Source organism: Nyctereutes procyonoides, unplaced genomic scaffold, assembly GCF_905146905.1.
Source record: "Nyctereutes procyonoides isolate TBG_1078 unplaced genomic scaffold, NYPRO_anot_genome, whole genome shotgun sequence".
Taxonomy (NCBI): Eukaryota; Metazoa; Chordata; class Mammalia; order Carnivora; family Canidae; genus Nyctereutes; species Nyctereutes procyonoides.
This window is the reverse complement of record NW_026575131.1, coordinates 1,215,588-1,503,945: the sequence shown is the minus strand read 5'-3', so window position 1 is coordinate 1,503,945 and position 288,358 is coordinate 1,215,588. Positions and strand designations below refer to the sequence as shown.

Below are 288,358 nucleotides of genomic sequence, written 5' to 3'. Positions count from 1 at the left end.
ACGGTCTAGTTTCGCTTTTTACTCTGGCCGCTAGGAGGCAACTCTGTAACCTTCAGGATTGAAATATCTGCCCCTCTTCCTTTTGTCAGTCCTGATTTTCTCTTTCTATTTTAATCTTATTCTATACATATCCTTTATTATCCGCTGTTATAACGTATTTTTAATAGGGGGATAAAAGAGGAAAAGCTACAGATGGCAGATTAAAAACACACTCCCCTCTTCTCTTCCAGCTTCAAATCCCTGAAAATGACAGAAGATATCTTTCTCTTTGTGTCTCTCATTGTCTCTCTTTCTCTTTCTCTCTCTCTCTCTCATGAATCTAGAACAACTCTAGAAAACAATGGCAGGACTGGGACATAATTGGAGCAGAGATTTTGGGGAATTCCTAGAAATGCAGAGAGGATTGGATTGGTGAAGGACCCCTAAGGTGGGCTACCTGAGGTGTAAGGGTCCTGGGGTTTCTTAACCCCAAGGGTTGATGGACATAGGAATTGGGGGGGGGGCCTGATGACATTCTTGAGGTGCCTGGTTGCAGAACCAGCTTGTGAGCAATTGGCAGGAGTTCCTCCTTTTCCTAACACAGGTCAAGAAGGGGGCCCCTGGAAGTTAACCTCAGGCTAGAGCAGCAGAATGGCCATTTGTGAACCTCAGATGATAGGTATGTGCAAGAGAAATGAGGCACAAGCCCTTGGGAAACCCAGCAGGTCACCCAGGCCTGCACCCCAGATGCCACAGTAAACAGAAACAACATCTACTGGTGGGGCAAATCAGGTATCTTATGTTTAAATATAAGCATCCATCCAAGAATCACCAAGGCCATGAGGGAAGCTTTAACCATAACAGAGAGGAAGGCATTTCAACAACCAGAAAAAAACCCCTCAAGGGAATGCAGTTAGCAGGGCAAAGAGAAGAGCTTTGAAAAATGCAATTACTATCTTCTGAAGGATAAGGATGGAATCATAGTGGTCTGAAAGGGAGCCAATTACAGATCTTGGAAATATAATCATTGGAATTATCAGTAGATAGGCTGAAAGGTGAATGGACACCTCTGAAGGTAACTTCATGAACAGGAAGATACAACTGGCAACACTGAAAAGATAGCGAGAAGGAAAGAAAAGCTACTGGATATTTTGGTTTTCGGCATGTATTAGTAAGTCTACTAGATAGGATGTGTTGGGAGGGCTCAATTCATGGTGAAGGTCAGATGATGAGTCCTATCTAAAACATGAGATCTGGGGATCCCTGGGTGGCGCAGCAGTTTAGCGCCTGCCTTTGGCCCAGGGCGTGATCCTGGAGACCCAGGATCGAATCCCACGTCGGGCTCCCGGTGCATGGAGCCTGCTTCTCCCTCTGCCTGTGTCTCTGCCTCTCTCTCTCATTCTGTGTGACTATCATAAATAAGTAAAAATTAAAAAAATATTAAAACATGAGATCTGGGATTTGGAGCAGCAGGCAATACCTGGATGTCACTTTGGGTTGTCTCCTGCTAGGGAGAGGAGCGTGCTCTGGAATGAGGTAGGAGGAAAACATAATTTAAACAAGGGACAGTTTAAGATTTTATGCATGATGAGAAGCATTTGTTTCTCTTCTGAGCAGCCAAGGGATGGATTGTAGTGGGCTACTGCAGCTCTGTTTCCTGTCCTTTCCAGAATGCTTATTGCCTCTCTTTCCTTGGTGGTAATGGCACCTCTTGCCTTGGGAGTTCTTCCTCCATTCCATATGGTTCTCAGACACCTGCCAGTTAAGGCCGGCTTCCTCCCCCTAATGCCATACACACAGATTCACTGGGATAGTCACATGACCTCAGCTGTATTGCAAATGGCAAACTGCGACTCATCCAGCATTGGGAATGCAACCCAATGTGGACTGCCAACAATTCTCTCTAGAAGTGATATGTGAACATGGTGAAAGAGAAGCTCTTTTTCTCCCAGGATTGTATATCTGGTGCTGCCAGTGGCCATTTGCCCTGATACTTGTAAAACTCCTATCTGGAGAATGGAGCCAGATAGAGACAGACAGATGGACAGAATAATGAGAAGATGTTTTGGTATCATTGGAGGCCCTGAAGGTAGCTGTACCAAAGGTAAGACCATACACAGGCTGTCTAGTTAATGAGAAAAAACCATTCTGAGTTGGGTGACCCTTGCGACCAGTATCATCCTGACTTATACAGGATCTTAGAAAAGTCATGTTGTAATTTGTTTTTTAATCCTGAAGATTCAGAAATATCTGAAAAATTTATCTTTGTTATTTGTAAAGGAAAAAAAATCATGTTTACGTTAATAGACTCAGAATATGCATTTCATAACGATCAACACCTCTCAATGATAAAGGAAAATGATAAAGGTTAAATACCCTTAATCTATAGTAGCAGTTCTCAAAGTGTATTCCAGGGAACTCTAAAGATCTCTCTCTCTCTCAGACACACACACACACTCTCTCTCTCTCTCTCTTTTATTGAGGAAAAATTGGTATGCAACATTTTATTAGTCTCAGGTGCACAACACAATAATTTGATATTTGTATATGTTACAAAGTGATAACCACAGTCAGTCTAGTTACTATCCATCACCATATAACTGACCCACTTTACTCTTTTTGCCTCCTCTCCACTCTCTTCCTCTCTGATAACCACCAATCTGTTCTCTTTATTTATGAGTTTTGTTTGTTCATTTTTTTTTAGATTCCACATATAAAAGAAATCATATAGTTTTTGCCTTTCTCTATTATAAGTAATGCTTCAAGGAATATAGGGGTGTGTATATATTTTTGGATTAGTGTTTTTCTCTAGAGATAAATGCCCAGAAGTGGAATAGCTGGATTATTTAGTAGACCTATTTTTAACTTTGAGCAACCTCCATACTGTTTGCCACAGTGGCTGCACCAACTTGCTATCCCACCAACAGTGCGTGAGGGTTCCCTTTTCTTAACTCTCTCCAACACTTGTTATTTATTGTCTTTTTGATGATAGCCATTCTAACAGGTGTGAGGTGGTATTTCACTGTGGTTTTGATTTGCATTTCTCTGAAAATTAGTCATGGTGAATATCTTTTCATGTGCCATCTATATGTCTTCTTTGGGAAAATATCTGTCTAGATCCTCTGCCCATTTAAAAATCAGATTGTTCTTTTGCTCTTGACTTCCTTACATATTTTGGTTATTAACCACTCACCAGATATATGATTTGCAAATATTTCTCCCACTTGTCTTTTCATTTTGTTGATGGTTTCAACAAATGTTGTACAGAATTTTTAGTTTGATGTAGTTCCATTTGTTTATTTTTGCTTTTATTGTCTTTAGTTTTGGAGTTAGATCCAAAAATTCAATGTCAAGACCAATGTCAAGGAGTTTACCACCTGTGCTTTCTTCTAGGAGTCTTATGGTTTCAGGTCTTATATTCAAGTCTTGAATCCATTTTGAGGTAGTTTTTGTGTATGGTATAAAACAGTGGTCTAGTTCTATTCTTTTCCCTGTGGCTGTCCAGTTTTCTCAACACCATTTATTGAAAGATACTGTCTTGTTCCACTGTCTGTTCCTGGCTCTTTAGTCATAATTAATTGACCATGTATGAGTGGGTTTATTTCTGGGCTCTCTATTTTGTTCCATTGATCTATGTGTCTGCTTTTATGCCAATACCATACTCTTTTGATTAGCATAGCTTTGTAGTATAGGTTGAAGTTAAGGAGTGTGATACCTTCAGCTTTGTGCTTTGGCTATTTGGTGTCTTTTGTAGGTCCATATACAATTTAGAATTATTTGTTCTAGTCCTGTGAAAAAAAGCATTGGAATTTTGATAGAGATTTAATTGAATCTGTAAATCTATAACTTTGGGTAGTACAGACATTTTAACAATATTAATTCTTTTAATCCTTGAGCATGAAATATCTTCCAAATTGTTTGTGTCTTCTTCAAATCATTTCATCACTGTCATAGTTTTCAGCGTACAGGACTTCTACCCCTTCCCTTTGGTAAATGTATTCTGAAGTATTTTCTTCTTTTTGATGCAACTGTAAGAGGGATTTTTAAAATTTATCTTTTTTGATATTTCATTATTAGTACATAGAATCATAACAGCTTTCTGTATATTGATTTTGCATTCTGCAAGTCTCTTGAATTCATTTATTAGTTTTAACAGGGTTTTGTTTTTTGGTGGACTCTAGGGCTTTCTCTATCTAGTATCATGTCAGCTGAAAATAGTGACAATTTTACTTCGTCCATTCCAATTTAGATGCCTTTTATTTCTTTTTTTCCCTCTAATTCCTGTGGGTAGGACTTCCAGTACTAGTTTGAATAATAGTAGTGAAAGTGGGCATCCTTGTCTTATTCTTGATCTCAGAGGAAAAGCTTTTCCTCTTCTCACAGTTGAGTATGATGTTATCTGTGGGTTTGTCATATTGGCCTTTATCATATTGAGGTACATTCCCACTATACCCTCTTTGTTGGGATTTTTTTTAAATCGTAAAATGATGTTGAATTTTGCCAAATACTTTTTCTGCATTGATTGAGATGATCATATGATTTTTGCTTTTCATTTTGTTAATGTGGTGTATCATATTGTTAGATTTGTGGATGTTGAACCATCCTTGCTTCCCTGGAATAAATCCATTTGATCATGGTGTATGATCCTTTCAATGTTTTTGTTAAATTGGTTTGCTAATACTTTGTCGAGGACTTTGCATCTATGTTCATCAGGGATATTGGTCTGTAATTTTCTTTCTTGTGGTATTTTTTTTGTCTGGTTTGGGTATCAGGGTAATGCTAGCCCAGTAAAATGAGTTTGGAAATGTTCCATCCTCTTCAACTCTTTGGGAGAGTTTGAGGAAGACATATGTTAAATCTTCTTGAATGTTTGGTAGAATTCACCAGTGAAACATCTCGTCTTGGACTTTTTGTTTGTTGCCAGGTTTTTCATTACTAATTTGATCTTCTGACTACTAAATTGTCTACTCAGATTTTATTTTTCCATGATTCAGTCTTCAGGAATTTATTCATTTCTTCTAGGTTTTCCAGTTTATTGGTATATAATTGTTCATAGTTGTTTCTTATGGTCCTTTGTATTTCTGTGTAACAGTTGTAGCTTCTCTTTCATTTCTGATTTTATTTGAGCCTTCTCTCTTTTTTTCTTTGTGAGTCTAACCAAAGGTCTGTGAACTTGGTTATCCATTCAAAGAATGAATTCTTAGTTTCATTGATCTGTTCTATTGTTTTTTAGTTTTTCTTTCATTCATTTCCACTATGATGATTATTTCCTTCCTTCTACTAACTTTGGGGTTTGTTTGTTCTTTTTCTAGTTTCTTCAGGTGTAAAGTTAGGTTGTTTATTTGAGATTTCTCTTGTTCTTCTATTTATTTATTTATTTATTTATTTATTTATTTATTTATTTATTTATTTATTTATGAGAGAGAGGCAGAGATATAGGCAGAGGGAGAAGCAGGCTCCACGCAGGGAGCCCAACATGGGACCCGACCCCGGGTCTCCAGGATCATGCCCTGGGCTGAAGGCGCTGAGCCACCCAGGCTGCCCTCTCTTGTTCTTGATAAGTAGGTTTGTATCATTATGAACTTTCCTCTTAGAACTGCTTTTGCTGCATCCAATAGATTTTGGGCTTTTATATTTGCATTTGCATTTGTCTCCAGGAACTTTTTAAATTTTCCCTTTGATTTCTTTGTTGACCTATTGTTTGTTTAGTAGCATATTGTTTAGTCTCCACATATTTTTGCTTTCTCCAGTTTTCTTATTGTAATTGATTTCTAGTTTCTTACTGATATGGTCAGAAAAGGTGCTTAATATGATTTTCAAACTTCTTTTAATTTATTGAGATTTGTTTTGTTAGCCGCATGTATGATCTGTCCTGGAGAATGTTGCATGTGCACTTGAGAAGAATGTGTATTCTGCTTTTTCTGGATGGAATGTTCTGTACATATCTATTAAGTTCATCTGGTCTAATGTGTCATTTAAAGCAACGTTTATTGATTTTCTGTCTATGTGATCTGTTTATTGATTTAAGTGGGGCGTTAAAGTCCCCAACGTTATTGTATTGCTGTCAGCTTCTTCCTTTAGATCTGTTCATATTTGCTTTATGTATTTAGGTGCTCCTATGGGTGTGCAAATATTTACGAATGTTATATCTTCTTGCTGGAATTGACCCCTTTTACATTATGTTGTGCCTTCCTTTTCTTTCATTATCATCTTTGTTTTAAAGTATATTTTGTCTAATGTAAGTATTGCTACCCTGGCTTTCTTTCCACTTCCATTTGCATGGGTTATCTCTTTCCATACCTTCATTTTCAGTCTCTGAGTGTTCTTAGATCTGAAGTGAATCTCTTGCAGGCAATATATAAGTGAATCTTGTTTCTTAATCCATTCAGCCATTCTATACTTTTAACTGGAAAATTTAGTTCATTTGCAATTAGACTAATTGTTGATAGGTATGTACTTCATGCCATTTTGTTAATTGTTTTCTGACTGTTATTATAGTTTCTCTCTGTTGTTTCTTCTTCTCTTGCTTTCTTCCTTTGTGGTTTGATGATTTTCTTTAGTGTTTTGTCTAGATTCTATTCTTGTTATCCTTTGTGTATCTGCTACAGGGTTTTGCTTTGGAGTTACTATGAAGTTCACATATATATAATGGTTTATTTTAGGTTGATAACAACTTAACTTTGAATGCATTCTAAAACTTGTACATTTTACATTTTTGATGTCATTTATTACATCTTTTTATCTTGTGTATCACTTAACTAGTTGTTGTAATTATAGTTAATTTTACTGCTTTTGTCTTTTAACTGTCATATTAGCTTTATAAATGGTTAATCCACTACTTTTAGTGGCACATACATTTGCCTTTGCCAGCGAGATTTTTACTTTCATATGTTTTCATGTTATTAGTGCCTTTTTTTTTTTTCAGTTTAAACAAGTCCCTTTAACATGTCTTGTAAGGCAATGAATTCCTTTAGCTTTTGCCTCCCAGGGAAAGCAGACAATCTCTCCTTCAATTCTGAATGACAGCCTTGTTGGATAGGGTATTTTGGGTCAGAAGGTTTTCCCTTTCAGGACTTTAAGTATATCATGCCAATGCCTTCTGGTCTGCAAAGTTTCTGCTGAAAAATCATTCCATAGCCTTATGGGGTTTCCTTTGTACACAAGTTGCTTTCCTCCTGCTGTTTTTAAGATTATCTCTTTATCTTTAACTTTTGACATTTGATTTATAATCTTGATGTGAGTCTTTCTGAGGTTCATCTTATTTGGAGCTTTCTGTTTTCTGGTCTTGGATGTCTGTTTCCTTCTCCAGGTTTGGGAAGTTTTCTGACCCCTTTTCTCTATCTTCTCCTTCTGGGAGCTCTATAATGTGAGTGTTAGTATGCTTAATGTCCAATAGGTCTCTTAAGCTATTTTCATTTTTAATTTTTTTTCTTTTTGTTGTTTTGTTTGGGTGAGTTCCACTGCCCTGTAGCCCAGGTTACTGATTCATTCTATTTCATCTATCTACTATTGAGCCCCTTTATTGTATTCTTAAATTCAGTTATTGTATTCTTCAGCTCTGTGACTTTTGTTTGATACTTGCTTATATCTTTTTAATCTCTATTGGAATTCTATTGTGTTGATCCATTCTTCTCCAGAGTTTGGTGAGCATCTTTATGACCGTTACTTTCAACTTTTTATCAAGTACACTAGTTATCACTTACATTCTGATTCATTAAGGTTTTTTCTGAGGTTTTATTTTGTTCTTTCATTTGTAACATATTGCTCTGTTTCCTTATTATGCCTGATACTCTGTGTTTTTTCCATGTATTATGTGATAGAGCTATTTTTCCCAATCTTGAAGAAATGGCCTTATTGTTCAATCTTGCCTCAGCTCTTAGTTGTCTCTTGAACCTTTGTGATTATCTAAGTAGCCTGATTTATTCTTGTTGAGGGTATGCCAAGAGACATGTCTGTTCCCAAAGGAATGATCTCATTCAACCCCTGGTTTCAGGCTGACTGCAAGCCAGGTTCTCCAACAGCATATATATATATATATATATATATATTTTTTTTTTTTCTTCAAACTGTACAATCTACAATTGTAGGAATATATATATATTCCTGTGAGGCCACAACTGTAGATCCTGCCAACCTCCAGATCAGGAGATCTGGACATTTCCCCTAGGGGACAGTTGCAAGAATTAAGGATTCAGGCAAGTGTATAAACCCCTTTATGGGACACAGCAATGAGTTTTGATGAGGCGAAGAGAGGGAACAAAGATGGTGTCTCTCTGCATGCATCCCCGAGAGAGCCTCTGTAGTCTCTAGACATTTGGCAAAGCTGAAGCCTGTCTTTCATGTTGAAACTCCAGGACCAGGAAAAGGCCTTTATCACAGGCAGAATGAGGTGTGTTTCAGTCTTCTATTTATGTAGTGCCTATGGTGTGGTAGTCTGCCCATGACTGTCTGACTATTACAGCCCTATGGGGCCCAGAAATGTAAGCCCCCTTGGACACCAGAGCCAAGTGATCAAAAGACATTCCCTGTGTAGACTACTCTCACCCACTGGTTTTAGCCAATATGCAAAACAGTGTTGAGGGTAGGGCATGTCCACAGCTTCAGGACATCCATGCCCATGGCTTAGTGAGGCTGTGTCCATATGTACCCACCTGTGTTAGCAAGGTAGATGGAAAGTGCAAAAACGGAGCTCACCAGTGCCTCCATCCCTGAAGAAAGTCCCTACTGGCTCCTGCCCCTCTAGCAGACACTTTAATATTAACATATGAATCCCTCTCACATATAATCCAGTAACCTCTCAAATTGATACTTTTATACTGGGTTCTGGGACAAGAGAGTTCATATACAAACCCCTTGAAAAGAGTATCTCAGCCCCCCGTTGCTCCCCACAGCCCTTGGATACATGCCCTATTGTCTTTCAAAGCCAGACATTTTTGGAGTTTCATTTCTGTGGTGAAGTCCCAAGGGTTGGTATACTCCATGTGGGGTTCAAACCCCTCACTCCTTAGGGAGAAGCTCTAGATCTATGGGATTCCTTCTTATCTGTGGTTGCTGTACCAAGGTGGGGTTTTTGGTAAGACTGTGTCTCTATGTCTCCTACCCATCTCAATGTAGTCCTTTTATTTCCTGTTGTGGAGGGAGCTGTTCAGTTAGTTTTTAGTTATCTTTTCAGGTGCAATTATGTTATATGTGGCTGCTGATTTGGTGTGTCCATTGAAAGAGGTGAGTTGAGGGTCTTCTTACTCCACTATCATGGACCATTTCTCATCATATAGTAGTTTTACATCACATCCTCTGAATATCTTTCTGAGTTTTTTTCTTAGCATTTTTTGAGAAAATTTTTTATATCAGATGCAAAGACTTGTAGCTTTATCTTTTTCTTTCCAATATTTATACCTCATGTCTTTTTTCTATTTTATTGCCATGTCTCATAATCCCCAGGATAATGTTGAATAATACTATTAATAGTGGGCATCTTTGATTTCTGTTTTTCATTCGCTCATTATTTTTTTCAACATTTCCTGTGTGTCAGAAATTGCTCTGGGCTCTGGAAATGCAGATGTGACCAAGTGCATCAGAAAGTTTTGAAGAGAAATAAGGAAGGAGTGAAAGTGTATACCAAAGAAACTGAATGTGGCTGTGCCCTGAAGAGCAAGATAAGTCTTCCCTGAAGAACTTCCCCAATACAACACTCTTTGTCTTTCATCATGAAATCTGATATTTGCTATTTGGTTTCTGATAAACACACTATTAAAGAAAATAAAATTCCCTTTTATACTTTGTTTATTGAAAGCTTTTTTTTAAAAAATCAAGAATAGATATTGAACATTATTAAATTCCTTGTTAGTATCCAGAACCCAAACTTCTCTCTTTCAGCCTATTAATGTAGTAAATAATGCCATTAGATCTACTAATATTGAACCAGCCTTGCATTCCTGTATTCTTGCATTGTTTTGGTGTATAATTCTCTTCCTAGCCTACTAGATTCATTCTGCTAAGAGGTTATTCAGGATTTTTGTATTTTTAAAAATAAGTAAACATGAGTTGCAGGTGTGTGTTTTGTCAAGTGTTACAGAATGAGGTTGGGCAAATTCCCTTGACTCCTGTTTCCTGAAATAGTTTAGGTAGCATGGTTCCCTCCCAGACTCTCTGAGTGTTCTGGAGGAGGTGGTGTATACTTTCCCACTTCACTCTTAACTCTGACTTCTGTTGCAGCCAAAATGGTTCCATTTTTGGATTGTCTCTCTCCCCCATATGGGCTGTCTCTGTTCTGCTTTCTATTGCTTCTGATGTATGACACATTCTCTTTTCTGTACACCAGGCAGATGGATGTGTTACAGAATTGGCTGAAGATTTAAGAAGATTGAAAGGAGAGATGTCACAGCATCTCCCAGCAAATAATGCAAAAGTAAACAGGAGACATCCTCTGTCCTCAAAACGCTTTTGGCCTCCTCTTGGAGGGCACCCACAATGTTGCCTACACTCTCTCGTCCTCATAAAGATGACCACATCTTTCTTTTCTGGGACCTTTTCCCTCAGCCTCCCCCAACTTCATTTCCCTAAATTAGGTAGGTGAATTTGGTTTCCCTCTCTTCTCAGTACAGACCTACATTTGCATATTCAGAGACCCATTATGTGCTATGCTAAACAGGGGCCACCTATTTCAGACCCTCATTCTTTAATAAATTTTTCAGGGCACAGAAGAAAAGATGTACTTCCTCACCATTTTGGATTGTGTCACATAGCTTGAAAAGCAGAAGTTGCTATAGTCACTCTTGATTTTAATAACTCTTGCCCCTCTCCATTAGCTAGTATATCAGTCAAGTTTATCAGCTACTCCAACTCTTTGGCTAGCCTACCCCATCAATAAATTTGGATGCTGGGAGGTAGTGGGAGATGAATGCAGGATGCAGTCTTCCTGTGGTTTACTGCTTGTCTTAATCTTTCCTATTTCACATCCACCTATTCTAACATTACTAAATATTTAGTAGTCTCTTTTTGGTGCTTATGAATAATTCTGCTGTGGACATTCTTGTATACTTCCTTTGGTCAGCATGTGGATTGTCTTTTAATCAGGAATAGACCTAGGGATGGAATTGCTTGGTCATAGGGTGGCCATGTGTTTAACCCTATTAAAGCTGCGAATCTACATTCCAAAGTGGTTGTGCCAATCTACACCCCTCAAGAGTATAAGCATGTGTCAGAATTTTTAATGCATGGTGTATTTCTGTCATTTTCATTATAATCATTAGGAAAAGTGTGTGGTAGCAACTCATTAAGGTTTTAACTTGTATTTCTCTGATAATTAATGAAGTCAAGCACCTTTTCATGTGTTTACTGGTCATTGAGCTATCCTGCATTTGAATTTCTGTCCAAGTCTTGCCTATTTTTGCATTGAGTGGTGTGTCTGTTATTGCTTTATAGGAACTTTTTCTATTTTGAATGTGGGTCATTTGACAGATGTGCATATTATGGATATCCTCTCTCACTCTGTGGCTTGCATTTTCTGTGTCCTGATGTTGCCTTCTGATGGACAGAAAATCTCTATTTTAATGTAATCCAAGTTGCCAATTATGCTCTTTATGTTGGAAGCTTTCCTGTATAATTGTCCAAGCCACTTTTACCTGCCCCTAGGTAATGTGATTATTCTCTTAGATTCTCCTTTCTCCAGATATTCATACAGCTCAATTTCATTCATGTCTCTGTTCACATATTACCTCCTCAGAGAGGTCTTTCCAGACCACCCTATTTAAAATGATAATCCCCTACCATGCACTGTTCCCTTTCTCCATTTTAATCTTCAGGGGACTGATCAAAATTGACTTTTTAATACATTTTGAGCTATTATTTATTAGTTAGTTTATTGTTGTCCACCATAAATGTCAGGAGAGACTAAATGAAGGCAGGGGCTCTTTTTGTTGTTCACTGCTTTTTCCTCAATGCCTGGAACATTGTCTGGCACACATAAGATGCTCACTACATATTTACAACATTAATGGGTAAATGATTTCATTTAATCCTTATTGCTGCCTTGAAAGGCTTGTCATTGATTCTTTTGACTCATGATGTTGTGTATCTTTTCAGATGCTTATTTGTATGCCTTTCTTTACTTTTTTAAAGATAGATAGATTTATTTATTTATTTATTTATTTATTTATTTATTTATTTATTTAAGGGAGAGAGAGCAAGAGAGTAGAGAGAGTATGCACGTGGGGGAGGAGTAGAGGACAGGGAAAGAGAAACCTAAAGAGACTTAGCACTGAGCAAAGAGCCTGATGTGGGTCTTGATATCATGAGTCTGAGATCACAACCTGAGCTGAAACCAAGAGTCAATTTCTTAACCGACCATGCCACCCATGTATACCCCTTTTTAAAATGCAAAATCTTATCAACCATTTATACTTTAGTATAAATAAATACTTTTTATTGTGCTTTTCCTTGGAAAAAAGCAAATGAGGATACTGAGGCTCAGAAGTTCCAGCTCAAAAATATTTTTGGAGACTGTTTTTTTGGTGCCAAGCTCTGTGCTTTAATCTGGAAGTACAAAGATAAATAAAAGAGTGGCTTTTTGCAGCCATTTTAAGGGGAAATGGCAGAGTCAATCATGGAACTCAAGACCATCTAAAGCCCACATTATGTCTTTCTGGATGTACAGGGACATTGAAAGAGGTGGTGGGACTTTTCTGGGTAGGATAATCTTGAATGTATTTGCCGGTTGTAGGGTAGTGGAGGGGAGAGAGATTAAAGGTAAAGAGAGGACTACTTCACTACTATGCAGCCAACTCCCTCCTCTGGGTGCCTCCTTGGTCTTCCTTTACTCCCAGGCCTTAAGAAGCCAATGGTCTCAGCTGTGTCCAGGCTAACCTCACCTTCTGGAAGTGGAACATCAGCAGATCTGTCCTTCATTCTGTGCTTATTTGTTCTCATCACCTTTTCCCTAATAAACTTCCCTTTCCAACTCAAACCTCCCCTTCAGGGAAAGGATAGGCCAACACTCATTTATACTAAAGTGTAAATGACTAATTAGATAATGTTTTATTGCTCTTAACAGGGATTTGCATTTCCCAAAAGAGATTCAACATGGGCAATACTGTAATTGAAGGGGTGACTTGATAATGAAATGAATTCTGTCATGGATAAGATATTTGTGGGGGGAAGATATTGGGGAGGGACAAAGAAAATTTTCTATATTTAGAACCACCTCTTGCTATACCTAATTATACCCAGTCTCCACATTAGCAGAACATTTTCTAAGTTACAATTTTCTGAATATATATTTTCCATACTGCCAGGAGTGTGGGAAAGGAGGGGTAGCCATGCCGTCCACTTCCTCTCTTAGAGGTTCCTCTTCACAAGTGTTCAGTAAGTAATGCTGATGAGCTCTGCTAGGTGTGCAGTAAAGAGAGAGTGTAGCCCTATTTGTTCTGCCATATGCAATGGCATCTTCTGCAAGTATGAGTTTGGCCCCATGATTCTGGGATGATGAAGGTGATGGGGAGAAGGGACAGTGTACATGAAGGTAAAACCCTGTGGGGTCTATGTAAGGATGATGCTTGTCTGCGGGGAGCCAGGGCCAACTCACTGGGCTTAAATCAGGAGACAGTTTTACAGACCAACTCCCTAGCCCCTGCTGGCTTGTCCTGAGAATCAGCATGACCCGCCCCCATCCTTGGTCTGCACAGATAGCCTTGGCCAGGGCCTGGCCTCTCCTAGGGCTTCTGTTCCCCCAGTCAGTACAGTGTGTGCTTGGGATCAGTGATCTCTGTGCTTGGACAGGTGGCCTGTCCTTCTCCTGGGGGATCCAGCTGTCCCACCAGAAACCTGGCCACCTGGGAGGTAAGGGTCTGGGCCTGGAGTGGTTACAACCATAACAGGGGGAAGCCCAGGGGCTAGGAGGCAGGTGGATTGGGACTCGAATCCCTGCCATGACTCATGTGAGCTGCACTGCCCTGTCACTTCACCTCCCCAATTCCTCCTCTGTTACAGTCGACCACAGGTGCTCATTGATATATTGAGCAGAGCTGGGCAGAGGATGGGGGATGTGGTCTTGGGTGGTCCCAGTTTGAGGGGAAGAAGATGTTTGCAACTGGAAACCTGTCTTCATTGTTCCTCCGCCTGAAAACCCTTCCCAGTGCCCCTAGACCAGACCCCTTACTTGGACCACAGGCCCCATGTAGCCTGCCCCTGCTAACCCCTTCTCCTTTCTTTCCCTGCCAGCCTCTGTGGCCTCCATTGGGTTCCTGAATAGCTATCCTTCTCCCCACTTGAGAGCTTCTCCCCTTCCCCTCTCCTCAGCCAACTCCTATCATCTTTTGGGTCAAAGGGATTTCCTCAAAAAGATCTTTCCCCTTGTAAACAAGTCCCCTTGTTATAATGATTTCTCAGAGCACCATTGTATTGGGACTGCTGCAAGAGTTGCACAAGAGAAAGGTTTCATTTCTCTCTCTAGAAATGAGGTCTAGAGGTGAGCAGCTCTGGACTTCTATGGTGGTTCCACAGGTCCCAGGAACTTGTGCTTCTCTTATCTTGCTCCATGGTTCTTGACATGTAGGTTACCCCTCACAAACCAAAAAGGATGCTCCAGCTCTGGCCATCACAATCCCCTTCCCAATGAGAACGAGGGAGAAAGAGCAAGGGAGAAAGGCTCACCTCTCCCACCACAAGACACTCCTGAGGAAGTCACACACTTCTTTCTGTCCACACCCCTACTGGTAAGACCCCTGTCATGTGGCCACACATAGTTGCAGAGGAGGCTGGGGAATGTATCAAGATGGCCATGTACCTAGTGGAGGAAGAAGAAGAGACCATGTATTGGGGCTCAGAAACCATGTGTACCAAGACCCTGTTCTTTTCCTGCACAGTCTGCATCATTTGCTCATTTGGTGATGACCTGATGAAAGCATAACTTCTTCCCTAAGTGGAAGCTTTCTGGAGAATAGGCACCCCTGCCTTGCTCACCTTCGAACCCCAAGCCTTGCAGTATCTGGCAGACAGTAGGTAGCACACTGGAAAGATTTGTTGAACAGGTGAATAAAACTTGTCATGGACTCCCTCCCTTTGTTCTCCTCTGTTGGAGCCTGTGTGATAGAAAGCACCTTCCCCCACATTCTGCATCTTTTATGATCTCCAGAGGAGGCCTCTGGGGGCCTTCCCTCCAGGGGCTTCACGTGCTCCAGGCTGCTCGGTGATTGGGCGCCGAGGCCCAGACCTCCCCCCTCCCCATGGCTGCGCAGGATTATATAACAGGAGTTTGATGTGCAGATGCTGGCATAGGGGAGGGCAGGTCTGAATTGGAACTGACAGATTCCAGCGTGGAGGCGCGGACCGAGTCCCCGGAACACCGGCAGCCTAATTGGCAGTGCTGTACATCAGTGGTTCTCGAGTGTGGCTCGGCCCGTGAATCACCTGGGAACTTGTTAAAAATACAAAAGTTCTGAGTCAGTAGGTTTGGGGTGATATATTTGGTTGCAAGGGACAGGAAGCCAACTAGCTTAGGCAAAGGGGAATTGATGGTGAGGGCACAGGGGGTGGGGGCAGCTCTCACACCTGCCCACGGCTTCCCCGTCTGCAGGGAGTGGCTGGCTCTCCCTGGGGATCCAGTATGGCTCTCCCGGCCTGGATGCCCGTCTGTGGCTGCCTGGGTGGGGGTTGGGAGACATGGGGTGTAACCCCAGCCCCATCCCCCTGTCCTCGGAGGACTGGATGGCTCCAGAGAGGGCGCTGTTGGAGTCCCCTGGTATCTACCATGCGGAAGCAAGAGATGGATACTTCCCAACTGGCCTCAAGTGCAGCCCCTGGATGCTTTCCTAGGAGCAGCCCCCCTGCTTGTTGGGGGTCCTGCAGAGGGAGGAGATCTCTGGGAAACTTAGTGAGGCCGGGTGCAAGCATAGGCCTCCCTGTGAATCACCAAGCACCAGGGGTCAATCTGTCTCCCTCAGACGCAGCAGCACAGAGGCCTTAGGGTGTCCAGCTTCTTGCTGGCCAGCAGTGTGGGGAGCCAGGTCTCTGGTGGGGGAGCACGGCAGGACAGTGGCATCCCCCCAGCCCAGTGCTTCCTAGGGAGCTCTCCAGTGCATCCACTGGAATCACCTGCGATGCTTCTTAAAATGCCCATTCCAGGCCCACCTAGACCCACCAAATCGTACTCTCCAGAGCCAGAACCCTGGAGACTGAAACACAGGGTGATATCCTCCCGCCAGTGGGAGAACCGTGGTCTTTGACCCGCCCTTCACAGAACCCACATCCTCAGCCAGAATCTTTGGAGCCTTCTCTCTGTGGGGAGGGCTTGCCCTTCTCTGTTCCGCAAGCTCCCCAGCGGACCACAGCAGGCCAGGCCATCCTGGGAATGGTAGAGGGTGGGAGCTGCAGCAGAACTGTGACTCTCCGAGCTGGCCCGGGGAGGCCCTGGACCCTGTGTGCCTGTCTGGACCCACAGGACTAGGGGACTGCGGTTTGGTCTGCAGCACTGCCCCCCCCCCCGCCCCCTCCCCACTCCCCACCCCTGAGGCTTGCACTTTTGCAAAGTGAGCCTGCTTCTGTTTTGTTCGGCCTCTGGGAGGAGCTCACAGCAGCCTCAACGAGGACGCCCCCTGCGGGTGGATTGGGCTCCTGTGCCACGCAGTTGGGCAGTTGACGGTGCTGCGTGGTGGGGCAATGGAAGGCTCACAACCAATATAGCACAGGGATGCTTTATTTGGCCCCACAGAATGCTTTACAGATGGAATCGGTGACCAATATGTAACATTCAAAGATTTGGTATTAAAAAAAATTCCCTATTTCTGGGTCCTTTTGAAAACTTGGCAAAGTTTGCTGTGCAAAGGCCACGTGGTGGATGAGTCCCCAAGCTCCACCATCCGGCCTCCCTGAGGTCCCACCTTGCTTCTCATGCCCTCCGCTGCTGGCTCTGGTAGGCATCTGAGTCTGTACAGCCAGCCAGGTTCTAGCTGTGTCTCTGCCAAGAAGCTAGGATTTATGGTTATTGCTGTCACTGCTGTACTAGTTTTCATCGGAGCTCACTGCGTGTATATGTTCTTGATGCCTCACTAGGTGATCACTCTGGGCCATTTACCCATTTGATAGATGGGGAAACTGAGGTCCAGAGTGGCTAGATACCTGGGCCCCAGTGGCCCAGTAGTCAGTGGCAGACCTGTGTTTGATCCAAGCTTGTCTGTAGTGCTTCCTTCGAGGGGGACCCCAGCTTTGCTCTTGTACTCTGTCTTCTGACTTCTGACAGCATCATCCTTATTTCTCTGGTCCCTTTTCCTGGCCTTGTAGCTGACAGCCCTCCTGCATCTGGGCTTGTGCCAGATGTTGAGAGTCATGGCGTCTTGGGCCTGGGTGAAGAAGGGTGCAGGGGCCTGAGTAGAGCTGGGGAGGGGGTCAGGTGTGAGATCAGGGGTGCAATGGCAGACCTGCTGGCTGAGGCATCCTTCCTCCCTCCCTCCCCCTCTAGGTGGCTGCTGAGCGAGCTGATGTGCTTACCCCAATCCTTACCCCTGGGGCCTGCCTCAGAGTCCCCCTGTATGGTCTGCCAGGGCCCCCACCATGTATTTTGAAGGGTGTTTTTGGTACTTTCTTCCCTACAGTCTGTCTGGAATTCCACCATCTTTAGCATCTTTAGCAAAATCATTTGCACTTCTAGGAAGGTGTACTGGAGCCAGGGAGGGGTGGGAAAGCCATGAACAGGGATGTGCCCCTTCTCAGGCCCCCCACTAGGTTGTGGAGAAGCACTGACAAAGGTGAGAGGGGCAGAGGGTGCGTGGCAGCCAGTGGGGCTGCCCGGTGGAGGTGGGGAGGCTGATCAGGAGAAAAGCTGGAACAGAGGCAGGGGAGAAAGGAGGGTGGACGAGGGCGGACATGCTGAGAGGGACCTGGGGCAGAGACAGGCTATTGTGCTTAGGACCCAGCACTCCAGCACCCCCTCAGCCTCCACCACAGTCCTCCTGGCCCCTCCTTCCTTCTGTCCCTAGGCCCCTCTTTTCTCTCTCCTTCTCCCCCTGCCCCCACCAGCCCTGCCTCTGTCTCTTTTCTGCCTCCTTCCCATCTCACAGGGGTCCTCCTATTCTCCCTGTGTTTCTGGATCTGTGTCTCCCCTGGTGTCTGTCTGTCTGTCTGTCTGTCCGACAGTTGGTCTCAGGCAACTGAAAACACCCCCTGTGTCCCATTTGATGTGCGGTTGTGAGATTCCCTTTGAATATTGCAGGAGCGAGTTGATGGTTGCCAAGGGAACAGGTCAGGAGAAATGGGGGGATTGAGGGGGGTACCCGGAGCCAGGCGGGGGATGCGGGCACGCTTTTCTGTTTTCATCTTCTTTGGCGCTTTCCTCTTCCAAAGCATAAAGAAAAGGCGACAATTTAAAATGATTTCTCAAGAATCAACACGACAGAAATAATGGGTCCTAATTGTGTTGGACTAAAAAGGCAGGCGGGGAGGGTGCAGCTCCCCCTCCTGTGCCTGGAGGGAGTTAATGGCCAGATTCAAGGAGTGGGGGATTAGAGGGCCTGGAGCCATTTCCCAGGCTCTGGGGGCTGGTGGCACCTGGTTCCAGCTGCTCAGCCCTCAGGGGGCTTTCAGTACCCCCTCAGTCTACAGCATCACAGCCAGGCACAAGATGCGCCTTTGTGGCCATGCACAGGGGCATCAGGGCTCCTGCCCACCTTTTAGCTGGCACTGGGGCTGGGGGCCCAGGGCAAGAGGTGGGCCAAAGAGGGCAGGCTCTGGCCTTCATGACCCGGCACACGGCCCAGCTCTCTCCAGGCAGCTTCGCCAAAGCATCCCTCCGCTCCCCTCTGCCCAGGCCCATTTGGTTGTCATGGGGATCAACAGGATGATGCCTGCACAGCGCTCAGCATACAGCCCCTGTTGTCCGGTAGCCAGGCCAGGAATCCTGCGAGTTTGGACTAGACTTGACCATCTGCTTCTGGGGTCATCGTTATCATGGGGCGAATATTTACTGACTCGTACACTGTAAGCAAGACTCGGATTCCTGCAGGGACGTGGATGAGTGGTTAGCAATAAAAGCCATTACTTAGTAGTGATCATAATAAGGAGGCGTTACTAACTAGAGTATTCTTCTAAACTCTTTATATCCCTTTTATCCATTTAGTCTGCACAGCAAACCTTTGAGGTAGGTATTGTTATTAATCCCATTTTACAGATGAAGACATTGAGAAATTCAGCAACTCCAATACAGAAATAAAAGTGCAGTGATGGGGGAAACACAGGAGGTCAGTGATAGACACGGAGCCCCTTCCTATGATGGCAGGGAGAGCAGGGAAGTTTCCTCAATGGGCCTCTGAGCTGAGCAGGCATTACGAGCTGAGCTGGACAGTGGGTGAGTGGGCTCCGATGGGAGGTGCCCCAGGCTGCAGACTGGTGGGAGGGCGGAGGGGAGGCGGGCCCCAGGCAGAGGAGCACTCACTCACCTTTCCCCACCCACAGTGGGAGAGCTCAGTGGGTTAGATCCTGGCCCAGCCATCTGCTTCCATAAAGGCTGCAGGGAAGCCAGCTCATTGCAGGAGACCAAGTAGGTGTTCACAAATGGCTTCTCCGGGCAACCATCCCATCTTCCCTCCTGCTCCTCTGCACCCTGAGGCTTGTCTTTAGACCCTCTTTCCCCATTTGTTTTGACCCCATATCTCCCCATCGTCCTGTGCAAGCCTGGCTCCTGGTGGTGACAGTGCCGGCCTGAACAGCTCACTGTCAGGGGTGGGAGGGAATCAGGGCCAGAGACAAGAGTGGGAGAAAGGTGCGGGCTGGGGGTTAAGCCATCTGTGAAGGCTGCAGCTGGGTGGAAGGGAGAGGGTGGCACGGGCTGCAGTGTCAGGAGGGCTCCGTCCACTGCAGAGGTATGTGGCCTGTGGGATGGCCTTGGAAGGTGGACAGGAGGGAGTTGACCAATCCCTGAGGATCTTCCGCGATGAGGACCCAGGGACCTAGCTCCTGGAATAATGTAATTAGGCCTGACATCATTAATGGCTTCTTCAGGCATCTGGCATCACCCTACCCTGGGGTACTGGGTGGTAGCCTGTGTTGTAGGGAGATACTTTTGCAGAGATTTATGTATTCTAGAGTGACAGCAACTTTCAAATCTCCATGTACCATGAAGTAATATCCTTGTTATAACCAACTTGTAATAATCATGTATTTAGTTTTTGTGTCTGATGCTCTGACCTCTGGGCCTTGCCTGCCCTGGAAGTACTTGCCTTCCCTGGGGTTAGGCAATTTCTAGAGGGAGCAAATGACTCCTCTGCTGGGTCACCTTTCATCTGCAAACCGACCAATGCAGAGCCTACCCATGGAGCCTCCTGCCCTAATCACCCCAGGGGGTTGCAACAGCCGACCAGAGACAGCCCTTATACCCCTGACCCCACAGAAATTATTCAGACCAGCCAATCCTCAGCTCATTTACCCCTGCCTTGCCTGTTCCTTCCTGAGGAAACAGCAGTAGAGTCTCCTGCCACCTTGCCGCCCCTGATCATGGCTGACTACCATGCTTCTCTACATGGCCTCCTATTTCTGGGGATCTGTGAGTATAACCAGCTCTCTTTCCAACTGTGATTGTCTGATGTGTTGGCCTCATGACACCTGACGGATAATGAGACACACATATTCAAACAGAGGTGGTGTGCACCCCCACCCCCACTGCACTCCTTTGTCACCTGTTGTGCTCCCTGGGAGCCTGTCCCCATGGTTGGGCCGTCCCCCCACAGGCCAGATGCACCAGCACAACACTAAGGGGAGAGTGAATGGGGACATTTCCCTGTCTCCCCCAGTCCCGCCAGGTGGGATTCCCTGAGGTCCTCAGCAGAAGCCACAGCCCTTATTCAGCACCCCTCTCTCCCATTTGGGTCCTTTCTCTGAATTCTAGAGTTTGCTTTTCTCTACTTACCCCTCAGGCCTCTACGTGGCTTCAGTCGCCTCCTCGAGTGCTTTGTCACTGTTCCCTGCTTGACCCTGCCCACACTTCATCGGTGGTCCCTTGTGAGACACTCTTCAACTGCTGCATCAGAGCAGCTCTGGTGGCCAGTGGGCGGGAGTGAATGACGTGGGCAACCAGGACTGGTGAGAAGTGGGCGTCTGCCTTCCTCCCCAGATGGCTGTTCCACTGATGTGTCACCTGAGCTGTCTCAGGGTCAACCACAAAAATGCTAAGTCAGACAGTTTGGATGGGAGAACATAGACACCCCCGTTCACCTTCTTCAGCTAGTTTTTTCTTTGTAGAGTGAGATATAATTGGGACTAAATGTTTCTCAAAATATATTCATTCTTACTCCACCTCCTCAATTTTTTGCCATATCTGCATACCACCTGTATGATTATTTCCCTAATAATTTCCTTGCACTCAGCTTACTTTCTAAAAAAGTCAGGTGTATATAATTTACATAATTGGAGACAGAATTTACATACAGTAAAATTTAGCCATTTTAACAGTGCAGTTCGGTAAGTTTTGACAAATACATCCAGTCATGTAACTACCAACACCATCAAGATACAGAACAGTGTTCTCAGCCCCGAACATCCCCGCATCCCTCTGTCATCCACACTGTCTGCCACCCCCAGCCCTTGGCAGCCACTAATCTGACTCCTGTTCTTGTGATTTTACCTTTTTCAAAATGTCTTATCAATGGAATCATATAGTATTGGGCCTTTTGTGTTTGACTTCTTCCACTTAGCAAAATGTTACATTTTTTTAAAAAAAATTAAGCTTAAACTAAAAACTAAAATTTATTCACTCTACTGTCCAACATCCATGTTTTTACATACTGTGTTTGGGTATAGTAATTGAACAAATCAGTGGCCTTAGTCTTATTTTAGAGTGTCTTTTTTTTTTCCCTCCAAAAGTCAGGTTTATCGAGGTATAATTTCTGTAGAGTAAATTTACCCCTTTGAGTGTGTGGCTGTAAGAGTATTGCTGAGTACATACATTTGTACAACCACGAACACAAGATACAGAACAGTGCCATCACCCCCAAAACTTCCTCTGTTCTCTTTCATCACTTTCCCTGCCCCCAACCCCTGCAGCCACTGACTGATATCCCTGTAGCTTTATCTTTCCCAGAGTTTCATATAAATGGACCCATACAACGTAGACTCTTAGGTCTGGCTTCTTTCACTAGGCACGTTTTTGAGATCCATCCACAGCATCGTGTGTATTAATATTTTATTCCTTTTTATTGCTGAGTAGTATTCTATGGCATGGAGGTGCCACTGTTTCTTGATCCAGCCCCCAGGTGATGGATGTTTGGGTCATTTGCAGTGTGAGCCTGTGATGAGTAAATCTGCTGTGGACTTGTGTGCTCAGGTCTTTGACCATATGTGCTTTTTTCTCTCGCCCAGGAGTGGAATTGCTAGGCAGTGAAGGTAAATGTATCTGTAACCTTATTTATAAGAAGTGGCCAAATTCTTTCCCAAGGGGGCTGTGCCAGTTTGCATCCCCACCAGCACCATTAGAGTCCCAGTTGCTCCGTGCCTGTGTCGGCACTTATTGTTGTGGGCTCTTAAATCTTAGCCAAAATGTAACATACTTTAGATGTGAAGTGATAGCTCACTGTGGTTTTAGTTTGCCTTTCCCTAATGACTAATGATGTTGTGCGTCATTTCAGATGCTTATTTGCCATCTGTACCTTTTTTTGGTGAAGTATCTGTTTAGATCTTTTGCCCACTGGGGGCGTGGGGTGAGGTTTGTTTGTTTTCTTATTATTGAGTTGGAAGACTTGAGTTTCTATTCTAGATTTTAACCTTCTGCCAGATACACGTTCAGCAAATGTATTTTCGCAGTCCTTGGCGGCTTCCTTGTTCCCCCAACAGTGTCTTTCAAAGAGCAAGAATATTCAATTTTGATGAAGTCCTCAACACACTTTTAAAACTTAAAAATGCCTCACAGCTTTAAATGGAAAACCCACATTACTTGCCACAAATCTGTATATTAGAAATGTTTTTGGCAGAAAGTAACAGAAACCTAACTTTCAGGGGTTTCGGGCATTATCTTAACAAATGTGATTATCCTACAGAATAAGAATGCTTGAAAAGGCAGCTGGCCGTCAGGACTCTGCCGGTCTCTGTAACACAGTAACCTTTGCCCTCAGTCTTGCTGCCTTGCATCCCGGATAGCTGCCTGGTTCTGGGGGTAAAGGCTGTTCTGGGGTTCAGAGAAAGAAGAAGAGAGAGCAAGGGACTAACAGAACCGAGCTAGGCCTGGTGTGAGGCAAGAGAGGTGATCACATTTAAGGAGGTGTGTGCTCTCAGTTAATGCAGTGCCCTGTGTGGTCTTGAGAGCTGTGCCTCCTTAAATCTGGCACACGGAGCACCTCCCCGGCTTCATCCAACCCCAGGCCTGCTGCAGAGCTGGAAATTCTCCTGTCCTTCTCTTTACGGTATGACATGATATCCGTCCCAGAAGCTCCCTCAGTGAACACGTCTGTTTATGTCTCATGTTTGGATCTCAGGCCTGTCTCATGGCCATTCCTGATGGCAAAGGAGTCTGGGGCAGGAGTATCCCGCTGTGTTGCAAGGAAAAGTAATGAAAGCACACTTTTATGTTTGTTTAAGATGAAAACAAGTTGTGTGTGTCAAAAGAATACATCTCAAGTGCTGTTTTAAAACAGCTTACTTACCATACCTATTTGGCCCCAGATGCCTAAAGCCAGGAACATTATGGAATTACAAAGGTCACAGAATAGCCAAAAGAATCTTAGAAAAGAATAAAGCTGGAGGAATGCAATGATCAATTTTAAGACTTACTACAAAGCTAGAGCAATGAAAGCTATTTGGTACTGGCATAGGCCAGTGGACTAGAATTAAGAATTCAGAAATAACTTAGGGTCCATTGATTTTTGACAAGAGGGCCAAGAATACTCAATGCAGAAAGAATAGTCTTTTCTTTTTCTTTCTCTCTTTCTTTCGAGAGAGAGCATGCATAAGTGGGGGCGGTGCAGGAGAGGGAGAGAGAGAATCTCAAGCAGGCTCCACACTCAGCATGGAGCTCAACACAGGGCTCAATGTCACGGCCCTGAGATCATGACCTGAGCCAAAATCAAGAGTCAGATGCTTAACTGACTGAGCCACCCAGGTGCTCTAAGCATAGTCTTTTCAAATAATGGTGTTTGGGCCACATACAAAAGAATGAATTTGGACCCTTACCTCATACCATATACAAAACTGAACTCAAAGTGAATCAAAGGTATAAATGCAAGAGATAAAATTGTCAAACTCATAGAAGGAAATATATGAAAAAATCCGCATGACTTTGGGATAGGCAATGGTTTCTTAGATGTGACACCAAAAGTACATGCAACCAGAAAAAAAAAAAAAGATAAATTGGACTTCATCAAAAGTAAAAAGTGTTGTGCATCAAGGGAAACTACCAAGAAAGTCAAAAGACAGCCCACAGAATGGAAAAAATATTTTCAAGTCATGTATCTGATAAGGGTCTATTATCAAGAATATATAAAGAACTCTTACAATTCAATAATAAAAATATGAATAGCTCAATTTAAAAATGGCCAAAATATTCATATAGACATCTCTCCAAAAAAGCTATACAAGTGGCTAATAAGCACGTGAAAAGATGCTCAGTGTCATTAGTGGGTAGGGAAACATAAATCAAGATCACAAGGAGACATGACTTCACACCCACCAGGAGGGCTACGATAAGAAAAGGGGTGAGAGATAACAGATATTGGCAAACATATGGGGACATTAGGACCCTGGTACATTTCTGGTGGGAAAGTAAAATGGTGTGGCCACTATGGAAAACAGCTTGGGGATTGCTCAAAAAAAGAAATTAGGATTGGCATTTGACCCAGCAGATCCATTCCTGGGTATATAGCCAAGAGTATTGAAATTGTATGTTCATAGCAAAGACTTATTCACAGTGGCATTATACTTAATAGCCCCAAGGTGGAAACAGTCCAAGTGTCCATCAGCTGATGAATGAATAAATACAATTGGCATATCCATATAATGGAATATTATTCGACCATAAGAAGGAATGGAACGGACACATGCTACAAGGTGGATGATCCTTGACATTATGCTCAGTGAAAGAAGCCACTCACAAAAGGCCATATATTGTAGTAGTTCCTTTATATGAAGTGTCCGGAATAGGCAAATCCACGGAGACAGAAGTGGAATAAAGGTGACCAAGTTTATGAAGGGAGAGGGGAAATTGGGAATAGGTAGGAGTTTTGCGTGGGGCTGGGGCTGGGGGTGCGGGGTGATGAAATTTAGAATTAGACCATGGTGATGGCTGTACAATGTATTATACAAAGTGATCTATTAAGAACCACTAAAGGGTCCACTTGTAAATGGCAAATTTTATGTTATGTGAATGTATCTTAAAATGATAATAAAAGAGAGAGTCACACAGCTGCAGCGGCTCCAGTTGGAAAGCTAAGAAGTAGCATCTTCTTCCTTGGCAGAGAATGCCCCTGGTGGCGCAGGGTCAGAAGGGAACAGGGACAGCGGTAGCTTGGGGGCCTGGGAAGGTGAGCACCCGCTGCCTTCAGAATACTGCAAGGTCTGCTCTGGCCCTGGAGAGCTACAGAATCGTCAGCTCAGGGCCGGGATTCCCAGCCACCAAGGCAAACATCACCTGGGGATGTTCCAAACCAGCTTGGCGTAGGCTGCTTTCGAAACATGTGCACGGAGCTTCAGAGACACCTGAGGTGCCAACTTCTGGGCCGCCACCCCGAGAGACAGACAACCTGCCGTCTTGCTTCCCTCTGTTTGCACAGCCTGGCTTCATTAGTGGGGAGGTGATGATCTAATTCCCTCCAAACAAATGTTTGGGATGTGGAGTTTTCCTTCAACAATAAGCAGTGGCAGACGGTGAGAAATCTGCTTGCACCTTCTGGGGGTGCAAGGAGCCACCCTGGCATGCTTGCCAGCATGGAGAGCCGTGTGTGCGGCCAAGGGCTTCCTGATGTCCTGGGCTGGGACATGACTGGCTGGAGATGCAGAAAAGAAGATGATGCTGGTTCATCTGCATTGGGGTGAACATGTGATGGTCAGACTGGCAAAGGCTCCTCAAATGGGTCCCCACCAGCTTGGAGGAGAGCTCTGAATTTCTGTACCTTGCACATGACTTGGGCAAGGCACTTAATCCACCCCTGGGAAGGAGAAGTTGAAATCCAGCTGCACGAGCAGATGTCCATTGAGGAGGGTGCCTGGGATCAGTGCAAGGGAGGGAGGAAGTGGGGCAGGCAGAAGGGAACCTGTTCATCCCCTAAGGCTGAGCCCCCAGAGCTGTCGCTGGTTGGGGAGGTGGTCCAAGCCTTGATGCACCTGCCTGGGTGCTCCTCCTGGGGTGGCAGTGTTTGCAGCTAAGGGAGACCCCTGGGGAGGCTGACCACTGAGGTCCTTCCGCTCACTGCAATGTGGGATCTATCTGGGGGAGTCGTCCTTCATTCCCGAAGGGAGTCCTGGGCAGTGAGTCATGGTGCTCACCACACTCATCTCTCCCAAATCAGGTATTGAGCTCGGAAGACCTTAGGGAGGAGCTAAAGAAGGCTGCCATTTCTAATAAACTCCTCTGGGTGTGGTTGGGGAGAGGCAGTGAGGGCGCCTGCTCTGCAGGCTGCTCCATACGGGTCTTCTGCTGAGCCCTTGCCCACCTTCTCAGCTGTCACGGGAGCCTTGTCATCTCAGCTGGCTGCCTCTGAGATATTTTACAAATGGGAATGAGGTCCCTTGGGGTTATCTGTCTCTGTGTCCCTGGTCTGGGGTTTGCATGGCGTGGAGTGAGCATTCGAAATCCATTAGCTGGAAGGAGGAAGGGGCACCGGTCCTTAGAGTGCCTTCACTGTGCAGTTCAGCGGCTGCATCCATCACTGTCATGTTTTCCTTAGCATGAACTTCCTCTTGCCAAATACCCTACAACAGCAGGATGGGCCAGAGCCATACCTAGGTCTACTTGTCTTCTGTTTTTCCAAATCTCATTGTCTTTTCTTAATAAAGTCAATGAATAAAACAATTTTTGTCTTAGTAGAAATTAGGAGTTCAAAAGGTATTCACAGAAACACTATAATGTCCTTTTTTATATGGGTTTTGAGGCCCAACTGAAATGTCACTCATTCTGGGAGGAAGACCCTGAGTGCACCCACAAGCTCCACGCACTCTGCACACCCCCAGGATACCAGGACCCATGCCATACTTGCCACCAGGTTTCTTTGTTACACAGGAAGGAACAGCAAATCCAGCATGAATTGATGTGAATGACAAAGCAAGGGATGGGCGCTCATGAACCAAAATGTCTAGTGGGCTCCTCTGCAGAGATGGGATCCTGAAGCTTGAACGGTAGTTCCGAGGCCTGGGCTGGCAGGCTCCATGGGTAGGAGGGGCTCCCTTCCGCAACAGTTCCCCCACCGCTGCGGTCAGCAGAGAAAGAGAACACCGTATTCCCCCACAAGCTGAATATGGCCTTGGCTCTTACTGAGCATATGGCCTGAGACCACGTGGTTCCCAGAAGAAAATCAGTTTCTTCTTCCTTTTTTTAAAAAAATTTTATTTATTTATTTACTTTGACAGAGAGATGGAGAGCCAGAGAGCACAAACAAGGGGAATGGCAGAGGGAGAAGGAGAAGAGGCTCCCCGCTGAGCAGGGAGTCCAATGTGGATGCAGATCTTGACATGAGCCAAAGGCAGATGCTTAACCCACTGAGCCGCCCAGGCACCCCCATTTTTTTAACCAAAGGAAGGATGAATGGGTGTGTGCAGAAAACACATAGTCCTAAAAATAGATATTCCTGCACCCTCATTTTATGTGGTTGAATTCCTATCGATCTAGAGACAGCTTAAAGGCCACCATCTCCAGCTCTCCCAGGCTCTCTGCATGGTGGTGGACTGGCCTGTCCACTCATGGTGAGATGGTGCTGTTGGGAGGCCCCGAGGGTCGACCCCTCTCCTTATCTCCAGCCTGCGGAACAGCCTGGCACAGATAAAGAGCTGGTGTGTGCCTTCCCGGTGTGTGGACTGGACTGTCAGACCCACTGGGTGGTGATCGTGGGGCAGCTGTGGGGCTTGGGTTGGAGGGGAGAGTCCTGGGCCAGGCTGGACACGGCCTCTGCAGCATCGCTGGGCAGCCACGCTGCTTAAGTCTGCACCCTGAGTGCTACAGAGGGCACGCAGCTGGGGAGCATGCCGGTGGGCATTTGGGGTTCTGGAGCTGAGCTCCCACCTTCCCTGCATGCTCCCCACCTCCCATGGCATCCCATTCCCCACTGCAGCTCTTGTTTGCTCACATTCTATCCTTCTCAGCTAGTGGCTTCTCCGAAATTTCTCTTTGGAGAAGCATAAGGGTGTGGCGACGACGGGTGAGGTGGTGGGGGCTTCCAGGATGTGCCTTTTTTATGCAACTTGGATGTTTACTTGAGAAGGCTGGTGAGGGGATGTTGGAGATTATGGGAGGGCTAAAACATTCACAAGCCTTGGTGCCATCAAGGAAACTTCTAAAAAGAGTCTACTTATCTGCATTCAGTCAAATTTCATTCATCACTCATGTATCACATATTTAACCTTTTTCAGGCCAGATTCTCCTCTCACCTCACCCATAAAAATGCTCCATCTAGGGCCATTTTTATCAGGTACTAAGTACTCTTATATTCATGAGTCTATTTCTGGATCCACTATTCTATCAGTGGAAGACACTGATATATCTGTTCGTATTTTGAATACTTTTGTCAAGTTCAGTTGAGGTTTTTTTTGGTCAAAAAATTCAATTAGAATTTTGATTTAGAAAGGATTGACATCTTTACGACTTCGTCTTCGTATTGAATACAAAGGCGTGACTCTCCAATTATCCTATCTTATTTTATGTCTTTTGGCGGGGCTTTATGGTTTTCTTCACATTAAGTCCTGCACATTTCTTAATTTTGTGAAGCATTTCATATTCAGTTGCTATTGAGAATGAGTTGTTTTCTTTCATTCCATTTTTAGCTGTTTATGTTTTATATAAAGAAGGTATTGATCTTGATAGGATAATTTTATAGCTGACTACCTTAGTGAATTCACTTACCGTTTCTCGTAATTTATACCTTCAATCCATGATGCCACAAATTTTTCTCCTCCTTTCCCATCTGTATACACCTTATTTTGTTGTTCACTTGTTGAATTGCACTAAGTCCTCAGAAGAATGGTAACGAAGTTACTTCTCTCTCTAACAGGCTGTTAACTCAAGCCAGGCCTTAGTATTGAACATCATTGAACATCTCTCCCAAGGAGAAGCGGCGAGACAAGCCGCAGGCCTTCCCAGCCCTGGGGGAGATGGGTTTCGGGCCGGCTCTTCTCTGCACACTTCTCTTCATTCCTTTGAGAGATGGTTTTAGTTTACTGCCTGAGACGGGTAGTTCTAAATCTGCACTGTCCGATGCGGTAGCTATTAGCCACACATGGCCTTCTGTGTTTAAACTGAAGTTAACTTCAGTGAAATAAAAGTCAAAATTCAGTTCCTCATTTGCACCAGTCACATTTCAAGGGCTTGGTGGCCACATGTGCCTTGTGGCTCCTGCCCCGGATAGGATGGACGTGGGGCATTTCTATCACAGCAGGACATGCTCCTGGGAGAGCCATGCTACTCGGCTATCTCCACCCTCCAAATGACACTCTCCTGCCTGGAGGAGTACTCATGATGCCTGTAGCTTTTCCATTTTATTTATCTGGGCTGCAGGGAAGAATGAGTCTGAAAGTTTTTAAGAATACATTTTCATGATGAATAAGTTGTGGGGAGGAAGTTACAGCATAGGGAATATAGTCAGTGGAGTAATAGTGTCATGTGGGGACAGATGGGAGAGACATTTGTGGTGAGCATGGTGTGACGTATAGACTTGTTGAATCACTGTGTTGTACACTTGAAACTAATGGAACATTGTGTGTCAACTGTACTCAAATAAAAAAAGAAAAAGAAATACATTCCATATTTTCCCCCCAGAACTGTCCTCACCCTCATTTATTATACTAGAAAGTGTTAGTGTTTGTTTGCTTGGGATTTTGTTCCCTCACCACCTTCCCTCTCTACTCTTTGGTCCTGGGATGAGGGTAGTGTAGCCACACAGTGTGTCCTGTCCAGGTGCTCGTTTATAATCCCATCCCTGCCCCGGCAAGCGGTGAGGTCTAATCTGCTTCCTCTGGTGACTCACCTGAAGCCAGACAGGCTTGTGACCTGAGGCCAGATCCCAAGAGGCCAGACAGCATCTGCCTCAGGTGGGAACACTTCCCTGGAGCCCTGAAGCACTGGGGCCACAGCTGGGATGCCCAGAGGCAGCCAGGTGGGGAGGAAGCCCTGGCCAGTCCACCTGGCTCCCCGGCCCTGAGGCCCCGTGAACAGAGAAGGAGAAGCCAGCCAGCACCCCGAGGCCTAGCGCCTCCTGCATTCCTGGCCCACAAAAGCGTGAGAGAAGATGCAATGATGGCTGTTGGTTGAAGCCACTGGATCCTGGGACTAGAGCAGAAGGGAGATGGGGTGGGTATGAGCATTGCAGAAAATGGGCATATTCCCCAACATTCCAACCATTCTGCGGAGTCCTTGCTTTATTTTCCCGCTCCTGTTGGCGGCTTTGATCCTGCTCCTGGTGGAACAATGGCAGTGGTGCCACTCCGGGGAGTGACACCCGGCTCTCTCTGTGCCTGGCATTCCCGCACACCTTTCGCATGGCAGCAGTGACTGGCACTGCCTTCACCGTCAGGAACCAAGGCCCACTCCAGGTAGATGCTTCATGATCTCCCAAATCTCTCCCGGCTCACTAATTTGCAGCTGTTAGAATTCACAGGCCTGCCCCACTCCTTTTATGATTTCAAGAAGAAAATCCCTTAGCTCTCCCGACTACTCTATTTGGATTGATATTGAAATCGCACCTGATGTGAATTTAGCTACCAAGGCTCCTAGGTTTGCAGAGGCTAATACCCCCCGCCCACAGCTTCCTTCCGAGGCATGGCACGGTGGGCGTGCTCACCCTCGTCCCGGGGAGGGCGGGAAGGAGGCAGCCTGGCTTTGCTGAGGCCCGCACTGCCTGCCCCGACCCGGCCCCCGGCCGTGCTGGGCAGGAGGCAGAACAGGAAAGCTGGCCTGGGTTCAGAAAAGGTTGGGAAGAGAATAGAGAAACCAGACACGGAGATGCAAATCGGTGTGGCCACTGTGGAAAACAGCATGGACATTTCTCAAAAAATTTAAAATAAAACTACCATACGAGCCAGTGTAGTTCCACTCCTGGGTGTATATCTGAAGGAGAGGGAATCATTATTTTAAAAAGATATCTGCACCCCCCAGTTCACAATAGCATTACTCACAGTGGTCAAGAGATGGAAACAACCTAAGTGTCCATCAGAGGATGTGTGGGTGAGGACAATGTGATACACACACACAATGATGGAATACCAATCAGCCTTAAAAAGGAAGGACATCCTGGGGATACCTGGGTGTCTCGGTAATTGAGCATCTGCCTTTGGCCCAGGGCATAATCCTGAAGTCCCAGGATGGAGTCCCATGTCAGGCTCCCTGCAGGGAGCCTGCTTCTCCCTCTGCCTGTGTCTCTGCCTCTCTCTCTCTCTCTGTGTCTCATGAATAAATGAATAAAATTTTAAAAAAGAAAAAAAAGAAAGACATCCCACCATTTGCAACAACATTGATGGACCTAGAGGGTATTGTGCTAAGTGAGATAAGTGAGACAGAGAAAGACAAATACCATATGATCTCACTTATATGTAGAATCTAAAAACTAAATTAAACAAATGAAAAAGGAGAATCAGAATCATAAATACAGAGAACAAGCTGGTGGTCACTGGAGGGGAGGGTGGGGGGCAGGGAAGAAAGGGTGAAGGGGAGTGGGAGATACAGGCTTCCAGGCGTGGAATGAAGAAGTCATGGCGATGAAAGGCACGGCACAGGGAACACAGTCACTGGTATTGTGACAGCATTGTGTGGGGACAGATGGGCTATGCTGGTGGTGAGCACTATTATAACATTGTGTATCAACTATACTCCATTAAAAGAAAAAAAAAAAGCAAGAAATCTGCCAGACAGAGACCAAGCATGTGCCAAGGAGAGGGTGGGCGAAGGGAGCAAGAAGGCAGGCAGGCAGGCACACAGCCTGGAGCAGGGACAGTTTTGACCGTCCAGGCATCTATTGAGCCGTGTTCACTTATTCATTCAACAAATGTTTACTGAGCACCTGCTGTGTGCAAAGCTCTTTTCTAGGTGCTGGGAGATAGTAGACAAAACCCTTGTTCTCATGGAGCAGGGTCTGGTGAGGCAGTAAGTGAAACTGGCATCTGGAAATGAGAGTGCTGGTGTGTGTGTGTGTTGTAATGTCAAATAACGTGGTCAGGGGACTTCACCATGAGGGTGATGCTTGATGAGGCAGAGGAGGTGGGGGAGCCCTGTGTGTATCCAGATGGGACATCCCTCTGAGGCAGAAGGAACAGCAAGTGCAAAGGTCACAAGGAGGGCACGCCCAGCTTCTTCAAGAAACGACGTGGGGGCATGTGCGATACGGAGAGAAGTAGCAGGCAGCAAGGCCAGAGCAGCTGGGCTTTACCAGAGGGTGAGATGGGGAAGCAGAAGAAATCAGCAAGGGGCAGGGGCTTCCAGTCTGGTGGCCCCTTTGTCCCGTTCCCCCATGTTGATGAGACCCCCCAGTGTTTGCTGGAGAGAGCTGCGTTTGCAGAGTCCACTGAGGTGTACCCCTTGCTGACCACTCGCCTGGCAAATGGGCCAACCGTGGCCAGGGTAACCTGAAGGTCCTGAGGGCGAGCTCTCTTTTATGCCAAAAGTTGGGCAGAGAAAGTTCCTCGCAGGCATGTGGAGGGAATCCCAACAGGAGGCCTTTACAAGAGATGGCTGGGCCACAGGGAGGGGCCTGCAGCCACTAGAGCCCTTCCTGTGCACATCTGGACTGATACTCAGCCAGCTGCGGCCCTTGATGCTTGACAGGCGGCCATGGGGGAAAGAGGTAGAGACAGAGATAAAAGAGGTAGCAAGAGATATTGAGAGAGGGCCCCGTGTTTCCTGCAGGACTGCTGGCTACACTCCTCTCCTTGGAGTTGTCTGCTTTCTCCCATCCAGTGGGCAGCACAAGGGTGGGATGGAATTCTAGGCTTTCTCTGGAAGCTTGTCCTTCCCAAGACCAGGACCGCCCCAGAGTCTTTTCGTCACATGGCTCAGAGGCAGGGAGGCCCCCGCACTGGTCAGCCTGGTAGCCAATAGGCTACATGTAGCAGGTTTGCCTTGGCAGTGATGGTGGTCCAGAGGGCCAGCTCCCGAGGACCTCCTCCAGCCCCCCTTGCAGCGCAGGGCTGCCGTCTGGACCCCTGCTGTGGGTGTGGGGGAGACAGAGGGCGCCCTCCTTTGGGGCAAGGGAGGCCGCTGCCCAAAGACCAGTGTGGGGGGACTTGTACTCCACAGATGCGCTGCTAGGGACCCTGGCTGGCGGACCCCCGACCCGGCCCTGCCCCAGCATCAGGAGCCCTCTGGACTTCACCATGGGAGTCAGGAGCAGGGAGCCGCAGCCCCCTGACAGACGTGGCTGCTTCTGTTGGGAACTTCCAGTACCGAGGGCCACGTGCTGGCGGAGGGAAGGGAGAAGCCAGGCCGAGTTTCCTTTCCCAGTCCTACCACTGACTCATCGTGCCAGCCGCAGCACCTGTGGGCTTTGGCTCCCTCGCGGCTCCCTCCACGATGGGCCGGGGTGACCCATGGTACAGGGGTTTCCTCCCTCACAAGCACCCAGCACCTCTCCTTGGAAGGCAACGCTCCTGCTCTCTGCTCAGAGCACAGCCTGACTCCTGAGTGGGCGCCACCCCTGCGTCTCCCCTTCTCTTCCCTGACTTTTGGTTTTTTATTCCATGTTCTCTTTGGTCTGACCAGACTGCACTAGCATTCCTTTATTTTTAAACTTTCTGTGTAATTTTGTTTTAGATGTTTTTGCTTAAAAATAGCATTATCTTTGGATTTTATTTTAGCATTATCTTTGGGCTTTATTTTAACTCTTATCTTTATATGAGATAATCACTTAACCACTTGGGCTTACTTCTGGTGTGGTTTTCTACTTTCTGGCATTTTGCCATTTTGCCTTCACTTTCTTTGATTTTTTTCCTCTAGTAACTGGGAAGGTATACATCTTGTGTTTAATTTTGCTTGTTTACTTTTATTTTTAAATGGATATATGTTGTAAAAATGGACCTCGAAATTAAATTTATAACTATTGATTCCCCTCTGTGTAGGAAGAAATTAGCCTATTTCGCTAAACATTTCCTACAATGTTTGCAGGTGGGATCTAGAGTTTTAGATCCAATTTTCCTGTTTAATTTGTTCATTTATTTTATCATTATGCATCTTCTTTTTCTTTTTAAGATTTAATTTATTTATTTGAGAGAAAGAGAGGGAGAGAGAGTACAAGAAGGGGAGGAGGAGCAGAGGGAGAGGGAGAAGCAGACTCCTCACTGAGTAGGGAGCCTGATGTAGGACTCGATCCCAGGACCCTGGAATCATGATCTGAGCTGAAGGCAGATGCTTAACCAGCAGAGTCACTCAGGTGCCCCTGCATCTTCTTTTTCAAGAATAACTGTCCATACTTAGAATCCCTTTCTTTTCTACCTTAACTTCCCCATTCCTGAATCCTAAGCCAGTAGAATGTACTTCTCAATTGAATTTTCTGCAAGGTCGTAACTTAGCAACTCATGCAGATCTGGGATTGTCTGTTGCTCCCTATTCCCCAGCATTAGTGATTGTCTTTGCTTGCTTGATTTTCTATAGTCTTTTAGTAATCTATTCACTTTCTATTCCCTTGTCAAGGATTCGTGTCCAAACAGCCTCCAGGTGAGCCAGTCTATCTCCTCTGCGTACCTTCACATTATTGGCTCCTCTGCCCCTGAGTCTCCTCACACGTTTTCCCAGACCGTGTGTCCGCCCTGGCCCCTGCCTTCCATCCTCAAGCTCGGGGCTCCCTTCATCCCATCCTGACCACCCTTCCCTTCTGTCACACTGAAGCCCCTGCTCCTCATTTCCTGGGAATGTTCTAGACGCTGTTCCCCTGGCTTCCGGCTCCTGGGGCTGCTTTGGGAAGTCAGTGCCAACAGGACTCTCTCCCTAGAAGCTTTTGGGGGCTCTCTCTTGGTCTTCAGTGCTGTCAGGATTCCTACGTGTACCTTGAGGAAGGTCCCTATCCTTCCAGTTCCTGGTCCTTTCCACCCTGGAACGCCCAGACCCTCCACTCTGGGGGACTTCGGTGGGTTGTTTTCCCTGTTTTCTCTTCTCTTTTCTGGAACCCCTATTGTTCAGATGTTGGGTTCCCTGATTGGCCCTCTAACTCTCTGGTCGTTTTTCTCTCTTTGTTCTACTTTATGGCTTTCCTCAACTGTATCCTCCAAACCCTTAGATTTTTCACTTCTGCTGGCATAGTTTTGAATTGCCAGGAGCTCTTTCTTCTTTTGTTCCTTTTGTGGACTACTCTGTTCTTGTCTCATGCTCAGAGTACCATCTTGTATGTCTCTGAGTATATTGATGAATGGTCACCATTTTGAAATTTCTTCTCCCTGCATAACTGTTGCTTCCTTTAAGTTGCTTTTGTCATTGATTTGTTTGTTCTGATCTCTGTCTCTCATCTCAAAGGTTTCCTACGATGTCTGATGGTCCTAGGATGTGTGCATGTGCATGTATGCACGTGTATGTCTGTGTGTGCATGCGCATATGTGTGTGTGATGGGGGAGGGATGGCTTCACTGTGGGCTTCACTGTACAATGATCTACCTGGGTGTCTTCAGGGGGAGCCCCCAGGATCTTTCTTCCTGATCTGGTCAGGCTCCCTGCAGTATCTGCCTGGGGAAAGAAGCCAGCTACCAATGTCTGGGACCCTGGGTGGGGAAGAGGGCTGGAAATCTTGGCATTCAATGTGTTGAGTTCATTTACTTCCCTTGTGTCTTCTGACCTAACTGTGCCTGGCATTCCCCAGTTCAGAGCCCCCATTGTGGTTTCTAGAAAATCAGCCTTCAGTCTTGGGCTGGGATGAGGTGATGCCGGCTAGTGGAGGAAATTTGGGGATCTGACTGCTGAGGAAAAAGCTTTCAACCACCCTCTGTTTCTGTTCTCCAGTGCTTTCAATTCCTGAGACTTTCACAGGTTCCGTGTATCAGGCCTAGGGGCTCAGCACTCTTCCACCTGCTGATAGAGTTACTGGTCACCTAGCTCCCTTCCTGAGTCTGACATTTGTGGTTCTCTCCTCTCCTGTTCTCCTTGTCTTTCTGAGCTTTTGACTCCCCTCACTCTAAAATCCTTTTATCGCAATTGTTGTGGGAATTCAGATTGGAGCAGCGGTTCATACCTGTTTTCAATCAGCCGTATTTAAGCAGGAGGTTAACTGCTGAATTCTGAGTCACAAACTTTGAGTCCCCCAACAGGTAAGAGGAGACCAGGCCTTTCCTGGTGACACCCCACACTGGCCCCACCATTGGCAGCCCATTACTCAATGCAGGTCCCAGGAGACGGATTGTGGAACCACCAAAGTTCCCTTTCATATTAGCTGACCCAATATTTGTGGTAGCAACCCCATTATATCTGCGGTTTCAGGTCTTGCCTATGATTCTACATTTTCTACATTCTTATCTGATATTTGATAACACTTTCCAGTATCTGTTACAGAGGTGGTACATAGTTCATTTTGCCACCTCCAACATCATAGCTGATGCAGATGAGGATCACAAAGAATGGGGAAATTGTCAGGTGAAAGTTTGTTGGGGAGCTAGAGAGAGTCACAGAGTATCACCCCACAGAAAACCCAATAAGTTTAAAAAGATTTTATTTATTTGAGAGAGAGATAGAGAAAGAGAGAGCACGAGCAGGGGGAGCAGAGGGAGAGGGAGAAGCAGGCTCCCCACTGAGCAGGGAGCCCAATGTGGGGCTCCATCCCAGGACCATGAGATCAGGACCTGAGCCAAAGGCAAACACTTAAATGGATGAACCATGGAGGGGCCCCAACAACACTCATTAATATAAAAATGGGAAAAACTGCCTTATGCTTGAAGAGGGTCTGGTGGGCACTACCTTAAAGGAGTGAAACACTTAGCATCTTGGTCACGGGACAGACAGATATCAGGTGACCCCTGAGGTGGGAGAGTTGGAAGCTGTCAACTGTCACTTGTGGTGTGTCTCAAAGTCACTCCTTGCATAGGTGCTTTCAAGGCCTGGGAAGGGTCCAAGCAAGGATCTCCTCAAGGGAATCCATAAGGAGGGCCTTGCAAATTGTGCACCATGGAAGCCAGACCACCCTTGTTCTCAGTGTGGGACTTCTTCCCTCTGCCCTGAGGTCTGTAGTCACAGTCACCTGCCTTCATGCTGCTCAGGTATGTATCACAGATCAGTCTCCATGTGCCCTAGACTTGAGACATGCACTGGGCTTTCCTGAAGGTTCTTCCTGAAGCTCCACTCACTAAGAGGTGAAGGGCACACTCACCTCCTGTCACATGAGTCATTCTCTCTCCACATCTCTCTCCAGAAACAGTCTTTCCCCCATCCAAGCTTGGCTTTCACTCCCATTTCTGGTCATCTCCTCTGTGAATTCTTGCCTCTGGCCTTTCATCACCTTAATGGAGCAGCATCTACTGGGCTTGGAGGTTCCACTGAAATACCCAATTTAGCATTCGGTTGCACTTAAATTTATTTCAAATGGAAACATTCCATCGTAGATTTCTTGAGCTAGATATATCTTAGCTGAATATACCTGAATATAAATACACTGGAATATTATAATAGAAGATGTGAAATTCATTGCCGGCATCACCAATGGTGACAGCGCCATCCTTTGGGATCCACTGTGTTAGCAGAACACCACAGAGAGTCTTTGTGTAAAAGTGTACCCCAGGACACGACTTGGCTGGCTAGGACAGAGAGATCTATGTGGCTCAGCACAATTAAGTGAGAAAATTGTTGCACCTTGTCTGGCAGACTAGGAAGGAGTAGGGGTGGGGCCATCTCGAACAGGTGGGAGAGAGGGAGAGCTGAGAAGACAGGACTGTCTAGTGATTAGTGTTAACCTACTTGCCATGTACCCTTTTTCCTTCATGGCTTGGTGTCCAGGCTTCAGGATGAGGGGATAGATTCAAACCTCACCCCAGGGTTCTTAAGCTCCATCCAAACCATCTGGTTGGGGGCGAGGAAGCACATCACTAGAACAACCTAACGGTCTTTACCTTCTCTCCTGGTTCCTCTAAGGGAAGGAAGGCATGCTCTTATATGTCAGTTATTGTTGTGTAACAAATTATAAAGTAATCCAGTGGCTTTAAATAACAAACATTATTTTTCATGAGGCTATGCATTGGTGGGACCATTCTGCTGATCTCAGGTAGTCTAATTAATGCATCCAGGGTCAGTGAGGGTAGAGGGGAGTTCTGCTGGTCTAGGTTGAAGTCTCTTACATGCTGGGGGATTGGTCAGTTATAAGCTAGGATATATAGGACCTCTTTCTGGGTCTTCCAGAAGGTTAATCCAGAGCTTGCTCATGTAGCAGGTGTTAAGGGTTCCAAAGGGTCAAGTGGAAACTGCAAGATTTCTTGAGGTCCAAGCTCAAAACTGGCACAGTGTCTTTTGCACTCTTCTGTTGGGCAAAGTAAGTCATAGGCCAGCCAGCAGAGGTGGGGAAATGGACCCTGCATTGTGATGGAAAGAGCTATAAAGCCATGTTACAAAGGCATGGACATGGGCAGGGATGGAGAATAGGGCTGGGTTTGCATCCATTTATCACCTCTAGCAACCCACAAGCAAAAGTGCCTGTGAAAACCTCCAGTGTCCCTCTAGCAACGTCAAGGCCAGACACCATTCCTTCTCTGCCATTGGTGGGGCCCCCTGTCAATTCAGTCTGCAGGGTAGGAGGCACATTTCACACCATGTAGAGGGCAAGACTGCCATGACCAATGCTGTGAAGGGGCAACAGTGATGCTCCCAACAGGAGAGCAGGGGCAGGGCTCAGGAACCACAAGACCTTCTGAGGGGCAGCAGAGAGCCATGCACAACATGGCTGAGAGCCTGCCCACATACAAGCCCCTGCCAGCACAGTCAGCCAGGGGAAATAAGAGTGCCAGAAGGAATGGAATTCATCTCCTGGCCCCAAGATGTCCTGGGCAGGGAACTGGAGGACTCAGGGCCCAGATGGTGTTTTTTATCTTGTATTCCAATTGGCGGTGAAGGTTTGGAAAAGAAAGGAACATATGGGAATTGAACAGCTGGCTAAGTAGATGCAATCGAAGAACAGGACTTGGTTTTCTGGACCATGGCTTAAGATGGGTTCTTGGCTAGGACCTAATATTAACTGTCTTAATATCATGCATTTGTACGGGGGCTGAGCTGTTCAGAAAGCACTTCTGTCAGTATGGTGATTCATTCTCACTGTGCATTACCTGAGGTTGAGGGAAGTGGATTTTTATCCCATTTTGCAGTTGGAGTCAGAGGAGAGAGGTCCCCTGCCTGGGATCCTATGGCTGATAAGGGTTGAGGCCAGCTCTGGAATCTAAAATCAGTGCTCACTTTACTGCTTCCAGTGAAAATGGTTTGGAGTAATGTTTTTCCTTTCTTTGTGACCCACAGACAAAAATAAAATTTGTATTGTGACTCAGGATATATATGTTTATTTTTTTAAAAAAGACTTTATTTATTCATTCATGAGAGAGAGAGGCAGAGACACAGGCAGAGGGAGAAGCAGGCTCCATGCAGGGAGCCCAAAGCGGGACTCGATCCTAGGCCCCCAAGATCACTCCTGAGCCAAAGGCAGATGCCCAACCGCTGAGCCACCCAGGCGTCCCGGGATATATATGTTTATTAGTGAGTTTGTAATGTAGAATATTTATGAAAGAGACCAGAGGGAGACATGCCCTAATCCCCAGAAGGAAATAACTATAAAGATGGTCAGACTGTGTTCCTGGGACGTCTTTGTATAAAGGATGCAGAATGGGGAGCTGTTCAGTGTTTCCAGACACTCTCATGGGCCTCGCCTGCTGCGCCGCCACCCATATTCCAAGCCATGATGTCACACCGTTTCCTCTCTGCCTGCTTTCCTGCTCTCATCTCTGGTCATGGGGTCTCTAGCCTACCCACTCCTGTTAGGATGGTTGTCCTCTAGACCCTTTTGTAGGGGATGACTGTTGTTGTTGCCCACCCCCCAACCCTGGCCACCCAGTGTCCTTCACTCTTTCCAGCAACTCACTAATTGGTTTCACAACCCATCAATGGGTTGAGATTCACAGGTTGGGCAGTGGGAACTATCCAGTTTCATCTGTTGGGACTACCTTCTTCACAATCCTGTCTTCCTGACCACGGCAGTGGAGGACATGACCCAAGCTAGCCGACCATAGTGTCCAATTCTTCCAGGACAGAGATGGACCCCCCCCAAGCTGGGCCAATCTCCCTGAGATCTAACCTCTGGGTGTATGCTTGTGGTCTGTGCCCCCTAGTGTCTGACAGGAGGGACTCTGATTTATGTGCTGCTGTTCTCACAGACACCCGAGCAGTGCCCTGTCTAGGAGCTCCCGTGAAGTCACTGCCCGTCCCTGCATGAGGGAGTGTAGGATGGTGTTTGGCTGGTGGCTGGTGGTTCCAGCCTCAAGGGCTATCTCTTCCCACCGTTTCACTGGCTGCTGGCTGGTCTCTCCCCTGCCCTGGCTGGGTGAGTGCACCTGGGCCTTCTGCCATGGGGCTGCAGAGCTAGCAATGGGGTGAATGGTGGCAAGGTAGGGGAAGGTTGGGACTCTTTCAGCCACAAGCCCTCACTGAAGGGGCCCTTCCACCCCTTCCCCAGTCATCCCAGGGTGCTTGGGAGAGAGCTGGCAGGTGCCTTCCACACAGAATCTCCCCACACCTTCCGAGCACTCTGATGGAGACCATGGACCTTCTTAGACAGTTAAAGAAACTGAGGCCACAGGACCTGCCTCAGTTTGAGCTCATGGGCTGAGCACAGCTCCTCTGACTCTAAAACAAGGCTCTATACATCTCTGGTGTCCCCTATAGTATGGTGGCACTCAAAAGGTGTGTTGAAGAGAGCCATGAGCCCAGCATCTAATACTCAGATTCTACAGTGAGAAAGTTATTTGTCTGCAAATTATCTTGCAAGCCTTCTAGTGGCTTCAAGGAATGCCTCGATTTGGTGCTAGAGTGTGTTAACACCTTTATAATACTTGCTAATCTCTCTTCTCCTAATGAAGAGGGAGTGGGCCTGGGGCTGAGAGTCTTGCCAGGCAGTGGTATCAAATTAGGGTTTAATAACATTATTTTGACTTCATTGTGTTTTCTTGTACTTATAATATGGAAAATGAGACTCCTTCCCATCTATGATGTGATTTAAAGCTTCCTGTTAGTTATATACTAAATAGAAAGGAAAGAAATGGAAAAATAAAATTTAGGTATAAGTTAAAATTAACTAATATCTGAGGGAGTCCAAAATGGAAGTGAAGGGAATAGCTGAAGGGAGATGTAGCATATGGGCACCCAAATCAGTAGAATATAGGCCAGCACGCTGACCTGGGTGACTACAGGCCAGCACACTGCCTCTCCCGCAGGCAGGAGAGCAGCTGGGCACCCTGGGGCCATGCCCTGGGCGCCAGCCAGCCAACCGAAGCTTGTCCTCATGGCTTCTCGGCCCAACCCTTCCCTGTGTGGGGACACGCCTCAGATGGAGGATCAAGATGTGGGTATTGCTTTCTGGGACCTCTGAGCTGCATGCACCTGCCATGGCCTGGGGATGGGTGGGCCAAAGGCTGCCTCTGGGGAACTGTTATTTTTTCCAAAGCCTAGGATACTTACTGTGGTCCTGGCACAATGCCTACCTCTTGCCCAGCCCACTCCCTCAGTCAGAACCTTGACAATTACGAAGAACGCCTATCACACTCCTAAATGTAGACTTTTTCCAGACTCCCCCTCATATGCCTGCCTTCTCTCATGTCTGGGTTAGTCAGAACTGTTTGGGTGCTTAGACAAAGGCCTAGGAGGCTGATCTAACCAGGGTGGAGTAAACCTGTTGGTTACTCAAAACCGTCCCTTCCGTGTCCCCCTGTTGTTTCTGTGTTGTTAGAGTCCCAGACCTGCCTGAGTGTTCACTCTCCCGCAGAAAGCCCTGGGCAGAGGTGGGTCTTTAATTAGTCTGAGCCAGTCACAGCAGTTCCATTTCCCTAGCTAGTGATTGGCTTAGGAAGAAGCAGGGGGCCCAATTCAGGCCATTGAAAGGTGAGGTTGCCTCTGCGATGCCCAGTGTCTTGGCAGCCATCTTAGGCTCATGAGGAACAGCCTAAGGGAAGTGGGCTGAGAATGACAAAGCAGAAAGATGGAAGGGCCTTAGGGCTTCTATTTGGGTAAGATAATATCTAAACCACTTCTAGTTAGGTTTTCTGTTACTTGCAACCAAAAAAGCAATCCAAGTGATATACATAAGACGGCCAGGGAGCAGCAGCCTTGGGGACCAGGTGTCAATACCCCAGTTCTCTGTCGGCAGCTCTCCTCCTCATTTCTTTGCCCCTGTCACTTTCATCTCCATTCTCCTCGGAAGGGGCTGGGGTTTTCTTTGGTGTGCTTTTCTGTAGCCTGAGGGCATGAAGGTGGGTGGAGGAACCTTATTCGGTCATGGGGAGATCTGGAATCCATTTTCTTAATAGGGATTCCAGTAAATGTGGAGACTGGGGACACTTTGGCCCTGGCTGTGACCCCAGCAATTGGGTCAGTGTTCTCCAGCTGCTTCTTCCCCGACACACAGCACAGCCTGGACACTTCAGCAACCCCCTGCCCCCGTTCCTCGTTCTCCTGGACCATCCTCCTTCCTGGCTACTTCTCGGCACAGGGGCAAGGTCCCAGGACACCCCCTGACCTCAGTGTTTCTTTTTATGGTGATTATTTTTAAAAGTGGTACAAGGTTTTTCTATTTTCTCATCCGTTTTTACTGTGTTTTTAAAAAATACTTTTTCCCACGGGGCACCTGGGTGGCTCAGTTGGGTAAGCGTCTCTGGATATCGGCTCAGGTCATGATATCAGGGTTGTGAGATCGAGCCCTGCATTGGGCTCTGTGCTGGATGTGAAGCGTGATTAAAACTCTCTCGGGGGTGCCTGCGTGGCTCAGCGGTTGAGCGTCTGCCTTTGTCTCAGGTCATGATCCTGGGATCTGGGGATCGAGTCCCGCATCAGGCTCGCTGCATGGAGCCTGCTTCTCCCTCTGCCTCTGTCTCTGCCTCTCTCTGTGTGTCTCTGTGTTTCTCACGAAAAGGAGGATAAAAATCTTAAAAAAAAAAAAAAAAAAGATTCTCTCTCTCTCTCCCTCTGCCCCTACCCCACCTGCCCTAAAAAAAAAAATAGTTTCCCCATTTGTTTTTACTATATTTAATTTGTTTTACTAGGTATTAGGGTAGGAGATTCTGTGATCCTGCTTCATTGTAGCGTCTTTACCCCAGTTCAGCTTGGCTGACCTCTGTGCCCCCCACTGAGCAAGCCACCTGGTGGCCCCAAACCCCTTCCCCACCAGGAACGATGCCGATGCCGGCTCAGGCATCCTAGAGGGTGGGGAGGGTGGAGGGGGTGGGTTATTGCACAATAGACCACCTGCCACCTTCCCTGTGCCCTGGACCTCTGATTCAGTTATGAAACACTTATCTGTGTGTTCTTGCTTATTTTGAAACAAAGTAGGACTTTGTAAGAATAGCTCAGTATAAGATTTTACTGTGTTAAAAAAAAAATGAAGCCTATTTATGGAAAACAGCGAAACACCATAGATCAGATCAGATTAGGGTTCTCAGAGTAAGACAGACCTGGATTTGAATTCTGGTTCTGTGTTTTAGCAGCTCTGTTGCTAAGTCTTAAATAAGAGTAGACTCTTATTTAATTAAGGGACAGACAAAACGTGGGCAAGTTACGTCATCTCTCCTAACCTCAGATTCCTTCCCTGAGAGTGAGGATAATAATACTTCTTGAGCTGTTATGACAAGGATGAAGGGCTCCATGCATGTAAAGTGCCCGGCACAAGGCTTGGCCTGCCGCTGTCAGGAATGGCTGTCACTATTCAGAGCAGGACAGAAAGAAACGCCACCGTCAGGTGTGCTTATGCGCACAACGTGTTCATTTACCCCGCTTGTCAATAACCATTGTTTGGTTCAGCCCTGGTTTTCTTCAGACCTGAGCAAGCCGAACGTCACAAGATGCCTGTGAGCCCCCAGTTCTGGGCGAGAATCGCAGCTGTTCGCCACACTCAGGGCTGTGAGGCTCTACACGTCCCCCCGGAGCTCACCCTGGCCCTCCTCCCCCGGACTCCCTCTCTCCATCTGTCCTGTCTCACCCCGAGTTCCCACGCCAGCAGGTGCACCCTGGACCTTCCTCTCCTGCATCTGCTGTAATGTCTGCACCTGGTCCACGCGGTCCAACCTGGGGTCTCCACTCTCAACTCGTGAGCTTTGTTCTGGCTCAGACGGAGAACGAGGCCCATATTTTTCTTCTACGAGCCAGTGCTGGACACACTGTAGGTGCCGAAGAAAGTCCTATCGGCTGAGTGCTCTGTAGGTTCTGTGACCGCCTCGTCCAATAGCTCCCTCTTCACTGCCCATTCTCTCCCCTGTTTGTTCCGCTGTAGGGCTCATCAATAGTGGACAGGAAATGTTTACCACCTGCTTAGACCCGAAGGAATGTGAGCACCACAAGGGCAACTGCACCATCCGTTTTGTTCTCTGCTCTAGCCCCACCCCCTGCAAGATTCGCCGACACATAGTAGGTCTTCAGCAAATATGTGTTAAGTGAACAAAGACACCAGCCCATCCGCTACGATGAATCTTTGGTTACTCGTCGTAGATTGGATTCTTACAGAGAGTCACAAGGACTCTTGGGTGTGAATGCACACGCTTTATTAAATGGGATAAAGTAGAGGCCAAAGGAGAGAGGGAGAGGGGGATAGAGAAATAGAGATGGAAAGAGACAAAGAACACACACATACACACACACTTGCACCAATTAATTGTATCTAGTGACAAGTCACCAGGAGTTGGCTCAATACCTTTCTACCTGTCTGATGGCCTAATCAAAGTCTGCCTTCCTTAATCCTACTCACCATCCCTCACATTGATCCCGCACCAGAGAAGAGAGAAGAGCATATGCCCGGGGGCAGAGAGAATGCAATTAACAGCCCTGTGGCTTCATTTCAAAGCTGTCACCCCGCAGTTTGCCCTAACTCTGCAGAATTTTTTTTTTTTTTTGTCCTCTGGGCTATTTCTCTTCTCACCTTTCCTTTCTACAATTCATGTTTTGAACAATAAGCAAACCAAGAACTTATAAAAAGAAACTATGGGATTACACCAGGGATTCCCAAACTTTTGGAAGACATAGAAACTTGGTTTTTAAAGAAATTCATGACAAATGGAGACTTAACAGTTACATTCAGAGGTAGGTGGTATTCACAGCAATCCTATCAGGCTCAGAGAGGTAAAGACAGTTGCTAAAGGTCACACAGCTAAACAATAGAGCTGTGCCTAAGCCCCAGCTCTAGGCACAAGGCTCAGGCTTTCCATGCCCAGGACCACTACCTAGGCCAAAGGAAATGTTTGCAAGGCCACTGTGTTCTCATTTGTGAGCATCAAGCCAAGACTCCTGAAGGATGGATGGCAGAGATGGAGCAGGTGGGGCTTCCAGACCTGGGCATCCTTCCTGGCTAGTCCAGAGGGACCCTGGTGGTCCCTTTCATATCTGACTTATGGGGTCAGGAGTGGTTGTCGGAGCTTGTCCCCAGAAAGGCTGAGAGGTAGCACTTGGTGTGTTCTTGCTGGACTGGACTCTCAGACTCCTGTTCAAATTCCACGGCTGATCTGGGTGGGGCAGGGGCTACGGATCTGTCTGTGGATGGTGGGAGATGAAGACCCTTTAGTAAGTAGGACGGAGTTGTGTGGGAGGGAAAAGGAAAAGAAAGGAGGGTTGAACTGGAGCTCGGCTGGCAGTCGGTCCCACTGACTTGCTGACACAGATGGTGGGACGGGGGTAGGGGATGCTGGGAAACCCATGGCATGAGAAATGGAACCTGGTATGGACTCTCTAGAGAAGCCAGGAGTGTGACCACCCTCCCTGGACCTGTAGCTTGGACTCCCCTGGTGGCTGTCCCCAGCAGGCCAGGATGAACTTTAGGGCTGGTTGGGGGTTCCCTCAGCTGCAATTCAGTCTAAGTACTTCTGGAACAACACCTGGCCAAGGTGACACCACAGGCTAGCGCTCCAGTACCACCTCTCCAGTTCCCCCACCCTGGATGGAGGGCTGGGGATCAGCCCGTGCACCAGGCACAGTGGGAGTGGGAGACAAGAAGCAACACACATGGCACAGGGGTGCTGGGGCCACCTGGCATGGCATCAAGACCTTCATCACCAGAAGAGTCCCCCCCCACCGCTCTGGGGAGGCCTCTGACCTTCAGCCTGGGAGGTTGTGGGGCGGTGGAGGAGGCGGCAAGCAAACATCTGCTGGAAGGACCTGGTGTGAGGTCTACAGAGTTCCTTAATTTTCTGCCCTTCCCACTGAGAGCATTCTGCTGTGGCTTCTCAGTGGCCTACAGTCCTTTGGGTCCTGCCAGCCCATAAGGATGTCAGGGTCACTGGGAGCAGGAGAAGCCCAAGGAGATTGCAGATGTGGGAGCCAAAGGGGCCACTAGAGGTATGTTCTGGTCTCAGGGGTGGGCCAAGTGTGTGCTCACTGTGGTGGCCCTGCTATATGGGCAGGGGGGACAGCCCGTTAGACTTTGGCTAAAAGAGACGTCTGCCTTCATCACTCTTGCTGGAAGCCCTACCTCCTGCCTCTGCTTTTGCAAGCTGGTCTGTGGGGGTGGTTGGCAGGGTAGAAAAGGATGTGGACTGAAGGGCCCTGGGGGCACTGTGACAGTGGGGTTCTCTGGGGTCCAGGGGAAGGCTGTCTGTCAGCCAGTGGTAGACTTGGATTAGCTCGCAAGTACAGTGCAGGGATGAGCTTGGGTGAGAAAGAAAGGCCACTCCCCCAGAACAGACTCTTAACATTGTTCTCTAGTGAAACAAGAAATACATCCAGGGGATCCCTGGGTGGCGCAGCGGTTTGGCGCCTGCCTTTGGCCCAGGACATGATCCTGGAGACCCGGGATCGAATCCCACGTCGGGCTCCCGGTGCATGGAGCCTGCTTCTCCCTCTGCCTGTGTCTCTGCCTCTCTCTCTCTCTCTGTGACTATCATAAATAAATAAAAATCAATAAAAAAATTTTTTTAAAAAACCTGCTTTGCTGGAACTTAAAAAAAAGAAATACATCCATATGCTCTTTGAAAAAATAAAATAGAATAAAAATAAAAAGATCGCAGATAAACCCAAAGTCCCCCGTGGCCAACTTTTTACTGCCATGCACTCCCCAAAGTAATTACACCTATGAAGCTGATGGGTTTCCTTCCAGACTGTTAGAGATGCTTTTCTGTGTTGATCCATGTAGATCTGGGTTCCGTGTCTGAATAGTTGAGCAATATTCTATGCATGATTGCACAACATATGAGCCCTTCCCCAGGTGATGGACACATAGTTGTTTCCATTGTCCCCAGGTAGCATCCTGGGACACCCCTCCTATGCATCTGGAGGGGGCTCCGGGGCCCACCGCCCACCACCACCCCAGAAGGGGCACTGCTGCTCCTGAGACACACACATTCTCATGGGGCTTCGGGTAACCCATACCTTCAATTTCAGCGGCACATGATATCATCAAACCAATTTTTGCCAGTTACGGGGGTGAATAAGATGCCATCTCTTGGGTGATTTGATTTGCATTTCCCTGCTTACTGGCAAGGCTGAGCATCTTTTCTTCTGTCAGTTGGCCTATCTATTTTCTCTTCAGTGAATTCATATCCTTTGGCCATTTTCCTATTTGGTTGCTTATCTTTTCTTATTAATGTGATGTGTTGTTTATATATTCTAGACAGTCCAGGATAGATTTCTCTGTGGAGAGCAGCACGTTGGAGGTCTATTAGACCAGCAAACAGGACTGTCTGTGTGGGGCTGCTGCTCGTCACTAACCGGAACCTCTGTGGCCCTTTTCTTTCTTCCAATTTTGAGATGTAATTGACATCGCTGGATGTGAAACTATGTAAGTTTAAGGCACACAGCATCAGTGGCTTGACTTACATATATTATGAAATGACTTCCATAATAAGCTTAGTTAACATCAGCTGCTCCTATAGATACCGAAGGAAAAGAAAAAAATGTGTTTTCCCCCCTTGTGATGAGAACTCTTAAGATCTACTCTCATAACAGCTTTCAAATACATCCTACAGCAGCATTGGCTGCAGCCACCTTGCTGTACTTTACATCCTGGCAGTGTCTGGTCCTTTTGATTGACAGCTGCACCTCCTCCACTGAAAATAGGCGTGCTGTGAGCCATGGTCATGGTGGAGGTGGGCGACGTAGCAGGGCCTCCCTGGAGGAAACAGTTATGTCCTGTTTTGAGTCTCACATGTATATGGATTTCCTGTTGGAGAGGAACATCGCTTCTCAGGCAGTCTCCGCAGGGGACTGGTTCTGTGAGTTGGGAATCCAGCACCAACCAACACTCAGCATCTCTTTTCTGAGAGAAGGGGAATCCAGACCCTCCACCTTGGAAATGGGTGCTAGGTGGAAGGGAGACAGTGCAGAGTGAGAGGACACCAAAGATCCTGTCAGAAAGCTCTCTAAGAGCTCTGGGGTGCTGGCTCTGAGCAGGGAAAGGATTCCAGCTCACCGGGAGGACCCTCCCCGGATCCCACACTGTGCAACCTTTCAAGGGATCGAGGCTCTTCTGCTCACTTCTCTTCCTCTCGAGAACTAGACTCAGGAGGAAATGAGCAGGTTATGTGTGTGTGCGGTGGGGGTGGGAGGCTCCTCTGAGGGCAGCCCCCAGCACCTGTGTAGGGGGAGCGATTGGGCTACAGATGATGCAGCTTTGCTGAACCCCCAGAGCTCTGGGGCTGGAATGGGCTTCAGATTTGTCCCCAGCTGAAGCAGAGGGCTGGGCTGGCTCACCCCTGCATTGCCCCAGGGCAGGTGCAGGCTTGGCAGAGGCAGCTGCTGGAGGCGGCTCAGCAGCCCGTGGTCCTGACAGCTGGGGACTGGGAGCGGCCATCTGATGGGAACACGTTCTAGTGGATCCCATCTCACTCAGAGCAGAGCCTGAGTCTTAGCATTTTTTAAGCCACCAGATCTCGCTGAAGGCTGTATCTCTGGCCTCTGCTCTTCTTCTGGTTCACTCTTTCCCCTCTTTGCTTAATTCAAACTGTCCCCCATTCTTCCTGGAAAGTGTCAAACATTTTCTTGCCTTGAGCTCTGGACGGAATGTTCCATCACCCAGCCCATAAGGGCATGGCTCCATTCCTTGCCTTCTTCCATCCCTTGAGTGCTGGAATATCATCTTCTCAAGGAGACATATCCTGAGCACCCTCCTGAGAATGGAAATTGTGCTCCCAAGTATCTGTGTCCTCCAAGCCCTGCCTGGTGATTGTCTGCAGTGATCACCACCATCAGACATAGCTCATCGTTTTTCAGATCAGACGCTTGATGAGGGTGGGCATTTTTGTCTTCTTTGTTCACCACCAGGTCCCAGGTACCTGGAACTGGCCTGGCTCACCACAAGCTCTCCACAATGCTTCCTGATAAATGAATGAATGAGCAAACAGAGGGCACAGCAGGCAGTGAACAGATTCTTCGCAGCCAAGGAATTTGCTGCATCAAGAGACCCTGTGCCAAGGTAGCCACTCCATGAAGGCAAGCCAGGATCTCTGTGGGGGACCTGTGAAGGATAAAGCCGTGTGATATACCTGGAGTAAAGTTCAGACTAATAGAAAGTCAGACATATAGACCAGGGCACGGGCCAGGCAGCTACACTGAGCGTACATAAGACCATTCACAGATAAAGTTGTTCAGCTGCTGTGTTGAGGCTGGGAGACAGGGCTGACCACCCTCCCAGGCCCTCCTTCGTGCCACAACTTACCAAACCTGAGATGAAGATTCTTACCTCTTCCAGGTGTGCAGCAAGGACACCTCCATGAAACCCACTTTGTTATTTGAAGGGACATGTCCATGGTGTCAGATCCTCTCTTGTTAGTGCCCAGCTGTTCCAACGCTCATCGGGCTGTGCTGAGGAGGTGCTTTGTAGATGTAGGTAACATCTCCAATAGGTTGATCCTATGTAGAGGGGATTATCCTGGGTGACCTGAGTGGGCCTGATCTAATCAATGGAAAGCTCCTACAGCAGAGCTGAGATTTCCCTGAGGAATAAGAGAGTTTCCAGCCTGAGCTTCCTGTTGCTCTGCCCTACAGATCTGGGATTTGCCTGGCCAGCTCCCACTACCACCAAAGTCAATTCCTTGTTGTAAATTTCTCTGTCACTCCTTCACCATAAATGTCACAGTAGTACATAAGGGCTGATGACTCCCATATTCTATAGGGGTTTTTGAGAAGTGAGAGAGCCAGAGGGTCGGACTTGGAAAAGGTACTTCTCAGAAGGCAACAGCTACTGTAAGGGATAAGAGAGGGCATAGCCAAAGATAACAGTGGCTTTGAGGGGGTCAGGGGTTTGGGTTTGATATTCGGGCCAGTGTCATTCCTGATGGAGCAGAGAAGGAAACCCACTTCCCTTTCTTTTACTTGGTGAACCTGTGGGCTTCCAGAATGCTGTCTGTTCCATGTCATAGGGCCTTTATCGGACTGGACTATCATTTGTTTATTTATCTCTATCCATCACATCTGTGTATCTATGTATCTCCACTTACATCTTTCTGCCTTATCACTCCTACTTGTTCTGTTTCTCTGGTAGAACTGTAACTGATGCAGATGAATAGTAAAAAAAAGTAAGGGGTGCCTGAGTAGCTCAGTCTATTGAGCATCTGACTTTGGCTAGGGTCATGATCTCAGGGTTGTGAGGTTGAGCCTTTGTCAAGGCTTTCTGCTCAGCAGGGTGTCTGCTTGTTCCTCTCTCTCTCCCTCTGCCCCTCTGCCTCCTTGTGCATCTCTCTCTCTCTCTCTCTCTCTCTCTCTCTAATAAACAAATAAAATCTTAAAAAATTTTTAACTTGGAGAGGGGGCTGTGAATACATTTTACTCCATTTGGTATAGACAAATTTTCTTTTTTTTTTTTATAATTGAAGTTCAATTTGCCAACATATAGCATAACACCCAGTGCTCATCCCATCAAGTGCCCCCCCTCAGTGCCCATCACACAGTCACCCCCACCCCTCCGCCCACCTCCCTTTCCACCACCCCTTGTTCATTTCCCAGAGTTAGGAGTCTCTCATGTTCTGTCTCCCGCTCTGATATTTCCCACTAATTTTCTCTCCTTTCCCTTTTATTCCCTTTCACTATTTTTTTATATTCCCCAAATGAATGAGACCATATATAATGTTTGTCCTTCTCTGATTGACTTATTTCACTCAGCATAATACCCTCCAGTTCCATCCACATCGAAGCAAATGGTGGGCATTTGGTTATAGACAATTTTCTAAGACATATTTGGTCAGGACACAATCACCAAGTGCCTAATCAGGGTGGAGCTAGATACCCAGATATCCGTGGCTCAAGCAAAGATGGCCAAGGTCATAGACCTAGATGGCAAAATAAGCATAATAATTGTTTAGAACAGTTGACCTGCACATGATCAGCACATGATGAGGAAGGGCACGGTGTAGAAGATGAGATGCAAATGGACAATTGCCTTGGACATTGCTGACCAAGAAAGTATTCACAGAGGAAAAGGTCAGTGTCCATAGGACCTGGGTGGTCAGTCCAGAGTCATGAAGACAGACCTAGAGGAGACTTGCTGTCCAAGGTTTCATGGACAAGAACATAGTCCTTGAGGGCAAAGCTAGTGAAGATAGTGTAGACAGGACATCATTGACCAAGAACACGTCTTGACAATGACAACAGTGTAGACAGCTGGGCAGGATACTCATGGCTATTGTGTGTTTGGGAGATAATTGTCCTTGAGATGGGCTCCATGTGTGCTTGTGCTAGAGGTAGGCTATGGTTTGTTTTTCTTATTTATCCAAGAAGCTATTTTTGTTCATTAAAACCTAGTTACTCGCTGTATCTAGCCAGGATCCTGGAGTGCTCGCTTGGTTAATTTAAGCAAGCGGAGCTTTGACAAAGTAATTTTATTGTCCTCTGGGATTGGCCAGCTTATGCCAAACCTCACTCTTTCCATTGAAATGGAGTTAATTTTCACTGAAATTGCTTCTTAGCAGACAAACACATTCCCCATCATTGAGGGCTTATGCTTCTGCAGATCTATTATTCCTTAACTTACATTCCCAGGCAGCACAGGAGCCATGCCCAAGACAGATAGAGTCTCCCCTGCATGGTGGGGGGAGGCGAGGGTGGGGATAGCAGCACCTGCTCAGGCCCGCATACCTTATTATGCTTAGCCATTAGCTACTAACCTTGGATCAGCCACTAGCCTGCACAACCAGAGCTGTCAATTGCCCAACTCTATGCCCAGCCCAGCAAGAGGATGCAGGAAAGGGGTGCTGTGACCACCCCTTCAAAGAACTCAGTTTATTTGTTGATGTGAGATTTAGACATAAGACCCAGAAATGACAGGGGGCAGCCTAAAGGAGGAACGGAATGGCCCTTGGAGGGTCCTACTATGGGGGAGCCCTGGAGTTTCTGGTGAATTTGGGGGAGGGGCTGCAAGAGTGGGCAGGGATGGGATGGTCTGGGTGATGGGTCCAGTGGGGCACAAAGACACTCAGTGTTCTTCAGAGAGGTGGTCAGACCAGGAGCAAAGGCCAACCTTGGGGTCAAGGTCACAGTGTTTCAGCCAGCATCTAAGTCACCAGCAGTGCTAGCATCTGAGGCATAAAGGGGGTCAAAGGTAAGATCAATGCTATAGGGAGGGTCGGCTGGGGCCCGTAGATTCTGGTACAGGTTGCTCACACGGCCAGTGGGCAAAAATAGTCAGATCCCAGTTGTGCAAGCAGAAATGTGTTAGCTCATATTCTTTAATTCAGCCTTGGCTAGAAAATGTAACTGAAGCAGAAGCTATGGGCTTTGCCTAACAGTTAATGAAGAACCTAGAAAAAAATGGGAATCTGTTGACACAGATGCTCAAAGAAGACAAGCAATAAGCTAGCCATTACGTCTTGTTAGATGGATTAGGACAACGCTGGGGAATATTTGCATACCAATTACCATAAAATTTAAGTTCAATCTATACTTATTTTATGTCTTGTCTTCAGAGTTTCCGTCTACATCTGTTTGCTAAGAAGATCCATTTTCCCATAATATTGAAAATTTGTCATAATAGTTTCAAAAATTGTTGACTTGTAACATTGAGATTAAAAATGTTTATTAGAAAAAAACACACATTTGTTAAAATATTTGTATTCGTGCAGTTATGTATTTACCTTGATAGTAATTAACCCACTATTTCTCTCAGTAATCAGCAAACTGTAGTCAACTCAAGATGTATCAGATAAGGCTGAATTCCTTACTGTTGTGGACACAGGAAGATGCACATTTCCATGTAAAGTGTATCTGCAAATACAACCTGGGTGATGTGATGGGGATGTTTATGCAATTGACCCTGGATGTTTCTATTCATCCTTGAGGGTAAGAGAGGCAGCTCAACCGAGCCTGGATTTTCTCCAGTTTGGGAATCTAAAACAAGACAAATTTGAGTTTGAATCTCAGCATTGCACTTGTGAGCATTGTGGTCTTGGGCAGGTTACTTAACCCTGAGAAGCCTGTTTCCTCAGCCGTGAAATAGGGATAAATGAGCGTGGGCACATCAGGGCACAAAGATGATTAGACATTTCGCACTGCAATTGGCGAGAAGGCACTAACATAGCCATTAAAATTGTTGAGCAGGTGACACTGGCTGCCTCCCCAGGAGCAATAGGCCCAGGCTGTCAACCCACAGCATGGTTTGCAAGTGTCAGGGTCACCAAAAAAGACATGGCTCCCACAGACACTAGATAGAACAACATTTTACACAAGACGAGACAGGGCAAGATCAGCTACGGTGGTGGGCATCAATCCACCATAGCCAACAGGTCTTGCCCTCCAGCTGACACAGGGCCACGGTTTGCATGCACCTGTCTTGTGCTGCAAGCAAAGGACCCTGCTCCCTCCACATTGGGAACAGATAGAGCAGTAGGGTTGGCCAGAGGTCATATGACACACACACTTAAGCAGAACAAAGAAATACATATCAAGCCCAGAACAGAGAAAAACACTTCCACACTAAGAGATGTGCCCTGCTCAGGCTACCAGGGCTCCTTTTCTCCATTGGAAGGCAGCGTCTGAAGCCCAAAACACAACCCAATGCCACTGGTGCAAAGTTCGAGCAACCAGCACACAACTGCCTTTCCCAGCAAGGATCAATATTATTATCAAGGTCATGATGGTCATTTCTCCTTTCCCCTGCCTTCTTTCCACCTGCTTCATCAGGAAAGTCTGTCTTCTGTTTGAGCTGAGTCCCAGGCCTCAGCCACCTGTGTGCTTCCTTCATCTTTTTCGCTTGTTTTGTTTTCCAGTTGATATTATTTTCTGATTAATATATGCTCATGGCAAAGAAAAAAAGAAAAGAATCCCCAAACACACAGAAAAGTGAAAAGAATAAAATTAAAATCATTCATAAGCCCCTACTATTAATAGTGCCATTAATATTTTGGTGTATTTTCTTGCAGCCTTTCTTTCTACAAATACACGCACACGTATCATAAACAAACTTGGAATTATATTACTTACAAAGTTTTTAATATACACAGTTTTACTTAACATTTCCCTGACACATTACCACATATTCTTTGAAAGTGCATTTTTAAAGCCTACCTGATATTTTATATTATGGGTGTGACACGTGTCTATTACTTTAGTGACGTAATTCCAGGAGATGTGATATTTTGAGTATTCCGGTAGACAAGCAGTTGTAGCCTTTTACATTTGTATATGTCTCTACTAAATTCTACCTTGATTTGCTCCTTCTTAGGGTGTCAGTCACTTTGATCTAGTCATTTCCAGGGAAAGTCAGTCACTTGAGATTTAAAATCTTCTTATATTTCTTTCTCTTCTTCTAGAGTAACAACTAAGTTCCTTTTTTTCTTTTTCTCAATAAGCAAAACCCTAAAAGCCTCAGGACAGGAAACCAATGCTGTAAAACCACAGCCGGTTTCCTGGCAGCCTAGGAAGGATGAAGCTCTGTAAAGGCCAGGTCTCTGTAAAGGCTAGGTTGCATTCCCTACTTCGGAGGTGTGTGTGTGTGTGTGTGTGTGTGTGTGTGTGTGTGTTGCACCATGCTCCTGCTCTGGTTGCTGCAACAGAGTCACCTGAGGGCTATCAAAATTCCTGAAGCCTGGCCACACTGAGGCCAATGATGCCCGAGTGCCAGGCTGGCTCTGGGCTCCAGTGCTGGTTAAATCTCCCCAGAGAGCTTGAGAACCAAGACCTGGGGCCCTTTACTGTGCAATGTGGCCCAAAGCAATGAATGTGACCAAGGAACTGCTAAAACACAGAAACTCAGAATCTGGATTCTAACAAGACCCTCAGGTGGTTCAATAACACATTGAAGTATGAGCAGATTGAGGTGGAAGTGTAAAACACATTTATATGGCTCTTAACTCCATCTATACTGGTGTTATAAGAGTGATAATACTTGGCTTTTGAAAAACACACTGAATGGGATTACTTTGGAGAGATCTGTGCTGTGAGCCCCATCACACTCCAGGGTTAATCCAAAAAAGGGATGGATAGTTTGCTGGCCCCACAGTCTGGGTTCTATGGCATATGGGACAACTGAAAAAGGATTTGGGGCTGGCCAAGCTAAGGGGCTCAAATTTGTGAAGTCCTGCCCCTCCCAGAATGGGTAGGGATGAAGGATGGAAATGGGTCACAAAAATGCTTGTAGAGTGACCCTCCTATGCTGTACATGGGCTAATGTAAAAAGGGATATAGCATAGCACTATATAAATAGTCATATATGATATCCAAAAGGATTTACATTAAGAAAACTGTGGGCAATTTTTATTTTAATTATGCATATAATTTTTACATAGAATATGTATTGCTTTGATTAAAACTATAAAATTCCTTTTAGGAGTTCCTTTTCATACTGCTATAAGGTAAATTATAATTATTATTTCTTCTTTCAAAGGTTTGCCTTATTCATTGAAATCTTTAATCCATCTGTAATTTACTTTGTCTGAAGTTTATGTCCCAGTAGCATTTACTGAAAAATCCAGCCTTTTTCTCTGACGTCTTAGCCTTTCTCTGAATTTTCTTTGTTCCTCAATTCCACGTCACCCATATCATCTATAAAATTATTATACCTACAGGGGTCTGTTTCTGGGACAATTGTCCTTTTCTGTTTATCTGCTCAGCTATACTGGTGGTAGTATGGCACCATTTGATTATGCCTTTCAATGCTTTTGCTTTATCTAGGAATGCAAACTTGCCCTTATCATTCCTCTACATGTATTATTTCATATAAGCTTTGGAGCTACTCTGTCAGATTTGAATTAAATATTACAACAACTTAAGAAGAATTAGTATATTTGAACTACTTAGGCTTTGCATTCAGGGAATGTATTTTTCTTCTCATGTTTACTTTTTAAAATGTCTATCATTGCCTTAATTTTTTTTCCTTTGACTAGTATTTGCAGTCTTTTGAAAAAAAAAAGTGTTTTCCCAAAGAAAAGTAAGACTTTAAAATTTGTTTCCAAAATAACAATAATGAAAATACCACATATTTAAACTAATGGAGGCAACTAAAGCTATATTCAGAGGAATATTCAAGGTCTTAAATACTTTCAAGAGTAAGAAAAAAAAAAAAAAACACCCAAGATCAAGACTAAGAATTCAATTTAAAGTCTTAAAAAAAAAAAACAAACAAACCAGCTTTTTAGGATGAAATAATGGCATTAAGAGCAGAATTTTAAAAACAGAAATTTAAGTTTAAATTCTGCCGGGATTTAAAAAACAGAAGAATTGATGAACAAATTCAAGTAATAATAGCAGCTCTGTGTGTTTTAAAGTTCTGTTGTTAGGTGCATATATGTTTAGGGTTGTTAATGTCTTCTTAGAGACATTTGTCTTGCAGAATGTTCCTTTGTCTACTAATAATATTCTTCTTTTGTTTTCTTCAAAGCCTACACATTGTCTTATATTAGTGTAGCCATGCCAGCTTTTTAAAAAAAATTTATTTTATTTTTATTTAAATTCAGTTTGCCAACATAGTATAACACCCAGTGCTCATCCCATCAGGTGCCCTCCTTAGTGCCTGTCACCCAGTTATGCCATCCCCTCATCCACCTCCCCTTCTACAATCCTTTGTTTGTTTCCCAGAGTTAGGAGTCTCTCATAGTTTGTCTCCCTCTGTAATTTTTCCCACTCAGTTCCCCTCCTTTCCCTTATAATTCCTTTCACTATTACTTATATGAAACCATATGATTGTCCTTCTCTGATTGACTTACTTCACTCAGCATATTACCTTCCAGTTCCATCCACATTGAAGCAAATGGTGGGTATTCATCTTTTCTGATGGCTGAGACCACATCTTCTATATCCATTCATCTGTTGAAGGAAATTGTGGCTCCTTCCACAGTTTGGCTATTTTGGACATTGTTGCTGTGAACTTTGGGGTACAGGTGTCCCAGCAGTTCACTGCATCTGTATCTTTGGGGTAAATCCCCAGCAGTGCAATTGCTGGGTCGTAGGGCAGATCTATTTTTAACTTCTTGAGGAACCTCCACAGTGTTTTCCAGAGTGGCTGCACCAGTTCACATTCCCACCAGCAGAGCAAGAGGGCTCCCCTTCCTCCTCATCCTCTCCAACATTTGCTGTTTCCTGCCTTGTTAATTTTCCCCATTCTCACTGGTGTGAGGTGGTATCTCATTGCGGTTTTGACTTGTATTTCCCTGATGGCAAGTGATGTGGAGCATTTTCTCATGTGCTTGTTGGCCATGTGTATGTCTTCCTTGGAGAAATGTCTGTTCCATGTCTTCTGTCCATTTCATGACTGAATTGTTTGCTTCTTGGGTATTGAGTTTAATAAGTTCTTTATAGATCTTGGAGACTAGCCCTTTATCTGATAGGTCATTTGCAAATATCTTCTCCCATTCTGTAAGTTGTTTTTTAGTTTTGTTGACTGTTTCTTTTGCTGTGCAAAAGCTTCTTATCTTGATGAAGTCCCAATAGTTCATTTTTGCTTTTGTTTCCCTTGCCTTCATAGATGTATCTTGCAAGAAGTTGCTATGGTCAAGTTCAAAAAGGATGTTGCCTGTGTTCTCCTCTAGGACTTTGATGGATTCTTGTCTCACATTTAGATATTCCAACCATTTTGAGTTTATCTTTGTGTCTGGTGTAAAAGAATGGTCCTGTTTCATTCTTCTGCATGTGGCTGTCCGATTTTCCCAACACCATTTATTGAAGAGACTGTCCTTTTTCCAGTGGAGAGTCTTTCCTGCTTTGTGGAATATTAGTGGACCACACCAGGTTTTGATTAGTACTTTGCTTTCATGATATACCTTTTCTATCCTTTTGCTTTTATCCTCTCTATGTCTTTATATTTAATGAAGATTTCTCACAGGCAGCATTTAGTTGGGCAAAACCTAGTTATTTAAATATACTAGAAAAATAATTCAAACCTCTGACCACACCAATCAAAGTGAAACAAAACAAAACAAAAAGTTAAAAAGAAATTAACATGAGAATGTCACTATGCAATTTGAGAAAACCTGATTTTAGGAAGAGTTGCTCCTTCCCAGTAGGTGCAAAGGGGATGGAATCTAGAGATTTACAGATTCTCAGTGATAAAATTATTTTTCTGACAAAAATTTTAATAATAAGGGTATTTTAACAGGTATGAGTGGGTAATTAGAAATATCTATGTGTCACTGATAAAGTTATTTTTACAGTGGCTTTTGGTCAAAATTATATCATTCCTTTTGCCCTCACCACTCATAATAGAACATAATCTTTTACATATTGCTGTCCCATTTTATCATTCACCATTATTACTTTAAAAATTGCAAAGGCATTTACACAGAGCAGTCATATTGCCTACCCCCACCCCAAAGTAGCATACCCTTAAGATTTCATGGTCTTCCTAAACCACACTTTCTAAAAGTTCTGTATCTCCCTATGAAGATTTATCAGATTAATTTTCTTTGTAGTACTTAGCATACTCTGTGTTTTTACTTGCATGTCTTATTTGTTCCTTGGCTCTCACATGTTAGAACGTAAACTCCATGAAAGCAAGGCTTCTTGTCGGTTCTGTTCACTGGTGTATTCTCAAGGCCTAGTACAATGTCTGGTATGTTGTAGGTGCTCAATAAATATTTGTTAATACCAAATATATGAGTTGCTTGGATAAGAAAATTAAGTTGTAGGATACTAAATATAGCTAGTCTTTATCCCCAGTTTCTGGCAGAGTCTCAAAATCCCTTCCAGTTGGAGCCTCGGTGCCCATCGAAAGATGAATGGATAAAGAAGATGTGGTTTATGTATACAATGGAATATTACTCAGCCATTAGAAACGACAAATACCCACCATTTGCTTCAACGTGGATGGAACTGGAGGGTATTATGCTGAGTGAAGTAAGTCAATCGGAGAAGGACAAACAGTGTATGTTCTCATTCATTTGGGGAATATGAATAATAATGAAGGGGAATATAAGGGAAGGGAGAAGAAATGTGTGGGAGATATCAGAAAGGGAGACAGAACATAAAGACTCCTAACTCTGGGAAATGAACTAGGGGTGGTAGAAGGGGAGGAGGACGGGGGGTGGGGGTGAATGGGTGACGGGCACGGAGGGGGACACTTGATGGGATGAGCACTGGGTGTTATTCTGTATGTTGGTAAATTGAACACCAATAAAAATTAATTTATTAAAAAAAAATCCCTTCCAGTTTCCTGAGTGATTAGGAGTGTCTTTGTTATGCTAATGTGTGATTCCTAGTGGGCCCTTGATAGCTTCAGGATGTGGGCTGGTCATCAGAAAGGCCAAGCACTCAATTAGAAGATTGGACCTTCCCTGCCCAACCTCTGGGAGGGGAGAGGGGCTGGAGACATAGTTCAATCATGTGGTCAATGATCTAATCACTAGTGCCTACATAATGAGACTCTGATAAAAACCCTGTCCTGTGGCTAGATGGGTCCTCCTGGTTGCTGAACTGATGCAATGTGCTGGGAGAGTTCCAAGAGGAGAGGGCACAGAAGATCTGTGTCCCCCGTTCATCCCTCTGCCTTGAACTATGCATCTCTTCATTTGGCTGCTCCCGGGTCTGTCCCCTTTTATAATGAAGCTGTGGCCCCAAGGATAGCCTTTCCATGAATTACTGAGTGGTTTTTAACAAATTATTGAAACTGAGGGGTTCACGGGAAGCCTTGAATTTTTAGATGATTGACTAGAAGTCCAGGTGGCATGTGAAGTGGGTCAGGCTTGTGGAGGACCTTGCCTTTACCTGTGGGGCCGGCAACTAACTCAGGGTAGTTAGTGCTAGGATCATATTGCAGTACACTCACTTGGGGCTGAAACAGAGCAGAAGTGAAAACTACCAAGTTTGTAAAGTTTTTAAAAAAGTAAGTGGATCTAAAAAAAATATTGAGTAGTAATGGCAGTAGATGTACAGGGTCAAGGAAACACTGCTGTGTAGTCTACACGTAGGTCAGCTCATGGACAAACCCCTGTGAGACCAGTGATCAATACAACAGAAACAGAACCCCCTAAATTATCGACTGTGGCCTGCTAGCAGTATAGATAATTAAGCCATGAGAGAGATAATTTTTACATTGGAATGAGAAAGACATTATTTCAACCAACAGAGGCACTACGTGTGTCATAAATGCACACCACATCAAACTCTAGCCTGATAGATTTGAAACCTTGAAACACTGGAAGATTTCATTAAAAAATTACAAATGATCAAAACTGACCCAAGACAAGGCAGAAAGATGGAATACACCAAGAACCGTGAACAAATATGATAAATTGCAATAAAAGAAAAAAATGACTTTCCGTGACAGCTCTGGTTTGATATGTATGAATTTTTTTTCCAGACTTTGAGAAAATGGGTAAATTCTCATCTGTATAAATGTCCAGTAAAACCTCTCATTGAGGCTGGCTGCAGGAATTATTTCTTTCCTTGTTTGGTCTGGATTTATCATCTTCTGTGGTCCAGACTCTATTGATTCCCCTTCTATCCTGGGCAGGGCTGGTGGGCTGGTGGGGAAGTCTCCCCAGTGGAGCTGTACTGTTGGCTGGAGAGCAGACTGGTGGTGCCCCCACTCTGACTCTGAGTGCAAACTTTTCATAATAGAATCCTTGTAAACCATTTTCTCCTAAAAATGTGTGAATACACAAGGAATACACTGTTATTTATGAGGAGATGAGAGGAGCCATGAAAGCCCCAGTTGCAGAGGTCTGCTGTACAAATGGCACCTACAGTCAGTAATATTGGGTACTTAAAAATTTGTCAAGATGGTAGATCTCATGTTAAGTGTTCTTAACATAGGGGTGGCCCGGGTGACTCAGTGGTTTAGTGCTGCCTTCAGTCCAGGGTGTGATCCTGGAGACCCAGGATTGAGTCCCACGTCGGGCTCCCTGCATGGACCCTGCTTCTCCCTCAGCCTGTGTCTCTGCCTCTCTCTCTGCCTCTCATGAATAAATAAATAAAATCTTCAGAAAAAAGTGTTCTTAACATAATAATAATAATAAAGAATATTAAAGTGCATCAGAGTATTCAAAAAATTTTTAGATGTTTATTGAATTCCTATGCTCAAGGAGATTATTTTGAGAAAACATTTTTACTTTTAGAGGACAAAAGATAAATGCCTAGAAATCAGAATAAATCTTGATTTTTAAAAAAATGGGGGGGGGGAGGTAGGCAAAAGAGAAGTCTTTGGAGACAATCTTCTTTCCAAGGAGTTTTCCTTTCCATGGTAGGCATGTGTACTGATTAGGCAGGGACCACGTTCCGTGGAATAGTGTCAACCCAGCCCAAGTGGCTTTCTGTGGGGAAGAAGGAAAGGTCTGCAGAGACCAAAGGGCTTTTGTGCAAAGAGCGTATTTCTTTGTTTTATTATTTTTTTTCTAGCGAACTAATTTATTAGATTAAATTTGCTCACTTAAAAAATAGCTGGCTTTTTCTGAAAATGCTTATTAAAACATATAGGAAAGGCCTTTATTATAACTAAAAGTGCCCAAGTATAATAGGTAACACGTTATAATAGCAAATATTTCCAACATATTTTAAGAAAAAAATGACAACATTCAGTATAATGCAGAAAAGAAACATCACATTCTTAAAACCTGATATTTCCATTGATTCTTCATGTTCTGTAGTTGTAAGATAATCTCACACGTTTAGTTTTCTATCTCTTCCAGGAGATTTGAGTTGAAATTTTTTTTCGCCATTAGAAACTGTGATTCTATAAGGGAAGGGAGAAGAAATGTGTGGGAGATATCAGAAAGGGACACAGAACATAAAGACTTCTAACTCTGGGAAATGAACTAGGGGTGGTAGAAGGGGAGGAGGACGGGGGGTGGGGGTGAATGGGTGACGGGCACGGAGGGGGACACTTGACGGGATGAGCACTGGGTGTTATTCTGTATGTTGGTAAATTGAACACCAATAAAAATTAATTTATAAAAATAAAAAAAAAAAAAGAAACTGTGATTCTCTATGGGACCTTTTCAGCTTTGCACGCCGATTTTGGAACCAGATCTGGATTGTGTCTTCCTCTAGATTCAATTTCCGAGCTAAGTCTTCTCTGATATCAATGCCGGGATAGCAGTTTACTCTAAAGACATTTTCCAACACTTCAATCTGGTTTTGAGTAAAAGCAGTTCTGGGTCTCCGGCCCCTATATCAGCTCAGTTCTCTTTTCAAAGACAGCCTTTCTGAGGTCGAAAAGTAATTTTCGTATTTCAAAACTTTCTCTTCTGGCATTGGGTGATCCACAGTACAAGGGAATGAGATCCCATTAGGAAGACTTTGGATATGAACGCAGAGGTTAACATCTTTCTCTGAGGAGCTGCAGGTGTCTGCTCAGGGCCTGTGGGGTTTCATCGAAGGAATACAGTCTTTCTTTTGGTCCAATCCTAAAATGCTCTCAATCGAAAAGGAGCAGGATGAGGGTTTGCGTTCCCCAAGCTGAGCACCCTCCTGAGGACTGGGAACCATCCTCGAGTGGGCTGCTCAGAACGACAGCTCTGACCTCTCCCTGCCTCTTGGCTGGCTCTGCCCCATGTGTACAGGGCTGGGATCTTCCTGCAGTTCACGTTCTTTGTTTTGTAATTGTGCAGTATCCCAGAAGCTTTTATCTAATTTTTCTTGGTTTTTCGTTTGGTGTGTTTAAAAGTTAAAGGAAATTTTGGTTACTGGTATCCTGATTAAGGTAACAAAATATACTTTGATTAAATGTTGGCTTGAGTCCTTATTTTATGTCTCAAGAGAAAAGGCCGCTTGCCTTTCTCCATGGCTGTCCACCCTCAACCCCTGGTGGAGCTTATGAAGAAGCCTCAGCCACAAGTCTAGAGAAGACATCGGTTGTCCTCTCCTCATCGAAGTGGGCTGTGTGAGTTGAGGCCTTGGAGGAGTCCTATCTTTCAGAGAGTGGCTGCGGTTAGTGCGGCAAGCATCAGCCTGGGTGTTAAAACAGGTTGTGAAAGGAGGCTTTCCCTGACATAAGGCTGGAGGCCTTAGTGCTCTCTGGTCACCCTCAGGCTAAGTGCTAGATAACTTGTGGCAGAGACACATGGTTCCTTCCGGAAGGCCACTGTCCTTTCTTCCCACTTTACCTAGAGTGCTGAGGGAACGAGCTCTGAAAGCACTTCCCCGCGGTCCTTGCAGTGTAGTGGACAGGCCATATGATCAAAACTAAGGGGAGTATAGGGAGGCTGATTCCTCTAGCCTGTCCCTTTCTTCCATTTCCTGCTTGAAATACAAGTATGAAAACCAGGGGTCTGGCGACTGTCCTGAGGATGTGAGAGTATGGGTCAGATCTTGAGAGAGGCAGAGGGGGATCCTCAAGGAGGCACCAGGCCAGCTCCAAATTCCTATCCTCTGATTTTATTGGGTGAAAGCAAAATAAGTTTGTAATTTATTCAGGCCACTGTTTGGGAAGAAATACAGAAAAGTCATATTTCTTAAAAAAAAACACACACACATCTGTGCTAGACTTGCAAAGGCAGTAGCTGGGCAAGCTGGGAACAGGCTCTGGGATGTGACTCCAGAGAGCAGGGTGGCAGGGTGGTGAGGTGGGGAGGATGTAGGTGGGCACAACGTTGCTTTCTCTCCCCCCACAGGAGAAGCCGTGCCTCACAGGATTAATGAGGTGAAGACTAACAGGAAATTTAAAGCTTGTTTTTCAGAGACCAGTTTCAACTCAATCAGCTCTTGTGTCTTTTCAGAGCCCATCAGCAAACCCACTAGCCACTAGCTGTCTCTGCGGAGACCCAGACTAATGACCACTGATGGGGCTCCAGCCTTCGAACAAGCCAGGCCCTGCACTCCATCCCTGAGATAACCAGCCCAAGACCTCATCCAGTTCAGAACCCTCTCCTTGTCCTGCAGATGACCTCCGGGGGATGGGGGTTGAATTCTACATCGCCTTAATGTTGTCTGCATCCCAAAGTGAACATGGGATGTATGTGACATAGATGTTTGCTCAATGTACATGCTCCATCCTTCCTCGTGGAGAGTCGTGGTTCCCCTCCCTTTACATCAATATGTATGTAATCCCAACCCCTACGATTGTACAAACTTGTTTTGACCTCAGTTGGTGAGACAGCTTTCGCCAGCCTCCCATCTCATTTGTCTGCCTCTCGAATAAACCTTTCCTTGCTGTTGACTCCATGTCCTTGTGATGAGCTTTCCTGTGTGTTCTGCTTATGAACCCCCTTACCCAGTGAGGGACCTCAAGGGAACAATTCGGAGAGATTGGCAAGTCCCCTCCCCAAACTGAGGGACAGGGATTGAGCTGACTCCTACCTGACACCCCCATCTCCAGGGGAAAGGCGGGATGTGCTGGTGGCCCCAGAGGCAGAACCAAGAGACTGGTTCCTTAACCACCTGGGCCTGAGCATTCTCCCACCTTATCTCCCATCATGACCATGTATCCTGAAGGCCAGGAAAGTGCCCATAGGAGGGGATCTCCCGGGTCACCTTGAGAGAGATTCTGTCCAAAGAGATCCCCTGCCGACGTGGGTAGCCTGACAGTTTGAGTGGGCTGGAGGGCCAGGAGAGAGCGGATACAGAGGATGGATGGAAAGATCCCCGCAGATAAACTAGCTCGTTCAGGAAGCTGTGGATGAGGCCTCTAGGGGAGAATGTCTAGGGAAATGGAAGAAGCTCCCTGAAAGAAAGAGCCAACATGAGGCAGGTGATAACAGGGAGCCCTGACACCCTTTATCCCGCTGCCTTCCTCAACCACAGTGACCTCTGGAGACACAGGACCTAGCATGCAGAGAGGAGGAGAAAGGAAGAACAGAGTAACCACCCTTCCTTCCACCTCCAAAGGCCCAACTGAGATTAAAGCTGGAGGAGCACAAGTTTTAAGTAAGATGAGAGCCTGGAGTTCTGGACCAGAGCTTTCCTTCTTTGGGACAAGAAAGACTGTGAAACCTGCCTGTGATTTCATGGAGGAGAGGATAAGGGTGGAGGTGTGAAAGGATGATCTCGCTTTCTGTCTGCCCCTTCCCAAGTCAAGCTTGCTTAGTGATATGATTTGAAATACCAAAGGCAGCAAAGGGGAGTGCATGCCTCTGGCTGGTTTCTGCCTCTTGGTGTCCTGTCATTTCTGTTTCATGGCAAGGGGAAGACTCAGGGCACTTTGCTGTCAGAGAGGGAAGGCATTCCCAATTGTGGCAGACCACAGGTAAGAGAGAGGCATAAGGAATAAAATGAAAGTCGCCTGTATCCTGCTTCTCAGAGGTATTTTTGTGTATGGTCTTTGTGATCTGGTTACAGGATTGTGATGACACTTTCTGTTGTTTCAGAGAAGTGCTTCTTTATTCAAAAGACTGGTGCAAGACCTGTCCACGCAGGATTTAATAAGGGCCAAGCTGGGTCCATCATGGACATCCAGCACCACCACTTGGATGAGGGCTAGCAGTTCAGTAGAATAAAAGGTGATTTGCAGGAAATGCTTCAGTGTAGAGGGCATGGCATCCTTATCTCTCTACTCCCCATAGCCAAGGAGGCAAGTGTGAAGGTACCCCAAGAGAGCCACTATAGAAATTAAGGTGGTGTGCAATAGGGGGAGATGAGGGTCTTCCTCGATGGCTAGATGCTTGCCTGACTATGGAAGCTCGCACAGCTCTTGGATCGAAGCATCAGATGATTCTTGGGCACATGACTCTTACCAGGATGTTGACTGGCTATGGTTCCAAAGGTGGGCAGGGGCACAGAATCATGAAAGCAACCTGCAGGTACAGCTTGTCAAGGCAAGGACATTTGATGTCTTCCATGTCAGTGGTCACTAGGCAGTAGATCTGGTCATGACCCTCCTCAGAGACACCCTACCCAGAAAACTGCCTGCCAGGCAGGAGTGTCCTCTCCACCCCAAGGAACTGTGGATGTGTCCCTGGAAGACAGTTATTGAGAGCACAGGTGAGGCAAGAGGGATGTGCACAGCTCATGTCCAGGAAGCAATGGGAAGGACCCTGTGGGGTGTCTCAGAAGACCCCACAAAGGACTGGCCTATGACAGTCCAGAGAGAATTATAAACAGCACCAGCAAATGACAAGGTCTTTGCCCCCTTTCTTGTCTCTAGAGGACCCATAGAAAAGGAAGAGGTAGTGGGGAGGAGAGTGAAAGCACAGACTATGTCCTCCCTCTGCCTGTCACAAGTCCCGAGCAGAGCACCATGCCTAAGTGGGTGGGTAAGAAAGTAGCTTTAAGTTGTGTATGAGATTAAAGTTTTGATTCAGATTGACTGAGCTTTTCATACTTAAAGATGAGACTCCTCTCATTCCTGAAAGTGACCAGATATGGCCAGGGGGTGGGGAGGGAGACCTGAGGACCACATATTGGGCAGTGATGGGAGAGTAATGGAGCTGTCCCCTACTGTGGCTGGTGGAGCGCAGGCCCACACTATACTGGGCATGCATATCCCTCCCCCTCACACGGTCATATTGTACCCTACCTGTTTTTGGATCTTGCATTTGACCTAACACATTGTGGACATTTTTCCATATAAATATTTCTGCAATTTCGTTGTCAATGCCTGATTGAGTAATTTACTTAATTCCCCAGGAGAAACTGGGTCTTTTGAAGGATCCTTTTTTATCCAGCCTTAGAAACTCAACCTTAAATCAGCAGCCATCACACTAAAGTCTAATAGAAGTTAGGAGTAAAATGTGGATAATAACGTCCATCATTTTTATTTAACATTTATTTAACATTTTTATTTAACATTTAACATAATGGAACATCATTTCTGTTTTTATTTAACATTTAATATTAAAAAACTATTTGCAGTAGTCTCTGGCTACTGCAATTACATATGAACCATAAATAAGAGACATGATTCTCCTATATGGAGAAATCAGTTGGATAGTGCCATCAAAGAGATCACATCACTATAGGGATAGTAAATATTAAAACGTTTGAAAATAACATTTACCAAAAAAAATTTTGAAGAATGTTATAAATAAATTTACTATATTTTGTTGAAAAAAAACAAAGGAGAACTCTATTTCTAGATAAGAACATCTAATATATTTTTTCAACGTTGCAACAAACAAGCATATAAAAAGATGCTAAACATCCTATGTCATTAGAGAAATGCATATTAAAACAAGATACCATTACATACCCATCAGAATGGCTAAAATCTGAAACATGACCTTAGCCAGGTGATCAAGGTCAATATCATCAGTGATATTTCATGTTGATCATGTGCACCCTTGATAAGATATGATAAAAGTGGCACATTACCTCTCATGTCTTCCTGACAAAAACACATAACCCCAGTCTAATAATGAGAAAAACATCAGACTAATCTCAATTGAGGGACATCCTATAAAATCACTGATTGGTGTTCCTCCAAACTGTCAAGGTCTTAAAAACAAGGAAAGTCTGAGAGAAAGCACCAGCCTAGAGGAGACCGAGGAAACATGACAACTAACTGTTAACGTGGCATCCTAGGACAGAAAAACTATTAGGTAAAAACGAAGGAAATTCCAATCAAGTATGGACATTAGTTAATTAATAATGTATCATTATTATTTCACTTATTATAATAAATGTACATTAATTGTAACTAAGGTGAGAAGTTAGTATTGGGGAACTGGGTGTGTGGTATAGGAGATTTCTCTGTACTATGGCAATTTTTCTGTAAATCTAAAACTGCTCTAAAGTAAAAGGTTTATTTAAAAATACATGTCAACTCTTCCTTAGCCAATTTATTAATTTTAACATAATTCAAAATCCCCAATAGGATTTTTTTCCACAATGAAAAACTGATCACAAAGCAATGTGGATGAAAGAGGAGGAATAACTAAGTAACTTTGGAAAATATCATCAAGGGGTGAATTCATAAAACTCCTATTAAAACACACAAAGCCACAACCTTAAAAAGAATGTGGTGGTTCCACTGCAAAAACAAACTGATGAAATGGAATGCTTGACCTAGAAAGAGACTCAGGAGGATATAAATTCTATAAAAGCGGCCATTCTGATAAGCCGAAAAAGAAAAAGATTGCCATACTGACAGATGTACCAGGCACAGGACAAGAATGATCTGTTTTATTTAATTAAAAAAATTTGACCTGAGGAGCAGAGGTCAAGGTAGTCGCCTTCCTCAGGTCATAGCCTGCTCTGGTCATCATTCTCTGCAAGGCTCTGTCTGGCGTGACTTTGCTTTCCCTTCATCCTTGATTACTTCCCCCTTCTTCTCTCCCAGAGGCACCCAATGCCATGTGTCTGGTTTATGTGTTGAGAAATGCAAGTACTTTTGAAAAACAGGCAATATTGCTTTAAGTATGTATTTTTGACTTGCATAAATGGTCATGTTCAACAGGTCTAATTGTGTTTTCCCCTTTTCTAACCCAACAGTATGTGTTTTAAGATCTGTCCATATCGCTCTCCACACTTGTAGTCTAATGTGTTGGATTGTCGCGTTCCATAGTACACAGCGTTATGTTTATTTATCCACTTCCCTAGATATGAACATATGAGTTGCCTCAACTTTCCCAGACCTATAAATAATACCATGGTGGAAGAACCTTCTTCCTGTTTTTCATTCATGCATGATTTTCACCAGGGTTAATACACCGGAGAGTGGGTTGCAGTGTCACAGAACTACTCATACTTAATTTTACTAAATTCTTCCAGCTTGTTCTTCTCTCCAGCATATGTATTATCAAATTTTCTCACTTTTGCAATCTGATGGGTATGGAGTTGCATCTCATTAATGTGATGTTTTAATTTAAGAACTGGAAGCATCGAACACCACTCCCTCTTGTTCTCTGTTCCCCTTCAATGGATAGTTCCTCGTATTTTTGGCTCATTGTTCTCTTGGATTTCCTGCCTTTTTCTCCCTGTTTTGCAAGAGTCTCATGTATATTCCAGATTAGCCCATTTGGCTGAGTGCTATCCTTCTGCCATACTGTAGGGATCAACAGACTATGGTTTATTCAAGACAATGTGGTAGGACTAGAGTTACCTCCCCACGTCTCTCCATGCAAGGAGTGCAGCCCTCTTTCCCTCAGGACTCCCACTGCCCAATCTCCCCCCCATTCACTAGGACAAGTCACAGCCAGTTGCTCTGGGGTGGGGGTCAAGGGTTCTCACAGTTCTAGCATTGGTTTGACAAATCTGTTGACCTCCCATCTGCCGTTCGTGGCATCTCCAAGGCTATTTTTAGGAGAAGAGGGCCCATGCTAATTTGACATCTTTTCTAGAGGCAGAAGACAGTGTGCCACATGCCAATTTTACAGAGAAAAAAAAATGGGAGAAAAACATTTAAGTATTTTTTATATATGTGTATTGAAAGTATATTAAAGTAGTTTTTTAGGGAAAACATATAATTATTGTGTTTGCCACATCTAGCAGCTGAAAGCTGCTCTTCTTGTTTCCTCCAAGTCCTTATCATTTTCTTGGTTGGTGGCAGACCAAATTACTACTCAGCAGCCCTTGCATGATGCCTGTAACATTAAACAGAACCCAGTGTCACAGCAACAACTTCATTGCTTTTGCACCATGGGCTGTGGATTTGAAAGATTTAAATCTGAATGGTTAAGAAGTAATCCAAACTCTATCTGCTATGTCTTGGGTGCTCCCGTGACTCATTATATTTGAGAAAAAAACCCTTCCACTAGGAAGTGGAACTTGTGTTTTCCTTGTGGGGGTTTCCCATGGCCATGTTCCATCCAGATCTTTGGGGGTGGGACTCAGGCATCAGTGGTTTATAAACTCTTCAGGTGATTTCCAGGATAGCTAAGGTTGACAAGCAGATAGCTAAGGTTGGCAAGTTGCATATTGCATAACCCAGGAGATGATAAAAGATTGTATGTCGTGGTTTCCACTTCCAGAAGCTCCAGTTGGTATAGAATGCAGCCTGGGCACCGGGCATTTAAAATACTTCTCGAGTGATAATACAGCAAAATTTTAAAACCCAGCCTCGCAGGGCTTTAGCCCCCTCTACTCCCACCATCGTATCTGCCATGACATTATGCTCATGAGTTTAACTCTGATTTATAAGTGCCCCTCCCCAATATTATTCATTTTTTTTAATGCTGAAGGCTTCTGTGGGTATTTCATTTAGTTATCAATTACTTATTCATCATTGTTTCTTGAATCTCATGCTTTCCTTTGGAGTTCTTTTTTTTTTTTCATGACAGCATCCTTTAGAACTTCTTTTAGCAAGAGTCTGGATGTAGCTATAAATTTTCTGCATATTTTTTTCTTTAAAATTCTTTATTTTAGCTTCTCAACGGATGGTTTGGCTGGGTAGGGGAGTCTGAGTTGACAGTTATCTTCTCTCAGTGCTCTGAAGGTATTATTACATTGCCTTCTTTTCTCCCTGCTGCCAATAAGAAGTCTTTGTCAGTCGATTAGTTGTTTTTAGAGGATATGTTTCCTTTTTCTTGGTCTGGTTACTTTTCTACTTTTTCTCTTTGCCTTTTGTTTTTGGCAGTTTCACTCAAGTTTCTCATTTTGTTTTTTTTATCCTGCTTGCAATTTCTGATTCTTCCCTTTGAGCATCCTAGTCTTACTCCATTTGAGAGATTCTTCAGCTCTGTCCTCTCTCTGAATTTGCCTCTTCTGCCTTCTCTCAGGTGTATGTTGGGTGCTTTCCATCCTCCTTCACATCTCTTAACCTCTTTCATATTTTCCACTTCTCTACTTCTCCATCTGAAGTATGCTTGAATTCTGTACTTTTAAACTCTGCCTTAGTTACCTAATTTTAAGTTTCAATGACTATACTTATTTCTTGAAGTTGCATTTGCTTCATTTTTAAATCTCTATGTTTTTGTTTCATATTTCCCTATTTTTGTTAAAGTGTTCTAATCTTGATTTTATCTCAATAATTTTAAGCATATTACTCTATACTTCTGACCAATTTGTTATTTCAATTTCTTGGTATGCTAATCTTTTTTTTTTCCAGCTGAATCCCCCACTCAGAGACTCACTTCACTATCTTTTAGATAGAGTTCTTATCTTTTATAAATATACATTGGAATATTTATTATTGAGATTGCATGATGTCTACAGTTTGCTTCATGGGAATCGGGTGTTGGGGAGGAGAGCATGGATACAGAAGTAAGTTTGGCCTTATGATTTGTAGTTTTCACTTATGAGCTTACCTTGACCAAGAATTATTATTTTTGTCTTTGGGGAATTCTCATGTTCTATATTGCAGAAGTATTACTATAAAGCAAATGTTTAATTCAGCTAGTTAGCCTCATTAATCTTATGACTACTGGATAAGATTATTTTATTTTATTTATTTATTTATTTATTTTAGATTCTTTTTTTTTTTTTTTTTTTTATAAATTAATTTTTATTGGTGTTCAATTTACCAACATACAGAATAACACCCAGTGCTCATCCCGTCAAGTGTCCCCCTCCGTGCCCGTCACCCATTCACCCCCACCCCCCGCCCTCCTCCCCTTCCACCACCCCTAGTTCGTTTCCCAGAGTTAGGAGTCTTTATGTTCTGTGTCGCTTTCTGATATCTCCCACACATTTCTTCTCCCTTCCCTTATATTCCCCTTCACTATTATTCATATTCCCCAAATGAGTGAGAACATACACTGTTTGTCCTTCTCCGATTGACTTACTTCACTCAGCATAATACCCTCCAGTTCCATCCACGTTGAAGCAAATGGTGGGTATTTGTTGTTTCTAATGGCTGAGTAATATTCCATTGTATACATAAACCACATCTTCTTTATCCATTCATCTTTCGATGGACACTGAGGCTCCTTCCACAGTTTGGCTATTGTGGACATGGCTGCTAGAAACATCGGGGTGCAGGTGCCCCGGCGTTTCATTGCATCTGAATCTTCGGGGTAAATCCCTAACAGTGCAATTGCTGGGTCGTAGGGCAGGTCTATTTTTAATTCTTTGAGGAACCTCCACACAGTTTTCCAGAGTGGCTGCACCAGTTCACATTCCCACCAACAGTGTAAGAGGGTTCCCTTTTCTCCACATCCTCTCCAACATTTGTTGTTTCCTGCCTTATTAATTTTCCCCATTCTCACTGGTGTGAGGTGGTATCTCATTGTGGTTTTGATTTGTATTTCCCTGATGGCAAGTGATGCAGAGCATTTTCTCATGTGCATGTTGGCCATGTCTATGTCTTCCTCTGTGAGATTTCTCTTCATGTCTTTTGCCCATTTCATGATTGGATTGTTTGTTTCTTTGGTGTTGAGTTTAATAAGTTCTTTATAGATTTTGGAAACTAGCCCTTTATCTGATATGTTATTTGCAAATATCTTCTCCCATTCTGTAGGTTGTCTTTGAGTTTTGTTGACTGTATCCTTTGCTGTGCAAAAGCTTCTTATCTTGATGAAGTCCCAATAGTTCATTTTTGCTTTTGTTTCTTTTGTTTTCGTGGATGTATCTTGCAAGAAGTTACTGTGGCCAAGTTCAAAAAGGGTGTTGCCTGTGTTCTCCTCTAGGATTTTGATGGAGTCTTGTCTCACATTTAAATCTTTCATCCATTTTGAGTTTATCTTTGTGTATGGTGCAAGAGAGTGGTCTAGTTTCATTCTTCTGCATGTGGATGTCCAATTTTCCCAGCACCATTTATTGAAGAGACTGTCTTTCTTCCAGTGGATCGTCTTTCCTCCTTTGTCGAATATTAGTTGACCATAAAGTTCAGGGTCCATTTCTGGATTCTCTATTCTGTTCCATTGGTCTATGTGTCTGTTTTTGTGCCAGTACCACACTGTCTTGATGACCACAGCTTTGTAGTACAACCTGAAATCTGGCATTGTGATGCCCCCAGCTATGGTTTTCTTTTTTAAAATTCCCCTGGCTATTCGGGGTCTTTTCTGATTCCACACAAATCTTACAATAATTTGTTCTAAGTCTCTGAAAAAAGTCCATGGTATTTTGATAGGGATTGCATTGAACGTGTAAATTGCCCTGGGTAGCATTGACATTTTCACAATATTAATTCTGCCAATCCATGAGCATGGAATATTTTTCCATCTCTTTGTGTCTTCCTCAATTTCTTTCAGAAGTGTTCTATAGTTTTTAGGGTATAGATCCTTTACCTCTTTGGTTAGGTTTATTCCTAGGTATCTTATGCTTTTGGGTGCAATTGTAAATGGGATTGACTCCTGAATTTCTCTTTCTTCAGTCTCATTGTTAGTGTATAGGAATGTCAGGCAGGATTGTTAATGATTAAGAACAGTTTTCCGGGTTACTCACTTATCCCAAGGCTGTCTCTCCTGTCAACCTCCACCCCTTTCATTCTCCGGTATCCTTAATAAAATTCTATGCATGCAATTTTAATTTTCCTAGTGAACAAGCTAATTAGTGTTCTACAAGAAAAGCGATAACTCTTCGGGGTTGACAAGTTCTATTTATTTTATTTATTTATTTTAGATTCTTTTTTTTTTTTTTTTTTTAAAGAATCTTGTCTTTGGGATTTCCATAACACGTATTTAGTATAAATTGAAACCTCACACCATGATTAGGGCTCTAGAATTTATCTAAAGCCTAGGTAGACCTAGGCTTCTTTGTTGCTTCCCTGGGCTGTGGGAAAGATTTACTTTAGCTCCCCCATCACCAAAGGACAGTTTTTCCAGGATCCTAGGTCTCAACTGAAGCTTTCCCTCTGGGTCTCAAATGTAGAGGAGCAAGGACAAGTCTCCATTCCAGAGAGAGCATTAAAACCCTCTACCTTTGTCCCCTAAGATTTATTTCTGAACCAATATTTATCAGGGTCACCATGACATCAATTATTTTATTCACGACAGACGGGAATTCCCTGTTTTGTCTTTCAATGACAGCTCTGTATTTATACATTTTCTAACATTTGTATTCTGTCTGTATGTGTATGGAGGGCAGTGTCCACATTGGCTTGTTCTCCATGTTGTTGGTTATTAAGGGTATATAGAAAATAATTGAGTTTTTTCCATTTAAATTTGTAACTAAGGACTTTTCTTAATTTTCTTATTGGGTTTCTTAGATAGACAACATCACTTGAATATGCTAATAAAAATAATAATATTTGTTTTCCTACAAACAATATTATCCATTATTGTTCCATTACTTCATCTATTATTTCAAATAATCGTCAGAAAAATCTCTGTAAAGTGGATATCATTACTAATCTCTATTGTGCAAATGGATACATTAAGGCTTAGAGCAGTTAGATGATTCAACCAGTCATCTGTAGTACAGTTGGAACAGGAACATAGGCACAACCACTCCAGTTAACCTCTACCCTATAGCACCTCTCTAAATGACACACTTGTTTGTATTTATTTATTTATTTATTTATTTATTTATTTATTTATTTTTAAAGATGTTATTTATTCATGAGAGACACACACACACACAGAGGCAGAGACAGGCAGAGGGAGAAGCAGGCTCCACACAGGGAGCCCAACGCAGGACTCGATCCTGGGTCTGCATCTGCAGGATCACGCCCTGGGCCGAAGGCAGACACTCAACCGTTGAGCCACCCGGGCGTCCTGACACACTTGTTTTTAAAAGAGTGTGTGTGGGGATGCCCGGGTGGCTCAGCGGTTAAGCGCCTGCCTTCAGCTCAGGGTGTGATCCTGGAATTCCAGGATCAAGTCCCACATTGGGCTCCCGCAGAGAGCCTGCTTCTCCTTCTGCCTGTGTCTCTGCCTCTGTGTGTGTGTGTGTGTGTGTGTGACTCATGAATAACTAAATAAAATCTTTAAAAAAAGTGTGTGTGTGTGTGCATGTGTGTTACTAAAGTGACTAACAATTCCAAGATGATCTTTCAGTACAAACCTCCTATGGGATAGCAAGTTGGTCCACACTCAATCTCCAGGTCCTCCTTGCCACTATAGGCACTTAGTTTGAGCCATGTGACTGATAATGGCCAGTGACATAGGAGTAGAAGTTAAATGGAGACCATGTGTTTTGGGTGGGAAGGCTACCCAACTCACATTGACCTTCACATGAGATAAACCTTGACTGAGTAAAACCACTGGATTTGAGGAGGGGAATTTCTGTTGTGACAGCTCAAGCTAATTACCCTAATCTATTTCTTTCCTAGCATCTCCCTCAGTTTCCGGAATGTTTCTACCTGCACAGAGAAAATAGAAACGAGTAGGTGACAACTCCAGTGACAAACACACTCACTTCAGTCTCAGATTCTGATTATTTCATTTGTCTCTTGTATTTTCAATTCCCTTCTCTTAACTGGATCCTCTTCATTTCTTTTATTTTATTGAAACACCCTTACCATGGCTATGTTTTATGAAAAGAGCTCTTACCTTTTAGAGATACATAATGAAATATTTATGATTTAGATGGCATGGTGCCTGGGATTTGCTTCAAAAAAGCCCAGCATTGATGAGTAGCAGGGTAGAAATGAAGCAGGCTTGGCCATGTGTTGGTAACTATTGATGCTGTGATATGATGGTCACAGAGGGGACTCATCATATCCTCCTATCTATTTTTCTGTAGATATATTTGGATATTTTCATTTTTTCAATTTTCCTTAAAATGTGTATAAAAGAAGAAGCTCATAAAATCAGAAAAACCTTTTATGAAATTATTTTTCAAAAATGGGAGAAGAAAATACATGTTTTTGCAACTGGTGAAAGACACATATCCTCCAGTTCTTATTCATTTCACCCACTCCCCCGTTAATCAGCATGGGGGACTCCTAGAGTATTTTTTGTTACACTGTTAGCTTTGAAGATGGATGGCATGGCCATAAGCCAAAGAATGCAGACAGTTTCTAGAAGCTGGAAAAGGCAGGGAAACAGTTTCTCCCATAGAGCCTCCAGAAGGAATAAAACCCTGTTGACACCTTGGTTTTAATTCAATGAGACCTATTTTGGACTTCTGGCCCTCAGACATTTTTCCCCAGCCTTTAAGGCATCATTTATTGATTTATAGACACCCATCATATGACCTAGGGGCTTCATAATACGGTAAGCATCACAACAGAACTCTATAGTTAAATACAATCAACAAATTAGAGACCTACAACAAAAGCTGGAATGAAGCCACATGATGCTAAGTTCAAAGATGCTCAGAATTAGCAATATACAAAAGGTAATTTCATCAACTGGAGACCAGGCAGGCAGACACACAGGCACCACAATCCAAAGTGGGCAGATTTATAGAGGATGGGTGAGCATATAAAATAAAATAAAATTTCACAGCAGCACAAAGACAATACATTTGTGTTACTTTAAGTCACTAAGTTTGTAGTAATTTGTTATAGCAGCAATTGGAAACTAATACACACATTTTCTAATTGAATCAAAATATGATCTTAGTTTGATATTAATTTCCCTTACAGATGTCAACAATATAACAAAGAGGTGACTTTGGGCCTTGAACAAGAGTCAGGTTCAAATCCTGATCTATCCACACTAGACAAGCTACTTAATTGTCCTGTGCCTCAGTTTCTTCATTGTAAGATAAGAATAACAGTAGCACCTACAGGAGCAGCTGAATGGCTCAGTCAGTTGGGCGTCTAACCCTTGATTTCTGCTCAGTTGTGATCTCAGGGTTGTGAGTTTGAGCTGGCACCAGACTCCATGCTCAGCAGGGAGTCTGTTTGGGATTCTTTCCATTTGCCCCTCCCCCCCCCCCCCGCATGTAATCTCTCAAAATAAATAAATAAATCTTTAAAAAAATAGTAGCACCTACATGCTAATGTGTTTTGGGAGGGCTGAATATATGAATATATGACAAGTGCTGTAATAATGCCTGGCACATAGCAAGCATTCAATAAATGTTGGTTACCATTGTTAGCTGCTAGGTATTTCTGATCTATTCCACCCACTCATTTGATCGTGCCACACTATTTTGATAGTTGGGAAAGGTTCTTTTTCATAAATGTTCATGACTTCTTTTTCCTGAATTTAATCCTTCATACAAAATTTAAAATAATTTCATTCAGTTTCATGAAAGAAAAAGAAAAACAGTATTGATTTCAACAATAGTGTTGGGACAAACTGGATATTCATATGGAATAGTGCAAAACTTGACCTTTACTTCATGTCCTGAACAAAAATGAGCACAAATGGGTCATTGACCTAAAGGCAAAAGCTAATACTCTAAAATTTTTAGAAGAAAATATAGAAAAACTCTTCATGATGTTGGAGTGGGCAAAGATCTCCTAGATGGGACATCAAAAAACTATGAATGATACGAGAAAATATTGATACATTTTATGTGGTGGGCGCTGTGATTTGCTGCCCAGATGCTTCCTCTGAAATAGAGGATTTATGAGCTCAGCTGCTAGAATTGCATCCAGCAACCAGCTTTCAGCCCCCGCAGACAGCTGTGGGTTCCAATGGGTCAGTGGAAGCATAATGTTGAAACTGGCTGGTCCTGCTTCCTTCCCTGCCACACCCCTTAAAAGGCACCCCTCATCAACCTCCTGAGCTCTAATTTCCATTTCAAATTCAGCTCCCTGGAAATCTCAACCTGAGAACATTGGGCTTCATTAAAATTAAAATATTCTGTTCTTTGGTAGACACTGTTAAGACAATGAAAAGGCAAACCACAGACTGGGAGAATATATTCACAATACATATAACCACCAAAGGACTTATATCCATAACACATAGAGAATTCTTACAGCTCAATAACAAAAAGTCAACTCAGAAATAAAATGGTAGAAATCTTAACATTTGCAATGATGTGGTTGAAACTAGAGGGTATTATGCTAAGCAAAATAAGTCAATCAGAGAAAGAACTTATCATATGATTTCACTCATATGTGGAATTTAAGAAACAAAATAGAGGATCACAGGCAAAAGGAGAGAAAAATAAGACAAAATCAGAGAGGGAGACAAACCATAAGAGACTCTTAACTATGGGAATAAACTGAGGATTGCTGGAGGGGAGGTGGGTGAGGGGATGGGGTAACTGGGTGATGGACATTAAGGAGGGCATGTGATAGAATGAGCCAAAAAAATCTTTTTTCAGTTTTGGTCACTCCATGACTTTTTTATAAGTCTAAACTATTCTAAAATAAAAACATTTACTTAAAAAAATAAGCACATCACTGGTCATCAAGGAAATGCAAATCAGAGCTACAATAAGACCCAATTCCACAGACACAAGAATAGCTAAAATTAACAAGATGGACAATACAAAGGGCTGCAAGAACATGGAACAACTAGATCTTTCATACACTGCTGGAGGGAATATAAAATGCTACAGCCACTTTAGAAAAACAGTTTGGTGGTTTTCATAAGGTTTTATAAAGTTAAACAAACTTGATATTTGACCCAGAAATCCCACTTATATTCAACCACGTAGAATGAAAACACATATCCATCTAAAGACTTGCACTTGGATCTTCACAGAGGCTTTATTCATGATATCTCCAAACTGGAAACAACCCAAATATCCATCAACTTGTGAATGGATAGCATACTGTGGTATATTCAGGCAATGGAACGCTATGCAGGGGTTGAGAGGAAAGGATTACGCATACATCCTACAACATAGAGGGAGCTCCACAGCATTATACTGAGCAAAAGAAATCAGACATAAAAATACATAAGTGTGGGGCACCCAGGTGGCTCAGGGGATTGAACGTCCAACTCTTGATTTCAGGTAAGGTTGTGATCTCGGGGTCTTGGGATCTAGCCTTGTGTCTAGCCCATGCTCAGCAGGGAATCTGTTGGAGGTATTCTCTCTCCCTTTCCCTCTACCCCTCCCGCTGCTCTCTTTATTTCTCTGAAATAAACAAAATCTTTTAAAAAATACTTATGTATGATTCCATTTATTATTAATTTTTTAAAAAAGATTTCATTTATTTATTCATGAGGGACACACAGAGAGAGAGAGAGGCAGAGACACAGGCAGAGGGAGAAGCAGGCTCCTTTTGGGGAGTCTGAAGCGGGACTCGATCCCAGAACCCTGGGATCATGACCTGACCTGAAGGCAGACGCTTAACCACTGAGCCACCCAGGTGTCCTGTGTATGATTACATTTATATGAAATTCTAGAATAGACAAAATTAATCTGCAGTGATGGCAGATCAGTGGTTACCTGGGGTGATGCTGGGGGAGGGGGATTGACTGCAAAAAGGCCAAGGGAACTTTCTGAGGCGGTGGTTGCCCAAAATGTGAGCATTTGTCAAAACTCATTGTACTGTGTGCTTAAAAAGGATGCAGTTTATTGTGTATTGATTATACATCAATAAAGTTGATTTTTTAAAGAAGAGAGAAAAAAACAAAAAAAAATAACATTGAGAGTCTTAGCGGAATTACATTATTTATTGACTATTTTTAGAAGAATTTTTAAACCAACACTATGGCTCCTATCTTGTGTCCTGGCATGTCTATTCTCCTAGACCATTGTGTTCATACTCATAGTCTTAAACGCCAATGACATATTTCTCATGCACAGATCTCTAGCCCCCAACTCTTCTCTGAATCTAGACCCCAAAATTGTCACTTGACTTCTCACACTTGGTTGCTCAAAAGCTCCGACAATCCAACATATGCAAACCAAGCTCGAAATCCTCCCAGTAGAGAAGGTTCCTGGCAAATCTTCGATCTTTATAAACAGTGCTATCAATTTTGCAGTCTCCTTCCCCTCCAGGCTTTGTCCAAGACCATCACAACTTTGGTTCTTGCCCTGTAAATTTCTCTCTAACCATGGAAGGTTTCCCTTTTCTACTGCCCACTGCCCTAGTCTAATAAGACACTATCTCATTAGTCTGCAGTGGCTTCCTTGCCTCTCCTGATTTAATCTTGGCACTCTCAGTGGCTCTCCACTTGACGACCAGGGTAATCTCTTATGAAAGGTTAATCTTATTATGGGGATCTCCTCTGCATGAAACTCTCCTGTGGTTTTCTGTTTCCCTTAAAACGAAAGTAACACCTGGATGGTCTCCCTGCCTCATCTCCCACCACCCCCAGTCTGGGCGAGCCTCCTCTCTATTCCTGGAATGGGCTGGGCAACCTTCTACTTCTCAGGGGCTCTTACCCAACTGTCCTCCCCCACTTCCCTACTCAATCTGCTCTAGTTTTACCAGTCCTTCCAATTTCAGCTCAACTATCCTTCTCTTTGACACTCAGCCCCAGACCTAATCAGTGCTATTACTCTCATGGCACTTAACACAACTGTAACTATGCATTCTTTCTGTAATGATTAGATCAACTAATTAGGCGTATACATCTACGAACAATTTAATCATGGCAGGCCTATTTGGCAAATGGAAAACTCTAGTCCAATAAACTCCTCCCAAGTGAAGCCAGACCCACCCACCTTGGCTTTGCCCTCCCACCCGCTTCTATCCAATCACATCCCAGGGTGACATCTACCGTCTTATATAAGGGAACTAGGATGAACAAAAAACAGAGACAAGTAGGAAGGACGGGTGAATGCTGAGGTCTGAGGTACAGTTGTAACCTGTGGACCCCCAAACCCTTGGGCCTCTCTTCTTGGAAGGGCATCCGATTCTCCAGGCTTCCAGAGCCAGCTGCAAAGAATTCAACAGCAAGAGGTCAGGTACGTGTCCGGTGCCCCTGGGGGATGTCTAGATTTTGGATTGTTAAAGTGAGGACAGATTCTCCAGTGTCCTAGAGCAGCCAGGGACAACTTCACTAATTGCCCCTACATTTCCCACTCTGCTCCCGAATTTTTCCCCTCTTCCCCCCAAGGGAGGGATAATTCTTCCACTTGGCTAAAGTTTTTCATTTCCTTGACTTTTGCCTAGAGGATTTGGGATAAATTAGCGAGCATACCTCTAGGCCAGTCCCTACTGGCTCCGCTTTGAAAGCTGTTTGAACATGTTGTCTCCCCAGTCCCACTCCCTAAACTTCCTTCTCCACACTGCATCTTCCTGAGCTGCCAGCCCAGCATACTCCTTGCCTGGGCAGCCAGGCACTTTGGAGGCAGGGTGGGTCCCAGGGCAGCAGTGCCCACCAGTATTGATGCTGGGGAGACTGGGTTGCTGCTTGATGCTTGGGAAATGTGGGTGCGGTTTGAGCCCTGACTCACCTGATTTTACCTTTTGGGCAGATTAATCATGGAGAAGCAAGAACTTCCCAAGAGCCTTCTTCCCTCAATGGCCCCTAATCAAGGTACTGTCAAATGCTAGTCACTTTCTCTTTAACATTTTCCTGGTTTTTATTCTACTTTTGGTATTGTCTTATGTAACCTAGAGATCCCCATGAGGCATACTATGAAAAACGGCAGCCCCTGCTCCTTCTCAACTTCTCACACCTTAGGGACAACCGTTTTCATCTGCTCAGTTTCTTTTAGCATTACTCTCTGTTCTCTAAATACCACGCTTACACTGCCACTAATTTGTTTTTCCATTTTAGACTTTCTTTATGGTCTTCCCTCTATGGGAGAGGAGCTGTAGTTCCTGCATTCCTCACGGTGGTCAGCACTCACTACCATCACTCCTGCCCACCTACTCCCACCCACACACACCTCCAGCACCCCACTTCCCAGCAGGATTCACTGTTCAAAATGTGGCCATCAAGTCACCCAGGATCACTTTCCCTCTTGCATAACTTTCGAATTTTCCAAGACTTAATACTTGGGCTATTGTTTGCTTATTGATCACTAGTCCATTCTCAGACTCTTTCCCAGTTGTTTAAATTCAAACTCAACCAGGTCGCCTGGGTGGCTCAGCTGGTTAAGCATCTGCCTTCTGCTCGGGTCATGATCCCGGAGTTCCGGGATCAAGTCCCACATTGGGCTCCCTGCATGGAGCCTTCTTCTCCCTCTGCCTGTGTCTCTGCCTCTCTCTTTGTGTCTCTCATGAAAAAATAAATAAAATCTATAAAAAAAGTGAAATTCCTTATTAAAAAAATAAATTCAAACTCAACCAAGTATCTATCAATTTCACCTTCTGGTGGAATTACTGCCACCACCTTCTAATCTGCTCTAATTAAACTGGCTGCTCTCAGACAACTCCAAGTCACTACCCTGGGATCTCCCTTCACCATCATCTAGGGAATTCCTTCCCCACTTTGGAATCTTATATCTTATTAGTCTAGTTTATTTTTTCTTTCTTGGTTTAGTAGGATTCCCAGAGAAACATGCTTCCAAAAAATTATTTGAAATCTTGCATATTTAAAAGTGCCTTTATTCTACCCTTCCTTATTTGTGATAGTTTGGTTGGATATTGAATTTTAGGTGAGAAATCCTTTTCCCTCAGAATTTTGAAGGCACTTCTTCCTTCTCTCTCTGTTTCTCTTGGTCTCTGTCTTTCTCTGGAAGTTTTTAGGATCTTTTTGTTTCCAGAGCTCAGAATTTTTTTATTTTTTATTTTAGATTTAGCTTTGGTTATACTATGCCTCTAATTTTCTCATATTTTACATCTCTTATTTTTCACTTCTATCATCTTTTCTGGGAGATTTTCTCAACTTTATCTTTCAAAATATCCATGGAGATTTTAATGTCTGCTCTCATAATTTTGATTTCAAAGGGCTCTTTTATTTTTGTTTTTATGAATGTTCATTTAAAAAGCATCTTGTAATTGATTCATGGGAATCATCCCTTTTCTCTCTAAAGATATTAGTGATGGGGCACTTGCGTGGCTCAGTGGTTGAGCATCTGCCTTTGACTCAGGTCGTGATCTTGGAGTCCTGGGATCGAGTCCCACATCGGGCTCCCCGCAGGAAGCCTGCTTCTCCCTCTGCCTATGTCTCTGTCTCTGTCTCTCTGTGTGTGTCTCCAATGAATAAATAAAATCTTAAAAGAAAATATATTAGTGATATATTTTTGTGAACTTTTCACCTGTGTCATGAGCTATTTCCTACAAGTTGTTTTCTTTCTGTTTATTGGTCTCCTATTTCATGTTAGTCTTTCCTCTGATATTTGATGAGCCTTGGTTGGTTGCCTGTATTGAAAAGGGGACCCTGGGAAACTGAACAGCAGCTCTGAGCTAACAAATGAGGTCTGTTAACTGTGGTTTCCACAGAATTTGTATGGCTAGGCTGCCAAATCGGGGAACCCCAGTGTGTCAGTTTCTTAGGACTTTTCTCTTAGACTACACAGGTTCCCAGGAAAGAATCTTCAGATGATCTTCAATGCCAGTACTGTCTTCAGGCACATTTCCATAGATGTGTATTCAGTCTGGGATGTCTGTTCCATTCTATGGCTCAGTCATTCATCTCTGTTCGAACACCACACTGTCTTCATTCCTTTAGCTGGATGCTACTTCATGATCTATGATAAACCACGTACCTCTATCATGTTCTCTTTCTGGAGGGCATTAAAGTTTTATACCTATTGTGAAATTGTTCACTATAACATTTCCCTCCATACATTAAATGTCCTAAATCTTTTCGTCTTTGCCAGTCTGATAGATGTATAACAATGGCAAATATTTCCTTTAATTTGCATTGTTTCATTGTAAGTGAGATTCAGCATCCTATATATATATATAGGGGCCATTTGCTCTTCCTCTTTTATGGATTGCCTATGATTGCTTTTTGCTATTTCCCTCTATTTGGTTGTTTATCTTAATGATTTTTAAGTGTTCTTGAATTTTGGGGATCTATCAATTCAGACTTTCTTTAGTCAGTTAAGGATCTCTCACCCCAGTCCCCCGCCCCCACTTCTACTGGAGTTAAGTGTAGGTCAACAAAGGGGAACATAGTTTACATACTATCACATGATTGGAAAGAGTGCTCTGGTTCTTGGTCCACACTGCCAAGCTTTGCTTCTGTTTCTACTGGTGTCTGGCCATCAGTCCATGCAGTTCACTCTGAGTCCTCTACGTCTTATCTGCAAGGCCCCTGCCAATCCACCAGCCCTCCTATAGCTTACCCAGGCCATTCTTTGCCTCTGGAGCCACACTGAGCTCTGAGCCTGAGCTTGGGAGAGCAGATGTAAATGGCTTTGCAGGACCCACATAAGTCATTTAAGAATGTTGAATAAAGCAGACTTGATGTGCCTGGATTTCCCAGGACTTTGATTTCTGATGCTCAAAAACCCAAACCTCAAATGTTTTTAACTATTATATCTGCCTTTAGTTCCAAAACTCTCCCATAGTGTCCCTTTCTTTCTGTTTATCGCCAACTCCCAAGTGCAGAGAAGATGTGGTCAAAAGAACCAGCAACAGGGCTGTGGCCATGCCTCAGAGCATGTACCTCCTCTCTCCCAGTGCTGCTCCTCTGACCATTCCGAGATTGATTTAAGGTATTAATATGAGTTTGAGCTTTTCTAGGCAAGCATTGGGAAAAAATTCACCTATAAGATGATCTGATCCTGGCTTTCTTTATTTTTGGATGATGATTGTGGAGAAAGAGGGCATTTATTGAAACACTATCAATTTGTTCCAGTGTAGTGGGTCTGTTGGTGTTGTTTTTTATTCCTGATGCTATTAATTCTTAGGTCTTTGCATCCCAGTACTGCCTCCCAACTGTGATTCAACCACCCTGGGAAAAGCCCCACCCCTGCTGTCTCCTGCTCACTATCATCACTCTCCTGCTATCTTCCCTACCACATTTCCCTGAAAGCTGTCCTCTGCCCCCACCACTGTCCTGAGGTTGTTCTGACCCATTCTAGGTGGCCAACAAGAATGGCCACATCATAGACTTGCTCTGTTCTGCATAGCCAGTATCATGGGCAGTCTACTGCTCCCCGATCTGTTGTCTCCACCTTGGATCTGGGTGCACCCTCCCAATCTCCCTCTGCATCAGTGACCCTGAAAGGTGATTTTGCTCTATCTTTCCCTTAGAAGTTAGTAATGGACTTTAGGGTTCTATCAGAGATATTCTCTGCTCCTCCATTCTCTCATGCTGATCCTGTCGATTCCCATGGTGGTGGTGACCAACTCTGTAGATGACTCAGATCCAGCTCCAGCCAAGCCCTCCACTGAGCCGCACATCTCCACTTGGGTAGCACAAACACCTCATCATCATAGGCCCAATACTAAACACATTTTTGCCATCTTCTCCCTTGAGTTCTACCTGCATCTTCTCCCTTGAGTTCTACCTTGGGGAAACAGCTTCATCTCTCTCTGTTGGGGGAAGGAAAATGGCAGCAGGAGTGTGCTTAACAGATAATCAGGAAAGTGCCCTGCAGACAAAGAGGGAAGTTGGGGCCCCAGATGCTCCCTTTCATCCAGCCTGCCTTCGGGATATCCCTGTGTTCCTGTTGCCTTTGCTTACCTCCCTCTTCACTCTCCCCAGCCTTTCGTGCCTTCTATGTCCACACTTCACTTTCCAAAGTCCAAACATGATGACTTGCTCCCTGCCTTAAAACATTTCAGTAGCTCTCCTTAGATCGTAGGATAAAGTAAAACTTGGCTTAGCTTAAAGGGGTCCTTGTGAGCTTCTCCCTCCTGCTGTGCTATCCTACAGCTGGTCCAGGCTTCTTTCAGTTTTGGAAGCCTGCCCAGTCTCTGCCCCCATGGGAATCCTCTCCCTCCCCACTCTGCCCTGGCCTTGCTAAATATTGCTCATTCCTGGGGTCCTGACCTATAGCTTTTTGTTAACTCCTCCCACCCCCAAGTACATGATAAGATGACACTAATGCAAGTACTTGGTCTTAGTAACCAAGTTTTTGTAACACATATCAATGTATTACATATCAATTTGTATCATATCAATTCATGAAAGCGGAAGTTGAGGCCCATCACAGGTAAGTTAAGATAAATTTCCATGGGGTGAATGGCTGGCTCAATTGGTGGAGCGTGAAACTCCTGATCTCAGTGTTGTGAGTTCTAGTTCCATGTTCAGTGTAGAGATTACTTAAAAATAATAAATACCTTTAAAAAAAAGATAAAATTCCAGGCACTCTGGGTTCAAAACCACCTTGCTTGTTATATCCTGATTATTTTACTTTCCAACCTGTCACCTATTACCGACGTTATATTTTTTTTGTTTTGTTCTGATGGTCTTCTCTATTGAAGTTTAAGCTTGGTGAGGGCAAGGACTGTCACTTTGATCAAAATTGAATCTAGTGAATTCAAATGAATCTAGAGTTAGTTTACCCATCAGTGAAATGGGGAATGGCAATTACCTATCTGGACAGGTGGTGGGGAGGACCAAATGACATGACCAGGGGGAAGTGCTATACATTATAGGTCCTTGGCAGATGGGGATCTCCTGGAGCACCTCATACCCTCCCTCCCATTCTCCTGGCCCCAAAGCTTCCTAGAAAAGCTCTGATTTCTTCTTCCCACTTTCTAATTTTCTGTTTCACCTCAGATGTGCATTCTCAGGAGCCAGGCCACTTTGGTATGGAAAATGAAGGCACCATGAAACTTGGCCCTGCAAAACCCATTGTTTATGTGAAACCCATGAGATGTGAGACCCGAGGGTTCATGGCTCATCTTGGAGAGAGAGGCCAAGGCCACCATGGGGGAAGAAGTCATCAGGCAGGAAGAGGCCACCTCAGGGGGACAGACCTTCGCAGAGACCCTGATCACCAGGTGAGGCCAAGACGCATGCTGCGACCAGGTCTGCATGTGGATCCACATCACCGTGAAGAGCCAAGCCACCATGTGGGACCAGAAGCCAGGCAGACCCCATCCTTCCCTTTTACTGAAGCAGCATCAGTTCATGGAGATGGGCTGCAAGGCCCTGGCTCCCATTCAGTCCAGCCTGGGGCAGGACTGCAGGCATTGCCCGATGCCTCTGGGTATTGGGTTCTCACAAATTCCCCAACTTCATCCGTCTATGCCTGCCTAGGGTTCAGACCCTTGGAGGGCTCAGCCTTGCTCTTCACACAGACTCCCTGTGGTACCTTTGTGTATGGGGTCCCAGAATTTTTCACCCACATCGCATACTGAGCTCTATCACTTGCCACCAGCCCCTGTGTCTGACCTGGATGTTTCTCCCTGCCCAAACCCAAGTCCCTATTTCTGTCCCCACCCACTGTTCCCACTTCTCACCTCCACCTCATGTTATCCAGACCCAGGTCACATGTATGCTGCCCATGCCACTTGTTGTCTCTTCCTTTTGTTTTTTCAAAGATGTGCATGCATTTAGTCCTTCAATACTTACTGAAATAAATCTGTAATCTTCTCTTGTCCTTCTCTGTCTCAGTCTGTTCAGGCTGCTATAATAAATAGCACAGTCTGGGTAGTTATAAACAACAGACATTTGTATCTCACAGTTCTGGAGGCTGGAAGATTCTTTGTGAGAACCCACTTTCTAGTTTATAGATAGCTATCTCATGTCCTCACATGGCTGGAGGGGTGAGGGAGCTCTCCAGCCTCTCCCCTCTAGGGGTGAGGGCACTAATCCCATTCATGAGGGCTCTACCTCCTAATACCATCATACTGGGGGTCGGAATTTCAACATATGAATCTTGGGAAGGCACATTCAGTCTATTGTATGCTCCCACAACTATCATTTCTCCAATCCTGCGATGTATAACCACAGAATGTTTTAGAAAAGAGGACACAGTGAAGGAACAAAAAAAGAGAGAAGTCAGGTCCAAGGAAATAAGAGCCAATAAAACATTCAGAAAAAGAGTATTAAAGAGCATAATTAATATTTGCGGAGAGATATGGGATGATAGGATATCTCTGACACAATAGCATGTACTTCACATAAAAAGCCAATTAGGAAAGCTTGAGATGAAGCATAAGGTTGTTGGAATACAAGATTATGTGATTTGAATCATAGAATGGCCAGGAATGAGGAACACATCAGTAAATTAGATGTTTGGACAGAGAGAGCCTCCAGAATGTGGCAAAAGAAGGCTGAAAGGTTTGAAGGCTACTTCATACCAACAGGAACTCTCGAAGCTGGGATGTCTAACACAGGAGTTCTACCAAGAGGCATAGCACACTTGGACAATGGCCATATATGAAATTTGGCTAATTTCCCCACACTGAAGACATGAATCCTGAGCAGAATGCAACCATCACACACCTGGATGAAGTATGGTGCAGAGAAAGTTCCAAAAACCACCTGTGAGTTGAGACCTACAAGGGGAGCAGAGTCAGTCTGACAGCAGACTTTCCTTAGCAGTTGAGAGAGCTCAGACAGCAATGGGGCAACATCCTCAAAGCATGGCAAGGAAATAGCTGAGTCTCGAGTTCTATAACCAGTCAGAGACGCTCTTGGGCTCAGGACCAGGTGGTGCATAGAGAGGAAGTTTTGGAACTCCTGCAGCCAATTCACCAGCTCTGGAGGTTGAGGGGATGGGAGGAGCGTAGAGCAATGAGAAAACAAGACTGAACACTGATCAAACTGGACCTGAAGCATGAGCTTCTTCTGAACTTTATTATCCACAGGCAAATAAAGCCAGTTTGAGTTGAGTTTTCTATTACCTGCAGTGAAAGCACAGATGTTTCTCAACCAGGATTAAAATGAAACAAAACAAAACAAAACAAAAACAACAACTAAGATGTGGGATGCAAAAAGACCAGTAAGTAACGAAAATAGTAAATCGTATTATTGAGTTTAAATAAGTATGATTCTGGAAGAAAGATGAACAACCTGGAATTAAAATTCTAGAAGACATTCGCATAGAAATTGGGGGTGGGGGAGATAAGGAGGAGCTAAAAAGTACTAAAATTCTTGTCTAGTTTCTGGAGATTTTATAGATGCTGAGTATGAAGAAGCAATGGAACTCAAAACAATTTAAAGTATGTGAACTCCTTGGTAAGAACTAAATGAACTGAACTAGAATGCAACATTTCAAACAGATTGAGGAGAAAGTGGATCAAAGAAAATTTGGTGAATCAAACAAAAGGCTTAGGGGGGTTAATAGAAACAAAGAGAAAGCATGACACATTTGAAATGCTAAGTAAGAAATAAGTAACTTGATGGCAGCCTCCTGTGTGTTCCTGGCTTCAGTGGGAATATTTTAAATGTTTTTCCCATTAAGCAGGGCATTTCCTGTAGGTTTCTCATAGATATGCCTGATCAGGTTGAGATCATTCTCATCCTCTCAGAGTTTGATAAAAGGTTTATTATGAATTGGATTTGGTATTTTATTAAGTAGGCTTTGACTGGTTGATTTTAAGACTCATTTGTAAGAGAAAATGTCCAAGGAAAATGAAGAGAATTTTTCCCATGAGCGATTTTTTCTTGTGTACTCAACCATCCTCTTAAATAAACCTTTCTCTTTGGCTTTTATTGTACTATGATTCTTTTATTAAAATTTCAGTTTTCATTTTCCCATTATAAGAAGAGTTTACCATCACTGGAAAAAGAAACACACAAAAAGACAAAGAAAAAATGTTTTCTCTTCCTTTTCTTTCTTATTGTTCTTTTTCCATAATCATACAAGTCTATACAAACAGTAGTGTATACATTAAAGGCTTCGTTGTGGTTTGACTTTACAAAAATGGGATGTATTATCCACCCAGGGTCTCAACAGAAGTGGCTAAAGGGTCCAGGCAGGTAATACAGGTGTGGCAGGTGTGGTGGGGGCTGCGGGTCAGCACCTTATTGGAGCCCATTCTCCACCTGAAGCAGGCGTTGGTGCCTTGGTGTGGAAGCACTGCACAGACCACTACAAGCATGTCTGTGGTGGGAGCTGCTTCGTGCCTTGCCAGTGGTATGTCTCCTGTGTGCCAGCTTTCGCCCTGGCACAGCTCCTGGTCAACTCATGTGTCACCACCTCCCCAGTAGCTGAGTATCTCTCTGAAAAATGCACAAACTTGAAGTTGCACACTGATCCTCCTCTGATGGATCCCATTCCAGGGTGTTTCTACCACTGAGATGCTTGGCTGAACATTTGCACATGGAGTCTTAAGGATCTATTCTTCTGATTTTATAAAATGAATTCTCAAAGTGAGATTCCTATGTCAAACGGCCATATTTTATTTTAGTCGATATTAAGAAAGTACATTCAAATTTGGTTATATCAGTCGCACTTCCCACCAGCAATATATGAGGGCACCAATTTCCCCACAGTCTTACCAGCAATGAATGTCAGCACTCTATAATTTTTGCCAATCTTTTAAATAAAAATATGCCATTATTGTTCTAATTTGAATTGTCAAGACTACTAATAAGGTTTAGTATCTTTTTATGGATTTATTGGCCATTTTTATTTCTTTCTCTATTAATAACCAATATATGGCCTTTGCATGATTTTCTATTGGGTTTTAAATCTTTTTCTTATCAATTTGTAGGAACTTCCTATATGTTAGAAATAGTGATATTTTTTGTGTGTCCTGGAGATATTTTTCCCATTCCAACATTCCTCTTCTGACTTGCTGAGGCTGTCTTGTGTCTGCCTGTGTCCAGCCTCAGCTCATAGCCCACCTTCCTTGTGTCCCAGCCCCCAGACTGCTCCTTGGTTCCTGCAGTGGGCTCTGCTCATCAACCCCCTAGAGTCACATTGGTCTCAGTAGGTGGCCCCATTGCAGAGTGTGGAAATTGTTTTCCTGATCATTACAAGACCACCCCAATCACTATGCTTCTATCAATGGATGTTTATCCTAAAACTTGAAGGCCACTGGTCTCTCTCTATATTAAATATATATCTAATATATATTAAAATCTACTTGCTGCTATCACCAGGGGATATGCATCTTTGCACCTCCATGTTAAACAAGGAATCAAAAAGCCTGTTCTGCCCCTGAAAGTCATCTGATAACAAGGACATCTTTCAGGACCTGGAAGTGCCCTTGTCCAAATGGTATCAGTGCTGTAAGGAACACTAGGAGACCCTGTCCATCTGGACCCCCACCTCTGGGATCTTTTTCCTGCCTACTCCTGTCACTGAGCCATCTGATCTTCAAGTCTACACAGCAGAAATGTGGATGCCCCTCTGCCCTCAGGCAGGTGAGGAATCCCATTCACACTCAACTTCCGTCCCCTAGACAAGATGTCTCTGAGCCCATTTTCATTCCACTCTCGACTCAGAGATGGCAGGAATGTTAGCTAATGACTCATTTTCCCTGTTTTTCTCTGATATGTCCTTTCCCTTCCACCTCCACCCACCGCTGGCCACGGAGGGTCAAGTCCCACCCAAAGGCAACCCTCCTGCTGCCCTTTCCACCTCTGCCCCTCCTTCTCCTCCAATTCACAGGATCTCACCTGGCCTGGCAGGGTGGGGAAAGTGGTCCAGAATGCTCAAAGATGCTTTGATGCCTCTTCTATGTAGTAAAACTTTCTCCCCAGCATGCTTTGATGTTCTTGACTTTGATAATCAAAAATTAGTATTTTAGGACTCAATATTATTCTCAGCTATGGATCTCAAGGGTGTATTCTGAAAGTTATTAAAAAAAATGTACAACAAGCAACAGAAAATCATTTCCTTTCTTCTTTCTTTCTTCTTCTTCTTCTTCTTCTTCTTCTTCTTCTTCTTCTTCTTTCTTTTCTTCCTTTTCTCCTTCTTCTTCCTTTTTTTTTTTTTTTTGTATTTGGAATCATGTAGCAACCCTGCCCCACCAATTGACTGAGTGTAGCATGCTCTTAGTGGCTCCAGAATGTTGGGAGAACAGCTAGGGTAAACGTTGGGATCAGATACAGAGGCTCATAACACTGGCTAAAACAAAACAGAGGCTTATTTATCTCTCACATGGAAGAAGCTAGGAGCTAAGCCATCTAGATCTTATATGGTGACGTCAGAGTCTTTAATCTTGAATCTCCTCCATTCCAGGGTGTGGCTTCTGGGTACATAATTACCTCCCTACCCAAAATGGCTGCTGGAGGGCCAGACATCATGTCCTAGTTTCAAGAAGTGGGAACTAGTTAGAAACAAAAAAGCAAACCCTGAGTCTGCCCCCTTAAATCAGCCTTCCTGGAAGTCCAGCCCAACCTCTTCCCCTTATATCTCATTAGCCTGAACTTTCTTACATGGTTATACCTAGTTGCAAGGGAAGAGGAGAAATGAAACCTTTTAGCTGAGCTATTTGTTATTCCAAATAAGATCAGGGTCTGTCCTAAGGAAGAAAGGGAGAGCAGATATGAGGTAGCAAATAGCAGTCTCCAACATGACTAAAATAAATTGCAGGGAAAGTAAACATCTGTTAATACTTTGAAAAAAGTATCCCATCACAAACCATTTGTCAGGTAAAAACCACCATTGATATTTTGAGTAGAAGTGGGTTTGTTGATCAACTTATTTAAGAAAAATGCACTTTTGGCACTCCTGGGTGGCTCAGTTGGTTAAGTGTCTGCCTTGGGCTCAGGTCATGGTCCCAGAGTCTTGAGATTGAGTCTGGCATCAGGCTCCCTGCTCAGTGGGGAGCCTGCTCCTCCCTCTCCCTCTGCCCCTCCTCCTGCTCTCTCTCTCAAATAAATACATAAAATCTTTTTTTAAAAAAAACCCCAACCCCCCACACTTTTATAATGTTGAGTCTTTCTATCTATAGTGAGGTATCCAGAAATCTGTATCTGTGGACTGACTCATTTTTCGCTCACCATTATGTCCTTGATATTATAGGCTTCCCCCACTATCTGAAAGTAGGGCATTATGAAAACTTTTGTGAGCCAAAGGGTAAAATGAAGAAGCAATTACCATTAATTTATATGGAAAAGCTTTTGAGCATTCCCATACCCCAAACGTAACCTCTCTTAGGGTTTTCTGATACCTTGGGACAAATCTTACTAACAGATGCATAAAATAAATCAAGGTAAAACATGGATGCTCACAGACAGAGCTCAAAGCGATGGCAGCTTGAGGCTGATATGCTGAGTGTAGTTTTCGGGGAAGGGGCCTGGGAGTGCCACTCTTGTTCATGCTGCCTCTCTAATGACTTGCTGCAAAACAGACACTGAACACTAGTTTTGCTTTTCACTTTTTATGTAAAAGCATAAACCCTCTTCAGATTTCTTTTAGCTAGAGAAAACAGGTCCGAATGTGGGTCTTCTGTAAAAGTGATGCTGTGCAACACAAATGATCTAAAAACAGGGGATACCTGTAATTCATACTGAAAATTACAGTCTATGAATTAACACAGGTGTAAGTGTCCACAGCCTTATTTACTAAAAAGAACAATTTTCCTTTTTTAAAAAAATGGCAGTGTGGTTATACACATACTCTCACATATCTTGATGTGCTTGAAAGAGAATTTCTGTAGTGTGGATGCCCCCAAAGTAAAATTTCTGATAAAAGTGCATCTACAGCTTTTCTGTGTACATCCAGTCAACCCTTCTAGATGGGTGTGCCCATTGACCACCCCACCAGCAGCATATGTCTCAGTCCCCGTGGCCTTCAACAATACTTGGTGTTATCAGCCTGTTGGTATTCCATTAGATTATCATCTTGCATTTGCCTGTTGACTAGTGATGTTGGGCATCTCCTCAAATGATTATTTCCTATCCTGTTTCTTCTTGAATTCTCACTCTCATTCCTTACCCAAAATACCACCATCTGAAAATGACAATTTTACTTCCCTCAGAAGGTACTATTAATTAGATGAAACCATACCTTATATGTGTACATACATTGTATCAAGTTTTTATTTGCATTATTTATATGTTCTATATCTTTATTTTTTTTAATTTTTATTTATTTATGATAGTCACACAGGTAGAGAGAGAGAGAGAGGCAGAGACACAGGCAGAGAGAGAAGCAGGCTCCATGCACCGGGAGCCCGACGTGGGATTCGATCCCGGGTCTCCAGGATCGCGCCCTGGGCCAAAGGCAGGCGCCAAACCGCTGCGCCACCCAGGGATCCCTGTTCTATATCTTTAACTCATTTCTTATTTCTTAATTTATTCTTCTTATCTATCACTTACTGAGAGGTGTATACCACATTTTCCCACTATTATTAGGGATTTGTTCATTTTTCTTTTATACATTTGGTCTATTTTTTCTTTTTAGCAATTTATTTTTTTTAATATTTTTTTTTCTTTATGATAGTCACAGAGAGAGAGAGAGAGAGAGAGGCAGAGACACAGGCAGAGGGAGAAGCAGGCTCCATGCAGGGAGCCCGACGTGGGATTCGATCCCGGGTCTCCAGGATCGCGCCCTGGGCCAAAGGCAGGCGCCAAACCGCTGCGCCACCCAGGGATCCCTCTTTTTAGCAATTTAGAAGCTAGTTACTGAGGCATCAAAGTTTAGATTTCTTATATAATTCTGGCTAATTCCAGGTGATTTTTTTCTTTTACTATGTGCTTGCTACCCTTACCCTTAATAGTATTTTTTTGCTTAGTCTATTTTGACATCTTTTAATACAGCAGCATCCTAAATGTAATAATTGCTTAGTTTATCTCTTTTTCCATCCTTTTGCTTCCAAACTTTAGGTCAAGTTGTTGCTTCCAAACTTTAGGTCAATTTGTTTTTATAATTAGCTTGTTAAAAAAAAAAACAATTTATCTAACCTGAGAATTTGTCTTTTAATTTGATAGTTTAGTCTTACATTGATTTCTGTCATCTTCTTTTGGGGCATTTGCTTAAATGTGATGAATGTCCATGTCTAAATGCTGCAGAAAAGTATAATTTTAATGATTTTAAACAAAAATGTGTTATTTTATAGCTGAGGTCTGATGGTTTTTAAACCGAAACTTGTATATATGGCCAACCACAAAGCTTGGGGATATTTATTACCATGTATACATGCATATACGAACAACCCATACATATATGTGTGTGTGCACAGTAATTTGTGTAAGATTTATAGGATTATATACATACACACACGTGTGTGTCTGTGTGCGTAGGCCTATCCTCACCACTGAGCTCACTTTTCTAACACGTTGCTTTCCCTTGCTTCTGTCCCCACTACCTTTCCTTCCTTCATTGGATGATTGTATTTTCTCCACCCTATCTTTTCTCATTTAGAAGTTACACAATATAATAGGTTGAACCACAGGAAATTGCTATCATGTTGGTCAAACATCAGTAACTTCATATGGTTCAGTGCAATACTATTCATTTAATGGCTACTCAAAATTTTAACACACACTTAAATTAACAAAGTCAAAAGTTAGTCACTTTCTACCCTTCCCTTGAATCCAATAAGGACCTTCAAATACATTTACTCTGATCTTTACTATTTCCGTTTTACCTGGTCTTATTGTCAACTTTCAGTTCCACTGTGCCATCACCAGAATAATCATCATCAACACAATTAATGCCTACTATCAATACTTACTTCACTATATTTCCACATTTCACCAATCTGTCTTTTCATGCCTTCCTCCTTTGCCCAGAGTTCAGTTTCCTTCTTCCTCAAGTACCCTCTCTAGAGATTTTCACCAAAAGGCTGTTCTCTCAACCTGTATGAAATGTATTTTTAAAAATGATTTTATTTATTGATTGATGAGAGACACACATAGAGAGGGAGAGACACAGGGAGGGAGAAGCAGGCTCTCTGCAGGGAGCCCGATGTGGAACTCAATCCCAGGACCCCAGGACCACGATCTTAGCCAAAGGCAGATGCTCAACCACTGAGCTACCCAGGTGCTCCTGAAATGTCTTTATGATCACTCTTGAATAACAGCTTAGCTGGATATAAAACCTTAGTTTGACCCTGATTTTCTCTCAGGACTTTGAAGATATTTTCTTTGTTTTAGGCCATTCTTGCTGTTCAGAAGCTTTCTGTAGTCCAAATGTTGTTCTTTGGAGGTAAACTCCTGTCCTTCTCTGGATTCCTTCACAATTTCCTCTTAGTCTTTAGTTCCTGAAGTTTCCCTTAGAGATGTCCATTACAGACATTTAAAAAATATTTTTCTTCATTCATTAAGAGTCTTCTATTGGAGACTATATTTAATTTAAAAAAAGGGGGAGGGCGGAAATTGCAAGCTCTTATCACTTTTTTTCCTCCTTCTAGAATCCCTTGTGGTGTATAGGGTCATGACATTCTCATTGTTTTTTAATTTCTGATTTTTTTCCAGTTAATTAACAGGAACAAGTCTTCCTGGCTTTTCTGTTTTGTTTTGTTTTGCCAGTGTAATTTCACTTGTAATGGAATCATTTCTTTATGGGTATCCATGTACTTGAATGTGAGTGAACACATTTAGCGGATCCCAAGCAAAATTTATATTTGCTGTAGGAGTCTTATGGTATCTGGATTGTTAAAGTGACATTTTCTGGTATCTTTATTTTAGCTTATGCCAGGTATTGGGGGTGGGATGGGTGTCCCACTCTGGGAACAGATCCTGTGCTAGTTTCTCAGTCTCTGGACACCACACCAAGAGCGAGAGTTAAAGCCCAGATTCCAGGTGTTTAGGAAGGGAAATCCCTGGGCTTTCATTTTTTCATTTAGTATTATGCCCCTCACACAATCATGGTAGAGTCAGGCTTCCATTTTTAGGGCACAGGTATGAGGTTTATTCATTTTTCTCTCCACTGGAGTTGTAGAAGTCCTGGCTTTTTGGAACCTTCTCAGCTTCAATTATTTACCTTCTATGGACCAAGTGCTCCATCTATTTTCTTTGTGTGTGTAGCAATACTCAAGCCTTTAATCTGTGGGGACCCTAACTGGTCAGAGCTGCTGGTGCATGAGCCTACATGCCCTCCACTCTACTTTCACTTCCCTCTTAGCCCTTGCACCTGGCCATCATCTTTTCTTCCTTGCCTTCTATTTCATACATGGGCCTGCCTGGGCAGTACAGAAGAAAAAGTAAAGGCAAGTTTCTGGGGTCAGACTTCTCAGGTTCCAATCCTGGCACCATCACTTACAAGCTGTGCAACTTTAGGCAAGTTCCTTAACCTCTCTGGATCTCAACTTTCCCAGCAATTATATAGACATATAAGAGCACCAGCTTCATGGGACTATCAAATGAATTAACAAATTTTAGGTGCTTGGAATTATGCCTAGGACATGATGAACACTCCAAAAATATTACCTAATATTCCTACCATGATTATTTAAATGGGGCAAGGTGGTTCTATTTTGTCTAGCAAGCCACATGGTTCTTAGTGCTTCCACCATTTAATCTTTATGCTTGTTGTTTATGGCATAAATAATATGCTTTAAGGTTTTCAGGGCTCTGGCCTTATGTTGTGGGGTGCAGCATACTAAATCACTTTATTAGAAGGAACAGCATACAGAAGTATGAAGAAAAAAGTAAGTGGATGTTTTTGTACAGGTGATGGAAAGGATAGAAATAACGCAAGGCTGTTTATCCAGTGCTGTTTAACAAACTGCCCTGAAACTTAGTATCTCAGAACCACCATTTTACTTCACTCACAATGTTGTATATCAAGGATGCAGGAAAGTGTGCTGGACAGTTCATCTGTGACCCACGTGGCATCAGTTGTTTGTTGATGACTCTGATCTACTTCCAACATGATTTCTATACTCACTTATAGGCATAGCTGTAGAACATTAATTTTTATTGCTATGTAATATCCAATATGTGATTATACCTCAGTTTATTTATTCATTGTCCTGGAGGTGGCTTTTTAATTATTTCTATCTTCTTTCTTATTATGAACAGTGTTGTCATGAACTTTTTTGTACATATTTTTTGGTAGATGTGTGCAAGTTCTTGTCTTGGAGGTGCATCAAAGAGTGGAAATTCTGGGTCATGGGGCATGCAAATGCTCCAAAATGTAACATTATGCCAGAGTTATTCCTAAATTCCATTCCCTTTAGCTATGTGTAAGTTAATACATATTAGTTCCAATACTCAGGATTGTCATATTTCTTATTTTTGGCCAATGAAACAATCTTGTAGTTTGTATTGCATGTCCAAATCACTGGTGTTACATAGGACCTCAACAGGTCTTTTCTGTTCTGTAAAGTAGCTGCTTTTTGTTTTATTGTTTTGGTTTTAAATGTCTTGTCCACTGGGTTTTTTTCCATCTTTTTTCTCTGATTTGAGGTGTTCTCTATTTCATCTTGTTACCAATTCTTTGTCAGTAATATGTTTTGCAAATACATCCTCACACTTTAGTTTTAATTCATTTGAATCCTTCTGATTTATAGAAGTTCTTAATCACAGTGTATTCAAATACATCAGTCTTTATCTTTTACATGAGCATTTTTTGTACTTTAAGAAATCCTTTCCTATCTTGAAATGAGAAATTTTCACCTTTATTTTCTTCTAAAACATTAAAATTTTTTCTTTAGACATTTACTTTGACCCAAGTTCTTAATCTGACTGGAATGGATTTTATTATATAATTTAATTTTTTCCATATGGGTACACAATTATCCCAAGTACATTTATTGAAAAGTCATTCCCTTCTTTGCTGGTTTGTGACTTTTGTCACACATAGAAATTCCATATGTGCATGGATTTTTGTATGATTGATTTGATTTGAGGATGCTTTGCTTGTTTCAATGGTCAATGTGCTTACCCTGCACTAATACTACATAGTGTCCCTGCCTAAAGCTCTGTAATAAATCTTGATATCTGGCAGAGCAGCCTACCTTCCTTCTTTAAACTGTCTTAGATGTTTTTGGCCTTTTGTTTCTTCATTTTGATTTTAGGAGCAAATTGTCAAGTTCCACAAGAGATCTTGTTAAGTTTTGATTGGAGTTGTATTAAATTATAAGTTAAATCTGGGGAGATTACATTATAATATCAAATCTTCTAATTCATAAACATAGGAAGTATCTTCATTTATTCAGGCTCTCTTTATTATCTTTCAGGAAATTTTTAACAAGTTTCTGCATACAGATGATTACAACTTTTGTTAGATTTATTTCCAGTCATGTTTGTGGTTTTTTCTGCTACATAAATGGTAGCAACATTTTAAAGTTTCCTGATGGTGTATATAAATGCAATTGATACTTTATGTAGTTTGTACATGGATTTCACATTGGGCTACATGGCTAAAACTCTCTAATTATTGCTAGCAATTTTCCTCTAGACTCATTTTGACTTTCCTGAATAAAAAATCATATCATCTGCTCACTCCCAAAAGATTAATTTCTTTTTTTCCAATCCATATGCTTTGGTTACTTTTTCTTATCTTATTTCATGGTCTAAGATTTTTAATGTTATGGGATCAGAGTGGTGGCTTTGAGTATTCTTGTCTTTTGTCTGATTTTAAGGAGAATGCATAAATAGAATCCTCTTCACCATTTTCTCTGGGTGATCTCTTCAGGGGCATAACTTCAGTGAGGATGACAATTCCTCAACTTACTTTCATTGTAGCCCTCCCCCTGACTCAGAGCCATATATCCCGCGGACTGTGTAAGATTTCTCCAGAACATCACACAGAAACTCCTTCAAAGATGAACACATCATTGTTCCACAAAGCTCCTTTACATGTAGCATTCTCTGTGTCCATCAATGCCTCTCCTGTCCACCCAGGAACCTTGACATAATTCCCCTCTTCCCCTTCTCTAGTTACCAACACCCACTACATTCCACCACCAAAAACTATTATATCTGTCTTCTTTTCTCCTTTCTTACTGCTCATTCACCAAATGCTCCTCCATTCAGTTTACTGTTAGCTGCCTCTCATTTATGACTACTCTCCTCTAACTTCCCTTCCTTCCCATGGCTGTGCCCTCTTCTAATCTTCTCCAGGTTTTGAGTGAATGCACTTTCTAAAACATATAGAATATCAAATTGTTCCCCTTCTTAATAAAAGTATTGGATGGTATCCACTGCTCTTCCTGAAGGGCCTATAAAGGAACCTGCATGAACTGACCTCCACGGGCTTCTCCAGCCCTACCCCCTGCCTCGTCCCCTCTTTAGGGCATCCTGGCTCTAACATACTTTCTAAAACTTTAGAATTCTGGTCTGTTACTCAACTCCTGACTCATGCCTATATAATATCATCTCATGTGCCACAAGTGGTAACTCTACCACCTCTTGGAAAAACCTACAGAAGGTACAAATGAAACAAGAAGATGCATGGGGGAAAAAAAAGGTGCATGTTAAGGGCTCAGCATCTTCCTGGCATCTATAAACACTGGCTACCTCCAGTCCTCCCAGGAACACTGAGTGAGGTTATCTTTTTTTCAGATGCCCAAACTGTGGCCTGTGGGATGCAGGGAGTAATTTGGGGAAGGGGGTGGGGAAGGTCAGGTGGCTCCTGCTGTGTAGGTGAAATCTCAAGTATGGAATAGCAGGAATGACCTCAGCCAACAGAGACTGAGAATCAGCTAAGGACCTCTCACTGACTCCCTACTCAGAGCCAGGCTGCCAGGAAAGAAGAGCTTGTTTCCTGTCCTTCTCCCAACACATGAGGTGCCATTCTTCCCTCCCACCTACTTCCCTAATTGCCAGCATTGTGATGGAGTGAGTGGGCTTGGCATTCAAGGTCCTGCAGACTTGAACACAAACTTGGCTCAGGGCTAGTCATGTAGACATGACCAAATCCAGCATTTCCAGGTGTCTTTATTCCCAAAAAAGGCCACTCTGATGGCTAATTGTAACCAGCCTTGAGGAAGGAGGAGTTTTCACCATCTTCATGCAGGAGGACTTGGGTTTGGCACCCTTTTTTAAATTAATTAATTTATTTATTTTTGGCTTTGGCACTCTTGACATAAGTGTCTGCTCCTCTTCCCTACCCAGGACCCCACACCTGCATGCCCCTGCATGGTCCAGACTCTCAGGCTTGGACACAACATCTTCCCCACGCCACCCTCCTCTCCTGATTCCTCTCATTAAAATGTTCTCTTGCCCCATGGTCAGCACCTTTCTGCACTCTGCAGCTCATCTGATCCTCTGTCCGCTCAGTGAAGAGGGCAGGCGGGGTTTATTAATAGTAACATTAATAACTAGCATTTATTGAATGCTTGTGATGTACTTGGCACTGTGCTGAGCATTTTAAACACATTATCTCAATTGATCCGCACAGTGCAGCTCCCTTAGCACTTGTTTTCTTGTAAGAGTCTTTAGAATTCATGGGACTCTGGTTTTTGCACTTGAACAAATTGAACACCAGAGGTGGAAACACTGCCTGCCCAAGTTCACCTATCAACTCCGTGGTGAGCAAAATTCCATCTCCAACCCAAGGGTCCTTGGCCACCTCTATCTGGAGCCCAAAGCACAGGGAGTAGTGGCCTCAGCCTCCTCTCTTCTGTGGCTATTCCTCTAACAGTGCCCTGCCTGTGAGTAAGAGGTTTGCTGGCTATAGCATGCCCAGTCAGAGTCAGATCAGGCAGGGTGTGGTTTTAGCCTAGGGCCAAGCTTGGCTATCAGGGACTGCCTAACGTCAAGGGTCAGTGTGGTAAGTTAAAGTGTCGATGTGGGCTGGAGTCGAGGGTCAGAGCATGACTGCCAGAGACCAGTGTGTGGCTGGTGTCAGTCACAGTGTAACTAGGGTTAGAAGTCAGAATCTGGGTTCAGGAGTCACTATGTGGCTGAGTCAAGTGTCAGTGTACGGCTTGGGTCAGGAGTCAGTGGGTGGCCAGCTCCCCTTGAGAGGCTGAACCACTTCCAGAAGGGACCAAACCCTCTTCCTGGCCCATCACACCCTCCTTGCCTCCCCAGTGTCCCCAGGTGTGAAGGAAGGTCCTGGAAGGAGCAGGAGGAAGGGAAGAAGAGACCAGTGGCATGGGAGTGTGCCTGCAGGAGGAGCTGGTTTGCAGCAGGGCCAGCCAGGAAGCCCCCAGGGAGGATTTGGAGCTAGACAGGGCAAAGGCTGTCAGCAAAGAGAAAGAAAAGGAGTCCCTAGGGCAGCTCCATCCTGCTTTCCTACCCCATGCCCCTGGACCCTTGTACCCCCATTCACAGCAGCCCATTATGACATCTCCGGGGTATCAACTCCCTCTGCTCAGGCTCCATCAATGGGCCCTTCTGGATGTGGCTGTACTTCCTGGAGGGCCCAGCCTTTCACCTGTACCAAATGCAGCCTCTTCAGGTCCCAAGGCCCCCCACCTAGCTCCAGGGAGACCATCTGCCTCCTCTGCTTTACATCTTCAGTTGTGTTCCTCTCTGGGATGCTTCTCTGGCTCCTAGCTCATAAATCCTCTTCATTCTCTAAAGCCCATCTGTGATACCTTCCAAACCCTGCCAGATTCCCCACCAGAATTATCACATCCTAAGCCCCTCCACAATGCACGTATCCCTGCCTCATCCCTGTAGGGTTCAAACCCCCAGGGAGATACCAAGCAGAGTTAGGGGGATCATAGCTTCTGCACTGAGTGATAGTGACCTTTCCTGTTAGAGAAAGTGGCTTTCCTACTACATCCAGGAGCAGGGCTCAGCGGGCTGCCATCCCATCTGCCTAAAACATGTGAGTCACCCTTTAGGAGCAATGAGAGGAAATCTTAAGCTCAGAGTAAATTGGATAATGGAGCCTCAGGTCTTACCCAGGACTATACCCAAGGCTACATCAGCCACGGTGTAGCCCAGATGCCGGCTTGTCCAGAGCTCAGCTTTGTTGTCATAGCATTCATACTGTTTTTAGGGTTCCTTTTACCTGTAGCAGTTAATAATTTACTTCTATTAATATTAGTCATATAAAGTTTTCTTCCAAAATGCCAGGAGAGGGAGAAGGGGGTGGGGGCCAGTGGGTGCTGGCCCATTCTCAGGAATCCCCGGTGAGCCCCCTTTCCTGTGGCTGCAGGACCCCTGCCCAGGCCTCACAGCCTGTGGGAGGGTTGAACTCATTAAAAAATAATTGCTTGCTCAGAGTCATTAGCTTCCCCTGACAGAGCCCTGTTCCGGGCTTCCTCGGCAGGCCGGGGCCGCTTCTGTGCAGCAGAAACCTGCAGGCCCCGGAGGACCCTTCATCCCGAGGAGAGGTGAAGCCGGAGATGAGAGCCAGCCTGGTTAATAAGGGAAAGAGCCCGTGCTCCAGCCCCGAGCACTCCTCAGGCATAAGCTCAGAACCCTGGGCGTGGCTCTGCAGGGCTGATGCAGTTGCCCCCCATTTTCCTGGTGGAGAGATTGGGGCTCAGAAAGGCAAAGCACCAGGCAGACACATGACTAGCTGGTGGTACAAAAGTGTGTCTGGGAGACTCGCTGTTGGAGCAGGGCTAGGCTGGCATCATCTTGGAGGGGCAGAGGGCTCAGGGCCAGGTGTCCTGGCTGCAAAGGCAGTGCCATCTGGATCCTGACTAGGCCTGAGTGGGTCATTGTACCTGGGTGAGGTGAAGACAGGGTCATGGCCAGAAGCAGGTCACTGCTCACCCAGAGGGCTAGAAAGGACACCTAGGTAGAAGTACAGGTGGGCAGCCAAAGCCCCCAAAGGTCAAATGGGTGTTAGGCTAGGCCAGGCTCAGGCTGAGCAGATGAGCTCACTGCTTGAACACTTTAGCTATACTTGGCGAGTGCCATAGGCCCAGAAACTATTGCTTGTCGCAGGAGCCAAGAACTTTTTCTCAGCATCTGGGAGGGAATGGCCACCTGCCAGGTAGGCCAAACAGGCCTTCTGTCCCGAAATGCATGGGCTTGTGTACACACTGCTATGGCCCAAACGTCTCTGTCCCCTAAATTCACACATGGAAGCCCTAACTCCCTGTGTTTGGAGATGGGACCTCTAAGGAAGTAAGTATGTTAAAAGAGAACATATAGGTAGGTCCCTAAGAAGAGACGCTAGAGAGCTCACTCCCTCCCCACCTGGGCACAAAGAAAGGTCAGGTGAAGGCACAGCAAGAAGGTGACTGGCCATCTGCAACCCAAAGGGAAAGATCTCACCAGAACCCAACCACGTTGACACCATGATCTGGGACTTCCAGCTTCCAGATCCGTGAGAAAACAAATGTCTCTGCTATTTTACTGTGGCTTCCTGAGCAGACTACTTCACACTCACCTGAAGTTCTTTTCTTTCTCCCTGGCCTGGGTCCCTCCTTTAGAAGGTGTCACACTGAATGAGGTGGGGGTGACCACATCAGATGTGGAGGGGCCAGAGCCTGATGGAGAGGCAATGCTCCCTTTACAAGCTGTGGCAGGGTGTGTGTGTGTGTGGGGGGGTGGATTTAAACAACTTGCCTCTGAGGGGAGAAGGTCTCAATTTCCTTACCTGTAAAAGATGGACAGTACTTACTTCTGAGGGTGAGAATCCAGTGAGTGATGTTTGTGAAATGCTCAGCCCAGTGTACATGCCCAGTGAACATTATCATTTGCCAGTAATATGAAGGGCCTAGTTATGATGGGAGAGATAGAAAAGCAAAGCTGGGAAGTGATGTATAGATAGGAGGGAGCTACATGCATGAAGAGGTTCATGTGTGGAAACAGAATTTGTAACAGAGAAGAGGAGGAGGAAGGAAGGATAATATTGTCAGGGTCTGGGAATACTGTGGGGAGAAGGTAGCAGGTGAATGGGGAAGCATCCTTCCAGTGAGTGATTAATGCGCATTCATCAAAAGACTCAGACAATGCGGGGGCTCAGCTGAGTCCGCTGTGCACCTGGGAGCCTTGGGGAAGTCTACCCTGAGAGACCATGTAGGCAGGACACAGAGGTGGCTTCATTAGCAGGAGTGAGAGTGGGGTGGGAGGGACACGGACTCCCCAGCTGCACCCTGAAATCACCTGGGAGCTCTAAGGACAGCAAGGTCTGAGTTCCACATCTAGAACCTGATCCAAAGTATAACTATTTTTACATCAATAAAAATAGACTTTAAGCCAATAGAGCGTTATTAGGGTTAACGAGGATCAGTGCACGTTAAGAAAAGGAACAAATCGGGTAGCCCGGGTGGCTCAGCGGTTTAGCGCTGCCTTCAGCCCAGGGTATGATCCTGGAGACCTGGGATCGAGTCCCACGTCAGGCTCCCAGCATGGAGCCTGCTTCTCCCTCTGCCTGTGTCTCTGCCTCTCTCTCTCTCTCTCTCTCTGTGACTATCATAAATGAATTAAAAAAAAAAAGATATTCTGTTCCATAAGAGGAGCAGGTGCTCCGGGCACCAGTCTAGCAGAGAAGGCCACCTCTAGAGATGGACGGGGAGATGAGTCCTCCGTGCTGGCTCTAGTGATGCTTTCAGGCTGATGAGCTGTGGGCAGGAGAGTAACACTCGAAGTTAAGAAGGTGGTGGAGGCAGATTGATTTTTTGCGAGGAAAGGCACTTAGGTGTGTTTCTCCTGTCAAGAAGAAGCCAACAGGAGTGGGGAAGGGCAGGAGGGAGTGACTCACTCATCCCACATCCTAATGAAGAGAGGAAAGAGTTTAGTCTGGGGGAGGACCGCTTTCCTCTGTGAAAGAGAAAGGGTTAAGGACCCGGCTGGATCTCATGGAGAAGCAGACTCAGGTCTGCCCACTTCCCACGCCTGGCTACCCAGTACTGCAGGAACTTCGCTAAAGTCCCTTTTTGCTTAAGTCTGCTGGACCTGGCTTCTGTTGCACACCAGCCAACTCCCTGGCTGACCCACAGCTCAAGACCAAAGGCAGAAGGTGGATGCCGTTGAAGGGCATGACACTGGGGCCTTTGCCCAAACTTGCGTCCCACCCGCGGCCACACACAGACTTGTTCTCCAGCGCCCTCTGCTTGGCTGTGTGGCCCATGGGTAAGCCCCCACCCTAGTCAGTGATCAGCTATTTTCACTTCTAAAATCCCTAATTAGTTCTTTTTCATTACTGCTAGTTCTTATTTTCACAGTGCTATTCTTATCTCTAAAGATACTAATTTTCCAGCATCATAAAATAATTCCTGTCCTGATTGATCAGTTAACTTGGGCTCTTCAGGAAAAGTTCTCACATTAGTTTCATCTGTTGTTATCTTCCATGGTGACAGCTCTCCTGAGTGAGTGTCTTCACTGTGGAATGTTCTAGGTCATACCTACCTAAGGGGTGGTTCCATCTTCAACCCGATCCAGTTTTTCTCTTGCTTCCCAGGAATCAGCACATTTTCTGGCTCACCGAGAGTTCTTGGTTTGGAGCTTGTATTTGTTAGATGATTTTCATGGCTGTTTAAATCGCTTTGTGGATTTACTGTGAGAAACTGAGTGACAGTGTGCTCTCAGCCCATCGTGAGAACCAGAAGTGGCTCCATGGCCGCTAGCATCACTTATGATCAAATGTCCCGATGGCACATTATATTTTCTATAGCAAATGCGAATGTGGTCGCCGTCAAAGATGACATCTGGGCAGCCCGGATGGCTCAGCGGTTTAGCGCCACCTTCAGCCCAGGGCCTGATCCTAGAGACCCGGGATCGAGTCCCATGTCTGGCTCCCTGCATGGAGCCTGCTTCTCCCTCTGCCTGTGTCTCTGCCTCTCTCTCTCGCTCTCTCTCTCTCTCTCTCTCATTAATAAATAAATAAATAAATAAATAAATAAATAAATAAATAAATAAGTCTTAAAAAAAGATGACATTTAACTGATATCTAGCTTCTATAGGAAGACAATTTTGATGTTTTCTATTATGCTCAGCAACTTACCCAAGGACCCTCGATTAATTATGAGTAGCTTTTCACCTGATTCTCTCTCAGGATCAGATGAGGCAGTGACTGGACAGACACAGAATGAGAACCCCTGAAATAAGAGCCCCAAGGAGCAGACCAGGGCTAGCACGGTGCAGCTCTCCACACCTCACCTCGTCCCTCCCAGCTCCCCTTCACCCTCACCGGGCATGGCCCTTGCGTGCCTCTCCGCGGTGGGCAGCTCCAGCCACCAAGACAGCGCTGGGCTGCGGACTGAGAAGAAGGAAAGGAAGAAGGGCATGTCTGCAAGGAAGGTTCCTGAAAGCTGCCACTGGCCAGGCCCACACAGCCACACCTGTTGCAAGGCAGGAGGGCAGAGCAGTCTTTCCCCAAGGTGGCCACATGCCCAGCTAAAAATGCAAGATTTGATTACTGTGAAAGCAGGAGAGAAGAGATATTGGGGGACAATTAGCTGGTTCTGCTGTGGTATCACCGACAGATAAACATTTTTATCTTCTCCCTGTGGAGATGGGCACCTCTTATGTTGGTTGACAAGAAAAGCTGTGATGAGGCCTACTGTCACCTCCCCCAAGCCCCGCTGGCCAGGCCCTCTGCACTCCCGGCCCCACCCCACCTCCATGTCCGTCATGACATGGGTTTGCTTTCTGCTCCTGCTGGCTGGAGGGAAGTAAGAGACACTTGGCAGATATACTTTCAGAAGAGGTACTAGGAGACTAGTGGTTAGACTGGATGTGGGGGGCATGGGAGCACAAAGGGCAACTCCAGGCTGGGGGAGGCGGCATGCACAACCCAGGGAGGGGCAGATATTGAGGGGATATTCTGAGTTCAGCTTTCACAGGCTGAGTTTGAGAAAAGAGTCTTCACAACAATCACCAGGTAGACCAAGAGATAGAGTAGCTCCCACCTTCCCCGCTCCCCTCCCCCATCCCAGATGCGAACCTGGGCCTCTTGCTCCCTCCCTCCCCCTTACCATCACTAGTGATTCTGATCCCAGAGATCAGTGCTCAATGAGCCCCAGTTGAACGAGGCATGTATGAGCCTCATAGCTTTTTCACCCACACTACCCTGATTATGCCCTCTGAGTTTGAATAGGAAAAACCTATCAGGCCATTTTTGTATAAGGTAATAGACAACCTCATCATGTACACTATAAACTTTCTCTTATTTGGGTCTCTCACTTAATCCTGGGGGTAGTTCCTGAGGTGACTGTCATTATTCAGAACAAAACACTGAGGTTCCAAATGGCCAGCAAGAGATGGCCAGACCAGGAGAGATGAGGGGAGATTTCTTAGGGAGAATTCCTAAGTAGATTCTAGAAGGTTAGACAGGCCAGATGTGTAGAGAGAGGAAAGGCATTCCACGTAGTGGGAACAGCAAGGGGGCAAACTCACCCTTTGAAACCTACATGTCCTTCTTTCCTCTTCCTGGGGACCCATGTCCTCTTCCTCTTTCTGGTCTGAGAAGACTCTCCCCGGGTCTTCACCAGAATTCCCATCCTTGAATATTGGCAGGGGCATGCCTGGAGGCTCCATCAACCTCACAGAGGCCATGGCAAGCCTTCAGGGATGGCAGGAAGAGTGGACCTGGTGTTGGGGTTGTCTAGGGGCTGGGGTACAGGTAAGAGTTCTGGGCTGGAGGGAGTCACCTGATGCCAGATTACCAGGCTCAGGGACTGGGTGGGGAAGTGCTGTGCTGGAATAAATTACCCAGAGTCTGGTTTCCTTGAAGTCCCAGGGCCTGAGCCGGTTGGAGGTTGGATGCCCATCTAGGGAGAAAGGCTGAGATTGTTGCACATGATCTGTCAGGAGGTAGCAGCCTCAGGGCGCAGAAGTTGCACTTGGAAATCAGCCCCAAAGACCAAGGAGCCTGAAGGCTGGTCCACACCTGAGGCCTGCTGCCGAAGTAGACCCCCTGGAAGCCCAAGGATGGGAGCTGGGTGACTGGAGCAAATCAGAGGCCTGTGTCCTCATGGGCCTAGCTCCAAATGGTATTTCAGCTCCAGAGAACACACCCCATCCAGATTCTCATGGGGTGAGCAGGAGGTGAGAAAGTGAAGAGGAATAAGGGCCTGCTCAGGGGCAGGTACTCAGGGGCCAGGAGAACCCTGGGCATCTTCAGGGAGGTTCCAGAACCTTCTACTACACCCTGGAGTCAGCAGGGAGAGGGGGAGGGCAGTGCCCTGGGAGTATCTCAGCTTATGCACGTTGTCTCACTTCTGTAAGTATGCTGGCACTCAGTGAGGAAACTGAGGCTTACAAGGCTTACTAGTCCAATGTGCATCATGTGTCTTCTCTGAGACAGCAAAGGGGCTGGGTGTGAGGGGTCAGGGACGGCTCCCTGTGGCAGGTGGTATCTAATGTGAGGCCTTGATGGCAGAGGGAGGGCAAGGAATGTTCCAGGTAGCAGGAACTTCCTGTGCAAAGTCCCTGGGGCAAGCAGCATACTGTATAAGAACCAGAAGTGGCTCACAGGGGCTGGCAAGGCAGCAATGTTGAGGGACCAGGCTGCAAAGTGGAGCTGGCTGAGGGCAGTGGGGCCACTGGAGGTCTGCAGGTTACAGGAGAGCTTGCAGGGGGCCACCGTGGCTGTGTGATCCATTGCTTAACAAACAACCTGTGGACTGATGCCCCAGCTTGTGTGGCTCACAGTCTCAAGCTTCAGAACGAAGCTTGGACAGAAGAAACAAGCCTCAACCCCCAAGAAATGAACACAGACACTGCACTGAAACAAAAACCAGTGTGGTAGGAGCTCCCGAGTGAGGGTAGGAGTGAGTGTGGTGGGCAGGAGCCAGAGAGCTATTTGGGAGGATTGAGGAGTGCACACGTGCTGAGGGAGGTCTGCAAGGGCTGGAGTCCTGAAGGAAGGTGCTCCAGAGGGACAGAGTAAGGCCAAAGGTCCTGAGCCTGGAAGCATGCCTCACCTGAGGCTAAGAACAGCAGAGAAGGGGGTGGAGAGGAGGGAGAAGAGGTGCGGTGTGTGTAGGAGGGGCAGGAGATGAGCCCCCGGCCCAGAAGATAAGCCAGAGGATTCTGGGGAGAGGAGCTCCCAGGTGACGGTGCAAGCCCTGCCCAGGCAGTGTCAGGAGGTGGAGGCTGCTGGATTGAGGATTATTTCAGAGTTAGAGGTGATAGGACTGGCTGGTGACTTGGGGTGAAGGAACTGGGAAACAGAATAATCCTCAAATCTAAGTGCCTATGAAGAATGGACCCACGACAGGTTCAGAATTCACTGAGATGAAGCTTTCTGCAAAACCGACCCCAAAACAATCTGAAACAGAAATTCCCCGTGCACGATGGGAAGGCTTCCTTGGCAATGTCACCGAAACCACTAATGGTAAATTGACGTGATGACAAAAACAACAACAACAACAACAACAAAAAACCCGAAACAAACAAAAAACAAAAACAAAAAACTTTAAACATCTCTATGCCAAAAAACAAAAAACAAAAACAAAAACAAAACAAAGAAAAAGCCGGAAACAGAAAAGAAAAAGACTGAGTGCAGCCAAGTCACCCAGAAGACTTTCAAGGGCCAGAGGACAAATGGGAATCCTGTTAACTTCGAGAGTAATTGGAGACATTAAAAAAAAAAAAAGTAAAAATGTGATAATTTTCATCTGTCTGATTGCCAGATTAAAGGGTTTGACAGGTGGGATTCCAAGGCTGTGGAGAAAAACGCGTTCACAGGCATGGTTGGGGGCACTAAATGGGTATAACCTTTAGGGAAGTGCAATTTGGAAATTGCTCTCAAATTTAAGATGTCTATTCCTCTGACCCAGCTATTCTGCTTCCATGTTGAAGGTAAATTGTTAACTGAAAAAGGCAATTTGGACTCCAGTGGGAGGTATCTTTGTGATAGAGGTTGGTCCTGGGAGATTTATTAGGGGAGAATAGAGCAGGTGGGTGGGTTGCAAACCCCCGCCCCAGGCCCCCCTGAGCCCCATCCCCCACAGGGAACAGAGATCATCAGGTGCTGTGTGGCTGGGGCTTGGCTGTGAGTGGGAGAGCTTCGAGCCCACATCCAGGGGGACAGGGCAGGGAGGACCTAGGGGTGGCAGATGGGATCCTCAAATACCACCAGAAGAGAGCTAATGTTGGGGAAGGGGTGAGGAGCAGAGTGGATGGAGTGGGCAGAGGAGCTGCTGGCTCATTCTGGATCCAGGGCCAGCAGCTGGGCTGACTTCTCCAGAGGAGGTCCAGACATTTCCCAGGGACCAAGGGAGGCAGGAGGAGGAGGAGCTGGGCTGGAGAAAGCAGAAGCAAGTTGGAGGTGTCATCGGCTAGTGGCCCTGTGGGTGGCTCTGCATCCTAGGCAAAAGAACCATCCCAGCTATAGACCCATTATTTCCTCCACATCTGACCACAGGAGCTCCACCTGCCTGCATCGCATCGTTGTAGCTCTCAGAAGGCAGCCAGCTTCAGTGACAGCAGCAGGATTTCTCCCAGAGGGCTGAGCCTGTGCCGTGGAGGCTGCCATTGACACCCTTGGCAGATCCCAGGGTGGGGGTGGGGGTAAGAGTGAGCCTAGACTCCCTCTTCCAGGTGAGGGCAAGGTGGCTAATTCCTTCTGGGTGGGCCCTGCCTTGACTGTATAGGTGGTGCTTTATGGCTCAAGGGGAAACCGCCTGTTTGGGTCCAGGTGCCCCGGCAGTGGCAACCCTGGTGTCACTGCTTGGACTGGAGACTCTGGTTTCCTTGTATGAGGGTGAAGCAAGCCAGCTCCCACTGGAAAACAGGGCCTGCGATGTTTGCCCAACTCGGAAAACACATGAAGGATGTCGTGAAGGGGGACCTCTGGGGTCCATAAGTCCTACCTCGATTCAGCTATTCAGAGAAGACTGGAAGGACACACATCCAAGTGCTACGTGTGGTCGCTTCTAAAGATAGACAATGAGGGAAGGGAGCAACTCCCCATTCTTTACCTCATATATAACTACCCGTACGGTTTTACAATAAGCCTGTACTACTTTTGTTTTTAAAACCCTGGATGGATTGCATTAAACGTGTAAATTGCCCTGGGTAGCATTGACATTTTCACAATATTAATTCTTCCAATCCATGAGCATGGAATACTTTTCCATCTCTTTGTGTCTTCCTCAATTTCTTTCAGAAGTGTTGTGTAGTGTTTAGGGTATAGATCCTTTACCTCTTTGGTTAGGTTTATTCCTAGGTATCTTATGCTTTTGGGTGCAATTGTAAATGGGATTGACTCCTTAATTTCTCTTTCTTCAGTCTCATTATTAGTGCATAGAAATGCCACTGACTTCTGGGCATTGATTTTGTATCCTGCCACACTGCCGAATTGCTGTATGAGTTCTAGCAATCTTGGGGTGGAGGCTTTTGGGTTTTCTATGTAGAGTATCATGTCATTGACGAAGAGAGAGAGTTTGACTTCTTCTTTGCCAATTTGAATGCCTTTTATGTCTTTTTGTTGCCTGACTGCTGAGGCTAGGACTTCCAGTACTATGTTGAATAGCAGTGGTGAGAGAGGACATCCTTGTCTTGTTCCTGATCTTCGGGGAAAGGCTCCCAGTGTTTCCCCATTGAGAATGATATTTGCTGTGGGCTTTTCATAGATGGCTTTTAAGATGCTGGGGAATGTTCCGTCTATCCCTACACTCTGAAGAGTTTTGATCAGGAATGGATGCTGAATTTTGTCAAATACTTTCTCTGCATCTATTGAGAGGATCATATGGTTCTTGTTTTTTCTCTTGTTGATATGATATCAACGTGATATGAATCATGTTGATTGCTTTATGAGTGTTGAACAAGCCTTGCATCTCAGAGATAAATCCCACTTGGTACAGTGAATAATCTTAATGTACTGTTGGATCCTATTGGATAGCATCTTGTTGAGAATTTTTGCATCTGTATTCATCAGGGATATTAGTCTAGAATTCTCCTTTTTGGTGGAGTCTTTGTCTGGTTTTGGAATTAAGGTGATGCTGGCCTCATAAAATGAGTTTGGAAGTATTCCATTCCTTTCTATCTTTTGGAACAGCTTTAGTAGAATCCCTATCAAAATACCATGGACTTTCTTCAGAGAGTTGGAACAAATCATCTTAAGATTTGTGTGGAATCAGAAAAGACCCCGAATAGCCAGGGGAATATTGAAAAAGAAAACCAGAGCCGGGGGCATCACAATGCCAGAATCCAAGTTGTACTACAAAGCTGTGATCATCAAGATAGTGTACTGGCACAAAAACAGACACATGGATTAATAGAACAGAAGAGAGAACCCAGAAATGGGCGCTCAACTCTATGGTCAACTAATATTCGACAAAGCAGGAAATACTATCCACTGGAAAAAGGACAGTCTCTTCAATAAATGGTGCTGGGAAAATTAGACAGCCACGTGCAGAAGAATGAAACTGGACCATTGTCTTACATCATACACAAAGATAAACTCAAAATGGTTGAAAGATCTAAATGTGAGACAAGAATTCATCAAAATCCTAGAGGAGAACACAGGCAACCACTTTTTGAACTTGGCCACAGCAACGTCTTGCAAGGTACCATCTATAAAGGCAAGGGAAACAAAAGCAAAAATGAACTATCGGGACTTCATCAAGATAAAAAGCTTCTGCACAGCAAAAGAAACAGTCAACAAAGCTAAAAGACAACCTACAGAATGGGAAAAGGTATTCGCAAATGACATATCAGATCTATAAAGAACTTATCAAACTCAACAGCAAAGAAACAAACAATCCAATCATGAAATGGGCATGTTCTCACTCATTTGGGGAATATGAATAATAGTGAAGGGGAATATAAGGGAAGGGAGAAGAAATGTGTGGGAGATATCAGAAAGGGACACAGAACATAAAGACTCCTAACTCTGGGAAATGAACTAGGGGTGGTGGAAAGGGAGGAGGGCGGGGGGTGGGGGTGAATGGGTGACGGGCACGGAGGGGGACACTTGACGGGATGAGCACTGGGTGTTATTCTGTATGTTGGTAAATTGAACACCAATAAAAATTAATTTATTAAAAAAAAAAGACATGAACAGAAATCTCACAGAGGAAGACACAGACAAGCACATGAAAAAATGCTCCACATCACTGGCCATCAGGGAAATACAAATCAAAACCACAATGAGATACCACCTCACACCAGTGAGAATGGGGAAAATTAATAAGGCAGGAAACCACAAATGTTGGAATAATGTGGAGAAAGGGGAACCCGCTTGCACTGTTGGTGGGAATGTGAACTGGTGCAGCCACTCTGGAAAACTGTGTGGAGGTTCCTCAAAGAGTTAAAAATAGACCTGCCCTACGACCCAGCAATTGCACTGCTGGGGATTTACCCCAAAGATTCAGATGCAGTGAAACGCCGGGACACCTGCACCCCAATGTTTCTAGCAGCCATGTCCACAATAGCCGAACTGTGGAAGGAGCCTCGGTGTCCATCGAAAGATGAATGGATAAAGAAGATGTGGTCTATGTATACGATGGAATATTCCTCAGCCATTAGAAACGACAAATACCCACCATTTGCTTTGACATGGAGGGACCTGGAGGGTATTATGCTGAGTGAAGGAAGTCAATCAGAGAAGGACAAACCTTCTATGTTCTCATTCATTTGGGGAATATAAAAAATAGTGAAAGGGAATAAAGGGGAAAGAAGAGAAAATGAGTGGGAAATAGTAGAGACGGTGACAACATGAGACTCCTGACTCTGGGAAACAAACAAGGGGTAGTGGAAGGAAGGTGGGCGGGGGGACAGGGGGACTGGGTGACGGGCACTGAGGGGGCACTTGACGGGATGAGCACTGGGTGTTATGTTATATGTTGGCAAATCGAACTCCAAAAAATTAATATACAATACAATAAATAAAATAAAATAAAATAAAATAAAATAAAATAAAATAAAATAAAATAAAATAAAATAAAATAAAATAATAAAATAAAACCCTGGATGAAGATTTCTTTTTAAAGACAAAAACAAAAACCAGGGCCTGGGCAGTGAGCACACACACAGTGATTGCCAGCACTGCCACTGCCAACACTCAAGTCCCTGTCAGGCTGGCTTTGGTGGATGGGGTAGGGGGCTTCCCCAGGCCCTGGCCTTGCCTTAGGTCTTCAGGGCAAGAAATCTTGGCTGTGTGGGGCCGAAGGGCTGCAGGGAAGGAGCTGGAGAACAGGCCAGAGGGCTCAAAGGGCAGGAGGAGCTGGGGAGGCTGGGGTTCCTTTGACAGCACCGCCACCACAGGGGTCGCTGCTGCCCCAGGAAGCCCTCCTGGAAACCCAGCCCCTAGCCCCTGCTCTCCTGCCAGTGTGTCACATCCTCAGCCACACGCCCTGGCGGGAGCACTCCCCTTTGGAGCTCAGGGGTGGATGACTTTCCCAGCCTCTCTTCTTCCAGTAGGAGAGCAAAGCAGCTTTGCTGGGGGGCTGCAGAGGCCTGCAGGGGACGGGGTGCAGCAGTGGAGGGAGGGTGGATCCCATCAGGCAGGAGCGAGGAAGGGAGTGTGGAGTGCCCAGCAGGGGGGTGTGAGGGGGTGGGGGGTGATAGAGGGGTCCCAGTGGAGGCTGGAGGGGAGTGGATCAGGGAGGGGAGCACTGTGTTGAAGTCAGCCCTGCAGAGGCTTGGAGCTGAGACCTTGATCCTGAGCCAGGGCTGGCCTGGGGGCACCTGCCCCCACAGGAAAAGGCCATGGGGTAGCTCTGAATTGAATCCTGAGAGCAGCAGGAAGCCTTTGAAGGTTTTTCTGCCCAGGGGTGACTGATTTTTCATTTTAAAAACATCTCTTGGGCTAAGGGAGAGGGGGCTGGCAGGAGTAATTAGGGGGTCTGGGGGCTGTCAGAGGGAATGCATCAATAGGAATTGGACAGATCTGGAGCAGATCAGGGCTCCACTCTGATCTGGGAGGGGTGAGGTCTTGGGCAGCCATTAAAGGGCAGAGGTCAAGGGCGCAGTGGTGGGAGTTGGGACAGGATGCCCCCTGCCCAAGGACAGGGAGAGGCTGGGAAGCCGCCTTATCATTAAAGGAGTCCTCCCTAGATTAATAAATGCTCGTAATACCAACCCTCTTGCAAACCTGATGTTGTTTGTTTAGGGGTCTCAACAAAATGGTTTTAAAGTTTACTTAGACTAAAAACACACGTCCCCTCAACAATGAGATGAACACGCAAAGGATATTCTTTAGCCCTTCTGGAAGGATTGCCAGCGGTGCCAGGGAGGGAGAGACAGGGCATCAGTGCGGTGGGAAGTGCCCCATGGGCGCTTTTAGCTGTGTGCCAGAGTCCTAAACATAGGGGCAAGTCACGTGTGGGATTTCTCAAAACTAGGAGTGCGTCCTCTCTCACGCGTGCAAGAGAAGGATGCAACAGAAGGAACCTCAGCCATTTCCCAGCCCCGCTCCCTGCCTCACCTGACAGGCTGACCATATAGGTCCAGGCACAGGGTGCGTCACTGCTTGTTTTCCCAGCATGGGCAGTCCTGCCAACCCTGAGGAGGAGGCTCAAATGTCTGGGGCAAGAAAAGCCACCTTTTAATCCATCCAGCAGTCCTTAGGGTGTGGCAAGAGGCAGGCCTCTAGGCCCGTGTTCTGGATACTTCACCAGTTTCCCAGCATCTTGGAGCAAATACAGGTCCCTTCCATGCCTTGCTTTATTGTCTTTCTGTGTGGGTGCCCCCAGCCCCAGCCCACTCGGGACCTTCCTTCTGAACTGATGCCAGAGAACTCTGGTCCCAGTGGCTTTCTAGTTGAGTGGTGCCATCTGGTCAGATGGGGCCCTCGAGTTTTCACTTAACCCTGGGGGTCTTGTTTGAAGGCAGAGTCTGATCCAGTGGGTCTGGGTGGGGTTTGAGATTCTGCATTTCTAACCAGGCTTCCGGTTCTGGTCTAAGGTCTACACCGAGCAATGAGGTCCCCAGCACATTTGGGTTGATATTTTTTTACTGTGTGCTGTTTTAGGATGCTTCCTGATGCAGCGGTGCCTGGCTCATGAATGATCTATTCCTCGGGGGTGCACCTGCTGGTTTCCTTATCCACTTATTTCCATATGGACTTGTGGTTACTTCCAGCAACTCACACCACATGGTGGTCGAAGTTCCTGTCCAGGACCACTGGGTTTTCAGGGTGGGTGTGCAATTAACTCACCCCTGGTCTTCAACAGCTGCATCATCCCAGCCAAGAGGCACTGCCAACACCTTTTGATTTTGCCAACCCGACGGGCTAAAGTGAGCCCCTGTAGTTTTATTTTTGCATTTTTCAATAAATAAGGCATTCTGCTCACATGTTTGTGAACCTTTGAAGTTTCTTTTCCGTTTTGCCTATTTTAATTCTTTTGCCTGCTTTCTTAATAGAGCTACAGTCTTTTACTTGTTGACTTACAGGGATAGATCTCTATCAGCACATCTTATACTAAATATTAGTCCCTTTTCAATTTTAGACAATCAAATGCCTTGTTCCAGTCTGTCACCTGCCTGTTAACTTAATCCCAAGTGTCCTTTGCTGAGCAGAAATCCTTGATTTCGATGTGCACAAATCCATTCATTCTGCCTTGTGATTGTTACCTTGGGGGTTGTGTTTGGGGAGTCCTGTCTCTCCTCCCCACCCCACCCCTACTCCAACAGCTCTCCCGCATTTATTTCTTTCACTTTCAGGTTCTTAATCCTTCCAGAAGCTACCTCTGTATATAGTGAATACAGAGAAAAATAAGACTAGATACCTGCTGCTACCATCTACAAGAGTTTTATTTGTAGGTTAATTGAGGGATACTTAACATCTTTACAATATCAAGTCACTTCCATTCAGGAACCCTAAATGTCTTTCCTTTTTTTACCATGTCTTTCTAAGACATCTCACTTAAAATTTTCCACATGGAGGTTTTTTCCCCCCATTCAATTTTTTTTATTGTGATAAGATACACATAACATAAAATGATTCCCCACTGTCCTACCCCCTGTCTCTTGTGAATTTGACAACTCTAAGTACCTCATGTATGTGGGATCATATGATGCTTGTCCTTTGGTGACTAGCTTATCTCACTGAGCACCATTCTTCAGGGTTGAAGCCATGTTGTAGCCTGTGACAGAATTTCCTTCCTTTTAAAAGCAGAATAATATTCCATTGTCTGTATAGACCACATTTTGTTTACCCACTCATTTGTCAATGGACACTTGTGCTGCTTCCACCTTCTGGCTCCTGTGAATAATGCCGCTCTGAACACAGTATACAAACAATCTCTTTGAGACTCTGCTTCCAATGTTTTTCCTTATGGATTTTATATATTCCTTACTAAGGCAATTTCTAGATGCTATACATTGTGTTGCTCTCATGAATAATATCTAATCTGTTATATTTTTTCACTGGTGTGGAGAAATGCTGCTGGGTCTTGTATCCACCAACCTGGGTGAATTATTAGATTTCAAGGTTTGTATTTTGATGTTTTTTTTAATGTGACATATGTATAAAATGTCATATATATGAATGACATACAATACATATATGTACTATATGTACATATATGTACTCTATGTCATTAACAGAATGTGTCTGGGGTGCCTAGGTGGCTCAGCCGGTTAACTGCATGACTCTTGATTTCAGGGCAGATTATGATCTCAGGATCACGAGATTGAGCCGCACTCCATGTTCCCTGCTGGGCGTGGAGTCTACTTAAGATTCTCTCCTTCCCCCTCCCTCTGCTCCCCTCCCCTGCATGTGCTCTCTCCTCTCTCTCTCTCTAAAAAAAGGAAGAGGGAGAGAGAGAGAATGTCTAAAAGTTCCTGTGTTAAATGGAGTATTCTGTTGTGTAATGTTTATCAAGGTAAGGAAGTTCTCTTCTAGTTTGTCCAGAAGTCTTATTATTATTGCTGTAATTAGTATTATAAGTGGTGTTAAATGTCATCAATGATTTCTCTGCATCTATTGAGATAATTGAGATAATGATGTGAATTTTCTCCTTTAATAAATCACAAATATCATTAATGTATTTTCTAATGCCTGAACCATCCTTGCATTCCCTACTTGGTTTAATGTATATTTTTTAATACACTTACATTGTATGAGATAATATTCTATTTAGGTATTTGCATTTACATTTGTAAGTAATATGAGCTTCTTTTCTGTTCTTTTTTCAAAATTCAGGTTAGGAATCAAGTTTACCCCAGCCTCCTCAAGTGAGCTGGGCCGGTTTTACTTATTTTCCACATTCTGAAACAACTCAGATAAGATAGGAATTAACCACCCCTTGAGAATTTGGTAGAAATCTTCCATAAAATGGGCTGGATGGGGGCTCACTGGGAAAAAAAAATTGTATTTTAAATTATTTAATAATCATTGGCTAATTCAAAATTTCCATCTCTTTTTATGTCAATCTTTGCATTTTATATTTTCCTAGAAATATTATTCACATCATCCACGCTATACTTTTATATTACTGTAAAAAGTCTGTTGTGCCCAAAGTTACAATTTTATTCTGTAAGTATATATTTTTATACCTCCTCCTCCTCTCTGCCTTTGGTATTATCAGTCTTGTTTTGTACTTCACTGATTTCTGATCTTTATTATTTCCATCCTTGTTGCTTTGGGTTTGTTTTATTACTCTTTTTCTAATATCTTGATTTGAATGTTTAGTGCACTTTTTCTACCTTTTTTGGTTCCTAGTCATTTTATATAAAATCAATAAATTTCCCACTAAATTCTTCACCACAAAATTTTCATATGGTTGATTCATAAAGATTTAATATGAATATTTTTCTGATTTCTTTTTTTAAGCCAAGGGCTATTTAATAATGTATAATTTAGTTTCTGGCCACATGGGTATTTTTGGAGGTATCTTTTCATTATTAAATTGTAATTTTATAATACTACTACTCTTATCAGATACTACTAATTATTATTATCCAACAAAATCTCTATGATGGTGGCTTCAGTAAAACAAGCTGATGCTTCCATTGGCTAGCAAGTGGTCAGTCTTTGTGTTTCTTATGTGTTCAAAAAGAATGTATATATATTTGTTTGTAGTATAGATCTCTATATATTTTAAATTTCTTGATTGAATTATTCAACTGTTTTAGTTTATTATAGTATCATATATATTATATATATCATAATTTGACATCTCTTCTCCACCACTTTCTGTTCTATCATTGTGTGTGGCAGGGTCCGGGCCAAAAACAAGAGTGAAAAGGATAATAAGTAGAATACAGTTTAAAGAAGGTTGAAGTGGATGGTGTCTGTACTAGTTAGGGTTCTCCAGAGAAACAGAAGTAATAGGATACAGATAAACATTTAGTGTAAGGGATTGGCTCATGTGATTATGGAGGCTGGTAAGTCCCAGGATGTGCAGGGTGAGCTGGTGAGCTGGAGATGTAGAGGGCCAAGAGTTTAGTTCCAGTTTGAGTCTGAAAGCCTAAGAGCCAGGAGTACTGATGGGATAGTTTTATCCAATGGCAGGCAGGCTTAAGCCCTAAGAAGAGACAATGTCTTGGTTCAAGTCCAAAGGCAGTAAGAAGTTGATATCCCAGTTCAATGACCAACAGTCAAGATAGATTCCCTCTTTTTTGGGGGGAGAATCAGCTTTTTTGGTCTAGTCAGGCCTACAACTGATTGTACAAGGCCCACCCACATTAGGGAGAACAATCTGCTTTACCTGGTCTACCAATTAAAATGTCAATCTCATCTAAAACCATTCTCACAGGGCAGCCTGGGTGGCTCAGCAGTTTAGCGCCACCTTCAGCCCAGGCTGTGATCCTGGAGACGCAGGATCGAGTCCCATGTTGGGCTCCCTGCATGAAGCCTGCTTCTACCTCTGCCTGTGTCTCTACCTCTTTCTCTGTGTCTCTCATGAATAAATAAATAAAATCTTTAAAATAAATAAATAAATAAATAAATAAATAAATAAATAAATAATAACTAAATAAAATAAAGCCATTCTCACAGAAACATCCAGGATAATGGATGACCAAATATCTGTACATTCCATGGCCTAGTTGCCTGTTGTAATAGGAGGAAAGGGGGACTAAATATGGGACCATGGGAAGTTGAGTATTCTGTCAGTGGGATATTGAAGGACTGTGGTAAAATAACAAATAAACATTTGGTCTTTGTCCCCAAGTCCCAGCATCGAGCTCCTAAGTGCCTTGGGATCTTCTTATCAAAGAATGTCTCTGTGTGTGAATGAGCTGATTCCTGGCAGGGGCTCAGCATGGAGGCTGGTCTCCAGAAAGACCAAGTCATTATGAGAGTTGGAACTCTCAGCCCCAGCCCCTGACTTCTGGAGAGAAGAGGGGGTGAGAGATTGAGCTAATCACCCATGGCCAATGATTTAGTCAGTCATGCCTATGTAGTGGCACGTCCATAAAAAAACTAAGGGAAGGGGTTTGGGGAGCACTGTGCTAGTGAGTTTGTGGAGGTGCTGTGAGGAGGTGTGCCCAGATAGGTCACAGAAGATCTATGCACCTCCCTCCTACCTTCCTCTATGCATCTCTTCCATTTGGCTGCTTTTGTGTCATATTCTTTAGGAAAATGGATAAGCTAGTGAATAAAGCACTTTTGTGAGTCCTGGGGGTCATTCTAGGGAGTTATCAAGCCTCAGGGTGTGGGTCACGGGAACCCCGAAATTTATAGTCAGCCAGGCAAGAGTGCGGGTGGCCTGGGACTCCATTTGCAGCTGGTGTTTGAAGGGATGGCAGTCTAGTGGGATTGGTCTTTCATCCTGTGGAGTCTGGTGCCAACTCCAGGTGGTTGGTGTCAGAATTGAATTGTTGGACACCAGTTGGTGTCAGAGTTGGTGGCAGGAAAAAAAAAAAACCTTTGAGGGCATATAAGAGGGTCTGTTCTCTCTGCAAAATAAGAGATAAAGGGGTTTACTGAGAGAAAACATGGTTCAGTAATATAAGAAAAAAATAGAAATATTAAAAGTAGGAAACAAATCTCTAATTTAGGGGAGACGGTGAGATAGGTGCTTGACTCATAAGCCCAGAGGCTGACTGCCAACATCACCGTTTTACTAACTGTGACCTTGGAAAGTCACTTAGCTGTGTTCTGCCTCCATTTCTTCACCTGTAAAATGGGGACAGTATCAGGACCCGCTTTGGAGTTCTTGTGAGGCCTAAATGAAAGATTCCTGGCATGTCTTTAGCATTCACTAATTATTAGTGCTATTATAATTATTTGCAGTAATATTATCTCATACTCAAACCCCCATGAGAATAGGTTGAAAGATTTGAAAAATACTTTTAATAAATTGGTTAGTTCCAGAGTCAATAAGCAAAAATCCGAAACTTTTCTAAGTTATCAGCAGAGATCAGAAAGGAAATATAATAATAGACAAGTCTCCAATCATAAAAGCAAAAATGCTAGATAGCATATAACAAAAACAAACCTAAAAATCCCTACAGAAGTGTAAAAGTCCATGAAAGTCAGTAAGAGGGGGGCAGACACTCTCTACCAAATATGTAGACTTATTAGAAAGTTAAGGTAAATTAAAGACAGTTTGGTAACAGAGTAGTTTTAAAAAAATCAGTGAAATAGCATAGACAGTGCAAAATAGCCCTGAACTCATACAGGAAAACTGGTATAACACAGGCTCTAACAAATTTTTGATGAAGCAACAGACTGTCACAGAATCAGTGCAGAGAAACTGGTCGTTTACATGGAAGCTTTAAAATTAATCCTCTATATCACAGCATGGACAAGAATAAATTCCAAATGTATTAAATGCCTAAATTTGAAAAGCAACATATTTAACATTAGGGAGAAATGTTGGAAAATATCTTGAATGATGTTGGGCTAGGGAAGAACTTCTTAAACAAAGCATAAAGAATCAGATGAATTTTATTCCATTAAAATTAAAGCTTTAAGATGATAAAAAAGACACCACCAACAAAGCAAACAGACAGAAAAGGAAAGATGTGTGCAATGCGTAGGACTCATGGAGAATTCTTACTTAGTTTATAAAAACTAGTCCTACAAATCAGTAAGACAAGGACAAATATCTGAATGGAAACATGAGCAAAGAATATGAACAGGCGATTCAGAGGAAAATAAATCTAGGTGACAAATACGAAAACAATAAAGCTCATTACAAATCAGGAAATGCATATTAAAGCAACAATGAGATGCTATCTCATACCGATCACCTTAGCGGAAAATATAAAGCATGGCAAAAAAATAACTGTTGGTGGGAATGTGGGGTGATGGGAACTTTTGTACTTTGCTGGCACTGGGGGTGGAGGGCACAAACTGGCATAGCCACCTTAGAAAATAATTTGGCATTATCTAGTACGTGGAAGGTGCACATTGCCCGTGACCCAGAAGTCCCACTTCTAGGGATCAGCCTGGAGAACCTCTCACATATGCAAGGATGTTCACTACTCAGAATGGTAAGAAATTACAGTAAGGAAATGGGAGCAACTTAAATGTCCATCAACAGGAGAGGAATTCCACAAATTACACAAATCACAAATTGTGGCATTTTCATATCGCAGTGAAAATGAAGTATATAACATTGACATATCTCAAAAACCTAATGCTGGTGGAAAACAGCAAGTTACAAAACAAGATTTATGGTGTGATGATATAGCATTTTAATACATGCAGAACAATTCTACATATTGTTTATGGATACAAACATATTTAGTAGAAATATAAAACTGTGTGGCCCACAGAATGAAGAAAATATTTCTGAATCATATATCTGATAATTAGTTAATATCCAGAACATATAGAAAATGCAACCACAAAAACACCAATTCAAAAATACATCAAGGGCTTGAACAGACTTTTCTTCAAAGAAGATAAGTGAATGGTCAATAAGCACATAAAAAGATGCTTAGCTGGGGATCCCTGGGTGGCTCAGGGGTTTGGCGCCTGCCTTCGGCCCAGGGTGTGATCCTGGGGTCCCGGGACCAAGTCCCACATTGGGCTCCCTGCATGGAGCCTGCTTCTCCCTCTGCCTGTGTCTCTGCCTCTCTCTCTCTCTCTCTCTCTCTCTCTCTCTCTCTCTCTCTCTCTCCCCTTCTCATAAATAAATAAAATCTTTTTAAAAAAGATGCTTATTATCACTAATGATGAGGGAAATGCAAATCGAAGCTACAATGAGAGTCCAGCTCACACTTGTTAGGAGGGCTACTTATCAAAAAAGGAAAAACACTAATTGGAACGCTTGTACAGTGCTGGTGGGAATATAAAATGGTACAGCCACTGTGGATAACTGTATGGTTGTTCCTCCAAATACTAAACATAGAATTATCATATGATCCAGTACTTCCACTTCTGGATATATACACAAAAGAACTGAAAGCAGGGTCTTGAAAAGATGTTTGTACAACCCTTGTTCACAGCAGCAATTTTCACAACAGCTAAAACATGGAAGCAATCCATGTGTCTATGTTGGATGAATGGATCAGCAAAATGTGGTCACTCCGGACAATGGAATATTATCCAGCCTTAAAAAGGAAGGAAATTCTGTCACATGCAACAATGTGGATAAACCTTGAGGACATTATACCAAGTGAAATAAGCCAGTCACAAAAAATAAATACTGTTGGATCCCACTTACACGAGGTCCCTAGAATTGTCAAATTCCCAGGGACAGAAAGTGGATGATGGGGGCCTGGGGACTGGGGCAATGGGGAGTTAGTGCTTAATGGGGACAGAGCTTCAGTTTAGGAAGATGAAAAGGTTCTGGAGACAGGTGGTGGGGACAGTTGTACAACAATGCAAATGTCCTTAATGACACTGAGCTTCACTCTTAAATATGGTTAAGATGGTAACTTTATACTATGTGTATTTTACCATAAGAAAAAAAGAAAGAACTTGAATGGCAGAACAGAGGGGGACAGAGAGAAAAGGATTCTAGAGGAGAAAAAAGATCCAAGTGTAATTTATCTCTAAAAAAATATCTCTAACTGTGGTATAATATTAAGTTTGTTAAATTTGTCAAATTATAGTGGTAAGTACATGAATATTCATTATCTTGTTCTCATCACTTTTCAGTGTTTTCAGACATTTCATAATAAAAAAGAAAATAGATGCAAGAAGGCATGAACCCCAAACTCTAGAATAGGAACAACAATAACAAATAGCCAAAAAAGGAAGGAAAAAATTAATAAAAGAGATTACTTTTGTACTTTTTATTGCCTTAGTGTTTTATCTATAAAGCCAAAATTTATTCTTTCAACAAACTCAGAAAACTGGCCATTGCCAATCTTTGTAAGAGGGAGAGCATGCAGAGGGGGATGCAAATTCTCATCAGGAGAAAAATGGAGTTTAACTTCAGGTAAAGAGGAGATTTAAAAAAAAAAAATCATAAGAATGTGTCATGAACAATTACTATCATTACATTTTAAATCCTTCGTGAAATGGACAACTCTCTAGGAAAATCTGTATAATCAAAAATCAGCCCAAGAAAAAGTAGACAATTAGGAGAGCTCAATCAGCTTAAAATAAACCAAAATTGGAGCCAAGATCAATGTGTAAAATATTTGTGCATGAATTCAACCAAGCCATTTCATGCAACTTATTTTGGAATGTGGAACACAGGGCACCATTCACAGTAGGCTGTAAACAATTCTGATGGCATGTGACTAACCAAACACTTGTCCCCAGTCCCTCCACTCTCACCAAACTCTACCAAGAGAGGCCAAAAAAATGAAATACTCACTTTCCCAGTTTTCCTTGCAGTTAGAGGTTCCCATATGACAGTTTTGGCCAATGAAACACAACAGACATTTCCTGGGAGACTTAGGGAAAGTTCTTATTTTCTTGATAGATGGAGAAGGCCATCTGGTACCACCATCCCTGTGCTTCCTGCCATGGACAGGAATCCTGGAGCTGAGATGGCCATCTTGCAGCCGTGGCTGAAAAGCCAAGAGACTGCAGAATGAAGGCTTATATCTAATTGAATAACTGAAGGAAGGTCAACAGTCACCTACTCTCTACGCTTTTTGTCATGGACACTGTTGAAAGCTTTATATTTGTTTATTTGTTACTTACAGCTGAGTCATTACTAAAATAAGCACAAACCTGATTTAAACCCAGTCAAGGACACCATAAGAAAGTTATGTTACAGCCAATCTCATACATAAACAGATGGAAATAATCCCAAATAAAATATTAGCAAGTCAAAGCCAGCAGTGCATTAAAAGAAAATGCCAAGTAGGGTTTAGTCCAGGAATTTAAGGATAATTTAACATTAGAAAAGTCATCAATGTTATTCACTTCATTAGCAGACTAAAGGAGGAAAACCATCTGTTCATCTCAATAGATGCTAAAAAAGCATTTGATGAAATTCAAAACTAATTCATAGTAAACATTCTTAGTGAACCAGGTGTAGATACTATCTTCTTTAATTGAATAGAACTTTTTACAGAAATCTGCAGCAAATATCTTACCAGAGGAGGAGAATTTCCAAGAAAGTGAGAAGGTAGGCAAGGCTGTGTGCTATTCCTGGAAGTACTCGATGCCACCTCTAGCCAATGCAAGTACATAAGAAAAAAGAATAAGCATACATTTTGGAAAGGGAGAGAGGTAGCTGTTGCTGTTTATAGGCAATGGTCATCTATTCGAAAACCTAACAACAGATTCTACAAAGAAACAACCTTTCTCTAGGCTCTTTTTCATAGCTTTAAATGAGAGACACTCTGGACCTCAAAGGGTCATTAAGACTATTAAGTAACTTTGTGTATGTGAGGAACTTAGAATGGTGCCTGCACATGAAAAGCACTAATAAGTCACAAGATCATTGTTCCTAAAGACCAGTCATAACCAAATAGAAATTGAAAAAAATCTTTTCAAAAAAAAATTTCATTTATGATAGCAATCAAACCTATGATATACCCAGAAATAAACCTAACCAAAGATTGGGGCTTAGGCAGCAGATGACAAAATTCCTAGAAGGGACAATACAGAAGCCTGGAACAAGTGGAGAGATGAATCATGCCTTGGGGGGGGGGGCATGAAATGTCATGGCCCTCCAAAGCAAGTCAGGTGTTCAATGCAATTCCAATCCATATCACACAAGGACTTTTCCTAGAACCTTGCCAGTTAGTTCTCAGATGTACATGGGAAGAATGGGAATCCGTGGATACCCTAAAACAGGCTGTAGGCACAGAACAGGGAAGCCCAGAGTCACCTGCCTAAGTACTTTCCTCTTCCTCCTAAAAGTATGTCGTAGTCATAGAAGTAGAATTGTTGGCAGATCCCCAGATCCTGCTCCCAGTGTCCAATGCCCTCCAGACAGATGTACCAATTCATGATGATGCTAACATAGGAGGACCACGTCTGCCCTAAAGTTGATTATCTATACCTTAGTATCTGACAACTCAGATAATTGAAAAATAATATCCCACTGTTTTAAAAATTATGAGTGCAGCTGCCCACTCCCTCCGGGCAACTAACAGGATGAGATCATTTGCTTTCCTATTTGCCACAGTCCCTAGTAGTCCCAGTGGCTTTATGGCATATAACTATAAGGGATGTATGTAGGAGTGGAATAGCTGGATCACTGCATACCATGGCTTCTACTTTGTTGTTCATATCAAACAATCCTCCAAAATGAGTGTCCCGAGACGCCTGGGTGGCTCAGCGGTTGAGTGCTTGCCTTTGCCTCAGGGCGTGATCCCGGGGTCCCCAGGTTTGGGTCCCACATCAGGCTCTTTGCATGGAGCCTGCTTCTCCCTCTGCCTGTATCTCTGCCTCTCTCTCTCATGAATAAATAAAAAATCTAAAAACAAAACAAAATGAGTGTCCCTAGCTGCATTCCTGCCCATGCATGAGCACTCTGATTCCTCAACTTTGACAGTCAGAATATGTGATTTTAGCCACGCTAGTGGGTAGGTAGTGGCATTTCATTGTGATTTTAATTTGCATTTTCACAATTACTAACAAGGCTGAGAACCTTAACATTTTTTATTTTTAGAGTACAGTTGACACACAATGTTATATTAGCTTCAGGTGTACAACTCTACACATTATGCTTTGCTCACCACAAGTGTAGGGCATCTGTCCCCACACAGTGCTGTCACAGTACCAGTGACTATAATCCTTGTGCTGTGCCTTTTATACCTGTGACTTATTCTTTCCATAACTGGAAGCCTGTATCTCCCACTCCCCTTCACCCATTCTGCCCAGCACCCCACCCTCTCCCCTCTGGTGACCACCAGTGGGTTCTCTGTATTTATAGGTCTGATTCTGCTTTTTTGTTTGTTTTGTTTTGTTGATTCCACAAGGCTGAGTACCTCCTCATAGGTTTATTGGCATGTGGCTATCCTCTTCTGTAAAGGGTCTGTTCAAACCTCTTGCCCATTTTTCTCTTAAGTCATCTCTTTTTTAAATTGATATGTAGGGCTCTTACTATACTCTGGATTGCAATCCTTGTCAGTCTGTGCCCTGAAGATGTGTTCTCAAGTCTGCGACTGCCTTTTTCCCTCCTTGATTTGCACCTGCCTGCCTTTACTCACCTGGGCCTTTAGGAACCTGACTTTGTGATGTGTGCATCACATTTGCTCCAATGAGCATCTGAACATCCATGACACCTTCAAGCCACTCACTCCAGATCTCTCTGCTGAGCCTCAGACCCATATGCTCAACACCCTTCTATCGTCTTGCTGTTCAAAGTGCGTCCACAGACTTGCAATACCACAGCCCCAAGGGCTGGTAAAAAATGCAACATCTTGGGTCTCATCCCAGGCAGACCTCCAGAGTCAGACTCTGCACATGAAGCCCCACAGAAGCCTGAGCACCCCCAGTGCTCTGCCAGCCATCTCCTTTCTACCTCCTAAATAGCTCAGAAATACCCCTGCTTCTTTCCATCCTGCTACCTACATCACCTCTCTACTAGATTATGGCCTCTTTTCTCAAGGGCACTGCCTGGGGCCATGCTTGACCTCCTAAAACCTATTATCCACTCGTCAGTCAGAGGCATTCCTTCTAAAACACAAATCTGATTGTGTCACTTCTGGCTTAAACCAATTCAATCCCTCCCTGCTGCTGTCAGGATAAAGTAAAACGCCTGACACCCTGCTAATTCGAGCCCATCCCAGCCCTCCCACCACACCACCAGCAACGGTGAGCTCCCCAAATACTGGCTCTCATGAAGGGCTCCACTGGCCTTCATCTCTCTGTCCAGGAGTTTCCTTCTCAACTACTTACCCCAACTTCCAGGCCCGGATCGGGGGCCTTTCGCCCTCCACTTCCCCATAAGCACACATGCTACCCTCTCCCACCATGGGAGAGGTCTCTCTCCTTGTGTGGAACCCTGAACCCACCGTATCCAGAATCATGCCTGTTTGCTCACCGTCGTGCTGGCACCCAGCACACGGCTGACCCCCAGTCCGCCCTCAGTAGTCAATGCATTTGGGGGTGGTGGTTATGAGCTAAAGAAAGCTGCACACAAGTTAGCACACAAGTCTGTGTTGGCAGGGGCATCTATTTCTCTTGGGCAGATACTGAGGAAAAGAACTGCCTGTCCAGTGCATATTTAACCTTACAGGAACCTGCCCACAGCTCCCTTTCCCATTCTGCTAGGAAGGAGAGGTGTGACAACGGGTCCTTCAGGCACCAAGGGCCTGACTTCTTCCCCCAGGAGTCTGTGTTCTCAGCAATGCAAGCAGGCGCTCTGAGGGAAGAGGAACAAGGTCCTCCCCATAGCATAGGAAAAGCTGGCTTGCTGGCTCCCCCATCTTCTCTCAGCCTCTATTGGGCTGTTTCCTTCAAGCTCTCAGTCCCCACACACTCAGCACCTCTGGTGATCTTCCTTGTGGCCGTGCTGTTCCCAGCTAGGTTCGGAGGGGCTCTTTTTTGGAACCATTCAATAGAGCTGAGTCCTCATATGGACTCTGGCCACTATTAGGACCAGGGTGCACACAACATTATGCTCCACCACGATAGAGGAGGTCCATGTCCAGAGGAATGGGGTCTCCTAATATCCAGGGCCAGAGGAGTCTCTGTGTGCCTCCTGGCTGAGGTAGTATCTTTGAGGGCTGCCTTATGCTTCTCATCCTGCATGGGACTTCTATATCGAGTAATCTTAGCCTTTTGTGCACAGACCAGGGCAATCTCCAGCTTCTGACCTGGATGAGATTCCAACCTCTACCCAAGACAGGCTGGAGGCTCCACTGAGGGACATCTCCAGCTCATTACATTCCCGGACAGAACTCCATTCTGTCCCTTCTAAGTGGACTACTGCATGTTCCATTGTTGGCCTTCAGACCTTTTTCCTCCAGCCTAGAGCTCTGCTTTCTGCTCCATACCCTCAGCCTAAACCCCAGGCCCCAGCCCTGCCTCACAGACAACACTGACCACACCCCACTCTTGCCACATTTCCCTCCTCCTCTCTCCCTCTCTCCTAAGAGGATTGAATCCTGCTGAAGCATTGAAGGAAAATTGGCTGGGGGTTGATGAATGTTAGGGTTTACCTGTGAGATCTGTAGAGACTCCATTTCTGCTATTTTTCTGTTGGGCCCCATTTTATTCATGAACCATAATTTTCCTCCAAATAAGCCAAAGAAGCTATGTTCCCACTCCAAGGGGGGGAAGCAAGAAAGTTAATCATTCTCTGAGTTTTCTCTTAGGCCCCAAGCACCTAAAAACATCTAAGAAGAGCCAGATCACAAACATGTTCCAGCACATTAGTTCGAACAAACCTTGGCTGATGCTGACATCGATACCCCTACATTCAGTAATTTATGAAATAACACCTGTTATTCACCTGACACTTACCTTTGATCAGATCCTACCCTGGATTCCTAGAGGAACATGTACATGGGACTTCTTTCCAATATAAACCCTTAGCCACAAGTGACAATGGAACTCATCCTCCTTTCCTTTCTGAGTCTCCCAGACACCCCATCTGCTATTCTCCACCCATCACACACTCTTCAATAAACTCTGTCTTTACTTGCTGCAGTTCACACTTGATTTCTAGCCTGCTCAAAGCCAAGGACCCTCTGGCTGGGTTGGTCCTATGGAATGCTACTCTGGGTACTTGGGTTATGGCTTACCTGCATCACCTGGGGCTAAGAAGCTCTGCAAGTGTCCCCCACTAAAATGTACAAAGGCAGCTTCTCTGCACTGCCTGACAGCTTGGCATACATGCCATGTGCCCTTAGTCTCCAAACTGTTCATTTGTCTTGTCCTGTTGGTCACTCCTGGGATGTCCTCTCTGGTCCCTTCCAACTGTCTTTCTAAAAAGAAGAATCAACTTTTAGATATAATTTACATACAATAAAATTCATCGACTTTATTTTTTTAAGATTTTATTTAATCACGAGAGACACACAGAGAGAGGCAGAGACGTAGGCCGAGGGAGAAGCAGGCTCCCTGCAGGGAGCCCAATGCAGGACTTGATCCCAGGACCCCGGGATCACAACCTGAGCCAAAGGCAGATGCTCAACCGCTGAGCCACCGAGGTGCCCTAAAATTCATTCACTTTACATGTATTGATAAATACACACAATCACATAATCACCTCCAAATTGTAGTATTGCATATTTCCATCACCTCAAAAAGCCTCCTTGTGCCCCTTTGCAACAGACCCCCATCTCTACCCCACCCCCAGGTGACCACTGATCTGCTTTGTCACTAGAGCCCAATTGGCTTTTATACCTTCCTTGTGTTTTCCATGGTCATAAACTGTAGAATGGGCTAATGGTGTTTATTCCAACAGTTGTAGGAAACTTCAAGCAAGATTTATAGAAATAAAATGAAATTTTGTGTAATTGCATTGTGTGAAAAGAAGTAGAAGATTTTTCTTCAAATTTGAAATATTTTTCATTCTCTGCCTTAAAACAAGGTCCACTTTGTAAAGCCTGAGGGTACCACCTGGGTAAGAAAGGCAGTCTTCCTTTTGGGCAGCTCCAACCATAGCCCTGCCAAGGCTGTGAGGTATCGCAGAGGCAGAGAAGCATATGCTCTTGCAGCAGCAAGGAAAGTGTGGTTTCAGTTGGGAGCCACAAACTACAATGCAGAAGGGCAGTGCTGGGATTGCAGGCCCAGGGAGGGCACTTTGAAATACCTTCCAAAGGATTTTCCTTGCTGAGGGGCCTGGGGTCCCATAGTCCTCCATCCATTGGTGGTGGGAAGAGAAGAACCCAACCAAGAATAAAAAAGGAGTTGTCTGGGTTCACAAAGAATGAGCACAGATGCAGTCCTGAGAAGGGAGGGAAGATCCAGGCATTTTAGAGAAAATGGCTTCCCTAGCTCTTCCAAAGCTGCGTTTTAATAAGTAGGGGTCAAGAAACTGTAGAGATGGAGAACAAGTTAGTGGTTCCTGGGAGTTGGGGCTGATGGAGGGATATGTGGCTGTAAAGGGCAGCATGAAGGAGGGATAGTTCAGTGTCTTGATGACATCTACACACGTGATAAAAGACACAGAACTAGACAGGCACTCTGTATAAATGTCAGTGTCTTGGTTTCCATAGGACACTATAGTTGCATAAGGTGTAACCACGGGGGGGGGGGGGGACAGCAGGAGAAGGCTACAGGGCCTCTCCATACTATCTTTGCACTTCCTGTGAATCTATAATCATTTCAAGATTAAAAAGTTTTTATTTTTTGTTTTTTTTAATTTATTTTTATTGCAGTTCAATTTGCTAACATATAGCATAACACCCAGTGCTCATCCCATCAAGTGCCCCCTCAGTGCCCATCACCAGTCACCCCCATCCCCCCTCCCACCTCCCTTTCCACCACCCCTTGTTCGTTTCCCAGAGTTAGGAGTCTCTCATGTTCTGTCTCCCTTTCTGATATTTCCCACTCATTTTTTCTCCTTTCCCCTTTATTCCCTTTCACTATTTTTTATATTCCCCATATGAATGAGACCATATAATGTTTGTCCTTCTCTGATTGACTTACTTCACTCAGCATAATACCCTCCAGTTCCATCCACGTTGAAGCAAATGGTGGGTATTTGTCATTTCTAATGGCTGAGGAATATTCCATTGTATACATAAACCACATCTTCTTTATCCATTCATCTTTCGATGGACACCGAGGCTCCTTCCACAGTTTGGCTATTGTGGACATTGCTGCTAGAGACATCGGGGTGCAGGTGTCCCGCCGTTTCACTGCATCTGTATCTTTGGGGTAAATCCCCAGCAGTGCAATTGCTCCACACAGTTTTCCAGAGTGGCTGCACCAGTTCACATTCCCACCAACAGTGTAAGAGGGTTCCCTTTTCTCTGCATCCTCTCCAGCATGTGTGGTTTCCTGCCTTGTTAGTGTTCCCCATTCTCACTGGTGTGAGGTGGGATCTCACTGTGGTTTTATTTTGTATTTCCCTGATGGCAAGTGATGCAGAGCATTTTCTCATGTGCGTGTTGGCCATGTCTATGTCTTCCTCTGTGAGATTTCTCTTCATGTCTTCATGTCTTTTGCCCATTTCATGATTGGATTGTTTGTTTCTTTGCTGTTGAGTTTAATAAGTTCTTTATAGATCTTGGAAACTAGCCCTTTATCTGATGTGTCATTTGCAAATATCTTCTCCCATTCTGTAGGTTGTCTTTTAGTTTTGTGGACTTTATCCTTTGCTGTGCAAAAGCTTCTTATCTTGATGAAGTCCCAATAGTTCATTTTTGCTTTTGTTTCCTTTGCCTTCATGGATGTATCTTGCAAGAAGTTACTGTGGCCGAGTTCAAAAAGGGTGTTGCCTGTGTTCTCCTCTAGGATTTTGATGGAATCTTGTCTCACATTTAGATCTTTCATCCATTTTGAGTTTATCTTTGTGTCTGGTGCAAGAGAGTGGTCTAGTTTCATTCCTCTGCATGTGGATGTCCAATTTTCCCAGCACCATCTATTGAAGAGACTGTCTTTTTTCCAGTGGATAGTCTTTCCTCCTTTGTCGAATATTAGTTGACCATAAAGTTGAGGGTCCACTTCTGGATTCTCTAGTCTGTTCCACTGATCTATGTGTCTGGTTTTGTGCCAGTACCACACTGTCTTGATGACCACAGCTTTGTAGTACAACCTGAAATCTGGCATTGTGATGCCCCCAGCTATGGTTTTCTTTTTCAATATTCCCCTGGCTATTCGGGGTCTTTTCTGATTCCACACAAATATTAAGATAATTTGTTCCAACTCTCTGAAGAAAGTCCATGGTATTTTGATAGAGATTGCATTAAATGTGTAAATTGCCCTGGGTAGCATAGAAATTTTCACAAATTAATTCTTCCAATCCATGAGCATGGAATATTTTCCATCTCTTTGTGTCTTGCTCCATTTCTTTCAAAAGTGTTCTATAGTTTTTAGGGTATAGATCCTTTACCTCTTTGGTTAGGTTTATTCCTAGGTATCTTATGCTTTTGGGTGCAATTGTAAATGGGATTGACTCCTTAATTTCTCTTTCTTCAGTCTCATTGTTAGTGTATAGAAATGCCACTGATTTCTGGGCATTGATTTGTATCCTGCCACACTGCCAAATTGCTGTATCAGTTCTAGCAACCTTGGAGTGGAGACTTTTGGGTTTTCTATGTAGAGTATCATGTCATCTGAAGAGAGGGAGAGTTTGACTTCTTCTTTGCCAATTTGAATGCATTTTATGTCTTTTTGTTGCCTGATTGCTGAGGCTAGGACTTCCAGTACTATGTTGAATAGCAGTGGTGAGAGTGGACATCCCTGTCTTGTTCCTGATCTTAGGGGGAAGGCTCCCAGTGCTTCCCCATTGAGAATGATATTTGCTGTGGGCTTTTCGTAGATGGCTTTTAAGATGCTGAGGAAAGTTCCCTCTATCCCTACACTCTGAAGAGTTTTGATCAGGAACGGATGCTGTATTTTGTCAAATGCTTTCTCTGCATCTAATGAGAGGATCATATGGTTCTTGGTTTTTCTCTTGCTGATATGATCAATCACATTGATGGCTTTACGAGTGTTGAATCAGCCTTGTGTCCCGGGGATAAATCTCACTTGGTCATGCTGAATAATCTTCTTAATGTATTGTTGGATCCTATTGGCTAGTATCTTGTTGAGAATTTTTGCATCCATGTTCATCAGGGATATTGATCTATAATTCTCCTTTTTGGTGGGGTCTTTGTCTGGTTTTGGAATTAACGTGATGCTGGCCTCATAGAACCAGTTTGGAAGTTCCATCTCTTTCTATCTTTCCGAATAGCTTTAGTAGAATAGCTATGGTTTCTTCTTTAAACGTTTGAGAGAATTCTCCAGGGAAGCAATCTGGCCCTGAACTTTTGTATATTGGGAGGTTTTTGATGACTGCTTAAATTTCCTTCCTGGTTATTGGCTTGTTCAGGTTTTCTATTTCTTCCTGTTCCAGTTTTGGTAGTTTGTGGTTTTCCAGAAATGCGTCCATTTCTTCTAGGTTGCCTAATTTATTGGTGAAAAGTTAAAAAAAAAAAAACAGTAGTGAGCTATGTTTAGAGCGCTGAACAGAGAGATCTTTATAATAAACCACTGCATTGGGAGGAAGGATGAGATTTATGAGTAATTTTTGCCAAATGCAACCCCAGTGGGTAAAGAAGCTAGAAAAGGTTGGCAAGAAGGGAGGGAGGCTGAGACTGCCTAGGTCCCAGAAAGGGGGTTGGCATCCTCCTCCTTCCAACTTCCTGAGTCTAGAGACTGGGCAAGATGGCTGGAACCTGCATAGGCTGAGAAGGCTGCATGCCTCTCAGAGAGACCCTGTGTTCCACCTGGTTCCAGCACCCTGTGTCCCTTGATCAGTGTGGTATCCGGGTGAAAGGCCTGAGGGAGGCTCACAGAGTCCCACATACCTTTGAGGAAACAGCCACTGTCACCTGAGCTCCAGTGGGAGTATGGAAGGGCTGATGTCCCAATAGGCAGGCAGTGGCTAGACTCAGGTGGAGAAGCCCTCTGGACCACAAGCTACAGAGTGATAAGGACATGAGCAGTGGACACCAGCTCCTCAATGCCAAAACTATGAGGGCCCAACCCCTGATTAGCAGGTGCCAGCCTATACTGCCCAGCACCAGGTAATATAAGCACCCCTCAGAAAAGGCTGCAGGTAAGCCCAAGGCAACCCACACCTCTTTTGATGCAAGAGGAGAAAGAAAAGGGAGAAGGATTTGATAGAACATTCATTCCAAAGAGATGAAGTTTAAAAAGGAACTGTCACATTAAAAATGTTAAGATTGAGTGTGTTCTGCTGAAGACAGAGTTGTCCCGGGATACAGAGGAAGGTAGGACAGGAGGGGATACAGTTGGGGTCTCAGTCACAGGACCAGCCTCCACCCCAGATCTTCTTGTGATTCTGGGGCACAGCCATCTGGCCAGGCCCCTCCTCAGGGCTCCAGGCCCTTCATGCAATGGAGCTTTCTGCAAATTTATGAATTTTCAAGGTACTTCAAACATGTCCAAAGCCTGTGCTAAGATGCTTCCCTCATACCTGGTTCCACTCCAATGTTTCTGACATGAGAGAAGGGTTCCTTTATCCCCAGTGTGTGCAGGGCAGAAGTCAGGGATCACCCCTGACATCTCCACTGCTTACCATTTACCCTCAACCCATCCCCTTCTCTTCAAACACACTGTCCCTATCATCTCCTTGACTGGATTAAAGACTCCTACAGTATACACAAATATTTGAATTTTATGATATACATTTGAGACTAATATAACATTATATTTCAATTATACTTCAAAGAAAGAATCTCTTAATTTGTATCCACATGTTTGTGATGCTGTTTTCCTGCCTGACAAAATTCATAATCATTCCTTGGTAGAGACTAATAGTCTATAATTAAATTCCCCTATGGTCTCAAAACTTTATCACAATTAATTGTTGGAATCTGGATCTGAACAAGGTCAATATATTACATGTAGTTGTTTTGTCTCTTGTCTGGGAAAAGTCCCTACTCATGCGTCTGGTTTGGTTTTGTTTTATGCTAATGATATGTTGCAGAAACTGACCCAGTTGTTCTGTAGATGGTCGCACATCCTGGATATGTCCTTTTGCTTCCTTAAGGTATCTTAAAACAAACAGTGCTGGGAAAACTGGTATCCACATGCAAAAGAACGGAGTGGGACCCTTCCCTTACGCCATATACAAACATGGACTCAAAATGGATCAAAGACCTAAAATTACAAAATTCTTAGAAGAAAGCATAGAGGAAAACTTCATAACATTGGATTTGGCAATGATTTCTTAAAAGGACAACAAAAGTAAAAATAGTTAAAGTGGACTATATCAAAATTCAAAACTTTTGCACATCAAAGGACACAAGCAAAAGAATCAAATGGCAACCTACGGAATAGAAGGGATATTTGCAAACTATATATCTAATAAAGGGTTACTATCCAGAATATATTAAAAATTCTTACAATTCAACAACAAAAATTATTTTTAAGAGGAGCAAAGGACTTGAATAGACATTTCTCCAACAAAGATACACAAATGGCCAAAAGCACATGAAAAGACACTCAACATTGCTGATCATTAGGGAAATGCAAATCAAAACCACAATGAAATACTATCTCACACTCATTAGGATGGCTGCTATAGAACAAAGAAAACAAGACAACAGACCATAACAGGCGTTGACAATGATATGGAGAAATTGGAACCCTTGTACACTGCTGGTGGGGATGTGAAATGGAGCAGCTGCTGTGGATAACAGTATGGAAATGCCTCAAAAAACTAAAGATACAATAATCATACGATCCGGCAATTCCACCTCTGGGTACGTAAAAGCATTGGAAGCAGGATCTCAAATAAATACTTGCATGTCCAGAGCAGCATTATTCACAAGAGGGAACATGTGGAAGCAACTCAAGTGTCCTTTGACAGCTGGATGGATAAGCAAAATGTGATCTACACAAACAATGGGATAGTACTCAGTTTTAAAAAGGAAGACAATTCTGTCATTTGCTACCACTGGATGAACCCCGAGGACACGGTGCTCAGTGAAATAAGTCAGTCACAAAGGGACAAACACTGTAGGATTCCTGTCTGTGAGCTGACATAGTAGGGTGCTGAGTGCCAAGGGCTGAGGGAGGGGAATGGGAGTTAGTGTTTAATGGGGAGAGAATTTCAGTTTGGGGAGATGAAGAAGTTCTAGACTGGACAGTAGTGATGGCTACACAACACTCTGAATACACTGAGTGCCACTGAAGTGCACACATAAAATGATTAAGATGACAGATTTTATGTTATGTTTATTTCACTGTAATAAAACATTTTTTGGAAAATATAAAAAAATAGTATCTTTCCTCAAAACCAATCTGTGATTCTTTGTTCATAACCTGCTCGGTTTATGTTGAGTGCTTTGTACTACACATGTAAACCTAAATACGTGTAAACTTGTTAAATGCTAGCAAATAAAACTTGCAATTAAAAAAAAAATTGTCCAGACCAGTATTTTCCATCCTGAGTCTTCCAGAGAAGGGTATCCTAGGATAAATATCCCTACTGGCCAGAGGCTGGATGTTCCTCTGCATTAAGTCATAGGACATGCAAGCCAGGCTCCTAATACAGTTCACCGAGTATCCTCTGGGTATGGACACTGTCCTCCCAGGTCACTGGCCACGAGGGGCTATTGTTTACAGCTGTCCTGGGGTGGGACAGGCAGCCAGTGCTGAGGTACAGGAGAACTATGACCCAGAGTAATAGGACTTCAAGGCACTTCAAGAGTAAGTGTGTGAGTGTGTTATATACAATACTACGTCAAGAGATTTCCAGACCTCTGACTAATGAAAGACTATAAAGAAAAATGCAGTTAGGCAAAACTGGACTCAAAAACTAAAAGCCTTTGAGTAGACCACAGCATGAGAGAAGTGAAATCAAGTCTAAATAACATCCTCAAAAAGCTCTAAGCCAAAATGGTTTTATGAGCCAGGCTCTTTCCAACTTTCAAATAATAGTTGTATAGTAGCCACACCATGTGAACATATTATTCTATATTAACTTCCAGTGGTGGCTGGGGCTTCCAGAGTGTGGTTGATGCTCAAACAAGCAGATGGGTATTAGTACGGAACTTACTAGAAATACAAACTCTCCACCCCATCCCATACCCACAGAATCAGAAATTCTGGGGCTGAGGCCAAGCCCTCCTGGCTAAATGAAGCCTGAGGACCCCTGGGGCTTTGGGAATATGTCTACTCCAGTGCCCTGCACTTCTCATCAATCCTTACCTGGGTATGATGGATTCTAATTCTTCCTTATATATAGCTGTGCATCCAATTCTTTGTGTCTTTAGATTGAGTACCTCATTCTTTTTTTTTCTTTTAATTTTTATTTATTTATGATAGTCACAGAGGGAGAGAGAGAGAGAGAGGCGCAGAGACACAGGCAGAGGGAGAAGCAGGCTCCATGCACTGGGAGCCCGATGTGGGATTCGATCCTGGGTCTCCAGGATCGTGCCCTGGGCCAAAGGCAGGCGCCAAACCGCTGCGCCACCCAGGGATCCCTGAGTACCTCATTCTTAGAGAAAATTCTCTGTCCACTTATTTGCAATTTCTCAAGTTCATAATTTGAATAGCAGGATCCTCATCAAATGATTTATTTTTTAATTACCAAATGAATAGATCCTTGCTATCAAAAACAGAAGACACATATAAGAAGGAAGAAGAAAATTATGATTGCCTATAATTCTATCTCCCAAATACAATCTATGTCATCATTTGGTATGCACACTTCCAGATCCTTTTCTTATGCATAAATACATTTCTTTCACTCACCCAAAAGGGATCAACTTGTATAAACTGCACCATAACTTGCCTTTTTTATATCATAATATATCATGAACAATTTTCTGTGTTAATCAATAAACTTTTATTAGTTTTCTCAAAGCCCTTACTGTATAATTTTCTGAACCTGTCTCCTATTGTTAGAATTGATTAAACGAGTTCGTATTTGGACAGTGTCTGACACCTGGTAAGTGCATATAAATAATTGGCCTCAAAATGTGTTAATCAAAAACCACAAAAATACAGGAGCAACTGGCAAACTCACAATCATAATGGAAGATTTTTAACACTTCTTGGAAAACGACAAATCAAGTATATACAAAATGGGGGAAGCTATGAGGATTAGCATAAGCTCTGGAGGTCTCAAGTGCCTCTGCAAAGCTGTGTTCTCATTTGGAGCACTCTCATGGTGCATTTTTTCTACATGCCCCTGTTGCACCTTAATCCAAGGGACTCAGCACCACACCCTCCCAGCCATGCCAACATCCATCTGGCCCCCTAGGCCGCAGCCAGGTATGCTGCTCTGAAGCTCAAACCTGCATTCATCTTCGCTTCTAACCCCAGCTCCACCATGACTCCCTTATCCTGGCGCACAGGTCCCTAAAGGGGGGGGGATCACCTGCCTGTCTGGCCACCCCCAGCCTCCTTACCTTGAGCTCCAGCCACACTGGCCCTATGGACTCCTGGGAGGGGTCTGGTCTGCTCCTGCCCTGAGGCCTTGGCAGTTGGGTTTTCCTCTGCCCACAAGGCCACTACTCCTCCGCCCCTCAGTGCTGACTCCCACTCTCCCTGCAGGCTCAGCTCAAAGCCCTCCAGTTGGTCTTCTTTCCCTGACCTCTGATCACGAGGTCAGCTGCACACCCTGGACCTTCTCCTTGCCAGCATGCAACACAATCCTGCCTGTACCTTTCTTTCTGGGATAGAGTTTTCTGGATCAGTCCAATCAGCTTCTTGTCTGCGATTGAGCCACAATGCAGGCACCATATGACAGTGTCTGCTGGTCTTCTCATTTCCTTCAAAGTCAAATCAGGTGGCCTGACACTTCTCTCCTCACGTGACAGACCTTGGCCCACCTGCCTTCTATAAGGGCACCAGGTGTAGAGCCAACTCACAGGCCACTGGAAAACCATGAGCCGCAGGCAGGTGTGGCCCCTTGCTCCTTCCTGGTCTTCATGTTCTGTCTCCCTTTCTGATATATCCCACCCATTTCTTCTCCCTTCCCTTCCCTTTCACTATTATTTATATTCCCCAAATGAATGAGACTATATAATGTTTGTCCTTCTCCGATTGACTTACTTCACTCAGCATAATACCCTCCAGTTCCAGGAAAGCACCGTCTCCCCCTCATTCCTTAAACAAGACTCTTCCTCACCCTTCCCAGCTGCCAGCTCCCTAACCTCCCCCTCCTTGTTTCTTTCTTTCTTTTTTTTTTTTAAAGATTTATTTTTTTTTAATTTATTTATCATAGACAGAGGTGGGGGGGCAGAGACACAGGAGGAGGGAGAAGCAGGCTCCATGCCGGGAGCCCGACGTGGGACTCGATCCCGGGTCTCCAGGATCGCGCCCTGGGCCAAAGGCAGGAGCCAAACCGCTGAGCCACCCAGGGATCCCCCCCTCCTTGTTTCTGAATAACACATCGTGGTTACTCCATCAGGGAGGAGGTCAGCTGGGAGCCCTCGACTCTCCTGTCCTTTCTGCCTGCAGATGCCAACCCCCAAATCTTTGTGCCACCCACACCCAGGAGTACCTTTCAGGGGGTCCCCTTCCACACACAGCTTCCTCTCCCCGATTTATGAGGCACAATTAAGGGAGAGAAGCAAATTGCCTGGGTGGGGGTGGGTCCTTACATGTTAGGTTTTGATCACTTATTGCTAAATTACCCTGTAAAAAGATCGCATCCATTTTGCTCCACCCCCCCACCACCCCAGGAGAGAGTGAGACCAGTTTCCCCATCTCCTCCCCAACACTCAGGACTATCTTTTAAAGAGAGTACTTTCTTTTTTTTTTTTTTTAATTTTTTATTTATTTATGATAGTCACACAGAGAGGGAGAGAGAGGCAAAGACACAGGCAGAGGGAGAAGCAGGCTCCATGCACCGGGAGCCCGACGTGGGATCCGATCCCGGGTCTCCAGGATCGCGCCCTGGGCCAAAGGCAGGCGCCAAACCGCTGCGCCACCCAGGGATCCCAAGAGAGTACTTTCAAATCAGTCTTTTAAACCTTGGCCAGTCTGATGATGAAAAATGAGAGCCGCCTCTTTTGTTTGGCTCTGATACTGATTTCATACACTTAACTGAGAAGCAAATAGTCTTAAGGAGTTGGTATGAAAAGGAATCTGCCACATCATTCCCTCTTTCCCAAGGACAATTCCTTGCAATGCTTTTAGCTAATTGTTTTGGTACCTACTTCTGTATTTCCACAGAATAAGCTGGTACTTGGATTTTCACTTCTAGGGATTATAGTTTTAAGTGGTTTCACGGCCCTGCTCTGCCCACCTCATCTCCTCAATATGTTCACATGCATCAGGGCATGTCCTGGTCTCACCCTCCTGAAGCATTCTCTCCAGGAATCTTCTAGACTGGCCTGGCTCACAGCTGTCCTCCGGGGACCTCTCTGTTTCCCTGGTCCTTCCTCTTTCTCGGCTGACTCCTTCATTTCTCTGTAGTGTATCCTGCAGCCACTCTCTGAGAAAGGTGGCCTCAGAGGTAAACTTTGACCCCGTGCACATCTTAGAGTATAGTGATTCTATCCTCACCATCTACATTCTGCCTACGTCTAGAACTCTAAGTTAGAAAACAACTCTCCACTAGGCTTTTGAAAGCATTGCTCTCTTTTCTTTGCTTTCAGAATGGTTATCTAGGTAATTTGGTGGGGACAGGTGACTTGGGGACTCTAATCTTCTGCCATCTTGCCCCTCCTCCTCTGCTTTCAGAATGAGTATTGGAATCTGAAGGCATTCCAGGTCCAAAACCTTTGTGTTTGTTCTCTCTGGGGACTGTAGGGTTTTCTTTGTCCCTGGTGTCCTGAAGTTTCCCAATCGTATACTGGTGCAAGTCTGTTTCCTTTTATCTGCTGGCCCCTCGTTCACCGCCCCATGCCCTCTAGAAACCTGTCCTTCAGGTTCTGGGAAGTTTTCTTGATTGTGTCTTTGATGAATTCTCCTCTGGTTCCTATTCTGCTTCTAGAACCCTTGTCATTCAGATGTTAGACCTCTAGCAACCTTTTCATTTTCTTATTTTCTCTCTCTCTTGTACCTTTATAATTTTGTTCAACTTTCTGTGAGGACTCCTCCCACTTTATCCCCCAACTCTTGTGTTTTTCATTTTAGCTATCCCATTTCATTTGCAATCCTCTTGCTCTGAGAGTTCTTTTTTAAATAGTATCCTATTGATATTTTAAGAATACAGTTTTACTGCTCTGAGGATATTAATCACTTTTCTGGGTTTTTCCCCCTCTACATTGTCTTTCTCTTCTGAATCTCGTGCTTTAATTCTTGATCTTTGAGGTAGCAGAGATATCTGATGTTATAATATGTAATAAATAATATCTTATGTGTGGCAGGTTTTGCTCCAAAACTTAGTGAAACTTGGTTGCCGGCTCATAGTTAAGAGTGGGCACCAAAGAGTCGATCGGAAGTCCTGAGCCTGTGCGTGTGGCTTCCAGTGACGGCTGGGCCTTGTCTTTGAGGGACCACCAATGTTACTTCCTTTGGATCTTTCCTCTCGGCCTGGTCATACTTCCAGAGAAGGCTCTTCCATTCTCCTGCTTCAAGGGGAAAGGGCGGCGTGCTGGGAACTGAGAGGATGTGAGGACTGGAGTCTGGGCAGAATGCAAACATCTGTTCACTCCCTGACCTCTACTTCCACTTTCAGTGCAGAGAAGAAAAGCCTAGTCTCCTCTGCTGGCAGCTGAGGCGGTGTTTCTGTCCAACTACTTGTCAGAGAGTCTTTGAAAACTTACCCAATCTTCTGCTTTGAGACCCAACCTTATCCTACTTCCACACCACCGCCAAGCTCACCTGATGCCAGAGGTTCTGCATGTGCATTCAGTGGCTTCTGTGGCTCCAATCCTCGGCTTCCTCCCCTGGTTGGGGTTTGGTTACCATGTGGCCTCCCACTTTCTCACCTCCCAGATCTTGTTCCTGTTTCCTATCTCATGATGGTCGTTTCTGTGGGCTGATGCCTTTCCGAAACTCCCTTTAGCCTTGTTGAAGTGGGGGTGAGGATAGGGCATGAGCAAATCTGAATGTTCAACCTGTTGTCCAGCCCCTTTCTTTCAGTAGCATTTATTTATTATTCATACATTTGGACACCTTTTCAGATGCTGTTGGCCTCTAGTCTCTGCCATCCCGCTGCTGTGACTTGGTTTGTTTGTTGCAATACAGGAGAATTAACGATAGTCACTGTGCTGTACATTTCATCCCTATGACTTACTAATTTTATCATTGGAAATGTGTACCTTTTCACCCCCTTCATCCGTTTTACACCCCTCCCCACCACCCCACTCTGTACCTGGTTTCCGTGAGCTTTGTTCTGTTTGGTGTGATTTTTGAATTCCACATATAAGTGAGATCATATGGCATTTTTCATTCTCTGGCTTATTTCACTCAGCATAATGGCCTCAAATCCAACCATGTTGTTGCAAAAGGCAAGATTTTATTCTTTTTTATGGCGGAGTAATGTTCCAATGTGTGCGTGTACACACCACATGTTCTTTATCCATTCATCCATCAGTGGTTGCTTCCATATGTTGACTATTGTGAACTGTGCTGCAGTGAACATGTGTCTTTTGTAACTCTTGGATAAACACCCAGACATAAAATTACTGGGTCATATGGTAGCTCAGGTCTATAATCCAGTTGGAATTAATTTTTGTGTGTGATGTAAGATAGTAGTTTAATTTCATCATTTTGTGTGTGACTGTCCAGTTTTCCCAACACTATTTATTGAAGAGACAGTCATTTCCCCCATTGTATATTCTTGGCTCCTTTGTTGCAAATTAATGGACCATTGATGCGTGGGCTTATTTCTGGGCTCTCTATTCCATTGATCTATGTGTCTGTTTTTATTCTAATACTGTACTATTTTATTATGATAGCTTGGTAATACAGTTTGAAAACAGAGAGTGTGATGCCTCCAGCTTTGTTCTTCCAAGTTTGCTCTGGCTATTTGGGTTTTTGTGTTTCTATGCAAATTTAAGATGGTTTGTTTTGTGAAAAATGCCATGGGAATTTTGCTAGGGATTGCACTGAATCTGCAGATTGTTTTAGTCAAGTATGGACATTTTAACAGTATCGATTTTCCAATCCACAAGCACTTTTTTTTTTCAACCCATGAGTGACTTTTATTTTAGGTCGTCCCCATTTCTCAGTGGAGTTGAACCTTCTTATTCAATACTAAGAACTTTTATTTTGTCCCCCCTCCCTGGATACCATTTCTATCTGCCCCCATTTTATTTGCTGGGGACATTTTTTTTTAGGTGCTGCAAACCTCTTCAGAGATTCCCCATTCTCTGTGCAGTGGCGGCTGAATCCGGGCCAGGTGGGCAATGAGGCTCACATGTGCAAAGCATGCTGCAGGTTCATCTGGTCCATATGCTGCTGGGGGCCACTTTGCTCTGCTCTTCATCACCAGCCTCTGTTGCCTCTGGCATCCACGAAGCATCTATTTAAACACCTGCACTCCTATCTGGATCCTGTTTTTAGTCTAAACTCTGCTCTGCCTCCCAACCTCACATCTTCAGGTGAGCGTGTCAAGTCACAGCACATCTCTGCTGCCTAGAGGGCAGCGGACTCCTCCCTCCGCTGGGCCATGTGCCCACCCCTGCCCCCGTCTCATGTCATTACTGTTCTCCCCACTCAGGGGCAGAGATGAGCACAGCTGTCCTCTTCCCTTCAGTCTGTCCTGCTGGCTGGTCCCTCAGAATGTGTCCTGGGGAGGAAGGGAACAGGAGGGAGCACCCCATTTTTTCAATCCTGACTTTTTCTTGCTGTAGCACTTGGAATCTATTTATGCAGAGGAAAGTAGGAGTGGGGGAAAGTGTGTCAGTTATCTACTGCAAAATAATGCTGTGTAACAAAAACAACCTCAACTCCTCTGTAGCACACAGCAAATGTCTCCTAGCTTTCAAATCTGCTGGATCTGCTCAACCTGGCTCTGCTCTCAGCTAGGGTGTAGCAGGCCCCGCAATTCAGCTAAGCCAGTACTGTCCAGTGGTTAGTGTGCATGAGAACCACCTGGGGAGTGTGCTTAGCTCCCAGACCCCGGGACACAGCACCCAAGATCCAATGGGACTGAATCCACCTCTCTAGGGATCATGCACATCTGCAAGTCCACTGGCTCCGGGCTGCTCCATAACCAGTGAGATGCCTCAGCTCTGTACATATCCTCTTATACTCCCTCAGCATGTTCTCCTGGCAATCACAGAGCCTCTGGCCAGATTGAAAAAGCCCCTCTGAAACCTCTGTTTGCATCATACTTGCCCAGAGCCCAGAGCCTGGAGCCCGAGTGGGTCACCTGGGACAGGGCTATAGAGAAAGAGAAGAATCAAGGCCTTGAATGCAATCAGCTTCCCTGGGAAATGTGGAAGAAAACTGACTCACACTTGGGCTGTGCTCCCCAAGTCCATTCTCATTCCCCTGTTCTTGGTACATCTGTGGGTGCATCTCTCCCCAGGCTCTGTTCTGAACTCTTCCTTCAATACCTGCTTGCTAAGGACTTCAGGGTGGTTTCCTGAGCACAGCTGAAGCCTCCCCACGTCTCTCCCTGCCTGCTGCATCCTCCATAGTTTTAAGGGCTGTCACCTCTCCCATAAGTCGCTGCTACAACCCCTCTTTATCCTCTCTCTGTGGCAAAACTCTTCTAGGCTGGTCTCCACTTGTCAGCGGGAGTGCATTTCTGAAATAGGGCCCTGACTTTGGCACACTTCTGCTTATCACTTACTGACCTTCTGAGGAAGGTTCCAGGAGGGGGGCACCTGGTCTGGGGGATATGTTGAGAAGGTGGAGGGGTTCCTCCTCCCTCTCCAAGGAAAGCCCCTCATCCTGCACATTTCCATTGAGTTTCTGACTATTGCAAGGGAGGAACCGACTTTTTTTTTTTTTTTTAATTTATCATCTTTTTTTCTTCCTTGCACCAACCCAGGTCTCTCTCGAGCCTGGCCATTCATCCTCTCAGGTTCTTGTTTTCCACGTTGGGTGGGGGCTGGGGGTTCATAAGGACAGGAAAGGACAACTTAACCCAAAGAAATGCTACATACTCCCCAAGCCTCAACTCCACCCGAAGCTAGTTTGTGCTGTTGGCTCTCTCCTGATGCCCCTGGCCCCTCCCCAGGCTTGCTACACACCCCCTTCCTGAACCCCTATTTCTCTTCCAGCCTCTGTCCATCCCACAGGTGTGGAGGCAGGACGCCAAGCTGGCCACATGTAACCAGGCTTGGGGAAGAAGAGAAAGTGTCCTGTTTGCAACGGGGACAGCCTCTCAGGAAGAAGCGATGCAGAAACACATGCCCCTGGCCTCCCAGCCCTGAAAGGAAATCCAAGTATCTCCAGCTGCCTCTGGGGCAGGCATGAAGCTTCTGTGTCCATGTGACACAAACACACAAACCCCCTGTGCTGTCCACCCCTGCATGGGGTACCCAGCCCCTTGGAGTTACCCGTGGGTGCCCATTGGCAGTCCTCTCTGGTTAGGGCATCCCCCTCCAGCTGCCCCAGCACCTTCAGTCTGGCCCTGGGGCTTCTCCAGCTTTGATCCCCAAGTGCGAAGCCAGCACCTGGCCACCATGGCCCCCAGGGGATTTCCTTGCCCCCGGGGACCCCCACCCCCATGCTCCTCAGTCCCTCTGGCTCTGAGCAGGGACGCCTCTGGCTACTCTCCCCAGGTGGGATGGCAGGCTCCTGCCAGCTCAGCCTTCCCAGCTGCCGTGGAGAGACCGTCCAGAGGAGCTTCTCACTTGAAGAGGTGCCAAGCCCCTCCCTCAGAATGGGCTTCCAGGTTCAGCATTTGGGCCCCTGCACCACCCTCCAGCCCAGAACTCTGCCCCCTGCCCCCCTCCCCCAGTACAGACTCTCCACCTGAGCCCTGCTGTCCCCACTGCCCTCGGCCACCCTGCAGGGCCTGCTGCCATCTCCTCCAGTGCTACTCAGTCAAGTCCTCTGTCACCTGCCCCAACTGTGGGAGATGTGTTGCATGATGCCTGGTGAGCCACAGGTCTGCCTAGACTCTACTTTTTTAAAGGATCTCAGATGTTAAGCTGTTCCATGTTCTTCATTACATAGCACACTCTCGTTGGCCCAGGCAAGGCCCATCTATTTGTTATTTGTTATTTCTTTTCACTTTTATTTTCTTCCCCCTTTGCCCTCCAATCCTGCTGCCTGCACCTTTTCCTCTGCCCTGTCTTTGTCATGAGCCTGCATCACAGTATATTTGATGTGGGTCCTCAAATATGAGAGTGCACAGCCTAGTAAAGTGAGTGCTTGGGCTTTGAAATTACACACATGACCTATTATAATAGGTCCCATTATATATATTATAATAACTCCCATTTCTTTGCTCTTTATCAGTTGACCCAATGTTTACAATCCACCCACCAAGCTGTATGTACATTTAGTTCATGGCTCAAGACCACTCTGCAGAAGGTCAGAGTATGGCCCACCACTCTTGGCTGGAAAAATGACCTGGGGAGATGGGAGTTACCGGTTGGAAAGGGAAGTGCTCTCCATTTATTTAGGACCAGGCACACTTAGGGAAATGAGGAGATCTGGGTTTGGTGGAGGGAGTGGGTGATTGGGTGAGTAAGAAAGCAGGACATTTGGCTGGCACTAAGATGGTAAAAGAGCAGAGAGCTGGCTGGAAGACCCATCCACATGGACGCGGGTTTGCAAAGCAATAGAGCAGGAGAAGCAGTGAAGCTGCTAGGACAGCTGCAGAATCACAAGCCACGAGGAGAGAGGACCGTGGCCAGGGGAGCAGCAACAGCAGACTCTGATGTGACCTTCAAAGGACAGTGGCGTGGAACCAGCCATGGGGGACAAGGAGCCCCTGTGGAACCATCAAAAGAAATGGTTGCTGGAGAGGACATCAGGGGAGCGGTGTCCCCAGGAGAGCCAAGGTGCCCTTTCCAGTGGGGATGCTGCTTCCACTTGACACATCTCCCTAGGGAACACCTCAAAAACATTTGGGGGAATTTCTGATGATGTTGGAAGAGCATTACTGACTTCTCATGGGCGGGACTGTAGAACTAAGCAATTTATACTGCGTAGGTGTCCATCCCATTGGAGAACTGCCCTTACCTGTCACTTTGTCCCACTGAGGGCTCATGGAGGTGAGAAACAGAGGATAGTTAATTGGAGCCTAGTAGCGAACTCATTTTACAGAGAAATCAAGTATATTTGCATCGTTCTAATGTGCATTCTACACTATCGACTGTGACCTCCCCTCTCATTTTCCTGTAATTTTTTTTAATGGAAATGGCTCTGACAATATTTCTCAGACCCTGACTTCTTTATCATAGTTTGACATCTGATGCCATCATGGCTTCTAGGAAGGCATACCCAAGTACCTACACAGTGAAAGACTGATTATTTACAAGTGTGTTGACCTTTTAAAATATATGTAAGTTATAATCCATGACTTGTTTTTTAATTGTCAAAGTCTAGGTTTCCAGGAAGTTGCAAAGGCCTCGCAGGGAGGTCCCAGGCACTCTTCACTCACCTTGTCTTACTCCAGGCCAACAGCACACCGGGCAACTGAGGTTGGGGCCCCATGGCTATAGTTCTGGGTGATCAGGCCATTCATGTAGCTTTCTGTAACCACTGCCTCCATCAAGACACACAACCATTCTCCCATGACAGAGATCTCTCTTGTACTAGCCCTTCCCCTTGCACCATCGTCCCTGACTCTTGGTGACCATTAGTAAATTCTCTGTACTTCCAGCATTTTGAGAACATTGTATAAATAGAGTCCTACAGCATGTGAGACCAGTGGCGTTTAATGTAATTATTGCTATGTTAGTGTTTAAATCTGCTATTTCATTTTTAGGTTTCTACTTGTTCTCTCTGGTTTTCATTTGTTTTCTTTTACCTGCCTTCCCAAGGATTATTTGAACATTTATCTATAGTGTTTTTGAATCTCTCTCTCAAAAGAAGGGCAGAGGGAGAAGGAGAGAGAATCCCAAGCAGACTCCATGCCCAGCGTTGAACCCAACAGGGGCCTCGATCTCACAACCCTGTAATCAGGACCTGAGCTGAAATCAAGAGTCTGACATTTAATCAACTGAGCCACCTAGGTGCCCCTGAATGTATCTCTTTATATAGATTTTTAACAAAACACACATTGTTCAAATTGTTTTCCTCTTATAGGTTAGGTGTCATTTCTCTCTCACTGCTTTTGAGATTTATTTTTTAATCTTTAGTTTTCAGTACTTGGACTACGATGTATCTTGCTGTGGATTTTTTTTTAATTTACTTCATTTGGGATTGCTCAGCTTCTTGAATCTGTATGTTTCTGTCTTCTGCCAAATTTGGGGAATTTTCTGCTGTTATCTCTTTGAGTACTATTTCAGCACCACTCCTCTCCTGGTTCTCCAGTAACCCAAATGTTAGATCTTTTGTTAAAGACCCACATATCCCTAAGATTTTGTGCATTTTTTGGCCTCACTGTTCAGACCAGGTTGTTTTCATTATTCTATCTTTGAGTTTATTAATTCTTTCCTCTGTTCTCTCCATTCTACTTTGAGCCCATCCATTGAAGTTTCTTTTTTTTTAATTTCAGTTATTTTTGAGTTCTAAAATTCCCATTTAGTTCCTTTTTTATATCTTCCATTTCTTTGCTGATGCTTTCTATTTTTGTTTCAAGTGTGTTTTTATTTGCAACAAGATACATTAAATGGAAACCAGGAAGAGCAATGACAGGATTAAGTCCTAACAATAATAAAAGTGTATTTAGGGCAGTGGCTTCAAAGGGTCAGATAACTTCCACATCCATGTCCTCTTGTGTTTAGTATGTTGACTGCATTTTTTTTGTTGAGATGGAGAATCTGGTTCTTAGCATGAAAAGTGATTTTCAGTCATATCCTGAACATTTGGGGTGTTATGCCATGAGACTCTGGTCTTATTTAAAGCATCTGTTTTAGCTGACACTAGGTCACTGGCAGAAAAGGGGGGTTGCCTTGTTATGGCCAGATGTGGAAAGAGGTTCAGTTTCCCTACCTGGCCATTCTTGATGGTGGGTGCCTTGTTCCCACCTCCACCCAGGGTGCGAGCAGGTTAGGCTCTCCTAGGCCTCCATGGATACCACCTTGCTGCACAGGACAGGGACACCTTGCTATCACTAGGCAAGGGTAGAAGTCTGGGCTCCCCATTTGGCCTCTACTGGTGGGGTGGGGCTATGGTTTATTCCTCATGGTGCTCACCTGGCGGATGGTGGTATTTGTGGTCTTCCTTGGCACACCTGTGTTCATTACCTTTGTATACCCTTGCTCTATATTTCCTTCACCTGAATGGAATCCCCTCCCTTTCTCCTGTATGACAGTGCTCCTTGCATAAATTCTGTCTTGTTTAGGTACGATCACCTCAAATTTGTTTTCATTTCATACTTGCATAGTTGCATCACTTTGTACTCTTCCTTTCTGAATCCTCATGCTTTGGGTATTCCTCCTTTAGATGTGTTGCTGAATCAAGTTTTTAATGACTTGAAGTAAGTTTACATTTCTTGTCATTATTGTTAGGAGTCAATCCTGTCATTGCTCTTCCTGGTTGCCTTGTTCTGCTCACTTCTCCCTGGATACATCTGGTTTCCTTCTGCTGGTTTGTATTCTCAGTTTTCAGGAATAACCAGGAACTTTGAAGCCCTATATTGTGTCTCTCTCCCTGCCTGTTTCCTAAGCTTACCATCATCTCTATCACCTTGTCAACAAAACCATTCCTTGAGCATACTTTCAGCCCCGCAGACCTGTAAGCATCTAGACTCTTCCTTCTGGATGTTTATAGATTTAGTGCTATGTCTCCCTCCTTCTCCCTTCAGATAAAAGTAAGTTTTATTAAGTCCTTGACTTGTTCCAACCCCATCCTCTGACTCAAAAAACCCTTTATCTTGCCATATTTCCCCCATGTGTTTCCTGAGATGGTCTGTGTGGGCCGGGCCCTCTGCACTCCTAGGCTGCCCTCATGGTTCATGATCACGCAGCTGAAAGATGCACTCAGGTTTCAGTGTGTCTTCCATCAGCACTTTGAGAATACAGCAGACCATTGAGTACCACAGGTTTGAACCACCCGGGTCCACTCAGGTCCAGATTGGGTATGATATGATGCCATATAAATAGTCTCTCTTCCTCATGATTTTCTTAATTTATTTCTTCTCATTACTTTACTTTATTGTGAGAATATAGTGAGTGTATCGTGTGTACAATGTACAAAATATGTGTTAGTTGGCTGGCTGTGCTATTGCTGAGGCTTCCAGTCAATGGGGGGCCTTTAGTAGTGAAGTTTCCGTTGGTGTCAAACATTATACGTGGATTTTCACCTGCATGAGGGGGTTGCTGCCGCCGACACTCACATTGTTCAGGGGTCCACTGTGTGCTTTCGTCTTCATGCCTGCCATGGGGGCGGGGAAGCCACAGTGCCCCTAGTCCAACTTCTCGTGGGTGGGAGAGTGTTTCTCCCAGGAGCCTCTTGAAGGTGTTTTCCTACTTGAGGATAGTAAAGCTCCTCATCAGGGTCACCTAGGAGGCTCAGTGGTTGAGCGCCTCCTTCGGTTCAGGTTGTGATTACAGGGTCCCAGGATGAGTCCCGCATCGGGCTCCCTGCATGGAGCCTGCTTCTCCCTCTGCCTGTGTCTCTGCCTCTCTCTCTGTGTCTCTCATGAATAAATAAATAAAATTTTAAAAATAAATATCATGTGTTGGCAGGGTGGGTGCTTTTATTTTCCATCCTTCTGTTTCTCGATCTTTAATTCTAGACAGTTGTGGTCATTGTATCTTGGAACGGTATCTTCTGCTCCATCAATGTTGCGTCTTCCACTGAAATCCTAACACATGGGTTGTTGGAGGGCCTACCCTCCACATCTCTGAACTTCTCTCTTCCACAGATTCTACCTCTCTTCCTCCCGCCTTCTGAGTGTGCTCCTCTACCCCATCTTCCGGCTCATTAAGTCTGTTTTTCCGATCTATTAAGGCATTCATTGTTTCCATTTATTATATTTCCATCCTGGCATTTTCTTAAGGTCTTCTTTTAACTGCTTGCGTCTGCTTCATGATAGCAACATTGTCTTGTCCCCTGGAGGATATTTGTCACAACTCCTTTCATTCCTGATGGGACTGTTGCCAAATCCTGCTCCATGTACTCTGGGTTTCCTGTGCTCTTTTTCTTTCATGGCCTGTCCCTGGTTCCTCGACTCTTTTCCCTTTGAGTTCCTTACCTCTGGGGGACAGTGACCACCTTCATGGCTGCCCAGGTACTAGCTCATGCCATTCCCAGGTCACCTCCTCCAACTTGGGTCTCGGGGTTCACCAATCCCCTGCCCCCTAGTATACCTCCCTGGTGGGACTGGGAGAAAGTCACTCTGCACCGGGGTCATCTTTGTCCCTCCCCAGCAGGACTCTGGCCTTTTGGAAGGGGACCAGCTCTGCTCTTCACAGTTGCTCAGAGCAGAGGGACCCTCCTGGAGTTTCGTGATGGTGAGTAGGGGCTGTCCAGAGGACATTCTTAGCAGGAAGTGAGATAATTAGGAGGAATCAATGAGAGAGAGTGTCAGCCTAATGCTGTCAGGCTGCCGCTGTGCTTCATGGGGATGGTGGGATTGACTGGAGGCATGTTCAGGACGGCCTTGCCTCAGATGTTGGCTCTGTGGCACATGCGCAGTTCATACCTGGCCATGTGTATGGTGCCTTGGAGAAGGCAGCACCCTCCAGACAAGCCTGCCCTTGGCACAACTGAAATTCAAAACCTGATAGAAAGTCACAGGGACGCGCTGGGGGTGATGGAGGCAGGCCTGGTGCTCAGGCCGTTCTCCCTGACTTGCCCCTCCCCCTGACTCTCCCGGTCCTCTCAGAGCTCAAGGACACGTCCTGATGCTTACCTTGCAGATCCATGTGTCACTTGCACCCTGCTTTACTTATATTCATTTTTTTTTTCCGTTTAAGATGTTTTTTCAAGAAATAGCTTTTGTCATTTGGGGAAACAGAGAGAGCTTGGGTTCTTGCTTAGCATCATTCATCCTAAATAGAAGGTAGTTGCAAAAGTGAATATACTGGAAAACGGTTGTTAAATCCAGATAGAAGTTCTCTCTGGAAGCCCAGCACAGACTGGAGAGGTGAAAGAAGCCTGTCACTCACTGAGCTCACCCTTCAAGCAGGAGGATGGGGAGGCAAAGGAAAGTGTCACCATGTGAGTCAGTGACCGTTGGCATGTGTGTGCACATCACTAAGATGACTTGTGCCCTGGCCTCCCACCACTGTCAGAGATCAGTCCTGACCTCAACCCTGAAGATGTCCCCTTTGAAATGAACCAGGCCTCTGGGCCGGGATGGTGGCAGATGGGTTTGAAGCCTGGTTCTGGTGCTGCTGGCTGTGTGATTTGAGCCGGTTATGTACTCTTTCCTGGCCTCCATTTCCTCATCTGTAGAATGGGGAGGCTGGTGTGGATCTTATTAGTACCTCCTCACAGGGCTGGAATGACCCACGCGAAGCTCCTGCACTTTATACCTGTTCAAAGCTAGCTGTGGTTTTCATTTTCCAGCCCCTGCCACCTCCACTCACCCCTGGCCCCCGGCCACAACACAGTGACCTCAGAAGCAAGTCAAACCTATTGAGAGCACCCTCTGCAGAGCCCTGGAGCCCTCCTACCCCTTGCTAGTGTCCTCTGCTGCTCAGCCAGCCACACTGCAACCACCAGCACACGAAGAACCCACGGCATGGCCCACATCCCTGTGTGCCCAGCTCTGAGCCTGCATCAACCTGTTCAATCCCCCGAGAGCCCTGTCATGTGGATACAGGAGTGACCCTGCTTCCACATGAGGAGATAGCACCAAGGAGGGGAGTGACTTGCCCAAAGTCACACAGCGATGCAGTCCCCGGCAGCCTGCCCCCAGATCCCCACCATTCACCACAGACTTCTCTAGGACTCCCTATGAGTGACTGCCCTGCTCTTTCTGCAGGTGGGGAAGGTGAGGCACCCATGGAAACTGGACCTCCCAGGCAGAGCCGAGCGGGTGTACCTTATCATGTTCTGATCCAAAGTCATGCATCGTATGCAGAGGGACCCGAGCATTTGCTGGAGGTGGTGCGCCAGGGGTGGTGTGCAGCCCCCCTGGTGCATCCAGATGGTCATGGGATGCCCAGGAGGCACCGCTCCCTCACACCCCTGGGACTAAGCAGGAGGTTAGGCCTGGGCTCTCAGTCCCAGCCTCTGTCATACCAAAATGACTCCCTCATTTTGAGGTGACATACCTCAAAATCCTTACCATCCCCACTGGCCAGAAGTATTTCACTAATGAGTCTTCTCTGGGCTTGAGTGCCGTGGGCAGCACAGTCCTCCATCTGCCCATTCCCCAGTGTGACCGGCCCCTCCTGTGGTCACTACCAGGCCACCTGCCACTCTGGCGGTGCCTGCCTGAGGGAGGGGTGGGCACAGCCAGTTCTCAGCTCCTAGTAGGGCTCCCCTTGGTGCCTCTGGGACCAACCACCTCACATCTGTCCAGGCTGAAGGGCTCCAAGTAGACCTCCCTAACTGGTTACCGCAGGGAGGCCTCACTAGGAGAGTCCAGTGCTCCAGCCATGTGGACAGGCTGATGGGCAGGCTGAGCTGCAGCTGGCTGCTTCCCAGTAGGGAACACCAACTTGTCAACTCTCCCATGGACTCCTGCTCTTGAGAAAGCCCTGGGTGCCCTTGTGGTGGTTGGCATGAGGGACTGCATGGCCGTGTGCACCTGCCTGCCACCTCACATCCCCTCTCAGCCTGGTGCACTCTGTGGCCTCCTATCCTGCAAAGGCAGTGTGGCCCTGCCAGCGATCGGATTCCTTTTGGTGACTGACCTGCCAACCTTTGCACAAGTGCTGGCTGGCACACTTATATCCAGTCTCATCACCTGCTTGTCCTAAGATACACCAGATCTCCCTACACCCTGAAGCTCAGCAAACAAATATTCTCACAGTTCACACACCCACCTGTGAGCTAGCGAAAGTCTGTGGTGCTGTGGCCTCCCCCTCACATAAAAACTTGCTTGGCAGATGATGATGTACCAGCAACTTCGTGGTCAACCTTGGGCAGCCAGCATCCTTCCAGTCGACACTGGACAGAGGGTGCCTTAAGGGTGGTGATGGGGAGAAGGGTGTCTTTGATATTTTGGGCCATCCACAGACCATGACCTTCCCAACGGTCCCCCTGGGACAAGGAGAGCCTGCTTTCAGCATGTTACACAGACTAACAAGCCACCAATTCCACCACTGACAGTTCACTGCTAAACCAGAAAGCCAATGGATGAGGTGTAAGAGGCGGCCACTTTGCAGTGTGGCTTTTCCTGCAGGCCAGACCTGAATTCTTAAATAGGCCGACAGGTGCCTGTAAACCCGGGCCCAGTGTCAGGCCTTCACCTCCAGTCCCCCAGCCCTCCTAGCTCCCATAGCTGGGGCTAGTGGGCCCCTGTCTGCTGATCCTCCAGCCCTGGCTGGTGCCTGGGAGTGAGACCCCCGACCTGTGTGGCTGCCCAGCTCCGACTGGCCACCAGAGTCTGTGAAGTTATAGCTCCGCCCCCATGTCTGCTCACTGCTTCCTGCTCTCACCCCAGCCCGAGTCTGTGGGCTCCTGTGTGCGCTAGGCATGCCCCACCCCTGACCTCCTGCCAGCTATACCCAGCTCACAGCCACCCAGAGGGTAAGCTCTTTCCCACCTCAGAAACTCCCAGAGCAGTTTCACCTGGGAGGGTGGACCCAGGAACAGTAGCAGGATGGGTGGGAATCACGGGGATGGGGCAAGGAGAACGTGCTTGAGTGAGTGATGGGGCGTGAGGGCCTCCCTGGGGTGACGACAAAGCCTGTCCTGCAGAAGGAGTGGACTTAAGGCTGCTTGGCTGAGGGGACCTCAGCCACCTCTTGATTCAGTGTCCCCACCTGTGAAATGGCAGTGGAACCCCCACCCCACAAGGCTGAGGCACAGCCTACAGGGGCTGATGTGTGCCAAGTCAGCACCTGGCACACAGTGGGTTTTCAGATGATGCCAGCAGCTGTCATCACGATTACGACCATCACCACTGTTATCACTTTAAGGTAAGACATTCAAGGCAGTGGACACGACACACAGAAGCACAAACTAAAGAAGAAGGTGGGCCTCACGGGGACTGGAGGGTCTGGCCCACGGGGGGTGGGGCACGTGTGACGGTCCGTAGCACGGAATCTGCCGCCAGCCTGTCACAGGCAGCCAGCCAGCTCCGCCACTTTCTAGAGCATGGCCTTAGCAAGGCCTTAACTTCCTTGTGCCTCAGTTTCTTCATCTGGAAAATGGAGATAATAGTACCAGCCACACTAGCAGGACTGCAGCGAGGATTACGTTAGCTGGCACAGGTGCTGACACTGTTGCCGTTGGCCTGTGAGCCTGGCAAAGGGGTGGCTGGCCGTGCAGGGCCTTACCGGAGCTTGAGCAGGGAATGGCCATACTCACACGTGTCTTATACAATACCTATAGAGAAAGAAAAAGGAGCAGCCCCACCATGTGGAAGGCGGTCGGGTGTGGCCAGCTGGGCAGTTCCGCTCTCAGTGGGACAGAGCCTCCCAGACCACCGACCTCAGGTTAGATCCCCCTGAGACCACCCTTGAGGGAGACACCAGGCCACCCTACAGTCGTGGCTCCGCCCAGAGAAACCAAACACCAATGCCTCCTTCTTGTGGCGAACGTGAGCTTCTGTCTGTGCTGGTTTCCCCTCCATGTAGATAAGGTTCATCCAGAAGCCCATCATGGAATTGTCTCCACACTCTGGCAATAACCATGCAGTTAACTCCTGCTTCCTTAGACGCTTCCCCAAACCACCCAGCCAATCCCCAATCCAGTAATGGTTTCTTTCTGACACCCTCCAGTGAGATACCCCGTGTTATCTGTCGCTGGAGATGAGGAAGCCCACCTGTCCATGGCAGGTGTGTCCCTGGAGACCTCTGGCTGGGCCGTGGCCACATCTTTCAGAGGCTGGTTGTGCAGCTGAGCAGTCACCCTGACGTCTCCCTTGCACAACCTTTTCCCACCCTGATGCCCCATGTTGCAATAAATGCTAACTAGCCAAGCAGTGAAGAGGAGAGTAGGAAGGTTCTGGGATTCCCCAGACTCGGAGTCCCAGACCACAGCAGGGCTGCCCGGTCTTCCCCAAGTCAGCATCCTGTCAAGGGTGCAGGTCCCCACCCTCCTGCTCCCTCCTTAGCATTGCCACATGGTGCAGCCAATCTGTCAGGAGATAAGCCCCTGGAAGTCTTATAAACCAAGTGAATTTGTTTCAGAGCTTTGGTTACGCAGGTGATGGAAGAGCTGAGAAGCCTGGGGGAACAGCAAGAGGCCCCCACCCTCAGCTGAATGACAAGGGGAGTGAGGATGCCACCAGAACCCGATCTCAGGGTGTCAGAGTGGCCTTAGAAAGGCTTCCCAGGGGAACTAGAGCCCGGGAGGCAAATTGAGGGTAAACAGCCCTGGCTTTGTCCCTTCTTTCCTCCCTTGAATGATTCCCTCCCTTCAAGGCCTCCCATCAGCTGACCTTGTCAGGGAGCCTTCATCGTTAGGTGCAGAGCAGAAGGACTGGCACAGAGCCCAGCATGAGGTTTGCCCACTCGAGGCCCTGCCCCTGTAATTTATCCTCACTTGGCCCTTGGGAGATGTGAGCACCCTAGGGGAGGTAAGTCAGCCCAGGTTGGCGGTGACAGTTGGGGAAGGCAGCTTCCCCAGCACTAGTGGGCCAGCCTGGCCAAGACGGAGTCACCAATGAGGGAGGGCATCTTGTTGGCAGGGCTGTCTTTAAGGGCCAGTAAGGCTGGGGAAACTGAGTCACAAGCCTAAGAGGAAGGGAGATAGGGTGAGGAGCTTGTGGCTCTTTTTATAGCCTGGATCCCTCCTCCTGGGATGCAGCCAAGACTTCTCTTCAGCCCCTGCCCTATACCCAGGGCAGAGCTGACACCGCAGTGCAGTGTGGAGCTTGGGCCAGCAGAGGCAGGCGTAGCCAAGTCCAGGTATAACCAGTGCAGGCTGTGGAAGAAGAGTCGGGGAACAGGGACTCACGTGTGTCCTTGTGACCCTGGAGAGAAAGCCAGGCTGGGGCAGTTGGCCCAATCTCCTACACCTGCCCATCTCATTATCAAAGCAAGACTAGGCCGGAGACAGACCTACAGCCGCGGACATCTGGCCACCGTGTCATCACATTCTGTGTCCATTGTATCTAGCTGTATATTGTATGGATGATGAATGACCATGAATTCTCATTTTCTTAAGTGATTATGTGTAATATGTAATGCAGCCCCTGAAAATAGAGCAATTGAAGTAACAAAAGCTAGTGTGAAATAGAATACAAAGTATAGGAATGTGGGAAAACTATAAGGTTGGCATAGGAACAACCAGGCTTTACAGTTGAGTTCAGTTCTGTGAGTTCAGAGGGTGAGAGGGGCCAGGTGAAGTGGGGAAAGCAAGGCTGTGGAACAGGGCAGACCTAGGTGTCTGTTTTGGGTGCTCACATCCGCACACTGCCCAGCTTCCTCCCCTCCTCTGCTCTAATGCTCCGGACACAGCAGCAGCCCCCTGTGTTTCTGGGGGAGGGCAGGGGCTTCTGGGGGTTTCTGGAAGGGGGCAGGGGCACACCTTCCAAGCAGAGCACTGCACAGCCATAGGGACCAGGAGGTGCAAATTTTATCTGTCCTCAACCTCCCTGCCAAGAAGCTCCCTTGAGGGTCCTGTCCCAGCAGCAAGTGATGTTTGCGATTCCCTGTGCTTTGTGTGCCTGGTGGAGCCAGGTCTGTGGTAGGCTGTGGTGACACAAAGGCTCCCTGACTTGGTTCAGGTTGGTCCTTGGGGACACTGTGGGAGGTGATGGCCGAGCAGCCCAGATCTCCTGAGGCCAGTGCCTGCCTCCATGGCCTCCTGGGGCATCTAGTCACATGGGCACCTGTCACCAGCAGTCTCTCTGGTCTGTTCAGACTTTTGCAATCCATTCAAAAAGAGGAATGTATCTTCACAGTCCAAGAGAAGCCTCAGTCTGAGTCAAGAGCATTTCACATCTTTTTTAGAGAAAGCATCCTCCAGAACACAAAGCCTAGAGGGAAGTTGTAAAGAGGAGGGAATGGTCTCCCAGGTTGGAGGACTGCACAGTGAAGAAACATTCACTGCACGTGGATCCTCCCCCGGGGAAGAGGCCGGGCCATGCTCACCCTGCCACTCCAGCCCAGGTCCTCCTGACCAGGGCCCCTTCCCCGCCACACCTTCGGAAGCCTGGCACAGACACCCCACCATAGGCTGGATTTTCCAGGAACCTGTGGATCTCGGGAACGGAGGCGCATTCTTCAAGGTTAATTCAAATGATCCTACCAGATCAATGATTTCAAACTCCAAAAACACTTTTTCAAATGTTCAAAATGCTGCTCCGTGAAACTGTAGTTTGCAGGGTAGCACACGTGCTGTTAGTATATGAATAGTAGAAGCAAACAACTTCTATGTTAATGTTCCAGCTACATTACATACACATTGCTCTCCTTTAATTAGTAGTCTACTGTAACAGCAACAGCAAATGGAATAGTGATCGGGATATTCTAGAGAGCTACAAGAGGCATTTAAAACCACAGAAAGGATTCTGGTTTGTCTGGAACAAGAAGACAACTTAATGGTGATTGTTTAAGAAGATACAAAAATAAACATATCACATATCACTACTGCGGGGTGCACATAAAGTGGTATACTTAAAAGGAAGTTTATAGCATTAAAAATTCATATTGGAAAAGAATGAAAGCGAAACATGAGTTGACTGAGTGTCATCTTTAAGAAGTTACAAAACGAACAAGAAGCCTGCAATAAATAGAAGTGAAGAGACACTTCAGAAGACACAAGAAGAGAATCAGTGTGTCCACAGTAGGTTCTAATAAAACAGACAAACCCAAGGCAAGATTTTCTTTTCCTTCTTCCTTCCTTTAGCATATGCAATATTAGGAAAGAAAAGTAGGACACAGCAGATCCTACAAATGATAGGAAGTAATAATACTGAAAACTTTATGTTAATACATTTGAAACCATAAATGAACTGTACTATAAACATATACAGGGAAGACTAGATCTTAAGATATACTAATGTAAGAAAAATAAGAAAGATACAATTGACAGCACACTGTTATTTATTTCCATTTCAAAAACACAGTCACCATTAAATAATTTATATGAATGCATGCTTTACCTCTATGCATTACAGTAGGGCAGATGTTACATTAAAATAAACATTGCACTCACTGGATCCCACGGCTCCCTAAGTGTTGGAGTGGGAGGCGCCCAACAACACCTCGGGGCTAGAAGAGGCAGCGGCAGGCCCTGCAGGGTGGCCGAGGGCAGTGGGGACAGCAGGGCTCAGGTGGAGAGTCTGTACTGGGGGAGGGGGGCAGGGGGCAGAGTTCTGGGCTGGAGGGTGGTGCAGGGGCCCAAATGCTGAACCTGGAAGCCCATTCTGAGGGAGGGGCTTGGCACCTCTTCAAGTGAGAAGCTCCTCTGGACGGTCTCTCCACGGCAGCTGGGAAGGCTGAGCTGGCAGGAGCCTGCCATCCCACCTGGGGAGAGTAGCCAGAGGCGTCCCTGCTCAGAGCCAGAGGGACTGAGGAGCATGGGGGTGGGGGTCCCCGGGGGCAAGGAAATCCCCTGGGGGCCATGGTGGCCAGGTGCTGGCTTCGCACTTGGGGATCAAAGCTGGAGAAGCCCCAGGGCCAGACTGAAGGTGCTGGGGCAGCTGGAGGGGGATGCCCTAACCAGAGAGGACTGCCAATGGGCACCCACGGGTAACTCCAAGGGGCTGGGTACCCCATGCAGGGGTGGACAGCACAGGGGGTTCCCATGACAGGCCAGAGGGTTGGGTCAATTGCAGGTTGGGCTCCATAGGCAGAGTGCACAGGTGCCCAGGGGGTGGCGACAGCTGGAGTCACGTGAGCTTCCTCAGGGATCTGGGATGCAGGGTGGACGCTCTGCCTGGCTGGTTCTGTAGATGCACTTGCCCCTATCTCAGATGAGAACCGCCCTCCAAAGCCAGACAGCCAGGCGTTTCCCTCCTGGGCTGATTCCCAACGGCCCCTCCAGGTGGCTCCTTGGTATCTGTGGGGCAAGCAGACAGGGTGAGAGACGGGGCAAGGAGGAGAATTCAAAGGGGGAATCAGAAGAGAGGGCAGGAAAAGTTCCAGGTGAGGTGGTCACAGAGCTTTGTTCATCTTAGGGAGGATGAGGAGAGAGGGAATGTTGTAACAGCAAAAGTGACCCTGTGCAGGAGGAGGTGTATGTGGCACCTGCATGGCTAATCACTTATGACATCAAATCTTAAGTTCTGAATTCACTCTCATTCCAATGGCCAAGCTCACTGAACACCTCAAATTGACTCATGGCGAAACAGAAAAGTCAGAAACACACAGTAAACCACCAGAAAGTGGAGTCTGCTTAGAAAGTTCCTGAAGAATTCCATCCTTGTCTCCCGTCCCTGCACCTCCTCTCCACAAATCAGGCTCTTCCCCAAACAATTTACCCTAAAGAGTGCAGAACATAAAGCTACACTTTTTTTCTCCTGGAATGTTCTGAATGGCATAATCAGCAGCCACATGCAGCACAACAAGGAAGTGGTATAAACTGGTGTAAAGGAAGTAAAGAGATGCTTGAGGGACCCAGCAGGGCCAGGAGAGGACACACCAGTGGTCCCAACTATTTCTCAACATAACAAAGGTCCCCTGGGGGGGAGGGGTTTCCTTACAATTTGCAGTGGTTTCTGAGGTAAGAACTGCTGCCCAGGAGTCACTCTGGCAGTCTGTGGTGGGAGAGCCTGCACGTTGAGGATGTGGCGTAAAGCAGACGGATGGTCAAGGGGCTAGGAGAAAATACCCAGTCCCCAGCACCCACAAGCAGAAGCTGGTGTGATCAGGGCTCCTGGCGCCCTGGCCGGAGCAGCCACAAAAGGTAGGTTGAATCACGACTGATGGGCAGCACCCAACAAACACCAGCCTACTGCACAAGATCCTGCACACAAAAGAAACCAGTCAAGTCTCCTGGTGTGCGCTCAGCAGAACACTGGGAGCCAGTAGCTGGGCAGAGCCCAGAGCAGGGGGTGAAGACTCTAGAAAAGAGGGCAGTCAGATCATGAGGGTCCCTGTGAATGCCTGCGGAGACCCTCCTGTACACAGGACAGCAGGAAACCTTGGGAGTCTAGGGAGGTGGTATGACCAGCTTCATGTTCCGGACACCTCTCTAAATCGGAGAGGGGAGCCCAGGTGGGAATCACAGGCCTACGGAAGGAAGACAAGCTAGGGCACAGATTGAGGGATGGTGGTGTTGGAGCCAGAGGAGGGAAGGCAGATGGGGAGAAGCAGATCTGCCCAAGCTGTGTTTGGGAGGCCCAGATGACAGGGCTGGTGGCTGGATGGAGGCTAAGGGGCAGGATTCCAGGCTGATGTTCCTTCCAGTTCTGGCCTGAGCAACAGGGTAGACCAAGAGCCGGTTCCCTGAGTCAGGGACACTGGGGAGTTTTGGGAGAAAGGCTGAGTTTGGTCTGGGTGGGCACCATGTGATCAGGGTTACCCTTTCTCTCCCGACACAGGCAGGAGGAAGAGTCACTGGCAAAAGGCGGTCTGAGAACTGTCTTCCTCCTCCTTCCTGGTGCCCAGGCTAAGGACAGATTGGAAGGAAGCACGAATCAGTGCTCTGTCCTGGTGCGGCCTGGGAAGCAGGCGTGGCCCTGATGTGAGCTGGAAGTGCTGGGGAGGGCAGAGGGTGGGCTTGCCCCACCACTTCTAAAATGTGTGACTGAAGAGGCAACTCATCCCCTCCGGACTGAGAATGACGTGGGGGCCCCAGGGCTGAGGAGAGGGCAGCAGCCCCACAGAGGGTCCTCTTTAGGCATATAAAAGAGGCAAGAAGGGAGGTTGGTGCATCCTCAATGCCAGCGGGGACTAGAGGGACAGAGGCGCAGCTGAAGGCCCAATAGGAACCAAGAGACCCGTGCTCCCAGATCCTTGATGCCCAGCCACCCCTACCCTGGGCCTGGGATGCAGGATCACTTCCCGGAATGGGGCCTAGGAAAGCCTGGAACATGCTGGGAAAGGCCCAAGTGACCAGCTAGCCAGCACTGAGGAGGAGCATCTTTTCCACAACTGCCCAAAGGGGGGCTCTAGAGGGAAAGCAAGTTCGGTTCCAGGAAACCATTCCAGTTTGAATCCACGAACTCGTGGACTGTGACATCCGTAGCCCATGCAGGTTCAGAGCATCCTCTATAGAGTTAACACTCAAACATTCTAAGAAATGTTCTCAAAAAAACTTAACATGGTGGAGGAGGCCATTTGTGCATGGTATGAAGATCAGAAAATATTTAAATTTAAAACCTATCTAGTTAAAAATGAAAAAGACAAAATTGGTATGTTCAAAATCAAAAGGCAAACCACAAAATGAGCAGGGTATTTCCAACATATGACAGACAAGGGCTAATAATCTTCTAATAAAGTGCCTACTAGTCAGTAGTAAGAAAATAAAGAACCCATCTATAAATCAGATAGACGGCAGCTACAAGCAAGTCCCAGAATAAGTTAATGTTTGTCATTTTTCATGTAAAAATGCCCAGTTTCACCAGATGTTTAGATGTTTAAAAAGTCAAATTTTGAAAAGAATGGAACTTTGACTTTTACAGCTAATTTAATAAAAAATAAAGCTTTGCAATGGTATTTTAAAGGCTATGGAGAAAAGCTCACACTGTTTTGTTGTTAAAGGAGAGCACACACTATTCTTTGGGGTTTGATTTGACAGTAACTATCAAAACATAAAATTCAGTTCCCTTAGTTGCAAATTCCCTTTCTATGACTCAGACACTCTGGGCATGCCTCAGATGGGATTTCAGATTGACCTGACCTGGGCCCCTGGGGTGGATGTGGGGGCAAGGTTCTTAGGATCCAGGTCTCCAGGGAAGAATCTTCAGGGAATCACACCATCTGGGACTCAATCCCCTTTTCCAAGGCTCAGACCCTAGAGAAGATTGACCGTCTCACATCCCATACCCATCAGGCTAAATTTGTCCTTTATCATAGTATACTCACTTGATTTTCCTAGAATATTCCCTTCCAACAAAGTCTCTAGAATCCTGACGCTTTGACAGTCGTGGCTGAAATGGTCTCTGAAGAGGTGCTGTGTTCTCCAGGCAGTACTGTGGCCCCAGTTCCCGGGTCAGTCTCCCTCTGCCCCATGGATGCATGGTTGCTCCGCCCCAATGTAGGTGACCCTTCCTGAGCACTCTGGCTCCTGCATGCTCTATTATATCTATACCCTATAATAATCCTCATAATTTCCAAAGTTTAATGAAAGCTCACTCTGTGACCAGCTCTGTCCTAAGCACTTCATGTGTATTGGGTTCAAAGAAACCCACAACTTGGCGTCACTTAGGCCAAGTCAGCAAACTAAGACTTGAAACCTCACCTACCTGCAGTTTCAACCTCCCTGGAATGAAACTTTTAACCAGTCAGCCAGGAATTTTCTGATCAGGACCAAAAGGCAATCTGTCACTTGGGCCCTGTCCATCCCCCAAAGGAAGATGAGGTAACCCACCTAGTAAAACTCTTCATCCACAACTGATGTTGCCCTCACCTGAAATAATCCCTTTTTCTGTTTATGACTTCCTTGTTCTACCTTTAAAAACCTTTCCCTTCCCATAGCCCTTGGAGCTCCCCTCTACTTGCTAGATGGGATGCTGCCCCATTCAGGAATCATTCAGTAAAGTCAATTAGATCTCTGGATTTCTAGATTGAAGTTTGTTTGATTTTTTTTTAACAATCCTTTAATCTTCATGTCACCCTGCGAGACCCACCACAGCACAGCCGTCAGTATTTAGAAAATCCAATTGTTTAAAATGTGAGGCTGCATTTTCTTATGGAGTCAATACATATTCCAGAAGGTCACAAGAAGCTCCAAAGTAAACATGGCAAAATGTATATGGGACACAAATGATCATCCCAAGTGATCAGGAGCAATCATTACCTATGCTCACACCCTGATTAGGGTGGGGGGCTGGGCAAAGCCTAAGTGTACTCTGTTAAGATTGGTGCTGATGGGGCACCTGAGTGGCTCAGTGGTTGAGCCTCTGCCTTCAGCTAATGTCATGCTTCCAGGGTCCTGGGATTGAGTCCCACGTCAGGCTCCCCACAGGGAGCCTGCTTCTCTCTCTGCCTGTGTCTCTGCTAGTCTCTGTGTCTCTCATGAATAAATAAATAAAAATCTTTAAAAAAAAAAGGATTGGTGCTGCCACTGGGGTGCTGACTTCAGTGCTTTTCCCATTTTGCACATGAGGCTACATCACTAGTAATGGGGTAGAATTGCTCCATTTTCTGTGCTTCTGGTCGCAACATTGCAGGGCTATCATGCATACAAAGTCTTATATAAAGGTAATCTTTTTACATGTTCTATTAAAACTCTTTATATCCTGTACAAAAGGCCACAGCTCAGGTCAAGCAGCCATTCCTCAGAGCTCTGGTTCCCTGTGGTACTCATGTCATTGCCCCACCCCTGCCCTTTCAGACCCAGAAATGGCAAGGACTCCCCACTGTCTATAGTCCCTGGGTGCATTACCTTCCCTTCTTTGTTTCCTTACCTCCTCCCAGGTCGCTGAAAATAGTTCATTCATTAAACATTAAATATTCCTTAATGAACCATTTGAACGTTTCACACCAGAACCTTGGCTGATATTTCCCTTGATCCTTCAGGATGGTTTTTACCTTCAGTTATATTTTGTCTGATATCTCTATTACCATACATGCTTTCATTGAGTCATCAGTATCACCAGATAGTATTTACCTTTCAGTAAATCATTTTACCCATTCATGATTGTTATCTTAAATTAGCAAATCAATAGCTATGTTCTCCTTCCAAGGATATAAGATTATTTGAACCACTTTTTCTATTATTCTCTCATATATCCTAACATCCTATATTAATGTTTGGAATCTTAGTTTGATCTTGATATTTAGCTTTTTAAATCAATACTTATTTACATTTAACAATAGCCTTCACTAATGACTCTGTTCACTACTTTATGACTTACACAGTTTCTTTCTGGATTCATTTCCTTTTACATTATTATTCTGTAATACAATATATAATTCATTGAATTCTATGATTTCTATTCTGTAATTAATTCTATAAGGACCTGTAAATGGTAAAATTTGAGAGGATTTTATATACGAAAATTTATCTTATTCTCAGTTTTTAAAATTTATAGTTTGGCTGGGTATAAAATTCTAGATCCAGAGTTACTTGGTCTAAGCAATTTGAAAATATTGTTTAATTAACCTTCTTGGGATCCCTGGGTGGCGCAGCGGTTTGGCGCCTGCCTTTGGCCCAGGGCGCGATCCTGGAGACCCGGGATCGAATCCCACGTCGGGCTCCCGGTGCATGGAGCCTGCTTCTCCCTCTGCCTGTGTCTCTGCCTCTCTCTCCCTCTCTCTCTGTGTGACTATCATAAATAAATAAAAATTTAAAAAAAAAAAAAAAAAACCTTCTTGCCTCCACCTTTGCTGCTGAGATTTGTGATTTTATCAGAATCTTTTTCCATATAAATAGTGCCTTCCCCCCTGGTAATTAATAGTACTGTTTCTTAATCCTTTCATATTTTGTCATATCATAGGAATGTAATTATGATTCATTTTTGTTTCATGGTGGCTTGCTCAGCTACACATTTGTGTGATCTATTTAAAGTTGAATTTCTTTCTTCAGTTTTAAACATCTTTAACATCCATGGTGTTGATTAATGAGCCACCAGTATCACTAAGAAAATCTATTTCTGACACTTCTAGTGAGATTAAGCCAGAAATAGCCAAGACAAACTTACATAAGAATAAAGCTGGAGAACTTACACTGTCAGGTTTTAAGACCTACTGTAAAGTTATAGTCAAAAAAGCCAGCATGGTGTTTATGTAAGACTAGACATACAGGTTAATGAAACAAAATATTGAATCCTTATATAGAGACTCTCAGGATTTTCAACAAAGATACCAAGGATTCAATATATACATAAAATACTTTTCAATAAATGGTGCTGGGGCATATGTATATCCATATTAAAAAATAGATGACCCATGTATCATACCATATACAAAATTAGTTTAAAAGTAGTTATAGACCTAAATTCAAACATAAAATAATAAAGTTTCTAAAAGAAAAAAAAAGAATGCTTATTTCTTAGTCTTGATAAAGGTACTGTAGTTGTGTAAGATACTAAAATTAGAGGAAGCTGAGTGAAGAGTTTAGGTAAACTCTATAATGTTTTTTGCAACTCTTTTTGTAAATATAAAATTATTTTTTATTTTATTTAAATTCTATTTGCCAACATATAGTATAAAACCCAGTGCTCATCCCATCAAGTGCCCTCTTTAGTGCCCATCACCGAGTCAATATAAAATTATTCTAAAATAAAAAGTAAAATATAGGGCATAACTTCATAACTTTTGGCTAGGCCAAGATTCCTTAGGTAACAACAAAAATTACCATTTGAAAAAGAGAAAATTATTAAACTTGATTAAAATTAAGAACTGTTGGGATGCCTGGGTAGCTCAGTGGTTGAGCATCTGCCTTCAACTCAGGTCATGATCCTGGAGTCCTGGGATTGAGTCCCACATCAGACTCCCCACAGGGAGCCTGCTTCTCCCTCTGCCTGTGTCTCTGCCTCTCTTTCTGTGTCTCTCATGAATAAAAATAAAATCTTTTTAAAAAATTAAGAACTGTTCATCAGAAGACACCATAAAGAAAACGAAGAGGAATACTACAGACTGGTGGAAGAGGTTTGTAGTATATATATTAAACCAACAATATGTATGCAGAACTCATAAAAAACTCCTAAAAATTAATAAGAAAAAGACATGCAGCTTATTTAGAAATGGTTTTGATCTGACAAAGAGACTAACCAACTGACCAATAGGCACATGAACATGTGCTCAACATCATTAGTAATCAGGGAAATGCAACTTAAATAAGATACCACCACACACCCAGTGGAATGGCTAACATAAAAAAGACTGACATTATTTGGTGCTGATAGACATGTGGAGGAACTGGAACTTCAAAAATTAGTGGTGGGACTTTAAACTGAAATAATGCTTTGGAAAACCTTTTGCCAGTACTCTATAATACAGAAATTATGCTTCTAGGTATATATAATATATATTATATATACCATATATATATAATATATGTTATATATATACCATGGTGTATATATACCATATATATCATATATATATAGCATATATATCATATATATATATATATATATATATATATCAGAGGGAAAAAGTGACATGAGTCTGCAAAAGATATGTACAAAAATATTTATAGCTTATGTTAGTAGTTTAAGAATAGTTCATAGTTATGTTTATAGTTTAAGAATATTTATCCACAAAGATAAAACTGAAAAAAATTAAATTATCAATAGTAAAATGCATAAACTGTGAAATGTTTAAACAGAATAAAAACAAATACACACAATAATAAAAACAAATATGCTGTTTCTACATGTAACAAAAGGGATGAATCTTAGATATCCTGTTGAGCTAGAAAAGTCAGACAAAAGAAGTTCATTCTATGTTATTTCAGTCACATGAAATTCAAGAACAGGCAAAAAATAATTTATAGTGATACTAGTTAAAATAGAAATTAACCTCAGAATGAGTGTGGGTAATTTGATAGGAAGGGGCAGATGAGAACCTCCTAAATGCTGGGGATAATTTACACATTGACCTGAGCTGTGGTTACATGTGTGTCTAAATATATAAAAATTCATTGACATGGGAGTTCCAGAGAAAGAGGAGAGAGCAAAAAAGGAGCAGAAAAAATCTTAATAACGTTTGAAAACTTAATAAATTGATAAAACAACTTCATATTCAAAATGTTCAATGAAGCCCAAGTAGAATAAATTCAAAGAGATACATGCTTAGATTATAATCAAACTATTAAAAGCTAAACCAAAAAGAAAATCTTGAAAGTGGCAAAAGAGAAGTAACTCATTATGTACAAGGGATCCTCAGTAAGATTAACAGAAATCATGAAAACAATAAGATGAGATATTCAAAGCCCTTGGGAGAATAAAGGACTATCAATCAAGAATTCTATGTCCAACAAAATTATCTTTCAAAACTGAAAAATAAATTAACAAAAGCCCAGATAAACAAAACAAATAATCCATTGCTAGAAGATCTGCCCTACTACATAAACAAAATAAATAATCCATTGCTAGAAGATCTGCCTTACTACATAACTAACTACCTAACTACATACATACCTAACTACATAGGTAAATATAAAAATAGTACAAATATGTTTTTTGTTTATAGCTCTTTCTTTCTCCTGTCCTACAAAGAGCAACGTTTCTTAATCTCTATTGACGGGCACAAATATAAATGTATAATTTGTATGACAATAATAGCATAAAGGAGGGGGAGGGAATATAGTTTTATAGGAGCAAAGTCTTATATATTATTGAAATGAAGTTCATATTAAACCAAACTATATTATCATAATTAAAGGTGTTAATTGTAATCCCCAGGGGCTCCTGGGTGGCTCAGTGGTTGGGAGTCTGCCTTTGGCACAGTTTGCAATCCTGGGGTCCTGGGATCGAGTCCCACATCAGGCTCCCTGCATGAAGACTGCTTCTCTCTCTTCCTATGTCTCTGCCTCTCTTTGTGTCTCTCACGAATAAATAAATAAAGTCTTTTTTAAAAATTGTAATCCCCAGGGTAAGTACTAAGAAAATCACTCCAAAAAAATAGTAAAAGAAATGACAAGGAAATTAAAATGGTACATTGGAGAATATATATTTAACACAAAGGAAGGCAGTAAGGGAGGACTAGAGGAACAAACAAGACAAGGCAAAGAACAAAATAGCAGACATAAATCCTACTTTAATGCTAATCACAATAAATATAAATGGATTAATCATTTCAATTAAAAGGGGAAGGTTGGCAGAATAGACTTTTAAAATTTAAAAACATGATCCAACTATATTCTCTATATACAAGAGATATACTTTAGATTCAGAGACACAAATAGCTTGAAATCAAATGGGTGGAAAAATATATTCCATACAAACGGTAACCAAAAGATAGTTGGAACAGCTATACTAATATCAGATAAAAGCACTTTCAGACATAAATTGTTACTAGAGACAAAGAAAGACATTTTATAATGACAGAAGAGTCAATCCATCAGGAAGATACAACAATTACAAACATATATGCCCATGACAACAGAGTCCCAAAATACATGAAGCAAAAACTGATAGAATTGAAGGGAGAAATAAACAATTCAACCACAATAGGAGGCTTTGATACCTCACTTTTAATAACAGAATAACTAAACAGAGAACAGAAGATGTGAACAAAACTGGAAACCAGCTAGATTTAACAGAATCTCTAAAACACTCTACACAACAATAGCAGAACACACTTTCTTCCCAAGTGCCCATGGAACATTCTCCAGGATTGATCAGTTGTTACACCATAAAACAAATCTCAATAAATTTAGTAGGACTCAAATCATACAAAGCATGTTCTTTAACCACATTGGACTAAAAGTACAAATCAATAGCAGAAGGCAATTTGGTACATTCACAAATATGTGGATATTAAGCAACACACTTCTAAATAACCAGTGGGTCAAAGAAGAAATCACAAGGGAAATTAGAAAATACTTTGAGATGAATGAAAACAAAATTGGTTGCAGTGAAAGCAGTGCTCAGAAGAAAATTTTTACCTGTATACAGGAGCTAAGACTATAAGATTGTTAGAAGAACACATAAGTGTAAATCTGGATGATCATGGAATTAGGCAATGATTTCTGGGATATGACACCTAACATACAATGAAAAATCCAATGAAAAATAGATAGATTGGATTTCGTCAAAATTAAATCTTTTTGTGCTTCAGAGAAAACCATCAAGAAAATGGAAAGATCCAAAGAATGAGAGAACATATTCAACATATTTAGAAATCATATATCTCATGAGAGACATTTACCTAGAACAGATTTGTTAAAAAATCCTACAGCTCAACAATAAAAAGCGAAAAGCCCAATTTAATAATGGGTAAAGTATTTGAATAGACATCTCTCCAAAAAAGATATAAAAGTGGTCAATCGCCTTATAAAAAGATGTTCAAGATCACTGGTCCTTAGGGAAATGCAAATCAACCACAAGTATGTCATAGCCACTCAGGATAGCTACAATAACAAGATGCTAACTAGTGCTGCTAAGGATGTGGAGAAAGCGGGACTCACACATTGCTGGTAGGAATGTAAAATGGTGCAGCTGCTCTGGAAGACAGTTCCCCACTTCCTCAGTGAGTTAATTATAGAGTTACTGTATGACCCACCAACTCCGATCCTAGGTTTATACCCAAGAGGAACAAAAACAAACATCCAGCCACACAAAAGCTTGTACATGAAGGTTCATTGCAGCGTTAGTCACAGTAGCCAAAAAGTGAAACAAACTAAATGTCTCCCAATCATGGGTGGATAATAAAAATATGTCCAAACAATAAAATACTGTGCAACCACAAAAAGGAATGAAATCTAATTCATGCTACAACATGAACAAACCTTGAAAATATTCCACTCAGTAGAAGAAGCCACGCATTTATATGAAATGTCCAGAGCAGACAAATTCATAGAGACAAATTAAATTAGTGGTTTCAAGGGGCTGGGGGGAAGTGAGAGATGAGAGTGACTGCAAATGGGTATGCAGTTTCTGTTTGCGGGGATGAAAATGTTATAGAATTAGGTAGTGGTGATTCACAAGCACAAGCTTTAACTGTAATAAAAAACATTGAATAGTATAATCTAAAAGGGTGAGTTATATGATATATGAATTATGTCTCAATAAAAAGTATTCATTGAGCTATACACTTAACATGCACTTAATGTATATATGCCATTTTGCAGTAGAAAGTAAAAAGGGGGAAACATTTAGATTAATCTAGATTAAAATAAAATCTTTAAAAATGTGCATCTTAGTCCATAGATATAACAATCAACTGCAATGCATCATTATTGATTGATCCTAGGGTTTCTTTTTATCTATAAAATATGTTCTAAGGACATTTATGCACATTTGAATATGGAGTAAAATAAGTATTAGATGTTATCATGGAACTGATCACTGTTGCAGATAAGAGAATGGTATATGTGAATGCGGGAGAATGTCCTGATTTGTTGCAGATGCCTCCTGGTGAATCCCAGTATTTCTAATGTATTTTTCAGTAGTTTAGCAGTGTGTATGTGGAGAGAGGGACAGAGAGAGAGAAAGGGAGGGCGAATATGGAGAAATGTTAATACCTATTGAATTCAGACAGTGAAGCATGGATGTTCTTTTTACTTATTCGCATATTAAAAGGTTTTGGTTTTGTTGTGTTTTTAAGAGAGAGAGCACACATACGAGTAGGGTAGGTGGGGAGGCAAAGGGAGAGGGAGAGAGAATCTTAAGTAGAGCCCAGCTCTGAGCCTGATGCCTGGCTCCATCTCACGACCCTGAGATCATGACCTGAACCAAAACTGAGAGTCCGATGCTTAACTGACTGAGCCACCCAGGAGCCCCTGTTTAAAGTTTTTTCGTAGTAAAAATGTTAAAAGGATAGAGATGAGAGAGAATGGCTGTGAATGTTTGAGTTCTCCTCCGTGGCCAGCCCCACGGAGGGTCCCATCCCAGTTGCCATGTGTGGGCCGGGTTCCAGGCAGAGTGCCAGCAGCCTCTCCATCCTAGTTGTGCCTAGTGGAGCCATGGCTCCTGGGGAAGCCCTGCAGAGCTGGTTCCACACTGATCCCTGGCAGGCAGTGGGAAGTGCTGGTCAGGCTGTCCCGATCTCAGGCCTGGGAGGAGGCAGTGGTTATGCTACCACCCGCAGCTTTTGGAGGTCAGGTCCTCACATTCATTCAGATGAGAGTAGTTGATTGGAAGCTGACTCCATGAAAGGAAATGCAGTTTTCCTAAAACCTTGTTGTCCTCATTCAGAAGTGAAAAATCCTGGGGTGCCTGGGTGGCTCAGTGGGTTAAATGTCTGCCTTAGACTTAGGTCATGATCCCAGGATATCAGGATCAAGTCCCAAGTCAGGCTCCTTGCTCAGTGGGAAGTCTACTTCTCCCTCTCTCTCTGCCCCTCCCCCCCTGCTCATGCCCTCTCACTCACGCTCTCTCAAATGAATAAATAAAAAATCTTTTAAAAAAAAAAGTGAAAAATCCCAAATGAGCCTAGGGCCTATTCAAAAATAATATGCCAAACTGGAATCAGCTCTAAAGAATATCACCCTGGGGAAAGACTCACCAGGAGAATCAAGATTGGAAGAAAATTCCGAGGAGCTGGAGGACAAACTAAACCCCAATGGAGGAATCACCTCCCCAAGAATGAGAGGCAAGTGGAGACAGCCTAATACTCAGCACGTGGAGAGGGAATGTCCCACACTGCTACCCAAAGTGACTGAGGGTCAGGGCAGCACAATCATCTCCTCCCTGTGGGGCATGAGGCCCTGGGGCTGTCCCCAGCATGGCCTCTCACCAATGCTTCTACTTCCATCTGAAGCCAGAGCTGTCCCCTTCCCTCTGTCCCCTCTCCCTGTGGATTTGAGGGACTAGCTCATGAGAAGGCCTCTTGCCCTCTGCATCCTCCATAAGAAGGGCCTATGGACACCCACTTAAAGCTCCTTTTCAGGCTGGCTATCCATCCTTCACATCTCAAACATGGAGCTGAGCTCCTTCAGCTTAATTTAAATTTCTGAACCCGGAAATGTACTCACGATGCTTTAGGTTCTATCTTGGCTTTATACCTGTTTTTACAAAGACTCCTGAGCTGTCTGTCATTATTAGTTTAAGAAGCAGTCTGGTTGTAGTGGCTCAGAGCTGGAGGGACTGAGGAATATGGGGGTGGGGGGTCCTCCTGGGGTAAGGAAATACACCAGAGGCCAAGGTAGCCAGGTGCTGGCTTCCCATTTGGGGATCAAAGTTGGGGATGTGTGCCATTTGACCAAGGTCAGATTGAATGTGCTGGGGCAGCTGGAGGGAGATGCCCCATCCAGAGAGGACCACCAAAGGGCATCTACATGTGAGTCCAATCTCATGCCCACCCAATCTCATGCCCACTCCCCTTGGGAGGTAGATGCTGCTATGACAGTCCTCCCTCCCACCATGACTAAACCAGTAGGATCCAGGAAATAACGTTGTGACATACATTGGCTGTCACTATACTAAGGCTAATTCCTAAAATATATTTTTTTCAGAGCTCGCTTATGTCCCCAAAGCCCAAAAGTAAAGAGCTGGTTGCACTGTGAGAAAGCTGAAAAATACAAAGGGCAGGGACGGTCACTTCTTGCCGCAGTCCCACACTCAGAGGCCTACCAGGTAGCCTCCGTGTTGGAGAGACAGACGAGGCCGGCAGAGGCAGGTGCCCATCTCCCATCTCCCTAGCCCTACATGGGCATCTGAACTGGCTCTGGGGTTACTTTCCCCATTTCAGAGAAGAGATTCCAGCCTTTGGCTCTGACCTTCCTGGGCACACCACTGGCCCAGGGTGTGGGCATGTGCTAATACTGACCACGTGGAGACCTTCAGTCTCTGAAAAATGGATGTTTTCATCCTTTCTTGTTTTTCTACTTGATCTGTCACCTCTTGAGATGTGTGTGTTGTTAAACCCCTTATATTAATGGATTTATTTATATATTTTGAAGCTTCTTTTTTAGGCCAATAGAGGTGATTTATTCTTGGTGGAATGTGCCTTTTTATCAAAATTAAGTACATTTCTTTGTTCTTTTAACACTTTTGCCCTCAATCATGTTTTCCCACATAACTTGGTTACATTTTCCTTTTTGTCTACATTTGTCTGTTGTGTCTTTGTATTATTGTCCTTTTCCCGTTTTTCTTTATTCCATTATAGGTACACCTTTTGTAAATAAAGTATAGCTAGATTTTGTGTTTTAATCCAATTTGAGAGGCTCTACCTTTTAGGAGATTAATATAATCCATTTGCATTTATTCTTTCCAGTTGTTTTTTTCTATTCGTTACTTTTGGTGTTTTTTCCCATCCTGACATTCCTCACTTAATTCCTTTTGTTCCATTTTCCCTCTCTACTTCCTTGGAAGTTATACCTTTTATTTCTGTTCTTCTAGTCATTACCTTTAAATTAACACTACACACATATTATTGAAATTTTAGTGTTAACTGACATCTGTATTCTTTCTCCCAATATATGCTAGTCTCTCAAAATCCTTTCATTTACCCCTTCTTGCTGACTCCAATGTTATCATTGGAAACTTCCATCTAATTAGTTATATCTTGCTTTAATTGATACTATATGGTCCTATCATGAGGATTTCTGATGTTCTCACCATCTCAGTGTGGTCCTTTATGAGAGAGCCATGTGGATTATTCCACTTATAGTTCTATCAGTTTTGCTTTATAGATATTCAGGTTTGTTATTGCATAGACTAAGAGCTATGCTCACAATATCTCTTTGGTGGTTGTTCATGTATGAAATGTACATCTTGGCGATAATTTTTCTACTTGCATCCCAAGCCCCCTTTTCTTCCCTGCTTGGTACCCCAGAGGCTGGCCTTGATGGCCTGCAACTACTAGACCCCTACCCTCTCTGACTCCCAGGAGTCCAGAAGGTTGAAGGGGAGTGAGCTCAGTTTCCAGATTTTCCCACCATCCAGTCTCTCCCTGCAGGGCTGTGGGCTGACCATAGCTGTATTTCTTATCAAATAGTGTAGCCACTGCCCCCTCTTTCAGCCACAACTGCCCTGGGTCCTGAGAACATCACCCTCTCCTCATCCTCTGGAGACTGTGGCTAGTCCTTGGGTGCCTCGCCATCTCTTGTTGGTTCCTTCAGTCCACCAATACCTCTGTAAATAAATTTTTATTTCACTAGTCACTCTTCTGTTAACTCTTCAAGTGTTTGCTTCCAGAACATGGCTGATGCACTATCTTTGATTCTTTCAATTGATTTTTGCCCTGTATTTTATTTTGTCCCATACTACTACTATACCCTCCTTCTTGTGTGTTAATGTTTACCGGTCAGTCTTTATCTTTTAATAGACATGTTTAACCCATTCACAGTGGCCACCCTTAATTGAGTGAATCAATACCATTATTCTTCCTCAACAGATATTATTTCCTTAGCATCATTTTACCCCTCTCTGCTCTTCTCACATATCCCAAACTATTTTCAATGAATATTTCTGTAAACCAAATACCTTTAACGTATATCTCTGCTCATCATTGCTTCTTGTCTTTTCACAACTTCCTCCTGGATTTTTTGGGTACCTGCTTTATTTTTTCAGTGAGATCTGTGAGGATGGCAAACTTATTAGAACACTTTTATATTCAAAAACATCCTCACCTTCATTGTCAGTCTTTGTTCATGGTGTGGCTAGGTGTAGAAAGCTAGGTGCAGAGTTACTGTGTCTTGGCACTTGAAAGACCCCGTTCTTTAAATTCTTCCCTTCACTTTTGCTTTTTTCATTTGAATCCCATTCCCTGTAGACAGCCCATGCTGGTAACTATCAGAGTTGAGTTGTTATCCTTGGTGTAATGAAATTTTACCATTATGTGTCTAGTTCGTTGTTTTACAGTGGCCTGCTCTTCTCTACACTAGTGTGTTTTCAATTTGAAGATTAATTTATTTCTTTGGTTCAACAGGTCCTCCATCTTATTTTTTGAAAATATTGCTTCCTATCTAGTTCTTCTTTCCTTCCATTCAGGAGTCCCTACTGGATAGATATACAAACTTCTAGATTCAATGTCCCCTAACTATTCTTTCAAACTTTCCATCTATTTCATTCCGTTGTGCTGCATTGTTCTACAGTGTATCCCATCTATTAGTCCTCCATATGAAATATTATATACTTTATTTCTGCAATCTTTCTTTTTTTCAGAACCCTCTGCCTTTGTTTTAGAGATAAAGTAGTAGCCCTTATCTCTCTAGTGGTATTACTGATAGTGTTTGGTTTTTGTTTTCTTTTTTAATGATTGCTCTTAAAAATTCCTGAAGATTAGTCTCCTAGTCCCTCCTTGAGTGGGGGTTAGAGATGACATTGGCATCCCCCAATGCCATTCCTCCTCCCTTGCATTCTGTTCTAGAAAAAAAAAAAACAAACAAAAAACAAACGAACAAACAAAAAACCTACCCTGTCTGGGTGACGGTTTTCTTCATTTGGGAGACTTCTCACAGTTTCAAGACCATCATGAAGTCTCCTACTTATTTGCAAGGCCAATGGTGTTTTTTCTTCAAAATTTTTGAGTATTTTCATTAGCAGTATGGATATAGCACAAGAAGAGGCAATTCTACCCTTTGGTAGTTCATTGTCTTGAACCAGGACTCTGTCTTGCTTTTAATTTTCTCTATGAAAGTCTCTATGAAATCCTTTCCTATTTTATGCTTTCTGTTGCTCCTGGGAATGGACATTTCCCCATAGCATCATTGTTACATGTTGAATTCTTCAGGAAGCTGGCTTCTGGGACCACTGCCATGGAAGAGAGGTGCATGAAGCAAGACTGGGCAGAGAGAGGGCAAGCTGTGATACTGGCCCCATGGGGAACTCACCAGAGCTGTCTTGGTGACTTTGACCCCTGCCTCACTCAGTCATTGGATATGTATAGCCTTGGACGGGTGTGTTCTTGATCAGATGGCTCTTTGCCTTGGATGCCGTCCCTGAGGGGCTCTCCTCTGAAGGCTATCTGCTGACTGCACTCCCAGCAGATGGAACAACAGTCCTTCTATGAAGGAAGCGCTGGGTGGCACATCTCTGTGCCCATCACAGTTTTTTAACTGGCTTCTTATGTCTATAGGGAAGTTATTTACTTGTGTATATTTATCTTCATTCAGATACCTTACAGAAGCCCCTTAAACTATAATGGATTATTTATTTATTTACTTATTCAGGGAGTTTTTGTACACACATTAATTAATGATAATGATAATGATAATTTTGCCTGCTTGTTTACAAGAGTTATACCTTCCATTTTAGTTTCTTATGTTATTGCATTAGACAGAATTTACCCCAAAATAAATGTTTATAAAAATGATCATACAGAGACAGGAGGTGAGGTGGGAGACGTGGGTGAAGGATGTCAAAAGTTATAAACTAAATAACTAATCTCTAGTTATAAAATAAATAACTTATGGGGATGCAATGTTCAACATGGTGGAAATAGTTAATAATACTGTATTGTGTACCTGAACATTACTAACAGAGTAAATCTGAAAAGTTCTCATCAGGAGGGAAAAAAAAATTTGTAACTGTTTAAGGTGATGGATGGTGATCATTTTGAAATGTATACAAATTTCGAATCATGTTTGATGCAACTAATATAATGTTATATGTCAATTATACCTCAGTAAAAATAAATGAAAAATAAATGGTCATAACTGAGAGCTCTGTTTTACTCGTGATTGCTCATGAGAACCTTGAGTGATATTAGCTGTTGCCTTAAAATATATCCTCTCTCCATTTAAGGAAAGCTCCTTTTAAGCCACATAAAAGTGCAGTAAATGGAGATTGATAGCAACTAGAACAATATATAATGAGTGGCATTGTATTTATTTGATGGATACTGTCTACTTGTATGGCAAATGACACTGGTTTCCCATTGACATGTTCCTTGGTGAACCCGTGAACTCCTAATGATTGTGCTTTGGTTTCTAAGTGTTCTTAAACTGTTCATGTAATAATCTATTCTAGAATTTTTCCTGGGGCTGATATCCTCAAGCTCACAGACTTGAGCCCCTCCAATCCACCCTTTGAAAGATGGAAACATCTTTTATCCATCTCTATTCTGGTAGCAACTCTATGTACTTGCTGCCCTCACCTGAGAAGGTTGGTTCCGGGAGAGGTGTTCCAAGGACATGATCCAAGGATTGAAAGTTCTGGAATCTGGCTGGTGCTCCCTCCCCATTTCAGTCTGCATTTCTGTGACCCAGGTCTGGGCCTCTCCTTTTCATCTGAGGATAATTCCCAACAAGGAAGAGGGAGAATCAAAGCAGGAATAGACCCTCACAGGCTCAGCTGTGCTGACTGGCCAGGCTGAGCCAGGCTCTCAAGATGGCAGAAGGAGATGGAGAAAAAGCCTTGGAGGTGTCCATTCCTCCACACTTCTCTCCTGCAGGGTCCTCTTCCTCTTCTGAAGGATCTCGCGTCTCCATTTGCTCTCCATGAGTCAGATTATGCCTCCCCGAGTAACGCACTCACTGGTTCTATTTTCTTCTTGCTCACAACCCAGCAGTGGCCTTGCAGTCCTCAGAGGCTCTGCTGTCAGTCCTGCATCGATCCGGCATTAAATCAGGCATCACGTCATGGGGATGTAAAGACCCTCTTAATTCTCACCCAATCCTACTTATTACCTTCCTCAGAAACTCTCAGTTTGCTTCTAAACTGCCTTTAACATCTCTCTAACACGCTTTAATCTCCTTTTTGACAGAGAGAGAGTAGGCATCAGGCCCAGGGCCTTGGCAGGTTGGAAGAGCTGGCTAGAATTGATTGCTCTTGTAGGCATTTATTGTGTTTAGTTCACACTTAGCTTCTGCGATGGTGGTACTGGCTTTCAAGTTTTTTATGAAGATCCACAGACACATTTGTTTAGCATGTTTAAAGTGAACAAATTAAAGAGAACTTTTGAAGTAAATAAAACTATAGGTGGTCCAACGCCATGAGCAAATGCACAGCAACAGAGGTTTAGGGGACGCTGGTTTACAGACTGAAGCCTGATCAAGGATGCTCCCATCCCAACCTGATTTTCCCACATCCCCACCCCACCCCCAGGGGCCAGGTAAGAGGAGTCACTGCCTTGGGCATCCCTGCCTAGGGGCTCCCTATCCAGACTGCTCGTCCCTCTCATTTTCTCTTGACAAAGCCATGCCACCTGCCTGGGTCAGCTTGAGAGCCAACAAAACTTTTCCAAGTTGAGCTTCAAGTGACTCCTGCTGGGTCCACCGAGTGCTTTGCTCTTCCTCTCCTGGAGCCTCTCCCATGCCCCCTCCCACTGCCAGGCTCTGGCCTAGTTCCTGAGAGCAAGCTATGCCTGGGGGCACATTCTGTGGCCAGTTCTGAAAGAGTGGAGCTTTGCCATGCTGGTCAGTAGATTGTTGAGCCAGGCTGGTGTGAGCAGACACACATGTTTACTGGGCACCGGCTCTGTGCAAGGTGCTGGTATGCGGGGCTGTGTGCTTCGTGTGGGGTGACATCACTTCATTTGTTTGGAATGCACTTGGCTCTAAGAAACAGAAGACCCCAATTGTAGAAGCTTAAGCCAGCAGGGGGGTGCTGTCATATAAGGAGTCCAGAGGCAGCAGTGTGGGCTCTAGCTTGCTGCTCTGTGGTGTGGGCAGGAGGCTGGCTCTTCCAGCTTTCCACCCTGCCATCCTTAGCATTCTGGCTTTGGTTCCCACACCTGCCCTTAGACATCACATTCCAGTTCAAGGAGGGGGAGGGAGTGCAGTGTCAGGCTTGACTTCCCAGAACCCCCAGAAGACTCAGCTGACATTTCATTGGTCCATTGGGGTCCCGTGACCACCCCCAGCTGTAAGGGAGCCTGGAAAAGAGAAGCTTTTTCAGCTGTGCTGAGATAACAGCCATTCCTCCCCAGAAATAAGGAGAAAGAAGTGAGGAATTGTTATCGAGCAGGTGACCAAGCTGCCTGTGTGGTGCCCATTTTGCAGATGAGAACACTGAGACTCAGAGATGTAAATTGGAACCCTAATTGGATCTGCCTGGTGCCAGGTCTGGCAACTGTCTTGCATAGCATCACTTTTTATCTTACTCTCTGGGGTCCAAAGAAGTCCAAGAGGAAAGAATTCATATCATTTCATTCAAGAAACCTGCAGTCCCTGCACCTATATGAGGGCTTGTGCTGGGCACTGAAGACATGGGAGTGAATCAAGCTAGGCTCTAAGACCTCCCAGTCCAGAGGGTAAGCTGGAGCCAGCAGGTCATGTGTGGCCTAGAGGCTGAAGGCCGGCTGGAATGCACCGTCAATACAGAGGCAGCAGGCACAGTGGGAGGCAGGAGGGCATTTCAGCTATGAGTGCGGAGAGGAAGTCTACTTACTGGGCTGTGGCCCAAATGCTCTATGGGCATTAACTCACCTAATCCTCACAATAACCCTACACACAGATACCATCCCTGTCCTTCCACATGGAGGCAGAGAAACTGAGGCACAGAGAGGGCAAGAATTGGCCAAGGTTACACAACCAAGTAGTCCAGAGGCCACGCCCTGACAAATGTCCCACCCTGCCTGGCCCATCTTGGTCAGCAGAGGGAAGGAGGTGGTGAGCTGCATGTCCCTGGCAGCATGCAAATAGGAGGCTTCCATCAGAGATACTGTGTCTTGGGCAGAAAAACAGGCAATATGACTTCCCAGTTGCCTCGTGGCCTGGCTGGTGTCTGACATGGGGAGGCAGGGGGCAGCTACAGCAGCTGCTGAGGCCCCGGGTGTCCAGCCCCTCTTGCAGACATGCAGGGTGATGTTTTATGTCTTAATTAAACAGAGAGGAGTTTAATTGATGAGCAGCCGGCTGGCCGAGCCAGCTTCCTGGCTCCCTACCCCAATGACTCATGCACGCAGCGGCCCCAGATGCCGAGAGTAGGCTAATAGATTTGCAACGCTGATCACTGCTCCAGACCCACTTAGTGAGGCTCCAGGAAGCCTCTTGCCACCCTGGGATTGGATTGAATTGCTTTTCATTTCAAGCATTGTCCCATAAATCCCTCACACATCAGCCCACCCCACAGAGGAGCCGTCGCACTCAGGCCTCCTCCCACACTAGCGCAGAGGGGCAGCTGCCACAGACTGGGAAGAGCCACTCTTGCAGGGGGGCTGGGGATGTCTGTGGCCTGGCCCCATGCAGGGCATTCCCACTGGGACTGTCCAGCCCATCCTCACGTGACCCACTGGAGGGGATGCGCTGTCCTCTGCTTCACAGATGACCAAGCAGAGGCCAGAGGGGCAGCTGCCATGTGCAGGGCTACCTGGTGGTTTCTACGACACCATTGCAATCCACAGCCCGTGCTACCATGTCACAGGGTGTGACTCTCTGCCTCCTTGCAGGAGATTAAGGGGGCCAATACCATGTCCCCTTCCCCCCGGTATAAGGACTTAAAGGCACCCTGGCTTCACTCTGGGGCTACAGTCTTGAACCAGATACAATCCCCGCCCTCTCAGAGTTGACAAACCCATGGGGAGAGGCACACGATAAACAAGCAAACCGAAAACATGGTCAGGGTAATCTGACGTTGTGGTGCCATGAAGACAGCCAGGCAGGTGATGTAGTAATGAGTGACTGTGGGGAGGGGGGCGTGGGTCTGAGAATGGGGGGACCAGAGAGCTCTCTTCCAGGGAAGGAGCATCCAGGCTGACACCTGAAGGACAAGCAGGGGATCTCATGGGAAAAGTGCTCTGGGCTAGGGGAACAGCAAATGCAAGGCTCTGAGCCCTCAGGAAGGGAGAGACCCACATGGCTGGAGCAAAGTGGACCAGGGCCAGTCCAGGATGAGTTCAAGGCCACGGAGGCAGATCATGAGAGAAAGGAATTCAAATGCCAGCCGACAGCAGGTGCACCGTCACTAGGGCTGCCCTTGAATTCCTGAGTACTTTCTCACTTCCTAAACGCCCAGGGTTCTGCTCTCTGGCTCTGCCCTCCCACCATGTGCTGGACATGCATTGGCTCACATGGTCCCATTCTCCAGTCGCCTGCCTCACATTCCTCCCTTTGCTCCTCCCCAAATTCTCCCCACCATCCACAGCCCAGCTCTCAGCCCAAGACTCTAGAGAACCTCCCTTCACCTGTGCCACCCACAAAAGTCCCTCCAAGTGCGCACCCAGCACCTCTTCTGCCCATGTGCTTGCACATCTCCTGTCTCCCCACTGGCACACACCTACAAGGCCTTGTGCCCCAGCCTCTCTGGCACAACCCCAGGGCCCTCCATCATGCTAATGTCCTGGGAGTCATCGGGATGGTCCCCAGCATCTCCCTGAATAGTACTGGAGCCTGGGGCTTGGCACCAAGAGGACAAGGCATGACAGCATTCCCTGGGCTTAGCATGATACTGCTTCTCTGCCTGGATGAAAAGACTCTCCAGTGCCACCTCCCCTGCATCCTGCTATGTCAGCACTCACGGGGAGGGACAGGGACTCCCAAGGTCCACATAGTGAGGGATGGCTCCAAGTGGCAGCTTCTGCTCTCTTCCGGAGACAGCCTGCTGGCAGGAAAGTGGTTGGCTGGCAGCCTCTAGCTCCCGTGCTTCAAGGATCCAGTGCAGCTTCATGCAGAGGCTGAGGACCCAGCTCAACAGGACCTGGAGCCGGCTGCTTCTGTCCAACCTGGCCTCCCCATGGACAGTCTAAGCGCTGGGGCTGTCCACCCGACGTGGCCAAGCTCTCTCCACACTGCCCTGCCATCTGAGGCTCTCCCTTCCTGTCCTCCCTCCTGCCCCCTCTCCTTTCATGGTGCCAGCCCCAGACCCCAATCTAAGGCTCTCCTTGCTGGAACCTGCTCCTCCTTCCTTCCGCTCATCCTCCACAGGCACGTCCCCTCTAGCCTCTTGCCTGTCTCATTCCATCTCCATGTCTGCTTCTTGGAGAACAGAAGAGACACACTCCCTGCCCCTGCCCAAACAAGCGTGGTTCTCTGACTCAGCTCAATGACATCTCCCACCTGTGGCCTGTGGCCCACTCTGCTGTCCAAAAGGGACATATAACCCAGCCTTCCCCACCCTGTGGCCGGTCACACCTCCTGTCCTTTCTTTGGCATAATGCCTGGGTGTTCCCCCAGTCTGTGACCCTATTCTGAGGGAGTAACCATAGAAACAAGGCCATAAACAGCTGTGTCTCACTCAGGCGTGAGGTGCCTCAGTGCTCTGCACCTGAGCTGGTACCCACACCCCAGCTCTGCAGGCTGATGGGGCCCCTCACTGGGTGTTCGCAGCATTGCCAAGAGGGACATGGGAGATGCCCTTGACTCTATCCAATCCCATCCAAGTTGCAGGCTGTTACCCCCAGGGTCCACTTTCAAATCCCAAAGTGCAAGCATGTGTTGAATACTATTAATCGCAGGCATTTTGTGTGGGTGACAAATCACACGTTCCCTCTTTTTACAGGTGAGGCTCAGAGAGCCTATGGGACTGGTCCAAGCACACAGCTGTGGCAGAACTGGGATTCAGCCCAAGTCTCCTGATTCCAGAACAAGGCCCTGGTGACCGCAGGGAGGCGCAGGAGCGATGCTGGATCTCTGGCCTGGGTATGAACCCCAGGATTGCCAGAGATCAGGACATACTAATGTAGCAGTAACTGAAACAGTGTGTGGGGCTGGCCCCCAAATTGAGATGAAGCTGGAGGAAAGAATTCAGAGCCCCAAGATAGGCCCCCCTCAGATGCAAAATAATCAAGACTAAATGATGGTAAAGGGAAAAGTAGTTTACAAAATGATGCTGAGATATGTGGAGATCACACTTGAGGGGAAGAATCTATACACCAAAGACTCAGTTAAACTTGAGATAAACCAAAGACCTGACTATAAACAATCCAATCATAGAAAACCTAGTAGAAACATAGTTGAAGCTTGGCAGGAGTTTGCAAGAGTTAACACTGTTTTACAATTAGAGAAATTAAAGAAGGTAATAATAGAATTAATAATACCAATATGAAAATTCTGGGGACATTGGACACTAAAAAAGATTAGGAGATGTGTTCATCAAAAGGGTAGAGGGTCACCATCATCCATAGGTCACAAGCGTTTGTCTAAAAAAAAGGTCCTATAGGTAAAGATGCAATGGATCAGGGCCAGAGGTAGGTAGTAGCTCAACAGAAGCAAATGTTTCACCCACCCCTTACCCTCAGGACTAGAAATGAAATAATGACAATGGTATACCTACTGAATTAGTGATGGTGGAAAACTGAAATAACTGCCAGAAGGGCTGCCCAGCAAGGGTGCCCACCCCCGCCTCCATGCTGTTCTATGGAAGAGTGACTTGGTGACACATGTCCAGAGCCAGAAAAAGTGTCCAGCCCTGGATCTGGTAATCCCACCCTGGGGACTCATCCTCAGGAAACAGTACAAAAGGAGTACAAAAAGCCATGAGCAGGAATATATTGGTTGAAGCACTTTTTAGCATTTTATTACGGAAAATGTCAAACCTACACAAAAGTAGAGAGAATACAATAATGAGCCCATGTGTCATCCCCGGCTTCAACCGTTATCAGCTCACAGCCAATATTGTTTCATCTCCCCCACACACAACTCATACACACATACCCATACACATACACACACACTTTTTTTTAGTATTTAAAGCAAATCTCAGACGTCATTTTATTTTATCCATACATAATTCAATTTGTGTCTCTAGCTGATAAGGACTCTAAAAATCTAATCATAATATCGTAATACCCAGCAAAATTAATAATTCTTTAATATCTTTTAATTCACAGCCCTTGTTCAAATTTTCCCAAATGTCTTTAGATAACTTTTTAGAGTTGGTTTGTTGGAATCAGGATGCAAACAAGGGCGATGTGTTGTGTTTGGTTGCCGTGCTTCTTTTAAGTCTCTTTTATTCTATAACAGCTTCCCCCTCCTTTCTTTATTCTTTATTGAGGCATTTTAAAGTAATGCCCCCCAAATGGGAACCCATCAACATGCTCAATGCCAGGACCACTTAGACAGCGTATGGTGCATCTGCCTGGGACTCCCCAGTGCCCCTGCTGTCCTGGGCAGCAGCAGCTAAATATAAACTTGGAGCAGCTGGCCATCAGCTCCTGCCCAGCCTGGCCACTGCTCACCCAGTGCTGCCACCCGCAGTGACTTGGCTCTCAGACTTGGCTGCACCCTCAGACACCCTCCCTCGGATCTGGCAGCCCAGACACAGCACATTCACTCACAGCATGTTTGGACCTGGCCCTGTTTCGGGACATCCTTCCTTGGCTGTGGCCACCCTAACGTAGTCAACAGCTGTAGGTAAGAAGCACCCACCCTGCTCCCCTCTATGAGAGCACTCGGCCATCAAAAACCACCAACCAGGAGACCAAGAAGCATCACAGGAAAGGTCATGATAGGGGTGCTAATTGGGAGGTCACCACCCCACCCTGCTCACGGCCAGCACTCACAACCTTGTACATGGTAGGTGTAGTGGACAGAATGGAAATGTCCACTGAACAAATAAATAAGAACAAAGAAAATAAACAGATAAATGGACAAAATGGAAATGCCCACTGGACAGATTAATAAAAACAAAATTTAGAAAAAGGAAGGAATGGGTGAGGTAGGGTAAACAGGCTTAAGTTGGCAGATTTGAATAATCTCAGAGCTCTGGGGCAGAGGGAGGAGGTCTTGCGTTCAGGAGAAAAGAAAGAAAGCAGTGATTGTGTTAGAAATGGGAAAATGAGGAATATTTCCAATTTCTCCTGGAAGGTTTCTTAATGTATAGGGAAATATAGCTGTATATTGCCTAATTAAGAGAAACAACCCATTCATCCACTCTCCATCCCTACATTCTCAGTTGAGCCCACCTGTTGGAGAAGGGGATTGGCCATTGTCACTTGGTTGCCATGGGAACACTCTCACCAGAGAAATGGTCAGTGTGGAGGTGGAGGGGATGAGTGGGTTCAACACCACAGCATGGGTGTACTCTGCCCTTTCTCTCCCAGCCTGGTGTGCCAAAGAAGGCAGCCAGTTGGCAAAAGGAGTGGGTTACCCTCCCCTCCTGCAAACATCTCGGCACCTTGATATCAGTGACTACTGTGAAACGTAGATTTTATTATTATTCAGGTATAGTGAGGCCAACAGATCAGAAGATGGTTGCCATCGAAAAGATAGCTTGTTATACTCCCTGATCCCAAGAAGAGGGTCAGGCCACAGCCCTAGGGGCAGTCAGGAGGCTGCAGTTAGGGGAAGATGGGCAAGGGGTGCCTGGGTGGCTCAGTCAGTTAAGCATCTGCCTTCAACTCTAGTCATGATCCCAGGGTCCTGGGATCAAGCCCCGCATTGGGCTCCCTGCTCATGGGAATTTGCTTCTCCCCATACCTCTGCTACTCCCCTTGCTTATACACATTCTCTCTCTCTCTCCCAATAAATTAAATCTTTAAAAGAAATGTGCAAGAACCTTTACTGTGGTGCCTTCAGGAAGGAACAAGCGAAGCAAGGTAGTGGTTTGAATAATTTCAGGGCTCTGGGGCACAGGGATATCCTGAGTTGTCAGCATCAAGCTCTGGATGATTAAGGCAGGTAGATAAAAGCCCCCAAGTGTGAGAGCCTGATAGAGGAGGCAGGGGTGTGTGGATTCAGGACTGATTGTTCTGTATTGGAAAAGGCACATTCAAAGGTGGGTCTTTTACTGTGTAGGACTTGGCTAAGCCTGGAAGGGGCAGTTCCTCCAGGGTCAGCACGGCCCCCAGGATGTCAAAGCATCAGAAAATAAAGACATAGTTAACACAGTAACTTGAGCCACAACCTTGGGAGTCTTTCTTAATCTCTTTTGCTCCCTCGCACCATCTACTCAATCACCAAATTTTGTGGGTACTGCTTCCCATGTCTCCCTGACCTGTTCACCTCCCTTCTTCCCAAGGCCACCAGCCTAGCCCCACATCCTCAGCTCTCCCTGGATTAACAATGAGGGTTACCTGGATTACCCTGGATTACTCCCAGGTAACCCTCATTGTCACCTACCTTCCACTCACTGCCCATGCTACTCTGCAGTGCACCTCTGCTGGCCCACCCCCATGAAGAGTGACCTGTTTCTGCACCCTCTCAAATACAGGTGGCCCCTGACTGCTTCAGCTGGTGGAATGTAGCAGAAGTGAAGCCATGTCTGTTCTGGATGTAGCTCTTCCTTGGCCTGATGGCTTCTACTACTGCCATGTAAGAAGTGTAAGCCCCCCCAGCACCCCCTCAAGTGGAGCCCACCATTTGCGAGAAGCTCAGGTCACTCAGGGAAGGCCTAGAGGCTGAGACACCTCCTAAAGGAGAGAGAGAGGTCCCCCAAGTGCCAGATGCAAAATGAAGGAACTGGCACCCACCCACACCACATGCAGCCGAGACAAATCATCCGGTCTTCCCAGATTTCTGGCCAACAGAACTGTGAGCAAAATAAAATGGCTGTTTAAGACCTCTCAGTTTGGGGGTACTTTGCTATACAGCAGTAGATTGCTGGAACGTGACCCAACCGCCAGCAACATCTTTTAAAAATGGAAACTGGATATGCCACTGCCCGACCTAAAGTTCTCCAATTGCTTCTTATAAAATCTAAATATCTCACCATGCTGCGAGGCTCTGAGGACTCGGACCCCTGCCCGCCTCTGCCCAGCTCTGGCTCGCCTCTCCCCACTCCAACCACGTGGGCTTACCATAGTTCTTGGCTGCTTCATAGCCTGGCCACCTTGCTGTGACATTCCACCCCCCCGCCCCCGGCCCCATCTTGGTCTCCACTCAGATGTCAGTTCTTCCAACCTCATTAGGATGGCTACTATCGAAACAACAGACAATAACAAGTGTTGGAAGGATGCAGGGAAATTGGAACCCTTGTGCCCTGTTGGTGGGAATGTAAAATTGGTGCAGCTGTTGTAAAAAAAACAGTATTGTGGTTCCTCAAAAAATTAAAGATAAAATTACCATATGGCCCACCACCAATTCCACTTCTGGGTAAATAACCAAAAGAATTGAAAGCAGGCACTTGAAGAGATACTTGCACCCCCATGTTCATAGCAGCATTATTTGCAATAGCCAAGAGGTGAAAGCAACCCAAGTGTCCACTGACAGATGCATGGATAAAGAAAGTGGTCTATCCATATAATGGAATATTATTCAGTTTTTAAAAGGGAGGAAATTCTGACACAGGCAACACCATGGATGAACCTTGAAGACATTATGCTCAGTGAGAGAAGCCAGTCAAATACCATATGATTCCACTTCTATGAGGTCCCTAGAGTCGTAAATTCACTGGGACAGAACATAGAGTGGTGGCTGCTGGGCCTCCATGAAGGGCAATGGGCAGTCAGTATTCAGTGGGCACAGAGTTTCAGTTTGGGAAGAAGACGAGAAGAGTTCTGGAGACGGACGGTGGGGATGGTTGCACACCAGTGTGAATGTGCTTAGTGCCACCGAACTATACACCTAAAAATGACTAAAGTGATAACTAGTATGTTCTGCATATTTTATCACAATTTTTAAAATTCAAAAAAAAATTAAAGTCACTTTCTCAGAGAGTCTTCGATGGCCAACTGATCTAGATTCTGTCCTTTCCAGACCTTCATAACTGTTTACTGAGCATACAGTCTATGCCAGATACTTTGTCAGGTGAAGGAGATAAAACACATGAGGATCCTGCTCTTGGGGCCAATATGCTCATGGAGGAAAACAGGCAACATGCATGTACCCGGATAATTACTGGCTTTGACAGACACCACTGAGACAATAAAAACAGTGATGTGTTAGTGAGTTACACTCCCAGGCATGCCCCCTTGCTCCACTTTTCACAACCTGTGTGTCGTGGGCAAGCTGCTGAATCTCCCTGTGCCTCAGTTTCCCCACTTGTCCCCTGAGATGATGATCCCCTCCTCATGGCATTAAAGGAAGGGTTAAATGAGATTGCACCTGTTCCCACCTGAATGAGTAATTCTGACAAATATGCTGCCTTGAACTGGCTAGCTAAATGTCCAGTGAACTGGCCTCATCATCTCTCTCCCACAGGGTCAAGCCCATCATCTCACTGCCTCATCGCCCAAAGCACAGGAAGAGAGGGCTCAGCTGGGAGGTCATCAGGATGGCTGAGTCCACCACACTGGGTGGTGAGGACATGGCAGGGATTTGGGGTGGGTGGGGAACAGGGAGCCCTGCTGAGAGCAGTGCGGGGTTGGGGTTGGGGGGAATGGTCTCACACAGGTGAGAGCTAGAGTGGGGCTCTCTGGGCAGGCAGGAAGAGCCAGCAGGGCCCTTTCCCAGCAGATTTGGGGCTTTGAGGCAGAACTGAGACCCAGGGAAACAAGCTCCCTCCTGTCCCAGTGTGCTTCTGCATCTGGGAAACTAAGCAGAAGGTATACACATTCGTATCTATTGGTGCTATCAGTAGCTGATGAAACAAAAAATAAAAGTGTAAAGTTACAGCAAGATAAAGACCATCAGTAGTGGTACACTCGGGTGGATGGGGAAGGGGAGAGAGCAGAAGTGTGTCCACTTGGAGTGTGGACCCCAGCCAGGGATACGGTCGATTAAGCCTGCTTAAGACGTTTCCACAGTTTAAGGAGTTAAGAGGATTCATTCAAAGGAGGGAAAAGGTGGGCCAGAGTGAAGACCAATTACTCCTAAGTCCTCTATCCAATTTGCATTTGTAATTGTTTTGTTCTGATTTTTAAAAAATCCAAAGTTGTTTTAAAATATTTTAGCAAATCATGATAGACAAATGTTGGAAGTTTGGTTTGGAGTGTTACATCTACAGAGCCCCGCCCCCACATAGCGCCTCACCTTCTCTCTTGCTCACCCCTCAGGAACCCCAGGGCTTGAGGAGATCCTATAAGAGTCCCTTGAACAGGCACTGTTCTGGAGTGTTGAAGTGACTTACCAAGACTGGAAAGGGATGGAGCTAGGATTGGACCCAGGCAAGAAGGGAGGCTGGTTCCCCTTAGCCTGAAAGGGAACCAGTGGTTTTCCCTGACAGCAGTCCCAAGGGGGAGGGCATCAGGCGTCTCATCCTTGTGGTCCTCTGGCACTCAGAGCAGCACGAGGGTGTGTAACAAAACAAGTCGCCCATCTGAACCCTGCTGTGTTCAAGACCTTCCAGTGCTCTAGAAAGATAAATGTACTGACCCTGCCAGCCTGCCAGGAGCTTCCTGTTTACCACCTTCTCCCACTTGTCTCCACCTGCCATCAGGATCACACAATTTACTGTTCTAATTACAGGCTGTTTCCCTTTCAAAAGCCTTTTCACCCTCAGAGAGAGAAGCTGCCTTTAGGACAAGATGCCTCCTCTCTTCTGGTCGTGTCTGGCACAAAGCACAAGGGCAGGACTCCAAATGAACTACCCGACAGGGTCCTGGGGCCACTCAACAAGTTATTGACCTGCAGGTTGCTGCCTGGCTGCAGGATAGGGCCCTTTCTAGCACCATGGAGTGTATAGCTCCATGGCTGCTTTTTCCCTTCTCCACCTCCAGGTCCAGGGCAGGGGAGAGCTCCATAGAAATAGGAAGCCAGGCCTCCCAGCAAGGGAAACACAAGACAAAGAAAATCCAAGCCAGGTTACATTCCATTCTCTGAAACAGAAGTGTTCAATGGAAATAGGATTTTCTAGCAGCCACAATAAAAAAAGAAACATGGAACAGGTAATATTGATTTTAATAGTATGCATACATCTAAAACATTATCATCTTAACACATAGTTAGTACAAAACTTATCAGAAAGCTATTTTATACTTTTTCTGTGTGTGTGTGTGTTAAGTCTTCAAAATATGGTGTGTATTTTACACACTGACAGCACATCTCAATTCAGATGAACCAGATGAAGTATTGCTATATCAGAGAACAAAATAGATAGCGTCTCACAAAGTGTATGTTCTAGTGCAGGTAGAAATGCCATATGAACATAGATGCAGGTATAGATGTAGATGCACAAGTATGTGTAGATACAGATATAGATCAGCAGATGATTCCTTTTATGAAGGAAAACTGACTAGAACAGCCAAGTAGGGAGTGAGGAAGATGTGAGAGGTGGCATTTGAGCATAGTCTGAAGGGAAAAAAGTGACATCAAGTACAAAGGCCCTGAGACAGAAAAAAATAATGCATGGTGTATTCAAAGTGGTCAGTTGGCAGAAACAGAGCAAGTCAGTGAGTAGGCAGGAGATGAATCTGTGGAGGTCAGCAGGGCTGGGTCAGTTAGGGTCTTGTAGGTTAGGGAAGGACCCTTGGCTCCATTGTGAATGAGACTGGAAACCACTGCAGGGTTTTGAGCAGAGGCATGATGTGGTCTGGATTACATTTTGCAGCAGGTACTATGGCTGCTGAGTAGACAGTAGACTGGAGGGGTTAAGGACAAGGGAGAGAGAGGGTGATGGCAGCAGAAGGCATAAGATCTGGCTGGTGGTTTGGAGATAGATCCACAGGATTTTGGAATGAACTGGATATTTGTGAGAAAGGGCAAAGCAAAGACCGACTCCAAGATTTTTAGCCCAGCCTCAGAAAGGAGGGAGCAGCTCCTTGCTGATATGGGAAGACTGTGGGAAGAGCAGGTTTGGAAGAGGGAGAGTGTGCATCACCAGGAAGGAGCTCAATTCAGGCCATGTTGAGTTTGCAATGCCTACTGAACACCCAAGTAGAGATGTCAGAGAGCTGACATAACTCTGGAGGTTGTCACACCAGTGAGAATGGGGAAAATTAACAAGGCAGGAAACAACAAATGTTGGAGAGGATGCAGAGAAAAGGGAACCCTCTTACACTGTTGGTGGGAATGTGAACTGGTGCAGCCACTCTGGAAAACTGTGTGGAGGTTCCTCAAAGAGTTAAAAATAGACCTGCCCTATGACCCAGCAATTGCACTGTTGGGGATTTACCCCAAAGATTCAGATGCAATGAAACGCCGGGACACCTGCACCCCGATGTTTATAGCAGCAATGTCCACAATAGCCAAACTGTGGAAGGAGCCTCGGTGCCCATCGAAAGATGAATGGATAAAGAAGATGTGGTCTATGTGTACAATGGAATATTCCTCAGCCATTAGAAACGACAAATACCCACCATTTGCTTCAACGTGGATGGAACTGGAGGGTATTATGCTGAGTGAAGTAAGTCAATCGGAGAAGGACAAACAGTGTATGTTCTCACTCATTTGGGGAATATGAATAATAGTGAAGGGGAATATAAGGGAAGGGAGAAGAAATGTGTGGGAAATATCAGAAAGGGACACAGAACATAAAGACTCCTAACTCTGGGAAACGAACTAGGGGTGGTGGAAGGGGAGGAGGGCGGGGGGTGGGGGTGAATGGGTGACGGGCACGGAGGGGGACACTTGACGGGATGAGCAATGGGTGTTATTCTGTATGTTGGTAAATTGAACACCAATAAAAATTAATTTATTAAAAAAAAAAAACTCTGGAGGTTGGGGAGAAAGGAGAGCTGGAGAAGTGCATCTGTGAGTCATCACGTTAGAGATGGCATTGAGCCCTGAGGTTTTCTCTGGGTAGGTTCCGTATGATTCTTGTAGGAATCTCAATGGAATAGAAGTTCCACAAGTGAGAGCAAAGGGCCAGTAAAGCCTTGGCTTACCTGCAGGAAGCACTGAAGTAAATGAGGCCAGCTAGATGATTCCTTGTTGGGCTGAAATAGCTAAGCCTTTCTGCAAAGGCCCTGAGACAGAAAAGGTCACTCAGCCACTGGTACAGGCTGCTCTGGGAAGGGCAAGGCTTTAGGTGACCTCTCTGTGACTTAGGCCAACCTTGAACGTGTTGACAGCCAAAGGTCATGTGCTGAGTTGCACAGAAAGTCCATCCTCAGAGTGGGGAGAATTGCCGGGCAGAGTAGTGCCTTGGAAACAATGACTTGATTCTGCAGGTGGGAACACAGACACAGAGAGGTGAAGTGACATGGGCAAAGTTACCCAGGGCCGCATCCTTCTCTGCTCCAGTGCCAGGGGAGTCTGCTGATATCCATGCCAGGAAGCACCCAGCCTTGGGGTTGGCACTGGGCAGGCACAGGTGAATCCTCATGGCCCCCAGGAGAATGGAATTTTGTCTGTGCCTTTTCAAATAAAAGAATGTCTTTTCATAGCTAATATACACACCAGGTAAGAATTCAAATCACAGTAGTAACATTATGATTACAACTAGGATTTATCGAGGAAGCAACTAAGTGCTTTACCAACATTATTTCATGCAATCCTTATAAGAGCTCTAGGAACAGAGCATTACTCTTATTCGTATTTTACAGATGAGGATGCTGAGGTGAGAGTGGGGAAGACTCCTTCTAGGCTTCCTTGGCTAAGTGTTGAGCCCTGGCAGCCTGAAACAAAGCCCACTTGCTACCAAAGAGTACAATGGTGGACAGTTTATCTCCCTGCAAGTCTTCCACAGACATTACCAGCTGCCGACCTCCTGTTCTCTGCGCACATTGCAACACATCCCACACCTTTTTCCCTGGAGTTTGTCCCACACAAAGGGAGCATGAGTTCACATCAGCTTGCCCCTTTGTTTCTCTTACCAGCACATACCCCACTTGTGAGAAAACTGAGGTTCAGACAGCAAGGCTAGTCACTCAGGGTTGCAGAGCTGAGGCTCAGGGCTGAGCTTCTGGAGCTGGATTCTCTGCCTTCCTCACTTCCCCAAGCAGCCTCCAGAGCCACCAGACTCCCTCACTTTTCCTCCACCACCCAGCCTCCTGCTCCCAGTCCTTCCCCCTCCCCCATCCCCTGTTCATTTTTTCCCTTTTAGGGCATTAAGCACAGAAGTATTAAAAGGGATTGTTCAGGCCGGTTAATTAGCTTAGAAGAGGCCTCTGCAGCAGCCCAGGTCACGGCCATCCACCTCTCTTTATTAGCTGAATTGATGGAGACAGCAGGGCCCAGATGGGAATAAATTGAATCCGATGGCAAAGAGGCTCTTGTGCAAGCTATTAACCAGGAGAGAGCAGGCCTCACACTTTATTCACCAGCTTTTTTATAACGCTTTTCTCCTGCTACTGCCAGACACTTCCAGATGCCCACTCAACAAGGCCCCCCATGGGGGGAACAGCTGGGTTTCAGGAGAGCTCCACCTGTGCCCTAATGTCCAGCCATGGGTTGCAGGGCAGCAAGGGATGCCAGCCCCAATGAATAAATGAGGGACATGCTAGCCTCCAAGGAGAGAGGCCTTGCCACAAAACCAGAGTTCCTGAACCCCACCTGACTAAGATTACAAAGGGCCAGGGAGCCAGTATCCCTTGTCCTTGGGGGAGAGGTGCAGCTTTGGCACACACACGCACCCTCACCTTGCCTTCCTGGCATCGTGCTCAGGAGGGATCTTTGTCCTGGCATCTCTGTGACAGGTGACAGAATTGGGGCGCAGAGAGGGTGTGAGACTTGTCCAGGTGGCACAGCTGGGAAAGATGGAGCAGGGCACTAACAGCCACTGGCATGTGAGTCAGGCCTTCCTCTTCCCTAACAGCCGAGGGAGGGGAGTGCTGACTGTCACCCCCATGCTGCAGAGGAGAAAACTGCTCTCGGAGAAGCTAGAGGACTGAGCAGTCACTCAGCAGCAGGGGTAGCGCCGGTTCCAGGCTGACGCCCGGGCTGCGGCTCCGGGCAGGCCTTTCAGCACCATGGACAGGGCTCGGCCGTGCCTGGGCTTGAGAAGCCGCGGAGCCCAGGAGCAATTTACCTTTCAGGATAACAAGCTTCAGAGGGTAGCTGTCCTCTGCCCACAGCTCCACGCCCCCGCCTCCCGCCCACCACACACACACTACTGCCACGACCGCCTCACTTTTCTAGAACGTGCCAGCAGGTTTCTGCCTCAGAAGCAGATCTTCCTTTGCAGCCACAGCTGCCTAGATGCACCCACTCCCTCCCTCTACTGTTGAACAACCCCTCCCCCAGGTGAGAGAGAACAGAGGAGAGGGTCACATCCAGGGATTCTGGACTTTCTCCCAGGAAAGCAGCTGGAGGTGCTCCTCTTGGGAACTGGGCCAGCAGGGTTAATTGCTCATACAATTTCAGCTTGCACAGGGGCCTCATTCATTACCGAGAAGCATTTCCTTGGGAGTGTTTACAAACCACCTGGAAAACCAGCAACAAAGAACCAACTCCCCATATTTTCCAACCAGCTTCCCACAGAAGACAGAACCAAGGATTGAGGGCAGATGGAGTCCAGAACTGACTGGGGGAAGGGGGGAGATTTCTGCTCCAAAGACAGCAGACCCCAATAGGGACTGAGGGCTGCCTTGAGGACAGGAGCATCTTGATTTCCTCAACCAGGGGCTGCATTTTGGATGACAGTTTGGATGAGACAGAAAAATGGTGCTTGTCCAGTTCAGCTGTGGTGGGGTAGAGGAGCAGAACAATAGGGAGGCAAGCAGGGGGCTGAGATAAGCCCAAGGGAATAGGACTACTTAGACATTAGAAGCCACTGAGGCACACAGGACACTCCCCTCCCACCAGACCTTGTCACAGCCACTCTCTATAGGACATCACCCTGTCTTCACACTGGTCTGATCAAACTCAGCAGGTACATCAACACATGTCTAAACTCCACTGGATCAAGAAACAGGAAAGAAAAGCGTAAGGAGAGTATGAGAAGGAATGGGGAGGGCCTCAGTCCCTGCTAGTGAGGGGTATGTTGCAGAACCACTCTGAATCATGACTGACCATTATTCTCATCCCTGAAACTCACTCCCACATCCCCCAAAACTTATGTGACCCAGGAAATGCATCTAAGAAATCTCACAGTAGCATCGTTCTTAAACAGAAAAAAAATCTTGCAAGCGATCCATACATCCACCCACATTAGAATGGACAGATAAATAATGGTATATTCAACCAATAGAATTCCATACAACACTGAAGATGATTGATCTGTAGGTACACACATCAGTGTGAAAGAATCTCAGAAACAATATCACCCAAGAGAATGAAGTCACAGAAAAATGCACAAGTCTGATTTCATTTATATGAAGTTTTTTTTTTTTTAAAAAAGGAAAGCCCAAACAATACGCTGTTTAGTGTGTATTCATAAGTGGTGAGCTCTACAAAACACAGGGGTGACGATAACAGACACTTGAATATGTGATATATTTCATAATAAAAAATTTTAATAAGAAAAAATATAAACCTGGGGGTGATTTGAAGAGAAGAGTCAGTATCAGAGGAGAGAGGAGCAGAGGAGAGGAAATGACAGAGAGACAGAGCCCACAAATCACAAGGTGCATACACACACACACACACACACACACACACACACCTACAGCCAGACATCCTTAGAAGCTGAGACATGGCCTGATCCCTCTTCTCTCTCACCTGCCCTCAATCTACTTCCTGCCAGAACTAGTGTCTCGGAACTGCCACCTCTACACACCATTTCCCAAGCCAATCCTCAGTGTGTAGTGTCCAGGCATTCCCACGTACCCTAACCATGTGCAGTGGCTTCAGCCCCCAACCCCATGATCATCTTCCCCCTTCCCCTTCTTGCTTCCTCAGTCCTGCTCTCAGATGCTGCTGTGCCCTGCACCTTCTCCTGCATGAAACCCTTTTAACTATGGATGTCTACCTTAGCTGGGCCAGCAGTCTATTCATACCTGTTCAGCATCCCAATATTGGCACACTTAACAATATTTAAAGAAGGCCTTCTGTGCAGCCTTCACTGATGGATGGTGTCACTATCTCCATGGTGTCACATGACTCCATGGACAATGCACCACAGCAGGTAGGACCAGAGCCTCCCACTGTGCCCTCTTTAGCATCAGAACCCCAGCAAGGAAAGGAAACCACAATATCTTCAGAAGGCCAGGCTGAAGGGCAGGAGTCCCAGGGAAATCTTCCACCCCCACACTACCTCAGCCAGTGACTCTTGAGCTTCTGGGACTTCAGGGTCACTCCTTCTACTGCCCTTCCCTGTGCCAGTGCTTGCCCATTGCCCTTTGAGCTATGGCATAGGAGCCCAAGCCAGCATACACAGCCATGTAGTAAGTGACATATGACACTAGAGTCCAGCCAGCTTTGGCCTGCCTCTGCTCTTCTCCAAAATGCAGCTTAATTGGGAAAAATGTGCCCCATTCAGGGATCCCAAGAAACAGGCCAGAGAAGCACATTGGTTGTGCACATCCTCAGGGAGCCTGAGGTATCCCTACTCTACCTAGCCACCAGCTTCTCCCCATGTGGCCTGAAAGTCCTGCCCAGGAGGTCCACACAAGTGGGTCAGCCACCAATCCCGAGTCGCCAGCAATGTCCAGCCTCAGAGCTACAATCAAGAATGCCTGTTGATTGGTCCAGGTGGTTCTCAGGACAATCCTCATCCAATGTTCAGGGTACATTAGGCTAGACTTGACTGTGTAGCAGAGGGCCTCACTTCTCAAGGATAGTCAGGGCCTCTCCTAGCTATCTACCTCCACTCCACTCCTCAGGATGAATAGCTGCACCTGCAGAGCAGAGTCTGGGGCCTTTTCCCCACCTGTTTGCTTCTGCAAGCAACTTCCCAGCACTCCAGTGGCCCTGACACTTGAAAAATTATCAAGATACAACATAGATTAGTGCACAAATCTTAAGGCTTTACTCAAATAGAAACTTACATGTGTGTACATTTGCATAACTACAGCCCAGATCGATATTTAGAATCTTCTGGGCCCTAGGAGCTGCCCATGCTTCCCTTCCCACATCTTATCTGTTTCTGAACATGATATAATGATTTATCCTGTATGCTCTTTAGTATCTGGATTATTATTGCCCATCATTCCTTCTAAGACTTTCTGTGTCACCTGCAACAGTAGGTCAATCTCTGTCACTGCTGTGCAGCAGGCATTGCATTATTCCATCACAATCAACTTCTCCATCTTGCTGTCTATGAACATTTGGGTTGCTTCTATTTGGTGGCTTTTATGAATAATGCTGCTGAGAATATTTTTGTCCATGTTACTGGTGAAAAAAATGCATTCACGCCTTTTGGGCATATTCCTATGGGTAGAATTGGCATGTCATATAACCATATATTTCATTTTAGAAGGAAATGCCAAAGAGTTTTGCACAGTGGTTGTATCATTTTACACTCTCACTAACAATGGAAGATTCCAGTTGCCCCTTATTCTTGTCAACACTTGGTATTGTAATTTTTTTTACTGAGATAAAATTCATGTACCATACAATTCATCATTTTGAAATATACAATTCAATGGTTTTTAGAATATTTACAAAGCTGTTAAATTTTCACTACCATCTACTTGGAAAACATTTCATCACCCCAAACAGAAACTCTGTACCTATTAGTAGTCATATCACATTGCCCCCTTCCCTAGCCCTTAAAATAGCTAATTTCTTTTGTGCCTCAATCCTGAATATTTTATATAAATTAAATAATAAAATACAGATCATTTTTTAAAAAAGATTTTATTTATTTATTCATGAGAGACAGACAGAGAGAGAGAGAGAGGCAGAGACACAGGCAGAGGGAGAAGCAGGCTTCCTGCAAGGAGCCCGATGCAGAATTCGACCTCGGATCCTGGAATAATGCCCTGAGCCAAAGGCAGATGCTCGACTGCTGAGCCACCCAGGCCTCCCAGTATAGAGCCATTTTTAACTGACTACTTTCATAAATGTTTCTGAGTTTTATCCATGTATCATGAAGTGCGTGCATTAGCACTTCATTCCTTTTTCTTATGGCTACAGAATATTTCACTGTGTGGATATAACACATTTTGTTTATCCATTCATGAGGTAATGGACATTTGTTTTTGTTTGTTTCGTTTGTTTGTTCATTTTGGTAATGGACATTTGAACTGTTTCCAATGTTAGGCAAGTGAATGATGCTGCTGTGAACATTTATGCACAAGTCTTTGTGTGGACATGCATTTTTGATTCTCTCAAGTATATATACAAAAGTGGAAATTCCAGATCATATTGTAGCTCTATGTTTAACTTTCTGACGAATTTCCAAACTTTTCCACAGAAGCTGCACCATTTTATTCCCACTAGCACTATATGGGGTTTCCAATTTTTCCACATCTTCACCAACATTTGTTGTCTGTCTTGTGAATTACAGCCATCTTGTTGGGTGTGAAGAAGTATTTTGTTGTAGTTTTTATTTGCATTTCCCTTATGGCTGATGATATTGAGTATCTTTTCATGTGCTTACTGGCTATTTGTGCATCTTCTTTGGAGAAATGTCTATTCAAGCCCTTTGCTCATTTTTAAACTGGGTTATTTGTCTTTTTTGATATTTTTTAAATATATTCTAGATACATGCTCCCTATCAGATATGATTTGTAAATACTCCCATTATATGGGTTGTCTTTCCACTTTCCTCACAATGTCATTTGAAGCACAAAATTTAAAAATTTCAATGAAATCCAATTTATCTATTTTTTCATTGGTTGCCTTTGCTTTAGTCGTCATTGCCAAATCTAAGATCACAAATATTTACATCTATGTTTTCTTGTAATAGGCTTCCAGTTTTGCCTTCTATTTTTTAGATCTTTCATCCATTTTGGGATAATTTTTGCTTATGTTGTGAGGTAGGGATCCAATTTTATTGTTTTGCATGTAGACATCCAGTTGTCCCAGGATGGGTTGTTGAAAAAAATGGACTTGGCACTTTTGTTGAAACTCAGTTGGCCTTAGATGTAAGAATTCATTTCTGGACTCTCAATTCTATTCCAGTGGTCTATATGTCTGTTCTTATGCCAGAACCACACTATCTTAACTACTGTAGCTTTGTAGAGAGTTTTGTAATTGGGATGTTGTGAGCCTTCCAAATTTGCTCTGCTTTTCCAGGATTGTTTTGGCTACTATGATTTCCTTGGATTTATATATGAATCTGTGGTGACTAATTATATGTGTACACTTGACTAGGCTGTGATACCCATGGTACCCAGTTTTTGTCAAACACCAAACTAGGTGTTGCTGTAAAGGTATTTTTTAGATGTAATCAACATTAAGATAAGTAAAGCAAACTATCTGCCATAATCTGGATAGATGTCATCCAATAAGATTAAGGCCTTAAGAATAAAACACCAAGGTCCTCCAAAGTAAAAGGAATTCTGCTTCCAGACTGCCTTCAGGCTCTAGATACAACATCAACTCATCCTTGGGTCTCCAGCCTGTGGGCCTACCCTGCAGAATTCAGACTTGTCAGCTCACACAATCACATTAGCCATTTCCTTAATATAAAATCTGTCTCAATAGATAGGTAGGAAATAGATAGATGGATAGATAGATATATATATAGATGATAGACAGATAGATAGATAGATAGATAGATAGATAGATAGATATTAATCCTATTGTTTCTGTTTTTCTATTTCTTGGAGATGCCTGACTAATACAATTTTTGGATCAGCTTCCTAATTTCTTAGGATCTTCATAGAAGGATTCTGTTGAATCTGTTGAATCAGTAGGACAATTTGGGAAACATTGCTATCTTAACAATATCTTTAACAATATTAAATTTTCCAATCCATGAACATGGGATGTTTTTCATTTTATTTTGATCTTTTTTAGTTTCTTTCAATGACATTTTATAGTTTTTAATGTACAGGTCTTGCACTTCTTTTGTTAAACTTATTCCTGAGTATTTTATTATTTTTAATGCTATTATAAATGGAATTGTTTTCTTAATTTATTTTTGAATTGTTTATTCTAGTGTGTAAAAATATATTTAATCTTTGTATATTGATTTCATATCTTATAATATAGCTGAACTTGTTTATTAGCTCTAATAGTCATTTTGTAGATTCCTTAAGGTTTTCTATATGCAATATCATGTTGTCTATACATCTAAGAATAGCTTTACTTCTTCCTTCACAAACTAGATGTTCTTTCTTGCTTGCTTGCTTGCTTTCTGTCTTTCTTTCTTTCATTCTTCCTTTTCTTTAATTTCTTTGGCTAGAACCTCTAACACAATGCTGAGTCAAGGTGGTAAGTGTAGACACACCCTTTTAGTTCTAACCATTGTTCTGGGTGTGGCAGTTTCTCATTATAATTTTAATTTTAATTTCCTTGATTGTTATTCTTGATAGACATGGTCTAAACATGCACCATTTTAGTTTTGTAGTTTTTATTTACATGGTCTATGTTTAGACCGTGTCTATCCTTGATGAATATCTTATCTCATCTTCCCATTGGATAAAAGATTTAAGTATGCGCATCAATATATGCACACTAATATATGCATATCAATATATCTTCTGATGTCTATATAAAGCCTGATTTATGCCATTTTATGAGATAATTCTAATATTATCTCTCTGCACTTTCACAGATTGTGAAGGCATCCTAGGCATACCACTCACTGAGGCCTCTAGGTGATACTGTGTTAATAGCATGATCCATGGGGGCTTTCCTGAGGGAAGCTGTGTTCTCTGCAGTAGAGAGGGACTATGGAATCATCCCAACTCTCTCATCTGAGCTTTCTCTTGTGAGATGGATGGCTGTATGGACTTGAATTGCCCAGACTAGGGTCCAGCTCCAGCCCAACTCCCAACATGCCCCTCATCAAATTTCAGTCTCCCTATATGGAAAACAGGGACTAAGATGCTGCCCACCTCTGGAGATAACACTGAGGATTGGAAGTTTGGATTGGAAGTTCTTTAGCACAGCTTCTTGGCAAACTAGTACTCAGCTGTTGGCTGTGCCCTACAAACCAGCCACAACAGGGTCTCCAATCCCACATACTCTTGCAGTGGGATAGCAAAACTCTTCCTTTCAGGGGGTGGAGTCTGTGTTCCCTTACCTGGATCTGGGAGGTCTGTGACTATAGCAGAATGGTATTGTGATATCTGAGGCTGGTTCATAAGGGGCAGTTCAGTGTTCACCTAGCCCTCTTAAGATATTCATTCTGAAAACCTATCCACCTTGCCAGAAAGAGGCAGGTACCACACAGAGCCTCACCAAGGTCCCAGCTGACAGCCAGTGTCAACCACCAGACATAGCAGGAAGTGAGCCTAAGATGACTCCACCCCAGCCCCCATATGACTCCCACCATGTAGGAGACCCTGGATGGCAAGAACCATCCAGAGGAGCCCATCTGTCCACTGAACCAGGAGAGATCATGATAAAATGATTTTTGTTCTTTTTAATATTTTATTTATTTTAGAGAGAGAGAGAGAGATCATGAGGAAGAATAAGAGGTAAAGGGAGAGAAACACTCGCTGCTGAGCAGGGAACTTGATGCAAGGCTCTATCCCAGAACCCTGAGATCATGACCTGAGCCAAAGGCAGACACTTAATCTACTGTGCCACCCAGTTGCTCCTGATTTTGTTTTTTTAAGCTGTTGTGAACTGAATGTTTATGTCCCTCCCAAATTCATACGGTAAAGCCCAAACCCCTAATATGGTGGTATATGGAAGTGGGGCCTTTTGAAGGTGTTTAGTTTAGGAGAGATCATGAGGGTGGTCCCCCATGATAGGATTAGTGTCCTTATAAGAGGAAGAGACTAGAGCTCTCTTTCTGTCTCTGCTGTGTGAGGACACAGTAAGGAGGTGGCCATCTACAGGCCAGGAAGTGAGTCCTCTCTAGAAACCAGATCTGCCCACACCTTGATCTTGGATTCTGGATATCCAAAACTGTGAGATATACATTTCTGTTGTGTAAGCCACCCAATCTAAGCAATTTATTATAGCAGCCTGAACTGGCTAAGATATAAGCCATTAAACATTGGTGTGGTTCACAGATAGCCAGAACATTATAGGCTAGATATGGGAGTATTGGAGTGTCTGAATGGGTAGGGTTTATAATTTTATTTATACCACTTGCAAACGCCAATTGGGCAAGAGACTGAGCCTCAGTTTTCTCATCTGATCAATAAGTGTTGGATTGTGATGGCAGGTGATAGAGGGGGTGGTATGAGCAGCAGCTACTTCATATGGATTAAAAGTGGTATGTGAAAGTTCTGTGAAATCAGTGAGTCAGCCAAGCTGAGGGGACCAAGCACAAGTAAGCTCACCACAGAGAAGGGAGGTGAAACAACACAGCCTTTTGGGCAGGAGCCTCAGCTCAGAGAGGAGGCTGGATGGCCCAGCCTAGCCCAGGCAGGTGGGAAGAGGGGACTATCAGGCCAACCTGAACCACACACAGACTGCCCATCCTCTTGGCTGCCTCCTAGCCTTCCTCCTGGCACGGGGAGGGGGCACACCTGCCCCAACCTGAGACATAAGACATGGTAAGGGGCCTGTAGCTGGCCCCTGCTCTGTCCAGGCCCCCACCCTGACCCATGCCCCCCAAAATCAGAGGCTTGGGTCAGTTTGAGAAGCTCTGAAGCAGGGGCTTGGACAGAACATCTTTCTTGGGACTTCCTGTCAAAAACCCAGTGACACAGGTGGTCCCAACAGGGGCCTAGAGGAGCAGAGAATATTTCCAAACCTGCAAGTAATTTACTATGTTTATTAAGTGGTTATTGTAGGTTAAATAACCAACACTGCCTTATTAAAAATACTTGAAGATGATAATCACCCAAGTCTACTGTTTGCTCCCAGCAGCAGGAAGCTAGCTGTCCTGCTGGGAGCATCTTTAATAATGACTCGGCACAGAGCAGCATCCAGCAAGCGACTTCAGGAATCTCTGTCTCTGTTCTGACAGCTTTATGCTCCATAAATACTCAGAGATTATTAAAAACATATTTATTTAAGATGAACAGCTCTCCTGCAGATACAAATCTAAACTGATAAGGCTCATAAGCCCACTTACAATAATTAATGATAGTATTTAAACACCCAAACAGCTTTGCTTAAACTTGAGGCCCCAGGCTCTGCAGGGCAAGAGGAGGCTGGCTGAGGGCAGGGAATATCTGGAGGCCAACAGACCTGGGGAGACCAAGCACAGCTCCTAAAGGCCCTCCTCCCTTGCCCCCTGACCATCTCATCTCTCAGGGCCTTGGTTCCCTCATCTGAAATAGAGGCCCTTCAGCTCTCAAACTCCATCAGTGGGAAATAAAGGCCACCTCCACAAAGGTTTAAATGATAACACAAGGGATTAAAGCCTAAATTTAGGGACTCTCCAGACTCATCCCCAAGGTGGGGTCCCACTCCACCTCCCCACTTTCATCCCACCCATCTGCCTCCAGGTAAGACTCTGTACACCCATACCTCTCCTCCTTAGAACAAATCCCCCACCACCACACACTTGCCCAGGGTATACAGAGCACCCTTCAGATCCTAGCAAAAACCATCTCTCCCAAGAAGACTTCCTGGGCACTTCACCCTACCACCCTCTTCCTGCACCCCTAGCCCACCCCACTTTCTCATCATGCCTCCTTATGACCATTTGAAAATGACAGTACAGTTAGTTTTGCCCCATCCCCTGTACTGGGAGCTCTGGAAGCACAGATGGGGTCTGTTGTGCTCACCACTTCATGCAAACACCCAGGGCGGGCAGAGTCAACACTCAAGCAAAGCTCACTGCACAAATGTAGGGCCAAGGCTGATGAGCACACAGAAGAGCAGCTTTGTTAGCAGGGACATACGATGACTGCCTGTGCCAGGCCTAGAAGGGTTTTTAGACTCATGTTCTGTTCTGTGCCTTTCTCTCTCTTAATGACCATGGCTTTGCAAGATGCACTAAAATCTGTTAGGGTATGTTAGCCCTCTTTTCTCAGCCTATTTTTCAAAATAGGCCTCCCTATTTAAACAATTTTATTCTTGTAGATAGATTTTAGAATAACTTTGTTATGTTCGTCAAAAATTCTGCTGCAATTTTTATTGTGATTGGTTGTTCTGGGTGTTTTGGGTTTTTTTGGTTTTGTTTTGTTTGAAATTTGGACCTCCAGTGTGGAGGGTTTGTATTAACCGCGCTTCTCAATTTATAGCTAATTAATATTGTTGTGCCTGAAAACATTCCTCCCTTTCAGGTTATTTCCCTTTTCCCCTTCCCCTTCGTTACCCAAAGGTAACCTGCCTGTGTTCAATGGGTGTTGTACATGTGCTTTCAAAATGAGCATTGCTCTTTTGTGTGTATTTTTAATTTACGTAAATAGTGCTATGTTTAAACTTCATGCTGTCTTTCCCCACTCAGCACTATTTTTAAGATTGTTCCATGTTGTCAGGGGGCCAGTTCATCTGTCGTGACTTTCCCCCATGCCCCTGCCTACTGCCTGCAGGCATGCATGCCCCGTATGTATGATACTGTACAGTGAGTACATACACAAACCACGATAGATTCTAGTCTCTTATTGGTTTCAGATGTTGCAAATACCTTCTCCTGGTCCACTGCCCACCTATGAACTTTCTTCAGGGTCTTTCAATGAAGAGAAATCTTCATTGCCAACGTTAATATATTCACTCATTTTTTAAAGTCTTACAGCCTGTGCTTTTAGAATTGTGTTTAAGACCCACCCAGCCCTCAATCACAAAGATATACACCTTTGAACTTACATATCTAAAGATAACTGATTTTTTTTAATGTTAAGTGACGCCACCCAGGCCTAAAGTCCAGATGAAGGAGAACAGTGTTTTTAGTTGAAGTTATTGAAGGAATAAAGGATCCTGTAGTTACCCCACTTGCAGGCCAGGACAGCCCAGCTGAGGCCAAGAGAATGGCCATGTCCCAAGGTAGCCCCTCATACCTTTGCTCAAATAAGTGCCCATCTTGGAGGAGGCCAGGCACCCCCAAGGTGATGGGGACATCATGGGGACACAGAATTTGCTTGGCCTTTAACAGGGAGACAGATAGCATTTAGAAATAACAAACACAAGGGAGATCCCTGGGTGGCTCAGCAGTTCAGTGCCTGCCTTTGGCCCAGGGCATGATCCTGGAGTTCCAAGATCGAGTCCCACGTCGGGCTCCTGGCATGGAGCCTGCTTCTCCCTCTGCCTGTGTCTCTGCCCCTTTCTCTCTCTCTCTGTCTCTGTCTATCATGAATAAATAAATAAAATCTTTTTAAAAAAATAACAAACATGAGAAGTGTAGCTTCAAATTGCGTTCTCCATCTCGACCGAGGCATATACTGCATATACTGCATATACTGCAGTCTGCCTATATAAACAGCCTCTGAACTCTGCACTTAAGATGTACGCACTTTCCTACACATGTATAATTCCTCCATAAAAAAAGAAATTTAAGAGCTCTCCCCCACCAAAAGGGGTCAGCAACAAGGAAGACAAGTTAACAGAGACTTCCAGATGAAAACAGAATAAGAGACCCTCAGATGCCAGAGCTACAAATGACGCAGATCCCAAAAGGTCTAAGGCGTCCTAACCAGAGGCAGCTGATACAGGGATGGAGGAGTCAGGCCAACCTGGACTCCAGTCCTAACTCTGACACTCACAAATGTGATCTCAGGGAAGCTGTGTAACCCCTAGAGCCTTAATGTCCCCATCCACATAATGGGCCGGCACCATCTCTGTCGTGGGTGACTGGGCTGAGAGTCTTTCGAGGCAGTAAGATGAGCTGGGGATTCCTTCTTAAACTGTGACATTTCTGCCACGACAGGCCCTCCTTTTTCCCCTGACACCCGATGTCACTGGCTACCCTGCCTCACCATAGGGAACAGTTCCTGGTGTTAAGGCAGGTGTTGAGAAACATACCACATTTATCTACAGAGGAAGCGCTCAATAAATATCTGATCAGTCCCTTTCCAGGAATAGCCTCCCCAGATGCACAGACGTAGGGTCTTGTTTGCATACTGGGCCAGGCATGACTGGGGACATCTGAGAGAGGCTGTGAGAGCTGGAACGGGAGGGCCCCACCAGCAGAGGCAGCCCCCCTCATTCAAATATTGCCCCAGGCAACAGAAAGCAGTTCCCAGAGCAAAAGACCATCTTTCACAAGTAGCTGAAATATGGATTTTATGAGAAATCTCCCTATTTTAAAATTTTTGGCAAATCATTGAAATTGTTTATAACACCGCAGACTAAACAAAAGTCATGTCTGGGTTGCCAGATTGCCACATTCAACCATGTCTCTACCACCTCTATGGTACAAGGGACACACAGAGAGGATGGCCAACTGGGCTGGGGTTATATAGTGAGCAAGTTGGTAGAGACCTGGGACCTAAAAGCTATCAGTCTATTTATCCCTCCATGCATCATCCATCCATCCATCATTCACCATCCATCCATCCATCATCTGCCAACCATTTATCATTTATCCATCATCCACCATCAACCACCATCATTCATCCCTCCTTTCCCCCCTCCCTCCAATCAACCATTCATGCATCCATCCATCATTTCTACATACATACATGCATCAACCATTTATTCATTCAGATATTTGTTGAGTGTCTACTGTATGCCAGGTTCCTTGATCGAAGCAGAGGACACAACAATGAACAAATAAAATAAACAGATGAAAACAAGCAAATCCTTCTACCTAAGCTACTATATTATGGGCAGAGCTGACATACAAACATTAATTTATAACGTATATCAGGAGGTGACAGGGCTGCAGAAAAAAATAAAGCAGGGAAGAAGTAGAGAGTGGTTAGGTGGAGTTGCAATTTGTGGTTGGCCAAGGAAGGCCTTGCCGAGAGGTGGCATTAGAGGGAAGACCTATAGGAAGTAAGAGAGAGGCTGGCAGGGGAAATATCAAGGGTGAGTCCTACAGCTCCATTATGGGGGAAATGGTAAGGAGGCCAGGTAGGGAGAGACAGCAGGGTGGGGGTCAGGGCAGAGGAGAAGGCAGGCATTGTGAGCATGGCTTTCAATAGAGGCAGGACCTGCTCTAAGATGTGACCAGGATATCTGTGCAAGGGGAGATGGGCTAGAAGGGAGTAGGAGGGAGAAGGAGCTCAGGGAAGGAGGATATTGTAGGACAGCAGGTGAGAGATAGCAGTGGCTGAGAAGATGGTGGAGCAGCAGAGGTGGGGGAATTAGTCTAGGTATACCAACCAGGTGAAGGTGGCCAGGTGTGGGGTAGTGGAGGCATGAGCGGCATCAGGAAGGCCCTAGCCTTCAGGCCCGAGCATCTGAGAGCAGAAGGTAGAGCAGGGTGGGCACTCAGCCCTGCCGTATGAAGGTAGAGATGCCAACCTGGTGTCCCAAGTAGAGCTGTGCAGGCAGCAAGTGGCATTCAGGGAGGAGTTATGTCAGATTCCCTGGGCTTCCCCTGGGCCAGCACACAGTGGTGCTGAATTCAGCTATCTCCCCTGGAGGCCAGGGCCACAGCTCACCCTTCTTTTCAGGTCAGCCAGCATCAATTCTTTCCCCATGCTAGGCTGAGGTCAGCCTCCCTCAGACCCACTCCTCACCCAATGAGCTTCTTGCTACTGGACTCACAGACAAGGAGCCATTATGGGATAAAGGCTGCTCAGGCAGCTCTTGGGAAGCCAGAGCAGGGGGAAGCTCTCACTCCCCACCTCAGGATGTCCACCTTCAGCAAATAAAAATACAGACCTTCAAACTTCACATTAACAATGAATAATTGGATGGGATATTTCACTTAAAAAATTGCTCTTTGTTGATCTGAAATTCAAATTTAACTCAGAGTCCTTTGTCTGGCAACTCGATCCATAACCCTCAAGGGACAGGCCACATAGAGGCCAGAGGATGGTGGCTTTGAAGCCTCCCTGTGCTCAGTCCCTCCCAGGGGCTGTGCATGAATCATCGGGTCCTCACAAGGACCTGGGATGGAGGAGCCTTAGAGAGAGGGCAAAATCTGTGAGGGATTCATGGAGGTGAGGAATAGGAGAGGGACCTGGATACAGAGTACCTGGCTCCAAAGTCCATGGCTGGCAGCTTACCTAGGGCTTAGAGGTCTCAATCCTCTCCCCAGTGTTGGAGGTGAATGGAAGTCCAGTCATGCACCCACAGACTCACAGGACACTGGCAAGCACAAAGTGTTGTCCAGGGGTTGGTCAACACCAAAAAGGATCAGTAGGGACAATGAGAAGGCATTTGAGAACTATGGGTGCCTCCCCTAGAAACATGACATGGAGAAGACCAGTGTGGATCTCTGAAGATCTCTGAAACTGCATTTGTTATTTCCCCTTATAGTTCCCATCAACACTTCTAATGTCATTATATTCTTAACTGTGTTCCCACCAGCCCCCAGACTGTCATCATTGCACATGACAGTAGACACTACCCTTTACTTTACTCAGGGTAAAGATGGCCCTGATCCTTACCCCTTCTTTCTACCCTGCCCTCTACAATGTGATTGTGTAGCTCCTCCCATCAGTTTACCCCACCCCTTTAACTAATAGAATATACCAGAAATAACACTAGGCCTGTTCTAAGACAAGGCTTCAAGAGGCTTTGCATGTTTCTAATATCAGTCTTGGAAGTCTGTAACCAGAATGAAGGCCCTTACTGGAAGGGTAAGAGGCCCCATGAAGAACATCTCCACCACCACAACTGAGGCCTCAGATATGTGAGTGAGTCCATCAAAAACAGATCACCCAAATTGCCAAGCCACAGATTTGTGAGCTAAATAAATGATGGCTGTTAGAAGCCACAAAGTTTTGGGGTAGTTTGTTATGCAGCAAAAGCTAGCTGATACAGCCTCCACCTTCTCTCTGTTCCTTAAGTTCAAAACTTTAGACTCCTCTTTGACTGCCAAGAGCCCCTCACTCCATCTCTCTGCTACCAGGCCTCTCCTTCCCACTCCACACTGAAGGCACTCCTTTACCTGGGCTAGCCAAGATCACACAGCTAGCACTGAGCCGACTAGGATTCAATGCCCCACACTCTGTCTTCAGAGCCACCCTCTTTTTTTTTAAGATTTTATTTATTTATTCATGAGAGACAGAGAGAGAGAGAGAGAGAGAGAGAGAGAGAGCAGCAGAGACACAGGCAGAGAGAGAAGCAGGCTCCATGCTGAGAGACTGACATGGGACTCAATCCCGGGTCTCCAGGATCAGGCCCTGGCTGAAGGCAGGCGCTAAACCACTGAGCCACTGGGGCTGCCGCAGAGCCACCCTCCTAAATGTCCTCTGAACACCCACTACACAGCAGCACTGTCAGGTTAACATGTCCTTAGGTTCCCCACAAGACCCTGAGCTCTGCCAACCAGGTAGAGGGCTTGCCTTGGTCACCTCTGTTGCCCCAGGAGCAAGACTGAGACTGGCTGTGTACGGAGGGGGAGGGGGCTCTAAGGGATAATCGTTAAAGATACAAATGATACATCCAGATGGAGTAGTGGTTAAGGGCAGGAGCTCTGCAACGAGCTGCCTATGTTTAGATCTGGGCTCTGTGCTTCAGAACTGGTGTCTTGGGCAGGTAACTAATCCCAATGCCTTGTTTTCCCTATCTGTAAAATGGGGAGACCAATGCCTTCATCACAGAGTCGTTTGTAAATAGTGAATGAAGTGAATACTCAGAACAGTTGGTGTTTAATAGACAACCCTGTGGATGGTGAGGGGCCTTGTGCAAGCTCACACAGCAGTGGCAGAGGCACGTGGCTTGTCATGTTCCCCACTCATCCTTATTTCGTCCTTAGGGACATCTTGAAATGTGGGTCCTGCTTCTGGATCCCTGAATCAGGTCTCTGTGTCAAGGGCCCTCTCCCTCCTCCTGTGGAGTCAGCCCTCCCCTGATCCTGGTCCACTGCTGGGACTGGGCCATCCTCCCCTGCTCCCTCAGCCTGTCTGCTCCCCTCTGACATCCTTCCTCCCTCCAGTTCTCACCTCCTCCCAGTAAATGTCACTGCGACAACATTGATAAATATTTATAAAGGCAGCCGAGGAGATAGGGCGCAAACAAGCCAAATAAATAAGCACATTTTAAAATACTGTGCTTGACGGTTGACTTCCCCTGACTGAGGAGCTGTGTGTGTGTGTGTGTGTGTGTGTGTGTGTGTGTGTGCATGCACGCACGTTTGCCCAGGCATGTGCACATGCACACACGTGTGCACATTCTTGCACAAGCTGCATGTCCTCACACATCAACTCACAGACTGCTAGCTCCTTCTAGGTCATCCGTGGGGACCAGTGGAAACTGTTCCCTCCACAGATGGGGAGCCTGAGGCCCCAAGAGGGATGGGCTTGCCCAGGATGCTCAGCAGGACAGTGACAGGTGGGGAGCTTCCATCCAGGCCAGCTTCATGTGTGCTGAAGTCCCCGCTTGGCCTGGTGTCTATAAACAGAGAACAGCTGTTAGCAAATGCATTAAGGGATTTCATGTTTACTCTGCTCTTATCTGAGGCAATAACTGTGGGTTTAGGGGAGATAGCCCAGGTCTGTTGCACAGGCCTGCCTGGCAGCAGGGCGTCTGTGCTGGCTTCTGCACACATGCTTGAGCCGCCTGCAGCATCCCAGCAGGGTATTTTCAAGGAAGGACAGTTCCCAGTAGGGCTCAAGCCTGGATTATCCTTCTCGTGGGACCTGCAAGCAGGCTCCCCTATGTTTGGGAGGAGGCTGGAGCCTTGGAGAAGTCCTTTCTCCTTTAGCCTGTGAGGTTTCTTAAAAGGCCCCAAAGCTAACAGCCTCTGTGTGGATTCTGTGATTACCATTCTACCCCCGAGGACGAGGAAATCCAGACCCATCTATATCTAGTTCACAGAAGATACTAGGCTTTTGACTCCTCCACCCACAGTGGCTCAAGGAGAGGCAGGGCAGGGAAGGGGGTCACCTCTGGCTGATATTGATGAGCACCAGGTGCCAAGCTCCTCAGGAAACTCATTCACAAAAACCCTACGACCCAGGCCTTATTATAACCACCACCCCCCCAATTAACAGGAAGAAGCCCGGGACTCAGAGAGCCCCAGGGACCCAGCCAGCAGCAGCAGGGAGCCCAGCAAGGATGCCAGGTGTTACTGCCCTGTGCTCAGGGGCGCCTCGGAGCACCAGGACTGCCCACTTGCCCACTTACCACCCCGACTGAACGGGGTGGAGCAGCACCACTGTCGATAGATCATGTTTTCAGAAGAGAGCCCTGCATCCAGGAGTCTAGGTCCCCGGGGATGGGGACCCTGGTGCTCAGGCTTCCTGGGCAGGAGCAGCTGCCCTTTGCCGTTGGGTAGGAGGCCAGGCCTGTGTGGACCTCAGCAAGTCCAATGGTCCCAAGGGTCCCAGGGTGCCAGCCAGTAGAGCTGTGGGGACAGGACATGCAGGGAGTGGGGCGGGTGGGACAGCAGCCTCTGCTGGATACCCTGGTGCCTTCTCCCTGGACCCCCTGAGGCAAAGGCTCTCATAGCACCTCTCCCCAGACTCAGCTCCCGCCTGCACTGCCCCTACCTTGAGTCAGCCTCCACGCCACCCCCTTCCCCTTCCCCTCCACCCTCCCCCCAGCAGGCTCCTGGCCACGGTGGAGTCTCCCTACCATACACAGTGCCCACTCTCACTCACCCTCATGCCTGCTCCTGCCTGCCCTTGGGCTGGAAGCTGCCCCTGTCCATCCCAATCCCTCCACTGACCTGGGCGGGACCTCAGACCTGACCTCCATTATCTTTTTTTTTTTTTTTTTCAATTTTCTTTATTTTTTTCTTTCTAGATTTTTTTTTTTTTTTGGAGTTTGATTTGCCAACATATAGCATAACACCCAGTGCTCATCCCATCAAGTGCCCCCTCAGTGCCCGTCTCGCAGTCACCCCATCCCCCCACCCATCCCCTTCCATTACCCCTTGTTCGTTTCCCAGAGTTAGGAATCTCTCATGTTGTCTCTCATATTTCCCACTCATTTTCTCTCCTTTCCCCTTTATTCCCTTTCACTATTTCTTATATTCCCCGAATGAATGAGAACATACACTGTTTGTCCTTCTCCGATTGACTTACTTCACTCAGCATAATACCCTCCAGGTCCCTCCATGTCAAAGCAAATGGTGGGTATTTGTCATTTCTAATGGCTGAGGAATATTCCATTGTATACATAAACCACATCTTCTTTATCCATCATCTTTCGATGGACACCGAAGCTCCTTCCACAGTTTGGCTATTGTGGACATTGCTGCTAGAAACATCGGGGTGCAGGTGTCCCGGAGTTTCATTGCATCTGAATCTTTGGGGTAAATCCCCAACAGTGCAATTTCTGGGTCGTAGGGCAGGTCTATTTTTAACTCTTTGAGGAACCTCCACACAGTTTTCCAGAGTGGCTGCACCAGTTCACATTCCCACCAACAGTGCAGGAGGGCTCCCCTTTCTCCGCATCCTCTCCAACATTTGTGGTTTCCTGCCTTGTTAATTTTCCCCATTCTCACTGGTGTGAGGTGGTATCTCATTGTGGTTTTGATTTGTATTTCCCTGATGGCCAGTGATGCAGAGCATTTTCTCATGTGCGTGTTGGCCATGTCTATGTCTTCCTCTGTGAGATTTCTCTTCATGTCTTTTGCCCATTTCATGATTGGATTGTTTGTTTCTTTGCTGTTGAGTTTGATAAGTTCTTTATAGATCTTGGAAACTAGCCCTTTATCTGATGGGTCATTTGCAAATATCTTCTCCCATTCTGTAGGTTGTCTTTGAGTTTTGTGGACTGTTTCTTTTGCTGTGCAAAAGCTTTTTATCTTGATTTTATTTAAATTCTAGTTAACATATAGTGTAGTATTAGTTTCAAGGGTAGAACCTAGTGATTTGTCAGTTGCATATAACACCCAGTGCTCATTACATCACGTGCCCTCCTTAATGCCCATGACCCAGTTACCCCCTTCCCCTGCCCCTCTCTCCTCCAGCAACCATAAGAGACTCTTAACTATGGGGAACAAACTGAGGGTGTCCCCCAATAACTTTAATCTTCACAAACCCCCTTCACCTGGGTGGTACCGCTCTGGGTGTGCAGATGTGGGCACAGTTTCCAGGAAGGGGAGTGGTGTGTTCTGAGGCGGCAGCCCCAGTGAGTCCAGGGAGCTGGGATGGCAATGGCTGGGGGCAGGGTGGGCCAGGTCTGGACCAGTGCTGCAGGACCCTGCAAGTGAGGACACCCTGAAGCCCCTCCCCAGGAGTGCCCCCTGCCCTGCCCTTCACCTCTGTTGAGCTCCAAAATGGCCCAACTTTCCTCACAAAGACCCACCTCTGGGCGGCTGGGTTTGGCTCGCTGTGGAGAAATGTAAGGCAGCTTCCTCCTGGCTTCACCTGCCAGTCGGGCCACTGACTGTGCATAGGTTGTCCTGAGGGGCAGGGGCATGGGCCGCTGACAGGGAAGAAGCACAGGGACAACACAGCACCTGGTCCTCTTCTCAGGATGGCAGAGGGTGGGTCCTGGAAGAATGGCCCAGAGCTGCTCCCAGTTGCCCCATCCGGCCCCGGGGGCACATCCCCACCCGAGCACCAGTCACTGGGGGTTCCTCCCTGCAGTTCCGAGGGCCACAGAGCCTGCAAGCCGGTGTCCCCAGGCCCACGATCCCCAGTGGCACCCTGCTTTCAGCTGTGGTGCACAGTCATCTCATGGGCTGCTGAGGGCCCCTTCTCCTCCATGGAAATAAGACTTCCCTTCTTATTTTTTTTAAGATTTTATTTATTTATTCACAAGAGACACACAGAGAGAGGCAGAGACACAGGTAGAGGGAGAAGCAGGCTCCCCGCAGGGACCCCAATGGGGGACTCGATCCCAGGACTCCAGGATCACGCCGAGCTGAAAGCAGGTGCTCCACCACTGAGCCCCACCCCAGGCGTCCAGTAAGTTTCCTTTCTTTACTTCTTTTTTTATTTCCTGATCTGGGAGGTGATTTTTTTTTTTTTATAATAAGGAGGTTATTTTGGAAGAACAAACAGCAGTATGATCCCCTACTCTGACCTCGCTGGGACCCCTAGCAGGCCCCCTAACCTCCTTCATGTTCCTTGTCCATGAAGAAGGGCAGTGGCACCCAAGGTCCCTGTAGCTCCCCTCCTGGAGCACCCCCTAGGCCTCAGACAGGTCCGTCCCCCCGTATGTTCCTTTATTATTCCTTTGTGCCACCAATGACTTTGGGGCCCTGGGGCAGCTTTCCTAGGAAGGAGCCTTGCAGGGGTGTTGTATGGGTGCTTTGCTGGAAGAGGCCAGCTAGAGGAGGGGAGCGAGGGACGGAAAGGGAGGGGGAAGCTGGGAGGGACATGTTTCAGCTACATCTTCCTTTGCCGGATCCACTGAGCAAATGAGCCTGAGTAGCCCCAGAGCCGTCCCAGGTGGGGACGGTAGCAGGATTGGAGTTTTGAACCCACACCCCATGTCAGCTCATCATTGGCTGCAGACCATTCACCCCTCGCAGGGAGGAGTGCAGTCACAACCCCCCAGGGACCCTCGGCAAGGGGGTGCCTGTCGGCCCTGAGTGATGGAAGAAGGGGAAAAGGGGCAGCAGCAAGCTCCCTAGCAGCCACCATCCACATGCCCAGGGTTAGGCATGGAGCACCACCAGCATCCACTGCTGAGCACCCCCATGCCTGGGTCTGCCCGTCACCAGGCCTCGGGGAACACACATGTTCTGAGGACTGAGGTGGCAATAGGCACAGATAGGGAGGTGACCCCAGCTCTGGCATTGAATGCCGGTTGGCCAGCTCCGCAGAGAAAGCCAGGCCCCATCCACTCAGCTCCTGCTCGCGTGGTCCACACAGACTCCCAGCCCCCTCCCTAGAGCTGAGAGCCAGCAACGCCCAACTCACTGCTCCCAGGTGCCTGCACCCCAGTCCACCTTGGGGGAGCAAGGACTCCGTCATGCATCCAGGACGCCTTTGGCAAAAGGAAGACACACAAAAGACACCCAGAGAGGATGCTGCAAAGCTCAACTGTCACTGATGCCGGGGTGGCCAGAACTGGGGAGGCCGGGCTCAGGGAAGCTGCTTGGGCTGCTCCAGGGCTGGGCCCCAGCAGCTGGTGGCTGGCAAGTCTGACCCCTCTGGGCTCGTCTTTGCCCCCATACCCAGGCCTGAGGATGCTCCAAACATCCAGCTGTGCTGGGTTCTGCAGGATGAACCAAAAGCCCAGGTACCTCCCTGACCCCTCCAGCCATCCCACCCCTGCTCCCCTTCAGCCCCAGCAAGGACCCTGCCTCTCGGGTCTCCCCAGCCCTGACCCTGCAGGTGCCTCTTGGTCTCCCCATCTCCCAACAGTCCCCTCCGTAACATGGCTAGAAGAGAAAAGGGGCCCACAACCCTTCAGAGGAACACGGCTCGGCCCTCCAGAGGAGCCCCCAAACCCTCCCTACTCCCAGCGCCCATCTCTCTCCCCAGCCTTGGTCCTGACACCAGGCACAGAGCCTGTGCACTTCCCTGGCAGAGGGGAGGAGGCCTAGAGCGTGCCACCCCTCCTCCTTCAGTGCCCTTCTGGAAGCCTGCAGACACCCAGGATACAGTACTCCCCAGAAGGAGGACCCAGGGGAGAGGATGGAGCTGGAGAGGTACAAGATGTCGTGGGACCAACGACTGAGAACGACAGGCCTGCCATTCCTATAATGAACCCGGTGGGGGAGTGCTCTGTGCCAGGGGGACATCCAGTGCTACACACACACACACACACACACACACACACACACACACACACAGGTACCAATTCAGGCCACAAACACACACATGTAGATGCACACACCCAAGGCACAGACACACATAGAAATAAGTATAAACGCAGGAAGCAGGATACATGCCATAAAAGCGTGTCCTCAGAGACACACAATTTAGACACAAACACATAGACACACATAAGGTACACATGTACTCGTGCTCACAAAACACACAGAAATAAATAACATACAGGCACATGCCTGCATGATACCAAGGACATAAAAGCACACACACACGTGCAAATGAGCATATAAAACCTGGCCACAAACCGAGGCCGCTCCAGACACACACTCCTGCACCACGTGTACTGTGTGCAGACTCCCTCCATCTCTTGCTCTCTCCGTCTCCCTCGCTGCCCCCCAACTCCACTTATACACTGGCTCACCATTGTCAAGAGACAGCCCAGAATAGAGGGTCCCCCACCTCTGGCTCCCCCTCCCCTTCCCCAATTAGCCCTGGAAACAGGGGCTGCTGGAACTGCTGGAAGAGCCAATTCAGCCTGGGCCCCGGGCGTGCCTGGAGCTAAGAAGCACCTGTCACTTCGAGGATCCCTCTCAGCTCACTGACATCTCCCGCCCCAGCACAGCCCAGAACGTCCACGGAGCCAGCGCCCCCACAGAGAGAGAGGCAGGAGTGCTCCCTGCAGGAGCCTGTCCCAGCCCTCCCATAGCCCAGAAGTCCTCCCCACAGCTGTCCATCCACCTAGCAAATATTTACCGGACACCTACTGTGTGACAGGCACTCACCAGGCTCTGGGGACAAGATGGGGAGCAGAAACAGACAGCCCAGCCCTCATGAAGCTGATGCTTTAGTGCCAGACAGACAAGCTCATCAAATCATCACAAGATTGATGGTCGGATTGTAGCTCCGCCTGGAGTGATCCCAGCCTCGGAGAAGTCAGGGTAGCTTTCCCTGGGTCTGAAGCATCTCACCCACCTGGGTGAGGCGATGAAGAAGATTCTGGGAGGAGGTCACGGGGAGTACACAGGCCTTGACCTGGTCTGGAAGGAGCGAGAAAACTGGGCAGCCGCATCTTTCCCTCCTTGACACTTAGAGCTGCCGGCTAGGCAGGTGCCTTGGGTCACAGCCCCGTCCTCTGAGACCCTCACCACCGGACCACATGGCTCTGGTCCTTCATGATCCGGAATGCTGCACAGCAGTTCTGGGAGCTGGGATGGAGGCTTTGAGCTGGGAGAGTCATTGCAAAGATGTGGAAACTGAGACCCCAAATCCCCAGCACCAAGGCACCAGGTCATAGTAAGGGAAAGAAGCATCCAAGAAACAGCCAGTTAGCCAGAGTACCTTCTAGAGAAGCTGGTCCAGTCTTCTGGTGCAGTTGGGGAAACTAAGGACACATCCACTCTCCCTGCCTGGAGGACAGGTGGGAAACAAGGGCAGAAATGAGACTGAAGGGGTCCCAGTGGGGCACGTATGTGGGTGCATGTATTCACACGTGTGGAGGGCCAGGGACATGAGGCTGGCATTGAACCTGGACAGTGCCTGTTCTGATTGGTCAGCCCTCATACCACAGACCTGGTTGATGTTTAGCAAAGCACCCCGGTCTCAAATCAGACAGCGGGCCCGGGTGAGGCTCTAGGGAGCATCTGGTAGCTGGGCTAGCTGGGACAAGGAGCCGTGGCCACAGCAGTCCAGGCCCAGAGCATGTGTGGGCTGCCATGTTTAGGGCCAGTGCTGAAGTGGACAAGGACAGCAGGAGTCATCGTGTGAGGAGCTTCCTGAGTGGAATTCCAGGAAAGAGCCACTGCTGGGCTTCTGTACACCCAGAGCAGGTAGGAGAGCCCGCGGCAGAGAGGTCCTGATGATACGTGGCCCAAATACCCTCTTGAGTGCACAGTGCTGGTCAGCAGACCCTGTCCTGTAGAATCAGAGGGCCCAGGTCCCCTGAAACAGGCTGGAAATTCAACCCTGGGGGCAGGGCTGCTGCACAGTCATATGGGAGCAGTACTGGGAGGAAGGGGCTGCCACTTGCCTTGTCAGGAGCGACAGAGCCTTCTCCTAGGAGCCCCTTGTTCTCTAGAGGGCACTGCTTGTTCACTGAGCATAAATAACAATATAGCAGCTAGCTTTCGCTGCATAACAAACCACCCCAAAACTGTCTTAAAACAATAGCCATTTCTTATTTAGCATTCCATTCTGTGTCAGCTGGGGGTTGGTCTGACCTAGATCTTCCACACTTTCCCAAGTACCTGTGATCAGTTCAAGAGTGGCTCACTGCCATGTCTTGATGGCAGCAGTTCTGTTGGCCATTGCACCTTGCCTCTCCACTTGGCTTCTTATTCTCTGGCTGCAGGTTAGCCCAGGCTCATCCCTAGGACAGTCTTGGGTTCAAGGGTAGCAAGAGGGAGCAAGCTCCAGCATGCAGGTGATTTTCCAGTGTCTGCCAGTGACGCATTTGCTGATGTCCCATTGGCCGAACAAGTGATGTGACTTGCCCCCAGGGCAGAGGTGGAGAAGTAGACCCTGGCTGGACAAGAGGAACCACAGGGTCCCATTGTGAAAGGGAGCAGGACTTGTGGCCATTTCTAAAATCAATCAATCAATCAATCAATCAATCAATCAATCAGGGGACCACACCAGAAGACATAGATGGGATGAGGTGGCCCCTTTCAGACCACCCAGGGGTTGCAGCCAGATGCCCAGAGGGGTGGGGCTGGCAGTGCACGTGGGGGAGACATCCCAGGTATGGCACAGGAGGAAGCAGCAGGGACTGTGGCTCAGTTGGCTGGCAGCCCTACTGGGCACCACCCTATGCTGTCACGTGAGAACACGGGCCCAGTGCTCCCTGACCTCCCACGTTTCAAGAGAACTCAGATATCTACGTGTTTATGTGAAATCTAATGAATCATTGTCAAGCAATTAAAATTTTCAGGATACTACAGAGTGTATTCATACACAGAAATACTTACATAACAACAACACGGAGCAAAGGATTGATACACCAGCCCCGCAAATGGAGCTCACAAATGTGACTTTGACTTTTAGTGAGAGGCCACAACACCTGCACCCCAGCACCTCTCGCCAGAGGGCTCAGGCTAGTGGCTGGCTCCATGCAGCAAGCATTTCCCTGGGGCCCTACCGAGGCACAGGCCACATCCCCTCTCTCAATCTGCATGGGTGTCCCCCAAGGGAAATACATGTGGAGTGTCGGTGCACATGCTACAAGGAACTTACACATGAATAAAAATTAAAAAGCAAAGCCCATTCCACCAGGGAGACGAAGCCAAATCTGCAGACTGCAGACTGGCCCAGGGAGCCGCCCACCCTTCTGCTCCAGGGGCGTGGCAGGGTGGAGGGCTTGCCGGAGCCGGGCATGGGAGCTACACACCGTAGCACCTGGTGGTGAGAGGTGTGGGACAGAGGAACCGTGCTCGAAGGGTTACCATGTGCCCGCCCTTCTTGCACGTGCCTTCTATTTATTAACTCATTTAGGTCAGACTTTGCAACAACCTGGTGAGGAAGGATCTATCATCATCATCATCATCATCATCATCCCATTTTACAGAGGAGGAAACCGAGGGGAGGAATGGGGAGGTGAGGCTGTGGCATCCAGGCTATGGCCCTGAAACCCTGTTGCATTTTGTCTCTCGAGTCAGGGGCTGACATATGCTATCTCGTGGGGGCTGACATGGCCTAAACGGGGCAGCTCCCAAATGGCCCCCACAGTGAGGGGTGCAGGGGGGTGCAGATGGCGGGTGGCATCAGGCAGGCCCAGGTGCAGGACACCCCTACAGTCTGGCTCTGGTATTTGGCAGGCCGTGGTGCTGTCAGAGTGGCCTGATGCTGGGGACAGAGAGTGGGGAGCATTCTGCTCATTGCAGGTGGTCTCCTCTGAGGCTCCTCTGAGGCTGCTCTATACCAGCCAGGGATGTTCCTCACACACCTGGCCACTGTAACCCGGGTGAGGCATCTGGGTTGGAGGGACTGAAGGGATGCAGACATCAGTATTCATCAGTACTGGCTCCCAGCTCAGCCCTGGCGGCCCTGGGTCTCGGGGTATGAGAGGCACGCTCAGGCCTGGCAGGATGAGAAGGCCCAGACTCTGCTCCCACCCATAGTGACCACATTCAGGGGTGCCTGAGGGACACAAGTGGTGATGGACATGGCCAGAGCTGGTCTCCCTTGCAGTTGCCCTCCCAGCAGGTTGGAAGCATTGTTCTGACGGTGTTAGGGACACAGGATAAGATAAGGCAAGGCGCAGAGGCCCAGAGGGCAGGTGGAAGGCCAAGGTCAGTGTGGCAGGAACAGCTGGGTTAAATATCAAGAAAGCTCCCAAATCTCTGGCAGCCTGCACCTGGGGCCTTGCCCAGCAAGGCCTCCCGGGAGGTGGGCATCAGGGTGTGGCCTGAGCTCTGTGCAGCTCCATTTCCAGTACAGGCGTCCCTGTACCAAGAAGCAGGACAGCTGAAGCGGTCCCTCTGGCTCTTCTGCAATGAGGCCACGCACAATGGGGCTTCACCTGCTTTCCGGGTCTTAGGCAGCCCTGAGCAGGCATCGCCCCTCGTGGCTCCCACAGGTATTCATTCTAGCGTTCCCCAAACCCAGCCCCACCCAGCACAAGGTCTGGTCCATGCTTCTTGCAGGGAGGCAAGGGTCTGCTGGCCTGGGGCATTGTGCAAATTGTGGGGTCCAGTGGGTCCCAGGCAAGGGACAGAGTCTTCCTGGGGAAGTAAGAGGCTCAGAGGCCAATGTGCGGGGTAGGAGAAGCCGGGGTTATAGCAAGGGTGCCAGGGAGACCAACATACCAACTGCAGGCCGCCTGGCAGGAATAGAGAAAACCTCTGGCCGGGCCATCGTCTGGCACCTGGTAAGGATCCAAGCATCTCCCACACCCCCTCCCCCTGGGAGGGACCAGACAGGCGGAGAAAGACAAAACACTTTTGTTCGTGGTCATGTTCCTCAGGAAGCCAAAGTTACCCTGGTTCCATCTGAACAAAGCAGAGAGGGCCAGGAACCTCCCACAGGGAGCCCACCTGGGTGCCACCCCCGTGCCTGGAGTCTCCATTTGTCACCTACACAGCTTCATGACAGCTCATCAAGCTCAGGCAGACACACGGGAGTTCAGAGGCTGCACATCCCGCAGGCACATCCCTCAAGGGGAGCGGGAGCCCTCCCTGTGCCCACCCCTCCCAGCAGCCTGCGGGGAGCCCGGCGCGGAGAAGCCCCCTCTGAGTTTGGGAGAAAATGACGAGCAGGGGAAATTAGGTCAGCTCCTCCAGGAGGAAGACAAGAAACCAGAATCCTCGGGACTGCGAAGGGGCGCGGGCGGGCGCCGCGTGGCAGAGACAGCGGGTAATGGGAAAACTTTCTTCAATTATGTGAAGAAGAGCGAGTGCGCGTCAGCCGGGCTACAGGCGGGCAGGAACCGATAACGGATGACTGGGAGAGGCAGCCGCTTAATGGGTTTTTCCCTCCATCAGTTAACCCGAGCCAGTGGCCCCAGTGACAGCGAGGGGCGAGGCGCTGGGGGAAGGGCACCGGCTCAAGGGCCCCTCTGTGCTCTTTTCCTGTCCTGCGCCTGGTGACAAGGGTTTCAGGGACAGGGTGTCGGGCTCTCGTGGTCAGTTCACCCACCTGGGAGGGGCCACAGGGCTTGGCAGGAGGGGCTGCCCGGGCACCCTGGCTCCCTACCTGAGGGCACCTGCCCGTGGCCACACACAGACGTGACCACTCACATCCAAGTCACACGTGCACCAACTGTCATACACAGACGCCCAGACCCAGACACGTACAGACACACAGCTGGGCAGGCAAAGCACATCTGCTCACGCGCTCTTATGGACACACACACACTCACTCCCAGAGATTCACACATCCAGACACCAAGCACATACACACATGTTCACAAAACACACTCCGACATGCTGCTCACCAAACACTCAGACGTAGACACAGAGATGCACTCAAATGCACATGAACACACAAGGACACAAATCACACATGTGCACACACACATACAAACACTTACACACTCATACACTCCCCACACACTCAACATTCAAAAATACACACACAAATCATGCTGCAGACACACACCCCGAATAATCCCCCTCATGCAGACACAGTGACCAAGCCCCACTCCCCACAGGCAGGTCTGCAAAGCCACACACACTGTGGCCCCTGCTCACACCCACCCAATATCATAGTCTTATAGTGTGCTTCTCCCTCACCACCTGCCCCCCGCCTCACCTGGCCCTCTTGTCTGGGATAGGCTCCCTCCCTCCCCATCAACCTCATCTCACCCCCACCCATCCAAGACTCATCCCAAAGGAAAGAAAACCCCCGTCAGCACAGCTCTGACTCCAACAGGCCACCCTCCCATTCACTGAACCTCTGCGGCCCCAGGCAGTCTTGATCTCGGGCATCCCACCCACCCTGAGCCCACACTGACTTCCATTCCTCATTCGCCCATTTAGCACATGTGTCCTGAGGACCTATCAGGTTCTAGGACTGTATTCTATTCAGGATACTGCAAACAGCATGGGCCAAGCTCCCACTTCATGAGACTTGCATTCTATGAGGAAGACAAGCCATGTGCAGGAGCCGAGATATTGAAGCAGAGCCTAAGCATGTGCAAAGAGATAATTACCACGCAAAAGCAAAACACAGCAGGTGAGGCAGGGACCCCTCAGGGTGGGGGTTATCGGGTGCTCATGAAAGGGCTCGCTGAGAACAAGGCAAGGGGCTCCGGGCAGATGGAACACCAGTGCAGAGACCAAGGGGATCAACCCAGGAACACTGGGGGGTCAGCTAGAAATATGGCCAAAGGAACAGATCACACACCACGGGAGGCAGAACGGGCCGTTCTGAGGGCCTGGCACCAGGAGACCACCCGGAGGCTCTGGTGGTGACCTGGCCAAAAGCCAGGCATGCAGACAAGAGAAGTGGCCAGGTTCTGGGTATACTTCATGCCAGAGCCAAGAGGTTTCCCTGATGGACGGGCATGAGAGCAGAAGGCAGCAAATAGAAGGAAGCTCGCTGTGGCCATTGTCTGAGACAAGGAAACCTGAGATGGGGACAGAGGACAGGAGTCCCCCCTAAGACACTGTGGTAGGTGGGACAGTGCCCCCTGCAAAGATATCTCAATCCCCACAATATGTCACCTAACCTGGCAAAAGGGACTTTGCAGGCATGATGAAGTGAAGGGCACTGAGATGAGGAGATTATTCTGGATTATCCAGGGGGGCTTAATGTCATCACTTGGGTCCTTGTAAGGAGGCATAAGGAAGCAAGAGGGTCAAAGAAGGAGAGAGAAAGGCAGAAGCTGCTTCACTGGCTTTGAAGGAAGGTGGTCCAACAGCCAAGGAACGCAGGGCCCTCTGGAAGCTGAAAAGGCAAAGAAACCAATTTTCCTCTAGAGTCCCAGAAGGAACATCATCCTATTGACACCTTGATGCTAGGACTTGGACCCCCAGAACTGCTGGGAAGGAACGCGTCGCTGAAGCCATGATGTTTGTGGTTATTTGTTACAGCAGCAGGAGGAGACCAACACGGACTCGGGGACGGTAAGAGACAGCGGGTACTGGACTATGTCCAGTAGGGGATGGTAAGCAGGACCTGTACCCACAAGTGTGGGGTTCTGTGGAGGAGGCCCAGCGGAAGTTGTAAATTTGAAAGGAAAGACCTCCTCAGGGTGGCTGGAGGGGCTATTGGAAGCGCTGGTGCTGGGCGAGGCCCCGGAAACCTGTGTAACAGACACGGGAAGGGGACCAAGCCTGAACACGCACCCCAGGGTGAAGAGGTCAGAGAGGAATGAAACCAGAGGAGGAGGCCGACAAGAAGGGTTTCTCCTGTAAGCCAAGTGGAGAAAGTGCTTCAAAAAGCAAGAGGAGATTAGAGGAAGTGTGGTTTATCCATCCGTGCAGCAGAAACCACTCAGCAACAGAAAAGAATGCACCCCTGATAACAAGCGCAGCGTGGGTGAGCCTCAAAACCACCGCGCTAGCGAGACAAGCCCTTATGCTAGGGCACGTGTGCTGTACGGTTCCACTTACAGTCACTCTGGCAAATGCAAAATGTCCTGGAGTGACAGGAAGCAGACCAGGAGTTGCCTGGGGCTGTGGCTGGGGGCGCATGAGGGGATGTTGGGGGCCGATGCCGGCGTTCTATAGTTTGAGTGTGGCGGTGGTCACATGGTGAATGCCTCTGTAAAAACTCACTGACTCGCACACTTCAGGGAATGCAATGTATTACATGTAAATTATACTTTTATAAAGCTAACTTTAAAAAAAAAATCAGCAGAGGGCACGATCCACTTCAGCTTCTACTGATAGATGAAGTAGGATGAGACTAAGAATCCCTGATCCTATGCCACCATTTGGTGAATACAAGCCAGACAGAGGTGTGTTGTGATTGCCCAAAGCCATCAGGACAGTCTGTCACTGGGACCAGCAGTTGGCCCAAGCACAGGCCCGTGACCCAGCAATGGGCAGTGCTCTGTGGGGAAGTCACCCAGGGGTTTCTACAAGAGCATCTCTCCTAGTATAAGATTTGGCAATGCAGGAAAGTCTTTTGTTCCCACCTTTTCCTGCCCCCGTGGGGATGCAGTCAGGTGACCATGGGATGCTTACTGCAGCAGGCACCTTCTGACCACAATAAGAGAGCAGGAGAATTTGGGGGACTCTCACACCCAGTCTGGTTTTGTAGATCCCCAGGACAACCTCAGACTGGTTACTCTCCATTCTGCGACTTCTACACACCCATTTTTTGCCCAGGAGGCCAACCCCCACACATCCCAATCAGTCCAGCTGCTTCCCAGTGTCTCTGGCAACCAAAAAAAAAAAAAAATTCTAATATTGTCTAAAATGGGGGGACCCTAAAAGTTCTGTGTTTGACTACTGAATCTGGCAACTAGAAAAAGAAGGGCAAAAGAACATGTCAGAAAAGCTGAAAATAGTTAAGCTAAAAATGGAACACGTGAACTTCCCAAAACCTTGAAATACATAAAAAGCAAATAAGATGTTAAGGGGAACAAAAAGCAGAAACCAGAAAAGAAGGTGCCAGAAGCAAGCCTGAAATTGCTAATTACAACAATACATGTTTAGCTTCTTGTTTTACAGTAAGTCTAAAGCAAACCTGCTTAAAGAGTCCACCTTTTCATATCAAGTAAAACAAAATCAAGCTAAATATTGTTCATGAGAGACATTTCCAAAGCAAAGTTACAAAAGATAAATATATACCAGGGTATAAAATTAAGAGGAAAGCATGGGTCAGATATTAATTTCAGATGTAGCCACAGAGGAGACAAAAAGCATTACACTGACAAGGAACACCAAATTGTCATGAAATTGTATGCACCAAATTACATCTCATTTAAATATAGAAAGTAAGATCTCATGAAAATACGAGAGAGTTTGGTGAATATACTAATTGAGGACTATAATTCATTTCTCACAATCTTGATAGACCAAGTAGGCAGAAAGGAAGAAGGCAGTAAAGATTCTGAATAATATTATTAACAATGTGTGTGGGTGTGTTTGAAGGGGAGGGGTATGTATTATAAAATTTGAACCTCACAAACAGAAAACTTGTCTTCCTTTACAACATCCCTCGAATAAACTGGCCAGATATTTCACCATCAAAGTATCTAAATAAATACTTTTAACAGAAAACAAAAGCAGAGGAACTGTAAGGATAACATTCTCTGGCCTCAATGCAACACGACTAAAGATTTCATTTTTAACCACAGAAGTTTCCAGAAAGATCTTTCAGAAAGTTTAAGGACAACATGAACAAATAGAGACATGTGCCTTATCCTTGTTTGGCAAGATTTAATCTTCATATGGTATTTGTATAAATTCCACCCAGACTGACCTCTCAAGATGATACAATTCAACTTGAAGTCCAAATGAGATTTTTATCTTTTTGACTTTAAAGAAATCATTGCAAAATGGACCAGGAAAATTTAGTTCATGAATGGACAGGGAAATGTTGAAAAGAAGTCAACTGAGGAGGTGCTTGTTCTCAGATATTAAAATCCATCATAAAGCCATAATCCATAAACGTGTGCCATTGATGCGAAGCCATTAAGCCCATGGAATGGGCCAGAGCATGAGGACACGGCCAGGTGCTCACACGATGCTCCCACATGACAAAGGGTCTTTCTAGGCAATGAGAAACAGTGGGTCAAGGTGATAATAAAATGAAATAAATTCCAGGAAAAAAAGACAAACTAACTTAAAGACAAACCATAAAATATCAACGAGTCTATAAATCTTGGGGTGGAAAATGCTGTACCTAAGCATGACATCCAGAGCAAAAATCACAAAAGATTCACAGATTTGACTACAAACATCTTTAACTTCTGTATGTTTTAGTTTAAACAGATGAAACAAAACAAAATGAAAAAGAAAACAAAATGAAAAGGAGGTGATGAATTTGGGGAAAGGACTGCAATCTATTGTATCCAGGTAAGGGGTTAATATTCTCAACATATAAATAATCAAGGAAATATTAACATACAAATAGAAAAAATGAGCAGAGTATGAACAGTTTGCAATAGGAAAAATAGAAATACCAAAAGGCATTTGAAAAAACTGTCAGCCTCATTAGTATTCAAGTACATGCAAATTAAAGCAACCAGCTATCATTCTTCACCTATAAAATTGGCACTTTATTATTACTATCATTATATTCAATGTTAGCAAGGGTATGGAAGTATGGGCATTTGTACTTTCTTGGTGGAAACATAAAGTGGTAGAATTTTTTAGAGGGCAATTTCATTTTCCATATCCGAGCCCATTTTGCATACCTTTTGACCCACCCATTCTTCTCGGAGAAATTTGTCCCCAAAAAATAATTAACTACAAAGCTGTTGATTGCAGTGTTTTTTGAATGGCAAATAAGTAGCCTAAATGTCAACTAATAGGCAATCATTGGTTATATAAAGTCATGTATTTTCATACAGCGGAATTGTATGCCACCATCAATAATGATATCATACAAGTACGGACACCATAACTGTATTGTGAAGTGAAAAGAGTGATTAATAAAAAACACATACCAATAATTTCCTTGTTTTTGTAAAGAAAATAAGAAAAGATGTACGCTAAAATATTAACACCAATTATCCATGGCTGGTGAGATTGTGAGCAATGTTTACTTGCTACATTGTGGTTATTTTAATTTTAACATTTTCCTCCAGTAAACATACATTAATTGCTAAATAAAAATAAATGTTTAAAGAGCAACAGGGGCAACAGGGGCTTGGATAAATTATAATACAATCACAGTCACAGTCAATGGCCAGGAATATTTTTGTGGCAGAATTATATTCGTTGATATGAAAAGATGGTCATCGTACATCATTCAATGAAAATAGAACATTACAAAACAGTGTGTGCGCTATAATCTCATTTTGTTTAAAAATAGAAAATGTGTCTATTTATATGCATAGAAAAACGGCAGAAGATTATAAAATGAAATATTAAGAATAAAAAAAGAAATATTAGGAATAGTTATCTCCGGTGGGTACAGTGGAGTGAGTCTGTTTTTGGCTCTGTGGATCTCTGCATTTTCTAAGTTTTCTGCAGCAAAAAATGTATTAATTTTATTATTAAAAATTACATCCATCATGGGATCCCTGGGTGGCTCAGCGGTTTAGTGCCTGACCGGGGTGTGATCCTGGAGTCCCGGGATCGAGTCCCACGTCGGGCTCCCTGCATGGAGCCTGCTTCTCCCTCTGCCCGTGTCTCTGCCTCTCTCTCTTTCTCTCTCTCTCTCTCTCTCTGTGTCTCATAAATAAATAAAATCTTTTTAAAAAATAAAAAATTTAAAAAAATAAAAATTACATTATTTTAAAGAAAATGTTCACACCCTCACATCCCATAATTCTATGATTTTTGTCCCAAGGAAATAGCCCATGCTTATACTTGTTTCCTCAAGCCAGCAGCTCTCACCTAGGAGGATAGTGTCCCCCAGGAGAGTTGGCAGTGCCTGGGACATTTCTGGTTTTCACACTGGGGAATGGGAATGCTAGTGGCTCTTAGTGGATGGAGGCCAACATCCTACAATGCGCAGGATGGTCCCCACAGCAAAGAACAGTCAGGCCCCAAATGTCAATTGTGCTGAGGTTGGGAGACCTGCCTTATACCATTATTTCTTTTTTACTACTTAAAAGACCAAATATTCCCCACCACCCCATCTTGAATCTTTCAAAGAGGGTCACGTTCAGAAAAGCCCAGAAGCTAAACGCATCTAAAAAGCCAGTCCAAACTTGTCCTCTATGTACAAAGAAGCTTCAAAGGCTCTGGTTCATAACCCAGGAACACTTCTCAGAATCACCAACCCTTCCATCCTGCACAGACTGCAAAGCCTCCACAGCCAGCTCCCCCGTGGCTCCCAGTGGCTCCTAGTGGTTTTCCAGACCTCACCCCACCCCTTCAGCTCTCTGCCAAAGTGGCCTCCTTTCCCCAGCATCTCTGGCTCTACTCCTTCTGTTCATGCCTGGGATCCTTCACCACACAGACAGAACAGGGAAGCAAAGACAATACTTTTTTTTTTTTTTTTTTTTTTTTTACTGGGGGGCAGGAGGCACTTACTGTGCATGCCAAATAACACATCTGGAGATATATAACCCAATGAATAAGAAAGAAATTAAGCTTTGCTAATATTTATTATATGGATTGACTTTAGGATATGTATATAATTTATACATAAACGAACATATATTAGGGGTGCTGTGCTCAAAAAAATAGTTTCTGGCGAGCTGTGCAACTCAAATCATTTGAAGGTGACTGGCATGGAGGAACAGGAAAAGGAGGATCTGTGCTCTTTGGGGGGTAGCCTGGGATAGAAGGAAGAATACAAAACAACAGTAACTCTTGTCCCCATCACAGTGTGATTTTCAGAGTAATTCTGAAATGTTTACCACCTAGCAAAAGCTCGTATGCATAAATTCTACTTGCTTTGTGATTCAGAAACTCCTTCCTCTTACCCTGAAGCCATCCTGCAACTGAGACCATAGCACAGGGATGTTCATCTTCCATTCTGGGCCATGGCTTGTCCCTTCCCCAGACTGTGTATGGGATGAGGGAAAGTGGCTTCTGAATGTAGCAATGGCCAAATCTAATTTTTGCTCATCATTTTATTCCTAGTGCCTAACACCGCAACAGCCACTTAGGCATTCAATACATATTTGTTAATTGGATGGATAGATGGGTAGACATACAGGTGGCTGGATAGATGGAACAATGGGTAGATACACAAAGGGAAGAATGGGTAGATGGTGAGCAGACGGACAAATGAATGGATGGATGGACAGATGAATAGATGGGTGGATGAACAGACAGATGAGTGAGTGGATGAATGAATAGACAGATGAATAGACAGGCAGACAGAGGAATAGATGGACAGATGATGAATAAATGGATGGATGGATAGATGGATAGATAGATGGATGGATGGATGGTCAGACAAACAAACAGATGGACAGTTGGGTAGGTGATTGTGTAAATGGAAAGAAGGATGGATGGAAGCCAGTTATTGTCCTGAGATTTGATTTAAACTGCTGTGCAATCAGCCTTTCTTCTATCGTCTACTCCTGGAGTGTACCATTGGGCCAGAGACAAAGTTGGTGGCTCCTGTCAGAAGCAGACCCACCTCAAATCCTTAGTGGCTAGCATAGCCAACAACAGCTGCCAGAGCATGAGGTTGATGAGATTAGCAATCAAATACTCTTTGAGCCTCAGTATTTCTGCCTATAAAATGGGACTAGTATCATTACTTCTAGGATTGTCATGAGCATTCAGTGATATAAATACAGCCCCTAAGGGACGCCTGGGTAGCTTAGTGGTAGAACATCTGCCTTCAGTTCAGGTGGTGATCCCCGGGGTCCTGGACATATAGTAGGCCCACCACATAAATGGTACCTATAAGGACAAGCTGTGAGAAATTAAAGGAGGTCTCTAGCCGCAGAGGTGTGTAGAGGTCTCCCAGAGGAAGTGACGCCTGAAGGATTAGTAGGGATTTCCAGGAATGTGAGGTATGTGAGGGGAGGCTGCCCCAGGCAGAAGGAGAGCCTTTGGGAGAGGGGGAGGGAGCACAGAAGAGGATGCTGCCAGAGAAGTCTGCAGGGGTTCTTGCCAGGCACCGAGGTTAGGTGGTTAAATTCTGCATCTATTCCACCACTATGAATAATCTAATCCATCACAGTGTTCCTTTCTCTTGCCAGTGACTGGTTTAGGATGGGATGTGTGACCCTAATCTGACCAGTGAGACTTTAAAAATTTATGGGAGGATAGAGATATTGCTGGAAAAGACTTCCCCACTCTTAAGAGGTACATACATGTGAAACAGTATCTCCCTGCTTGGTTGTTCTTGGGTCTGGCCATCCACCTGGGACCACAGAAGATCCACCCAGAGGGGGGGCACAGCAGAGGAAGGGAAGACCTGAACCCTCAGTGGCTTCGCTGGGCTGCTGAACTAAGCAGCCTGAAACCAGCTCAACCCCTAAATTTCTTTCCACCGACAATAAATTCCAACACTGTTTGAGCCACAGAAGCTGGATGTCCTGTTACTTGCAGCCTAGACATGCTATCTGCTACACCAGACTCTGGAGTCAGGACTTGAACCTGCAATGTCTTCCGGCAACCTCCTCGTCACCAGTCCTAAGGAAGGTCTCGTTCTTCTCAAACCCCAAAGCATTAGCCGTGGCCCATGAACAAGTGTGCAGTCATACCGCCATCCCTCCAGCCGATGGGAACAGACACACAGGTTCTGTGTAGAGCTGAAGCCCTCCCCGCTAGCATGCAGAGCTATCTGTAACCTGTGGCCACGTTTTCTCTTTGTCTATCATCTGGTCACGGGAGACTCACCATGAAGATATAAATTACCTCCTCCTGGGTCGAATTTTGGACTTGTTTCCTGCAGCATACCAGGCTCTGAAGATAGCACTCTCTTGCAAGGAAACTTGCTCATGGGAGGTTGCTACAGGGTTTTGAAGAAGGGAAGAATGTGTCTCTGTAGACAGGGAGAACCAGCTGTTTTCAGAGAGCTCTTCTGATTTCAATAAGATGCCCCGTTCCAATTCTCAGTACTCCTTTCCTTTTCAATCAGTGCCTCAACATTTATGTAACAGATCTGTCATGGCTGTTCATTCAATTTGTGCTGTGATTCTGCAACCCCATGATCAAATCTGGAGTCTTACTTTCAGCTACCTCAGCCCGTGGCTACAAAGGAAAAGAGGTTGTTTTAGGGATGTGGCTGGAGCTCTCCAATCCTGTGACTGTCTCGCGCTGAGATTTTAAAGCCCTGATCTCATCAAGCTCTCTCTGGAAACCTCCCTGAAGAGCCAGAGGCAACCAGCCAGTTGTAGCATTCTTGTGGTCATCACCCCCATACTCCAGGCCTCACTCAGGACTTCATCCCAGGAAGCCACATCCGTTACCTGTGGGTGACATGATGGTCCATTTGTTGACTTCAAGGTTTCCTTCTCCATGTCCAACAGAAGGCAAGTTCCATGAAAACAGAGAACTTTTTTGTCATTTCTACCCTAAAATAGTACCAGCTACAGAGTAGGCACTAAACCAGTGCAGAAACCTCCTCCTAGTCAGTCTATGGAGGAAAAGAAATGTATGGGCTCATATATCCAGGACAGCATAAAGGAGCTGGCCTCGAGCATAACCAGACCCCAACCCCAAGAAGCACAAGCTGTGCTCTCTGCCCACTTAGCTCACCACCAGGACTGACATAAGGACGGCGTGGCCTGAGGAGCCCTGGGGTCCTCCTGACAGGGGGCACTTGCTTCCACATGTAAGATTTCAGAGGGACTTGGACTGGCCCAACTTGAGCCCAAGATACTCCTGGACCCCACCATGTAGTGAGGTCATGTCCAAACCAGACCCCCACCTCTGAGGCCAGGGCTGTGGTCCCACCTCATGGGATGCGGTGGGGTGGCTCCCAAGGAAGGGTTTCTGTTTGAGTAGAAGAGAAGAGGGGGTACTGAGCATGCACATGTGAACACACATGCACACATGCATACGCCATGCACTCACATGCACACACGTGCAGACACACAACAGATATCTTTTACTCAAAAGAAAGAATTGGAAATAATTTAGCTATTCCTCAGTTAGGGAATTGTTAGAAAATTATAGCATATTCTTTAAAAAGATGTGAGAAAGATACATTGAGATTTAGAAAGATCTCAGAAGCATATTGTCAATCGAAAAAAATCAAATTATAGAATAATAATATAATGTGATCCCATTTATTTTTTAAACCACAATTATATATGTATATATATGTGCATTTAAAAAAAGGTCAGGACAAAAACAGATATTTTAAAAAACGATTAAGTCAGGGAGAGGAATACAAACTGGCAGAGGGAGGGATAAGAGGACTTTCATCTTTTATTCTAAAACTTCTCTGTTGCTTGATTTGGCACAATGAGCAGGATTCAGGTATTGTTTTTACCCACAGAACCATTTTCCAGGCACACATGGTGCGTCTGAGCACCTCCTTCTCTCCAGATTCCTGCTGCCTCCCCCTCTCCTTGCCCATCTTCCCCCGTAACCCACATCTTTCAGCCACGGTTGACCATATCAAGGGAACGGAGCATATTTCTTCTGTCACTGCACTGCCTACAGAGAGCTCTGGGTTTGCTGTTCTTCCTGCTGAAAGCAGACAATTGGGCCTTTTCCTGGCTCTTAAAATCAATAGCAAGAAGACAGGATTTTCACCTGGTGTGGCCCTGGCGATTTATGAGGCCACCCCTGGTCTTCTAGGGACCTGGGGAGGAAAGACCCTCCAGTGACCCACAACTTGTCCAGCCCCAGGGTAGTGGTGCCCACTGGGTGCAGTGGGAGGAGGGTGTGTGGGGATCTACCTCCTTGGGAGGGGAAAAGGAGGGAGGCCAGTTACTCTTCTGAAGCTCTGACAGTACATGGGACTAATTAGAGACGAGAGGCTTGGCCCTAACCCCCAACTTCACCACAGGTGAGAGCCTAACAGGATGAGGGCTACACCCTCACTGAACATGCACAGAAACCAAGGACCAGAGAGGGAAGAGAATTGCCCCAATCACAGCGCTGATACAAACAAAGCCCATGAGTGATCCTTTTAAAGCCTCCCTAGGGCCATGGACACTCTGTACCCTCCCCTGATGGTCTGGCTTCCATCTGACCTGCTCCACGCCCTCCCACTCCCACTCTAGCCACAGCAGCCTCTCATACTGGCACTGCCAGGAACACTCTCCTTATACCCTCCTGGATGTTCCTCTGCCTTCCAATTCCCAGCCCCCAGAGGCCTCCCTGACCAGCCAACCAAATGTACCCCCTTCCTGCTCTGTGGCACTTCTACCAATTTTCCTCCCAGCACTCACCTCTTGGATGTCTTCTTGCTCACTCAGTTGCTAGATCATGATGTCAGTTCCCTGAGAACAGGGCCCTCATCTGTCATACCCACTTCTCACTCCTGTACCCAGAACAGAGGCCAGCACACAGTAGGTGTTGCATCAGTGTTGGGGGGCTGACGAGTGACCTCAGTCCGCTGTAGCTCATCAACCTCACCGACTGAGCAGGACCAGGTGCCCAGCTTGCTGTAACCTACACAGAAAGCCAAGGCTCAGAGAGGTGAGCAACCTACCGAAGGTCCCGAGTCCCAGGCTATCTTGAGCACCTGCAGGAGTCACAGTGGTGCCTCTCTGAGTGTGGACTCTGGGCCCAGGCTGCTTGGGTCCACATCTCAGTTTCACTTCCAGCTGGCCATGTGACCTTTGGAAATTTCATTCAGCTTCTCATCTGTGAGATGAGCTTGACAACACTCACCCCAGAGGGCTGATGTGACAGTCAAAGGTTGATACACATTAAGGTCGTGCGTGGTACCTAGGACAGGCCACAGTTACGACTTGCTCTGTGCAGGCAGGGTGAGGTAGGCGACAGTGAGAACTGGGTGGTTTTGACTGCAAGGTCCTTGCTCTTCTCCAGATGGGCAGAAAGCAACGGCTTGGTATGGAGTCATGCATGCTGGCATGAAAACTCTTGGGGAGAGAGTGGCCAAAGTGGGGCTGGATTAGGTCACCGAGAGTTGGACTTTCACCCTGAGTCAGGTGGTGATGGGCAGCAACCAGTGGAGTTAAGCAGGTCAGGTGTGTGCTTTTCAGAGATTCCTCAAGGAGGAGAATTTGAGGGGACACACTGGAGGCAAGAGGTGCAGTCAGACGAATAGCCTGGTCCCCCATCTCCTATATAGCCTTTTTCCCATTCGGGAAACCCTCTCCAACATTCTACAGAGTATTCTTCTCTTGACTTACCTGCTTAACTACATAACCACACCCTACCCTTCCTCCCTTCCTACTGAACTGGGATGGACATAACACAGGACCAAACCAGGACAATCAGGGCCCTAGGAGAGGACGCTTGCCATTTCCTCCTGCCCAGCATCCTTCTACCTTCCCTATCAATAGCTTCCATTCTCCTTGGAGGACCTCCTTTTTCACTCACAGCCAGTGATCCAGGTGCAGCTCAATTTCAGCTCCTTCTGTCCACCTGGTCAGAAGCTTGTTTGAAGATGGGTACAAGACCCAAACTTGTTTCCAAGAATGTTTCTCAATCAGCTGAGTAGGAGAAGCTCTCCTCCTGCTCTGTTGTGAGTCTGGAATGGCCAACAGCCAACTTAGCCGTGAACCAAGAGAAGATGAGTAAAGCTGAGCTGTGGAAGGAGACAGATGACTAACATCTTTTGTGCATCAGAATATCTTTGCAGCCTGATGTCCAAGATCTACCCTTGGACTTTAAGTAACTCAGACCAATATAAAATAATTATTTGAGTAGTTTTGAGTTGAGTTTCTGTTGCTTGTCACCAAATAACATCTGATCAATAACACTCCAAAGTGGTTGCTCTGGACAAGGCTCCTGAAGCTTGAAATACCAGACTATTCAAATGAGTCTATGGGGTTCTGATGGTGCTTCAGTCTTCCCAGATTACTTATAAAAAGGTAGAGATGCCTCGGTCCCCACTAGTCAAAGCTTTGGTTGGGGATCTCTAAACAGTGCAGGAGCTCCACACAGGGTTTGGCTATCAGCCACCTGGGAGCAAGTTGCTCAGAACTGGGTCACAGTGGAGAAGGGAAAAGACCAGCAGAGAGGAGGGGAAGGAGGAGGAAGAGTGTGCCTGGGTTCTCACCCAAAGATCACACCAGCCTGAGCTGGGCAGCCTTAGAATCCAGGACACCTAGCTTAGCAGGTGCCCCCTCTAGCTATTGCATGTTCTAGGCCTCACAGATACATGGAGACTAGCATCTCATCCCACCTCCCTTTGTCGTTAGGTGAGAAAAGTTAGGCTCAGAAAGGAGATAGGACTTCTCAAGTCACACAGCAAGCTGGCATCAGACCTATGGCCTGATGCCATACCTGTCCCCTACCCCACACTCTTGGCCAACTCCCCACCCACCCTTGAAGGTGAGCTGAGGATCTTCCTTCTTTTCTCTTCAAACATTCCCTCTCCCATTTTCCCTCCAGCCCCAGGACTTAAAGGAGGCTTTTCCACTGTGCCCCTCAGGACCAACCTGCAGTGGCCAGTGTCACACTTGACCTGAACACTACCTTTCACTCACCTCAGCCTGGGCACTCAGGACCCAACATGAGGTCTAGGACCCAAGAACCCACAGATTGCAAACTTCAACATAGTGGGCAGGAAAGTGTCCTGTATCAGCTAGCTTTTGCTACACAATAAGCCACCCAAAACTAAGTAGCTTAAAACAACAGTTATTTATTTAGATCATGATTTTGTGGGTCAGCAATTTGGGCCAGCCTTGGCCAGATGTTCTTTGGTCTAGGCTGGGCTCGGTGGGCCATAGCTGGACTTGCTCATTTATCTGCAATAATAGGACACTGGCCTACAGCAACTGGACTGAGGATGGCTTCTGCTTCACCTGTGTCTCTTCCTCCAGCTAGAAAGCCTGGGCCTAGTCACATGGCAGCTGGACAGCTCCAAGAGCCACAGTGGAAGTGTGCAGGGCCTCTTGAGACAGCTGGGAACCGGAACACTATCGCTTCTGCCACATTCTACCGGCCAAAGCAGGTCCCAGGCCAGCCCAGAGTCAGGGGTGGAGAAATGGATTCATTCTAACCCTGCATCACATCACAAAGGTACAAGGATCTAAAGAAAGGAATAACTGGATATTTTTTTAAGCAATCTACCACAAATTCTAAATATTTGGTGAACACCAAGGACGTGCTTTCTACATCTACATCAGGACTTTAACAAACCATTTTCAGTTTCATTTTGAACAAAAACATGACTGAGGGCCAGAACCTGCTTGAGGCTGCCAGCTTGAGCCCTCTGCAAGACAAAGTTAATGAATGTTTTTGAGCAAAAAAATGAATGAAAGCACTTCCCACTTTAAAAGTGGCTTGGAGACTTCTGGTACCAGCAACTTGGCAGACAGCAGAATCTGAAAATCCCCCTGCTGCAAACACACAGAAATAGTAGATAAAATATAACAAATATTTCTTTAAAGGCAAAGGGAATTGCTAGAAAAGGGGATGAGATCTAGGAAACTGAAAACCAGCACCCCAAGCAAAGGAGGAGAAGAAGCAGACACAGAGACTATGTCAATGGGGAGGTGCCATTGTGTGAAGGATGATTTGTTGTCAGGGGAGCAGGGGCTCAAATTCTGATTCTCCTGCAGCAAGAATGGGAGTCTTGGCCTATGAGGTTGACATTGAGACCCCTCAAAGTAAGACACTGAATATAAAAGCAGACAATGGCCAGCTGTATATATAGAACTCTGACCCACAGTCTTCAGCAGCCAGCCCAGAAAGCCAACCCATCATCTACCAGCCCAGGGGGCCAGACTCTTCATTACAAGTCAGATTTGTGGGAACTCAGACCAGAATCTCTAGCAAACAGTCCAGGAAGCTAAACAATAACTCCTGTAATAACCAGCCCCAAATAGGCAGTACTTGACTAATATCTGACAACTACACTAATTTTGTCCCCACTTCCAACTTAGGACCAACAAAAGAAAGCCAAAAATGCTCCCCTAAACAATCACAAGGATGTCTCCCTCTGGCTAGCCTTGCTTCCAGCTTCCTCAGGCCAGCAGTCTCCATGGCATGCCTGAAGCCCTCTCTTCTCCCATTATAATAAGCTTTCCCACTCCTCTTCCAGCCTTTAAGGCTCTGCCAAAACACAAGTGATGGTGGCTGACTCCCTTGATATGGGAAGCTCTGAATAAACAACTTTTGCTTTTTCTCATTTGGTTGGTCTTCATTTATTTCCACAAAGGAAAAAAAAAACCTTCATAAAGGCTGAATCATTTCCAGATATTTATTTCCAAATATGTAACCCAAGTAACAATCTTCCAGCAACATAAGAATGTTTACATTAGAAACAACTATTAACATATTTATTCTCAAGAGACTAAAGGAAGAGCTGTAAGATCATCTGAATATATATGGAATTATCCATTTACAACAAAGATGCTTAACAAAACAAGAATAAAATGGAATTCCTTAGTATCATACTAAATAGGTGTGGAAAACCTACTATAAACTTATGATTAGTGATAAAATATTAGAAGCATCCAATAAAAGTCAGGAACATGACCCACTGTCACCACATCTACTCAACATTGTACTAAAAGTCTTAGCTTATGCAGTAAGACAAGAAAAACAATTCAGTGCATAAGGATTGAAAAAGAAGAAGCGAAAATTTTATCATGCACAAATTATAAGATCATCTATACTGAAAGTCCTACAGAACCTACAAACAACCTAATACAACTAACAAAGAATTGAGCAAAATTGCTGGATACAAGGTCAAAATACAAAAACAAGTTGAATCTCTAGACTATAACAACTAACTAACCAGATATTTTAATTTTAAAAAGACACCAATAACTCTAACAATACATTTATAAGATTCAGAATAAACCTAAAAAAAAAGATGTGCATAATCTTTGTGGAGAAAATTATAAGACTTTATTGAAAAACATAAAAGAAAACCAAAGTAAATTAGACAGATATGCCATGTGCATGGGTGAGAAGACTCAGTATCATAAAAATGACAACTCTCCCAAATTGATCTATAAATTTCATCTCAAATCCCAATAGAAAATTTTATAGAACATGACAAACTAATCCAAAAATTTATGTGGATGAAGAAAGGACTATGAAAAGCTAAGACATTCCTGAGCAAAAAGGTGGGGGAACCCATCAAGATAGTTATTAAGATTGACCACAAGGCTTTAGTAACTAAAGCAGTGTGATGATGGTACAATAAAGAAATACACCAAAGGGACAGGGCAGGGAGCCCAGATGCAGACTCAGACACAGAAGGGAGGAACCAGCACTGCAGATCAGTGAGGAAGGTAACAGAAAACAAAAATAGTTGTCCCTGCAAAATAAATAAATAAATAGATGCTAATCCTTTGTTCAAATCACACAATATAAAAAAAAGACAGATACATTACAAAATTAAATGGTGAATAAAACTATAAGTCTTATCAAAAAATAGAAAAAAATCTGTATGACTTTTGTTGGAGAAAGATTTATTGAATAAGACACAAAATCACAAACTACAAAGGGAAAGACTGAGAACTTTGCATACATTAAAATTTAAAGCCTGCTGTAAAACAAAAGACACAACAAACAAAATTAAAAAAAAAAAAACAAGCTACAAACTAGGAAAAATATTTGCTATGCATAGAAACTGACAAAAGATTATTATTCAGGATATGTAAAGAACTGCTACAAATCAGAAAGAAAATGCCAAACAACCCAGGAAAAGAATGAGCAAAAGTTAGGAGGGAGTAATTCACAGGAGAAATAAGTGGGGTGGCCAGTTAACATATGGAAAGATTCTCCATGTCAGCAGTAACCAAGGACTTATAAACTAAACAGAATTTCATTTCATTCCATGCATATTTATTGAGAACCTATTACAGACCAGAGATTTTTGTGACATTCAAAAGCCTGGAATCCCCAGACAGGACTGTCTTCTATGTAAACCTAGATCAGATGTTAGAATAGATCCATGGGATGTGTAAGCTTCAAGGTCAAAGATCTGCAGCACATAAATAAGATCAGGGCCAAATGATAGATGCCACGTCCCAAATCCAGACCTTTGAGTGTGAGTTTGGGGCTTCTTTGCTTGAAGGGATAAGACAGGGGGTGCGAGAACCTTAACAAAATTTTGAATTATGAGTCCAGCACCCCAGACTTCAGTAACTGGGACGGTTGAGGTCAGGTAGAAACTTACACTTCCAGCGCTGGGGTCATGATACTCTGCTGGTCATAAGCCCCGCACAGGTTTAGCAGGTGACCCAGCCTGAGAATCACCTCCTTAATGTTCCAGAGCCTCCCTCCCTGGAGGTGGGAAGCCTGTTTCTGGACTTAGCTGGACGGTGCCACAGACTCACTATCAAATCATTCACTTAGTGAGAGCACAGCTGGGATAACGGTCCCTGTGGCCTGATGGTCCTATCTCTGTTAAAATAAATAAGTAAATAAATATCTGGAAACATCAATTTTTGGTGGTAATAGAAAATAGAACTCTCTTAGAGTGCAGTTGGAGCATAAATTGGTGCCTACCTTTTAGGAATAACTAGGTGGAGTTACTGATACCCCTACTCCATGATCCAGAAATTCATCTCTAACTCCCATATATGTAACAAGAAGACAAACACAAAAATTATCATGGCAGCTTTGTTTATTATAGAGAAAAATGAGGAGCATTCTCACAATATTTATCCACCAACCAGATAATGGAGTGTGGACTGTGGTCTATTCATCCAATGGGACACTATTCAGCACTTAAAATTAGGGAACCACAGTTAAATCTAAAACACATGTTTAGCAAAAGAAAGAGAGATGCAGAATTTCACATATAGTATATTATCATTTATGAAATCTTAAAAGATGCAAGACAATACTATATATTATTTAGAACTGTGTGAACATATGTAATAAAAGAATAAAGAAGTGCCTGGTAAGGAGAAACACCAAATTCAGAATAGTGGTCTCTGCTAAGGAGAGAGAGACAGTAGGACAGGAAAGAGCCACTCAGGAAGCTCTAACTACATTGGAGAGGTTTTACTCCCTTAAACCACACACTCGTGGACACATACACACAAACTGAAGTACAGAGAGCCAGAACACTGGCAAATCGTGTTCTTTACCAGTGTTTGCTCGATGCTTTTCTATGTGCATCAATGCCTATAATTTAAAATATCATAAGTCAATTGTGAATGTATATGAGACCCAATAGGTGAAGTATCTACGTCCTATGGTGACATATCCGAGGGTGGATACCTGGTCTCTGGTGTGCTGGCAACACTGTGGTCCAGAACCATGCTCATCCAACTGCCTCCACGAGAGACCTACAGTCATCACTAGGACAAAGGGGACAAGAGGTTATATGGCCAAATTAGCTCATCAGACACTGGATTTTCCTTACTACAGGACTTCTCAGAGCCTTTAACAAGCTCATAAAGATGATGAATCTCTAAGAATGGGGAGCATTTGGGATCCCTGGGTGGCGCAGCGGTTTGGCGCCTGCCTTTGGCCCAGGGCGCGATCCTGGAGACCAGGGATCGGATCCCACATCGGGCTCCCGGTGCATGGAGCCTGCTTCTCCCTCTGCCTATGTCTCTGCGCCTCTCTCTCTCTCTCCCTCTGTGACTATCATAAATAAATAAAAAAAAAAAAAATTAAAAAAAAAGAATGGGGAGCATTTATCAAACCTGTTAATATCAAACCCATTTCTGGCAGAACACAGTGTAGAAAACACTGGTCATGGACGAGCATGTTCTCATGTTTTCCAAACACCCAGCCCTAGGGCCTTCTGTGTGCTGGGATCCAGAACTCTGCCGTTACAAGTCATAAAGCTCTCAGGTTTCCAGCCTATTCCCAGCAAATCCAAAATCCCTCCAGCAGTGAATGGGTAAACAAATTGTGGTACAAGGGAATGCTACTCAGCAACCAAAGGTGTGAGCGGCTAATAAGAGCAGCCACATGGGTGAATCTCAAAATAACCACGCTAAGTGAAAGCACCAGACAAAGCAGGGCTCATGCTGTCTTGTTACATTTCTATAAAATGTTAGGAAATTCAAACAAATCTATAGTGGCCCAAAGCAGATCAATGGTTACTTGTGGGTGGGGGGAGGGGCAGAGGGAAGGATGACAAAATAACAAAGGGGCATATGGAAACTTTGAGGCTGATGGATATGCTTATTTTCTTGATAGGAGTGATAGTTTCACATATATATTATGCCAAAACTAATCAAATTTACAGTTTAATTATGCACAGTTCTTGTATGGCAATTACACTTCAATAAAACTGTTTTTAAATGGATTAATTTAGGGCCTGGCAAAGAGAAGGAAGTCCCTTTGATTTGGGGCCATGGGAGACCAATTTGTCTAAACTTCTGCATTTCCTAGGATGGTGCCTTACTCATCTTAGTTACTCAGTGAATAGCTGTTAGATGAATGAATGGATAAACAGGGGAATAAAGGAATGAATAAATCAATGGATTAGCCAAGATCTGAACAAAAAACAGCAGACTGACTCTCAGATGAGGGCCTGCTTTGAGCCTAGATAGGACAGGGGTGAGGGTGGGGTGCAAGAATTCTGGGGCTGAGGTCTGCCCCGGAGAACAGCAGTTCAGGGTGCAGTGAGGTCTGGGTGGCAGGGAACCATGAGTGAGGAGGATAAGCACAGACCCCCAAGCAAAGCCAAAAGCTGGGCCTATAGACAGGAAGGATGCAAAGCTGCACTGGATGGAGTCCTAAGGGTGGGACCTGGTTATACAATGCTGTGGGTACCTGTTAAGGACTGAATGTCTGTGCCCCTAGATTCATATGGGAAGCCCCAACCTCTAATTTGATGGTATTTGGAGATGGGACATTTTGGAGATAATTAGGATTGTTGAGGCATGAGGGTAGAGGCCCCATGAAAGGATTAGTGTCCTCATAAGAAGTGACACCACAGTTTGCTCACTCTCCACCACATGAGGACAGAACTAGAAGGTAGACTTCTATAAGCCAGGAATAGAGTCCTCACCAGAAAGCAAATTTCCCAGCACCTTGATCTTGGACTCCCAGCCTCCAGAACTGTGAGGAATCAATCAATGTCTCTGGTTTTAGACCCCACTCCATGGCATTTAATGATAACAGCCTGAGCAGACTGATTCAGCACCTGACGGTTTTGCCTGCCCAGCATCCTGCCGGTAACAGTACCCCAAGTTCTCAGGGAAAATCAGTCCCCTGGTTTCATTTCATGTAGTATGAAATAAGTGGAGGTCCCTCCCCAGCCCTGCCCCATCCCCTCTCCAAGGAGAAGCAGGTGATCTAGGCCTGAACTTTCAGACTAGATCATTTTGTACATCAATGATGAACATAGAGACCCAGTGTTGATCAATGAGAGTTAGGCTGGTATTGAGGGGTCCTGCTTTTCCCTGGGTTTGTAAGTTAGTAGAATGGAAGCCGTGGCCATTAGGACCCAAAGTGAGGTAAGCTTACTTGAGAGTGAAGCTACACAGAGGGAAGAATAAAGGAAGAATATGAAGAGACTCATTATTTCTGTAAGTGCCAGCCTGGACCAAACACACCTGACCAAACCTCTCAACACTCTCCAGCTGTAAGCGCTAATCACATCTGTCCTTTGCTTAAGCAAAGTCAGATTTCTTTCCCTTGCAGCCAGAGGAGTCCTGTCTGACACAGGACACCTAGCCAGAACTTGCAGTGAGGTATAGTTGAGCACCTTGGAGCAGCAAGGCCATTCCCCGTAGCATTCACCTGCATGTGCTTTCTTTTTTTTTTTTTTTTAATTTTTTTAATTTTTATTTACTTATGATAGTCACAGAGAGAGAGATAGAGGCAGAGACACAGGCAGAGGGAGAAGCAGGCTCCATGCACCGAGAGCCCGACGTGGGATTCGATCCCGGGTCTGCAGGATCGCGCCCTAGGCCAAAGGCAGGCGCCAAACCGCTGCGCCACCCAGGGATCCCTGCATGTGCTTTCTATGTGAGAGTCCAACCCGTCTCTGACTTTGGGCTTCACCAAGGTGCAGAATAACTATCCCCATTTCAGTGATAGGAAGGTTAAGGCCCAGAGAAACAACACATGTTCAGACTTAAATAGTTTGCTCCCATTCAAAGCAACAGGTACCCTTCAATAAGTATCTTCCATGACCTGATCTGCTGTTCATTTCCTGAGGGCTAAGCCTCCTTTGCCCCTGTCAGAACCTCCTTCCTCCTTGACTCTGTAAATTCCCTCTCTGCACTTCCTGACCACACTGAGGAGTATACTCACACCCCACAGCCCCTATATGAGTTTCTATCCTAGACCTTTCCCAGACCTTCAAGTGCTGACTGATGCCCAGATCCCAGACCCCCACTTGTCTCAAAGGTAGGGCCCACCCCACATACAGTTAGGCAGAACTTGCATAGCTCACTCAACTATATGTGGAAGACAGTGGCCTCCCTTCAGGGTCAGCCCGGGCTTACAGAATCAGGTGGTCTTGAAGAGCAACCCATATGCATCTTCCCTGGACCTCCATCCAGGTTTGGACAAATGAGACTAAACCAGCTGTGTGGCTGCTGGTGGCAGATTTAGTCTTTCCTAATGGACTTACATCCTTGGGGAATTAAGTGCAGGATGCGCTTAAAAAATAAAGTCATTATTTTGCCATCCAGCTGTGCAGGATAGGAAGATGACAGGGAGAAGCGGGGCTTAGGCTGAGAGGTCTCCAGAGCAGGGATAGAAAACTGGGTTGGCTAATTGCCAGAGCCACAGACTCTTCAAACCTCCAAATGGAATGGGGCCCAGCCTACAGAAGGGGATCTTCAGAACACAGGACTCATTAAATGGAGCAGGGACAGACAATGAGGAGCTAGGAAGCAGGTCTTTCCCAAATATCCTCGCTCAATATAGGTAGATCCCTGTTCTGATATCCAAGCAGGTCTCTGTGGCTTGAAATGAAATGGGGAGAAGAAACAGTCACTGTGGCAAAGAATGCGTAACCACATGGCACCCACTTTCTATGCTTCCAATTGCTGTTGTCTAACCACTGTGTGTGGGAAACAAAACTGATTATAATTGTATCTAAAGTAAGAGTCAAAAATCACTCAGAGAGGTGATAGCAGTGAAAATGGCTAAGTAAGGACATCCAACATTTCTCTCCTACCTAAAAACAATGAGAAATCTGGCAAAAATGGTCAGAATCAACACTTTGGAATTCTGGAAATTAACCAAAGACATGCAGGAATCTGCAGAGGTTTAATCAAGAAAAAAAAGCTAACTCTCAATAAAAACAATGAGTTTTGTGCTATTTTAGCTTATCCTAGCCCATCTTTTCCTCCCCATAGCTCCATGATATCTTAGAATCCAAGAACCCACAATCATGGTTAAAACCAGCAGCCTGGAAGCCATGGAGGCAGCAGAATAAGATGTGGGCTCTTTTAAAGCCCCAGTCCCAGACAACTGTCACTATTTGGCTTATCTGACAGTTCCCTGGAAGACCCCACTTGCAAAAGAGTCTTTATTCAAACTGACTTGGAACTCACCCAATGTGAAAAACCTGTCTCCTGGAATTATTTGTCAAAAACCCATCAACGGTGATTGTCACGCATTGTGGATGCCTGGATAACAGGGAAAACAATATATTAACCAAAGAGCTTAAAAGGAAAAGCTGAGGGGCACCTGTGTGGCATGGGGGCAACTGTGTGGCTTGGCCCGTTGAGTGTAGGACTCTTAATTTCAGTTCAGGTCAGAGTACAGGGTCATGAGATCCAGCTCCAAGTTGGGCTCCACACTCAGTGGGGACTCTGCTTGAGAATCTCCTTCTTCTTCTGCCCCTCCCTTCACACAGTCTCTCTAAAATAAATGAATAAATCTTTCTTTCTTTCTTTCTTTCTTTCTTCTTTCTTTCTTTCTTTCTTTCTTTCTTTTAAGTAAAAGCTGACAAATGAAATGTCCATAAGGACACAGAACCTACAGAGTACTGGAATACCAGTACTAGAATTCCAGAGTACTGGAATTCCAGTACTAGAATTCCAGAGTACTGGAATTCTAGGAGGCCATGAAGGTGTATAGGATTGTATGGATACTCAGGGCTAAAAACTTGCTCAGAAAAGACCCTGAAGAGGCCCTAAACTCTTACTTCTGGCTAACTTAGAGAATCTGCACAAGCGGGAAGTGAAGGCTAAGATGGAGTTATAAACTGCCTGGGTAAGCATTGAAATGAAGGCATGCCCCAACACACACACACACACACACACACACACACACACACACAGCCCCTCAGGAAAAAATACAGGATGTGATGGTTCCAGGAAAATAAAAAATCTCTGTCCAAACATTAGATGACCATTCAGGTAACCCAACAGACAAATCAGTGACCACACATGACAAAGAATACAAATGTTACAGAATTAGTTTAGAAAATCACAAATAACATTTTTAAAAAGCCACCAGAAAGAAAGAAAAGACAATAGAAAAGAAAAGGAAAGAAAAGAAAACTGTGAGGCACCTGGGTGGTTCAGTTGATTAAGTGGCTGCCTTCAGCTCAGGTCATGATACCAGGGTCCTGGGACCAAGTCCCACATTGGACTCCCTGCTCTGTGAGGAGCCTGCTTCTCTCTCTCCCTCTACAGGCCACTCCCCCTATTTGTGCTGTCCTTCAAATAAATAAATAAAATATTTAAAAAAGAAAAGAAACTATGGTGGAGGGAGAATATGATTTCCAAAGAATATGTATTTCCATATATATATATGTATATATACACATATTCAATATATAAATATATATAGCTGCCATAAAACAAAGAACAAAATTCCAGAAATAAATCCTACCTTATCAGTAATTATATTAAATATAAATGGATTAAACACTCCAATTAAGGGGCAGAGGTTGGCAGAATGAATTTTTTAAAAAACATGACTCAACTATATGCTATCTACTAGAGACATACTTTAGATTCAAAGCCACAAATAGGTTGAAAGAATGGCAGCCCCTACCTCACACCATATGCAAAAAAAATTCAAAATAGATAAGACCTAAATGTAAGAGCTAAAACTATGAAACTACTAGAAGAGAACATAAGGATAAATCTTTGTGATCTTGAATTAGCCAATGCTTTCTTAAATATCATACCTAAGACACAAGCAATCAAAGAAAAATAGATTAATTGGACTTTGTCAAATTTTTGTTTGAGAGGAAGAGAGAAGACAACCCATAAAATTGGAAAAAAATATTTGCAAATCATATATCTGATAAAGTTCTAGTGTCCAGAATATATAAATTCAACAATAAAAACACAAATAGCTCAATTAAAAATGGGCAAAGAATTTGAAAAGACATTTTTTCAAAGAAGATATACACCCAGCAGGTTTCTCTTTAGGTCTCATGGCACTTAGGTGTTTGGGTCACAAGCTACCCAGGTGCAAAGAAGACAGGAAAATAAAGTGCTCCTCTTTTTTAACCCCTATTGTAGACCACTAAAAAGGTGTTTGGGAATGGGATTTATAAGGGTTTTCCTATGTATAAGGAAAAACCTATCCAGTTTTCCACTTGTGTGTCTTTCTTACTACTCATACAGAACACTTCACTTCTACTCACCAGAGGTGTGTGTGGTTTCCCCACACTAAGCAGTTCTCTGTGACACCAGCTGGGTGTCCAACAATTTAACTCAATTCTGACATATATGCCTGGAGACAGCATCACACCCATCAGGTTAAGGATTCAGTTCTACAAGACTCCAACCCCCAATTCAGATGCCAGTCACAAGCCGAGACTATCATCTGTGCTTCTGATCAAACAACAGAGATTGGAAGTTCCAATGACCCCCTCCTTTGGTTTTAGTAATTTGCTGAAATGACTAACAAAACTCAGGGAAAAATTTACTTATACTTACCAGTTATTAAAGGATATGATATAGTATACAGATGAACAGCCAGATAAAGATACATAGGATGAGGTCCGGGAGAGTCCTGAACACAGAAGTTTCTATCCCCATGGACTTGGGGTATGTCAACTTCCTGGTGTGTGTGTGTTCACCAAACTAGAAACTCTCTGAATCTTATACTATTGGGATTTTTATGGGATTTTTCTCACACAGGCATTATCAAATATTAACTCTATTTCCCGCCCTTCTCCCCTCTCTAGAGGTTGGGGAATGGGGCTGAAAATGCCAAACTTTTAATCATGGCCTGATCTTTCCAATGACCAGCCCCAATCCCGAAGCCATCCAGGAGCCCACCTGGAATCACATTAAGTAGAACAAAAGATGCTCCTAGTGCTCTTATCACTTGGGAATTCACAATAGTTTTAGGATACCTGTATCTGGGATGGGATCAAGGACCAAATACTAGAACAAGAGATATTCCTAATGTTCTTATCACATAGGAAATTACAAGTGTTTTAGGAACCCAGTGCCAGATCCAGGGGCAGAGACCAATCTTAATTTTTTCTATGATCTCACAACCAACTTACCGTCTGTCTGCAAGCATAACAAAAATCTAAAATAATAGATGCCAAAATGTCAACAGGGCCTATTTCTAGGCATTGAATCTTATCTTTTTGTGCTCTGTCTTTTCTAAAAGTAACTTGGGATGATGAATGATCCCTGCTGGCTTCTTAAATATAGGTAAGACTAACTTGAACACCTATTCTATGTTCTATGGAAACCCACAGCTCCATCAACATTACTGTCAGGATGTCTGTAATTACTGAGGAGTTTATGTTCTTGTACTCACCCCTAGGACTAACTTCTTGTTCCCACTGAATTAGTTCTATTTATGAATTGTCTCTATGCATATTGCGGCTATGCTGTGTTTCATGGAGCAGAGGAAGGACCGAGCCCTTTCTTCAGTTTTCACACTCACATGTATATAGAAATATACAAATACACATGCTGCACAGTATTGTGTATTTTAGTGAATTCTAGGGAGATTTCAACTTCAAATTAAATACCTATTCTGACACAGAGACACAGAGAGTGGAGGATAGTCACTGCCTATATCCTGATCAACCCTGACTGTATATATCCTGGTACTATCTCAGGCTTTGACCATACCTACACTGCCTCATATCCTGAAAGGTGCTCACCTTCTGACCATTCATAGCAGCAAGAGTTGTGACAACTTTCTGACTCAGATCCTAGGACAAAGACCATAAGAGCTGACCATTAATGGAAAGGCTGTTCATTAATGGAAAGATCCAGATTCACCCCAGCTAGCCAAATATGCACCAACTCTCTGCTGGCTACTCTCTCCTTCCCAGGAAACCAAAGAGATACCCCTTGGGGAGTGAAACCAATGTCCTCAATCCCACTGTCAATGCATTTTGGAAATAATCACTGGTGCCATGGGCCCAAGGGCTAAAGCCACCAAAAAATCACCCACAAAATGAAACAGCAAAACACTTCCATAAAATGCAATGTTTCCCTTCTGTCAAGCTTTCCTCATCCTTCTTGGGACACTGGTGCTCATGACTTCTGCCCTCACTTTCTGAAATGTTGACCCTGCTTTTGTTCTCCTAAGAATGGGAAGTCCAGTAAAATTTTGATCAAATCCAAGTTTGGCCCAGGAATTCAGGGATGGCTCAATATTAATAGCATCACATCAATAATTCAAAAAACATAAAAATCGATGCAATCATCTAAATAAAGAGTTTGCAAGCTCATTTTATAAAGGCCCAGATAATAAATATCTTAGGCTTTATGAGCCACATACAACTTTATTGTATATTATATTTTAGTTTTGTTTTTTTATGAGAAAATACACCTATTTTAAATTAAAAGCTAATGTCATTCTTAATGTTGAAACACACTATTAGAGGCATTTCCACTGTACACAAATGAATCAAGGATGTCTGCTATTATAATATTATTTTAAACTGATCTAGAAGTTCTAGTCAGTTAAATAAGACATGAAAAAATAAAATTTAACAATTAGAAAAGATGTAACTAAGTTATTTCTCATAGTAACAAATCCATAACTACTAGAAATATCACAAAGTTTCAGTAAGAATAGTCATACAAAATAAACATATAATAAAGTTACAAAATACAATAGAAAAAACTCCCCAAACCATAAATTATCTAGAAATAACTTTTTCACAAAATGTACATGATCTCAGGGCACCTGGATGGCTCAGTCAGTTAAGTGTCTGCCTTTGGCTGAGGTGGTGATTTCGGGGTCCTGGGATTGAGCCCCATGTCTTGGGTATGGGGGGGGTCCCTGCTCAGTAGGGAGTTTGCTTCTCCCTCTCACTCTCCCTCTGTCCCTTCTCATCCATGCATGCTCTCTCTTTCTAAATAAATATTTTTTAAAATATACATAAGCTATAACAATAAAACTGCAGAGCTATAGTGGGCATATAAAAGAAGCCATCCCATACTCCACAAGGGGAGGGGTATTTTATAATTGTCAGTATCCCCACAAATTAATTTCTAGAATAAATTCCATTTCTATCAAAATCAAACTTTTAACAAAGTAATCTGCAAGTATATTTTTTGGAATAAGTAAATTAGGATAGCCAAAATATTTTAGATCTTAAAAAAAACTGTCATGAGAGGATTTCTATTATGAAATAATAAGAGTGTGACACATAGAAAGAATATGAGGAACAATAAAAGAACACAGAAGAACATAATAGAAAGTACCCAAAAATGGACCTTGTTAAAGATAGAAATTTACTATATGCTAAATATGACACTTGAATTCAGCAGAGAAAGAACAAATTATTGATCAAATGGCAGTAGAACAACTGGCTAATAATATGAAGGAAAAAATAAATGACCTGTTCACCTCGTGCTATACAGCAACATACATGTATTCTGGATGGATAAAGGAGTCAGTGGCATACTAGTTCCACAAAGGGGACTGATGTAATTCATCTCTCATCTTCCCTCACCAATTTCTATGTATAGAATCAAAGGAATATGGGCCCAGGGAAGTCAACATCCACTCCAGAATCTACCCACATGCTAGGAACATCCACCACATTAAAATCATACCTTGTTGTTCCCATCATCTCTTTTCAAAATGGACTGTAGCTTCCTCAGGCAAGCACAACTCCATCTACCCTACCAAGGGTCACACTGCCTCATACACTAGACACCACTTCCTAGCATGTAATGGAATCCCCATCCAACCCAATACTCTGGTTCCAACCAATCCTTCCAACTGTACTTGTTTCTGCTCTCTCATGTGGATCCCCCAAGAACTCTATGCTTGATCCAAGTTGAGCTTCTTTCTCTTCTCCACATGTGCTCATTTATCCTGCCTCTGAGCTTTGGCTTATGCTATGAGCCCGTTCCACTTAGAATACCCTCCTCCCTTCCACTGGCCATCAAGATATTGCCTGTTGCCTGTTCTGTGCTGCCTTTTCCATGAATTTTTTTTCTGGATCCTCATACCTGAGGAGACTATTCCCAAATTCACCCCCATGGCATTTGTTTTGGGCAGGATTCTGTACGATGTAAGTGACAGAATCTTAGCTCAGAATGGCTTCAGCAAAACCAGGAATTTACTGGCTCAAGAAACTGAATCCTTCAGGCATGGCTTGATCTAGGTGTTTGAACAACTAGGAGTTTGAACATCATCAGGAGTATCACCATCACTTTTCTGAGTTGGCTGCATTCTCAGGTAAGTCCTATATACCAAGTGGTGGCAAATGTGACTTGTCCCAATCCTACATTCTTACCACAAAAAGAAACTTCTCTTTCTTGACATCTGCTATAAATATTCCCAAATTGCATCACATCAGCCTGGCTGAAGTCACATGTCCACACTTGAACCCATCGCCATGGGAATGGAAGGGAATAGAATGCTCTGATTATCTAAGCCCAGGTATTGTGCCCCCATTGGGACACTTGAAGATGGAAACAACCCCACCTGTACAAAAACTGAGAGTAGAGACCTTGTGATTTTCTACAGGAAAATCAAGATGCTGTGCCTAAGAAGAAAGGAAAATTGGTTCAAAACAAGAAAAAAAACAAGATCATGCAATCCAACATGTTGGTCACTCCCCTCATATAGCACATTCTATTTTGTTTAATCATTAAGACCTTAATTGTATCCTGTCTTTACTGCCTGCCAGACTGGGAACTGTTTAGGGCAGAGAATGCTTGGCTCTTCTGTGTTACTCATTGCCTAACAGCTTCCAGTGGATGGGGATCAGACTAAACCAGACCAGACCAGACTTGATAGACCAGACTAGAGCAGATCAGACTAGACTAGACCAGACCATATAAGCCCAGACCAGACCAGACCAGACTAGTCTAGAGCAAACTAGACCAGATCAGCCCAGACAGACCAGCCAGACCAGACTAGACCAGACCAGATCAGCCCAGACAGACCAGACCAGACCAGCCAGACCAGACTAGATCAGACCAGTCTAGAGCAAATTAGACCTGATCAGACCAGACTAGACCAGACTAGAAGAAACAGACCAGAGTTGATAGACCAGACTAAAGCAGACCAGACCAGACTAGACCAGAACAGATCAGCCCAGACCAGACCAGACAAGACTAGACCAGACCAGGCTAGAATAGACAAGACCAGAATCGATAGACCAGACTAGACTAGACCAGACCAGATCAGACTAGAACTCCTTCCAGATCTAGTCTAGAACTCCTTCAGCCCTTAGGGCCTGTGCTAAGATGAAAGATCTGAGGACCAGATTGGACCCTGAAAACAGATACTCAAGAGGTCAGAGGTAGTCCAAAGGTCATAGAGAGATCCAACTGTAGATTGTTTTAATTTGACCCACATAAGGCTGTTGTCCTCCTCTTTGTCATCACTGAACTACTGCTAATATTGAGAAATTAGATATTACCCAGAAGTCTAGATTTCCAGCCTTTCAATAGATGGGAAGTCATGGCCGAATGGAGCCTGCATTGCCCTGTGATAAGAATCGGCCTCAGCTGCCCCTTGGATGGACTCCACTCTCCATTTCAACACAGCCCGGCTGCTCCCAGCTATCTGGGAACATCAGACCTTGCTCTGTCTCCCCTGCCTCCATGGCCTGTGAGATGATGCTTCCTGTTGAAATCAGAAGATGAATGAGGATCCTGGTCATTCCACTTTTACCTTTCCCACTGTGATGTCTAGATCAGTGCAGACGGAACGTCAGAGACAAGAGCAGAAGTACATGTCACAGGGGTGAGTGTGAGTCCAGAATCCAGGTCAAGGCCCCAAGGAAAGGCTCAGGGGCCAGGGCAAGCCCAGGGCTAGACTCCACTTGCCCCTGCCCGGCTGGGCCTTGGGACCACCTTTATCCTCCACAAGGATGTGAAGCCAATGTTGTACCCACATGTCCAATCCCCTCTCTGCTCAGAGACCCTGATTCTCTGCTTCTTACTGAGCAAGACCACGAGCTGGGGAGTATATCGGACAAAATGGGGCTTTCACCTAGCAGCGAGCTCCTTGCAGAAAGGACCACGGTTGGCCAACGGTCACTTCATCAAACGCCCCTCACCGTTGAAGGAACAAAGCCCATTTTCTCCCACAAATGGCACCTGCTTGCTCACCCAAGACCCTGGGTCGTGGAGGTGCAGGACTCCTCCCCTCCCTGATGCTGGGCAGTTGCTATGTGTGTAGTGGGGACTTTTCTGCTAGGCTCCCTGCAACCAAAGACTCCCCACTGGACGTGCTGACAGTTATCCCTATTCCTTACATCCCAGAACTGTCACCTTACCCCATGGCCCTCGGCATTGCAATCACCAGTCACGTGTCCATTGAGAGAACCTTGAGTCCTTTCTATCTTTTATTTCCAACCTTGCTGGTGACGGGAATCTCATTTAACCCTCAGGACATTCCAGAGGGCAGGTGCTACCACTGCCCAGTGAGCAGGTGTGAAAGCAGCCTGAGAGGAGCTAAGTGTCCAGGGCATGCAGCCAAGAGGGGCAAGGCTTCAGCCTTTTTTCTGACTGGCATGCAGGCGCCAGAGAGCACTCAGTCCTACAGGCCCCTGGCCTCGTTAGAGAAGTTAGTTCATCTCTCCTTTAAGGAGGCCATTCAGTTGAGCGTCAGAAATATGAGAGCCATGTGTATGATTTCAAATTTTCTAGTATTGAACATGTTTTTTCATTGTTTTTATTTTTAAAATAAAATATGTCTTTATTTATTTATTTTTAAGATTTTATGTCTTTATTTATTTATTTTTAAGATTTTATTTACTTATTAAGAGACACGGGCAGAGGGAGAAGCAGGTTCCCCACAGGGAGCCCAATGCAAGATTCAATCATGACCTGAGCCAAAGGCAGATGCTCAACCCCTGAGCCACCCAGGTGCCCCTAGTAGCCACAGTTTTAAAAAGTGGGGGGATCCCTGGGTGGCGCAGCGGTTTGGAGCCTGCCTTTGGCCCAGGGCGCGATCCTGGAGACCCAGGATCGAATCCCACGTCAGGCTCCCGGTGCATGGAGCCTGCTTCTCCCTCTGCCTGTGTCTCTGCCTCTCTCTCTGTGTGTGTGTGTGACTATCATAAATAAATAAAAATTAAAAAAAAGTGGACAAGCGAAATTAATTTTCAGAATCTATTTGATTCGACTGAATATATCTAAAATACCAGCACTTCACTATGCAATCCCTACCAAAATGACCAAGATATTTTTTTAAAGATTATTTATTTATTTATTCATGAGAGACACAGAGAGGCAGAGACCCAGGCAGAGGGAGAAGCAGGCTCCATGCAGGGAGCGTGACGTGGGACTCGATCCCAGGCCCCTAGGACCACGCCCTGGGCTGAAGGCAGCGCTAAACCACTGAGCCACCCGGGCTGCTCCAATGACCAATATATTTTACATTCTTTTCGTGGTACCAGGTTGTTGAATCCCAGCGGGTGTGGACACTCACGGCAGGTCTCACTTTGGACTGGGTGCGTCTCCAGTTCTCAGCAGCCAAGTGTGCTGGAGGCTGACCCAGAGGCCACCATGGGTGCCCTGCAGGTGCTAGGCGGGCGCACCTGGAGGGGGCACTGGCCAAGGATGCACAGTGGCCTGTCTTACCTGTAGCCTGGTCCCCGTGGGACAAAGTGGGCACTGGGGGACTACAGGTTCTCCCTCTCTGCTTTCTCGTTCTGCCGCTTTTCTAAGGCTTTGTGACAGCAAGCACTAATTATTCTACAGCTGTAAGATTCTGGGTTCAGAGAGGCTGGGATCAAGCACAGCCTTTGATCAGCGGCTTTTTCTTTGGGTTTCCTCAGGCACCGCCCATCCTCCCTCCCAACAGGTACCTACATTTGCATACAATTGAGCTCTTTTACTACCTGGGCTCCAGCTTCCTTCAGCGGCTTTCTGCTGACGGGAGCAATTCCTTTTTCTTAAAGGAGCAATACAGATTTCTCTCTTCTAACACTTGGAATTCTGTAGACGCTTTTTGATGTTTGTTTTTGCAGAAGGACAGAGTGATTTCCCTCAGGGCATGGAGCAGCTGTGGAAGTGACCAAGAATCTGGACCACTCCTGGCCTTTTGTTTCTAAACTGACCTGTCAAGAGAGTGAGGTACCCTGAGGACACTAGGGTGGGAGCTGGGGCTGGGCACGAGCTCAGAGCAGCTCAGGCTTCCTTGTAGGCGGGGGACCTTTCTTCACCCCACTGCCATGCTCAGCCCCAGGCCACTGCCTGAAGTGCTGGACAAGGAGAACAAATTTCCAGTTGGCCACGAGAGCCCCAGAAGCAGCAAGGCCTCATAGGACACACTGTCAGGCCAGCCCCTTTCTCTGTGCAGACCAGAGACTGAGTTTGTCTGCTTCAGGCCTTGAATCCACCCTCCACACCCCACGCCGAACCCCTTAATGATGCTCCCCACACTTCCATCCTGTAGCTCCTAGCCGGAGGATGCATGCCAGGGCCATAGTCCTTGGTCAGTTCCCTTTGATCGTGTTCTTGCGTACTTGACCAAAGAGCTGGGTTCCTGAGCCCTCTCCCAGGCCTGTCCATGCACTTCCCTGTAAAATTCCATTTTAGAAAAACCCTGCTGAGCTGGCTTCACCTGAACCTCCCGGAACCCTGAGTCAGCCTCATCAGAACACTTCCTCCCTCGCCCAGCCCCCCATCTGATGGGATTCCTCTTCCCGAACCCCTCACCAGGCGCTGTCTGCCACCCCAGTGGCCTGACTTCAGCATGAAGTAAGTCAATCGGAGAAGGACAAACAGTGTATGTTCTCATTCATTTGGGGAATATGAATAATAGTGAAAGGGAATATAAGGGAAGGGAGAGGAAATGTGTGGGAAATATCAGAAAGGGAGACAGAACATAAAGACTCCTAACTCTGGGAAACGAACTAGGGGTGGTGGAAGGGGAGGAGGGCGGGGTGTGGGGGTGAATGGGTGACGGGCCCTGAGGGGGACACTTGACGGGATGAGCACTGGGTGTTATTCTGTATGTTGGTAAATTGAACACCAATTAAAATTAATTTATTAAAAAAAAAAAAAGATTCCCCACTTTACCCCCATGCTTCCTCTTCCCTGTTTCCCACCGCCCTGCTCCTCCGCTGTAACTCCCCAGCAGCCTGCGCTCTCCTGCTGCAAAGTCTCACTGCAGCGGCCCCCATGCCTGTCCCCATGCTCCTCACTAAAGCCCGCCTTACCATCTTTCACAAGTGCCATCAGACATTTTTAACATGACCTCAATACTCTGAGGAACAATAGCCCTGAAATTCTCCTGGATTGCTTAAATCTAGGGGCAGGAACACACCGCTGCTGAAACAGATGCTCATCAGCATCCAGCTAACCCGCCCCCCGACCTGAGAAGCACACCCAGACTGCCCTGAGTGCCAAGACCGGGGTCTGAGGGCCAGGACAAGTGGCTCTTGGGGGCCAGGCCCCAAGCCCCCTCCCCCCCCCCCCCCAGCCTCGCCAGCTCTCCTTGTCCTTCTCTGGCCTCGCCCACACACCACACACACCAGCCCCTGTCCCATCTGTCCCGGCCTCTCTCACACACTCACAACTGCTAACTCGGCCTCCTGTTGACTGCCTCCTTCCTTCCCAGCCAACCACCCAGTGTGTCCTAGAAGCAAGGTGGAGGGGAGACCAAGGGACATGATTTTTGATGGAGGGCTCTTAGAAGAACGGGAGACACATAGGACAGGCAGGGACACACAGGGACAGGCAAGGAAGAAACCAGCACTGGGGTCTCAGCTGGAGCCCGACCCCAGTGGAGCTTGAGCTCTGGAACAGAACTGAGGCATGGAGATCTTCCTACCCCTAGGGCTGGACTTCTGCACCCCACGTGGTCCAAGTCATTGGCCAGGGGGCTGCTGAATAGGGGGTATGGGGTGTGATATATCCCCAAACAAGCAGCTGCCACTAGCCCCAGGGCCATTCTCCTGAGGTGGGGAGGGCTGCTCTGAATTATCAGCGACACCCCATGCTACCTCATCACCCACCCCTGCCTGGTCCCCTGCAATGGTGGACCCCACTGAGCCCCTTCCTTGACTCCCCCACCTACATAGAACCCAAATGTGACCTTGGCCGCTTGTGTCTTCTGAACCCATCTGGACTCCAGGCCTGCTATGGGGTCCACTGAATGCTCTTCTGTTTTCTAAGGAGGAAGGGCAAGCTGCGGACAAGCCTCAGACAGACGAGAGGATGGGGACAGGCAAATGCAGGGTGCAGGCAGCAGTCACTGGGATTGCTGAGCACGTGGTTAAGTGTTTGACCCCACTGGCACTGGAATCCCTGTGTCACAGGAAGCCAGGTGGCGCGAACCACAAAGGTTACAGAGATCTAGCAGGGATTTTGGTGTTGAGAAGTGCAGAGAGGGCAGAGAGGAAAAGCTGAAACCCGCCTGAGAACAGTCCCAGCATTGTCTGATTTGCACCTGAAGTCAGACTCGAGGCCGTGGGGGACACACTGGGCCCACACATCCCAGGGGACGGCACATCCGGCCCGTGTCTGCGAGCCGGGAGCAGAGCAACACTCGGCACTGTAGCTGGTGAGGTCGTGTGCAAGGTGAGACCAGTGATGACCTAAATATGAAAAAAAATCAAAGAAAAGTCAACATTTCTATTGGGCAGTGACTAAACCAGCTAGATTTAGTGGGGAAAAGGTACTGACCTTTTCCAGAGGTATTTCTCTCAACAATGTTCTATATTATGGTTTGAATTAAGTTGCTTGAAAAAAGTCATAATGACTGAATTAGTCATCAGTGTCATTTTGGTTGCAAGCAACAAAATCCCCACTTGAACTTGCTGGGGCAAAATGCGGCTGTTAAATTGAGGACATTGTGCTAAGTGAAATCAGCCAGTCACAAAGGACAAATGCTGTGTGATTCCACTTACGGGAAGTCTGTAAGATTTCTAAAGACAGAAAGTAGGATGGGGGGAAAAGGTGGGGGTACAGAGCCTGGGGGAGGGAAACGGGGAGTTAGTGTTTCAGGGGAGAATTTCAGTTTGAAGAGATAAAGAGTTCTGGGGATGGACGGTGAGGATGGGCACACAACATGAACATACTTAAAGCTGCTGAACTGAAAGCTTAAAAATGGTTAAAATATTCTATTTGATGTCATGTGTTTTTTTATCACAATTTTTTGAATTACGTTTTAAAATAATTTTAAAATATTTTTTATTTAAAATGACAGTTATTAGAAAGATCCAGGTATCAGGACACCTGGGTGGCTCAGTGGTTGAGCCTCTGCCTTTGGCTCTGTCATGATCCCGGGGTCCTAGGACTGAGTCCCGCATCGGGTTCCCCACAGGGAGCCTTCTTCTCCCTCTGCCTGTGTCTCTGCCTCTCTCTGTGTCTCTCATGAATAAATAAACTCTTATAAAAAAAGAAATATCCAGGTATCTCATAAAAAGAGGGATGGGGAAACATTAGGAACCGGAGCACCTTACTACTCCCCACCTATTTCGCAGGCAGATGCCTGTCTGGTTGGTGGCTTCTCCCTCGCTGCAGGCCAGCTTCTCCCACAATGTGAGAAGCGAGGCCACTGGCGGCTTCTGCTGTTTCTGCTGATCTCGGTTGGAAAACTTCCCAGGGCAGCTCCTGGTTGGCCAGGCTCAGGCCCACGACCCATTGTGACACCCGCCGTGGCCAGTATGCTGGGCTCATATAAAAATGTGGCTGCCCCTTTGTAGCAGAGGGCGCTGAAGGCAACAGCGACAGTGACAAAACCAGTCGGGCTACTGGAAACGGGCACACAACAGGTACATAGGACTTGTGTTTCTTTCAGCCTCGCTCCACGACGTGAGTCGACTTAAATGTTCAGAACGAAGGACATCGGAGTGTCTGTCCAATGAGGCTTGAGCTGCAAGGGGCGTGCTCATTCTCACCACCGGGCTGCTGTCGGGGAAGTCAGAAGCCCACCCACCCCGGGGGTCCGTGTGTGGAGTGCTGGTGCCACAGCGGGCACGGTGACACAGCACCACCCACCCTCTCCCTTCCTGTTCTCTCATCTCCAGAGTTACAGTCTATCAGCAGGCGTCTGGAGGGTTCGTAAAGTCAGGGTGAGACAGCCCCCAGCACTGTGCCTGCCTCCACCAAGCGTTGTACCTGTACCCTGTAGTTAAACAATGATTAGCAGGTTATTTGTGCCACGGCAAGCTCCCCACTAGAACTCAAGCCCTGGGTTTGTCTAGTTCATCTCTGTAGCCCATGGCCTCTGGGAGCTTTATAAATACCTGCTGGGTGCTAAAATGTTTCTGCCCTCCCCCCCTCCACTCAATATTTTTATGACCAACACAGGTCCCTTTCTCAGATGAAGGGCACCCCCCAGCACAAATCCAGCCTGCAGACCCACTTAATTAATGTCTTATAAAAATGTGAACAAGTGGCCAACATTTAAAAATCAGAATCATCCACTTCTTTTGAGATATCCAAAGATTTACCCCCCCCAGGGGGTAACATTCGCACATGGCAACAGTTGCCTAGAGACAGCACAGGTTTAGTCAGTGTTTACCACAATCTCCACCATTCCCTATAGTCCCCCCCCACCCAATCCTTCATCTGTGTTACCTCCTGACCCCTGTAGACAACTGAGTTTGTAGGTCCTAAATTCAGGCGCCATCCCCTGTTAAATCCATTGTGTGTGTGTGTGTGTGTGTTGGGGCGTGAGTGTAAGTGGGTGGGTGTGTGTTGGAGTGTGTGTGTGTTTTGGTGGGTGAGTAAGAGAAGCACTCACACATCAAACTGCTATCCCCACTGAGCCCCAGAGTACTGAATTTGTGATTTCATTTTACAACTTAGCACTCACCAGACAGCCAAGATCTGAGAAGGGAGGGTGTGCTGGTGGGTGAGAAAAAAACAAAGCTGGGCATGCATCAGGGGCTTGTTTTGGCGACCTTGATGGAGGGCGTGACATCTTCACCCTTGACTGCTCCCTGCTCCCCACCTCGAGCTCCTGATCTCATCTCCTGCAGGGCCATCCTTTGCTCTGCAACTACTTGTCTCTGCTTCCTCCATTCACCTCCTGGGCACCCAGAGCTCTGAGCACGAGCCTCCCCCCCACCCCCGGCCCCCCGCCCTGGCCTCAGTTTCCCCGGCTAGAGCATGAGAGGAGTGACCTCGCTGGTTCCTGGGGTGAGCCATCCATCTCAAAAACATCCCCGGGCATGGGAAGCCTTTGGGGAGAAACTATCTAACCAGTACATTTAAAGTCTGCAGTTCTGGAGAGCCAGGAACAGGAGCAGATGGCTCCTCTCTCAGCGATTCTCTGCCCGCCCCCCAGGACGCCCAGCCCTGGGTTCTGACACACCAGGGGGCCTCCAATTATCTCCAGAGAGTTTGCAAAATTGGAAGAGGCGAATTCCTGGTGCAATCTGACTTCTAGTTCACTCGGATTAAAAAACACAAGCATTTGCCCTTCCTCTGTGGGTGGGCTGGGGCCTCGGCTGAGGTGGTCTGCCCCTTTCGGGCCCAGCCAGGGCTCCACAGGAGTGGGAGTCGGGGGGAGATGAGGGCAACCCTGCCTTCTCATCTCAGGCGTGCATGGGACTGACCTGGGGAGGCCGGAGTGCTCCTTGGGTGCTGCAGCCCCACCCTACATCTTGGGGCTTCTTGGATCATGTGGGAGTCCAAGTCACCTGCTCAGCCAGCCCCTGTCCCAGAGTGCTTTTGATTCTCTTTTAGGGATCACTCTCTGTCTGCAGAGAGAGTCACTCCAGTTACCTGCCTAATTATCTGTCTTCCACAAGGTGTCTGGGTATCTCTGGGTATCTCTATGGCCCCAGAGTCCAACACGGATCCTCTTGAATGGCCCGCAGCCCGGCATTGAGAGCTGGCCCTGGATGCTCTCTTCCAGACTCTTCCAGGCTCTGCCCACCTGCCATTACACCGCTGCCAGTGAAGGTCCTGGCTAAAATGACCATCCGCTGCCTGCTTGGTACATGCTTGGCTCTGCGCTCACCCTCTCCCACCAGGTGATGCTAACTCCCCACACCTGCTGGAGCCCCCGCCAAAGCCAAACCTACGTCCTCTACTGCCAATGGCCTCCTCTCAGTTCCCAGAATCCTGAGAGCAGCTGAGGAGCTGCCCTGATGGGAGGATGGGGTCAGGAGGACAGGCGACTGTGCACTCAGGAAACTGGGAGCCAGGACAAGGCAAAGACTGCCTGGCAAGGTGGGAACCCCAGCAAAGCAGCCAAAGAGAGGGGTGATGCCAGCAGTGGACACCTGTTCTGGGGGCCCACTGTCAGTGCTCATGGCCCAGGTGGAATGGCCCCCGCCCAGTGCCTGACCCATGCCTGTTCAGGGAGACTGTTCCATACTCCTGACCACAGTGACCAAATGAGGGAGCCCTCCTTAGGACTCATGTGGTGGTTATTGGGAATGAGATACCTTTTCTCTTTTGGAAGACTATCACCCCAAAGTTACAGTCGTTCCCTTGGTGACTACATGGGGAACGCCTACCTGAGAATGAATCCGACATAGAAGAAAGAAGAGCCAGGAGGTGGAGAGACATCATTTGAGCACCTGGATCCAGCCATGTCCAAAGCCAAATATCATCCTGGTCTTTTAGTTACTTGAGCCAGTAAGTTTTCATTTTTTCTAGAGCTAGTTTAAACGTTCTGTCACAATCCAAACAGCCCTGAAAAAAAAAAAAAGGTCTCATCAATAGGTAAATGCAAATCAAAACTATGAAGAATACAGGGCACCTGGTTGGCTCAGTGGTGGAGCGTCTGCCTTCGGCTCAGGGCTTGATCCCAGGGTCCTGGGATCGAGTCCTGCATCAGGCTCCCCATAGGGAGCCTGCTTCTCCCTCTGCCTGTCTCTGCCTCTCTCTGTGTCTCTCATGAATAAATAAAATCAATATTTTAAAAAAAAACTAGTGGTGAAAAAGAATAGTGGTGAACATAGAAATCTCATGTGATCTGGCAATTCTACTTCTGAGTTTAGACGCCCAAAAATTGAATGCTGGGACTCAGATATTTGTAAGCTCATGTATACAGCAAATTGTTTACAATAGCCAAAAGTGGCATTATTCACAAAAGCCACTGTCAAGGAGGGATGAATGGACAAAGACAATGCCCTTTAACAGACAATAGTATGTTATTCAGCCTTCAAAAGGAAGGAAATTCTGACACGTGCTGCAACACGGCTTAACCCTGGGGATGCTGCTCTCAGGGAAAGGACGACTGCTGTAGGATCCCACTTACATGCGGCCCGTAGAGCAGATTCCCAGAGATAGAAAGCAGAATGGTGGTTGCCTGGGGCTGGAGGGGACAGAGGAAGAGGGGTTCGTGTTTATGGGGACTGTGTCTCCATTTTGCAAGATGAAAAAAGTTCTGGAATTGGTTACACAACAGTGTGAATGTACTTAACTATACACTTGAAAATGGTTAAGCTGGTAATTTTATGCTGTGTATATTTTACAATTAAACATTCTGAAATGACAATAATTAGACAGTATATCTTTTTTGAGATAAACCTAAGGATAAAAAGAACCATATAAGATAAAATAAAAATAATATAAACAAATTTACAGAGGAAAAAAAATTGTCCACCATGGGGCTGCAGGATGGGGAAGCTGGAGTCTGTCTCTATAGGCTCCAGTCCTTTGTTGATAGAAGGCTGCTCCAGGGGCACAGAATCCATAAACTTCCAGGTTGCTAAGCTCCTCTGGCCCAGGAGAGGGACCTCAGGCGGAGGAGCAGAGAGATGCAGGTACTAGAGCGGGTAAGCAGTTGGCTGCACGTGTGCGGGACCGGGCACCCCAGGCCCTGGCCCACGCAGAAGGTGGGATGAGGGCGGGAGCTGGGTTCACACCCAGCACGGTGCTAGAGCATTCCCAAGAGGCAACGGCGGCTCTCCCTGCTGCCCAGCTGAGGAGCCACACTCAGGGAGGTTGAATGACTTTCCCAAGGTCACACAGTCAGGAAGTCAGAGGCTCAGCATCTGAGCTCAGCCTCCATGCTGTGCTCCCCCAGTGGCTAAAGGCTCTGGTTGTGGGAAGAAGGACCAGGGATGCCCCATCAGCGCTGCTGTCGCATTGTTTTGACTACAGCCTCATGGCACCGCCAGAGTGACCCCAGGACTGACGCACATGGCTCACAGGCATGCCCACCAGTTAAAGGAGCTGGGCTACCCACAAGGAGACGGGTTTCAAGAAAGGGCAACTCCGGGACTGTCATTTTTGTTCTTTGCAGCCCGGGGATCAGAAAATAACTCAGCAAGGGTGGTCCAAGCCACCGCCCTCTACAAGGGCACAGACCCCACACACTTCTGAGAAGGGTCAGCTGGCCATCCCGTGGTGGCCGTGGCAGCCCATCTCTGCTCATCAGGCTGACGGGGCTCCCCGAGCAGCAGCGCTTTGTCTTTAATTAAAGCGTGCCAAGCTTGGGGTGTGGCCAGGGAGGTCAGTGCCTCTGAGGCTCCCAGGCAGGCTGCAATTAAGCCTCTCTCCTGTCTTCTCTTGAGGCTCTTGGAGACAAAGGGAGCCACAAGCAGCATTGGGTGGTAGCATGAGGGACAGGGAGGGGGCAGCTCAGTGTCACCCACTCCTATCCAAGTCAGGGCTGAGTGTTGTGCCCCAGCCCCAGGGAACAGAAGGGCCAGCCCCGATCCTAGCACTCAGGGGTGCAGAGGTCCTGGGGCCTGGCAGGAATTCAGATGGCCTTAACCAGAAGCCCACACCAAGAGCTCAGCCTCAGGGCTGGCATGGCGAATGGCTGTCCTGGAGTGAAGGCTAGGGTCTGCTAAGTTGAGAGAGAGGGGACCCACTCTCCTCAGCCTCAGCTCGGGTATTCAGGGTGAACGTTGACCGTAGTGTTGGGTGGGGCCAGAGGCCGTGCTTGAAGAGCCTGGTCCTCTACCCGCTGCCCCCTGGACCCAGTGGGAGCAGGTGTTCTGAGGCTTCACTCAATGTCCCGCACATTGACTCCCTGGCCGGCCTCAGGCCCCTGCTGCAGCTGAAAACACGATCTGGTCCTCCTCATGCTGAAATGAGAAATTCATTTCTTCATTTAGTTCTGAAAAAAAAAAAAAGTCCTTGAGCATACATTTCTTTTCAGTTCATTGCACACACATACACAAGCATACACATACTCCACACGCACACATACACACTGGCCTCGGGGCCTTTGTATATGCCGTGCCCTCCCCCTGGAGCTCTTTCCTCTGACACTTTGTCTCAGATGTGCTAAAGTGTTAGCTCCTTTAGAAAATCTTCCATGATCATCCTCCCCCAAGACAAGGTAAGGTCTCCCTTAGCTCCAACAGTGCCAGGCATCAATTCTTCCAGCACTTCATAATAATAGTCAACATTTTTAGACACTCACGACTTAGCAGGTACTGGGGTAAGTTCCTTACAAGGATCATCTAACTAATTAATTCCTCACAATGAACATTACTGTGGCAGATTGTGTCTTCCAACGGTGGTCACATCAACATATCCCGTCTTACAACACGACATCCATTTGCAACCCCCCGAACAGTTGAGCAATAGAATACAACAGAAGTGACTCTGTGTCTTTCAAAGTGAGGTCCTAAAAGGCAATGTGGCTTATATGGCTTCCACCTGGCGCTCTCTCTCCCTCAGACTCTCACCCTTGGAACCCGGCCACCTTGTCACAAGGTGACAAGCTCAGGCCATATGGAGGAGGAGAAGTGGCAGGGAGGCATCTGGCTAAAAGCCCCAGCTAGGCCAGCACCAAGCACCCAGGGGTTCTTACAAATTATTTTGGCTCCGATACCGGGAGCTCTGCCCCCAGACAGCACATACTTGGGGACCAAGTTGGAGGAATGAGCAAAATGGCAAGAGTGCCTAGCATGGGGAGAGCCTGGGCCTGCCTGAGGGCTGCTGGGCCTCAGGACAAGTTTCTCAGGTACAGGAAGGGACAGGGTCAAAGTCGTGGCAGTGGACAGGATACACACAGTGTGAGGAGTGGAGAAGGAGGAAGGTGCAGGAGAGGTGAACGGGCTTGATTGCCAGACTTGTGTCTGAGATGCTGGGATCTGTCGGGGATTTATGGAAGATCTCTCACTGGGAGGGGCTGAGGCCATCATGACTGAGAAGGTTGAATGCCTGGGCTGGGGAGGGTTTGGGGGGGGACACACAAAAGTACACCCACTTTTATTGGGATGTAACATTTATAACGGGGATCAAACCATCGAATAAAGGGCATGAAACATTAATTGCGGAATGTCAAGCATCCTGTTGAGGAGCTTCTGGGCAGCGTTTCTGCCAAGAATCCTGGAGAGCACACAATGTCTGGTTCACACAAAGTGCCCCTCAAACATGCCTGCAGACTCCTTAGCACTGCTAAGAGGTGGGCCTGTGCCCCACTCGGATGGACCTGGGATCGACTCGAACAATAGAGGTCCAGGTCTTCCTGAGTCCCGGTCAGGAGAGGCTTGGAGCACTGGCTGTCGGAGTCCCGAGGCTCTATGTAAGATTCTTACTACCTGAGGCCACCTCGCGGGGTTGGGGAGGGGCTGGGGGGTAGGGACTCCAGGCCACGGGAAGCAGCCCCACAGGCAGCCCCGGTCTGCAAGTGTGCCCCGCCAAGACGTGTATGTGAAGAAGCCTCCAGGTGAGTCACTCCAGCTCCTAACTTTCCAGCTGAGGCCAGACATCATGGAGCACGTGCCCTTCCTGCTTCAGATCCAGACTCTGGGAGCAGGATAAGGATGGATTTGCACTCTTAAGGTTGGGGCAGTTTGTTCTGCAGTGATAGCAACCCAAAAAGGAACAGTCACTGTCAGGTACTGAGCCTGCTTAGGAAGAGACAACACGAGCCCCAGTCCTCCGCCCTACCCCCCAACTTTCTTCCTCTGGTACTGACCCTCCCTGGGGAGGCGGACAGAGCTGGGCTGACTTTTGCCTGGGGACAGCAGAGAAGGAGGCAATTAGCATCTTCCTTCTTCCTCCTAGGGTCACCACGGGCATAGACCCTCCAGGAACCTCTGCAAGCATTATGTCCCCAGGAGTCCGGGAGCTAGGTCCCCAGCACACAGTTCCAGACTCAGCCCGCTGTGGCATTCAGTCAGTCTTCTGGGAGCCCCAGTGGTGGTCCCTGCATGGATGCTCCCTGACTCAAGCTAGCACTGGCCCCATTCCCAGAGGAGGAAGCTGAGGCTCAGAGAGGGATGTGACATGCCCAAGGCCACTAGGCTAGACATGGTGGGGCTGAGATCATAGCCCTGTCCTGCCTCCACTGGCCTCACTGGTGCCCTCGGAAGAGTAGCTGCTCGTGCATGTGGCCCTGCCCCGCCATGGCCTCTTGGCTCCCTCACCACCCTCAGCCCCTCCCTCCCTCCCCTCCTCTCCTGCTGCCCCAAACTCATCACCTTCACAGCAGCTACTTCTGCTGCCTGGCGCTCTCCCCCTCGCCTGCAAAGCACATCTTTCAAGATTCCTCCCATCTAGGGAGACTTCTTGGCCTGCAGGTCGGGTCAGGTCATAGCAGGGACCATCTCCCACTCTGGGTTCTAGTAGTTTGTGTACATTTGTGTGTCCCCCCCAAAAAAAAACCCTCCCCAGCCCAGGCATTCCTTGAAGGCAGGGTTGGAACCTTGTGTCCACCTTGGTGTCTATAGCCCAGCCTGGTGCTTGGCTCAAGCAGGCAATAGGGAGAATGAGCCAGAGGCTCCAGTGGACCACTGGCCAGACACAGGTCAGACACTGCTTGCAAGACTCAGCAGGAGCTGAGGCCATCACAGATGTAGCTTGCAGGACCTCAAAGGTACAACACAGATTTCAGAGTGAGACAGAAAGTCAGGGGCTCCTGGGATGTCACTAATCAATGTAAATGATGTCACTAACATGCCAGGAGTGGTGACAATACATGGATGTGTGGAAGGACCACATAGAAACAAGCAGGCAGGATGGCAGTGCGAGAGGCCATGGAGCTGTCTGCAGAGGGTGCTGGCAGCCAGTGGGAAGGGGACATGACCTCAAGGGGATGTGGCTTAGCCTGTCATCTCTGGGCTAGGATTGAGGCCAGCAGGGAGGGGTGGCCACTTGGGGTGTCTGCAGAGCACACGAAGCTCCAGCTTCCAGCCTGCTACCCACCAGCCTGCGGGCAACCGAGTGAGGCATCGTGTCCCCTTGGCCCGGAGGTCACCTGGACCTCCAGCACATCACCTGGAGGTCAGTGCTCTGACCCGCACCAGGGCCACTCACAGCGGCAGCCCCATGATGTCACTGCTCCTGCTCGGCACACAAGTCTACACAACCCGGGACTCAGGAGAAAAATCAAGACACCGAGGGGGTGATAGAGTGAGTTTGGAGACCACCCGCTCCCCAGAGCCAGGGGAAGGTGGGAGGACAGGAACCTGCCCACCTGGCCAGGCACCTGGTGTGGAGGCAGGACAGCTTCCCCAGGGACCCAGGGCTCAGGAGCGATGAGGACCCTGTGAGCTGTGGGCACCTTCCCTCTGCAGTTCTGGGCACCCACAGTTCACAGAAGCATCGAGAGGCCTCTGTTCTCAGAAGGCCCGTCAGGTTAAGGACTGCAGGTCCCAGGGCCACGGAGCTACCCCCCTAGACCCTAACAGGGTGCTAAGTGCCAGCCCGGCCCCTTGGCTCCCGTGGTTCAAGGGAAGCCAGAAATTGGGACTTGTGTGAAATATGCAGATGTCTAAACCTTAGCCCCAAATGGCAGACAAATGAAACATCGGGGCTGGGGAATAGGGAGGGGACGATGGTGTCCAGCCCCACGGCCTAGGGCCAAGGAGGATGACCATCCGAGTGGGGGTGGGAGCTCAGGGGCTAAAGCAAGGACTGCGATCCCAATGGGGGGCAGGAGACCCCCCAAGTCAGGGGACAGCCCCGCACACAGCTATAGTAGCCTTCAGGGCTGGCACAGGCTGAGCTGGGTGCCTGCGATGCCTCACTTAATGAGGTAAGTGCGTCAATGGCCCCATTTGGCAGATGAGCAAGCAGAGGCACAAAAAGCCAATTGCTCAGTGTTCCGGGGACAGGCAGCTTTTCCTGAGTAGGTAGCCAGCGGCTCTCGGGAACCAAAGAGGTGACTCCCCTACAGCAAACAGGCAGCCCTTTGCACGCGTGTGGATGTGTGTGTGAGCATGAGCACACGCTTTGGGGAATGGCTACTTCCTGAGTCCCCATGGGAGATGCCTGGTCTGAAAGGAGGGCCTTGGGTTTGGGCACAGAGGAGCAGAGAGCCCACCACACAGCCCTGGGTGATGCAGGAGACCCCCCAGCTTCTGGGATTCCTACGACACGGAGAAGGGGGAGCCTTCCTTCCTCCTTTGTCCCAGCCAGATGCAAGCCGGCGTTTTAAAAAATGACGTTTGTTTCTTGAGTCGGGTGGCAGCATATACGCGTCACTGGGTTCAACAGCGGCAGGAGGTCTGTGGTCGCCCCCACCCTGCAGCTCCAGGCCTTAGGGTTCCACAGCGGGCTGGTGGAGGCTGGAGAGGGAGCCCGCGCCTTGGGTGCACGCTCGGAGGGCAGACGTGGGCCCAGTGTGGGCGCAGCAGCCAGAGCCTATGGAAGCCACAGCCCGGCGCCAGCAGGGCATGGCTGGTAGGACCCACCCAGATTATGGGGCATCGGATTTGCCTGGCTTCAGCTGTTTCAATAAAATAAAGATTTTGGCAGGGGAGGGGGGTGGATTATGAAAGGAATTCCTATTCAACACAGCAAATCTGAAAAGCATAGGGAGAAAAATAAAGAAAACGTTAATTGCCCAAAATAACACCAACCAAAACACACTGTCCATGGTTTGGCATATTTCCCACCAGTTTTCTGTTTTGTTAATTTTTACAGTCTAGATAAGACAAGATATATAATTATATAATCAGCTTTTTTTTTTTCAGGTAAACTCTCATTAGTAGTCTCCCTGTCATAATAAATAATTTGTCGGCATCCATTTGGAAGGATAGTGTAGTAGTGTTTCTGCCACATGAGCTACTGCGCTTTATCTCGACAATCCCCTTTAATTGGACAGTTATGTTGCTTCTTATTTTTTGCATTTGTAAATGGCACCAAGATGAACACAATTTTCAAAAGATTTTTCTTTTCTCATTGTCTTTCAAATTAAAAAAAAGCAAAAAACTTTGAGTATGGTAAACTCTAAGAGAGCATGTGGGAGACAGCAAGTGTGCCTTCCGTCCCTGATCCCTACTTCCTTAGCCACTGGTACCCCACTGGTACCCCAGGGTCTGTTCCTGCAATGGAACGGCCATGACCGTGCTCCCTCGGTTTTCCCTACAAATGGCAGCATGCAGCTTGCTTTGTCCACTCAGCAGCATACGTTGCAGACTGCCCCTTACTGGTACACGAAGACCGGCCCCATGGTCACAGGGCGTCCAGGGAGCCAGTGGCCCACTGTGCTGCTACACTAGCTCTCCAAAGAAGATAAAGTCTCCGACGTGCAGCATTTGCCAATGTCTGTGGTATAAATACGTCCACTGTGGCGACATCAAGCTACCAACAGTCTAACAGTTGGCTGGCAGATTTTCCCAAGTATCTAACAATTGTCTCTCAAGAGCCCAAGTAGGCTGGCTCTGACACACCCAACGTACAGGCTTCTTTGCTATCCAGAAATTATTGCCATATGATTGATCCTCAGATGTGGAATTTCTGGGGCCAAAGTATAAACATTCTTAGGGTGTTGATCCATTTACCAAATTAACACCCGGAAAGGTGAGCCTACCTGCCATAGTTGCACATGCCCATTGAGGTGGACCTGCACTCACTCATCTGGGCTTAGTCTCCAGACTTTAATCCTTGCTAGCTGGATGTGAAGTCTCAGTGTCTTCCTGTGGCTTTAATTTGGGGGTGGTGGCCTTTGACCCTATACCTCACATCGGAAGGGGCGGCGGGGCAGTCTCAGATGCCAATGACTTTGACAGTCAGGCCTGCCCTTGGACCACAAACAGGACAATAAAGCCCCTGGTGGGGTCTCTGCTGAACGTGGAAGGGCTGTGGAAGGAGGAGCCATGGGGCCACAGCACCCAGGCAGAGCCATGTGGTGTTGCTCCTGCACTCACCCTGAGGGACAATAGAGGTCAGGAGGATCCGCACCCCTGGAATGTCACCTCCCTGGTGTCTAGTTGGCCGTCCTGGGTAGGACAGGATGCCACCTCAAGCCTCCTCAGGCCCATGAGAGAACAGACTGGCTCATAGGCCCGGGGAGCCGAAATAACGCCAAGAGCTAGCTGCTCGTCCTTTCTCAGTGGGTTTGGGCAAAGGAAGGGGCCTCTCCCCTGTCCGAGCTCCAGGAATGAGGCAGTGAAAGCGCTTCTCTGTCCCAAGAGTTCCACAGAAATACCAGGTGGAGAGTCTGGATCTGGCTCCGTCGTGATATCAGCCCTGCACTCATGACCATAGGCAGAGGCACAGACGTGCTGATTCCAGCCCCGAGCCACAGACAGACCCTCACTTGGAATCATCCTGCCTGAGCCCAGGCACTGTCAGGGGGATGGACCAGCATCCCACATGAGCGCTGACCCAGGAAGGTGGCCCCCCAAGGCAAAGTCGGCTTCAAGGCTTCGTTCGGTCTGGAGGAAGGCCAGGCCTCAATGGAGGGGGAGGTGTCTGGGACCCATCCCCTTTTGCCTTCAGTGGGGGCATCTCCACTCCACTTGGATGGGGGCTGTCAGAGGCTGCATCGGCAGGCTCCCCACCCAGGCAGGAGGAGGGTTGTGTCTGCAGGAGGCTCTGTCTTCCCAAGACCTTCCCCAAAGCCCCTAGCAAACTTCCTTAGGCCTCCGAACTGGGGCCATGCCTGTCCTGACCCATCACCAGCAAAGAGATGGCACCTGGCGTAACCAACCAGGACAGAATTCTCTGCCACCGAGGCAGGAGGAGTCAGGCTCCTCCCCTCTGAGGAGCCCCATGGAGGGCCAGCCCAGCTCTGGGGGAGCAGGAGAGTGTGGGGCCACTGCCAGCCTACACGTGCCCCAGGTCCCCAGGGCATTCTGAGGGCAGTGATCCAGTGAGGAAGAGCAGCATCCCCCATGAAGCACACAGCAGACTTCCCAGGAGGGCCCCCTCCCCGCAGGGCCTGCAGCAGAGAGGGAGGAAGCAGGAGCCAGCAAAGGGGGATGCTGAGCTGCCATGAGGCACAGGGACAGCCAGGGTGACCCCTGGCGACCCAGAGTCAGAGTGGCCCCCAGAGCCATCCTGTGTCGGGAGGTGGCCAGGCCCTGATGCACCTGCTTGGGTCAGTGACAGGAGGAGGGCAAGCCTGGAGGTAGCATCTGTAGCTGGAGTGACACGGAGGGCACCTGCCTACAGCCCCCAGTGGCTGGGAGCATGTCCTTCAAGGAGGAAGTCTGTCTCCACTTTGGGTGGCTGGCTTGTAGCCTACCCCACTCCTGAGGGTCAAGGTGCTTGGATGGCATCCCGGACATCAGTGCAGCTGTGGGGTTTCCAGGGGCTTTCCAGCACCCCCAAACCCGGGGCAACACCCACATGCCTCCCTCACTGCCTCAATCTTCTGCACCAGCCCCACGTTCCTTCTGCTCACAACCCCTGCAGCCCGTAGGCTCCCAGAAACCAGAAAGCCCCTCCAGGGACACCCTCACAGGGGCCCACCTGTCTCAGGCCTGCCTTTGGGCAGATGTGGACTTTGTACTCGGACAAAATCAAGTTCCCATCCCAGGGGAGGGAGTGCCTCCTCCCCTCTGCAAGCCCGGCCCTCCTCTACAGCAGGGTAAGACAGGGCTGCTCCCCAGGGCTGGAACAGTTGGCCTAGTGCTGGCCGCCAACTCTGGCACCTGTTCTGCTGGCCCAGCGCCCGGGTCACCGGTAGTCACAGAGGGGCCAGCTCCCTGACCCGGCCCACAGCAGATGGTCCACTGGGGTAGGCATCCTCCACACTCCCGTGGCCTCTGCAGGTGCACCCGACCCAAGGTCCTGGGGGCCCCAAGAAACTGCTTCGGCATCATGCGCTTGACCAGAGGGGGACCGTGTACCCCCAGCCCTCAGCCTGGCACAGGAGATGCTGGCAGCGCCTGGGAGGAGCTGGGTTTCAGATCAGAAAGCAGGCTGATGGAGGGCAGCTGCCTGTGGGCTGGTTGCTAGGGAAACCATCAGAGGAGAATTTCTAGGCGTATCGATCAGTGGCAGGAAAGGCCCCAGGAGAGAGCGCGCTGCCTGCAGTGAGCAGAGCGGGGCGGGGCACTCGGGAAGGCTGCTCCGGAGCCAGCGGATCGGGCCGGCTTCAGGGCCGAGCAGCTCTTCCCGGGTGAACTGGCCGAGGGGCTGTCCCGCTGGCGTCTCCCCTGGGGACAACCCTGGGTGCAGGGGGGCAGCCTGGGCCCGCGGAAGGCACGTGCTTACAGTGGTGCCCTAACTTGGGCATCGGTCGTGGTCATCGCCAAGCCAGGCTCCGGGCTGAGCACGTTCTAAGCCTGCGCATAGACTGCGGAAGACACCCGAGCTAACACACACGCACTACTCCGTGCAGGGGCTTTCACACCCGCTCTACAGGAGGGAGCTGGTGGGGTGTCTTGGGGACCCGATCGAGCCAGGCCCTGCGGAAGGAGGGGAAGGGAGTGGGCATCACGGAGTATGTGACACGCAGGGTGCCCTCTGGCATGGGAGGCCGGGGCACCGGCCGGGCTCCTCTGCTATCCGTCCAGGTGTCTGGGGGGCCCCAGGGACACGATCCAGCAGTGTCCCCAGCACCCCGTACCTGCCCGTCTCCGCCTCCCCTGTCATGGGGCAGCCACACCCTCCACCTAATGACCAAGGGAACGCCACCAACAGCTCCAGGCCCGCAACCCTCCCCAACAGGCCCGGAAGGAGTTGTCCCCATGTCCGACCGCCCCCCTCCACAGCCAGGAGGATGGTGTGTCCTGACCAACTCAAACTGGGAGCAGGCAAGGCCGGTACCCGGCAGATGGGGACGACCCCAGGGCGCTGGCCTCCTTTCCCCAGGAGGTGTCTTAACTACAGTTTACAGAGTGCTGTCACCCCCATGATCAGCGGGACCCCAGACTCAGCACCTGCTACCCCCGGGCACCGCCTTTGCCTCCCACTGCTCCCTGGGCCTACAAGAACCACCACCCCCCCCCCGCCGCCACTGTGGTTCTTCCCACTCAAGTCTCCAGGTACTACCATGGTCTGCCCGCCGGGCATGCAGAGTAACTGCCCGGGTTCACGACAACCCCCCAACTCCCAGGCCCTGCGGGGGTCTTGGAGCTGCCTTCAACCCCAGCTCTGAGGCGCGATTCAGCCAAGCAGGGCAGGGCGCTATGTTTCCTTAACCAGAGCTAGTCATTCAGTGATGGACACACGACCCTGCCAGGGCCAGTCACAATTCTGGAGCTTGTGGGGGCCGTTCTCTCTCTCTCTCTCTCTCTCCCTCGTCACGGGTCAGGGCATGGGGAGAGCTGCTCAGGAGGAGGCCCAACACAGAGGGAAGCAGAACGGAGGGATGGAGAGAGAGACTCGTGGACAGCACACCCCCAGCCTACTCCCCATCTGCCATGGAAGCCCACAAACGCCACTTGTCCCAGTGTCCTCTCTTCGATGAAGCCTCCATCAATACCTGGTGGAGCTCATCCCTCAAGGCTTCCCTCATGCTCCCTGCAATGTTTCCTCCAACCTGTTCGTGCCCATCTGTGCTGATGGGTCATAGGCTCTCCGGGCAGGGACCATGTCCTCTGCATCTGTGAAGCTGTGTGACCTTGAGAAGTGGCTGTGCCTCTCTGAGCCTCCTCCTTTTTTTTTTTTTTTTTTTAAAGAAAATGGAAGCCTGCTTTTATTGATGCACACATTGACGGACTTGCTACTGGAAGGGGCGGTGACGTTAACATGACACTGGTGGTTAACGCAACGGAAACATGAGGGCAGGAGATGGCTTTGCAGGGACATGATGCCTTCATAAGTTAGGGAAACGGACTGCTAGCTGGCTGCCCTTTCATTTCATGTTCTTCACAAACTCCTCCTCTCCCTTTCTGATGGAGGCCTTCAGCTCGGGGATGGCTTCTGCTATCATCTTCTCTTCAAAAGGGGAGATCTTGCCAATGCCTAGATTCTTCTCGATGCCCTTTTTCCCCAGCAGTAATGGTGTGGAGAAATAGGCACAGTCTGCTTCCTGGGATTTAACAAAGGAACATTCGACAACTCCTTCCTTCCCATTCATTGCATCCACAAGGGAGAAGACAAACCGAGCTCCAGCGTATGCCATGGACAGGGTGGCAGAGCCTGCTTCAGCTTTGGCCTTCACCACCTCCGTGCCGGCCTCCTGAATCCGCCCAGTGACAGCTGTCAGCTGGTCCTGGGGAAGGTCCACCTTGGGGGTGCACTGAGAGATCAGGGGGATGATGGTCTTCCCGGCATGACCGCCAATGACAGGAACATTGACTCGCGCGGGATCCAAACCCTTTAGTTCTGCAATGAAAGTGTTGGCCCTGACAATGTCCGGGTCATCACCCCGAAGATTTTATTGGGGTCGTAAGCTCCGTGTTTCTTGAAAACCTCCGTTGCAATTGGGATGGTGGAGTTGACCGGATTTGAAATGACGCAGATCATGGCCTCGGGGCCATGCTGGGCGCAAGCCGCAGTCGGGGTGGCCACAATTGAGGCATTGGTGCTGAACAGGTCATCCCGTGTCACGCCTGGTTTTCTTGGGACTCCGGCTGGAATAACCACCACATCGCGGCCTTTGAGGACATCCGGCAGCTGCTCAGGTCCGAGGTGGCCTTTCACGGTTGCTCTGGTCTCGATGTGGCTCAGATCTGCGGCCACTCCGGTGTATGAGCAATATCGTAGAGGGTCAGGCGGCTCACTAGGGGCTGTTCTTGAGAAGCAGAGCAAGGGCCTCCCAATTCCTCCGGAAGCCCCAAGCACAGCTACTTTAGCATCGTTCTGGGCCGAGGTGCTGAAGCTGCGGCAGAGAGCGGCGCCGGCAGGGAGGGCGAGGGCGGAGGGCATGGTTGGTTGGAGCGGGCAGGGAGCCGAAGAGCAGGCGCAGGAGCCGGCGGCGGGCAGGTGACACCAACGACCTGAGCCTCCTCCTTTAAAAGACTCATGGTAAAGCCGTACTGACCACTTAACTAAACCCGGGGCTGGGTTTAGTTAAACTTACCCGTCTAACAAGCTACCGTCTGGCACCTTGCGTGCGCCAGGCACCATTCTCTCTGGGTGGGAGAAAACCTCATAGGTCTTGCCTCTGTGGAGCCTCCAGTTCAGAGGAAGCCAGAGAAGATAAGCAAGTGCACATGCAGAGAAAGATGGGGGCAGACAGTGGTGAGTGCTGCTCAGACAAGAGTGCAGGGAATGTTCTAGAACAGCAGAGTCCCGTAGAACCTTCTATGATGATGGGCATGTTCTCTGACTGCTAAATGTGACTGTTGACTATTTGTGATGTGTCCAGTGAGACTGGTGACCTGTGTTTCTCATCTTATTGAATTTTAAGTAATTTAAATCTGTAAAGAGACAGTTTAGTCAGTTAAAAGATTTTGAAACAACTTGGGTATGTAAATCTACCTTTTCAACAGTACATTTTAGCAAACCTAAGTGCAGATCAACTATTTCCAAAGAAAATGTAGCTTCTGAAGTGACTCATGCAAAAAGCACAAAATATACACCGGATTTCTGAGGCTTAGTCCAATTAAAAGAATGTAAGAACACTTCATTAACATTTTTATATTGATTACATATTGAATGGTAATATTTTGAACATAGCGGGTTAACTAAAATACATCAAAGATAAGTATAAATAGGGACGCCGGGTGACACAGCGGTTGAGCGTCTGCCTTGGCTCAGGGCGTGATCCCAGGGTCCTGGGATGGAATCCCCCATCGGACTCCCTGCATGGAGCCTGCTTCTCCCTCTGCCTGGGTCTCTGCCTCTCTCCCTGTGTCTCTCAGGAATAAATAAATAAAATCTTTAAAATAAATAAGTAAATAAATAAATATAAATAAAATACACAGGTAAAGATAAATTAATTTTTTAATGTGGTTACGGTAAACTTAATATGTGGCTTGCATGATCTTTCTTTCTTTTTTAAAGATTTTATTTATTTATTCATGAGAGACACAGAGAGGCAGAGACACAGGCAGAGGGAGAAGCAGGCTCCATGCAGGGAGCTCAATGTGAGACTCGATCCCAGGACCCCAGGATCATGCCCTGGGACAAAGGCGGGCACCAAGCCGCTGAGCCACCCAGGCATCCTCAGGATCTTTCTCTTGATGGTGCTTTTCTATAGCGCTCTTAGAGAGGGACAGTGTTTAGACTGACGGTCAGAGGGACACCTGGGTGGCTCAGTGGTTGAGTGTCTGCCTTTGGCTCAGGTCATGATCCCAGGGTCCTGGGATCGAGTCCTGCATCAGGCTTTCTTCAGGGAGCTGCTTCTCTCTCTGTCTGTATCTCTGCCTTCCTCTCTGTGTCTCTCATGAATTGAAAAAATATATATATTGATGGTCAGGGAAGGCCTCTCTAAGAAGGTGACTATGGAGCTGAGAATCAAGGGAGTGGAAGGAGCCAGCCATGTAGAGGCAGCTAAAACAGCAAGTGCAAAGGCCCTGAGGTAGCAGGTACTCAGCATGTTTGAGGGATAGTTGCCTAGAAACAAGTGAGGAAGAAGGGGATCCTAGAGGGAGAGAAGGACTTGGGTTCTGAGAGTAACACTCTTAGATGGGTGCGTCGGACCCAGAATGTGTGGCCTAGACAGAATGTGTGGCCTATTTTCCAAAGGCAGCCATGCTACCGTCTCCCATCTCAGATGTTCTTCTGCAGTATGACACGGCCACTCCTCCATGTGTCTCCTTCCCTTGACACTGATATCCCTGTGCATGTTCTTCAACCAATAGACTACAAGGAAAGTATGCTACTACGCACCTCTCGGGGCCAGAAGCGCCCTCACTGCCCTCGGCCACCATGCTGTGAGGAAGCCCATGCCCCACAGAGGAGCCAGGGAGGCACTCCTGCTGAGCCCAGACCTGACAGAGCAGAAATGAGCCGTATCCCCCAGCGCCTGCCCAAAGTCCTGACGCGCAGAACCCGGGATTACAGCAAAATGGTGGTGATGTTCCTCCACCGGGCTCAGGTGGTTTGTTACCCATCTGGATTCTCCAGAACACGGGACACAGCCAGGCGTTTCAGCAGGATGTAAGCTTCTTTGGAAGCTTTTAAGCATGCAAGAAACATGATCGGACTTCCAATGCGTAAAAGCCTGCTCTGGCTGCTGTGCTGAGAATGGCAGGGGAGGGTCAAGCGCAGAGCAGAGAGGCCAGTCGGAGCATAGGCCTGGGATGTGCTTTGGGACATGTGCTCCGCCCCCACCCCATCACAGAGACAAAGAGCATCACAAGGAGGCTGTGACTGTCCAAGATCACACGGCTGGTGGCTGGCTGGGAGGGATGTGAACCTGGGCAATCTGACTCCAGAGTCCACCACATGAGCCACTGTGCTATGCCACCTGCCAGCATGGAGACAGAGCAGTGCAAACAGAGCCCGAGGTCAGGGCTCGAAAGCCAGCACCAGCTGGGGGATGCCGGCCCCAGTCCCATGCTGGATGAGCACTACTGGGAACCACGGGGCCAGGCCTCCCTCTAGCTACTCTCCATTTGTGTGGAGGATCCCTGCTACATTTCAACCTTGGCCCCACCCAAATCTCATAGAAGGTTCTCTCCCAGGAAGGCAGACTTCAGCAACCAACCATTCTCATCAACCTTCGGCTCATCACCTCCCACGTCTGGGCCTCAGTTTCCCCCATGTGAAATGGGAAAGCGCTAGAAGAGACATTCTAAAATCCTTCTCAAAAAATGAATAAATAAACAAACAAACAAACAAATAATAAAATAAAATAAAATAAAATAAAATAAAATAAAATAAAAAATAAAATAAAATAAAATCCTTCTCAGCTCCAATGCTTCCAGAGATAGGAGACGTGAGATCTGGGCTGCTCACCAGGACCCTGGTGGCTGCAATGGACAGAGACGCCCATTCCACCTGGCATAAGCAGAGAAGGAGGAATAGAACTGCTCACATAACTGAAAGTCCAAGGAGAAGCTTCAGGTGTGGCTAGATCCAGACACCTGCCCAGTTGCATTAGAAACTCATCCTTCTGTCTGTCTCCATTGTCCTCAGGGCTGGCTTGTCTCAGGCAGGGTCTGCAAGGTCTGCAGGGCCTAGAAGTTTAAGGTTCTGAGCCCAGGCGCCCCCACAGGGCTTTAGCTGGTGCTTCATGGCTCCCGTGTCCTCTTAGAGAACAACCAACACCCCCTCCTAGGGACTAAGGTGCTCTTGCTGGCCAGCTGGGTCATGTGGCCTGGTCAACAAGGAGATGGAGGCTTGCAACCCCATCACTCAGGGCGGGGGAACAGTTTTGAAAGGCAAAGGAGTGGACAGGCATCAGCTACATAGGCCCCCATCCCTCCTTAGTTATCAAGGGACTGAGGAGGAATTTGAAATGCTGTGTGGGGTCATGCAGCCCAAAGTGGCCTCCTGGCCAGCCAACCCTGGGCACAGCAAGATGGCCCGGCCCTGGAACCTGCCACCCCCAGTCACAAGTGCTCAGGTCTGCACACAGTAGGATCAAAGACACCCGGCGTGGGGCCTCCTGCTCCACAGAAGCTGCCCAAATCTGTCTCCCGGGCCCCACTAAAGAGATTATGGGCCCGTCTTTTAGCAGAAACCCCAGGCCCCTGGGCTAGCTCTGCTAATCCCGACAAGGATAACAGGCCCCTAATTAATTCTCCGAATCTGATGGCAGCGCGAACACCAGCCAGTCCACCCGCCTTAATGAGTTTAATCGACTGGACTTGATGATTTTATTCGAAACCTAGGGCTGTAAATTAAGCTCTTAAAAATGCACTTGAACTTGATTGGCAGTGGTAATCCCAACAAAGTCTGTTTAATCCTTGGGCTGCCTGGGCAGGAGCAGTCTGTGCACAATCATGGGCGCCCGCGTACCTGCTGCATGAACACCGGCTCCCTCCTACCTCAACTCTGAGCCCAGCTGCACTGCCTTCTACCTCCAGGCCCTGGAGGGGGCCCAGGTGTCAGGGAGCCCCTGCTCGGCCCCTACTGCCTGCAGGTGAGCTCTGACATGCTCCTCAAACCCCCAGCTGCCCCTCTGCTGGGAAACCTCCCCCACCTTCTCCACCAGAGCCCACCACCCTCCCACTTCTGGGTCTACGGTTGCTTCCTCCGCTCCCCATCCAGACTCTAGTGGCATCCTGCCCCCTCTACGTGCCCCAGCCCCAGGTTAGGGGCTACGTGCTGAGTGCCATGTACAGATGGCCATACACTCCTGTCCTGCTGTGGGAGATGAGCTGCACAGCTAGCCATGGGCCCCTTACCCCTCACCCCATGCCCACACCCTGGGCACTGTGACTGGGCAGGGCCTCCATCAAAGGGTGGGGTCCATCTCCCCGACTCCCCCCATGAACCTGGCCTGGCCTGTGACTTGCTTTGCCAGTAGGATGCAGTGGGCATGACATCATGCCCATGTCAAGCTTACTGTCTCTTAGAGCTTATCTCTGAGGACCAGCCCAGGCCAGCCTGCCAGAGAACGGGAGGCCCTGTGGAACAGTCACCCTTTGGAGGCCATCCCACACCAGCCATCCCAGCTGACTCAGCAACTGACCACTGGTATTTAAGCAAGCTCAGCCCAGGTCACAGCAGCACACACCAGCCCACCCAGCCAGCTCGGCTTGCTGACCTTTGCACAGAGTCAATGCTATTGTTGAGAGCCCTGTGTTTAGGGGTGGCGGGCCCCACAGCAGCAGCGCTTCCCTGGCCATGTGCAGGTTCCCTGCACAGGGGGAGAGCCCCCCACTTCCTGAGCAGAGCAGGGGCAGCAGGGCCAGCACCCACGCTCTCCTCACGCTCACTCAGACCAGCTGTCCCAGTTCAGGTTCTGAAAGGTTAGACCAGGGCCCCATGTGAGTTGTTTGCATGGGGGCCGAGCCCAGGATGCCCTGCTGCCCTGGAGAAATAAGGCAGGGAGGGGAGGCTCGTGCAGAAGGGTCCATGACCAAAGAGGTGTCCACTGTGGGCAGCGGGGCTCAGGCCTGCTGGGGACACTGGCCATGTGTGGGACACACGCAGAGTCCATGCCCCGGCACGTCCAGCCTGCTGAGGAGAAGGGCTGGACAGGCTCTGGTGGCACACCTCCCTGGCTGGCCTCGCTCTTTGCACAGCTGAGGTGGGCCGCCTTTGGCCTCTAAGGCTGCACATGTTTAGGGGCACCCCACCTCAGCGTACCGTCTGCCAGACCCAGGTCAGCCCAGGGCCCAGCCTTACTGGTGCTCCTGTCCCTGCCCTGCTCTCAACTTACAAGCATCCCTTTCTTCACTGCCTGCCCTGGAGCTGGCCCTGGGTACACAGGCCACTCTAACCTCCAATCTTCCCTCCCTCCAGAAGGCACTGGGGCCTGGGTTCAGATGAAGCTACCTTCTTCCCCAAGACTGGCCCCACAGATCCAGAGGTGGGAAGGCTTTGAATGAGAAACATACACACATGTGCACTCACATACACCCGCATGCTTGTGTGTGCTTACGTTGGTACCGACACACATCCGTGTACGCACAGTTCAAACAACCATGTACTCCGGTCACTGGACGACTCATCCTGTAGTTGTCTGTTCATATTGTTTCAAGTGTGTTTTCCTGTCAGGTTGGCAAGCCTCCAAGTGTTTGCAACACGCTCTGCTGGCAACAACACGGGAGCAGACACTACTTACGGAGCAGCCGCCAGGAGGGCCTGACAGGGCAACCTCTTCACTGGGGGAATGTGTCCCTGCCATCGAAATAACCCTGCCCTTTGACCCAGCAATCCCACCTTTGGATTTTACCGGACCAATGGACCTGCCCACGTATGCTGTGACGTCTGGGCAAGGTCCCACGCTGCACTGCTATGACCGCGAAGGAACAGCCCAATGTGTCCATCCTTCTTTTTCAACCATGTCAATGTATTATCTCTTTTTTAAAAAAATAACACAATGATGGATGCTGTGGAGAATGAGTGAGCGAGTGTGTGTTGGTCAAGCAAGGAGGGAATCGCTGTGAACAACGCCCACCCACTGTATCCCCATTCCTGCCAGGCCCCATGCTGCCCCTCCTGTGGGGTGTCAGCACCTGCCGGCCCCCCTGCACACTCACCCCGGGGGCACTCCGAGCTCCCCCTGCCGGGGCAGCTCCTCATCCCAAGCCCTAGGGTGACTCAGAGGTACGTCCAGTGCTGACCAAGCAGCACAACCGCCTGCAGCCCGCAGGGCTCCCAGCACCACCCTCCTGCCTGTGAGCCGAGGAGGCCAGCAGCTTTGATGAAATTTTCAAACTCCATGCATCTTTCAGGAGGCTGCTGGGGAGAAGGAAGCATATCAGAGAGAGGAGCTCCCCGGACGCTCCCATGCCAGGTCTGGGCCCAGGGGCAGGGGTGGAGGCGGAAGCAGATCAGCCAAAGCAGACCAACAAGCGCCACCACTTACACCCAGTCTGCTGGTCTTCACCCCGTGGAGGGCAAGGGCAAGGCCTCTCCCCCGCCCTCTGTGCTGGCAGGATACCCCTGTCCCAGGGTCCCGCAGAGTCGGTCCCTGACCCTTTCCGACAACGTGGGCCTGGCTGAGTTCCCACCTCTGTTCATCTTTATCTGGCCAAGTGGGGCCTACTCAGGAGGTGTGGCTGCCCTCCTTCTGTCCATTTCTTATCTTCTCTCTCTGTTCACCTTTTCCTACCTCCCTCTTGGCTTGGTGTGAGGCCCTGGGCAGGATACTCCAGGTCCCTCTGCTCTGGAACGCCCAGGCGCCTGGGCACCAGCACGTGAGGGCCAGGTGCTTCCCCGGCCACGTGCAGGTTCCCTGCACAGGGGGAGAGCCCCCCACTTCCTGAGCAGAGCAGGGGCAGCAGGGCCAGCACCCACCTCCTCACGCTCACTCAGACCAGCTGTCCCAGTTCGGGTTCCAAAAGGTTAGACCAGGATCCCATGTGAGTTGTTTGCATGGGGGCCGAGCCCAGGATGCCTGGAGAAATAAGGTGGGGAGGGGAGGCTCGTGCAGAAGGGTCCATGACCAAAGGGGTGTCCACTGTGGGCAGCGGGGCTCAGGCCTGCTGGGGACACTGGCCATGTGTGGGACACACACAGAGTCCATGCCCTGGCATGTCCAGCCTGATGAGAGCTGGACAGGATCTGGTGGCCTTTGAGAGGCAAGGGTCAAACTGATAGGCTGGGGACCTGACGTCATCTGCATCACCCTCTCCTAAAGCATTAGGTCACTGTGCCCCTCATCAAGGAGGAGCGTCGGGTGGCTGCCCATGTGAGAGTGCCAGGCAGTGGAGGCAGGGGCGCCCCTTCCTGAGAACACTCCGGCCATCCATTAGCCTTCTTGTCCTGGCTGCCTCCCAGGCTCTCCCTCCCGCCGGGGACCTGCTGAGCCCAAGCTGGTGGCACAGGAGGGTCCCAGCCCTGCTGGAGGACATGCCAGCTCAGCGCCCTGCAAGCCTCTCTGAGCACTGGCCGTGTGACAGCACTGAAGTCCTCACAGCCCGCAAGACTCACCCTACCACCTCTCCCCGGGGACAAACCAAGGCCTTAGGAGCCCAGGGGACCTGCCCAAGTTCTCCCAGCTTGTAAGAGCAGAGCCAGGGCTGAAACCCGGCCAGTGTGGACGTGCGATGGCACGCCGGGCCCACTTGGCGGGGACCCCAGGCAGTCTGGCTGCTGCCCTCCCCTGACCCCAACAGGAGGTGTGGCCCCTGCCCCCACCCAGCACTCTGCCCACACGGATGCCAGCGTCTGGGACCCCATCCAAGCCCCCACCTCACCATGACCGCCTCCTGCACCTCCGGTCGCGTCGCTGGGCTGAGGGGCCCCCGCAGCGGGCCGAGCAGACCGTCCTGAGCAGCCTCAGCTGGAAGCGGCTGGAAGGCCTCCTGTCCTGAGTAGCAGCCCCAGCGTGCTCCAAGCGTGGCCCAGCCGGCAGCGTCCCTGTCGTCCACGGGTCACCCACAGCCCGGGCCCCACACCCACCCGCAGGCCACTCCGCTGCAGGCTCGCACCTGCGAGCTCCGGCCTCCTGCGCCGCCTTCCCCGCCGTCTGTCTGTCTGTCTGTCTGTCTGTCAGAGAAGCAGGACAGCCGTCATTCCGGGCATTCCGCAGGGTCCACACTCGAAGGGAGGCACCTGGGGGTCGCAGGGATGACGGCACGGCCCTCGTACGCCCGCCCCACACCGGCGCACACGGGGCCGTCCTGCGGCCCAGCCGTGTCACACGCCGCGCTGGAGCCCACGCGGCCGGTGGGAGCCAGTGGAGGGCTCTGATTGTCTCTGGAAATTTCCCCCTTTGTGGGAGTGAGCTTCAGAAGGAAGACAGTGGGCTTTTACCACGACCCTGCTGTCACTTCACCGCTGTCCACTGTCTGCCTCCTTACTCGAGCGGACCACGTTCCTTCCGTCCGGCCCGGCGGGTTTGCTCTGAGGACGTGCTTGCTTTTGCGTTATTCGGAGGGGAGGGAACAGATCCCAGTGCCGCCTTTCCCCCCGCGGGTCTCACGTTCCTCTTACCTCAGAACGACTTCGCCCCGACTTCCCATTTCCAATCTACAGTTTCATCTTCTTCAAAAACCATCTCGTGGGTATCAGCTTTCTCCTTGTTCGGCTCCTTTGTGTCCCAGCCTCTGCTGGGCATCTCCTTGGTCTCTTGCCTCTCATCTCTTTGTCCTAAATCTCATTTTCGTGGCTTTTATTTTATTATTTTTTACATTCTAAAGTTCTCGTCTTTGAAGTCTCTCATTTCAAAAGCTTGTGTCGTCTGTAATAGCGATCTCCATTCTTTCAGTGGTCCACTTCCCTCTTTACTGTAATGGCAAGGGGCTGAGCCCACGGGGCACCCTGGCCCAGCCTCTGCCCATGCCCTGACCTCTGAGTGCGTCTTCCTTCAAAAGGTCACGGCGAGATTTTCTCAAAATGGGACATCCTGGGCTTCATTTTCAACATATTCGAAACAATAGAATAGACAAGGGGAAGGACCTAAATATCATTGTTAGAAACAACTTCCAGGAGAGGACGATGCAGCCATGAAGAATGAGGTCAGTCCAGTTGCCCTAAGGTGGGGAAATGCCCAAGATAAACCGTTAAAGCAAGTTGCACAATAATATTTGTGTGGTCCGTTATGTGAAAAATTTTAAAAAGTGTGTGTGTGTGTGTGTGTGTGTGCATAGAAAAAAAGGAGAGACTCACACCACTCTAAGATCACTGGTTGTCTATAATCACGGTGAGAGGGGTACATTTTAATGTTTGGTTCTATATGTGTCTTTATTGTTTAAATATTCGTTCTATATGTGTCTTTATTGTTTAAATATTCAAGGACAAGTACACATTTATTATTTTGTAATTAAAATTTTGGGGTTTTTAGTAGCATATCAGTGAAAATGTCTAGAATCAAGGTCATCCAAAACAGTTTTCAAACAACATCTGTTGAAAAGTTCAAAAGTGTCAAGGCACTTCGTGGGCAGCCCCAGCTCACCTGGAGCACGAGGCACCAGGGGAAGAGGGGGTGCCCAGCCATCTCTCGAACTGATCGAGATTTTTAAGTGGAAGTGACTGAAAGTCTAAGTTGGTCTAATAGGTCCTGACAGACAGATGTGAGCAAGACCCCCTGAAAAAAGCAAGGAGGAAACTTGGCCCAAGTGGTCTCCTACCTGCCATGTCGCAGCCCCGGGAAACCCGAGCCAAACCCCCAGCCCAGGTCCAGAAATGGTCTCTGCAGCCCTTCACAGGCTGGTCACCAGCAAAGGGGCACAGGTGGCCAAGAGTGGCCTCTGCCACCAGCCATTCCACCCTCGAACTGGGCACGTATTCCCCCAAATGCCAAAGGTTCTTCTGTTGGCAAAGAAAGAAGGAAACTGCTAGGGGTAGAGTGTCACCACTGGCAACACCAACTGCTTACAAGTCTTCAGAGTTTACAAAGCACTTCATAGTTTATAAAGCTTCACAGTTTACAAACCACTCTGTGGTTTGGGAATAAAAACACTTTGTCCCCTGGAAAGCACCATGGAGTTTGAAAAGCAAGCTCATCTCTTCTATGGATTCCCAGGCTTATGCCTGGGAGAACACCCTTGAAGCTCAGAGCATCTACTGCACCCATACCTCTTCTCTGAGCAAAATAGCTGCATTCTTTCCTCATTCCTCATATATGTGTCTGCCACCTTCCCTGGTCACTCAACCAAGTGGCCACCTTCCCTGGTCACTCAACCCTACTCCTTAGGCCACAACGTTTCGACAAAACACAGGCACCCAGGCAGGCTATAAGGTGAGCAGGGGCCAGGGAGGAGCTCCGTGGTGGACAGGCTTAGACTAATTAGAGCCCGTCTGTTGCAGAGCCTGGGTATGGGCCCCCGGGCCAAGGCCAAGGGTGGAGAGGGAGGGGACAGGGACATAGGCCACGAGAGCAAGGAGCACAGTCCGGGGCAGAGGCCCACCTAACTCGGTATGCAGGCAGTGTCTGGGAATCCAGGCTGCTGGGTCCAGATCCTGGCCCCACTGTTCCCTGGGTATGGCACACACTCAGGGCCACTCAAGTATCCATCATCATGTTTGCTATTTTTCTAAGGGACCAGCTGGTACAAGAGCCACAGGTGCTGCCAGACATCCTCCCAGCAGCTGGAGTCCCGCCAGAGGGACGGGACTGGTCTGAGATCACACTTCGAGCTGCCAGTCTATTAGGCATGAACTCCAGGATCCTCGCTCCCAGTCTGGTCCCATCAGCAGGACAGCCAGCCACCACTCCATCCTGCTGGGCAGCAGGCAGGCTGAGGGTGGTGGGTTATCCGATGATCCAGAGTGAAGACCCTGACTATCCTGGAAGGTCCCTCGGTTGCAAATCTGGGGGGAAATGGTAACTTACAGAAGTATAAGGGAGTGTTCACAGAATCAAAGGAACGCAGAGAGTGCAGACCTTAGGCAGGACCAGGCTCAGGCCAGCTCTGGGGTCTCTAAGTGGGACAATTCAGGGTGAAGGTGTCAGGATGAATCAGCTCCAACCACCCAGCCACCCCGAGGCTCCACCTGACCACCCCGAGGCTGAGGATCCTATGAAGGACGTCCCCTTTCCCCACCTGAGGTGTAGGCAGCAGGACAAAGGTTCTGGAATGTCAGCTTGAGACAGATAAAAGCGGGGGTGGAGAACCCGGCTTCTGAATATTCTTTGTCTCAAGCCCTCCTTCCTAGTCTTGACCTCAAGGCAGCCATGGGTCTGCAAGGTGGAGGTGACCATCTGGGACAATGGGAGGAAGGTAAAGGCGGATGACCCACCAGGGCAGCCTGGAAGCAATCAGTTCCACCCTACCCCAAACCGGGAGCATTGGCCCACACCCACCCACCCACCAGCAGCCTCCAGTCCTCCGGGGAGTGGGGAAAAGAATGGGTAAGGCAGGAAGTCCCAGGTGAACCCCTGGAGAGGGACCTCTCTGTGGAAATCAAATGTTCCCACTTAGGACTTGTGACCCTTTGAGCAAGATTCCACTTCCAGAGGATATGATCAGCCTCGCTTCGTTACAGATCTGCCCTGATGAGACACTGGGGGTCCGACCCAACTATACGCAGATGGGGAAGGTGAGTCGTCAAGTGGAGATCTTCAGAGGAGTGAGTAGATGCCATCAGGTGGCCCCCACACCCCAGCCCATGGTTTACCCTGCACAGAAAAACCTATGCCTAGAGCCCAGTGGGATGCCCTAAATGCCAGACAGACCAATACAAGCGTTGGAAATCCTTTTCCCTAATCCTTTACCCAACATGAGAATCAGGAAGATGCCACACCCACCTCAGGAAGCACCACTGAGAACAACTGGAATGGTCTGGAAGCTTTGTTTTGCCAGCCTTCCAACAGCCCCACTAGGCCTCTGTGTGGGTTCCATCTCCTGCCCACCCACTGTGAACCCGTCACCCACAGACGCCCCTGGACAGACACACACCCACACCCAGCTGGGCTCCCAGCCGTCCTGCTCCTGGCTGTGTGACCTCGGGCAAGCGGTACCCTCTTGGAGCCTCATTTCCTCATCTGTGAATGAGCATCAGGATCTCCACCTTGAAGGAAGTTTCGGGAGCTCGTTTGTGAGACATGAGCACCGCATCATTGCACCAGCCTGGCTCCCTTCCTTCTTCCCCTTGGTCCTCGTGGACAGTTTCAGCCACAAGGCTTTCTTTCTTTCTTTTTTTTTTTTAAGATTTTATTTATTTATTCATGAGGGATACAGAGAGGCAGAGACCCAGGCTCCCTGCAGGGAGCCTGATGTGGGACTCGATCCCAGGACCCCAGGATCATGCCCTGAGTCAAAGGCAGACACTCAACTGCTGAGCCACCCAGGCGTCCCAACATGGGGATATTATCAAAAGTGGATTCTGCATCCCCTCTCCCCAAGGCCTGTGTAGTAGTTTTCTATGCCATAGGACAAATTACCAGAAAAGTAATGACTTAAGATAACACCCTTCGCTATCTCACAGCTTCTGTGGGTCAGGTGCTGGGCACAGGTCAGCTGGTCCCCTGCTCACTGTTTCCCAGCTTGAAATCAAGCTGTCAGCCAGGGCTGCAAGCTTGTCTCATCGGAGGTCAAGTTCTCCAACAAGCTCCCCAGTTAATCACAGGATTCCTTTC

At 46.4% G+C, this 288,358-nt stretch overlaps 2 protein-coding genes and 1 pseudogene across 2 annotated transcripts; 1 reads left to right on the top strand and 2 right to left on the bottom strand.

The window, feature by feature from the left end:
• Positions 1–146,852: 146,852 nt before the first annotated feature.
• Positions 146,853–147,416, top strand: LOC129521613 (proline-rich protein 23E-like). Its single transcript, XM_055343245.1, has one exon. It carries the CDS (start codon positions 146,853–146,855, stop codon positions 147,414–147,416), a length of 564 nt encoding a protein of 187 aa, XP_055199220.1.
• Positions 147,417–160,727: 13,311 nt separating this feature from the next.
• Positions 160,728–270,100, bottom strand: PRR23E (PRR23 family member E). Its single transcript, XM_055343243.1, has 2 exons — positions 270,078–270,100; positions 160,728–161,517 (listed from the first exon to the last, which is right to left on the bottom strand). The coding sequence occupies exons 1-2, from the start codon at positions 270,098–270,100 to the stop codon at positions 160,728–160,730; spliced, it is 813 nt and encodes a 270-aa protein (XP_055199218.1).
• A 4,578-nt stretch (positions 270,101–274,678) lies between these two features.
• On the bottom strand, positions 274,679–275,714 carry LOC129522363 (malate dehydrogenase, mitochondrial-like; annotated as a pseudogene).
• Between the last annotated feature and the right edge of the window lie 12,644 nt (positions 275,715–288,358).

Coding starts and splice junctions, on each gene's coding strand:
- LOC129521613 (XM_055343245.1), top strand. CDS start 146,853: ATGGGGTACCCAGCCCCTTGGAGTTACCCGTGGGTGCCCATTGGCAGT.
- PRR23E (XM_055343243.1), bottom strand. CDS start 270,100: ATGGGGCCGGTCTTCGTGTACCA. Junction 161,518..270,077: donor GGGCCGGTCTTCGTGTACCA/GTAAGGGGCAGT, acceptor CTTGCCCCACAG/ATACCAAGGAGCCACCTGGA.